Source organism: Eubalaena glacialis, chromosome 4 (genome assembly GCF_028564815.1).
Source record: "Eubalaena glacialis isolate mEubGla1 chromosome 4, mEubGla1.1.hap2.+ XY, whole genome shotgun sequence".
In the NCBI taxonomy this organism is placed as follows: domain Eukaryota; kingdom Metazoa; phylum Chordata; class Mammalia; order Artiodactyla; family Balaenidae; genus Eubalaena; species Eubalaena glacialis.
Genome location: NC_083719.1, coordinates 101,385,474 through 101,673,831, shown reverse-complemented (window position 1 = coordinate 101,673,831; position 288,358 = coordinate 101,385,474). Strand labels below are relative to the sequence as shown.

At 39.9% G+C, this 288,358-nt stretch overlaps 2 protein-coding genes across 5 annotated transcripts; both read right to left on the bottom strand.

The window, feature by feature from the left end:
* Window positions 1–102,511: 102,511 nt before the first annotated feature.
* Window positions 102,512–250,448, bottom strand: SNCAIP (synuclein alpha interacting protein). 4 transcript variants are annotated; one of them, XM_061188083.1, is made up of 12 exons: window positions 250,426–250,448; window positions 176,345–176,447; window positions 162,291–162,363; window positions 141,892–142,760; window positions 140,050–140,229; window positions 134,553–134,666; window positions 126,878–127,003; window positions 121,734–121,903; window positions 116,635–116,727; window positions 114,980–116,048; window positions 113,576–113,646; window positions 102,512–103,076 (listed from the first exon to the last, which is right to left on the bottom strand). In XM_061188083.1, exons 2-12 carry the CDS (start codon window positions 176,402–176,404, stop codon window positions 102,995–102,997), a joined length of 2,907 nt encoding a protein of 968 aa, XP_061044066.1. In that variant the 5' UTR covers window positions 176,405–176,447; window positions 250,426–250,448; the 3' UTR covers window positions 102,512–102,994. The 4 variants fall into 4 exon arrangements, with proteins under 4 accessions (XP_061044066.1, XP_061044067.1, XP_061044069.1 ...); XM_061188084.1 differs by lacking the exon at window positions 250,426–250,448 and adding an exon at window positions 249,936–250,011; XM_061188086.1 differs by lacking the exon at window positions 113,576–113,646 and having other exon boundaries at window positions 102,996–103,076.
* LOC133090557 (uncharacterized) lies at window positions 187,280–188,271 on the bottom strand. Its single transcript, XM_061188962.1, is given in 2 exon segments — window positions 187,280–188,004; window positions 188,007–188,271. Coding segments are annotated over 2 exon segments (990 nt in total).
* Window positions 250,449–288,358: the final 37,910 nt, after the last annotated feature.

The window sequence follows — 288,358 nt, the reverse complement described above, 5'->3', positions numbered from 1 at the left end:
TAGTAGTGTATATATGTCCAAGTGTATTCTTTCTTAAAAAGGAAGAGTGATCTAAGGAAGGGTTAGCAAAATATGAAATCTATTATATTTGTATGTTTGATCCAGTGTACAACATTATTTTTGTACAATAACAGTGGTACATAAAATTATTTTTTATTTTATGATGAATTTCTGAAATATTTTATGTTGTCATTTTGAAAAACAAAACTGAATTGCAAGCATATTGAACTTCCCACAGGTCTCTGAATGTAACAGGCAGTGTCATGCTTCCATTCCTTTGCTGTTCTAACCCCTCTGCCTGAAAGATCCTTTGAGTATTGCCTTTATTAAACTGCGGCCTCCCCAAGACAGAACTGATCCTCCTCCTTGAGAGCATTCCTGTAGCCCACAAATGCTCCACAGAACTTGATCACATTCCTTTTGTTTACATGCCTTGCTCTTGTAGGTCGTAAACTCTTCGAGGGCAGGGACAGTGTCTTACTCATCTTTATATCATGAGTACACAATATATCCTACACATAATAGGTCTTTAGTAAATGTCAAGTGAAAAATGGTCATTCTGCATAGAGCAAACAGAATATAGTAAGTTCTCAGTTAATATTTGATTGACAAAAAACAGATAACCCTTTCTCATTAAACTTGAAACCGAGCTGACTATGTAATCAAGAGATATAATCAGACAACTTTTAACACCTCAAATTTCAATTTTTTTTTTTTTTTGGCTGCACCGCGTGGCTTGTGGGATCTTAGTTCCTCCACCAGCGATCGAACCTGGGCGCAATGCAGTGGAAGCGTGGAGTTCTAACCACTGGACCGCCAGGGAATTCCCTCAATTTCTTAATATTTACCCATTATCAGTATTTCAAGTACTTCAAGGATATGTACTTCACTCCTCCATAGATTAAGTAGTACTATTTGAGTAAATTCTTACAGGAAATTGTTAACCAAATATGTTTTTCATTTGGAATTTTAACTTAGTATCAACATTAATAATTTTTGGTGCTATAGTTCTCTATATCCTGAACTGTATATACGTATAAACTGACTACTACTTAGCATTGGACTAGGAGCTGCAAAGCACGATTTTCATGCCTTTCTTGAATGACTTGAGATGATGTCTTCTATTTCATAAGAGGGAGAGCATCTAACAGATGGCATTTTAAACAAATAGCTGTCCTCAGAATGTTCTGCACATTTAACAGCGTGTTCCTGCTGCAAGGCTAGTGAGGCCCAGCTATAAATAATCCTCTTGGAGACAGTTTGGAGGGGGTCCACGTTGGCATGAGGAACTTTTGCAGGCAGGCAGCAGGGCCCAAAGCAACAGCTCAGCTTTAAGGTTGAGACTCCATCTTTTCTTGATTGACGAATTGGGCAGGATCCTGGAGGGACTCAGAACTGTACAGATTTTCAGGCAAAGACACTAGCCCAGAAGGACATGACTAGGTCTAACTTCTAAGAATCGACTTGGAAACTATCAAAGATGGAGAAAGAGGGCAGAGCTTCCCAACCTTTAATGCGCCTACAAATACAGTGGGGCTCTTGTTAAAATGCAGATTCTGATTCAGTAATGGATGGGTGCTACCAATCATGCGGGTGATGCCAATGCTCCTTTGAGGAGCACGAAAATAGACGCTTCAGGTTGGGGAAACCCGATTTACTCACTTGCCTTAATTCATAAGGCTAATCAGAAAGTCAGAGAAAGACTCTGCTGAGAATCCTCAGTAAAACAGACTTGTGCCAGTTCTAGACTTGCTCCGGGTCCTGTAACCTTTTTCTGATGGCAAGAGTAGGTGTCAGTGGAAGAGAGAATTTGCTGCAGGTTCTTTCTGGGTTTTTTTTGCTAGTACGTTGCACTATAGGTGGAACTTTTTAAAAACATAGATTCTCCTAGACCAGGAATCAGAATACATAGGGGAGAATATACATGTTTATTGATATATAGTTCCACCCATAACTCTGATCATCAGCCAGATTGTGCCAGAAGCCCCCTCTCAGTGGAGACAGCTGGAGCGGATTGTTTGGTCTCTGTGCTGGGGGGAAATGGTGTAGGCAAGAGAGTGAAGGGGAGCTTGGTGTTGTTGTTTTGATCTTGTACTTTTACTTTATTCACACTGCCATTTCATGCCTGCAAAAGGATTATTAACACTTGGATTCAATTGGGTTTTAAGAATTAGTATTTCCTGTTTTAGTTTCCTTTAGCCCTGGTTGGTGTGTGTGTGTGTGTATGTGCGCGTACGTGCGTGCTATAACCTCACCTGTGCTCGATTTCCAGTCCTAGCAACAAGATACCAGAAGTTTCTGATGTATAGCTTAAGTGAGCATTCTGAAAACTTAGAACTTACCTCACCAGAACTCTTAAAGACGAAACCACTGACCCAAAGAAGTCCCAGGCAAAAGCGTGATGTGTCTTGTTTGTTTCTTACCTGCTATTTACTCCCATTTAGTCCAGAGACTGATTTCCTGGGTCATAATTGAGGTCTAATTGAATAAAGAAAAAAAGCCCATTACTCTGAGGGAGTAGGTTATGTGAATTGAGGATAAGTTGGGATCCAGGAGGCATTTTCTCTGGACTTCTTCTTATGAAGCTATTACTCAATTTTTCACATTAAAAGACATCCCCTAGACAGAATCAGCAGAGATAGGATAGGACGAAGAAAAATGACACTGCAGTTCTCTAAGAAAACAAAACCAATTCCAAATGCTGCCCATCAGCTCAAGCCATTCATCTTCTCTGTGCTTTCATGTCATCTTATTTTATTTCGATCGAAAATCCACAGGCAGGGATATACCTTTTGAATGATCTGGATAGCACCGTAGATCCAATTGCTGTTCAGTGATTCTAAGCTTGGAAACTCTAAATAAAACTGAAGGAAAAGGAAGTTCCAAAAGGGAATTAGGAGAAATTTCACCAGATGCTTATTGAAGCAAATAGAAATAGTAGAAAAAGAAGTAGAAGTTGAGGGACTTCCCTGGTGGTGCAGTGGTTTAGAATCCACCTACCAATGCAGGGGACATGGGTTCGAGCCCTGGTCCGAGAAGATCCCACATGCTGTGGAGCAACTAAGCCCATGCGCCACAACTACTGAGCCTGCACTCTGGGGCCCGCCAGCCACAACTAGTGAGCCCACGTGCCACGACTACTGAAGCCCGTGCGCCTAGAGCCCGTGATCCACAAGAGAAGCCACCGCAAAGAGATGGTCACACACTGCAACAAAGAATAACCCCTGCTCTCCGCAACTAGAGAAAGCCGGAAGACCCCATGCAGCCAAAAATAAAATAAATAACTAAATTTTTAAAAAAGTAGAAATTGAATTACTAGATCAAGATATTTATATTTTTAATAAAAAATGTGATATGTTTCAGATATTACATTTTAGTGCTTCAGTTGGAATTCAGTGAAAAGAATTAAAAACAAACAGGATATGTAAAATCTATATTTATCAATCAAATAAATTGAAGAGAATCTCTACTCAGTTTTCTCATCTTTAAAATGAGAACTGTAAGTGTAGTTTCAAGAATTAAGCCGGGTATTTATAGCACTTAGCATGGTGCCTGGTTCAGAATATGGGCTCAGTAACTGTTAGCTATTATCAAAACTATTTAAAAGGATTGCCTCAGTGCACAAAAATAATTAACAGAAGATTAAATTGTGAACCTTTTCAGTATTAGAAAGTATAACTATGCAAAATTAGATATATTCTTACATTTTTAGGACCTAGGGAGCTAAGTTGTAAATCTGTAGGCAATTATTCATTCTTAACTCATATTTTGAGCACGTTATTTCATGAAGTTTCTACTCAAAATTCATTGTGTCCATATAGTATAATGCCCGGTGAGTGAATGAGATTAATAAACTAAGACTAAAAATACCGTGAGATAAAGGCAAGGAAAGAAGTATGCTAAGAGGATCATTGAGAAAGGGCAACTTACTCAAATATTTCTTACAGTAGAGAAAACTTAGAGAAGTAAAGTCTTGACAGGAAGAAAACTTACAGGCTGAAGAATCAGCATGTGGAAAATGCAGAAGCATGAAATGCACCATGCATTCCAGGAAGCAAAGTATCTGAGCATGGCGAAGGCAAAGCTGCATGTGGGGTAACACTGGAGAAGTAGGGAGCTCTGGGATTCCTCAACAAAGTCAAGGCATTTGATCCCTTTAAATCATAAACATGACACCCTCAGATTTGTATTTTAGTAAGATCACCCTGGTGGCAGTATGCAGGATGGGTTGGTGGTGTCAGTCTCTGGTACAAGCACCTAACAATTATATATGTGTGAATTGCCATGCATTTGTATTGTGGCTCAATACAAAAGAATCAGAATGAAGGTTTCCAAGTTGATTCTTCAGCACTATACCCAAGGGCATCCAGATAATCTAACTGAATTCATCTGCAGACAAATACCTGATGTCTGGGTGGAGTTTGAGGAAATTCTTACCCAATAGCCTCTATTCTCTGAGAACGAGGCATCAAGGTCATTTATTGAGTGAGGCAGGTAGAGTTTGGGTTCTTGTTTCAAGGTTTAAAAATCTGCCGAGGTCACTGAATTAATCACACCAGGAAAGTGTGCTATTATCCGTGGTAACATAGAATTACTGAGGATTTCAGTGACCAGGGCATCAGGGTTATTCTTCGGTCCTCTGAGGACAACCTGAACCCTAAGGCTTTTAGGTGCACCCTGGGGGTCTCCCAACCCTGAAGTCTTTACTGCCTGACACTGAAAATGCAAAGTGCCCAAGGAACCTATTCTTCCCTTCAGAATTAAGTTGAACCATATGAAACTGCTGATTTTGACAGATTTTTTACTTCAAAACTGACAGGTTTATATGGTTCAAACTAATAACGTTTTACATATATTGAGAGAGTTTCAAATATTTTGAAAAATGAATTTAGAGGCAAATTCACAGAAAGAGATAGCTACAGACAATCTTCCCAGCCAGAAAACATGCGGGTTTCTGAGTTTCCAGTGTCCCCTTTCATTCTGAGGCTGCTGAAGATGTTTCTACTGACAAAGATTGTCACCTTGACCAAACTCTAATCAGGCTCTTCTGCGCTCTTTTTCAACTAGGCCTCGATTTTGGACTTCCATGTTCCTCTCTGCATTGTCCACTTTTAGCAAGAACCCTGCTAAATTAGTTGAGGCAGCCTCACCATTTCGATATCTGATCACCCCGCATCTCTGAACCTGATGCTCGCCACCGCCCCCCCCCCCCCCCCCCAGGTGATGTCTGATCACCCTGGCCTACCTTCAGCAAGAATTCTGCTAGGTCAATGTAGCCAGAATCCCTCCTCACCCCTGATGTTTTCCGGGTAATTTTCCATCCACTGGCTCCCACTCTGCTCCTTGACTATAAATCCCCACTTCTCCTTGTGGTATTCAGAGTGGAGCCTAATCTCTGTCCTGCCGCAACACCCCATTTCAGTGGTCCCTACACCTACGGCAACAATCCCCTGACTAAAGTCAGCCTTACCGTTCTTTAACAAGTGTCCCGAATAATTTTTCTTTAACCTTCGAACCGTTAGGAAGGGCAACCCAGCCCAGCCGGAAGCTGCGGCGACCCTCAGAGAAAATTACGCTCCCCTGGCGTAATGGGGCGGGGCGGGCGCGGCGGGCGCGCCCTCTTACCACGAGGCCGTAATTGCTAGACCCTTAGCGCAATGCTTAGAGGTCCCGCTCTGTGGTCAGGCTTACCGTGGTCCTCCCAGCAGAGAGAGCAGAGAGGGGAGGATCAGGTGGATCTCCGCCTTCTCCCTGGGATCCTCCGGGCCCTTCCGCCTTGGGCTGGTGCGTGAGCTGGGGGGCCGGGCGCAGGCTGAGGGCTGTGTCCTGCAGGGCTCCACAGCCCTCGCCATGGCTGCCCACGGACCCGGCCCGGGCCCTGAAGCGGCAGTGAGCCTCTCCCCCATCCCCGCCTCCAAGACCTAATGGCAGCCGCAGTCTCCATGCGTCGCGGTCCTCGGGACCGACCCCCGTTTGGGCGGCCTGAGGAGCCTGAGGGCCGGCTGGGTCCCGGGCGCCTGGCTCCCTCAGTGATGACGGCTGGGTGGTGTCTGGGGACCTGGTCCTGGGGGTGCCGCCAGCTGAGATCTGCCTCCTCAGACGGGCCTGGGCACTGGCGGGAGGACCCGGGCTGGTTGCTGGATGAACACTCCCAGGCAGGGTAACCAGCCCACGCAGGGACCCCCTCCTCTTAGCCAAGCCTGGACCTTGGAGGTCGAAAGTTGAGCCTTGGGACCTTGCCCTTTCGTGTCAGAACAGAGAATAACATTTTTTTTGGTGGAAGTTTACAGGAACTTCGTGACCTGTGACCTCAAGAACAAAGGATCTGACACCCAGAAGTTTGCAACAACTAACCACGCCCCTCCCTTACCTTTCCTATAAAAGGGCTTTGCTGAAAGCTTTTGGGGAGTTGGGGGATTTTAACGCATGAACCACACGTCTCCTTGCATGGCCCTGCAATAAACCTTTCTCTGCTTCAAACTCTGAAGTTTTGGAATTGTTTGGTCTCACTGTGCATCAGGCACATGGACTTGCATACCACTGGTTAATTGCTCCCTGCTGTTGACTATTACTGACCCTCCTCAATTACCTGTGAGCTCAAAACCAGGGCTCCTGCCTGCCCTCAGCTGGACTCTCTCAGGCCTGTGTGTAAAGCTCTAATTTTTGTCAGAATCAAGGCCAAATCCATTCTGCCTCTGATTTCTGTTTCCGCAGTTGCCCGCAAGCGTCTCAGGTCATCTGTCATTCCCCAAACTCTTGACCTCTCACATGTCTGCCCTCCCTCCCCATTCAGCCACATCTCTCTCCCCCGCTCCCTCCCAAACCCTTCCAGGGGGCTCTTGGGAACTCCCTCTCAGATCATCCCCCTTTCAAGTGGATGCGCAAGTCAGTCTGAATCAGGATGGATGTAGCTTTAAGCAACCTCGCTGTGGCTGTAATTCTAAGCCGCGCTTCCCAACCCAGCTTTATCAGAAATTGTTGTAGAGTTTCTAGAATTTTAACATGTTCTAGAATTTCAATTTCAACAATAGAGCAAGGTCTACTTATGGGTCTGATTCCCCCTGCAGGGGAAGGGTTAAGACTGGCATGTCAGTGACTCGAGCAAAAACAGCAAGCCCATTAATATCCTCTCACCTCCTGCCATGTTCTATCCTAAAACCCCTCAGACTTCATTTCCCTTCTTGTTCTGCTTAAAGTCCATGGTACATCATTATATTCTCTCAAAAATATCTTTGTCCCTTGCATTAAAAATATAATTTGATGGAAATAATAAACCTGTTATTATCCAGCTAGGAAAGATTAAATCTAGGAATCCAATTTCTGCCTCATTTGAGAAAGAGAAAAATAGGCAGACAATCAGAGACACAAATGGTAGCTGAAAAGTAACTTTTTCTGCCAGAGTCTTGTATTTTTAGATAATATTCTCCATCTTCACACCATCTACTTAAAGACGGGTGGTTTCACAATTTCCTGAGGTATTGCCTTTCACTTAAACACCAAGCCCCACAGCCAAGCCTTACTTTCTTCTTTCCCAGTGGTTTTTCCACTTTCAAAGTAGTTTGTGGCTAAGTCAGGGATCACCTTCCAGAATGATGAGAAAAGTAGGGGCATAACTTAAATTGGTTTGGGTCCCTGAGGTCTCAATGTCTAGAGTTCCTAAAACTCTCTGTGGTTGAAAATTATGCAATTGCAAATCATTGCCAAGGTGTCAAATGAAAACTTCTAGGAAGCCTAAGGATTTCAGGGTACCATATAGGTTACAGGGAAGGGATCTGCCCATATTCTGGCCAAAGACTTTTCTCTAATGCTACCACAAGGCCAGCATGGCTTAAACCAATCTCTTTTAACTATTAGTACAATATTAGACATAAAGAATTTGACACAGGGCAGTAACTCTCTGCCCCTTGTTCACACTTTGTCAGCTTTATAAGGAACTGGGCATTCTTTGGGGCACAATGTAGGATGGGGAAAGCTGCGAATGGAAGGTGGGTCATTTCATGTCCTATTTCCCTTCTTGGTCTTACTTCCACTCCACTGTCGGTCCTGGCACAGAACTGACGTAACTAGAAATCTTATCTATAGCAGAGAACACTAGCTGTTTATCAAAATCCATGCTCTTCTTTTCTTCCCAATTAGAACCAGCCTCCTAGACTCTTTTGGAGTTGGGTGTGGCCATGAGCTTGAGTTCTAGACAGTCAGATCAGAGGACAAGCTGTGCTGTGTCTGGACCATGGCTTTGTAAGAAGCTGTGCTTCCTCCAGACTTTTTTGCCTTTTCCCTGGCTGGATGCAACTGATGGTGAGGATGTAGCGGAGGGCAGAGCCACAGAGTCCACAATCCACTGTGTGCAGAAGAACCCCCACCAACCAGGAGCACTTGGTTGGATTCTTCCATGAACAACAGGTAAACTTCTATCATATTTGTCCTTACGCATTTTTGTCTCTGAGGCCTAGCTTACCTGAACTCATTCAATATGTTCACCAGATTCACTTAACTCCTTATAAAGTTTTAACAGATCTCTTGTATATATTCAAGAATATATACACAATGCTACATTACTCAGCCATAAAAAAGAAATAATGCCATTTGACGCCACATGGATGGACCTAGAGATTATCATACTAAGTGAAGTAAGTCAGGCAGAGAAAGACAAATATCATATGATATCACTTATATGTGGAATCTGATTTAAAAAATGATACAAACGAACTTATTTGCAAAATAGAAACGTACTTACAGATATTGAAAACAAACTTATGGTTACCAAAGGAGAAACATGGGTGGGGGAGGGATAAATCAGGCGCTTGGGATTAACATACACACACTACTATGTATAAAATAGATAACCAACAAGGACCTACTGTATAACACAGGGAACTCTACTCAATATTCTGTGGTAACCTATATGAGAAAAGAATCTGAAAGAGAATGAATATATCTATATGTATAACTGAATCACTTTGCTGTATACCTGAATCTAACACAACATTGTAAATCAACTATACTCCAATAAAAATTTTTTAAAAGATAGCTTATTCAAAGAGAAAAAAATGCATCTTGAACTCCTAAAGAAAAAAGAATATGTTGTCCAGCTTGAAAACAAAATCACTGGCCCATTTGTGTAGGAGAACTTTTCACGACTCCAGTTCTTACCATTTTAGTGCTGCCTTTCACAGTACTCATGCTAGACTATTTATCCTGTATAACCACGCGCATTTTAAAAGCTCAGATTTCACTCTCAGCTTTATATTCCTCGTTTCAAATGTGTTTAGTTGTTTCAGAACAACTGTTGCTGAACCTGTTTAGGTTTGTAGTAATCCAATCCGAAAAGGGAAGACGTTTGTGTAACCATGGTACGTATTATTTTTTTATAGATATGGCCTCCTCAACCCAAACCAGTGTGTGTAAAGCTCTATTTTTTGTCAATTGCCTAATTACCATGTTTTATTTGTATTTAATTTGGTGAATTTTGAGGGATGAGAGAAGGGAGGAATATGAGAGCTATAAAACCCTAATCAGTATCCCTTTTATTCAGCTCAAAAGGGCATGGAAACTTCTTGCTATAACTTCGTGGTAACATTAGACCTTTTTGCTTAGAACATGGGCTAAGTTAATGAATGTATTACCAACAACTACATCTGCAAAGCCCTTTATAGCTTGTATGATTTTATTTAATCTTCACAATAATCCTGGGAGATAGTAGGGGGGGTATTTTGATTTTGGGATTCCTTTTGAAGGAACCGAGGAAAGAGAAAATAAGTGATGAACCTGAGGAACTGTGCCTATAACACAGGTGGCCTGTGTCCACATCCTTTGTTTTTTGCGTTATATGATACAGTGATTCTCAGCCTCAGAGTGTACCGTTCACATTTATGTCCTGTGGCATCATTTTCTCTAAGATGGGGGATCTGTATGAGCTGATTTCCAAGGTTCCTTCAGTTTATGTGCTTTATGACTACATTCTGCTATCTGCTTTCATATAAAAATTTTTCTAGGTTTCCATTATGCCGAAGGCCTAGGGTTTTCTCTTCTGCTAATTCTGTCTTCACAATGTTGAAAAGGGTTCAAGTTTTATTTACTGAAGAGCCCATTCTTCATTTCTCTTCACTCAACATTGATTTCATGCCCTTAAATACATTATGTTTGAAACTGTGATTTTCCCCTGGAATTAAGCCAGGAACAAAGTTAATCTCAGCCCATTACGCTACTAATGCTTAGCTTCACCTCAGGATGTTTTCCAAAGTACTTAGAAATCATTATCCCTTATAGGACTAGAAGTTTACCTAGTTTCTACTTTGTTTAAAATTAGTGTGACCATATAATTTATTATCTTAACCAGGATACTTTCAGTGGGAAAGGAGGCTCTATTAATAATTATGCTGGGACAACTGGCATTAACTAGGACTGTCCCAGTCAAATGGGCACATATGTTCACCCAGTTAAAAGGCATCTCTTGGGGAGCAGGAGGTTGTGCTCTGGCTCTAAAATCTAACACTAGTTCTCTCCCTTGTTATTATCTACTTTAGCAACCAATTATTTTTTCTCATGTCTTTTATCACAATGTATAAGGAAAAGTTTATTTATGTACTTAAAAATATCTATATTCCTCGCTAGAGTTTTTGTTCCATAAGGCAGGAACTAACACCTAGGACAGCATTTAACACATAGAAGGTGCTCAATAAATGTTTGTTAGATGAAGGAATAAATAAACAGACAAGTCTCCTACTCAAAGGCATCTGATGGATTATTCAGAAGATCTCAAAATAAAGAAGGTTTTTGCAAAGGAAAGAAAATGCCAGAGATTGGGCTACTTTAGTAGATTTCAGACCTAAACACAGCTTCTTTGTATTTTTGTTGTCTGAAGTAAGTCCCACCAGCTACCTCACCAACAGCATAGTAGAAGGTTTTATGCTGAGAAACGTTCAAGTTCAGTGGCATCTCAAAATGAATTAATAGCACATGTAAAGGTGTAACGAGGTTGTTTTCCTCTTCAAGGGGAATGGAGCCAAAAAGTGGTTTTCTGGCTGCTCTGGGATCTCCCCACAACCCGGGGAGGGGGGGCAGGGCTTTGGGTGCAGAACAAAGGCTTCAGGGGCCATTCATCACCTGCCAATGATCAGCAACAAAATTCTACCAGATCAACAAAAATTGGTAAGGTTTTAGAGGACTGACTCATGTGAATTGAACTCAGAAGAGCTCAGTTAATAAACTGGAATGCCAGCTTAAAAATTTGCAAAGAAAATTAGGCCAAGAAAACCAGAATACTCATGTGTATTGGTCAGTACAATCTCTCCTATGGAGAAATGTGAATTAGTGCCCAAAGGCTGCTTAGGAATATAGACTCCAGGTAGGTAGTTGCATGATCTTAATGCTGTTGGAATCAAGCCTTGAGTGTGGATTGTTAGGTCTCCAGGAATGTAAATAATGTCAGGTACTTGGAGAGCCAACTTGCAGACATACTCTTGTCTGCTCTTTGTAGAACCCTCTCTCCTGTACAGAGCCAGATAGGGGGAATGTTTATAATTTTAATATGTGATTTAAAATTGTTTGTAATAATACACACAATAAACTATTGTAAGATTTTTAACATTTTAAATAAGAAAGTGGTATGCTTACCAAAGGGGAAAGGCAGGGGGAGGGATAAATTAGGAGTTTGGGATTAATAAATACACACTATTATATATAAAATAAACAACAAGGACCTACTGTATAGCACAAGGAACTATATTCAATATCTTGTAATAACCTATAATGGAAAAGAATCTGAAAAAGAATATATACGTACATATATCTGTATTACTGAATCATTTTGCTGTAAATCAACCATACTTCAATTAAAAAAAAATAAGAAAGTGGGATCCAATAAAGAAAAAAAAGGTGGGGAGGACTTGATGTTTGCATGGAAAATTCAGGTCTGTTAAATCCTGTATGCTTGACAGAGGTGGGTTTCAAATTTTAGCCTGAGCTTTCCAGTAGCCAGGATGGAGAAAAAAACTGATTGATTCTTCCTCTCCAGTTCCCATTTATCATCTCCTCATGCCTGACATATTACCAAATAACTGACTAATTAAGGTATATCCTGGTTTGGGAGAGTGGATTGGATTGGAAGACTAGCTAGTTTTTCCAGGTACATGTTTACATATCATCTCCTTGGGAAGGTTCTTCTACACATGGATGACTTAATCCCAACTTCAGTTCAGAGGGTGTTTGTTTCTTAAGATTAGTTCTAAACTCTGTAAAATGTGTCCTACTTGGAAACAGATCCCTATGTACTGACTCTAATAAATCACTTAATAATTACAAAGACATGATGTATTCTTAGGTGAAGTATGATCAACTAAGCTTTCTGATATGTAAACCAAAGATCTTTTTTTAAGGAAGAAACACTTTTATCCCCCTACCACATATATATCATGGCCTACAATAACTGAGGCAATACCCTGATTCATTTCTTTTTTTACATGGTGATAGAGTGCAATTCCTTTCATGATTAGCCAATACCTTCAGCTCATTCTTAAAACATGGTATGGACCACGAGAAAATATATTTTACTAGAGTAGTGGTTCTCAACTCTGGCCCTCCTCCTCTGTTCTTCCCCATCTTCCAGCCAGATGAGCTGCACTGCTGTGATTTGGGCATGTGCCATGTTCCTCAGGTGTGTTGGGGTCCTACTAGGTTGAAAATCGCTGCCATAGCCAACACTATTTGGGTAAAGACTGACATTTTTAATAATGAAGTCACCTTAACTCGGCCATTAGCTGAGACTTGGTAATGTTTTAGTTTTAATGAGTTTGTTCTTAGAAACGTATTTGTGTTACTGTGATCTAAACTATGTTTGAAAAGAAAATTACCAAAAATTCACATTTGTCCAAGCTTTGATACTGAATTTTAAAGCTGGGTATGTACAGATACAGACAAAGAACCAGGAAAAGTCCAGCAGCAAAATAAAGAAACTCTATGGCATAAACGTATTTGAAAAACTTAATAATATGTCATGTAGAAGGTGACATATTGCTAACTTCCCAAGCTAAGGATGGGTAACAAGCTTCATAATGTTCGGGGAGTGCATTCAATTAGGCATTTGATAATTCCATCCCTCATTAGAGATAATCAGTGTCTAGAGACTAGATTGATAGATGTTTCTAAAATTTTGCCTAGAATTATATAGAAGAAATTAGACAAGAATTATAGAAAAATCATGAACAAATTATTTAGTAAAACATTCACAAGCAGCTTACACATAAAAATACTTCTTTCCTCCTACGTCATTCCAGGATTAGGTCTTATTTATGAGGATTTTTGACTCTAAAACATATTCGTACTGGGGGCAAAATGTAATGCAAAAGATCTTATTTATAAAAAAATTTAACCAGTGCATAGACCCATACAGGTTTTTATAAGTTTAATATCATGATTTAGCAAATGAGGACATTACAGCTTGTAAGGGATGAAGCATGAACTTCTCCAAAGCCTAAACTCTAAACTATTCTGTTGTATGGCTATAATAAATGCAGCTTTGTGTGTGTGTCTGTGTATTTTCCTAGGACTAGGGTCTTTGGCTTTTATCAGATTCTCACAGGGTTTGTAACTTTCAAACGGGTAAGATTTATTGTTTTACTGGCCAATTTGGAAATTTATATATAGTCACAGGGTTAATAGGGTAAGATTAGGACAAATATAATTAAAATTCAGAGGCTTAGCTTACTAGTAATAGAGGAAGATGTTTATTGTGTAAAAAAGAAAGCACAGCACTGACTTAGAAAATAAAACTTAACAAGAAGTCCTTGGTAACAATTTTATTAAGCCAAAACAAGAAATTAATGAGTGAGAATTAGTTGCAGAATTTCAAAGATTCAAAGTAAAGAATTGTAGGGATTAGTTGGTGACAACATATTGGTCAGATGCCACAGTATGTTGTAGTTTGGAAAGTTTCAGTTCATGACAATATTTAACATTATTCTTGTTTAGATTGGGATTTGCATGCACCCTTATTGGCATCTGGGTAGGTATTAGGAAAATCAGGACCTCAGAAACTTGTCAAGTTATTTATGTTTCAGCCTCCTTTGAAATTACTTGAAACTCAAAAATCTGAAAATATTTATTGGTCTCTAATTTAGGTACCAGATACAAGGACTAACATTTTCACAACCATTTCCCTAAGTGAAGAGTACTGGGCTTATACTGTTACCCACCTGCAGCATTTGACCTTGCTGATGAAATAAGCAACAGGAATTTGGTGCCAGAGGAATTAGGCCTAGAATATGCATTAACTAACTATGTCTTTGATCTATAGACTCATATCTCCCACCTCTGTTAATTTTAAGTATAAGTAGCATTAAGGAGACAGGAGCTAAATGTGATTTGGGGAATAAGTACTGGTGAGCTACTCACATAATGAGACAGGGATAGGGTTGAAACTAGAATTCCAAACCTGAGATCTTGTGCTGGTTATTCACCTCATGGTAGCCACATTTCCTTCTCATAGATACAAGGCCGTCCAAAGAGGTTGATGTGTTAACAGTTCACAGCAAAGAAGGGCAGCATGAAATGGTCATCTGATGGCTGATGGTATGAGGCCAAACTGCCCCACAGCAATTTGTGGGGAAATCTGATACTGTATTAATTCATCAGCAAATCAGTTTCCTTAGCTGAGACTTCTCTTTCTAGCTCATAAGAATCTGACGTGTTATATTCTCTTCCTCTGCAGGGCTTCCCTCTTTAGGGAGGGAAAGGTAGACCTCCTAGGAAAATTTTTTAAAAAGGCTGAGAACTGGCAGGGAAAGTGTGACTTAAAGCAAAGAAGAAGGGGGGAGAATCGCACTTGCATAGACCTGTATGTGTACATATAGCCTGTGTGTGAATTGTTTGCCTATAAAAGTACAATATATGAATACATAACTTTTAAAATAGTTATTTTTCATTAAAATTGAAGTCAACTTTTAATTCTAATTTTTTGGAAGTCTTTTTCATTTTGTAGTTGTGATTCCAGTATTTCTGAAGGATTACTTTGATCATTATTTACCATAAAGGTAAGGTTGAAAATGATAATTAACTAAATGTGTGCTTTATCAAACTTAAAAATATCTGATATTTTTAATAAGCATATTCAAGAGCTACAGATATAGAGAGCAATAAACAAACTGAATGTTTTATCTCCAAGATTTTAAACACACACCCCCTTTTTCTTTGCTTCTGGCTGGGGTCACTCCTGTCCCAGTGAGAGTCATCCTGCTTGTCCTCTCTCAGAGCCATATAGTAGGCTATAGATACGATTTACATGTGAATGAAGAAACAGGTGCTATTTTTAAAGAAAAGGCTTTGTATTTTTTTTTCAAAAACAAATTGACTCGAGTCATGAGTCACAAAATTTTGTGTGATTTTTTTTTAATGATGTGTAAAAAAAAGACACAATGAGTTTGTGTCAATTATACACTGGTAGATTTATACAATAAAATTAGTGAAGATGGAGTGAAATAATCATCATGGTGCTGGAGAGCCTATTAAAGCTTAGTTCACTAAACTCAATTTCCTACTAGAAGCACGTTAAAACAAATATAATTTCCTAAAAAACATGTAGTGCATTAATATAATTTTATGCTTCAAAGGATAACATAAGGTCTGAGTTTAAGGTTACTATCCATAGTAGATAAAATTAACTCTTTCTATTTAAAAAAAAGCAGAAAACACAGGAAAGCTTGTCATTCTTTTCAGCAAACAGACTAAAGACCAAATTTGTGGTGACAAAATATAGAAAATGTTTAGAAATAACTTAAACAGGACTTTCTTCCCACCTGGCTAAGAATCTTTGATCTTTACGCTTTTATGGTAGTTGATTTATAAACAATTACCCACCTTGGTCTCACATTTACAAAATAGGTTAATGACTAGACCAATGCTTTGCGTTGTTAAAATATATAAGTCTTCCAAAGTTGTTCATTAAATATGTGGTGGCTTGGGGAATATGGTTTTACATACAATTTTAACCCAAACAGAATAAAATACTTGGGGCTTACTTTTTTATTTTACACTATCTATCTTATAGTAACCCCAAAGAGCAGGAATTAATCCTCAGGTGATACTGGCATTTGTAATACAAAATCTGCCATCATAAACCCGCCTGAGCAGGTTTCAGAAGCAACTCAGCAGTTACGAAGGACTTATACTAGTTTCCTATTGCTGCTTTAACAAATTACAACAAATCTGATGGCTTTAAATGACACAAATTTGTTATTTTACAATTCAAGAAGGCAGAATTCTGAAATGGTTTCACTTGCCTAAGATGAAGCCTGTAGCCCGGGATGCCATTCCTTCTGAAGACTCTAGGGGGAGAATCTGTTCCCTTGATTATTCAATCTTCTAGAGGCTTCCTGATTTCTTGGCTCACGGCCCCCTCCTCTATCTTCAAAGCCTGCTGTGTAGCATCTTCGCATCTCTGACTCCAAGTGCCCTGCCTTTGTCTTTCACTTTAGCATGGAGTGTTGACAATGTTTTACTATTTTTTAAATTAAAAGAAATATAACTTTGTACTAATAATATAGAAATACATTTACTTATTTAAAAGACTAGATAAATCTAAATTTCTTCACTTTCTCTTCCCATCCAGTCATCTCAGAACTAACCACTGTTGCTCATTTAGTTTATGACTTTTACTTTTTTTTCTTTCTTTTTTTTTTTAACATCTTTATTGGAGTATAACTGCTTTACAATGGTGTGTTAGTTTCTGCTTTATAACAAAGTGAATCAGCTATATATATACATATATCCCCATATCTGTCCCTCTTGCATCTCCCTCCCACCCTCCCTATCCCACCTCTCTAGGTGGTCACAAAGTACTGAGCTGATCTCCCTGAGCTATGTGGCTGCTTCCCACTAGCTATCTATTTTACATTTGGTAGTATGTATAAGTCCATGCCACTCTCTCACTTCGTCCCAGCTTACCCTTCCCCCTCCCCGTGTCCTCAAGTGCATTCTCTACGTCTGTGTCTTTACTCCTGTCCTGGCCCTAGGGTCTTCAGAACCTTTTTTTTTCTTTTTTAGATTCCATACATATGTGTTAGCATACGGTATTTATTTTTCGCTTTCTGACTTACTTGACTCTGTATGACAGTCTCTAGGTCCATCCACTTCACTACAAATAACTCAATTTCATTTCTTTTTATGGCTGAATAATATTCCATTGTATATATGTGCCACATCTTCTTTATCCATTCATCTGTCGATGGACACTTAGGTTGCTTCCATGTCCTGGCTATTGTAAATAGAGCTGCAATGAACATTGTGGTACATAATTCTTTTTGAATTATGGTTTTCTCAGGGTATATGCCCAGTAGTGGGATTGCTGGGTTGTATGGTAGTTCTATTTTTAGTTTTTTAAGGAACCTCCATACTGTTCTCCATAGTGGCTGTATCAATTTACATTCCCACCAACAGTGCAAGAGGGTTCCATTTTCTCCACACCCTCTCCAGCATTTATTGTTTGTAGATTTTCTGATGATGGCCATTCTGACTGCTGTGAGGTGATACCTCATTGTAGTTTTGATTTGCATTTCTCTAATGATTAGTGATGTTGAGCATCCTTTCATATGTTTGTTGGCAATCTGTATACCTTCTTTGAAGAAAAGTCTATTAAGGTCTTCTGCCCATTTTTGGATTGGGTTGTTTGATTTTTTGATATTGAGCTGCATAAGCAGCCTGTATATTTTGGAGATTAACCCTTTGTCAGTTGCTTCATTTGCAAATATTTTCTCCCATTCTGAAGATTGTCTTCTCGTCTTGTTCATGGTTTCCTTTGCTGTGCAAAAGCTTTTACGTTTCATTAGGTCCCATTTATTTATTTTTGTTTTTATTTCCATTTCTCTAGAAGGTGGGTCAAAAAGAATCTTGCTGTGATGTATGTCATAGAGTGTTCTGCCTATGTTTTCCTCTAAGAGTTTTATTGTGTCTGGCCTTACATTTAGGTCTTTAATCCATTTTGAGTTTATTTTTGTATATGGTATTAGGGAGTGTTCTAATTTCATTCTTTTACATGTAGCTGTCCAGTTTTCCCAGCACCACTTATTGAAGAGGCTGTTGTTTCTCCACTGTATATTCTTGCCTCCTTATCAAAAATAAGGTGACCATATGTGTGTGGGTTTATCTCTGGGCTTTCTATCCTGTTGCATTGATCTATAGTTCTGTTCTTGTGCCAGTACCATACTGTCTTGATTACTGTAGCTTTCTAGTATGGTCTGAAGTCTGGGAGCCCGATTCGTCCAGCTCCGTTTTTCTTTCCCAAGATTGCTTTGGCTATTCGGGGTCTTTTGTGTTTCCATACAAATTGTGAAATTTTTTGTTCTAGTTCTGTGAAAAATGCCATTGGTAGTTTGATAGGGATTGCATTGAATCTGTAGATTGCCTTGGGTAGTACAGTCATTTTCACAATGTTGATTCTTCCAATCCAAGAACATGGTATATCTCTCCATCTGTTTGTATTATCTTTAATTTCTTTCATCAGTGTCTTCTAGTTTTCTGCATACAGGTCTTTTGTCTCCTTAGGTAGGTTTATTCCTAGCTATTTTATTCTTTTTGTTGCAATGGTAAATGGGAGTGTTTCCTTAATTTCTCTTTCATCATTTTTCATCATTAGTGTATAGAAATGCAAGAGATTTCTGTGCATTACTTTTATATCCTGCTACTTTACCAAATTCATTGATTAGCTCTAGAAGTTTTCTGGTAGCATCTTTAGGATTCTCTCTGTATAGAATCATGTCATCTGGAAACAGTGACAGCTTTACTTCTTCTTTTCTGATTTGGATTCCTTTTATTTCTTTTTCTTCTCTGATTGCTGTGGCTAAAACTTCCAAAACTATGTTGAATATAGTGGTGAGAGTGGACAACCTTGTCTTGTTCCTGATCTTAGAGGAAATGGTTTCAATTATTTACCATTGAGAATGATGTTGGCTGTGGGTTTGTCATATATGGGCTTTATTATGTTGAGGTAAGTTCCCTCTATGCCTACTTTCTGGAGAGTTTTTATCATAAATGGGTGTTGAATTTTGTCAAAAACTTTTTCTGCATCTATTGAGATGATCTTATGGTTTTTCTCCTTCAATTTGTTAATATGATTCATCACATTGATTGATTTGAGTATATTGAAGAATCCTTGCATTCCTGGGAGAAAACCCCACTTGATCATGGTGTATGATCCTTTTAATGTGCTGTTGGATTCTGTTTGCTAGTATTTTGTTGAGGAGTTTTGCATCTATGTTTATCAGTGATATTGGCCTGTAGATTTCTTTCTTTCTGACACCTTTGTCTGGTTTTGGTATCAGGGTGATGGTGGCCTTGTAGAGTGAGTTTGGGAGTGTTCCAAACTCTGCTATATTTTGGAAGAGTTGAGAAGGATAGGTGTTAGCTCTTCTCTAAATGTTTGATAGAATTCAACTGTGAAGCCATGTAGTCCTGGGCTTTTGTTTGTTGGAAGATTTTTAATCACAGTTTCAATTTCAGTGCTTGTGATTGGTCTGTTTATATTTTCTATTTCTTCCTGGTTCAGTTTCGGAAGGTTGTGCTTTTCTAAGAATTTCTCCATTTCTTCCGGGTAGTCCATTTTAATGGCATATAGTTGCTTGCAGTAATCTCACATGATCCTTTGTGTTTCTGCAGTGTCAGTTCCTTCTCCTTTTTCATTTCTAATTCTATTGATTTGAGGCTTCTCCCTTTTTTTCTCAATGAGTCTGACTAGTGGTTTATCAATTTTGTTTATCTTCTCAAAGAACCAGCTTTTAGTTTTATTGATCTCTGCTATCATTTCTTTCATTTCTTTTTCATTTATTTCTGATCGGATCTTTATGATTTCTTTCCTTTTGCTAACTTTGGGGTTTTTTTGTTCTTCTTTCTCTAACTGCTTTAGGTGTAAGGTTACGTTTTTAATTTGAGATATTTCTTCTTTCTTGAGGTAGGATTGTATTACTATAAACTTCTCTCTTAGAACTACTTTTGTTGCATCCCATAGGTTTTGGGTCATAGTGTTTTCATTGTCATTTGTTTCTAGGTATTTTTAGATTTCCTCAGAGATCTCTTGGTTATTTAGTAGTGTATTGTTTAGCCTCCCTGTGTTTGTATTTTTTACAGATTTTTTCCTGTAATTGATATCTAGTCTCATAGTGCTGCTGTTGGAAAAGATACTTGATATGATTTCAATTGTCTTAAATTTACCAAGGCTTGATTTGTGACCCAAGATATGATCTATACTGGAGAATATTCCATGTGCACTTGAGAAGAAAGTGTATTCTGTTGTTTTTGGATGGAATGTCCTATAAATATCAATTAAGTCCATCTTGTTTAATGTATCATTTAAAGCTTGTGTTTCCTTATTTATTTTCATTTAGGATGATGTGTCCATTGCTGAAAGTAGGGTGATAAAGTCCCCTACTATGATTGTGTTACTGTCGATTTTCCCTCTTTTGGCTGTTAGCATTTCCCTTATGTATTGAGGTGATCCTATGGTGGGTGCATAAATATTTACAATTGTTATATCTTCTTTTTGGATTGATCCCTTGATCATTATGTAGTGTCCTTCTTTGTCTCTTGTAATAGTCTTTGTTTTAAAGTCTATTTTGCCTGATATGAGAATTGCTACTCCAGGTTTCTTTTGATTTCCATTTGCATGAAATATCTTTTTCCATCCCCTCACTTTCAGTCTGTATCTGTCCCTAGGTCTGAAGTGGGTCTGTTGTAGACAGCATCTATACGGGTCTTGTTTTTTTATCCATTCAGCCAGTCTATGTCTTTTGGTTGGAGCAGTTAATCCATTTACATTTAAGGTAGTTATCGATATGTATATTCCTATTACCATTTTCTTAATTGATTTGGGTTTGTAATGTAGGTCTTTTTCCTTCTCTTGTGTTTCCTGCCTAGAAAAGTTCCTTTAGGATTTGTTGTAAAGCTGGTTTGGTTGTGCTGAATTCTCTTAGCTTTTGCTTGTCTGTAAAGGTTTTAGTTTTTCTGCCGAATCTGAATGAGATCCCTGCTGGGTAGAGTAATCTTGGTTGTAGGTTTTTCTCTTTCATCACTTTAAATGTCCTGCTACTCCCTTCTGGCTTGCAGAGTTTCTGCTGAAAGATCAGCTGTTAACCTTATGGGGATTCCCTTGTATGTTATTTATTGCTTTTCCCTTGCTGCTTTTAATATTTTTTCTTTGTATTCAATTTTTGATAGTTTGATTAATATGTGTCTTGGCATGTTTCTTCTTGGATTTATCCTGTAGCGGACTCTCTGCACTTCCTGGACTTGATTTACTATTTCCTTTCCCATATTCAGGAAGTTGTCAACTCTAATCTCTTCAAATATTTTCTCAGTCCCTTTCTTTCTCTCTTCTTCTGGGACCCCTATTATTCGAATGTTGGTGCGTTTAATGTTGTCCCAGAGGTCTCTGGGACTGTCCTCAGTTCTTTACATTCTTTTTTCTTTATTCTGCTCTGCGGTAGTTATTTCCAGTATTTTATCTTCCAGGTCACTTATCTGTTCTTCTGCCTCAGTTATGCTGCTATTGATTCCTTCTAGAGAACTTTTAATTTCATTTATTATGTTGTTCATCATTGTTTGTTTGCTCTTTAGTTCTTCTAGGTCCTTGTTAAACGTTTCTTGTATTTTCTCCATTCTACTTCCAAGATTTTGGATCATCTTTACTATCATTACTCTGAATTCTTTTTCAGGTAGACTGCCTATTTCCTCTTCATTTGTTTGGTCTGGTGGGTTTTTACCTCTCTCCTTCATCTCTGTGTGTTTCTCTGTCTTCTCATTTTGCTTAACTTACTGTGTTTGGGGTCTTATTGTTGCAGGCTGCAGGTTTGTAGTTCCCGTTGTTTTTGGTGTTTACCCCCAGTGGCTAAGGTTGGTTCAGTGGGTTGTGTAGGCTTCCTGGTGGAGGGGAGTAGTGTTCTGGTGGATGAGGCTGGATCTTGTCTTTCTTGTGGGCCAGACCATATCTGGTGGTGTGTTTTGGGGTTTCTGTGAGCTTATTATGATTTTAGGCAGCCTCTCTGCTAATGGGTGGGGTTGTGTTCCTGTCTTGCTAGTTGTTTGGCATAGGGTGTCCAGCACTGGCGCTTGCTGGTTGTTGAGTGGAGCTGGGTCTTAGCTTTGAGATGGTGATCTCTGGGAGAGCATTTGCCGTTTGATATTACGTGGAGCTGGGAGGTCTCTGGTGGACCAATGTCCTGAACTCAGCTCTCCCACCTCAGAGGCACTGGCCTGACACCCAGTCAGAGCAGAAGACCCTGTCAGCCACATGGCGAGGGGGGAGAGTTGAGAAGGTGGGACAGTGCAGCGCGGGGGCTGACTTGGGGTTTCATCTGTGGCTTCCTTCCACCCTTGGCTACTGAGCTTCAGAGAAGGCAGGAGCTGCTGCCCCATCCTTCCTCTTCCTCTTTTCCTAGACTTTTACTATTTTTTGTTTTTAATGTGTTCACATACATTTATATATAGTTAAAGAAGTATAGTTTGGTTTGTGGTTTTCCTTTCTTTTCTTTTCTTTTCTTTTTTTTTTTTTTTTACAAATCCTTTGGGATTTTAATATAATGACTTTGGGGTTAGAAATGAGTTCCCTCAGTGACATTAATGCCTTGACAATATTTAGTCTTCCTATCCTGGAACATGGTTTATTGTTCCATTTATTTAAGCTCTTATTTTAAGGACATCAGCAAAGTTTTACTTGTTTTTTTTTTCTTTGAGGACTTTTTGGTTAGCTATATTTTATGTGTTTTTTTTGTCGTTGTTGACATGGTGAATGTAATTATTTTTTTCTATTGCATTTTCTAATGAATTATTACTGAATTGCTGGAAAGCTATTGATTTTTTTGTGTGCATTGTTCCAGTATCTAGCCATCTTGATGAATTCTGTAGGTTCTAAATGTTAAAATTTATTTTCTTGGGTACCTGGAAACCTCGGGCCCAGGGACCAATTCTTGCTGGGAACGCATGCCTGGGCAGCCACAGGAAGCCAAGGATACAGCATTACATTTAGTCTTCATGTCTCCATAGGCTCCTCTTGGCTGTGACAATTTCTCATACTTTCCTCATTTTTGATGACCTCAACAATGTTGAGGAGTAATGCCCTGTTCTAAAGTCTCATAGTCTTCTGCTTCAGTTTGCAGAAATTGAAAGAGACAGTGGAGGAGCCACTTCAGATTCATAAAAATCCCAGCTTAGAGCTCTCACAGGAGGTGGAGACATTCAGATGCCTTTTACAGCAGGGAACTGATGTGTTCAGGTGGTTCTAATGTTTCCCAAGCCATCTCTATCACTGGGGATGGCAGGGGCAGTGGCCTGAAATTTTCCCTGGAGGAACAGAATTTAACTCTGCAACATGGATAAGAAGTAAAAATCAATATTCTCCATATGAATAGCCAATTATTTCTCCGCTATTTGTTGAAAAGACTTTCCTTCCCCCAATTGAATTGACTTTTTGCCTTTGTCAGAAGTCTTTAGAACATAGAGGGAGCTGTCCATCCTTTTTTACTTCTGGTATGGAACGATGGAGATCTCCTCTAGCACCCAGTGCTAAGGCAACATTTCCAATTTGAATATTCCATTGGTCAGGCTGCTGCAGGCAGCCCGGCTTTAGGAAGACTACCTGGATGGCTGAAAGAGTCTTGGTGCTCCAGCCAGGTGTCAGGACTGAGCCTCTGAGGTGGGAGAGTGGAGTTCAGGAAATTGGTCCACCAGAGACCTCCCGGCCCCACATAATATCAAACAGCAAAAGCTCTCTCAGAGATCTCCTTCTCAATGCTAAGACCCAGGTCCACTCAATGACCAGCAAGCTACAGTGCTGGACACCCTATGCCAAACAACTAGCAAGACAGGAACACAACCCCACCCATTAGCAGAGAAGCTGCCTAAAATATAATAAGTCCACAGACACCCCAAAACACACCACTGGATGCAGTCCTGCACACCAGAAAGACAAGATCTGGCATCATCCACCAGAATACAGGCACCACTTCCCTCCACCAGGAATCCTACACAACCCACTGAGCCAACTTTACCCACTAGGGGCAGACACCAAAAACAATGGGAACTATGAACCTGCATCCTGCAAAAAAGAGGCACCAAACACATTAAGTTAAGCAAAATGAGAAGACAAAGAAATACACAGCAGATGAAGGAGCAAGGTAAAACCCACCAGACCAAAAAAATGAAGAGGAAATAAGCAGTCTACCTGAAAAAGATTTCAAAGTAATGATAGTAAACGTGATCCAAAATCTTGGAAATAGAATGGAGAAAATACAAGACATGTTTAAGAAAGACCTAGAAGAACTAAAGAGCAAACAAAAAATGATGAATAACATAATAAATGAAATTAAAAGTTCTCTAGAAGGAATCAATAGCAGAATAACTGAGGCAGAAGAACAGATAAGTGACCTGGAAAATAAAATAGTGGAAATAACTACTGCAGAGCAGAATAAAGATAAAAGAATGAAAGGAATTGAGGACATTCTCAAAGACCTCTGGGACAACATTAAACGCACCAACGTTCGAATAATAGGGGTCCCAGAAGAAGAAGAGAAAAAGAAAGGGACTGAGAAAATATTTGAAGGATTATAGCAAGGACAACTTCCCTAATATGGGAATGGAAATAGTCAATCAAGTCCAGGAGGTGCAGAGAGTCCCATACAGGATAAATCCAAGGAGAAACACGCCAAGACACATATTAATCAAACTATCAAAAGTTAAATACAAAGAAAAAATATTAAAAGCAGCAAGGGAAAAGCAACGAATAACATACAAGGGAATCCCCATAAGGTTAACAGCTGATCTTTCAGCAGAAACTCTGCAAGCCAGAAGGGAGTGGCAGGACATATTTAAAGTGATGAAAGAGAAAAACCTACAACCAAGATTACTCTACCCAGCAGGGATCTCATTCAGATTCGGCGGAAAAATTAAAACCTTTACGGACAAGCAAAAGCTTAAAGATTTCAGCACCACCAAACCAGCTTTACAACAGATGATAAAGGAACTTTTCTAGGCAAGAAACACAAGAGAAGGAAAAGACCTGCAATAACAAACCCAAAACAATTAAAAAAAAATAGTAATAGGAGCATACATGTTGATAACTACCTTAAATGTAAATGGATTAACTGCTCCAACCAAAAGACATAGACTGGCTGAATGGATTAAAAAACAAGACCCGTATAGATGCTGTCTACAAAAGACCCACTTCAGACCTAGGGACAGATACAGACTGAAAGTGAGGGGATGGAAAAAGTTATTCCATGCAAATGCAAATCAAAGGAAAGCTGGAGTAGCAATTCTCCTATCAGAAAAAATAGACTGTAAAATAAAGATTACTACAAGAGACAAAGAAGGACACTACATAATGATCAATGGATTAATCCAAAAAGAAGATAAAACAATTGTAAATATTTATGCACCCAACATAGGATCACCTGAATACATAGGCAAATGCTAACAACCATAAAAGGGGAAATTGACAGTAACACAATCATAGTAGGGGACTTTATCACCCCACTTTCACCAATGGACAGATCATCCAAAATGACAATAAATAAGGAAACAGAAGGTTTAAATCATACATTAAGCAAGATGGAGTTAATTGATATTTAATGGACATTCCATCCAAAAAGAACAGAATACACATTCTTCTCAAATGCTCATGGAACACTGTCCAGGATAGATCATATCTTGGGTCACAAATCAAGCCTCGATAATGTTAAGAAAATTGAAATTATATCAAGTATCTTTTCTGACCACAACACTATGAGACTAGATATCAATTATAGGAAAAAAACTGTAAAAAGTACAGACACATGGAGGCTAAACAATACACTACTAAATAACCAAGAGATCACTGAAGAAATCAAAGAGGAAATCAAAAAATACCTAGAAAAAAATGACAATGAAAGCACGATGACCCAAAACCTATGGGAGGCAGCAAAAGCAGTCCTAAGAGGGAAGTTTATAGCAATACAATGCTACCTCAAGAAACAAAAAATATCTCAAGTAAACAACCTAACTTGACACCTAAAGCAATTAGAGAAAGAAGAACAAAAAACCCCCCAAAGTTAGCAGAAGGAAAGCAACCATAAAGATCAGATCAGAAATAAATGAAAAAAATTGAAGGAAACAATAGCTAAGATCAATAAAACTAAAAGCTGATTCTTTGAGAAGATAAACAAAATTGATAAACCACTAGTCAGACTCATCAAGAATAAAAGGGAGAAGACTCATATCAACAGAATTAGTTATGAAAAAGGAGAAGTAACAACTGACACTGCAGAAATACAAAGGATCATGAGAGATTACTACAAGCAACTCTATGCCATTAAAATGGACAACGTGGAAGAAATGGAGAAATTCTTAGAAAAGCACAACCTTCCGAAACTGAATCAGGAAGAAATAGAAAATATAAACAGACCAATCACAAGCACTGAAATTGAGACTGTGATTAAAAATCTTCCAACAAACAAAAGCCCAGGACCACATGCCTTCACAGTTGAATTCTATCAAACATTTAGAGAAGAGCTAACACCTATCCTTCTCAACTCTTCCAAAATATAGCAGAGTATGGAACACTCTCAAACTCATTCTACAAGGCCACCATCACCCTGATACCAAAACCAGACAAAGGTGTCAGAAAGAAAGAAATCTACAGGCCAATATCACTGATGAACATAGATGCAACACTCCTCAACAAAATACTAGCAAACAGAATCCAACAGCCATTAAAAGGATCATGCACTATGATCAAGTGGGGTTTCTCCCAGGAATGCAAGGATTCTTCAATATACTCAAATCAATCAATGTGATAAACCACATTAACAAATTGAAGGAGAAAAACCATAAGATCATCTCAATAGATGCAGAAAAAGCTTTTGACAAAATTCAACACCCATTTATGATAAAAACTCTCCAGAAAGTAGGCATAGAGGGAACTTATCTCAACATATTAAAGCTCATATATGACAAACCCACAGGCAACATCATTTTCAATAGTGAAAAACTAAAATCTTTTCCTCTAAGATCAGGAACAAGACAAGGTTGTCCACTCTCACCGCTGTTATTCAACATAGTTTTGGAAGTTTTAGCCACAACAATCAGAGAAGAAAAAGAAATAAAAGGAATCCAAATCAGAAAAGAAGAAGTAAAACTGTCACTGTTTGCAGATGACATGATACTATACATAGAGAATCCCAAAGATGCTATCAGAAAACTACTGGAGCTAATCAATGAATTTAGTAAAGTAGCAGGATATAAAATTAATGCACAGAAATCTCTTGCATTTCTATACACTAATGATGAAAAATCTGAAAGAGAAATTAAGGAAACACTCCCATATACCATTGCAACAAAAAGAATAAAATAGCTAGGAATAAACCTACCTAAGGAGACAAAAGACCTGTATGCAGAAAACTATAAGACACTGATGAAAGAAATTAAAGATGATACAAACAGATGGAGAGATATACCATGTTCTTGGATTGGAAGAATCAACATTGTGAAAATGACTATACTACCCAAAGCAATCTACAGATTCAATGCAATCTCTATCAAACTACCAATGGAAATTTTCACAGAACAAAAAATTTCACAGTTTGTATGGAAACACAAAAGACCCCGAATAACCAAAGCAATCTTGAGAAAGAAAAACGGAGCTGGAGGAATAGGGCTCCCAGACTTCAGACTATACTACAAAGCTAGAGTAATCAGGACAGTATGGTACTGGTACAGAAACAGAAATATAGATCAATGGTACAGGATAGAAAGCCCGGAGATAAACCCACACACATATAGTCACCTTATTTTTGATAAGGAGGCAAGAATATACAATGGAGAAACCACAGCCTCTTCGATAAGTGGTGCTTGGAAAACTGGACAGCTATATGTAAAAGAATGAAATTAGAACACTCCCTAACACCATACACAAAAATAAACTCAAAATGGATTAAAGACCTAAATGTAAGGCCAGACACAATAAAACTCTTAGAGGAAAACATAGGCAGAACACTCTATGACATACATCACAGCAAGATTCTTTTTGACCCACCTTCTAGAGAAATGGAAATAAAAACAAAAATAAACAAATGGGACCTAATGAAACGTAAAAGCTTTTGCACAGCAAAGGAAACCATAAACAAGACGAGAAGACAATCTTCAGAATGGGAGAAAATATTTGCGAATGAAGCAACTGACAAAGGGTTAATTTCCAAAATATACAGGCTGCTCATGCAGCTCAATATCAAAAAATCAAACAACCCAATCCAAAAATGGGCAGAAGACCTTAATAGACTTTTCTTCAAAGAAGGTATACAGATTGCCAACAAACATATGAAAGGATGCTCAACATCACTAATCATTAGAGAAATGCAAATCAAAACTACGATGACGTATCACCTCACACCAGTCAGATTGGCCATCATCAAAATATCTGCAAACAATAAATGCTGGAGAGGGTGTGGAGAAAAGGGAACCCTCTTGCACTGTTGGTGGGAATGTAAATTGATACAACCACTATGGAGAACAGTATGGAGGTTCCTTAAAAAACTAAAAATAGAACTGCCGTACAACCCAGCAATCCCATTACTGGGCATATACCCTGAGAAAACCATAATTCAAAAAGAGTCATGTACCACAATATTCACTGCATCTCTCTTTACAATAGCCAGGACATGGAAGAAACCTAAGTGTCCATTGATAAATGAATGGATAAAGAAGATGTGGCACATATATACAATGGAATATTAGTCAGCCATAAAAAGAAACAAAATTGATTTATTTGTAGTGAGGTAGATGGACCTAGAGACTGTCATACAGAGTGAAGTAAGTCAGAAAGAGAAAAACAAATACCGTATGCTAACACATATATATGGAATCAAAAAAAAAAGAAAATTGTTCTGAAGAACCTAGGGGCAGGAGAGGAATAAAGATGCAGACGTAGAGAATGGACTTGAGGACACAGGGAGGGGGAATGTTAAGCTGGGATGAAGGGAGAGAGTGGCATGGACATATACACTACCAAATGTAAAATAGATAGCTAGTGGGAAGCAGCCACATAGCACAGGGAGATCAGCTTGGTGCTTTGTGACCACCTAGAGGGGTGGGATAGGGTGGGTGGGAGGGAGATGCAAGAGGGAGGAGATATGGGGATATATGTTTACGTATAACTGATTCACTTTGTTATACAGCAGAAACTAACACACCATTGTAAATCAATTATACTCCAATAAAGATGTTAAAAGAAATAAAATGTATTTTCTTAGTTGTTTTATAGAGGCAATTAATTTATCTGAAAATGATGAGAATTTTACCATGAACCATCCTTTACCAGAACTATATACTTTCATCAATGCATTTAAGACTGTAAATTTACTCCTGGGTTCCATATTAGCTACATCTAACAAGTTTTGATATGTAGTATTTGTTTGTTGTTCAGTTCTAAATATTGCAGTTCACTTTTTTTTTTATTGTGATAAGATCAGATACCATGAGATCTACCCTCAACAATTTTAAAAGTATACAGTGCGGTATTGTTAACTGTAAGCACAATGTTGTACGGCAGATCTCTAGAACTTTTTCGTCTTGTATAACCGAACCTTTATATCCGTTGAACAGTGACTCCCCAATTTCCCCTTTCCTCAGCCCCTGGAAACCACCATTCCACTTTCTGCTTCTGTGAATTTGACTAGTTTATCTACCTCATATAAATGGAATCATGCAGTATTTTTCCTTCTGTGACTGGTTTATTTCACTTAGCATAATATTCTCAAGGTTCATCCATGTTGTCATATAAGGCAGTGTTTCTTCCTTTTTTATGGTTGAATGATATTCCATTGTATGTATATTTCACATTTTCTTTATCCATTAATTGGTAAATGGACATTTAGGTTGTTTCCACATCTTGGCTATTGTGAATAATACTGCAATGAACATGAGAGTGCATACATATTTTTGAGATTCTCGTTTCAATTTTTTTGGATAGATACCCCGAAGTGGGATTGCTGGATCATATGGTACTTCTATTTTTAATTTTTTGAAGAGCCTCCACATTGTTTTCCATAGCAGCTGCACCATTTTACATTCCAATTAACAGAGTACAAGGATTCCAATTTCTCCACATTCTTGTCAACACCTACTTTTTTTTTTTTTTTGGTAATGGACATCCTAACAGACATGAGATGATATCTCATGTGGTTTTCATTTGCATTTCACTAATGATTACTGATGTTGAGCATTTTTTCATGTACGTGTTGGCTATCTGAATCTTCTTTCAAGAAATGTCTGTTAAAATTCTTTGCCCATTTTTAAATTAGGTTATTTGATTTGTCCTTTTTAAAATTAATTAATTAATCAATTTTAATTAATTTATTTATCTTGCCTTTGTGATGTAGGAATTCCTTATATATTTTGGATATTAACCCCTTATCAAATACATGGTTTGCAAATATTATCTCCCACTCCATTGGTTGTCTTTTCACTCTGTTGATTGTTTCCTCTGCAGAGCAGAAGGTTTTTAGTTTGCTATAGTCCCACTTGTCTATATTTGCTTTTGTTGCATTCTATTTTGAATGGGATCTCTCCCTCTCCCTGTTAAATATTCCTCCCTATCTCCCTTAGATTTATAATTACTCCTTCCAGGCCCCCTGGGGTTCTTATTCTAGAAACAGGTGGTGTTTTAGGACTCCTTTTCTGTGGCGACATTGAAACTATCAAAGATGCTGTCAGCCTACCAGCAATTCCTGTGTCTTGGCCTAGGTCGTTGTCCTCCCACCTCCTTAGTTGCAACTCTAAATAGGGTACATCTGTAGCATTTTTAGCTTCCTTTGCCTCTTTAGATGAGCCCCATCATAGCCACTGATTTTAAGGAATAAGCCTTATTTTGATTACATGGAAAACTTTCAGTTCCAAGTACCTCATAGGAGCTGAACTTCTACCACCTATATCTGATTTTGGATTTTAACACCAGCAAACCTGCACCATCAGCCCTGCTCATTGCTGTGTTTCTGGTTTGTGAAGTTGTTAATATTGTTTTTGAATGTAGCTGGTTTTGCTTATTTTTTCTGTTTATGTTTTATCTGTCGCTGGAGCAGAGAGATTCCATTAAATTATGGCCTTCCCCTCTGCTTCTCTTGGTCAGAGACTGCTCCTCCTGTGTGCCCTGTTGGCTTCACTGCTCACTGTGTCACCATCACTCTGTACCTTCAGGGTTGCTTGTTTCTGGTTTTCAGAGGAAGACCAGCTCCTACTCAGAGAGGCAGAAAGGCTGACTCACTACCATTACATCTAAACCTAGCTCTTTAAGGTGTTCCCAGATCTTGCTCTTTCAATTACCCTCTGGTCTTTGAGCTCTCTTTCTCTGCTGCTTCCCTTTCTGAATGAAAATGTGCTAAAGCCTCCTTTTGATAAGAGAAAACAAACAAAAACCAAGAACAAACAACAAATATTTCTTTCCTTAACCCTGCTACTCCCTTGAAAGATATGGCTCTTTCTTTCTCTTTAGTGTTAAACATTTTAGAGGAATATTGCACAGTAGCTAAGTCTAATTCTTTTACTCCTATCTCATTATGCTGTTTGCAATCTGGCTTCTATTATAAGCAAACTTCCCTCTCAAAAGTCATTAATAAATCCTTATAGACCAAACACAATGGCCATTTCTTGGTTTTCATCTTTCTTAACCTCTCTGTAGGACACAAAGGAGCTGTTCACCCCTTTCTGCTTATAACTCATCCCTACTTCTATATGTCTTCCCCTGAGGTTCTTTGCTCACCCTTAGTCATTCTCTATCTATACTTTTCCCCTTGGCATCTTCAGCTGCTGCCATTTTTACCTTTTAAACACATGACCTAAAAAATTTCTTTGTAAGCAACTGTTTCGCATCTTTTCAGAAGTAGTGAGTAGTGACTAGCAGTAGTCTTAGAAAGAGTTTTGGAGCCAGATAGAGCCTAACTCTGCCACTGAGCAATGTTCTCACTGAAAATGTGGCTAATATTTAATACATGTTGGTGGATTTTTGTCAAAATTAAGTGAGATAACATGTAAAGAGTAAAGGCACTGAATTGGAGCTCACAATATTAGTTCCTTTTTCTCTTCTTCCTTATAGAAAGAGGCAGATCTTATATAAATTCAATAAGCACAAAAATGTCCAGTCCCATATATCATATACCCTTATCTCTATCTAGTACTTCTTACTCTCTGTTGAGACATCTCTAACTAGGTGCCCAAACAGGGCAGCCTCAATTTCAGTGTCCCAAAGTGAATTTATTATCTTCCCCACTCTTTGTCTTTACCTGAAGTTATGTTTCTAGTAACCATGGCAAACTTCTGTTATGTGATCTGTCTTGGCCCCATTGTGTAATTTGGTCTTGATTCTATACCCACAGTGTATCTTGCATCCATCCACTATTTTACTGCCTGAAATCACTATCCTAGCTTAGAACTTTATAGCCACTTTTGAAGGCTAATGCAAGTAGATTCAAACTATGCTTTAGAAAGATGAATCTGGCAACAGGGCTTGAAATTAAAATTGACCCTTGAGCAACACAGTTTTGAACTGCATGGGTCCACTTATACAGAGATTTTTTTTCCCAAGGTCAAATACCACAGAACTACATGATCCTCGGATGGTTGAATCCATGGATACAGAGTGCTGACTATAAAGCTATATGCAGATTTTCAACCACGTAGGGTATGGGTGCCCCTAGCTCCTACATTGTTCAAGGGTCAACTACATAAGTATATATACACAGATATATGAAAATATCTCAAAAATATCAGAAACTATAAAAATTTCAGAAGTAATTATTTATCTATAATAGTTTCACCATTAGAATTATCTTTAAAAGAAAAATTTTAATCTAAATAAAGGGAAAAAACCAAAAATGATACCCTACTTTCGCAGGTTAATCAGTGAATGGCCCCATTTTTGTTCAAGTAGCCAATTGGATCATATGTCCAAGGGCCTCTTGATGGTACTTTTGTTTTGGTGAGTCAGCAATGCTTGATCCTATATTCAGAGGGCTTAGTTGCAGCCCTAATTATCAAGAGTGTTGATGTTTCGTAAGAACCCCCAGTTGGTGGTATTCTGACTCTGTGGTGACAGAGCCTTCTTCAGAGAAAAGGCTTAACGGCTTATTAACTACTACATATTTGAAAAATCACTTTTAGCAGTATATTTGATTACACGTCTACCATAAGAATTGTTTTGCTTTTTAAAAAATACAATCAATGTTGAGCTGCTTTTAATGCACAGCCCATAGTTATTTTAGCAAAATGTAGTAAAAATAACTTAGCCTGCCACCAAAAAATACTGTTTTAAGGATACTGAGGTGCTCATTTTTGATTCTCTCATTCCCCCACCCCCAATATATACATGAAAATAAGTTCAAAGTGGCTGCCTGAATCCCCAAAGTCTCTCAGAAAAAAATGAAATCTTCTTTTCCCAGACCACAGTGTAGTGAAATAAATTAGTATAATGATTTATGTTTACTGTTTTAGTCAATTCTGATAGAGATTATAGAGACAAAATGACAAACTGCCTTAGTGGTAAACTTAAATCATGTCAGCCAATCTTTAGTTTTTCCTTACCCTAATTGCTCCTCCTGTTCATTTATCTTCCCAGGCAATCTTGGGAAGAAATACTAGTTCAATCAGTGCATGTGCAAACCACCGGAGATAAAAAAAGTTTAGTCTAATTTGTCTCACTAAATTGTAATGCCTCTAGTAAACAAATCTTGGTTTGAAAGGAGACTAGAGAAATCTGAATAATTATGGTGCAAAATGCTCTCTTTTTGAATTTCGAAAGATACCATTTATATACATGTTGCTGTCTCTCCACTCCTACCTCTATACTTCTTTCCTTGTTGTTTTTGAAAGCATGTCCTATTTCCAAATTAGAACCAAGAATTGCATGCAGTATCTTTACTCACACAGCTCAGGACCTGCTCAATATAAAAGTAAAAGATACAGACTTAAAAAAAAAAATCCAGCTGTGTTCTACACTGAAAAAGTCTAGGTTGAGAAGTGACTTTTATAGGGATAATAAAGAGATTCCAGTTTAAAGTGGAGATAAAACCTCTAGCTACAGGAAGATGACTTTGAAGCATGGAAGCTCTTAGGTGATGAGAATGGGGTTATGAGTGTGTGTTCTTTGTTTCAAAAGCAAATCTTTATAATGGGCTTATTAGGTGCCAAAAAGTGGGCTACATCACTTTTCATTTGGGGGGACTATGGAATCCAGGGAAATCGACTTTGTCTCTTTCTGTTTTTTATTGAAGAGTCACAGAATATCATCTCCATGTTAGAAAACATGTCAAATGAAGGTGATTATGATTAAACTATTTTAATTTTTTTTTTTTCTCTTCACACAGAACAAGCTGACTTCTCTGAGTTCTCTCTGGATCTATCAGAGAGAAGACTGAATCTGAGCTGTTAAGTGCTGCTGAAAACAAGGTGGGTGGCCTTGTCAACAACACTGGGGTAGAAATTACTAGAATGCAGCAGCCTCCACTCGCATAAGGAGGAGAAAGTCTCTAAAGCCCAGGGTGGTGTGTGGAAGTCACAGCATTTGTTTGCTGCCCCCCACAGAAGTTCCGGGTGTGACTCCCTAGGATCTTCAGATGAGGGTCGCTTATCAGGCCAAGCTCGGCAGCATACCCCAAATCAGCAAGATGGGTTTTCATGCTTGTCATAAACTGTTAGAACTAAGGGATCTTAGATGCCATCTTTAAAATGAGAACATTGGATATAAAGGAGACGCTAGTCTAGAAAAGATTAGGGAATTTCTTAAGGTCATATGGGAAATAAGGTAGAGAGCTAGGACAGAAACTGGGTTCCTACCAAACCAGGAGGACTGACCCCAGACTCTCTAGACCCACCCTTAGGATGGAACAAGAACGAAGCAAACCAGAGAAGCACATTTAAAGAAAGAGAAGGCTTGAAATATTAAAGCAAACTTTACTCTTTCCTGACTACAAGAGTCACTTTCATGCCAACATACTTGGACTTGGATGACTAACACGTTTGCTTTGAGTTTTCTCTTTCAGAGGACTGATAGAGTGATTAATTAACCACTGGGTACAAATCACTCTGGTAGGAGCTTTGGGGGAAACAGAGAAGGCCATGGCATGACCTCAGGAAGCTCACAGTCTAGCAGACAAGATGGACTGGACATGTAATTAACCAGCCACGGTGCTGAGTCAAAGAAATCAAGGGGATAACTACAAGTTATTTGTAGAACTCTTGTGAGAGAATGGATTATTGGACATAAAATTTCTCTTTATTAGTGGATCTTCACTGTGCAGGAAGAAAAGTTAATGGCTTATATATTAGTGAATAACACACCCAGGGTGAGGTGATGTAATTCACATGACTATCAGTGAAGTTACACTAGTGCTTGCCTGTCCCTATTTTTCTAGCTCAAAAGATAAAAGAATGTGCAATTTGTACAGACAAGAAACGAACAGACCCATTGCTTTCTTATATTTTACAATTTAAATGGTCAATTTAATATACATGTAATAGTGTTATCATATTTCTCCTTTGCAGGCCTTTGTTGAGGAGAGATGCATGGTCCTGCCAATGCAATGTTTATGGGGGAGCTACCATTGATCAAATACTGCTATGTGCCAGGCATTGTCATGGGCACTTTGATGTATTTTAGCTCATGTACTCATCACAGCAGTCCTATAAATAATTGTTACTATCTCCATTTTACAGATGAGAAAATTGGATTTTAGAGAGGGTAAGTAATGTGCCCAAGATCACATAGCTAATAAATACCAGAGCAGGAATTTTAACCAGATCTGAAGACCCCCATATCCATGCTCTTCTCCCTCATCCCATTGTTAAAGCATGATGCTTTGGAGAATAGAGAAGGAAATCAATCATCTAAACCAACAAAGAAGGAAAGACCTTTCACAGAAGAGTGGACAGGAGGGAGTATGATTTTGACAGTCAGCAGTCAGAAGGAAGCAGGAATGAGGAAAGAGTGTGTGGCACTCAGAGGCACAGACACTACGAATGACCATGCACCTGTCTTCTGTCTTATTCTGCTAAGATCCCTGGGCCAGAGCAGCCTTTACTATCTGAGAATAAAGATGAGTACATGTGGATTTGTACCCTTTCCTTCTGCATGCTCAAGCAGAAGAGGGGAAGCCTGAGGGGGAGGTTTGAGTTAGAACCCACATTTGTGTACAAGCTGAGGACTTTGGCAGTGAGACCAGAGGCAAGGAACATACTATGCAACCAGGCTAGGTTAGAGGGAGAAAGGAAGGGACCAGCTTGGAATCTTTACATATGCAACATTGTATCCTTACGCTCAGGTTGGATGGTAAATTTTGCTTGTTTGCTATTTCAGCAACAAAGTGTTTCTATTAAAGGAAAACAACTTCAATATTTAATAGGGGATGTTATCTTTTATTAAAGACCCTATCAACAACAACGAAACAAACAACCACAACAAAAACTTGAACAAAGAAAGGATCTTAAAGCAAAGTATTTTAGTATCAGACAACAGTCACAAAATGTTTTGAGAACTTTCTGTGTTTAGATAGGAAATCTTTTTTTTGTAATTAAGAAATTAAAGAGGAAAGATAAAAGAATCTTCGCTTCTGTATGAGTGAGGCCATAACTCATGCGAAACCTCTGAATTCTTATCACTTTCCCAGGATACCCATTTATCATGGTCATCTATCTACTTATCAGGCCTGTGAGAGGAAAACATCAAAAAGCATGAGCAATCTTGATCCCTTGAAAAACCCCGATATTGGGCATGACCCTTCAAAAGGCATTATCATCAAACAGAAGCTATGTCAACTCCCTCGCATGGCCAGAGGTTATAATGCTAAAGATTAAAGACTTGATGCTACAGGAAAAACAGGAGAAGCTACATTTGAAAAAAAGATAAATTTCCTCTTTTTTCTGAGCTCTTTTCATGATTGTTCTCTGCAACTTACTTCATACAGAATTTCTTGGCAGCAGTTTTCTGAAGGAAAAAGCTTAAGGAAAAAATATGTTGTCAAAAATTTAAAGAATTATTTATTTATGTTATTTTATCCAGGATCTCAAAGCCTATCTTCCTCCCTTCAATGTTAAAATTTAAAGACACCAGAATGAGAAAGAACTGAAGACTTGGTTGGTAGAAAATGTGTGGAATAGGATTCCACGTGGCATCATTGGATGCACCATTATAAAATTTCAAAGCCTCAAACCAGTCCTAATGTCAATGCATTTTACAGAAACTGATGGGCTAAGTAGCTGGGATTCTCAGCTTTTATTGCAGGGAGCACCTATCTGAAGTGTAACCACCATCTGTGTATCATCCTGATGGATGCTGAGTAGAGAGTAACTGAGCAACCACATTTGAGCTCTTGCTACCAGAGGAACGTTCTACAGCATTATCCAGGAAGTCCACTGGTGTCCACAGATCTATCCCTAGCAGAGAGGATGAAATCTTCTCTGTGTGCTGGCCTGTGGAGGAACGCTCATCCTATAGTGAGAAATGGTGGGCACAGCCTTGCAGGTGCGAGGGCTGGAGTTAGGCAGCAGCACGGCACAGCTGCATTTGCAGTGCCCACTGGAAAGAAGCGTATCCTTCTGTGGATAACACCCGCAGGAGCTGAGAGTATGTCTTGACTAAGTGCACAAAAAAGGTGAATAGTGTGAAACAGAAAGCAGGGAGACTACACCTCAGAGAACACAAAGGAAGATCCTGGTTTAATCAGACTAACTCAGAACTATCCACTTAGTCACACTAGGTAAAGGTTCATTTGCAGGTTCTTTAGTGGGGAGAAAAAGGAATCTGACCTCAGCGCCTCTGTATCTTTTTTTAGAGCATGGGGTCTACACCTGAGACATGTGAACCTGAGGTTCCTCAGATGGCCTCAGGGGGACCAGGAACCTTTAAAGTTGTTTGAAGAACCTGTGATGTTGTTGTATAAATGTGCCTTTCCTTCTGAGGAAACAATTTTCAAATGTGACTAGAACCCAAAAAAGGTTGACTGTTGCTTTAATACTTATTGTATATATAGGTAAGTACATTGTTCTTACGCAGGGTGGGTTAGCCATAACGCAGTAATCATTCTCAACACATCTTTTCCTGTCTTAGTTTTCATAGTCTTGAATTCAAAGACTCTTCTAAGTTTTTCCGCATTGTTATATGAAATAGGGGAACTGCCTTGTTATGGGCAACAACAGTTTGATTCTCTGGACAAAGCCAGAGAAGCAGCCCCCTCACTGAGGTGACCTAATGAAGTTTGATTCCATCTGAATATGCAATAATTACAGCCAAAGCTTGCAAACTCAGATGCAGCCTGCAGAAGGTCAAGCCATAAGGTAATAAAAGGCAGTGAAAACTCACCTTTTGTCTTGGGAGACTATGAGGAACTGGGCAGCACATGCCAGGTGCAGCCAAGACTCAGCTCCAGAGGTTACTATGATGGGATGCTTGTCCAGTGTTGCCTGATCTTCCAGATTTCCAAGGAGATCTAGAGACATGGATTTTTAACAGAATTTCTGTTATATTAAAGCTACCCAGGAAAAGCGTTTTAAAGATGAATGAATCTTTACTTGATGCGTGACTGAGCTATAAATCATAGTTTTGGGTAACGTGGATTAAATGCTTTTAAAAGACTTCTAAAATTTATCTTTAAGATTTATAAAACTCCAAAAATACTTTAACTTAAAATGACAATATGTGAGAACAGGTAGATGGGTGGAAGCCCATTTCTCTCTGAAGATGTAGTCGATGATATTGTCCGCATGATAGAGAATGTCACTAGGAAGAAGCCCAAGAAGAGCAAGCCTTCAGGTGCTTGGGGGAGATGTGAACTTGATCCATGTTGTCTGCAGTGGACAGATATAACCTGTGATGTTACTAATTCTGAAGAGTAGCTGATATTATTTTAGAGGGAAGTTTTACTGTACATGGCTAGAGAAATGACACAGCAATAAGGCAGCAAAGAAGGGACAAAAAGGAAACTGAAACTGTAGAGAGCCCATGCTGCAGGCCTTTTCCTTCCCTCCTGAGAGGGGAAGAGCTGGGAATCAGCAGCAGCAGCCAGGCGTAGAGGGCTCGGTACCTAGTGAATAGGAAAGCATGGGGTGCTCATTTTGGCAATAGAGGGGCCTCTACTGAACATGAGGGTTGAGTTTCTAGTTTGCCCTGGGATACTTACCAAGCCTAGAGACTCGCATATCAAACCTGACTCAGACACACCCAGGAGACATTTATTCTCCCAAGCCCAGTATCTAATGGGCAATGTTAGAGGAGACCCTTAGAGATCATATGAGGTTTGCATTCAGTTCTTGCAGAAATTCAATGCTTAGAAAAGACTGATTTCACAGTTGACTAACCTGTAATCCCTTTGCTTTAGTTCCAGCCTGAAGAGTCGTAGTGTGTTTAGTGTGTTCTAAAAGGCTTCTCTTTATGGAAGGAAATATGGCATTATTTTATATGCACTGGAACTCCATTCTAAAGGACACTCACAGGTGTCCATTGTGAGGGCCATACCTAAGAGAAGGACACTATATCATCTTTGGTGAACTGACTGTTCAAATATTTTGTTTATTTGATTCCAACAGGGGTATTAAATGGCCTTTACTTGATTCCAACAGGGGGATTAAATGGCCTTTCCTCACCCTGGCCTGCAGAATGTGGTTACCCTGCACTGGCAGGGTGATATCAAGAGAGATGGCAAACATAAAATGTTCACAAAGAGTGGCATAGGGTTGCCCAGTAGCCAGCCACTAACAGCAATGATGTACGAGATAGGGAGACACTGGTAAATGAAATCTTTGTTCTTTTAGAATTTGCAATTGACTAGTCACCCAAGGAGCCTTTAGTAGAATCTGATTATGGTGCTGGTATCTGAGCACACGGATAATATCCAGTTCAGTGGCTAGGTTGAGAGGAGTGGCTTCCAGCATTATAGACAAAGAGACACCTGCTTTGACCTCTGATAGTGTCAGATCTTAGTTACTCTGATGGTCTTTTTGATGTATTAAGTTGGCTAAGCTACAGACCCCAGTTATTCAATCAAACACTAATCTAGGTGTTGCTCAGAAGGTATTTTGAAGATGTGATTAAAGTCCATAATCAGTTGACTCTAAAAGAGATTATCCTAGTTAATCTGAGTGGCCTGATTCAATCAATTGAAAGGTCTCAAAGGCAGAGCTGAGGATTTCCTGAAGTAGAAGAAATTCTCCCTGTGGACAGTGTATGCCCAGGAGTTGCCCTTCCTGATAGCCTGCCATATGGATTTTGGACTTGCCTAGCCAGCTCTGGCAGTTGCCTAAACCAACTCCTTGCAATAAATCTCTTAGTATATACCTTCCACTGGTTCTGCTTTCCTAGTTGAACTTTTTTAAAAAAAATTAATTAATATATTTATTTTTGGCTGCGTTTGGTCTTCAGTGCTGGGCTTTCTCTAGTTGCAGTGAGCGGGGGCTACTCTTCGTTGCAGTGCAGGGGCTTCTCATCATGGTGGCTTCTCTTGTTGTGGAGCACAGGCTCTAGGCACACAGGCTTCAGTAGTTGTGGCATGCGGGCTTCAGTAGTTGTGGCTCGTGGGCTCTAGAGCGCAGGCTCAGTAGTTGTGGCTCATGGGCTTAGTTGCTCCACGGCATGTGGGATCTTCCTGGACCAGGGATCAAACCCATGTCCCCTGCATTGGCAGGCGGATTCTTAACCACTGCGCCACCAGGGAAGTCCTTCTAGTTGAACTTTGACTGATAGAGTCACCTACTGACTAACTTCCTCTTGGACTGTGTAGCTTTGGCCTCATTTTTCATAAACATGTCTTAGCCCACAAAACTTTTAAAAAACAAACTAGTTTCAAGTTGTTTCTTTTAATCAAGATATAGCTGAATTAGAAAAAACTTTAATAAATTGTCGCTTAATAGAGTCAATAACATTTTTGAATTTTTGTGACTAGTGATCTATTTGTACTTATTTACACCATCTAATTTTGTGTTTTCGGTTGACACATTTATTTTTTATTTGCTTCCCCTTCCCCTCTTTTTTCTGCATTTTATTGGATTGTTAAAAAATTTCAAAATTTCTCCTACTGTTTTGCTGGTTTGAAATCTATGCAATGCATCTACCTTCTTTCAGTGGTCACTATTATTTTATATCTATATTTATTTATATTTTTAGTAACAAAAGATTAAGTTATTCATTATTTATAGACTTTTCCCAAACATGCCATGGAACTTATTCGGTTTTAAATACCATCAAACAATCCCAAACCAATTATTGTTATTTTTTTCTAGAGCTTTAGTTTTATTATCAATATTTTTATATATGCTAATACTTGTTTTGATTAATTTTCAGAGTAAACTATTAATTCTTTTCCCCATACATGAATGAAGGCCATCTAGGCCTTGAATTTAACTTTCTATTATAGATTTTTCAATATTTGACATGATCTCAACTATTAAAATTGTCAAGATATGTCTTAAACAGTGTAACCCAGAAATGCTCTAAAATTTCACAAAACACAACCAAAAGATGAGTAAACTAGAATTGCAAGCTTAATTCATTACATTTTCCAAGGGGCATTCTGTCCCTTTTCATGAATTTCTAGAATCTTGCACCCATAGAATCAGAAACGAATAGAAAAGAATAATGAGGCATCCACAAATGCCTTCAAAATATCTGGAAGCAAAAGGTTAACCTTTAGTGGTGTTAGACAAAATTTTAACATGACTTACATATGGAGTTACAGATTATATAGTATAAGACAGCATTTAATATGCAAAAAGAAGTTCCTTTTCCTTAAACTTTTTTTTTCAGAGACATAAAATTGTTCCTTAATTAAGAGTCAAATTTTTAAACCACTACTAATTAAACCAATGTTATTATTGAGAAAGATTGCGTATCTCAATCCATTGATTCACGCAAAGTAACAGCCATTATTACACTGAATTCAAACCTTCTGGGAAAGCAGAACACAAACCCTGAACTTAAATAAGATTCAGAGTTATCCTAAAAATGGTGTAAGTCAATATTTAATCAATCAGAACAAATCTGTTTTTGTATAAAAATTTAAACACACAAAATGAACACCTTGAGACACTTTCGGAATATATGAAAGCAAAGAATTTCCAAATAGACACAGTCTTAGCTTATGAGTAAAACCCTCCGTTGTTGTGGGCTTCAGAAGAGCAGCGCAGTGTAGACAAAGCATGATAGGGCCATAGATCACAGTAATAACATTTGCAATAAACAATAACAGAACAAAGCAGACATCTATAAGAATCCCACTAGGAATTTACGTTATCCATAATTTTTCTTCACATTTGAGAAACTATGGCAGGAAAGGCCATTACATTCAATGGCACCAATTAATTTCTGCAACTTTTAATGACATCTTTCTGAGTAAAAACCTCACATAATGCCCTGCGCACGTGATTGATAGCAGCTTATGTTTGATTTGTACTGGATTCCTGATTTTTTTTAGTATTTTTAAAGAGTCCCTCTGCAGCCAATCAAGCAATCAACATGAAATACTCAGATTCTCTCTTGAAAAGTACAAGAAAAAAGAAAAGACAATGTGGCTTCTTTCCTGGGCCAACAGAGCACTAGTGATGTTATTTAAGTAGTTTTCTGGATGATGGATTACAGAGATTTTTATTCCAAGAGAAAACGATAGTCAAAGAAAACCATTTAATTCTTGTTCTTTGCAGGATATCAGAGTATAACACTACTCTTAAACATGGGTTTGTAATACACAATTTCCCTTTATTGACTTCCCTAGACTTTAGCAAAAAGTATTTCTTAATATCTTAGAAAATATTCCAAGTTTGTAATATCAGTGAAAGGATTTAAACTGAACAAATAGGACCACACAAGAACTCACATATGTTTTTAGTGGGCATGATCATGGGAAATGAATCCTTGATTAGCATGGGGTTTGGAATAGAACTTCTCTTTCCTTTAACCATAAAAGCTCCAGTCAAACTTTGGTTGAGTAGTTTAAAACATAATCTAAGATAGTGAGTATATCTAGTGGTGTGCTGGTAAGCGCAAGGATCCTATTCACGAGGTATGTATTCTTTAGAAGGCTCTTCTGAATGAGAAACAGAGAAGCCTAGAAAGAGCCTACGTAGCATGTGTGCCAGTGACAACCTGAGAAGCAAAAATGGCCCAATGAAGACCAAATACTGCCCAGAACCATTTACCGGTGATGACCATGAGGGGCATATTAGAGTGTCTAGGAGGGACAAAACATGCATTTATTCCATAAATGTTCATTGTCTATTTTAGTCTAAATACTGAGACAAGTTTAGAAAGACTAAATGGCTTGGCCAAGGGCACAAAGAAGATAGTATAGAGATGGGGTCATTCAAAATTAAAATTTGTAAACAATATGTTTTAGTATGTCATGAAAATAATACAAGCAAAAGGACAGTGGATTTCATGATTTAGTAAATTAAAATGAAAATTAGAGTAAAATTCTCCTATTAATTGGTGGTTTAGATATTTCTGAACTATTTCAACCATAGATTTTAATCATATAAGAAAATCATACTTCTTGTTCAAGGGACTCTATTTAAACTGCCAGCAGTCTTGGGCTCGTGGTTAAGGAAGAATCAATTCCTAGGTACTTGTAGAATAAACACACCCAGACCTTTAAATTTCTATAACTTTTCTATAATTATCCAAGGTTCCTGGTATGTTCATTAACCAAGAATTCCAGATAACCCGGCAGTCACTCAAATCCCACAACCTCTGCTGACAAATAGAGCTTTGGATGACAGAGATCTAGACGAAAGATGATAAAATTCAGATTTTTCCATGACCACCAATATTGTCATGAAAGAGTTCTATGGTTTTATACCAAAGCAAGCTATGGGCTATGTTCTGATGTGTGCTTTATGTAATCTTTCTTTCAATCCACAGAAAGTTACATAAAATGGAATCCACAGAAAGTTAAATAAAATGGAATAATTTTTTTTCTAATGAATGGACTCATCCAGTTTTATTTTCTACATTGCTTTTACTTACAAGATTGCTGCCTAACTCTTTACTTCTAAAATGTCATCCCTGTAGATAACTACTGAGGATTATTGCATATTAAAGGGGACCCCAGAACTAGAAGTGACCTCAGAGGTAATAAACTCTTACATCCTCATTTTACAAATCTAGAAATAGAAGCTTTGAAAGTACTTGCCCAAGACCTCTGAGAAAGTTTGCAGCAAAGCCAGGGTTAGAACCCTAGTGACCAGATGCCTAATAAAATACAGTGATGCTCCCTGATTATTTTTTTTGTAACATCAAAATCAGAGTAACAAGAAATAGGATATTGTACTGTGTTCTCTAAAAACCTTCTGTGAGCCCTGTTAGAGACTGGCATATTCTTTTGCCTCCCCCTCTTAAGGAGACACAAACTAAATCTTGCCCAGAAAGATCAAGATAAACTTAAAATTACTCCCCCAAGTATATGTGTTAGTATTCTGAAGAGTCAATATTGGTCATTGTTATTCCTCTTAGCAGAGGCTGAGAGTCTTGTTAATTGCCATGTACCTTTTTTTCCCTGTAAAACAAAATGTACTCCTTGTATATGAAAAGCTTATTTTCTTATTCAACTAAAGAAAGGAGGAGAAATAGGAAAGAAGTGTTGGGAAAATTAAGGAAAGCGAAAAGAGGTAAAATGGGGAAAGAGGACAAAAGAGAGTGAGAAGTTTAATTAAACAATACTAAGGGATCACTTCACACGCATTGGGATGGTTATTACAAAAACAAACAGGAAATGACAAGCGTTGGCCAGCATGTGGAGAAATTGGAAGCCTTTGTGCGTTGTTGGTGGGGATATAAAATTGTGTAGCATCTGTGAACAACTATATGGTAATTTTTTTAAAAAGTAAACATAGAATTACAATACGATCCAGCAATTCCACTTCTGGGTATATAGCCAAAGAAGTGAAATCAGGGACTCGAACAGATATTTGTACACTTATATTCATAGCAGCACTGTTGACAAGAGCCCAAACATGGAGGCAACTCAAGTGTGTATTGATGGATGAATGGATAAAACAAATGTAGTATATACATACAATGGAATGTTATTCAGCCTTAAAAAGGAAGGAATTTCTGACACATGCTATAATATGAATGAACCTTGAAGACATTATGCTAAATAAGCTAGTCACAAAAAGATAAATACTGTGTGATTTCATTTATATGTGGTGCTTAGAGTAGTTGAATTCATAGAGGCAGAAAGTAGAACAGTGGTTGCCAGGGCTTGGGGGGGAGTGGAGAACAGGTAGTTGTTGTTTAATGGATATACAGTTCAAGCTGGGAAAAATGAAAAAGTTCTGATGATGGTTGCACAACAATGTGAATGTCCTTAATGCCATGGAACTGTACATTTACAAATGGTTAAAATGGTCAATTTTATGTTAAGTATATTTTACCACAATTGAAAAAAAGAGAGTACTGGGAGAAATTTATGAAAGGCAAAAATACAAATGAGCCTTATACTTCAGTATGCACTAAAAAAATAATCTCTCTGAAGTAATATTCATTATTTTTCGCAAAGGTAATTCTTTTTGTTTCCAAAACAAGAAATCGTTTTTCAAAGACAAGGGGTCTGGGGGCAATTCCACTTTCTTTCCCCACAGACAGTGTTTAAAGGCAGGTAAACTAGTGCACTCTTTCTACCTTAGAAAAGGTATCACAGATTTCAGAAGTGTACCCTCTACGGAGCCAGTATGTTTTTTCCCTTGTGCAATACAATATTTGCTTTGATTATTCCTATTTGAAAATAAACAACCAAGTCTTTATTTTTACAATACTCTTTCTGATCAATCCAAAGGCAGCAGAAATGAAATATTTGTTCTTTCTACTCCTGTACAGTTAGTTTTTCTTTAATTACAGGAAATTCTCATTATAAATATGCTCTTTGTTATCAAGCAGCATCAGCTATTGGATACTTAGCCTCGTTGCCAAGTTTATTTTAGTCTTTACAGCTCCTACCTTGCAAGGACATTTCAGCTTCTCCCATATCCTTTTAGAGATTGGGTAATGGCCAAACTGCAAAGGATTGTTATTTATTAAATGATAGAATAGCTTCCCGTGAGCATAGATGATATGAAGCAACTCATTTAAGATATGTAAAGTTGTGCTCATTTTTACTGGCAAAATATGTAGTATCTTGAGATGAAGGTTTGCTTAATCATCACTGCAAGAATATCATATTATTATTACTCTCAGAGACTTTAAGGAAGCTATTACTGTGTGCTAGATCATTTACTATGCCTCTGTGACACAAAGGGTTGACAGATACGGTTCTGGCCCCAAAGGATCTTACTACTTATCAGAGGCACCATATGGGTAGATCTTGGTTAACTTGCTTTATGCAATTTTGTGATTGAAATTGTTCAGGAGCAGTTCTGTTCCTAATATTGCCAGAAAATGCATCCTTTTTATGGATCTCCATCTTTCATGGTATGAGAATCATATCACATAGCTTACTGTCTACATTAAAATGAGTTTACTATTCCATTGTTGTCAGTAGCATAACTCTACTATTTCAAGAGTCTCTTGCCCAAGTAAATAACTGGATTTTTTATTACAGAACTTTCCTGAAAGATCCATCAACTCTTCAATTGAAAGCATCAACAGGCAGTTCACATCCCAAGACTCTTTGAGCCTTTGCCTAAAGACGTTTGCCATTTCTATCAATCCTAAACTATTATATAATGATCCTTAACCAGTCCTACTGAAGTCTAGGCTTTAAAAGACCATCTTTGAATCCAGACTTCAAAATTCTAATAAGTCAGAACTTGCCCTTCTCTCAAGTCTATGGTATTCACAATAGCCAAAAAATGAAAAAAATAACGACAAAGAACCAAAATGTCCATCAGCAGAAGGGTGGATAAACAAAGTATGGTATATCCATACACTGAAATACTATTCAGTCATTAAAAAAAGATCCAAGTACTGATACATGCTACAATGTGGATAAATTTTAAAAACATTATGCTAAGTGAAAGAAGTCAGACACAAAAGGTCACACACATATTGTACTGTTCCATTTATATGAAATATCCAGAATAGGTGAACCCATAGATACAGAAAGCACATTAGCAGTTGCCAGGGATTTGGAGTGGTGGAAGGAGAATGGAGAGTGACTGCTTACTAGGTATGAGATTTCCTTTGGGGGTGATAAAAATGCTTTGGAATTAGGTAGAGGTGATGAACGCACAACATTGTGAATTTACTAAATGCTACTGAACTGTAAACTTTAAAAGGGTATATTTTATGTTATGTGAATTTCACCTCAATTAAAAAAATATTTTTAAGTCTGCGGAGCTGATGTTTTCCCCTACCTTGATAAGAAATAAACTCTTTTGTATGATTAACAGTTTGTTTGAATGATATTTGGGGAGCCATCATTCAATAGCTGTAATTTAAATCAGAGACATGTCTGTGATCCTGTGTGGGTTTTGAAATTAGATCACACTCCCCTTGGTTTTGACCCTCAATGACTCCCAAAGCTGGAGTTCAATTTCCCCTCAGTTTTCTCTCCCTGTGAGTAAATGGTCCCCTTTTGGCCACTGTGTTTTACCCTCTTATGTCTTATCTTCCTACACTTCAGTAATCTTTAAGATGTCATTGATTTTGAGACACTCTTATTTGCAAATTCTAACCCCTGTTTGGCTAGCTCTAAATTACTGTATATGGTCTGCTTTTCATTATGATGTCTTAATCTGTAAAAAATTGTGGTATTTATACATATTCACTTTTTGGTTTGTTTTTGCTTGTTTGTAACCTTTTTTTAAGTTGTTATTTTTTTAAAAGTTCTTCTATTGAAACCACAGAGACTCTCTAAAGACATCTTGAGCAAGGAGGTCTATTATGAGGACCCTATATTCAGTTGTACCAGAACAGGATGAGAATGGCAGCAGCTGGGCCTGGGCTAGTTTCCACGTTTCCCTATATACAAATATGAGAGGTGTGAGCATGTAGGAGATATTCCCCATTCCTGTCTCATTTGCCTGGGCTTTTTGTTTCTATTCAGATATGCTTTTCCTGACTGACTCTTATTCCAATTTTTTCCTCATGGCTTCTCAACTTATAACATAGCCAGAAACGAGTTCTCTGAACAAGTGTACTGTGAGGATGCCTACGCCTCTTGCTTTGCCATTCTATTGTCCATCCTTTCCCACGTTGCAAAATGTACACGGATCTAAACACGTCTAAGTAGTGGGTTATTTGTATGAGTATGTATCTGCTTTGTTCAAAGACAACTGTTTCACCCTAAAGCCCAATTCAGTAGATTTATCTTCAACGAATACTGGGCTTTGATCACCCTAGAATAGGTGGTATCGTGTGGTATGTAGCTGTCCTTTTCCAGGGCACTTCCCTTATCAGGATACATGTCTGTTGATTTGTGGGAAGCTGGCTGTTTTTCGTTCCTGACAAACTCCAGTGATTAAAATGTAGTGGCTTGCTCTTGTTCCCCTGATAAAGGTGACAGCTGCAGACTTTCCAGTGGTGGTGGATATCATCCATGCAGATTGCTTTTTAATGAAAGCAATATATTATCTTACCTAGAGACCCTGAAGCCTTACCTTGTTAATGTACTCTAGCTTGGCACCACATTTATCTATAAATTAGTTATATTAAATACTCTCCTTACTATTTATCCAGCCTTTAAAGAGTTTTTCTAGTGAGAGGATTTTGCCCTCTTTTCTCACCTTAAGTATTGTTATACCCAATGACAACCCCACCAATATTTTTAAGTGTAGTTTGGTAAAAAACATTCCCAGGCTGGAAAAGTATTACAACTATACTCAATAACTTGATCATCTTTCCCCACATTTAGCCCCTAAAATAAGAGAGAAAAGATGGAATCGTTTAGAGCTCCAGCCTTTCAGTTGAGTCTCCTAAAAATCTGTGATAATTCTGATAGCAAGGCTCACTAAATAGCATGACTGAATAAACCAAAGAGAAGAAATCAACTTAAAACTTAGCTTGTAAAGACTTAAAATATGAGATTAGAGGAACCCTCTTATTCATATGTAGAAAAATAAAAAGAAAATGCTGTCAGAGTTTAAAACTCAAATAATCCCCCCAACATGCAACTCTTTGTTATCCCCATGTCTCACACAGGGTGTATATCATCAGGTCTCCTATGAACGGTCACAGTTCTGCTGGGAGTGAATGGCATCTATTGTCCTCAAGGAGGAAGACGCCACAGCGAGGTGCAAACTTCATGCTGTGGCTCTGGAAACAGTTACAACACCAAGCCCTTGTAATGACCCATGAACCAAAATTGGAAACAAACAACTATTTTGCTGAATGTGTCCTCTCTGACCTAAACCCAATATTAAACTTTTTACAGAACTATAAATCAAATCCATTAAAAACAAAAAAAACCCAGTGAACCATTCTGAACTAAATCCAAACCTACATATTTTCTAAAACAACTGAACTGTAACAAAACTAAAACATCAAAATATTCTCCACCCTGAATCGATATTTCATTTGGTTCAAGTCTCTGAACCATATTTTCTATTTCGAGACAGGATTATTGTTGTTTACCATCCCTTTAAAGAGGAAATACAGAAGGGAAGTTAATGCCATAGTTAGCACTGAGTATAAATAAGAAAAGCATGTGGTAAAATGAGTGAAAAATACCCATTTTATAAACAATTTTAGTAAACACACAATCATTCAAAGAGAAGCAAGAAGAAAAATTGTCAAAAAGAAGGAAAATACAATAATCAAATTTGTGAACAATTGAGAAAATATAGGGAAACCAATGCAGATCACCCTTAGGAAGTGGTAAATTCCATGTGGAGTGAATTAATTCCGTGGTATGGTAGAGGAAACAAGCAAGCAAATATATATTAAGTACTGCTAACATCATTATATTTTAGATTACAGGGAATTACATTCACTCTCATTAGAATTTTCCTTACTTATTGGTTATTTTTGTTGATTATGAATGGTAGAGAAATAAGTAGTAAATAAAAAAATTGGGAACTAACTTTTGGTCTGTATGAATAAGAAATTACAAAATTCAAAAGTATATTATTTGAATTTTTAAGTTATCCTAGACAGATTAAAATTTGGATGATTTTCAGAAGAAATTTATGCTTAAGAAAATGATTCTCTAACATCAAAAATTTTGTAAATTTTTTTTTGTTGTGTAGAAACATGAATACGTCTCTAAAAATAACTAAAGCATATTTATTTGCGTATTATATTTAGTTATGATCTGGCATATACATACATAAGTATGCACACACATTCATCTAAAGAAGTCTAGCTTTTTATGAATGTCATATCATTAGGGAAATGATCACAGGGCAGACAGTCTATGAATTCATGATTTTTTCCAACAAGTTCAAGTAAACCAAGGTTCCTGATAGGAATACTAACATATTCAACCTTTGTATCTCTTAGAGCTGTGATGAAAAGTTAGAAGTCTTTTGTCTAGACATCTAGAAGACATGTGTTCTAAATACTTAGAAAAAAATAAAATTATTCTCTATTTCTAGAAATTTCTCTTAAAGAAATAATCATGAATGTGAGAAGATCTACCCAAAAGGATTATCAACAATTACCACAGAGCAGGAACTATTAACTAATCACCAAACCCCTTTCCTCATCTTCCAGGGCACACAGCTAACACATATTTCCCAGCTTCCTTTGTAGTTAGAGGTGGACGTTTGATTAAGTTCTATCCAATGGAATGTGAGCAGAAGTGATGTGTGATGTGTGTCACTTCCAGTCTCACTGGTAATTTTTTATGCTCTTTTCTTTTCCATGGTGACCTTGGAAGTCACATGTTAAAGATGGTGGAGCCATAACATCTAAGGATATTTTATTCCTGAATCACCATTTGAAGGAAAGCTACTCAGTAGCAGAAACACTGGTTTGCACTCTACATGAGCAATAAATAAGCACTATTGTGTGAAATCTGTTGAGAATTAAGGGGTTTATCTGTTATACTGCTACCTTAATATGAAACTTTTTAAACAATAGCAAATAACTGGAAACAACCTAAATATCTAACAAAGTTGCAGTGACCATTCTATTTGGTGGACATCATTGATGATTTTAATTTCCTTCTTTGAATTGTTCTGGATAGTCTTCATTTTCTACAATTTGTACATAAAATACTTGTAATTAGTACCTAAAATTTATAATTTTGATATTATACAAATCAAATTAAATGTGTAGAGTTTCATGGTGAATAGTGTTGATGGCATACAAAAGTGATAGACACTTTTATTTTATTTTATTATTTATTTATTTATTTATTTGGCTGCGTTGGAATCCCCCTCTATTTTCCAAAGAGAGTGTCTCATCAAAGAGGATGAGAGCTACGTGATGTCCAGAACCATATTACCCAAGTTTCTCAGGGATTTCCTTTCAGAAACCACTTTTCCTCTCTCAGAAGAAAAATCAACACCTTTTCAGGTTTTGCAGGTATAACGACCTAGCTACCATAAGACCTAGCTTCCAGTTTACGAAACACTCACGAGAAAACATTTGTGGACAACATGACAATTTCTACATAAAAAGGCCACCACAAATTAAGAAGGAAGAAGGAGTCATAGTAGCTATAGTATGTGTCATAATCCAGTGATTTATGAGATGTTTTTCCAGAGTTTTTCATGAAGTACCAGCTGCCTTTGACTAAGCTGTTGTTTTTATCTCAGACAGTTGATACTGAGGTTCACACCTATCCTGCATGTGGCTTGAAGCCTGGAATTGAGAAAAGGGGATGTGGATGGCCTCATGTGAAGAGTCCCAAGCCACAGACGTAAGTATGATTGAATTTTATGAGCACCTCAACTATGGCAAAGGTACTTGTATTTCATGAGCCCAGAGGACTCCTAACAGGGCCGTAGGCCCATAAACACAGTGGCATATTCACACTAATCAAGTTCAAAGATTTTTAAACTTATCTAGTGTACTATAGAGAAGTGACTTGGAAATAGCTTACTCTCAATTCTTATTGAAAACAAATTGTGTTGAAAAGGTCACAACCCAATCTAAGTTTGGAAAATTAGTGTTTGACCTGAATTTATATTATATTAAGAAATACTGGGAGAGAAAAGGGTTTTGTGAGGGAAAATAATTGGCCATGACTTTTTCCTACAATCACAGAATTCCATAAAACACATGCAAACAAACCCTTTAAAGCTCTGACTAGCCCATTTATTCTGCACCCAGAACACCAGTTCCTGCTTTGTCAACTCTTAACATTTTTGGGCTTCCCTTTCTTCACCTCCTTTTTTTAGGCTTAGTTCCTGTTGCATCCTGATAATGTGATTGACAAAAAAGACCTCCTGATGGAAAAAAAAAAAAAAAAAGCAAACCATTTTCAGATTTAGATTACTAGGGAAAAGAAAGAGATTATCAAAGATCTAAATAATGCAACCAGTAGCAAAACATCCTAGTAAATCATACTAACCCAGCTAAATTAGATACCACTGTCCATATACAATTACACTGTTGTGCTCCCATGACAGCCTTTAAATGTGACATGTTATTTGACATGTTTGCAATTAGGGCTTAGAAAAAAAAAATCAATTTTTTTTCTATTCCACTTAAAATAAAAAATGTACTGTTTTCCAATGAAATGCACCTTTTTAAAAAAAATTTGAGACAGACAAAAAAGTAATACCAGAGCAAACATATCACAGCTGCATTATGAAGATAGACGTTTAAAGTCCGATTTTATTAGATATTATCAAAGGGCAGCACCTAGAAGTAATTACCAGCGTGTTGTGTTTACTTTCACATCGTTATCCTTACTCACTCTGCCCCAGGACTGTGAACAGGCAGTGAGGTCCACAGTAACTGGCCGTCCTGGGTGAGCTTCTGAGAAGCTCTGTGAGAATTGCATGTGTTCCCGACCACCCAGCAGGACATGCTCCTTTCACTAAGGACCCGAGCAACTTATTCTCTGTCCCTCCACCTTCTGTTTTCCTTCAGTGTTGGTTCCAAACTGCTCTGAATAATCCATATACATTAGATATGGATAAATATTCAAAGGTGAGATTCTTAACTGAATAAAATGCTTCCAACCTATTGTCATTCTTCCCTTCTCATAGTCCCTTATTACTTCTTATATCCTCTGAAAATCTATAATAAACAGCTGACATTTCTTCTCTTTCAGAAAGATATTTTGACCTTTACTATAGTTTGCCCCATCATCACATATCAGATATATAAATAATAGTAAGAATAACAATAATAGCAATAATAGTAACAACGAAATAACATTATTTGTATAGTTTCTAGGCACCAGGCACTGTTTTCAGTGGTTTACATGAATTGTTTCAGCTGATCTTCACAGTGACCTTACAGTTATTATTATTATCACCAATAAATATATCTGCCATTATCAATACAGTAAGGGATCTCAGCTATAATTCTGCAGTAAATCATTATAATTCTTGCATTAATAACAAAAATCAATACAAATAGGAGGCTTATGATAGTTAAATAAATCTTGAGAGGAATTTTTGATAAAACAAATCAAGCATCATTGTAGGCAAAATGATACCCCCCTCCAAGACATTCATGTTCTAATTCCCCAAACCTGTGAATACGTTACCTTACATGGCAAAAAGGACATTGTAGATGTGATTAAGTTAAGAATCTTGAGATAGGAAGGCTATCCTGGGTCATCTGTGTAGGTCCCCCCAAATCACAAGAGTCCTTATAGGAGGGTGGCAGGATTGTGAGAAGAGAAGAGAAACAGGAAGATGCTATGCTCCTGGCTTTGAAAATGAAGGAAGGGGCCACAAGCTAAGGAATGTAGGTAGCCTTGAGAAGCAGGAAAAGGCCAAGTAACAGATTGTCTTCAATAGCCTCTGGAAGAAACACAGCCCAGCTGACATCTTGATTTTAGCCTGATGAAACTTATGTTGGAATTCTGACCTCCAGAACTAAAAGATAATAAATGTGTTTCTTTAGGTAACTAAATTTATGGTAATTTGTTACAGCAGCCATGGGATCAGGCATGGATCGGGCATGAATCAGGCATGAATCCTGATTTAATGTATTAAGTGTTATTATACGGTATGAAAAAATATGGAACCTGTGAGGCAGGGCTTGGAGGAGTCAAGAGAGTCTCCTTGGAGGAGCCCACTCTGTCGGAGCTAGTCAATAATGAAGTTAGAGGGAGCACCATCCACACAAGAGCTCACTTCTGACACAACTGTAAGTTCAGGGAGTTCCCCACACCACCCTGAGTTTTGATAATTCTCCAGAAGGACTCACAGAAATCCTGAGAGCTGTTGTACTCATGGTTATAGCTTATTACAGAGAAAAGGCACAGATTAAAATCAGCCAAGGGAAGAAGCACTAGGGAAGAGTTTGGAGAAGTACCAAACATGACATTCCATTTTTCCTTCCCTGCTGAGTTGTAGACAGCCTCACTCTCTCGGCGTTGGTGTGCGGCAATATTGACGTGTGGTGTGGACTACTGCCTTGGCAGAGTTTTTATTAAGGCTCCATCATGTAGGCTTGATTGACTGATTGGTCAGTTGCTCACATGGTTGATCTCAGTTTCCAAGGCAACTGATACCGCTTTACTCAAAAGCTCCACTCTACCTTCTATTGTTGGTCTTTCTGCTCAGTCCCCACTCTTAATACTATCTGGTGTGGTCAACCTCCACCCTAAATCATAACCTTAGACTATGTGGCCTGATCTAAAAGCCCCAGGCAAACAAAGAGGCTCCTACCAAGCACGACACTTACTAGGGCCCAGAGATTATCTCTGAGAAGCTGAGGCTTTCAGACTTTCTCTTTGGACAAGGCTAAATTCTTTACTACACATAAACACCAAGCTGTATTTAAAGGGTGAGTGGGATTGTTGCCACTGGAGCAAAGAAAGGGGGAGAAGACATAGAAAGCAGCATGAACAAAGACAAAAATGTTTGTGGTATTTCTAAAGAAGAAAACTAGTAATGGATGGCAATTTGAATACAGGATACTGGGCACTGGGAGATGGGAGTCCTGGAGAAAACTCTGATTGCAAAGGCCCTAATGCCAGATAAAGGAGTTTTGTATCAAGAGCAAGGGGCATTTGGAAGACTTTTCAGAAGGGAGTGATGTAAACAATGAATCCTTTTGTAATGTGAATAGTCATCTCCCACTTTATGTTTTATGAGTTCATGCTTTTGTCTATTGGAGTTATTTTTTAATAGGGCAATTTGTATTTATAAGCAAGGAGGAAATTCTCTTTTTCTGCAGTAATGCTGACAACAGAGACAGTCTGCATGGACCAGACCAGGACAAGTCCTAGAGTGCAGAACAGAAACTCTGGCAGGGACAGGCCAGCAGGACTCCTTTCCCCGACTTCTTATCATCATCTAGAAAATGTAGTGTAACTGGAAGAAACCCCAGTGATGCTGAGACAGAGCTGGATTGCAAGTGGACTTCTGGCAAACAGCCCAATCAGCACATGGCTAGACTTAAAAGAACCTTACCCTAAATTTATTTAATCTTTATTTTATTCCCCACAGAGGTCTCATGTTACAATGCTGTGATGGTCAAGACCCAGAGATAATCAGAAACTCACTGCCTTAGCAGCTTCGGCTGCTACAACAAAATAGACTGCATGACTTGAATAACAAACTTTTTTTTTCTCATAGTCCTAGAACCTGGGTCATCCAAGATCAAGGTGCGGGCAGATTCAGTTCTTGGTGAGGAACTTTTTCCTGGCTTGCAGACCGCCACCTTCTCACTCTATCCTCATATGGTAGAGAGAGAGAGAGAGAGAGGGAGAGAGAGCATGTGCACGTTGGTGTCTCTTCCTCTTCTAATGAGAGCACTAATCCCATCATGGGGCCCCCACCCTCATGTCCTCATCCAAAACTAATTACCTCCCAAGGGCCCACCTCCTAATACCATCACAGTGAGGGCTTAGGGCTTCAACAAATGAATTTGGAAGGGACACAATTAGTCCATAACACTCACCATTTTTCTTCATTCAGTTTAGAAGTGCCCATGGGGGTTTACCACACAAAGGAACACTATTTTCTGTCATTTCCTTTTCACAACAGGCTTGTGTCTACACCTAAGCTAACTTACAGGCATCTTTCAATTGAGAAAATTATGTTACGTGCTTCCTGTAGAAAGGACTGCAGGATTACAAAGCCTAAGAATGTGGCTTAAATGATCTTATGCATAACTTCCATTTATGATCTTTTATATGACCTTATGCATAACTTCCATTTATGATCTTTTATATGACCTTATGCATAACTTCCATTTATGATCTTTTATATGACCTTATGCATAACTTCCATTTAATTTTAACCTGTAAAATGAGAAGAGCAATACTTTTTTCTGAGGAACCTTCACAGCGTTTTGTGGCAACCAAGGAGTACTGAGATGGTCATAAACAATGGTACATGTGAATTTTTGTCTACATGACACAAAACGTTGCTTTCATTTTCTGGGAGGTTTGTGGGCCTGCTGGAACTGTTTAAGGACCCCTCAGTTAGAAAGCACTGCTCCCTGAGGAGCCTCTGGGGAAACAAAGAATTCTAAGACCTGGGGTACATATTCACAAGAATCTTATGATCTACCTGAAGAAGCACGTTAGGCACAAAGATGACCCCAGAAGGAATTTTCTAGATTTAGCAAATTTTTTAAAAGTTCGGGTTTTCAGTTAAATGTGAATTTCAGATAAACAAGGAATGATTTATGTTAGTATAAGTATGTTCCAAATGTTGCATGACATACTTATACTTAAACAATTATTTGTTGTTTATCTGAAATTCACATTTAACTGGGTGTCCTGTATTTTATTTGGCAATCCTACTCTTAAGCCAAATGAGAACATGAACTGTCTTGGAACTCAAAAGAGGGAATGCCTCAGTGGTTCTCAAGGAAGCAGATGCTGAGGCAGAGTTAGGAGGGCAAAGGTTTATTACACAGTAAGATCTGTGAAAGGAAAAGGGAGAAAGCAGGGTTCGATGGGTAACCATCCGACAGTGATGCCGGCCTGACCAAGTCTCTGCCAGCACAACAGGGAGCTCTGACAAAGGAGTACCCCCTAGGGGAGTCCATGCTGGGTAGAAATGACTAGATTTCTATACCACTGAGCTGCTCGTTTCCTCCCAACTCCACCCAAAGTAGCTTCCTTCTAGGCCAGTCACTGATGCTGAAAATTCTATCATTATAATGCCATTGGTGTACAACAAGAGAGAATTGGCTAGATTCTCTACCTTTCACAATACTATGCTTTCATTAAATATAATTGTAGAAAAATGTTTACCAAAAATTGGTTAAAACACAGGTTATAAAACAGTATATAGGGTATGATCTTATTTTGTCAACACTTGTATTTGTATTCATGTTTATACACACATCTGCACATACACACACACATTAGGGGGATAGAGAAAGAAGGGGAGATAAGGGGGAAGAGAGAGAGAAACTGATTGATAGAATATGCACTAAAATGTCCACAATAATTATCTCTGAGTGGTGGGATTATGGGAGATTTTTCTTGTTTGTTGTTATTAATATTTTCTAAAATTTCTACAGTGAGTCAGTGTTATTTTTTATTACAAAGGTTATTGAAATTTTTAAAAAGCCACTATTACACTTCTTGCCCTTTCCTTCCCTTCTCACAAGAATTAAATATTTTTCTACATATTATATTTAAAGTATAGTTGGAACTCAGCATAGGCAAAGATGTCAGCCCTTACTTCATCCGACTGGAGAAAGTGGTCTAAGCAGTTTCCTGGGATTCTCCTCTTTAAAACCCTATACATCATTGTAGTGACAGCAGGCAAATCTGATAAATGCTGGTGGTCACAACAGAGATGATTTTTACTTTCATTTTTTTTCACCTATAGAAGAGGAAAGGAAATGGCAGCTGCCGTGCTACCACCTTTTCCCTTCTATTTTTTACATTTAGTCTCTTCTTCATTCTGGAGAGCAAAAACAGCATTTTACTATTAAAACACCTTGATTTTGCCAGGAACACTTTTAGATTAAAGAGCTACTTATGGAATTTTAAAGCTTATGAAAGTTTTATTTATCAGAGATATAGATGGCTAGTTCATAAAATATGAAAACATCTACATTTACCTTGACGAAATGCTATGGTTTTCTCAGACCATATAAAATACTGCCTTCAGCAACATTATAAGAAGAAATTAAATATGCACAAGAAGAGAAGAGAGAAAAGAAAATCTTATTTAGTTTGGATGCTTGCAGTTGATACTGTGAAGCCTGGGATTTGTTTTGTTTTTTTTCCCTCATTTTAGGCAGAAGACATAAAATAAGACAAAACTGGAAAGAAGGAAGAAAGAAAATGGCTGAGTCTTTCACGAATTATGATTTCATTGGAGAAATCAGTAAGGGAAAACTGAAGATCTTTTAGAAGCCAAAAAATCTGCTTCTCTCCTTTAACACTGGTGGAGAGGGATATGTCTTCTCAGGGGTCCAAAGAGAAAGTTCTCAACCTGCCTACTTCTGGATTCCAACCAGGTTGACAACTGTTACGGTTTCTAAAACCATGACATCCAGATTTGGCTGGAAAAGTCTGGACATTTATTTAATTAAACAGCATTCTGTACACCTACTATATACCAGGCACTGAGGTGCTAAGGATACAGACTATGAGATGCTCGCTTTAGAAGAGGAGCAGATTACATGATTGTTGAGGTTCCTTCCAGCTTTAAAGTTCCGTATAACATAATTTCCTCCGAGCGATCAGAATTGGAAGGTAGCTAAAATCAAAGCAAACTAATGGTTTGGCCAAATATAAGAAAAAGTGAGCAAAAACTCAGATGAAGGCCCCCTACTCAGGCTGGGGGAAGAGACACTGGGAAGGCTTCCTGAGGGAGGGAATTGCTTAGCTGAGTCGTGTAGGACAGGGAGGAGGTGGGCAGACAAGGGAGAAAGGAAGGAGCAGCGCTCAGAAGGGCCCTGCAGCGTGGAAGAGTCTGCAGGGAGCTTGGGGAACTGGAAACGGGTTGATGTAGTTTGAGAGTAAAGGTGGGTCTACCGGGGTGATCAATGTTAAGAGTGGAGGTGGTGAAGGAGCCCATGTAGAGGGCTTGGCACAGCAAATGCAGGAACTTGAGGAGCCAGTGAAGGGTTTTCAGCAGAAGAGTATCTTGCTCAGATCTGAATTTTAGAGAAAGACCCTGAGAACAGCTCAGGGCATGGGTTTGAGGTTGGGGGTTGGTGAAGAGCGGGAAGTCGAACAAGGAGGGAGATGGGGCCTAATTTGATGTCCCGAACTGAGGCTATGGGGATAAAAGGAGGAAATGGGTTCCAGACATAATGAGAAGGCAAAATGGGAAGAACTGGGTAAGAAATTAAGTGGGCTTAGATGAGGGATTTGTGTGATGGGTAAAGTAGGATTCTGGATTGACTCCCAAGTTTCTGGCTTAAGCAACTGAGGGATAGTAGTGTTATCTGCTAAGGTAAAGAATTAAGACAAGGTAGGTTTGGAGAGCAGGAAAGACGGTGATGTTGGTTTTGAACATACTGTGTTTCTGTTGTGTGGTAGATCGTATTTCCAGAGATGGTCCCAACCTTATCTCACCTACGACATGCTCTTAGAACAATGTGACTTTGATACATTCATCACTGAGATATGGGGGTCTATGTTCCTTCCCCCTAAATAGGGTGGGCCTTTGTGACTGCCATGACCAACAGAATATGATGGAGTTGACGCCATGTGACTTCTAAGGCTACATCATAAAAATTTCATGCATTTTTACCTTGCTCTCTTGGGATGCTTATTCTCAGAACCCAGCTGCCATATTGTAAGGAAGTCCACACTGGCACCAGCTAGAGAGACCACATGGAGAGCCGCTGTGCAGGTCATCTAGACAGCAGCCCAGCTGAGGTCCTAGCCAACAGGAACATCAACCACTAGAGTGAAAGTGGTTCCATGTGAGTGAAAGTGTATCCAGATGATTCCAGGTCCAAATTGTCAAGTTGTCCCAACCTTGAATCTTCCCAGTTGAGGTCCCTGACATCGTTCATTACAGATCAGCTATCCCTATGGTGTCCCCTTTGAAATCCTGACCCACAAAAATCTATGAGCATAGTAAAACGGTTGTTTTACACTGCTATGTTTTAGGCTGGTTTGCTATAAAACAATAGTACCTGGAACAAGATGCATGGGAGATATTCACGTGAACATGTCCAGTACAGATCTGGCTGTGTGTGCTGGAGCTCACAGTTCAGGTCTGGCTGGAAATGCTGAACTGGGCATCAGCAGCATATAGATTATAACTGAAGCCATAGATATAAGTGCTCTCTTAGGAAGTGTCTTAAGTAAGAAGACAAGAAGGGTGGATCTGTAATCTAAGAGTATACTTATATTTAGGGAGAAGAAAAGAAGTATGCAGAAGAAGCGAAGAATAATACTGGTCAGGGTAAAGACTGGAAATGAGATATAAAGTATTGATATTTCAAGCAGAGATTTAGGTTCTTATGAAATTATTGGAAAGGCTAGGCATCTGCTCCTAGCTTCCAGGTTTACTGCCATAGCTGTGCTCCAGAGTCAGAGAGCTGTTGCCACCACCCAGAGGACAAGGATCTGCAGAAAACAGTTAGCAACCTCGCCGATCCACCTCAGCATAGAGATGGTGATTGGTAAGGGGGATGGATGCTGCTGCAAAGCTTCTTCTCTGTGTGGCCCATGCCTCTTTTGCCACAGCAGGGGGGAGAAGAATAATGTCCACTTTCTAAATCCAATGAATGCACCTCACTGCATCCAGAGTGCAATTGTTATCCAGGACTCTGGAGCAAGGGAATCTAAAGAAATGTGTCCCAGGCTTCTTCTAAGCATAAAGCATAAGGATGGGGGGTGAGAATGTACGCTGATTACAAAAACCAAACCAAACGGAACCAAATACAACCCAATGACTGTCCAAAGGAATAGGGTAGCTGGAGGTGCAGAATAGACTCCACTTCCAAGGTCAAGTCAGGAAGTGAAATTGAGGGTTGGAAGGGCAGTAAATTAGGGAGTCCAGCATCTAGAGTTCAAATCTCCAATTCAGTCGCTTACTTAACGGGGCTCACTACTTTTCCTGACTTCTGTTTCCTCAACTATCAAACAGGGGTGAAAATATAAACATTGCAGGGTTGGTTGTTGGGAGAATTCAAAACAATATGTGTTGGGTGCTGAACACAGAGGTTGGAACATGGCAGCAGACATAAATGATGGCCTTTATTGTTCCTGAGGTGAGGAGTCAGGCACAACTCCATCCAACAGTGGGGAGGTCCTGCCCTTGTGGGAGGTGCCATCTATCTCGGTGGGTGAAGAGCAAATGGCAAGTCCATTGGTGGAGCAGAAACTTCCTGAATGGCATTTTGTCAGACTTTATCCAATAGTCCTCGAGTTAACACAGCTCCTTCAGAGATCTTTAGGAAAAAGGTGGCTTATATCCTCTTTGAGAGTTAGTTTCAACACAGACTTGGAAGGGTGAAAGAAAGTGGGCCAAAACAAGAAAAAGCTGCTAAGAGCTCAGTTTACAGCAGCTGATAACAAATCGCAAGTTTCAGCACCAACCCCAATCCTTCCATCGTAAGCTTGTCTGATCCTGGGGGGTGGCGAGGCTTGCTCAGCTTTGGACATCTTGTGAATGCCAGTGAGTCTCTGCTTCCATCTAGGCTATTTCCACCGTTGACTTATATTCCAAAAGATGGAACAGCAGAAATACAGCATGTAACATCTGAGAATGCTTGGCATAGTGTAGTAGAAAGAGCACAGCTGGATTTAGATCCAGGTGACGCTACTTTTCAGCTGGGTCAACACAGCTACATTCTGAACCTCTCTGAGCCTCAGTTTCCTTACTGATATATTAAAAGAAAATGTACTAAGTACCTGGCAGGACTGCTGTGAAGATGGAATGAAATTAGTAAATCATGATAGCTGCCATTTATTGACAGGTATGTGTCAGATGCTGTGCTAAGTGCTTTACACACATTTACTTAATTTAATCCTCAGAATAATCCTATGACGATTTGTTATCCCTAATTTGTAGGTAAGGAAACTGAGGTTTAAAGAGATTAAGTAACTTGTCCCAAATCATCCAGATACTAAATGTGCTGCAGAGGCAGGATTTGAACCCCTGCTGATGGAAAGGTCTAGCAGGGGTCTGGCATGCTGGCAGTACTCAGAAATGGAAATGTACTAGTCTAGCCCATTCCTCATTTGATAGACCCCAAACGGATTCACAGAGAGTGACCTGCCAAGGGGCAGGGTGGGGTTGAAACTTAAATCTCCTGATTCCGAGTCTAGTGCTTTTTCCATTAACCTAAACTGTCCTCACTGTATCAAATGTTTTTCTAGGAAGGCTAAACTTGAAGCTTAGATAGGTTGGACATGAACCATCACATGTGCATGACAACAGCTCTCTCTGCTGGCCTCAAAGAGAACTGAAAGCGGCCGCCTGGCAGTTGCTAAAGGTTTCTTTACCGTTAGACTTTCTATATCAGCAGAGTTTGATTACCCACCTCCTCCTCCTTTATTTAAAAAAAAGAAAGAAAAGGGCACCCTTGTGTCCTTATGTCTCTCATTTACATTTTATTAGAAAGTCATCCTTGGTCTTTGAAAACCTTGTGACCCTACCCAGGGTAAGACAGGGGTGGACCCAGACTTAGGGTGTTCTAGCATGTTCTTCCCAGGCCCCCCCTTACTGAGAATCACTACCTCTGTGAGTACTGTAGCCCAGGCCATACGCTTTGGGGGTGCTAGTGAATGGGAGGGTGAAAAGGATATGAGCACATACAGAGAGATCTTTCCGGTGTGAACCCCTCTCATATCAGCTCTGCTGGAGTCAATCGGAGCTCTTGACACCACATCTGACCCCACCTAAGCTTTGTGTTTCTACATATACCATGGTAACCAGATGTATTCTCTAGGGGAGAAACCCAGAAGCTCTTGGCATCTAACTCCAGAGGTCAAATAGACAGGGTTCAGTGACCACTACATATTCAGTGCCTAATATTATGAGCAAATGTTGGTGTTTCTAAATGATGAACACATTGATAATCAAATCCCTGCCCTCACTGAGGGTTTAAGGAGACATCACATGTAATGTGCTCTGCGTGGTACCTGCCACTCAGACAGCAAGTAATAAAGAGTTGCTAGAACAAAAACCAAAACTAAGCCATTATGTTCTCAGGACCATTACAAGCTCTCTAATCTCCTAACTTGCTTCCACAGATTAGGCATTGGCAGGCTTTCTGGCACGAGAATCTGATTGCCCAGCATTTCATCCCCTGTGCCAATCACCTGCCCTTGGTGATGCTGGAATCATCAGCCTTCTCCTGGCATCAGAAACAAGCCTGTCATTTTAAATATTTTCCCCATCAATCCTCTTGCAATTACCAAGAGAGTTTGCTTTTCTGCGCTTTATTTTCAAATTAGAGAAAATTCACCAAAACTTTTCCTTGATAGCTCTCTTCCTGAAAAGGAGAGAAGATAGGGCTCCAGAGATGAGGGGAACTCAATTACAGGACTGACAGGATCTGCCAGTACTGGCCTGGATGTGGTTTTCTATCTTATTTAGGTGGCATTTTCACCAATGGGGACCAGGCAAAGTCCTACTGATATATACATTTGGACAGGAGTTTCTGGAACTACCTGAAGTCTGACTGAATTTGTATAATCATTTCATTCAAAGAGGTCAATTGGTTAAGGGCACAGACTGAGACAGGAACATCCCCATGAGTCACTTACTTGCTAGGCAGCGTCACTTACTTGCTAGGCAGCGTTAGGTAATTTGTTAACTTCTTTGAGTTCTTCAACCCTAAAATAGGGATAATGATAACCAGATCTCTCCTGCCAACTCTTGTGGGGGTTATAGAAGATATTGTATGGAAACTGCTGGTCACTGTGTCTGGCACAGAATAAGCAATTAAAGCACTCACTTATTTAACAAAAATCAATCACACACCTACTATGTGCCAGGCACTGATCCACATTCTGGGGATTCAGGATCGAATGAAAGAGCTCCCAGCTCTCAGAGAGCCCACGGTCTAGTTGGGAAACACAGATGCTAAACTTGTAAGATACAATACATCTGGAGGGATGCGCTGTGAAGACAAAGCAGAGTAAGCGCTTTGAGACAGTGACCGGGGCACTGTTTTTAGCAGCGGGCAAGCTTCTCTTTTTCTTTTTGACAGGGAAGTCTTCTCTGGGAAAATGGCATTTGGGAGGAGACCTGAGTGAAGTACAGGAGATGAGCCCTGGGATGCCGCAGGGAGAGTGTTCTAAACAGGAAGATCAGCGAACACCAGGCTTTGAGCGCACTTGGACTTTGGAGCAGTGGCAGGCGAGACTGGAGTGTGGGTGCGGCCGGGAGCCCGAAGGGTCTGGGAGCCAGCGCGTGTGCGCTGGGACCGCAAGGCATCGGAAGGACCAGTCAATGAGTGGGGAAGGTGTGCAGCGGGAAGAGCCAGTTTTCTCCTCCTCGGCTCCTTCTTAACCCTGCTTGGCACCCGTATCCAGTAGCAACCTTGAAAATCATTCCATTTCATGACCATCCATTGCCCTCTCCTTGATTCTGGAAAACTTAAGACTCAGGGGAACTGAAACTTGGGATATCTGGTTGAGAGAAGGCATTTGAATAAATTCCAACCCAGCGTTCGTTCTGCCTTCTCCATTCAGTACTATTACTAACATTATTCATATTAAGTACTTCCTAAGAGCAGCTTGTTTTCTTTACTGACCAGCAAGGTCTTATCATTATTCACTTGAAAAACTCACTGTTTAGACTTGGAGAAAATGAACCCAGATTGTTTGCTTATCTAACAAATATGAAGGTCGCATTTCATCTTTCCCAGGAACAAAAACTAAAGTTATTGATTGCCTGTTTCCTTCAGTACACAGAAGTAAATATTTTATTTTCAAACTTGAGAAAAATCTCAAAGCAGAAAGTCCTCCTAAAAACATAAACCTGTCTATCAAGAATGTGTTTGATGACATCTAACAGACTGATGAAGCTACAGGGATCATCTTCTTGTATCAGAGGTGGAATCTTGTTTTGGAAGATATTTATATCTAACCCCTGTGTCTGCATGTGTGTGTGTGTGTGTGTGTGTGTGTAGGCATATATAGGTATGTGTGTATATACATATATATACACACATATGTGTGTATGTGTATATGTATAGATGTGTGTATATATATGTATATGTATATACACACACTCACACACACCTACATCTAACCTGTGGTAGGCAGCCTTTATGATGGGCTCCCAATGAACCCCCTTCCCCAGAATTCTTGCCCTTGTGTAAATTCCCTCCTCTTCAGGGTGAGCTAGACCTAGTGACTTGATTCTAACAAGCAGAAAATTAAGATGTCGCTTCTGAGATTGGTTTCCAAAAAGACTGTGGCTTCTGTCCTGTGTACTTTCTCATTCTCTTTCTCGTTCTCTCTGAGGGTTCCTCTGAGGGAAGCCAGCTGCCATGTTGTGAGCTGCCCTATGGAGAGGCGCACGTGGTAAGGAACCAATGTCTTCAGCCAACAGTCAGCCAGGATCTGAGGTGCCTACTCAAGCCTTGAGGTGGCTAATGTCTCAGCTCACAGCTTGATTTCAGTCTAGTGAGGGCCAATGAGCCTGAAGCAACCAGGTGGGCTGTGCCTGGATTCCTGACTCACAGAATCTGTGAGATAAGATTCGTTGTTTTAAGTCATTAAGTTATTCATAGAGAACTAATCAGTTGCTCATTGAAGAAACTTTTTTTAATCTTTTCCTCCATATCCTGGTTCAAAGAAATACTTTAGGCGTAAAATTCTTACTAAAAGCACTAGGTTTACTTTATAAGATGACTCCAGAAATGTAAGCTCAAAGACGAAAAGACTAGGTTTTTTTTTACTATAGAAACTGTAAAGCAAGGAAATAGTGAAAGCCTTTTGAACTGAAATAATAAAACAAATGCTTTAAAATTCTCTCCACTATTATTCACCCATCTGAAATATATTAAAACGTAATTGAAGAATATAGCCAGTTCAGCACACAGTGGCATGTATACCACATGCCAATCCTGGGGCTCAGGTGCAGAGGGTGCAAGATGGTAGCATAGATCCCTGCCACCAGTAGCTTGCAGTCAGGTTCACAGTCATCACTACCTGTTATTTCCATAGAGCTAACACCACCATCTCACAGGCCTGGAGAAAGTTCCTGATTCCCTCTAGGAAAGGTTTTCCAGTTTGGATTAAAACTTCATCAGTTCCAGTATTGGCCTTTGCTCTTACAAAAAGTCAGATAAGCAGGATGATAAACCATGAATTGGGTCTAGAGTATGGATCTGAAGCAAAATAAGGATGTAGAAATCATTCCTTTCATTTACCTGAAAAATTCCACCAGGTACAAAGGAGTTATAAATGTTCTTTAAGATCCCAGAGCTAAGTAGCTATATGAGACTATAGAGAAAGGTTTACTCCAGGGCAGGCACTTGCCTACCTATCGATATAGAGCTGGAGATAAAACAAAAAATATCCCCAGAAACACTGAAATGGCAGCAAAGCAAATAGCTCTGTTTATGGAGGACAAAGGGCCTCAGATAAACATATAAATAACGCAAAATAAGAAGCTCTGACATTATCGTGAGCACTGCTGGCATAAAGAGACTTGGATATCTGCAAATGATATTTAGTTAGCTAAATGCGAATGCAATATTGCTAAGGCTTATCTGAAGAGTCAGAAAGCAAATGAGACTAGAATTAAATCAGATATGCTGGGTAGAATGTCTTTAAAACTTGTTTTCAGAGTCATAAAAATTCTTTGGAAAAGCCAATGATCTAATAACTATGGAAAACCAAAGCTCATAATAAATATTGGTTTATCACTAGTTTCAGCTCTTAGTCTGTGATATACATACACATACCTTGTGAGTATCTCAGCATTGAGGATTTATTCCTTAACAGACAGACCTCCATAACTTCCCTGGAGCATTTACTGCTCTATAATGTATCCTTTTCCCTTCTAAACTATGACCCCTCTGAGAGCAGTCTGGATCACTTTTTTTAATCCCCAAAGAGCCCAATTCCTGGCACACAGTAGATGATCAAAATTTTTAGTTGAACAAATAAGTGATAAAGTGAAGGAGCTGAAGGAGGACCTGTGTGAAGACAATGCCGTAATCCCTCATCAGAGAATGGTCTCACTGGACCTTCACTTCATCCCAGAGAACCACCATCTACAATGTGAACTGAAGTGGGTCCCCCCTTGGATGGGAACTCTACTCTAAAGCTGCTACCATCACCTTGAATCTAGTACTTCTGTTTCTACCCCATCTCCTTAATTCACTTTTTCTATCTACCCTTCTCTGCTGGGGTGGGGTTTCCAACCTAGCATTTTCATGACAGGGTGAGCAGACAGAGCAGAGAGACAGAGGCTGCCCACCCATCCATCCAGCTGTTACCCAGCGTTGTTTTTATCTTTTGTCATGACTTGAGAAAAATAATCAGAGCCCAATAAACTCAACAAGATATAAACATTTATCTAGCTTATCCTGTTTAACCTAGTATGTTTGGAAGTCTTCATTGTTGCAGAACATTTGTAATATTGTCATGAGCAGGATGTCCTGACTGAGGAGGAAAAGATTGACTGTGAGGTCATTTTAAAAGGATGGCCTATAAGTATCTATGGTGTTATTGACACGTGAGCACTTTCCCAAAGCACAATGTCATGGCCATGGCTAGAGCTATCTTACTACCATTCCATTTTATATACATATATATGTGTGTATATATATATACACATATATATATATGTATATTCTTTTTAAGATTCTTTGCCATTATAGGTTCTTACAAGATATTAAATATAGTTCCCAGGGCTATACAGTAGGTCCTTGTTGTTTATCTATTTTATATATAGTAGTATGTATCTGTTAATCTCAAACTCCTAATTTATCCCTCCCCCATCTCTCTCCTCTTTGGTAACCATAAGTTTGTTTTCTATGCCTGTGAGTCTATTTCTGTTTCAAAGTCTTAAAGCATTATCTACTGATTCTCATGTGACCTCTGAAGGAGAAAGCTACCACTTTACAAAATGGGAAACTGAACTGCTACAAGTGTTTTCTTAGTCTGGCACAGAGATGGCAAATAAATGACTCCTTCATGGCAAATAGTTGTTAGTCAATCACAGAGCTCACTTCTGTTGGACCTGGGCATGACCTGGAATACTCTTCAATACAGCAAAGTATAGCTACACCATTTAGTGGCAGTAGGTACATACTTGCCATCCCTCCAGACACAGGGGCAAAAGCTAGTTGTGGCCACGGAGAGATTGTTCTGTAGATATCTTAGTAACTGGGGCATGAAGAATGTTCAGATGAGCATCCTGAAACTCAGTGAGATTGTCAGTTGATGAAGATCATGCAGCAAGGGGAAGGCAGAGCACGGTTTGAAGATGGAATGTCTAGCCTGAAACTCTTCAGCAATATTGGGTGGCTTTTCTTTTTACCTCGATATTGGGTTCCATCCTTCTAACAGAGAGCATCTGAGGGGGACAAGCGAAGCTAAAACCTCAATACCTTTCCTGATTATAAATCACCCTTCTCCAACCATCTGCCAAACTATGGTTAGATGGCCATCACTTTTTGTTCAAACTCGTTGCTATCTAGAGCCTGAAGTTCATAGTCTTATATATATATATATATCATTCCCCACTGTTGGCATGTGGTTTTCTCTAGTTTCTGAACTATGAATCTGCAAAAGTATTTCCATCACAAAGCCTTTTATAATAAACTCTAGGTTTTTGACTTAGAGAATACATCTGAAAAATATAAAAGACTAAAATTAAGAAGTAAACATGTGAATCAAGAAATAAGTTGGGAAACAGATGAAAACGTAGTGCAAGCCCTAGTAGTTTTATAGGAGAAATCTTATAACCAAACATGGATTTTTACAACGATGCTAGAGAAAAAGAAAAACATGGAAAGCTTCTCACTTCATTCTGCGAGGCTAGGCAAGATTCCTGATGCCAAACTGGAGAAAGAGCAAAAGGAACAAGCAAACAAATAAGAGAAAACCACCACAAAACAAAAGCAAACCAAGAAGCTCCTACCACTTTCATCTTGCCCCGTTCCTGAACACAACACGGTTTAGTGCTTCAGAGTTTAGGGCAGTCACACATCTCATCAGTGGGCTGAGCCTGCTTTGGGATTTGGTGGTTCACTTGGGGGGCTGTGGTGATGAAAGGGAAGGGGATCAGAGCTCAGCCAGCATCTCTGATCATCAAAGAAAATGAGTTATTGTTTTAATGCGGAGTGTTGTCTCTGCCAGAAAAATAATTCAACTGCTGATAGACAGAGCCTCTTCTTCCCAACAGGAATTAGCTCAAGACACCAAGTAAGTGTTTTCTATGTAGCGACACATGCATTTATTTGCACTAGGACATCTTCAGCTTAGGAGGACCTTGTCATTTTAGCAAGCTGACAACCAGAAGGTCAGATTAGATTTGTGGATTAGGAGCAAGAACACTGAACCAGGAGGAGTCAGAAAGCCAAGTGGGGCCCTAACTCTGTCTCTTACTAACTCTCAGAGCCTTGGGAAGCCATTTAACATCTGGGATCCCATCTCTTTATCTGTAAAAAGATGAGGTTACCTAAGGCCAGCCTTATGGAATATTGAGAATCAAAGAAGACAATGGGAAAGGACTTTAGAATTTGTAATATGATATTAAAGAGGACTGTTTGGGGAGGGGAACCTTCAAAAATGTTGTCTACTTCCATTATTTATTAAACCATCCACTAGCTTGTAACCTTGGGCATGTTACTTAAACTTCCTGGACCTCAGTTTTTCTCATCTGCTAAATAGGATTAATAATACTACCCATTTAATAAGGCTGTTGTGAAGATTGTTATTGTTTTTTAAATGCTGAGAAATATAAATATTTATTAAATAAAATAAAAATTATTGAGATGTCTCAAAACTTGTTTCTCATAATATTATGCCTTACTGGGTGATAAATAAAACAACAATGAAACAAGACGTTAGGCAAATTATAGCTCATGATTTTTGATGATTACGAACCACTTTGCTACAGGCATTTGAATCTTGTGACGGTACCCTATCCTTGGGTTTGGTGATGAAGGACTTGCAAAATCCTGTCTTGAAACACCATTCACACAGAAAAGTGGCCATAAGACAACATACCACTGGCATAAGGTCTAGGCTATAAGACGGGCTACAGAAATTTGGCCTTTATTTTATTCCTGAATGTTCACCTGGGTCAAATTTTCACTGATCTAGGTCATTGTCATTGGACTTGTATGTTCATCAAATTGGGTGACAGTGCTTTAGGACTCCTAGTTCTCTGGGGTTCATTGTGACATTTGTGCATAACCACGTAGAGGAGGTTTATAGTGCAGAACCCATTCAGTGTTAACCAAACGTATGCCATCACCTTGAACCTGGATCTCATCAAACTGCCATCAAAGATCTGTTTTGTTTGGCTTTGCTGCACTTCACATATTTTACAACTGTTGCTTTCTCACTCAAGACTTCCCACCCCCAGAAGAAATACACACCTTCTGAAATGGTAATTTTGTGATCACACGTTCTGGATGCTGCAGAAATGAAATATGCACAAGAGATATAGAGTCACAGGCAACTTGAAACATGCCTCCAGGTGTTGCCAAATATGTTCATATGCAATTGAATTTCACACAGCAAAATTAGCATCAACCATACCATCTGTTTACAGGAATGAAATTTTGAGCCACCCTTGTAATTTAAATACAGGAGCTTCCATCGGAGACACTTAGAATCATCGAATCCTTTTCCTTAGTGTTTTAACACTATTCCATCAAGGTTCACTAGGCCAGAGTGAAGTGTAGCCTTTAGGTCCATGGGCCAGCAGCGTCTCCTCATGGGAGGCCCATGGACATGGTCAGCTGTCCTTAAGAGGGGCGGGGGGTGCCCCTGAATGAGTAGAAGGGGAAATAATCTCACTCTTCGGGCCACAGCTGTTTAGATCAAAGGTGAGCACGTGATCCAACCTGGGCCAGATTCTCTGTTTGGGGACACAGTGACAGTCAGGACCTTGATTTCAGGGGACATGTAGGATTGTTTAGGGCAGTTGTTTTTCTACAAATACAGTGATGCACATAAAGCTTCACTTTAGAAAAGAGAAAGGAAAGAGAGAAGAAAAGAGAGAAGCAGATGTGTCATGAGAGGACCGATCATGTGGCAGGGGGGTGAGAAGCAGGGGGCAGTTTGAGGTTGCTTTGGTTCCTAACTGCTTTGTGGTCCCTACTTCCTGCCCTTGAGTCTGTGAAAGATCCTTGAGTCCTTCCAGGGTAATCTCCTTCCTCCCCCTTAGCCTAGGTTGAGTGGGTTTTTTGCTATATTTAACCAAGTAACACTTGACTAGGACAAGTGGGTAGGTAAACATAGTGAGAGGAAGAACTATTGCGCCAGCTACTGTCTGGGTTCTTTATTGCGGCCTCTGTATGACTGAGTCCTGCTTTCGCAAACCTGTCTTCTCAGGTGGGCCACCTGGTGGCGTGGCAGGGATCAGCCTTTCTTTTTAGGTGTGGGGTCTGTGCTGAAGAAACCAGGTAATCATGACTCTTTCCTTCATTAATCAATTGCATAAATATTTAGAGAGCACCTTTCTCATGCTAACACACTTGGAAATGTTCTGCAGATGTCTAGGGAATAAAACCAAGTCTCTCCTCTCTAGGAGCTTGGGGTCAATATGCTAAATATCTTCTTTAATCAGATCTGTGAAACCAGAGTAAATTTTATTTTAATTCTATCAATGAAAAAGATTTTCCTTTCTATTGTATGGCAAATAGAGAGAAGCCTTAAGAAAGTTTAAAATTTAGAAATTAGATAATCACATCTTTAAAAAGAAGATTTCTGATGTTATGGGTATAGTTTCACATACCTGTTATTTATATAGAATGTTTGGGTATTTGAAAATCCAACTTAAAGTTTAATGGCAAAAAAAAATATTCCTACAGATTAATTGCACATCAAACTCTCCTTTGCCTTGGCAGTGTTCAATTTCTTTCCTCAAAAAGAATTATCTAGTGTTGCTTTTGTTTTTCAATCAAGAGCCCCAGGATCTGACACAGCAGCTATGGAAACTCTCTATACTGGTGCCTTTTAACTCAGAAAGCAGTGTGTTTTCTCAGATATCAGGTGCTGAGGCTCCGGGCAGAGGGAAGAGATTGACCTCCTTGGATTGTACACTCTGGTAAAGCTGTTTCTTACCAGTTAGAAACAGGCGAGGAAATGGAGAGGGGGGAGGAGGGGAAAAAAAGGAAGTGGCCACAGATGAAGATATTAAACCCCAAACAAAGGGTTCCATCAGCAGCTGTTTTCCTCCCGGTTCCGCACTTTGCTGAGTTCAGTGCTGAAATAGAAGAGCCCGTTATGTCTCAAGCTCTGTCTCCCCCTGGTGACCACTCTTACTATCTCCAGATTCCTGCAAAGGCTGTGGCCATGCCTATTTTTCTGAGAAGCTGAACCTCCACTGATTAAAATGCTCACACTTTCCCTTCGAAGACTCAGATGGGAGCTTCAGCTGGGGCAGCCGTGGAACACCCTTAATGAATGGCACACACCTCGGGTTGAATGTCAGCTCCACGGTCTACTGTGAAGCATCCTCTGCATCACTGAAACTCTCTGCGCCTGTTTCCTTGTCTGTACCATGAGGGTGAGAGCTGCATGAACCAGAGGTCCTTATGAGGAGTGGATGAGACACTCCCCATCAGCACTCGCACTGTGCCCGGCACAGACACCATATATGCTGCTGAAGTTCTGGTCAGAGGACACTGGGCTGGGATTAATGAGGGAGATGGCTTTCCCGACAAGCCAAAGGCATCTGCAAAGGACACATTAGCTATGAAAGGATGAGGGTGTGTATATTAGGAGTCAGTTTCCTTGTAGGAATTCACAGCACATATTTTAAAGTCAGATCCTGGGTGGCACAAAGCATACAAAAAACATGTAAAAAAATTCCCCAGATCTTAGTCACTAGAAGGATTTAGAAATTTTGGACTCTGACTCTTTGGGTCAAATCCTGATTCCGTCACTTTTCAGTTTGTTTGACTTTGGGCAGATTATCTGACTTTTCTGAGCCTTAGTCTCCTCCTCTGTAAAAAGGAGTAAGATCACTCTCCCCCCCACCCACTGTGTTGCTGGGACTATTAAATGAGACCATCAGCAGGAAGCACCTAGTAAATGCTTATGCAGAGGAAGCCCTCAGTCTATGTTACATATTATCAATTCCAGTCCAAGCTGAGTTTTTCACCCTCAGAGGAAGATTGAGCCCAGCATCAAGGGAGAAAGCTTGCTAACGGTTGCTAACTGTAGAGTAATCTCAGAAGCAATGGGGGTTAGCAGAAAGGAAGCCCGCTTTCCTTATAAAAACGTGGTTTTCAGAATTAGCTGCATATTGGAATTGCTAGGGGAGCTTTAAAAAATGTCAAAACCTGGGCTCCACCCTTTGAGGTCCTGATGTAATTGACCTGGGGCATGGCTTGATACTGAGGTTTATAAAAGCTCCCCAGATGATGGTAGTGTGCAGCCAAGGCTGGGAGCCACTGCCTTAAGAGTATCTCTACACACCTGCATGATGTTGGATTTTTCTTTTTCTTTTCTTTTTTTTTTGCACCTCTAAGGTGTACAAGCTAAAAAGTAATTTAAGAACCAAGAATGTTTGAAGTCAGAGCAGCTTGACTGAATTTCAAGGATCAGGAAAGCAATGGGAAAGGACTTTTAAGTCCCACCAAGTGTTTTTGTCAATTGTGATGCTCTTCAGGACCCTAAACCTGCCACCATTCTCATTGAAATCCCCTTCGCTTACAAAGAGGGCAGAAGTTCCCTGCCATCCCTCAGAGATCCAAAACCTGGGGTCAGTTGTACACACACGTACACACATGAACCCAAGCCAACAGCCAACATCAAGGGAAGCTTTCAAAGGGAAGAGTCTTTGTGAAATATATGAAGCAACTCATAGGGAAGAGGTGGGGTGGGAAGAATCTGCCTCTTTATTTGTGGCAAAGGACTTTAGTTGGAAGCCACTGGTGTTCTGTTTGTTCAAGGCCCAGAGCCCATCTGGGAATAAAAGGGTCAGGCAGTGGCCATTGGCCAGACCTTGGGGATGAGCGTCTCTGGCGAGCGGGGGTTTGGGGATGGTGAGGGGAGTACAGCAAGCAAGGGCTCCCTTGCCAACTGCGGAGGTGCAGGCACACAGAGATGTCACCCTAACGGGAGAGAGGGACAACATACCTAGTGAGTCTAGGGACAGCAATTAGATGGAGGGAAGCTTTTGACTATAACCTGCAGTGTCACTTGTCTCATGTTTTAGTCCAGAGCATGGACTCTGGAGCCAGATGACCCGAGTTTGAATCTCAGCTTTGCCACTTACTATGTGACTTTGTGACTCAACCTGTCAATGCCTCAGTTTTACCATCTGTAAAATGGCAATGATAACAGATACCACTCACTTCACAGAGTTGTTGAGAGGCTTAAAAACATTAATCAATGTCAAGGGCTTTGAATTAGTGTTTGAGACTCACTGAGGAACATATTCAGTGTTAATATTTTCATTATTTCTGATCCAGTTCTGAAGAGACATTTTTAGGTCTCAAAAAAGTAAAAAGTAATTAAAACAAAAGTGGCTAGAATCAAAAGGAGTTGTACAAAAAAATGAAGAGAGTGATCTTTGGTTTGGGAGAGCTCTTATACTCCTGCAGTGAGGACCCTTCCTTTAATTTCAGCAGTAGAAATGTTGGAAGGATGCAGTGGCTGAGATCAAGCTAGGAAAAGAATGCCAAGTCAGGCCAAAGCCAGCTGGTGTCCTCCTAAGTGACAGCAGGGGATGCTGCAGGAAAAACGCATGCAGAATTGCAAGCTTTCTGCCTCAGAGGAGAACTTTATGTGCCATAAGGTTAACGCCTCAGCCACCCTGGGTTCCAGGGATAGGAATTAACTTCTAGCAATTTTGTTGTAGGGGTGACTAAAAATGACTGTCTCCATTGTTAGGTCTTGTAACTCCTTTTTCCACTTAGATGGACCTGACTTACTGACCAGCTTGTCTCCAGATGGTCCCTGAAGCATGAGACCCATTAAACCTGGAGGCAGAGAGATTGCTCCCATTATACCATCTTCGGGGGCAATTCTGCTGCATAGATTCTCAAGGGCAACTCCAGGGATCTTGAGAACTTTTGGAACATAGATAAGATAAAACCCCTAAGGAGAGACCCAGGCCCTCATCATTTACTGTGACAAACCCACAGACTCTCTGGCTTTTCCTTACATTGTTCTGGGGGGGTGGGGATGGGAGTGGTGGTGGGGAGGTCCGTGTTGCTCAGCAGAGTCAGGACAGTAGACATTTGGTCAAAGATGCCAGAGTAACCGATTCCAGGTCCACTTGTCCAAGATTTAAGAGTTAATAAACTCCTCAAACAACTTCAGTCCAGAGAAAAGCCCAGAAATGGTAAGAATCAGATTCAAAAGGTAGCATGATAAAAGCAAAAGCTATTTCAGGGTCTGTGTGAATGAGGACATCACACGAAGCTTTCTCAGAAAAGGTTTTTCCAGAGGCTTTACAGTTTTTTAAAATTAATTAACATTTTACATTCAGCATCCCACGGATTTCACATCTGCCACTGATTTTCTTACTAATTGGAAAAGCTGTTGGTGGAGGAATTGTTATATGTTTGCACTGTCCAAATTAGGGCATAATTAGAAGGCGGGGTATATACTAAAGAGCGGCAAGGCTGATAAGGCAGTGCTTACAGCAACAGAAGAATCGTCCTTCTCATAGATGCTTGAGCTCATTTCTACTAGAATCCTATGTGAGTGTAGGTACAAATCCCTTTTGACAGTTGGCTGGTCGTTGTTTGAAACCGTACAATCTTCAGAGAGAAGACTTGCCCTCTGAAGTCTTTTAGCCTCAAAATCCCATGGAGAATATTGTAGCCATGCAATATCTGTTCTCAGGTGTAATCAGGTGAGACCTCGTACCATTTCCATTACTATCTAATAGTACTTTGGAATGCTTCTAGATATGCATCTTAAAGGGTCTCTTCTCTCTGTGGACCCTCCAGCCTGGCAGGGGCCAAACAGGTCCAGGCTATCATGGAGACCAAGGCAGGGGCCAAGCTGACTGTCATATGACCCCAGTGTAGTTCCTGCCATGATTGCTCAGCCATTTTGTCTTTATGATCTTACTTAGGCACTGAAGACAGTCTGCTGATTCAATTTAGAACAAATAAAGAGTATGAGCCCTTTGGCTAACACATAGTAGTTCGTCCTAGAAGGTAACAAGGGGAATGTAAAGTATTTCCCTTGTCCACAGAAAGTAACTATCTTACTGAAGAAATAAAGCAGATACTGAAAGCCAATACAAGATAGGATAGGAGTAGTTGGTCAAAATGAGGCCACTGTGAGGTTTCGGAAGCCAGAGCCCCTGCCTCTGCCTTGGAAGATAGCAGCGACACTGCTGAGAACTTGAAGACCTTGGAGAAAGGTGGAACTCCTGTGGGATCCCTGCTTCCATGTGGTTCTGGTCCCTTTATAGAAGGAAATCGCCATGGCATAGACTGTCACAGTCATGACGTGTGGGTCCCAGGTGATACCAGCATGTTGTTAAATACGGTAATTGCCATTGCCCCCTCTTGGGGAATCCCCGTCCACTGTCAACCAAAGCATCCTATAGCCATCCGCAATCTCCATAGCAACACCCTGATCCTCTAAGCCTGTGGACCTTTCCTCCAGCTTCATGGCTTTGACCACATTCAGAAGCAGATTCTTTGATCCAATGACCTCTGCCTGCTTACCCACACTGAGTGGGTTTGTACAGTGTCACGTACACCTGGCCATTCTTTAGGCCAGGCATATTCAAAGCCCACCAGGACTAGAGACAAGTGATTGTGCAGACACTGGCAAAGCACAGGGCACAGGCTCCATCTATAGAAAGAAGCCACCACTCAGCTCCAACCACATGGAAATGTGGATTGAGCACTGCCAGACCTTTCTGACTTCTCAAGAGAAATTGGAACACTGGATTTATACAGGAAATTTGCCAATTTTGGAAATGTTCACAACAAATTCAAAACTTTCAAAAACCACAAGTCAAACAAAAGAACACACACACAAAACTCGTTCTGTATTCATTCTCCATGTGGCCCAGATGGAATCTGCCTTGGGCTGATGATCCCAGTCTCAACAGACACAAACAGAAAGTGCCAACAGAATTTAGAGGTGGGTGATTTTGACGTGAGCTGGGAGAATCATGGGAGACTGGAAGAAGAAGTACCACGATAATCCTGTTGCTTTGTACATGATCTCTGGTGTTCTGTTTTGTTTTGTTTTTTTAAAGAAAACGTAGGGTTCTTTTTTTTTTTTTTTTACTTTATATATTTATTTATTTTTGGCTGCGTTGGGTCTTTGTTGCCGTGCTCGGGCTTTCTCTAATTGCGGCGAGCGGGGGCTACTCTTGGTTGCGGTGAGCGGGCTTCTCATTGCGGTGGCTTCTCTTGTTGTGGAGCACGGGCTCTAGGTGCGCGGGCTTCAGCAGTTGTGGCACGTGGGCTCAGTAGTTGTGGCTCGCGGGCTCTAGAGTGCAGGCTCTGTAGTTGTGGCGCACAGGCTTAGTTGCTCTGCGGCACGTGGGATCTTCCCGGACCAGGGCTCGAACCCGTGGCCCCTGCATTGGCAGGTGGATTCTTAACCACTGCACCACCAGGGAAGTCCCTGGTGTTCTGTTTATTATTCACTTTGCCCATTCTTCAGTTGGGGATTTTTTGAAAATTATGAAATATTTGTAATTTTGAAAATATTCTGTTAATATAGTGCCTATTAAGTCTCTGTTCCTAGAAAGCTGTTCCTGGCAGTTCATGCATGTTACTTTATGCTGTAATATGTTGGGACAGAGGTAAACAAATCCATGAGGCAAAGCATAATTTTTAAAACTCAGGAATTTTAGCACATATCATTTAAAAACTCTGCTAGAGTGACATCTGCTAAAAGGACATTTACTCTCTGAAGACATATCTGTAGCTGAATGTTGCTTTAAGGAACTGGAAATGCCTCATTTTTACCAAGATTTCGTATATGAAATAAGATTACATTGACATTCCAAAGGTAGTTATGAAATGTTCTTTTATACAACGATGAAGTCATGCTTCTATAATAACCTGCATCTTTCTTTTTGTATAATATTTTTAAGGGAGAAAGCTGCTTTTAAATTTTTATAACAGTCATAATTACATACTAGACAAAAGGGATTCATTTTCTGTGGTATATTTTAAATTTTATTTTTCACTAAAAACAATTTATACAGAGTAAAATTCACCCTGTTTTGTGTATAGCTCTATGAGTTTTGATAAACACACATAGCTATGTAACCTCTGGTGCCATTTTGATGTCATAAGTCAACTATAAAGACACTCTCACATACAGATGGCCAGCAGGCACATGAAAAGATGCTCAACATCATTAATTATTAGAGAAATGCAAATCAAAACTACGAGATACCACCTCACACCAGACAGAATGGCCATCACTAAAAAGTCTACAAATAACAAATGCTGGAGAGGGTGTGGAGAAAAAGGAACCCTCCTACACAGCTGGTGGGAATGTAAGCTGGTGTAGCCACTATGGAAAACAGTATGGAGGTTCCTCAAAAAAACTAAAAAGAGAGTTGCCACATGATCCAGCAATCCCACTCCTGGGCATTATCCAGATAAAACTATAATTCAAAAAGATATGTGCACCCTTATGTTCACATCAGCACTATTCACAATAGCCAAGGCATGGAAGCAACCTAAATGTCCATCGACAGATGAACGAATAAAGATGATGTGGTACATATATACAATGGAATATTACTCAGCCATAAAAAAGAATGAAATTTTGCCATTTGCAGCAACATGGATGGGCCTAGAGATTGTCATACTGAGTGGAGTAAGTCAAAAAGAGAAAGACAAATACCATATAGTATCACCTATATGTGGAATCTAAAATATGACACAAATGAACCTATCTACAAAACAGAAACAGATTCATAGACAAAGAGAACAGACTTGTGGTTGCCAAGGTTGGAGGTGGTAGGGGAGGGCTGGAGTGGGAGTTTGGGGTTAGCAGATGCAAACTATTACATATAGAATGGATAAACAACAAGGTCCTACTGTATAGCAGAGGGAACTATATTCAGTATCCTGTGATAAACCATAATGGAAAAGAATATAAAAAAGAATGTATATATCTGTATAACCGAATCACTTTGCTGTGCAGCAGAAACTAACACAACATTGTAAATCAACTATACTTCAAAAAAAAAGACAGTCGCAAACCTTGATTCATTAATTGATTCAATTAATTCTTTTCTCTCATACAATCAGTTAGCTCCTCAAATGGACCAGGCATTGGGAATATAAAGAAGCACAGACATGGCCACGGCTTTCTGTTTTTAGATGAGCCAGATATCTAAAAGTGACAATGCAGTAAATAAAATAAACTGCTGTAAAGGATATCTATACAGATAGCATCCCATTTATTCACTTAACTAATAGAATCTGATCCACCGGAATGTAACTGTGGGCAGGAGAGTCCGGAGCAAGCTCAGACGCCAGCCAGGGAGTGACTAGATACAGAGAGGTGAGTGCCGCGCTGGGGAAGGGCGGAGATCTGTGGGAGGAGCCTGGGGCCTGCACAGAGCTACATCTTATGCTGGGAGCAGAGGGGAAGGTGTGCTGGGGCAGGCATAAAGGCTCTTACTGAATTCCTTGTGCAGTTCCTCCAGCACAGCCCAGTTCTGGTGGGGTTGAGGAAATCTTCACTGAGAGGTATAGACATTGCTTAGTAGATTGATTTATCACTGGTTAATATGTGGGAGAAAATGTGTGAGAGAGCATTTCCACTAAACTACAATCCAAGAAAGCTTCTGTTTTTCATGCTCCAATCTGGCATAGAAAAATGTCTGTCTTGATGACAGGGAGCCCATGATCCATGCCCTGGCAGAGCCCGGAAAGCCATTTATTAGTAGGGGGAGGACAGAGAACAGACCTGGGTGTCTGGTACCAGCCGCCCTGCCCAGCCCCCTGCTGGCCCAGCTCCAGGTGCTGATAGCCTGAGACTGGGCCCGTGATGAAGCAGACATTGGCAGGGTTCACTCCCAGCCAGCCATGGGGTGCTGAGATAAGAGGGCTTAATGGGCTGCCTTGGCTACTCTAACAATCTCAAGGCAGGCAGACAAGGGTCAGAAGGCAGCCAGGGTTAAAGGTTCCCTGGACTTGGTTTTGTCCAGAGCCATTGGCAGGGTCTTTGGTATCTTCCACCATGCGGGGTAGTGTTCATCAGCTGACAAAGGGGACAGTTACTTTAAATGATGGGAAGTTTATTGGCTCGGATTCTGTTGCCTGCTCACTCCCCATCTCTCCATTACACATGAGTGGAAATCTCCACCCCAAGCCGATGACTTGCCTTCATCCTCTTTTGCCCCCAGCCACAGCTTTGCAATTTCATCTGTGTTGCCCTGTATATCTAGATGCTGGATGCTTTGCAAAGCATGAAGTCAGCCTTAGAGTCAGACAGATGGGGAGTCGGGGGTGGGGATGTGTGGATTCTCAGCCTTGGCACTACTGACATTTGGGGCTGGATAATTCTGCGTGGTGAGGGCTGTCCTGTGCATTACAGGAGGTTTAGCAGCGTCCCTGACCTCTACCCACTGGATGACAGTAGCACTCCCTCTAGTTATAGAAACCAAAAATGACTCCAGACATTATCAAATGTTCCCTAGGGGGCAAAATTGCCCCTTGTTGGGAAACACTCAGACCCGGGTTCTAATTCCGGCTCTGCCACTTGTTAAGTTTCTTCGCCTCTCTGAATCCCAATATCCTTGTCCATAAAATATTTTCTATGGTTGTTATAATAACTGGAAAACTATAAGGTTGATTAATTCCTGGCATGCGGAATATCTTCCAAAGGCAGCTATTATTACCATTTCAGTACTCTATGAATTTTCCTAATTTTATTTTATTGTAATTCCAGATTTCTGGTGACCAAAGTGTTCAAGAAGAACTGTGGAACTGACAGAAATTTCCTTGGCTCTGCCTCTGGCCGTGTAAAGAAGCTTGGCTTGGATTGCATCACCTAAAAGTATAGTTTGGGGTCTCTCTCTGGGAAAGCTGCTGTTTTCAACATTCCTGTAGAATGGGATCAGCAACCCTGTGAGTATAAAGAGACTTTGGCCTTGTTACTGCTGGCTCTAGGATTTGAACCGCCTCCTTCACTTCCCATTATGAGCATATAGGTCACTGATGGTTCCTGAAGCCAAGGTCTGAATCCCCAGCCTTTGGGATTCAGGGCTTAGGACAGACGCAAACTGATTTAGTAGTAGTGTTTGTAAAGGGTTTGTGAAGAGGGAACTATTTCTTGGAATAAGTTATAATTTTGGGAAAATGACCGTTTAGCATTGCTCATCAGGGTTTAAGGAATGTTCCCCCTTTCCCTCCACCACTCCATCACATATTCTCTTCTCTTTCTCTCTCACTCTGAGATTATGAACATTTTTATACAATTACATTGAAAAGCATTCTTCAAGAAATTAATGTTCTTCTCGTGGCTGATTTATAAGAAAAGGAAAAGGGGAAGAGGCATAGATGGAGGAGACCTATTTTGTGGTTCATCGAAAGTATGAGGTAACATGTGAATCATTCTCCCCCCTCTTCTCTCTCTCCCCACCCACCCTTTTCCTTTCTATAAACACCTTTTTATTTGCTCTATGACGGGCCATGCATAATGATATGTACAGACCTAGGACATAATAACTGAACTAAATAAGAATGGCGAAATCAATTACTCAATTACATTGGAGTGAGCCACATGTCAAACATAAGTGTACACTTCAGTTGCACACAGATTTGGTTAAAGTTTTATTTCTTTGGAAGAATATGAGTGTGAGGTACCTAGGACCCAAACAGGAATAAGACAATCTGGGTACCCAAGAAGTAGAGAAACTAATTGGGAGAGAATAAATAATAGAGTTATTGATAAGATTAAATTAGAAAATTGACTGAAAAGAGATTAGAACAGTGCTCACACAGAGTAAGTGGTTAATAGATTTTAGGAGAAGGAGAAGAGGAAGCAGAGGGGGAAGGAAGGAAGGGAGGGAGGAAGGAAGCAAGGATCCTATAAATTAGTACACATTAAATGACAAATGAGGGGCATAGGTAATTCTTTAGGAATTTAGAGAAAACTCCAGGGCATGGGTTATTCAGAGAAAGCTCCTTGAGGTAAACATGGAGAGACATACGAAATGTCAAGTAGTGAGTAGAAAGAGAGGTCTCAGTTTAGCCAATAACTTAAATATTTCTAAGAGATAAACACTCATCAGGAAATATTCTACTAAACATGAATTCTTTTGACTTGCTACAATTCTCTTCTGAGCTCCTTGAACTATCAAACTAATGAAGGACAATAAAAACCACTGCCTCTTAGTGTCTTAAACTGTGTATTTTTAGAACACAGGCATAAGATTTGCCTACGTAGTGAGTATTCCATGTCTGATGGAAAGACCAAGGCATGTGTAGGAAAGGGGCACAGCTATCTTCCCTAAAGGCAATCAAAAAGAGCTGAGACATGCCCTTATTTACCCACCCTAAGCTGGTGGCCATGAATTTCTCTCAGTGTAGGGTTGTAAGTTCTTTAAGTCACTACCTGCTATGTAAGTAGTAGCTCCTTATATTGTTCCTAAGTTTACCTCTTTTGGACTCTTAGATTCATATCTGAATCCCTAAACATTCCAGTTCCCATATAAAGAAAAATATCTCCAAGTCTTTCATTTCCCTATTGGCTAGAACGGTTGCTTCTTGCCCAAATAGGTTTTTAGAATCAATTGGGATCAAGTCTTCATTTCTATTTAGGGCAAGAGGAAGGAGGATGTTCCTAGACCTTGGCACATTTGAGAAAATGAGATGATAGCAAGCCTGGACCCAGCAATATGAGGCTCTGTGCGAGGTCAATAATTTGGAATTCCTTCAACTGATATATTCTTCGTGTATTTATTTGACCTTTACTTAGAAGGGTGAGGAAATTGATTTTTTTTATTAATAAAAATTGTATACCTTTTTTTAGTGCTCAAAATTAAGACCTGATTATATGCGAAGTATGTAAAATTACTTATTTTCTTTTTTTTAATAGAGGTTTTATTAATTTATTTATTTTTGGCTGTGTTGGGTCCCCGTTTCTGTGAGAGGGCTTTCTCTAGTTGTGGCAAGGGGGGGCCACTCTTCATCGTGGTGCGCGGGCCTCTCACTATCGCGGCCTCTCTTGTTACGGAGCACAGGCTCCAGACGCGCAGGCTCAGTAGTTGTGGCTCATGGGCCTAGTTGCTCCACGGCATGTGGGATCTTCCCAGACCAGGGCTCCAACCCGTGTCCCCTGCATTGGCAGGCGGATTCGCAACCACTGCACCACCAGGGAAGCCCCTTATTTTCTTTTTGTTTGTAATTGCCTTGGAATTTCCCCTTTCTGGACTAATTTCTTGGGAAGCATGTTATCTAAACTTTAAATAATAAAATTATCACTTATTCTCAGTAAACAGCTCTCTGGTGCAGTTGTGATGGGCATATAGCCCTTTGGGAGGAGTGGTATTTATAGTTCTACTTGAGAAGTTGTGTACTTTGTGGAAAGCAGGACCTATTTATATTTTACCAATGTGATCTGTGATCTAGACAGGATTCCAAGTTAATAGGTGCCATGTTTTCAACGTCTTCTGCCCAGTTGGCCTGCCACTGGACCCAGCTCTGGATGACCAACTGGGCCGGACTCTGGAGGTCCCAGTGCCAGTTACTTGGGGCTCCTCTCTGGCCATTCCTTGAAGGCTCACTATTTGGGAATTGCTCACAAGTGACTGGCCCCTCCCAATGATAGATAATTCCATTGTGACCCTATCACATCTTCCATGGTTTTAAAAATTCAAGTTACTTCTCTCGTCGTGTACTTTTCCCTTCAAAGTGTATTAGTCATCCTATTCATTTTGGAGGTTACTCGTCTGGCTCACAATCTGTTTTTACTCTGGTGGTCTACTTTATAATGTTTGATACTGGGACAATAGGATGTAATAAAGACAGTCTTTGACTTTATAAACTTAGGGTGATTCTAAGTTACCTTTAAAACCTTCTGTGGAGTATGGTGGGGGCAGGACAAATTATACCTCTGCCCTTGGAAAATCACCTAAATTGTTCCTACATTCCCTTCAAGGCCCTATAACTCTACATGATTTGTCCCCTGTTTATCTTTGACCTCTTGTCCCGTCACTCTGCCTCATTCACTCTATGTTAGCCAAAGGGGTTTTCTTTCCATTCCTTAAAAATGGCAAGCTCATTTTCAACTCAGAGGTTTTTTTTTTTTTTTGGTCTGGAACATTGTTCCCAGATTTCTACCTTGTTCATTCTCTTACTTCATTTAGATGTCTATTTAGCTATCACCACCTCAGAGAAGCCTTTCCTAACCACTCTGTCTAAGCAAGTCACCAGCCTCACACTCATTCACTGGTCCAATGTCTTACTGGTCTTCTAGGACCTGAAATATCATCTTGACTTTTTCTTCTTTCATTATCACTATTTGATGTTATAGTATATATTTATTTTTTTTGACTGTTTTCTCTTCTAGAATATAATCTCACCTGGGGCAGGATTTTTATCTGTTTTACCTACTACTGTGTCTCTAGTATTATATCTCTAGAAGCCAAAAGAGGTAAAGTTAGGAACAATTTAAGGAATTAATATAAAGAATATAGTAGGTAGTTACCTAAAGAACTTACAGCCTCACAATGAGAAAAATTTATGGCCACCAGCTTAGAGTAGGTAAACAAAGGAGACTGTGGTATTTCAGGGTGGGTTTCTGGCTCTTTCTGATTCCTGGCTTACAGTAGGTGCTTAACAATATCTATTTTCACATAAATGATTAAATGTTTCAAATTAAGAGTTGGAACTAGATAATTTCTAATGTCTTCTCTAATTCTAAAATTTTATGTGTCTTTAAAATCTTAGAAGTGTCATCAATTTAGTGAAATAGGATGTCTTTGGAATTCCTATGAGATCCTAGACTAGAGGAATTCCATCAATTTCATATTGACAAGAGAGAATGCTTAGGGAAGTAATAAGCTTGTGTCTCTTTTTTTCTTTTCCAGGAAGACATAAAAAAGAGTCAGAGTGTTTTAATAGTGGAAACTGGGCTAAAACATAGAAGGTGTGCTCTATACTCTTCAAAGTGCCCGTGTTGGCAAACACGTAGAGAAGTTTGAGAGTTAACAGCTGTCACCAGGGCCCCAGGCAGAGTTGCAGAGAAGGTCAGGCTTGTGTTCTGCATTCCAACCCACCTTTTTCTTTCTGAGTCCACTTTTCTCCCCATTTATTGTACTCTAGCTATTGAATTTCCTTGTGCTGCATTTGCCTTCTAAATCTTTCCCCTCCCTGACTGCTCTACTGCTCTGCACAGAGATTTATTTTGTTTCTTTCTCACTCAGCTATAGTTCCAATCCCCTGATTCTCATGGTAGCCCAACTGATTAAAAACACTTATATTAAAGGGTCAATTGGACCTAAAGAAAATTTGCAGTTTGAAAAAATGGTCCAATGTCTTACTGGTCTTCTAGGACCTGAAATTCATGGAATTAGGATTGCAATCTGACATACACGTGTAAACACACACACACACACACACACACAAACATCCTATTCTGCTGTTAAAGTTACCCTGCAGGCTAGGCGACAACAAAGGCTCGCCTTGGTAGAAAGCCTAAGTGAGCAGTCATGGTTGTCTACATGCTAAGAGTAGCATATGCATGCTCATGTGTATCCTGATATTCCTGGGTTTGAAGGTATAATCTTTGACATTTTTCTAATCAGACCAAACTAGCAAATAAAGGTTTTCAGAAAAAGGGATTTCTTAACCATTGCAATTTTTATGGTCTTATGGAACAGACTACAGAAAAAATGTACTCTGTGATTTAACAAAATAATTTAGTAACAATCCCTTAGAAGTCACCTTGACGTGAAGCCAGAGCAGAGACCCTCATTCTCTCTTTGCCATTAAAGGATTTTATCCCTAATCTTGGATCCCAGGGACAAGTGGTGACAATGAGTAGGACATATTTCAGCATCTATGTAACCTTTCCTGGAGAGTTTTGAGATGACCGAGGGGAGAGGGCCTACAAAAAGACTGGGCTTTTAATTTGTCTCAGGGCCCTCATAATTTGGTGTATAAATGATAAACGTGACATCACTTTTTCTCTCAAGATGCTTACATTTGAAAAAGGCAGTTATTTAAAAAGTGAGGCCAGTGTCCAGTGGCAGCCCTGGACGTGAGTGGGAATTGAGTTTCAGTACAGAGCCTTGTAGCAGTGACTCAAAATCTAGTGCAGTTGGGGTGTGAGCAGTGAACACAGGACAAAGCACTATGGCATTTCCCTTGGATTTAAAGTAGACCTAAGATCAGAATTTCTAGGGAAAAGGCCCAGAAATCTACATTTTTAATGAACACCCCAAGTGATTGTGATGCACAGTCAGATCTAAGATTACTTCCTGTAAGCACCTCTTCTAGTGGAGCTGGGGACAAAGGCTGGGGAATATGTGTACTGATTCCTAGAATCATAGGGAATATGATCCCTAGAAAATAGGGAAAGGCTCTGCATGAGTTTGCAGCAGGGGATTATAGTACACAAGAGGTCTTGCATAGCTGTGGGGCAGGAGTGGGACTGTCTTTAGAAAATGTTTTTTAAAAATCAGCTTATTGAATTTATTGAGGTGTAATTTACATGCAATAAAATACATAAATTTTACTATACAGTTTGGTGAGTTTTGAAAAAAATATTTATATTCATCTGTATAACAACTACCCTAATGATGCTCTGGAACAGTTCCAACACACGTAAAATTTCCTACATGCTACTATGCAGTCAATCCCCTTACCACGTGGATCCACACTCCAGGCAACCACCATTCTTGTTTGCATCAGTTTAGATTAGTTTTGTCTGTTCTTGAAATCTGTATATATTCACAGTATATATTCTTTTGTGTCAGGCTCTTTTTCCTCAGCATAATGTTTTTGAAATTAAACGATGTTGCATCCATGAGTAGTTTGTTCCTTTTTATATCTGAGTAGTATTCCATTGTATGAATGTGGATGGACATGTGGGATTTTCCAGTTTTGTGCTATTATGAATAAAGTTTCTATAAATATTTTATATGCTTTTTCAAGCTTTTTGTGGACACATGTTTTCATTTCTCTTGAGTAAATACCTAACAGTAGAACTGCTGGATCATGCAATTGGTACATGTTTAACATTGTAAGAAATTGCCAATTTTCTGTACCTTTTTGCATTCCCACCAGCAGTGTAAGAGAGTTTCAGATGCTTGACATTATTGACAACACTTGGTATTGTCATCCTTTTTAATTTTAGCCTTTCTAGTGACTATACGGTATCTTGTTTTGTTGTAATTTGTATTTCCCTAATGACTAATGGTGTTGAGGATTTATTTTCAAGTGTCTGCCATGTGTATATCTTCTTTTGTGAAATACTGGTTCAAACATTTTGCCTATTTATTTTTTGGGGTTGTTTGTCTTCTTATAATTGAGTAGAGTCCTTTATATATTCAGGATATAAACCCCTTGTCAGAAATACCTGCTGTGAATATTTTATGCTGTCTGTGGCTTGCCTTTTATTTTCTTAATGTTATCTTTTTTAAGAGCAAAAGATTTTTGCTTAAATCCAAGTTAGCTTTTTTTCTTTTAGTGTTTGGGAATTTTGTGTCCTAACTACAAAAATCTTTGCTTACAATCCAAGGTCACAAATATTTTTATCATAAGCTTTATTCTAGAAGTTTCATATATTAGACTTTTACATATAGGTCTATGATCCATCTTGAATTAACTTTTATTATGGTCTAGCAAATTTCTTTTATCCACAGTTTTAGTCCGGATTCTCCAGAGAAATAGAACAAACAGGATATCTATACCTTTATCTATATCTCTATCTAAATCTATATCTATATATCTAGATCTAGATTTATTTTAAGAAATGGCTCATGTGATTGTGGAGGCTTGGTGAGTTAAAAATCTGATGGGGGAGGCTGGCAGGCTGGAGACTCAGAGAAGAGTTTCAGTTCAAGTCCAAAGACTGCTGGCTGAATTCTTCTTGCTCAGGGGAGGTCAGTCTTCACTCTATTAAGGCCTTCAACTGATTGGATGAGGCCCACCTACATTATGGAGGGCAATCTGCTTCACTAAAATTCCATGGATTTAAATCTTATTCTCATGCAAAAAACACCCTCACAGAAACATCTAGAATAATGTTTGACCACATACCTGGGTACCATGGCCCAGCCAAGTTGACACATAAAAATAACCATTACATCCACACAGATATCCAGTTGTTTTAGGGCCACTTGTTGAAAATACTATTCTTTTCCCACTGAATTACTTTGGGAAATTTGTCAAAAATCAATTGGCCATATATGTGTGTGGGTCTATTTTTGGACTCTATTCTGCTCCATTGATCCATAAATCTATCCTTAAACCAATACAACTGTCTTGATTTCTGTAGTTTTGCAGCAAATCATGAACTCAAGAGGTGTAAATCTTCCAATTATTTTCCTCTTTTTAAAAATTATTTTCGCTTTTTTAGATCCTTTGCATTTCTATATACATTTTCAAATCAGCATGCTACTGTCTTAAAAAATAAAATCCTGTCAGGAATTTGACTGGGATTGTACTGAAGCTACAGGTAAATTTGGGACAAGTGACATCTTGACAATATTGAATTTTTCAATCCATAAAAATTGTTTACTTCTCTGTTTTTTAGGTCTTCTTCAATTTCTCTCAGTAATAACATAAGAAAATGGAATTATACTTTATTTGCATACATTTCCTGCTTTTTAACAAAAATATGAAGAACATCTTTCTATTAAATAATTTCTGCAACATTATTTTAAATTATTTTTTAAATTAATTTTTAAAATTAATTTATTTTTGGCTGTGTTGGGTCTTCGTTGCTGCACATGGACTTTCTCTAGTTGTGGTGAGCGGGGGTTACTCTTTGTTGTGGTGCACGGGCTTCTCATTGAGGTGGCTTCTCTTGTTGTGGAGCATGGGCTCTAGTCACGCAGGCTTCAGTAGTTGTGGCTCATGGGCTCTAGAGCGCAGGCTCAGTAGTTGTGGTGCACGGGCTTAGTTGCTCCGCGGCATGTGGGATCTTCCTGGACCAGGGCTTGAACCCGTGTCCCCTGCATTGGCAGGCAGATTCTTAACCACTGCACTACCAGGAAAGTCCCTTAAATTATTTTTAATGTGCATGGTTTTGCACATTATGGATATATCATACAAAATTTATTTAAACCAAGCTCCTATTATTGGATAACTTGGTTGTTTCACATTTTTCAGTTAAAAATTGTTGTGATATTCTCATATATTAATCTTTGTGCAACTAAAAATTTTTTTCTTTGTATTATTTTCTACAAGTGGAACTTTGGGTAAGGGTGTCCTCTTTCAAGGCAGCTTCCTGTTTTCGTAATGATTTCTTCTTGGGCCTAAGCCTACAGGTTTTTACATGGTTGAACCAATTTATTTGGCAAAATTGCCACTTGTTTGATTTCCTCTAAGTTTGTTTTTAATCTGTTGGTGGATATATCTTGCAGAAAATTCTATTAAATATTCATATTGAATCAGGTAAAGACACCAAATATTATATTTGTTGGTATATTTGTTGCTTCTTGGTTAATTTTTTTTTCAGAGTTGATGTGGTCTGTGGGCTGCATCAGCCCATATGCATGGCTATTTGGCATTCATAGTGATGAAAAATATTAAACTGCTGACATCTAAAATTTGGGGGGTATCCCAGATAGCATATGGATTTTCAGGCTCTCTTGGAAAACTGGGAATTTGGGCCAGCATTCCTACATGATAGGAATTAGTGGGAAGGGGGTAATTACTTTAGATAGAACATCCCCTTTCTATTTTGTCATAGTTCTCACTCAGCCAGTGTCACTTGATTAGGACACAGCTTGACTCTTATAGGTATTTGGATTCACAACCCCTGATTTGGTAGGATAGAACCTATTAGAAAACTAATGCTAGCCATGTATAGGCATACCCTGATTTACTACCCCAAACCATTGTCACGTGGTCTCTGCATGCAGACATTGAAATTTCCCAGTGTCTATGACAATATTTTGTCTCCTGCTTCCTTCTCCAAGAAATTCTAGACCTCCATCTGGTAACCTATCAGATTTATAGTTCCAAAAGGAAACTCCACTCTTCTGAGATACAGAACAGAGATTTTCTCTGTGCTTTAATAAACAAGTTTTTCTAGGTTCTTCTAGTTTCTCTAGAACTATACAAACATAATGTATCTATATAATGTCTCTCAGATTTTTTAGGTCTCAGTTTTAAGGGTATATTGAAGATACAGCTCTCACTTCTCAGTACTTTTTCACTCATGATACAATTATGTTAGGATCAAATGATTAATGTGGGATGTTCTCTATTTCCATACCCTACCCAGCCAAAGAGAATTCTCTAATTACCAGATCAATTTCCCTATTCTTTTATTCCTACAAATAGGGATTCTTTTCTGCTAGGAGAGAGGTAAGGTCAATCTACATCATAAAGTGATGCAGAAAAGAGAGGGTGAGGAAAGCCAGAGAAAGGAGAATGAAGTGTTGAGAGACGTTATGGGGAATTGTGGATTGAAATGCTCTGGATTGGCAGTAAGTATGAGGGGGAGGGGTAGAAGACGAAAGGGAGTTTTAATAACTATTGTCATGGTCTTTGAATTTGGATACTCTTTATGGTTTTTAAGAAACATAAGGGTTTGAGTTCTTTTGAAATTACTTTTGGCTGTGGGAATATATTTCTTGACTGCAACCCTGCTCTGAGACCAAACTGTGTCTGCTCCAGGTTTATAAAGGTTATACAGGCTTATGAATAGGTTTTCCTTGTTCATATCCTTCTAAAATTGTGGTATGATTGTATTAATTTGCTGTTCATGAGATGGTAAGTACTGGACACCTGTTTAAACAGATTTAAGATTGTTCCTTCTGGCCAATAGTTTGGTTGTGTACTCTCTTTAAAAAAAATCCAAGACCAAGACAATTGAGACATAAATTTCTGTTCTCCTTTTCTGTTTATATTTCTCATTCTATGGTTTTTCTGAGATAGGGAGTCCACATTAAAGGTCATAATGCTTCTGGCTCTAGGGTTTAATTTCTTAAACACATCCCAGGTCAACTAGAGTGCTAGAGTTTATTACTTTTTAAAAACAAAACCCCTGCCAAGTGAAAGGAGAGAAGGGCATGTTTAGATGAAAGTGCTTGATGTTCACATTCTGCAGTTTGTTGACATTTTATTGCTCAGTGCAATTTTTCCTACCCTTCAGGGCATTCTGCTTAATGGTTTCACAAGAACAGTACGATGAGGCTTCAAAGCAAGCCCCAGGTTTTAGCAACAATGCTCTTATTCCAGTTTATATGAATCACATGTCCAAAACCTGGTATAAATCTGAAGTTTTTCTCATAAACACTAATGCCTAGAAAATACGGTAAGCCGTGTTAACAAGCCGTATTAGGTATCACACACGAACATGGAAATAAACCAGGTAGTTCCAAGGTAATAACAGATTTTTTTTTTTTTAAAACATCTTTATTGAAGTATAATTGCTTTACAATGGTGTGCTAGCTTCTGCTTTACAACAAAGTGAATCAGTTACACATATACATATGTTGCCATATCTCTTCCCTCTTGCATCTCCCTCCCTCCCACCCTCCCTATCCCACCCCTCTAGGTGGTCACAAAGCACCAAGCTGATCTCCCTGTGCTATGTGGCTGCTTCCCACTAGTTATCTATTTTACATTTGGTAGTGTATATATGTCCATGACACTCTCTCACCCTGTCACATCTCACCCCTCCCCCTCCTCATATCCTCAAGTCCATTCTCTAGTAGGTCTGTGTCTTTATTCCCATCTTGCCACTAGGTTCTTCATGACCTCTTTTTGCAGAGGCTGTGGGGGAAGAGAGGTGTACCTAAACTAGATTTTAGATGTACTGTAGTAAATTCATTCTGGGCTTTCTGTCACCAGTGGTTTGATAGTGCTGGCTGTCGGGTATGAATTTGTCATTAAGAATTGGCTACGTTGGTGTGATACCTTAAACGTCGAATTATTACAAACACACCAACAAGATGATATAACCCCAGGAAGTCTGTCCTTCATGAGTCTTTATTCCATAGGTCAAGGGAAATATGAGCAATTTCTTACCTTTAAAGTGGTTCTCGTCTTATTAAACCACATACATACCAATAAAACATGGCTTTATGAGGGGATCTACACTTTTATGGTTAAAAAATAAAGTGCCAATTCTTACTCTTAGCACTTGAAGTGCTATCTAATCCCTCCTTCACTATTATCTGCTTCGGGAGCTGACTCTTCCGCCCTCTTTCTATATTTGTACTGGATTGAATTCTTGTCATGGTCAACAGGGTTAGTCCTAAAATGAGCATTTCTGAGAAGGTGGGTCCACAGAAACGAGTAGGCCTGGAGGAAGAAAGGCCTGGCATTAATGGTCGTCCCAACCTAAAAAATGTGGAATCTCATTCTCTGGAGGTCTATTAAAGAAAGTACATGCTTTCCTCTGTCTGGAATGGTACCCATGTGCTACTTCTTGCAAGCTATGAGAGGCAACGGATCTCTCAGGTCTCTGCCCAGCATACCATGCTTTTCTTTTTGATGTGTTTATTACTGAAAAGCAGGAGAAAGTGCTCTCTTACCTTACAATAAGAAGATCTAACAGCAGGTGGAGTGGGTAGAGTCACTTCATGGCTGACGGTTTCCAACAGGGTAATCCTCCAGGAACTAATGTCAGCCAAACCTGCAACATTTAGGAGACTGTGGGGTCTGAACTCATGTTTAGGGAAATGTTAATACGTATTTGAAACTCCATGTGACAGCCATTCTGCAATACTCATTGCACAACAGAGGAAATTTTCAGCCCTGGTTTTAAATTTTCTTCTCTCTTGCGGGCTTAGGGACGGACCTCAATGCTATTTTAACTTAGTTTCCTCCAGGCAAGGAGATTTACTTAATTAGGTAGCCAATCAAGAAACCCTGTGACTGATCACTTAGTATCCTGCACTCCATGTGCCCCTCATGGTTTGTGGTGCGTCTGGAAAACAAAAGGGGCACACAAGGGGATGCTCAGCTGTTTAAAATGCCTAGGAGGAGGCTGAAGGATATGCAGATAAAGTAAGAATTTTAAGTGCCAAGATATATTCTGGTAAAATGGTCCTAAAATCAGAGGTGTGATTTTGCTTCGCTGTCAGAGTTTAAGTCCGGGAAGAAACAATGGCCAGGGATTCACTTGGAATGCTGCTTTTGGACATACAGGCAGAAAGAAACACTTTCCATTCCCTTCTGATCACTCTGAAGCTTAAGGATGAATTGCTTCCTCCTGGGGACATCATTACAACCCAGCAATTGTTCAGAATATGAAATCATGGGATTCTTCTTGCAGATGTGTCTGCAGATCCAGATAAACAGGGAGGTTTGCAGCCATGATGTCAGGAATCCATTCAGACAGGCTACAGTAGAATGGTTCCTTTCTCCTTGAAGGTTTTAGAAATTGGCTGTGACAATAAATCCTGCACAAAAAAGGTGGGCCTCCCCAAAGGCAACCACCATTAATAACATAATGACAAGTAATTTCAATCTAACTCGTTATTTATTCCCTGTACCTGCTACTCATTGCCTGTAACAAATTTATGAAAATTTAAAATATCTTTATATTTAAAAGTACATCTCTTTCAAAAAAGATGAATATAAGGGAAATAAATGCTACAAATAACAAGAGATAACTTGAGTAATTTGTTAACATGTTCTTAATTTATTAAGTCAAATATGGAAAATGTGAAGGAGAGACCTGGGGCGAGAGAAGGGAAGTGTGAATTATCCACCTGTGAGCAGCAAAATTTTTGCATAAGGGACAAGAAATGCAAAAATGGGGAGGGGGTGGGTGGAGCTTAATGTAGAACGAAAGCTCCTTTCCATCTCTTACTGGGCATGTTTTTCTTTGAACTCAGGTGGCATGTTTTACCTGTGTTACAGGGTGAGTTTTCCTCAATCACATGCTGCCTCTTCCTGCCCCACCAGCTTAAGGGAACAGAATATGGCTTTTTGTGATATAACTCAAGGCGGGGAAGGAAATAGATTCTTTTGGCACAAGTTACAGGAGACATACATACTAGCACCAAGTTCATCTTTGCCAGGAGAAGACCCATACCCCTATCCACCTCCACCCACAGGATCCTAAGCACCATCCTGACCCCAGCCTCCCACCTGGGGGGAAGGCTGGGTGGGAAATAGAGCTTCCCACCCAGCCTCTACTTTCTAAGGAAAGTAGAGAGAAAAGGATAACCCATGCTGAATGCTTATCCCAAGAGGAGGCTGAACCTTGAAGAGGGTGAAAGACTAAAAGGAGGCAGGTCCAAGGATGAAGGTCAAGGAGTGTGTCAGTTAAGGTCATCTGACAAGCAGCCATCAAAATGGGCCTAGAGGTGCAAGAGAGTTATTGAGGGACAGGCCTTGGGAAGGATGAAGGGGGAGGGAGCAGGAATAGCATGAAGAGCCTTCAGACTGGCACACAGGGCCGACACCTGTGCAGGGAGGTGGGAGGGGAAGAGCCTCAGACTGCAGCACCTTTTGGAGAAAGATTTGGCCAGGTGAGGGGAGTCCTGGGCCATAACCTGCCCTTAGAGGAGTTCCCTGGCAGGAAGATATGCGCTGACGTTGATGCCTCTGCTGTGCTCAGTCACCAGCTAAGAAAGCTTAGGGAAGTGGGCCACAGCAGAGCTAAAGGTGCCCCCCCACTGCAGGTCATCTTGAGTGGAGCCGGGGAGGGTTACCTGCACGTCAACACCAGCGGGAGTCCACGGGGCTGGCCCCGGAGGGCTTGCGATGAAGCCTCTGAGAGGCTAGGACTAAGGCCCTGGCAGGTGAATAAAATATAGAACCCATTTCTGAATCTCTTCCTACCTGTCTCTGTGTTAGAAAATACGCATTGCTTGGCCAAGTTAAGGCTGACTGAACATTTGCCAAGAGTCTGTGAGTTGGACAAACTACCAGTAAGGCCATTTGGCTGTGGACATGCAGCGCCGTGTTCAGATGTGATCCTCACTTTGACACTGGATTACACTCCGTGGGGACTGGGTAGCCAATCACCATGTCTGAGGATATTTGTTTGCCTCTATTAAATGGGAAACTCACAGGGCACATGCCTGGCCTCAGCCAGACCAAGAGTGAGTTCCCCCTCCTGTCAACAACACTGGCCCTGAAGCCCACACCACACACACTGCTCCTTGTCTTGCACTTTATATACGTGTGTATGTGATCTCTCCCATCCCGGATAGACAGTGAGCAACTCGAGGTAACAGTTCTCTTACACTTTGAATCAGCATTGCCTTGCACACACGGCTGTTGTGGGTTTCAACATCAGTTAGATAAAATGAATGGACAGGATTGGGGAGGCAGGGGGTAAGGTGGGGAAAAGATAATAGGATCATTTATATTTATTTCAGCCTACTTATTTTCAGAAGGTCTAGGGGTGGCTTATAATACAGATGTGGCACAACTATTGAAAAAGCATAAAGAAGTAAGAATAAAGAAAGGGGGTGAAGGTGAGAAAGACTGGTATACAGCCAGCCCTCCGTATCCGCGGATCCTGTCAACTGCAGCTCCTGTATTCTGTTACCATTGCGGTTGAATGAATCTGCAAATGTGGAGCCCAAGGACATAGAGGGCCAACTATGGGACTCTAGCATTTTGGACTTTGGTATCCGTGGCGGGTCCAGTAACCAATCCTACACGGATACCCACGAAAGAACGTACTAGAAAAAAACTAAGCTAAGGATTGCTACTGAGATGGAATGCAAACTTTACTTTTGACCTTTTCCTAGCAGGCAAGACAAAAAGGAAAACACAAGTTATATAGGGTTCTTATTAGCTAATAAAAAGAAGCATGCCAGTTTTTCTATAGAAGCAGATTTTTTCCTAGTACTAACTCAAAGAAGAATTTATTTTATGGCTCCTAATAGAGTCATTGGCTTTTTAAACATATGATGGTTCCAATAAGAGTTTTATAAAAAATATATAGAAACTTTTTTTCTTTATGGCTATTTCTTATATTGATTTTTGAGAAATTCCATAGTTCAGAGATGACATTTCTTTGGGGACTTAGGATGTAGTTCAGCCATCAGCAGTGAAATGAGGTTGATGGATTACATCTGGGTCTATAGCCTATGGAAGGACCCTGAGAAAGGTATGTTACAATAATAATGACCACAGGCTACTACATTAAGTATCAATTTGATATTATTAGCAAACAAAGTTGTATTCCAATAGAGTATAACTTTGGTTGCATTTCTTTTAAGTTTGGCTAAATAGTTCTGCCGTGGCCACATGCATTTTGATTTGACACTGGACCTTTGTCATAATAGTCTAAATTCCATATTTGTACAATGATCTAAAATTGATTCCAGTAGCTCCCAAACTCACATTAAGGGAAACCACTCTGGGGGATGTGAAAAGTGTTCTAAAAGCCCTCTGGTTTACAAATCAGTTTAAACACCTAACACAATTAAACGTTTCTTTCGTACTCTGAGATTGTTCAAGACTTGAGCATGCTAATATGCTGTCCTAGTTTGAGTTCCTTGGTAAGTGGGCTCTGACATGGAGATTAGTGTACAGGAAGTTTATTATAAACGGTTCCTGGGATCAACAGGGGAGGGAAGCAGGATAAGACAGAGGAAGAAGTTGGGCCAAGCCCAGTGGGGGCTCTGGAGCTAAGATGGCTTTCTGGAGTTGTCTCGAGTTGGGTGAGGGGCTGAGCGTGTCAACCCCCTACACTGACCAGTCGTTGGATACAGGCTGCCCTGGGAAGGGGCATGATCTTAGGCAAGGCGCCTCTCTCCAGCAAAGGGCAATTCCTGGAGAAGGCTAACACCAGGGGCTCTGAGGCTAGAAGCCTTGCCAGCAGCTGGGAGAGTTAAGTCCTTTGTTTCTGAAGGTGGTGCATCACAATGCGTTATGGGATTCTGTATGCACTGTTTACCAAACTAGCAAAACCTACTTTAATCGTAAAGCACAGCCAAACATCTAGAGCTACTGGTGGATGGAACACAATTTGTGAAATGTACCTTTATCTCAATGAACTATCGGATGTACACTACTCATTCTGTATGATGAGTGCATCAATTAGGTTTTATATTTGGCTATTCCTACCAGAAGCCGGGTATCAGTGACTTGGTCAATTAAAAGAACTATTTTACTCACTTAGATAATATGCAGGACAGTCCAGGGCTTACACAGCAGCTGCTCACGGAACCAGGTACCTTCTCTTTCCTTTTCTTCCTTTTTCAGCACGTGACTTTGTTCTCATGGCTGCAAGAGGCGCTGCTCTACCCCAGAGGGAAAAGTACATGGGCAAAGACAAGTGCTAGGTAAGCTTCTTCCTCCACAAAATTCTCTAAAGCACCACTTCATGATTTCTACTGACTTTTCATTGGCCAGAACTGAGTCACATGGGCATTCCTAATTTCAAGAGCATCTGGGAAAGTAATTTTACCTGAGAACATTTAACTGACTTCTCTTAATTAGGAAGAAAGGAAGAAAGGGTATTGAGAAGGGAATAGCGCTGCCTACCACAAATAATAGAATTTAACTCCTTCCTTCCTTGTTCCTAACTGGCTGAACAACTCCAAGAACGCATTCCACAGAAAGAATAGATAAAATTTATTTATAAAATACAAATATAAGTAAGACCACAACATCACAACAGATTGCTATACTTTTCAAATTTATTTTAACTCACACTTTCCACATTCCATCAAAAGCACTATGCTTTCATTACCATAGATTTTTCAGTTGTATTTCCACCACTAGGGACAGAGTTGTGCACGTGATAGGCACTCACTCTGTGTGTATGTCGTGTAAACAAAGGAACATATCTGGCACACAGTATAGCACTGTACTGTGTAATGAGGTCATAAAATACATCATGCATCTTGCTGGCATATTATGGGGAGCCCCTGCAGCGGTGGTTGGGGAGTGGGTTTTAATCTTTGTTTCAGTGTGCTTTATCTTGGTTATTGCCACTGACTGATGGGTAGTTTTCTGATGACTTGACTTCTATAGATTTTAGGAAACTTGGGGAAATAACAATTGAAAAGCTAGTCTCATTATGATTAAACATAAAAGTGCAGTGACCCCATCCTTTATGGAAAAATTATTGTTCTGTTTTCTATCCCATCCAGAAAAAGAAGCCTCACTTTCTATAATTATATGATTTATAAATTTCCTACATATGAAACTATAGTATTGATTTTCAGTTTATAGGCACATTATACATAAGAGTATTGTGTGACACTTCCCAATGACAACACCTAGTAGTCTTTTCTCCATACCCTACCCCAGGTTTAGGGGGTATATCATTCTTCCCCTCTCCTTGAGGAAGGGTGTTTTTCTGTCACGCTATCTTCTTAAATATTGTCTCAATAGATCATAGCATCACAAGATTAAAAATAGAGGCTACGGTAACTGCCAGAAGGAAGATTTTGCATTTCTAATACACTCCCAGCTGAGGCCAATGCTGACAGTGCCCGAACACACTTTGAGGCACTGGTTTTAAAACTTGACTGCGCATTGGAGTCCAGGGGCAGTTTTTATAAATGCTGATGTTGGTTTTATCCAGAAAGTTGGATTTATTTGTTATGAGGTTTGGCTTGGGCATCGGATTTGGAAAAGCTTCCCCAGGTGATTCTAATGTGCAGCAAAATTTGAGAACCACTGCTATAAACCAATTAGAAGACTTTTTTTCCCCATAAGTCCCTCCAAATACACAGTTTGGTAGACTTCTCTCTCCTTGTATGCCCCTCTACCGTTGATACTGACTTCTGGGTCTCTTTTTTTCAAGGAGAGTGCCTAGCACAGGGTTTGATTCTTGGCATGGATCAATCATGCGTTATTGACCACATCAGCTTACAGAAAAATCAGTGTTCTATTGACATGCTTTGGCAAGAAGGGAGAGGTGATTTACTTTTCATTGAAAACATGGGTCCAACACATTTCTACTTACTGCAATTCCTTTGCTAGGTTTCTTCCAAGGCAGATCCATATAAAGGGCTTAGAGATCTTGAGAATTGAGAGTAGAGAAGAGAGAAGAAAAGGGAGAGAAGATGACAGCAAACAGGAAGGAGAGAGAGCAAGGGAGGAAACGGAGAGAAAAAGAGGAAGAAGAAGGGGTGGAAGAAGATGAATGGGGAAGAAATGAGAAGAAAACGAGATGGATATAAGAATATTGAAAAAATTGCTAGTAGATATTCACTAACCACCATCTATGAGAGGTGGTTCTACTGAGATCAACAACAAAGACTGTTGAGATCAACAAACTTATAGTCTCATTAGGAGACACGAATCAAGTGCTTGAAAAGTTATATAAAACTATGCAATAGTTAAAGAATAATGTGTTACCAGAGATAACATAGGGCACATAGATAGATCAACAAATCAGAGTTATGGGCAATAGACAGCATGAAGTCCATTTTTATCTGCGGAAATGGTATCAACCCTGTTGTAATGAATTCCTTATTCTTACTTCGCTTTATCAACTTAACATTAAGCACATAGGAGGCTACTGAAGAAATAACATTTAACCCATTTTGTATCAAGGAGTCTTTCAGGGAATTATTTAAATATTTCTTTTATGGTCATTTCCTCCAGCCTGTACGTTTCAGTATGTGGCTTATGAATATACACTTTGAGAAAAAAAAAAAAAAAACTTGTAAAAATTTGCTTCTTGAAGATACCTTTCAGAGTCTCATCCACACTCCCGACCCCATGATGTACGTCTAGAACTTTCTTATTAGGGTTGAGGTCTTGATACTAATAATGGGAATTAAAACCATTCATAGCGGTGAAGGTTTTGTATCTTGTTATCTTTTTTAAGAAACATTCTTAATTTGATGTGTTGAACTTTGGCAATACAAGTCCCTTTAGTGACATAAAAACAGCCAGACTTTAAAAGATGCTGACAGATGTTGTGATAGTTTTTTGTAGCGGAGCTGAGTTCCCCGCTCTGCTGCATGTAATTAGGCATGCAGATAGAGCTTCACTCGTTTTACTAGCCCGATGGGAGGGAGTGAGGGCCGGGACCCCAAAGCTGGGCTTACTAAAAGGAAACATACTCTTTCTTTAACATGTAAATGAGTCTTGATTTCTATAAAGAAATAAGAGTTTGTGTTTTCATTTTTAAAATTCTGCACAAAACTAAGTTTGTGGTAAGGAAAACATCATTTCTATTAATTTCAAGCACATATAATTCATCCATGTCATAAGGAACTTGGACGGTAAAGATGTACATGTGTGATTTAAGAACCAGCATTTTTAGTGTCCTAGCAACATCATTAAACATAGAATGCATTGTCATGTGGTCTGGCTCATCTGAATCTGCTCGACTTCCCTATTTTACCTTTTTAAAAAATTCTTTGTTCTTCTGTGCTTAGTACTGTGGTATCTAAAATGATAGCATCAATAAACAAATTGCCAGAGTTTTCTAGGTCAAGGCAGCATCTCTTTCTTTCAAACTCTTCACATTTTCTTTGCTGTGTTTAATTGGGAATTCTGTGTCTGGCTCATAAAATCCCTGCAGAATGCCCAGCTCCCTTCAACTTCCAAGTTTAAAAACACAGCCTGTCGAAGAACAAAACTGGGGCCTCTGGGGGACAGAGAGAGCACTCTCTGGGCCTCCGTCCTTTGCAGACCCCATTCTAGGGCTAAGTTCCAAAGGCTGGCTCACATGTCACTCCCGTGTAACCTCCTCTGCACCAAGCAGGAAACACAGGAATCCACATTTCACATATGCTGGCCATATATTCTCTATTAGAATCTCAAACACTAGGACAGAGCAGTGAGATGTGAGGAAGCAATCAAAGAAGGCATAGGAAGCCAAGGGGCCACAATCAGAATAGGGCATCTCATTGGGGGAAAAGACAATGTGAGAAATGCAGAACCACACATGGCACCAGGCTCTGACGACAGGAACTCACAGGACATGAACAAGGACAGAGCAACGTGGCCGAAATTCATAGACACGTTGTTCTGTAAGTTGGAAGGAACCTACCTCCTAGATGTGTAGGCAAGCCAGCCTCCCCATTTCCCAGATTTATCAAAGAGGCAGTGTCCCTTGCCTAAGACCAAAGAGTTGTCCAGGAGTAGAGCCAACACCACAACCCACCCTTCCTGTGTGCTAGTCTATACACTAAGGAGATAGTGTCGTGCAGGACAGATGGATAGTGTAGTGAGGATAGCGAGCAAACTTGTACCAAAGCCAATTCTGCTATTGCTAGTGGTAGTACCTTGGACACAGGATTTACACTTTCTGAAGTTTAATTTTCTAATCTATACAATGGAAGTAATAATACCTACAAATAAGCATGGCTGGTACATAAAAGGCACTTTAAATTTTATTTATTTATTTATTTATTTTTGGCTGTGTTGGGTCTTCGTTCTGTGCGAGGGCTTTCTCTAGTTGCAGCGGGCGGGGGCCACTCTTCATCGCGGTGCGTGGGCCTCTCACTATCGTGACCTCTCTTGTTGCGGAGTACGGGCTCCAGACACGCAGGCTCAGTAGTTGTGGCTCACGGGCCCAGTTGCTCTGCGGCATGTGGGATCTTCCCCGACCAGGGCTCGAACCTGTGTCCCCTGCATTGGCAGGCAGATTCTCAACCACTGCGCCACCAGGGAAGCCCAAAAGGCACTTTAATATTAGCTCCTTCATCTATACGTCACTGCATTTCATCAAGCCTAAGTTTGTCAAATGATCCACCTATGCAAGATCGCCTCCTAATTCAGTACCTTGGCCTATTTTGTCCACCAGGATACAGAATGGCCCACGTTTGACTGCAGTAACATTGCTAGTAACTGTTAATAGCATACACTGCTCCCTCTTACTGATAAGAATACATTCTACTTTCAAACTAAAATTTGACAGGCCTCTTACAGGCCATGGCAACCCTTTGAAAATAAAACTCTTGAAGTTGCAACAGAAGTATATTTTTACATGATAGGACAAAACCATCTGGAACTTACTCTTACATGGATTCAAAGAGCTGCATCAACAATAGAGCTGTTATGAACTCAGGCTCCACACTGTCTCCTAAAGGAATCAGACAGGCCTCGTCATGTGTTAGAGGCAGAAAAAAGTGACCCAGGAAAGGGGCTAAATCCTTAGCTGTCATTAGTATTTTCTCATGTCAACGCTGCGATCTGAGAAGACAGAAGGAACTGACTTACTTTATATACTTGTCTGATCCTTTAGTACTTAGTGAAAACTAGAATGTTTTATTTGACCCCTATGGGAAAGCAGCTCAACTGGGCAGTTTGTTCCTGAAATAAAATATCAGCAGTCAAAATACTCTTAAAGCCCCTTAGAAATTAGAACATCACAGATTTATTAGAAGGTAAGTGGCCCAAGCTTATAGGTGGCTGTTAACATTGTTTTATTTCCTTTACACAAAAGGTAGAAATGACAGAAAAAACACTCTTAACAGAAAACAATAGCACTGACCTGGTCTCATTGAGAAGCTGAGCCCAAACTGCCCATGTTATGGGGAAAGGGAAGTTCAACCAACATCAGCAAACACCCATGCGGTTGATGAAATACAAAATGGTGACAGTGGCTTGGTGAATGTCCTGTGGGGAGGCTGAATCAATCTTAAAAAACATACATTTGCCCAACCATGCTTTTAAACAGCATCTCTTTAAAAACAAGTTGTATATACAAATATCACCCAAAAATGTGTCTTATATACTCTAGTGCTATAAATTTAAGGCATCCCGATAATCTATTCTTCTGCTGGTGAGGCACTGTTCTCGTGATTTTATTTCCGCAGAGGACAGTCCAGACGTTTCCAATGGTGTCCAAAGGGCAGCAATGAGAGATAAGAAAAAAGTGATTTATAAGAATTCTTTTGACTCTAGCTCAGCGACGTGCTTTATGCTGTAGGATTTCTTCATTTTTCTGTTGATGTCATCATGCCTAAGCGGAAGAAAAACCATAGGCCAAAATTAGATAAAACTATGGTCAAGTTACAATACAACGCCACTAAACAGCTCAACCAAAATGGAAATTATCCTCACACAAACCATACTGAAGAATACTTCATTCCAGTAGGCAAATTATTCTCTTTTCATATAAACCACTCTTTAACCAATAAACAGTCATATAATAACATACTTTGTGGACACCTTTAAATTTGGCCCTGGAAGTAATTTCTCAATTATGCTGATTAGAATCCAGGCAAAATTCTACGGTCAAGTGAATTTTATCAGAGTCAAACAAAATAGGAAGCATAGTACTGCTGGTTGAGTGGAAACAAGAGATTTTTATATTTTATTCACTGGATCCACTGGTGACACCTTTTATTCTCCAGTAAGCTTGAGTGTTAGTAATTTAAAGGAAATGCTTTTTCTTTGGGTGTGTGATTACTGAGTAGTAGCATGTTGGATGACCACAAGTAGGTAAATCTATGGGAAAAAGAAGAACCTAGGGGAAAATAATGCTGTTTTCCCCTCAATACTTGATACCCCATAAGCCTATGGAAAGAAGTACCAGCTCAAGCCTGGGAACAGTTTTGCTTTTTAAGTGAATTTCCCTCTGGGTAGAAGCATTCATTTTCATGAGATATTAGTCCCATTCTGAGTATAAAATCTTCCAGAGAGGAGTTATCTTCTGAGTTTGAGCAAGCCTACATATTACTAAATTCCTTCTTGTTGCTATACCAGACAAAAACAAACTATTTCTGGGAATGGTACTCACTCACGTGAAGACACATTTGGATGGAGAACCCCAAGTGGCTTGGGGTTTTTATGGCCTCAAAATCGTACTTGCTTACAAAGACCATGTAGTCTATTAATTCTTATTTTTATTTATTCATCTGAATAGAACTTCAGAGAGTTGTTCATGGGCAAGGAAGGAAGAGGGTGGGAGAAAAACCTGGTTGGTTAAAAAATGTTTTAGGAACGTCCAATTAAACACGATGGGTTAAAAACATAGATTTATCATCCCTATCTTACAAAACAACACTAAAATGAAAGTAAAGAAATAAAAAAGCATCAACCTAAATGAATAAAGGGAAATGAGAGAGGAGATGATAACACACAAAATGCCAATAATATTTCAGAAACAGGAGGACGGATCGATATGTGGAACTGACTTAGCAGAGCAGGCAGGAAAAGCAGAAATCTAAGCCTATAGTCAGGGAACCCAGTAAACTGATGTGCACTGCGAGACTCGGGAACTAGAAGTACCATGAATTTCTGAAAGTGACAGTGGGTGCTGTGTGAGTGCTGAAAATGGGAAGATTATTTGAAACTTTTTGGAAGTAGCAGTTCATACCCCAGATTACCGTCCTGACCCAGTGCAGCCAGGTGACTGTCCCTTTCCCAATGTGAAGAAAGACTGGAGGTTACAGTTTGCAAGGCATGGACCAGAGAGACTCTGATTTCAGCTAAAGGGGCTGGAAACCATGGGATTAAGTGAAAGTCCCTATAGAACACAATTATTAACCCATCTCCTGCTGGTTTGACCTACAGATTCCTGGCAATCAGGTTAATAGGCCCTAGAAGGAGACTGGAGTTTCCTTATCTTGAGAAATCAACTTCCAAAAGAAAAGTCCTACAAATACTGACAATTAGTGAGTTTCCCAACAAAAGAGCCTAGTACTTAACCACTCTGTGTGAAGAAACATCTACCAGTCAACAAGCCTCACCCATAAAGCCAGAGCTTCTAATTGAGCTTTAGTGTCTTGTTCCTAAATATGAATGAGTCAGGGATCACCAGACTTTTGAGGGAAGTGCTACTATGACAGACAAAAACCAAAATAAACAGAGAAACAGAATTCAAAGTGAATAGACGTAACATAGGGAGGTGATGAGAACTTCAAAAAGTTGTAACAAGAAGAAAAGAAAAACCAGGGAAAATGTTTGCAATTCATACCACAAAGGGTCAGTTTTTATAATGCGTAATATATAAAGAGCTGCTACAAATCAACGAGACCAGACTCTCAATAAAAATGTAGAAAGGATTAAAAATAGTACATTCATACAGTGAAATAACATGTAGCTATGTAAAAGAATAAAGAAGCTCTCTCTATACTAATACATAAAGATCTCCAATGTGTTAGGTGGAAAAAAGCAAGAAGACAGACTGTACAGTATGCCATCTTTATTGTAAAAAGGAAGAAAAGATAAAAATATATATTTGTATTTGATTGTAAAATTTAAATAAATTCTGCATATATAATGCCATGAAAAAGGAACAAAGAGAAAACCAACAAAGTCCTATTAGAAATTAACACTATAATAGCCGAAATAAAAAATTAGAAAGGTTGGAAGGTAAAGTTCAGTAAATATTCTAGAAAGAACTTTTAGGGAAAGCCAAAGTATGGATAAATACAGAAGAATGGTTAGAAAATAGAAAAGTAGAAAAAAATAGTTAGTAAAGGATTAGTCCAATGGGTTGAACATTAGAATAATAGTATTTCCAGAAAAGTGAACAGAGAAATTGGAGGGGATAAAATTTTCAAAGATATTGTACAAAACACTTCCCAGAATTGAAGTGCGTATGTTTCCAGATTTAAAAAGTGGGCTGAGTGCCCACACCCCAGGAATGAGAATGGAATCATGGCAAAATATCATGAAATCAAAACAGTGGGTATAAAGAGAAAATCGTAAAAGCTTTCAAGGGATTAGCAATTACAGAGGAATTGAGCTTCTTGACAGACACATTGAGGAAAATGAAATAATGTGTTCAAGATTCTAAGGGAAAATAGTTTCCTACCCAGAATTCTATACCCAGCCAAATATTCCTAATCCATATGAGGGCAAACCAAAGATATTTCAGCCAGGCAAGTCCTCAAAAATTTTAGCACCCCCTTCACCTCCATAGGATGGGAAGATATATTTAACCAAAGTAAGCGAATAAACCAAAAAAAGGGGAAAAGATAGATTCAGGAAATAGGGCTCTACACAGGAGAGAAGCAAAAGGAATTCCCAGAATGATGTATGTGGGAAACTGCAGATGACAGCTGTGTGGCACTGCCAGATAGCCGCAGTCCAGACTTGGGTAAGAGGAAAGACGGTGTCTCTGTGAACAGACTGAAACACCAGAGGTACCTGATTTGTCTGAATGCACCGAAAGAAGGGTTCTGTCTCCAGCAGAGTGTTTGGAAATAAACTGTAAACTTAAAAATCAAAATTATTATCTCCAAAGAAAACATAAAGTTACATGAATAAGGAAATGTAACAATAGTATGCTGCATGGATCCACTGTGATGAATATTTAGATAGTCATAATAATAATAAACACCAAATACTAATTTATAACCCCCAAAAGTGATACAACTATATTGATGGTGGGAAGACGAAGCAGGTGTGTGTGTGTGCGTGTGTGTGTGTGTGTGTGTGTGTGTGTGTTGGAGTGGGGGGCAGTGTTGGTTGCCAAAATAGAGCTGGATAAATTTGGTTCATTGTTGAGAACATGGATTTTGGAACCAGACTGACTGAGTTGAAACCCTGGCTACGTAATTTAATACCACTGTTACTGTGTAACCTTGGGCAAGATATATAATCTCTCTGTGCCTTGGTTTCCAATCTGCAAAATTTGGATAATAATAGTATCTACCATATTGTGTCATTCACTGTGAAAATTAAAACAGTCAATATGCATGAAGAACCTGGAATATTCTTTGGTACATGGTAAGTGTTTTGTAAGTGGTAGCTATCAATTTTATCTTCTATAGTAGGATGCCAATAGACAGTAGAGATAATATCTAAAATTGAAAGTCTGTATGAGCATCTTATTTAGAAATACAGGGAATTCCCTGGTGGCAAAGTGGTTAAAAATCCGCCTGCCCATGCAGGGGACACGGGTTTGAGCCCTGGTCCGGGAAGATCCCACGTGCCGCGGAGCAACTAAGCCCATGCGCCACAACTACTGAGCCTGTGCTCTAGAGCCTGTGAGCCACAACTACTGAGCCCTCGTGCCACAACTGCTGAAGCCCGCGTGCCTAGAGCCCGCGCTCCGCAACAATAGAAGCCACCGCAATGAGAAACATGCCCACCGTGATGAAGAGTAGCTCCCGCTTGCTGCAACTAGAGAAAGCCCACATGCAGCAACAAACACCCATCGCAGCCAAAAATAAATAAAAAAAAAAAGAAAAAGAAAAAGAAATAACAGAATACTAGAGAAAACACCTAAAGACAAGCAAGCGGTTGACTCAGGGGAGTAGGAATAGAGAATGGAGTAGGTTGGGCACAGGGACAGCCAGTTTTTGTTATAAGACTACATTACTATCACATGTACCTATAGCACTTTGACAAAAAATTAAACTAAAAATAAATAAAACTTAAAAAAACTTAGGTTGTAGTCTAAGAATATCATCATCATTTAGACATGGATGGAGTATTTCTACTTTCATATAAGGGGTGCTGTGCTCAAAAACACTAAAATCACTTTCTGCAGGACAAAACCCAGCATGATTAGAGTTGAGTCAATACCAAGTAAAATGTTAATTTGAGGCATTTGTCTGAATAATATCAGGATGATTCAAGTCTCCCTGAACCCTTCAATTACTTAGTCCTGAATTACCAGTATTCAAAAAAAAAAAAAAAAAAAAAGAAAAAAGGCAAAAGTGTTTGGGTAATTCTGGCATGAATTATTCAGATAATTTGCTGCTCCTTGATTTCATTTTTGGATATGAAATCACATTCTCTGTGACCAAAATTGGAAAGAAGGCTTAAATTTAAATAACAGTTTTTCAAGTAATCTAACTTGCTGACTCATCTAGGCATGGATTCCATATTTCTACAGACCAGGGTGACCAGATGGCAAGTTATTTTAGAGACTCTGCCTAAAATGGCCCATGGGTAGGCACTACATTTTCCACTGATAGCCAAAACAGGTAGACTTAATTAGCTACTTTTGTGATCTCCTTCAGAGCTTCACTGAGAGCATATCTATAAATCCCATCTACTAAAAAAAATGAGATTCTGGTTCAAAGAATAAAAACGTATACTTGAAATACCCAATATGAAACTCACCGTAGGAGGGCAGACTTGTAATCAAAAGGCCTAGATTTCTACAGAGCATACCATTCTTTCTGTGGGATGACAGGCTTGGTCCTTTTTAGTTTTCTTTTCCCTCTTCTTCCTCCTTTTCCTCTCTCTAGCTCTCCCTCTCTCTCCAAATATTCTGAAATCCTTACCATGTGCCAGGCACCAAGCTAGACATTGGGGTACAGACTTGGATATGATGGTGCCACCAAGGGTCACCGGTGTCAGGAAGTTATACCTTTCATCGAGTTGACCATGTTTTAACTGTATCCTCTCTTAATTTTCTCTTGATTATGATCTTGCTGAATGAAGGGACATGCCTTATTCTGGCACAGCAAAATGCGTGGCTTATTGCTAAGGACATCACTGAAACAAGGGCACTGGCAATCCAGGGATCTGACATCCAGGAGAGTCATATAGCTGCACTGTTCTCAGCGTGGGAAGGAAAATCCCAACTGGCTGTGGTTGGAGCAGAGATTCTCAGTGAAGGTACTGGAAGGCGTTTGGGTAAAGTCTCTGCCTGATACTTCTAAACCTCAAATGACTTGCTGCTTCTTTAAAAGTCCAGCCTGAAGAAAGTTTATAGACAGACCCAGCTCTTTTAATGTGCAGACACTCTAGTGGTGGCAGACATGTGGTGCAAATATGACATGGGTTCTATATTCATCCCCTTTGGAATTACACAATTCAAAACCAGACTGGGGAGGGGGAGGAAAGGAAGCTGGAGGTGGAAGAAGGGAGTTCTTTGTTCATAACTTTTGCGACTACACTTAAACCAGGATTAGCATGTTGAAAGAATGTATTTCTAGTGGGATAATTTTGGTTTCCAAGGCAGATCTCCCCCCTGTACCCTCCTACCCATAGCTCATGGGTGTTCTACACGTTTATTTCTTGCCTTCCAAAGGCAGTGCTTTAAGATAGAACATGGGGTCTTAGTTGCAATAGCTTTTTCTATGTCTCAACTCATTATATTTTGATACTAAACCTTGTTCTACTGTCTTCCTGTGATGGAACATGCATTCTCCTTTCCCCAGAGGGTATAAGGAACTTATGAATAGAAACTCCATTTGTGAATCATGCTCTCATGAATCTTGCAAACTCTGGCAGTTTTTATAAAGTTTGTTAAGTTGTGCCCAGACACTGGAAATATCTGAATATTTTAACAATCCCCCATAACATGGGCATTTTTCTCCACACACAAGATCCTCCTATGAAACAGCCAAGGACAATGCAAAATTGTGACCCGTTTCAAAGGAGAAGCTGTCACTTAATGAATGTAATCTGGAGAAATGGTTCAAGATTGGGATCTCCTTCCTCCACGTCATAGGGACAAAGCTTCCATATGAAATAAGGGTTTTCTCTCTGAAATGAATGTGAACCCTAGGGAGGCAGAGGTGGGGTGGGCGGGACAAGAGTTGGGCAGGAGAAACAGAGAACACGGGGGAAACATGGGGAGGGGTGCAGGGGAAGGAGACCAGACAGGCTCTAGGGGTTTCTGGAGCAGAGGTGGTCACCCCAGGTACACCATGGTACTCCTCCTGACTCATTGGCTCTGGACCCCAGAGCTAGTATATTAGACACGAAAACACAGACAAACATACTTCAGATCAGAGATTAGAACTTGAAAGTACAGTTTTGGGGCAGAAACTCTAATGTCTATAGTGTTACTCAGTGCCCTTTTAGTACTAGCATTCTAACAAACTTTTCTGAACTGTTACATTGGTAAGATTCAGTCTGCTCCAGGGGATTCACTCTAGAACTATGCAATCAACATACTCTCAGCTACCTTGGTAACATACCTATGACTAGGTAATTATATAATTATCCCTTCAAGATCCTTAAAAAACCTATGAAAATACTTTAAGATCAAAAATTTAAGATTAAAATGTGGTTATTTGATTATATCTAGAGAAATGATGGCAAAGATGCCTTTGTTTACCAGGGATTCCTTTTTGTGCTGACTGCATTTGCCATCATGATTCTGGAAATGCTGTTCAGTGGGGCTGAGGGTACGCTCGACTCAGGACAGGTTTCAGCCAGGGACTCACCTCTACCTTCCCAATGTCTTCCATGTCTTTGCTCATTTTTCTGTTTAGTAATATGTCCTGACAATAAGGACAGAAATGTGTGTGTGTGTGCGCGCGCGCGCTCGTGATAGGGGTATCCTGAACTCTGACCTCCAATTGGGCATAGCAGATGACCACTGACATACCCTCACATCAACTCAGGCCAAACTTACCATTCTCTTTGAAGTGGCTGTTGAACAATCTTGACATCTATGTAAAATATGGGCTACTAGCTCTTGGGTCCGGATGTATAATTCCCAGTGTGGCTAATTCCTTGGCAGTAAAACCCACACTAATGGTGTTTATTGCTTAATGTCTTTTTAAGGAGTCTACTCTCATGTTGGTGCTAGGATTAGGGGTTTCCTGATGCTAACCCCTCAGGCTACAGTGCCTCTGTGGTCAAAGGGGATGTGACCAGTGGTCACCAGGGGTTAATGCCCTCTGCCTATCAGTAACTAGAATCAATGCTCACTTCAAGTGTTACAGATCTTGGATAGACTTAAACTCTGGGAAATGAATGTCTTACTGGCATTTTAAAATAAGTAACTGCAAACATTCCCTTGGAGTTGTAATAATTCAAGACTAACTTGTCCTTTATAAGAAAAAGTAAAGATAAATCTGCTTATTATAAACAAAGTCATCCTCCGCAGTTGAAACACACTGGAAAAGCTATTCAGAGTAATAGAGTTGAATCTAATTTTAAAGGGCATTGAAAAGAAATTTAGATTCTTTGCTATCAAGCTGTGACCAATTTGGAAAAATAAATAGCAAACAGAACCCCCTCACAGAGCTGACATTCTTTTAAATGTTGTATTTATAGTCCCTATTTTTCCTTTACTAGGGAAAAAAAAAAAAATCTTAGGAAATAAAATGTGATTCCACTATAGGCCTGGAACAAGGGTCCACTGCCCCGCTTTTTAGGAACTAAAATGTGATTCCAGTATAGACCTGGAACAAGGGTCCACTGCCCCACTCTTTCGCCCAGGGCTATACTGATAGGGCCACCAGCAGCATAATGCTTAGAGCCAACTCCAACCCAATGACTTCCATTGCTTTCCAAAGTTATATGATCCCAGGCAGTCCCTGCTCCCAAGAGGAACCATGTGGCCTTCAAGCAAATTCTTGGGCCAAGATTTAAAGGCATCACTGACAGATGGACACTTGGGTTCCTTTCTTTCTTGCATCTTTCTGTGGGATGCCCTTTCTATGGGTCCCACAGGCAAAATGAAGCAGGCACCAGAATCACTTAGGTATTGTTCATGTCCACATTCCCATGCTAGTTCATCTCTCTGAGGAATCTTTCTCTCAACTAGATACATCTACCCTTGCTTTATCTAAGGAGTGGACTGGGCTGGTTCTCCCCGCCTCTGTGTGATGATGAATCAGAGAAACCTTCCCCATATGCCATGAACAAACTAGTGGGTTTTCACTTTCCATAGAACACATGCCAAACTACAGCCACGATAAGGGATAAGTTAATTTATAAGGTAGGGAGGGGAAGGGGTCTGGATGTTTATTTAACTACATTGAATATCATAATTTTGGGGTTTCTGTTTATCACTGAAGGAAAACTCTGTTAATACATAAAGCCAGTGAACCTGACAGGTTCAAAACTGAGCCTTCAGAAGGACTGTTCCTTAAACTGAGTAGGAAAGTGTTAACCCAGTTGTAGGATGTCTGAGTAGCCTCATAACCTCCTTTTGTGTTCTGATTTTTGTAATCCTATTACAGTAGATTGTTAGCTTTGTTCCCTTACTTGTAAGAAGACAGGATGAAATATATCTGGCAGGAGAATCTACTGGGATACTAATTGTCTTGTTTCCAGGTGCTGTAGGAACCTGGAAGAAATGAGAGGTTTTCTCCTTCCCCCTCCCAAGGGGTTTGCCAAGCCTTTGTGCTTCCTTGCCTCAGGGTATTTTTGGTGACTTCTGCTTAAGGACAAAAGCAGAATTTTCCAGGCACCAGAAGATAGAACCTAAGATGGGGATGCAGAGGAGTGGGGGAGATAGGTTGGAAGAAACAGAAGTGGACCAATACCAGTGTCTGGGAAGGCAAGGGGTATTTTTTTCTATCTCCTTCTCACCCCAGGCACTGCGCTGTTAGCACTGGCCAAGATGCCCTGCCCCAGTGTGGCAGGAAGCAGCCGAGACTTAGGCAGCATGTTGAGCTTGACCCAAGTAGAATGCTGGTGACCAGTAAATACCAAAGCTCCAAGGTGCTTCCTTCAACTTATGGAATTAATGAGACCCCTAGGGTAATCCCCTAAAACGACTGAGATTTACTTTTCCTCTAGCCTGAATGGAGACCTGGAGCAGATTAAACGTGATTTACAGGGAAAAAAAAGGAGAGTGACATTTCTTATACCTTAGAATTCTGAACTAACATTTACACTCACAACACATTCACTTGTATTTGTGTACCTGTAATTATTATATACATACACACACACACATCCACACAAATGTTTTGGAGGATTTTGGAAGGGTGCTGAAAGGCGTGCCACAGCTTTCTTTTAATTTAAATGATTAGTCTCTTTTAAAAGGGTGTTGGGGGTTTAACTCTTCTGAAATAAACCTGTCAAGAGGCACTGACTGACTTAACTCCCCGTCAACTGCCCTCTTCTTAGCCCTCTCCTCTTTCCTGCTCTGTTAGGGAGTTGTATGTGTCCCTGGGGGAAGAAGGAAAGCTATGCTGAAGAAGGACTTTGCTCAAGGAGGAGACTGAGCCACTGGGGACCTTGGAGATGATCCTTTTATATACACCATCCGTACATTTTGAATCACAAACATTCTGTTTGAGAAAGGCCATTGTTTTGTTGCTGGGAGCTCAGAGACCGGCTTATGGACCAGCATTGTGGTTCCAAACGCGGAGGTAGAGCAACTACAGCGTGGCAGGACCTCACTTCTCCTGAGGGCAGCAGACTGCTGACTAAAGGAGCTTTCAGTCTATAACCAGCAATGAAGGAAAACCTCAGCTCTGTTTCAAAGTTCTGATTCTGATCGGAGGTTGACTCATTCTACCCATGGCAGGAAATTTCATTTCTATACTTACCTGGTACTTGACTCCATTAAAACAAAGACTGAAAGCCAAGGTCAGTTGGGAAGCACAGCATGTCTGTGATCTGAGTAGATTCCTCTGCCCTCTGCTGCTGGACTGAAGCCCCTCCAATAGGGTACTTGCTCCCTTTCTAAGGCCCAGTTACAAGTCTGCCTTCTTCTATTTGGGGAAAGAGTTGTAATTTTCTACTTCCTTGGTGTCAGCCCCTGGGAAAGGTGCTCCAGGACTGCCATGTAAAAGATCATGCAATTCACAGCGAAGGCATGGCACTGCTGAGCAATACACCCCTAGCACCACGTACCGTGCATAGTCACACAGATGCTCTTCAATCAGCGTGTTAGAGGAAAGATTGAGGCAGCTGTCGTACATCTCCTAGAGAGGTGCAATTAAAAATCATCTGAACACATGCAATAAGCTCAGCACATGCACAAGTCTCAATAAACAGGAGGCATGCAGGAGACAGATTAAAGGGTAGACGCTTCAGACATACTTTAAGGAGCCTGGGGAACTGCTGAGATCTTTGACTTGAGCGAGAGGAACCCTTAAGTTACCTGGAAAAGTTTTATTCCAGCAATGTAAGTTTGGACATATTTAATCCAAAAGGCCTGGTGTTTGGGGCACAAGTGTGACTCTTCTAGCTGAAGCAAATACATGCTAAAGTCTTTTATAACAAAGACAACTCAGTGGAAATCAATGTGTAATTAAAATTTGTGTTCAGTTAATTCGAGTGATATTAACTAAAACTTGATTTTGGTATTGCAAAAAAGAATTTGCACAGTTCTTAGACCTCAGTGGAATGGGATTTTACCTTATAGCAAATAATAAATGATGCAGATGCGACTCTCTGGTTAGCAGGATGGATATTCTGGATGCTTCTATTCCTCAGAGAGTTTCACATTTTGGCTGCTATACCATGTTTTTTAAGGGCATGGCATGCACAGAGCGTGCAGGAAATGTTGCCTAAAAAGATGTTTGTATCTCTTATTCACTGGATTTAAATCCAGATTATAGTGCATGGTTTTACAACAAATGCAATTACACAATGTAGTTCATGGCATACTCTGCTGTCCCCTGGGCGCTGGCAAGCACTTCAGACCACTAGAGCTTCCTTAGGGGCTTGTGTCGTAAAACGCCAACGTGGGGGTCCCTGTGGTGTATTCATTCTAAAGGTCCTTCCAAAGTTGAGTAGTTTAGAAACAGAGTTTCTATTTATGTGTTGTTTAATTGGGCTGGAGAATAAACTATCCAGTCACATGAGGAGAACTAACTCTTCCTGAGGCAGAGTCAGTGCCAAAGAAGGGCCTGATTTCACAACAATTAGTAGTCTAATCTTGTAGAAATGTCTCCCCATCTATGACTCCTAATTCTCAAGGATCAAAACTACTTAGCAGAAACTAACACACCATTGTAAAGCAATTATAATCCAATAAAGATCTTAGAAAAAAAAAAAAAAAACTACTTAGGGAAATTTAGGGACCAGAATACAATCTCCTGTGATTTGTTTAATCTTTCTCTCTTAGAGCATTTTCAGAATGTACTCTAACACGGCATATCTCATTAGAAACGCATGAATTTGGCTTTTCATGAATCCTTCGGAATTCTCCTGGGGATTCCCTCAAGGTGGCCAAGGGCAACGATCTGTAGTGTTAGGAACAATATAATTAATTTAAAGGAATAAAAGGGATATTCTCCAAATAGCACTCACCGCCTTATTCTTTCCTTTGCTAGCAGAGCTCCCGGGATTTCCCTTACCGTCTGTGGTCTTCCTCCCAAGTGAGGTTAAGGGCAGGGTGGAGGTCTTCAGCTGGTTGGATGCCTGATAGTTATTATTATTGTTCTGGTTGCCACTTAGCGTCTCCATGATGGATCGGAAGGTTCCAAAAGGCCTTTTCAGTTGATCCCCTGGTTCACTGCTTGCGGAGGTCCGCTGGAGGGTCCTGCCCTTATCTCGGTCCTTGTCTCCGTTTAGTTCAAGGCTAGTTTGCTCCATCTGCACCACAGGCTCCTCAAAGGTAACTCTGAGTTTCAGGTTCTGCGATGTCCGGCGCTTGGAAGATGGGGACTTGAGGGCGCTCTTGGGACTCGTGGCCACTTTCTGGGCAGCTGTGCTGTCAGGGCTGGGCTGAGGGGGTTCTCCAGAGGGCTGGCTTGGGGGAGTGGTTCCCGAGCCTGGACCCTGGGATTCCAAGTCTGGCTCGCTGCTCTCTGAGGTGGGGGATGGGCTGTGGCCCTCCAGAGATTTGGAGGCCTTGATGCTAAAAGGAAACCTGCGTCCTGATGCCAAGCTGTGTTTCTTTATCATCAAGTGTAAGCTCTCTGCGCTGTCCATACTCTCCACGCTTTCCACGACAGGCTGTGGTCTGGGCCTGTCAGCCTTTCTCACGGGCGTGCCCTTGGCCTCCTCAGAGTTATTGGAGTCTGTGTCAGACTCACTCAGTGACCGCTGCATCAGCTGCTTCAGCCTGGCTAACTTCAGTTCCCTTTTCTCCAGTGGGGTCTTTTTTGAATTTCTAGAAGAAGCCTGAGCATCCTGGAATTCCAAGGACAGCTTTTCCTGGGTGCAGACATTCTCTGAAATATCTTTTCCTAATAACTGGCGTAGGATTTTATCCGAATCTTCGTCTTTAGCTTTGGCCCTAGCCCGGCTGGATGCGGACAGGCTTCCAAGAACTTGAATCCCCTCTTGGATTCCTGGTTTGCTTTTGCCTATAGGCTCATCATCTGCATCTGGGGATTTCCATTGGGACTTTCTGGAAGCTGGGGAGGATGGCGAACTGAAAGAGGATGAAGGACATACGAGATGACTTCCTACTGGGTTAAAATAACTCAGCCACAAGTCACTGCATGGCTTAAATGCCACTAATAACTTACAAATCACTAAGACTGAAATAAGGATAATGAATATCTGTTTCAAGCAATCTACAAACATTCCATGGTGGCAACCAGAACCAGTATAGTATGCCTCATACCTTATGATTTGACTACAAAATTTATCTACTGTTCTATTGTTTATACATTAATTTTGCACAAATTTTCTCAATTAATCCCATCTTCAACAACCTTATGAACCTACATACCCTTATTTCCATTTCATAGATGAAGAAATAAAAGACTCTGAAAGAGTAAGTGACTTGTTTATAGTCCTGGAAAGAAGAAATGGTACAGCTGGAGATAAACTCAAGTCTTCTGACCCTAGGTCCAGTGCCTTTTTCCATGTGATAGCTCATTTTTATTCCTCTTTATAAGAATAAAATGTTTTCTGTTATCTTCTTAAAAGATATTAAAAGAAAGTCCAAAAGAAGGCTCACACATTAAAGACAGTTAAGAATTCTAACCACCAATGTTCCTGGTATTTATTACCTGGGCGAAGAAAGGAGTGATTTGCCCTCTGATTTCTGGGCTTCTAGAAGTTGTTGGAGCTGGTTCTGCAGTGTGACACGTTGCATTGTCTGTCTGGGAAAAACAAACCAAAATATATAAGCTCTCTGACACATGGCTACTATCATAAATTAACAGGTATAAATGTTTTTCATGAAAATTTGCGATAAGTTGCAATAAATCTAAAAATCTTACAAATGTGCCTAATCTTCATCCTTATGATTCAGAAATTTTCCTGAGGATGCAATCAAAAGTACCCAAAAAGATATTTATTATTCACATTAGTAAAAAAAACTATAACCTAAATGATCATCAATAAGACTGAGTAAATAATTTATAATTATTTCTATGAAGGCAGCTATTAAGAATGATAATATATTTGAATATCTATGACATAGAAAAAGTTTCCCTAATATATGTGTACATATGTAGAAAGTATACAGTATGAAGTGTCCTTGTGAAAAGGGAAAATTTGGACACAGAGACAGACACACACAGGGATAGCATCACGTGAACATGAAGGCAAAGATCAGGGTGATTCATTTACAAGCCAAAGAATGCCAAAGATTGGCAGCAAACCACCAAAAACTAGGAGGGGGGCACAGAACAGATTCTCCCTCACAGCCCTCAGAAGGAACCAACCCTGTCAACACCTGGATTTCAGACTTCTAGCCTCCAGAACTGTGAGAAAATAAATTTCTGTTGTTTAAGCCTGGCAGTTTGTGGTACTTTGTTACAGCAGCCCTAGCAGACTAGTATACTAGACATATGCTCACATATTTTTATATATTCATATTTCACATGCTCATATATTATACTTAAAGTTGATTAGTCCTTTCTGAGGGCTTTTTTAGAATCTAGAGAATAGAGTCCTTTTTGTCTCCATTCATACTTGGGATTTCTGTCATCAGTCAATCTAACTGCCTCCAAATAGTTTTCTTGGCCGTGTCATAATTCACTCTGACACCTAAAAACCCTATAAAAGGAGTTTAATCTCCTTTTAATCTTTCTTCATCTGTTTTAACCCCTCACTAAATGTTTCTCTAAAAAACTTGACACGCAGTTCTAAATTTCAAAGTGGGAAAAGTAGAGTGCTCTTACGTATTTTTATTTTTTATTCATTCTTTAGACTACGGTCAGCAAACTATAGACTATAGACTATGGGCCAAATCCAGCCCATCACCTGTTTTTGTAAATAAAGTTTTATTGAAACAGAGCCATACACATTCATTTACATATTATCGAGTGCTGATTTCACGCTACAAAAGCAGAGTTGAGTAATTATGACACAGAACATGTGGTGCACAAGCCTAAAATATTTACTATCTGACCCTTTAGGGAAAAGATTGCTGGCTCCTCCTTTAGACAATTAAGTTTTCAGTATGTGAGTCACAGAATGCGTGAGATAAAATGAGATCACAGACTTCTTAGGTCTTAGGGATGAAATGTTAGGACTAAGACTGACCACTTCTGAGAAAAGGAGAGTATTTGGGGCTGATGGAAGGTTATTATACAAATCTGTTCTCACAGAATTAAATTTAGGCAGCCAACAGCTGTTGAGTATGTGCAATGACATTTGGCAAGGAGAAGACCGGGCTTCCTCAAGCCAGTATCTAAGACTCGGCAGTCCTTTTAAGAACACTTGTAACTCATTTGTTTTGTTCCTCATCCCTGCTCATGAGAGCTGCTACCAGTTTTGATGCTAAGTGTATTAGTTTTCTACTCCTGTTAAATTATTACATGCTTAGTGATATAAAACAACACATGTGTATCTTACAGTTCTGTAGGTCAGAAGACCAGAATGGGTCTCTCCAGATTAAAATCGAGGTATCCACAGTCTACATTCCTTTCTGGAGGCTCTAGGATGAAAGTCTATGTCCTGCTGATTGAAATCAGGCACAGAATCGGTTCCTTGCAGTTGTAGGACTGAGGTCTCTGTTTTCTTGCTGACCGTCAGTTGACGGTCATTGCCAGCTCCTAGAGGTTACTGCACTTCTTGGCTCACAGCCCCTTCCTCCCTTATCAAAGTCTGCAAGAGCAGATTGAGTCCTTCTCACACTTTGAGTCTCTCTATCTCCTTTTCTGCCTTCTCTTTACTGTTACTCCTGTGATGAGACTGGATCAACCCCAATAATTCAGGGTGACCTTAACTCCATCTGCAACCTTAATTCCCTTTTTGTCATGTAAGGTAACATATTCATACCTTCCAGGGACTAGGATGTGATAGACATCTTTGGGGGACAGTTTGCGGGGGTGGGGGTGGGGGTGGGGTGGGTACCACACTAATACTGCAGAGTTCGGTAAATACTGCTTACTCCTCTAAAATCAGAATCAGTTTTCCTTTTTCCAAGTTCTGTAATAATTAATGTGTTTTCTAAACAGATTTCACTTTCTGTAACCTATGGCTTTTAACCTGTTTTCTTAACTTTAACGCACATTCTGATAATATGCTTCTATGTCCAGAGTAAATCGAGTGTTACCATACATTGTTTTCTCTTTATTGAAAAAATACCAAGTTATTTAATTGTTTTTACCCAACATGGAAAGAGTTTGCTTGCTTTGTTTAATTTAGTTTTTTTCTGATGGCTAAATTAATACAATTACTTTAAAAATTCAAACCATTTAGAAAGAGTGAGTAACATTTTGGAGTGTATCATACCAGCTTGGGGCGGCAGGGAGAGTGGTGGGGAGAGAGAGGGATTTCTTAGAAATGAGATAATGAGATTATATTGCACACTGTATTTTGTAATTTTCTTTTTTTACTTAAGGAAAGTAAAATACACTGTGTGTGTGTGTGTGTGTGTGTGTGTGTGACTTCATTTTAACTTGATTACTTTTGTAAAGACCGTTATCTCCAAATAAGCTCACAATCCGAGGTACTAGGGGTTAGGACCCCAACACATCATTTTATGCGGCCACAATTCAACCCATAATACCTACGCCTGTAGATCAGGATCTCTAAGAGAGCTGGAGGTTGCCATTTCTAAATAATAGCTATGTTTATTAACTCTAAAGGGTTGGTGAATATTCTAGTAGTAAAAGGCACTCAAGACTGTCTCCCACTCACAATTTTGGGCTGAAAAACTAGTGTTTTCCATCCTTCTTCCTGCACCTTTCGATGTTATTGATGCCCTAGAGCCTGAAGGGTACAGTGTATTGAGGCTAGACTAAGTGAATTTCTCTGTTCATTTCTAGTTTTGCCAACCTCACTGAGACACAGAGTAAGTACAAGACTAGGGTCTACAATGTAACCTCTCATATTTCATCTTGTCATTGGCCTAACTACAACTGTCTACAGCATTCAGTTTGGAGACAGTGGAAGAACTGCTGTCTATTAGCATACATGTGTGTTTTATCCCAGGATTATCAACAGAGAGAGCAGCCAAGACCCTGATCTTGAAGAGTTCTACCAATAAAACAGATACTATAACTCACGAAAGCTTCTCCGACTCCGCGGTAAGAGACAGGGGAAGGTTTTGTGATCTTTTCTCTGAGTATGAACCTTAAGAAAAAACATTCCATTGGACCATTTTAAAGTTCCTCTTGATGGATATGTCCATACACTACTGGGGGGAGTGTCCACTGGTACAACAGTTCTGGAAGGACAGTAGGCAACATCTATCCACATTTTAAATACGTATGCACTTTGTTCTGGCAATTCCCTTTCTAGGAACTTCTTTTCAGAAACACCAATACATGTACATAAAGACATGTGTACAAGTATGTTCGCTGTGGCAAGATAACTTACTGAGTTATGAATCTGTGTGCATTTTCCCCAGACCTTCAAGCTCGCTTAGCTCACCTGCCCTGGGGGAGTCTTGTGTAACTGGGCAGAGGATTCTTGGAGGGAAAGGAACCGTTCTAATTTTTAAGTTTAAATTTTATTTTATTTTTTTTCCTAGTAAAAGCCTAAATTCATTAAAGACAGTATTCTAGGTACTGGCAGGGGGAGAAGCAGAGGAGTACAGAGACTCTTACCTCTAAGGCAAGAGACTAGAAGCAGAGAGAGAAAACAATTCCCCGAGTTCAGCGAGGAGCCAGGGGATCTAAGGACTTGTCATATTGTTGCATGAATTACACTTCTAATCAGTTAAGGCCTCCTACCAACCACAGGTCTTTTTCACAAGGAAAGAAGGAAAAAAATGTTTTTTATAATTTTAAAGTAAAACTTCATTTTTTTCCTTAAAATTTAATTAAGGTTTGTCCTCCTAATCTGTCACCATTACTTTGAGTACTATTTTTGATGTTCAGTGATTCCCTTCCTAGTATGGCAGCTGTCATTTGGCTGATGTGTTTTCCAAGGGCTGACCTCGGTCCCCTCAGACGAGCATCAGCTCCTTAATCCTTCAACCTGCTGGAGACCCCTCGGACGGCCTCTCCTCTGGTCCTCCTTTCTTCAAGCATATCATGGCAGCCTCCCAGAAATGCTTCCCTGGCATCTAGGTATGCAGTGTGTACCAGCTGAATCATCTCATCAAAAAAGAACTGATTTTAGCAAGACAAAGAGTGTTTTAAGTAACATCACGCTAAGTTTACATTCTGAGGATTTTAAATTCTGAGGATTCATCAATCGTCTGCTTAATTTTTATAATAAATTTGCCAGTGATATTTACCAGGTGACCTGTCTGTAATTTCCCAAATATACATTTTTCTTTTTGAGAAAACTGAGAAACTGGCCCATCTCTAGCCCTTCTCTCTCTCTCTTGCTTTTGATGATTTGCTAGACCGTTAAGGACAGAAGTTTGGAATGATGCCCACGTGTGCTTTCTGCACCTGCTACGTCATCTGACCCTGAGATGTGAACACAGAGAGAGGCTCCCTCCCCTTGTCCACTGTGGCTTAAGTTCTCTGCTTAGGAAGCTAGCTCTGCATTTTTTTTGTTTAAATATCATTTTGCCTCTGCAGAAATGGCATGAATGCTGGCCATGAGGACTTGGGACGGAGGAAGAAAAGAAGATGAGGAGGATACTAGGGAATTCCTGTAAGACCAGCATGAGGGAGCCTTCCAAAGACCTGGCTGAAACCTAAGCACAAAGATGAGCAGCCAGAATTGGTTCTCATGGAACGAACAGGTCACTCACTCCTTCAGCTGCTTGGTTAGCTTCACCACCTGGGAGGCCAGCGACATGCAGGTCTCTACCACCACCAGGTACCGGGAGCACAGGGTGTGCCCGTGGCGCTCAGCGCTCTGGGAGGGCTTTTCCCCCGCATGGTTCTGCATGGTGACATTTGCTCCATATTCAACCAGGGTCTGTCAGAGAATGCAGAGACATGTGATCGTATCAGAACCGCCCTCTAAACATTATTTATTTATTATTTTTAATTTTTTTGAATTGAAGTACAGCTGATTTACAATATTGCTAGTTTCAGGTGTGCGGCAAAGTGATTCAGTTATATTTATATACATTTTTTTCAGATTCTTTTTCATCATAGGTTATTACAAGATACTGAATATAGTTCCCCATGCTATACAGCAGGTCTTTGTTGTTTATCTATTTGATGCATAGTAGTTAGTATGTGTTAATCCCATGCTCCTAATTTATCCCTCCCCCCGCCTCCCTCTCCCCTTTGGTAACCATAAATTTGTTTCCTATGTCTGTGAGTCTGTTTCTGTTTCGTATATAGATTCATTTGTATTATTTTTCAGATTCCACATACGAGTGATACCATATAGTATTTGTCTTTCTCTGTCTGACTTAACTTAGTATGATATTCTCTAGGTCCACCCGTAAACATCCATATTTTTTAATGACCGTAACAGAAGGTTGAATGGAACTTTTCCTGTTGTTCCAAAACCAGTCACCAGAGCCCACAGCGGGACAGGGTCAGGGTGAGGAGTACCATCACACACAAAGGACAGCCTCTGGTGAGCTTTCAGTGGTCAGTATCAGATGCCTCTTTTAGGAGCCTACAATGATGCAGCCAACCAATCCCATTACTATCAATTTCACACCAGCCTCAGAAGGAGACTGGGAAGGGGTGGAGGTTCCTTCCTCCTTAGAGTCCTTTCCTTTATGAGGTGTGCAGGGCAGTGTCTGTGGTGAGAGGCTTTGTCCCTTTCAGTGGGTGGGCCCTTGAAGTTGGGAATGCCCATAAGAAAAAGAAGGAATTTTGTTTACTTTTTCCTATTTGCTTGGGCAGCGCACATGATCTGTTGCTGAACCTACCCAATCAGGAATAAAAAGAACAGGAGAGAATTGTCATGGCAGGGCCCACATTCCCACCACGTGCCATGGCAAGGGTATGTCCCATGTATTGAGCAGATGTTGTAGAAGGGAGCTTGCTGTGAGCTTGTTATCACCCAATTAAAAAGGAGAGGGTTCTTGGGTGACTTCCCTGGTGGCGCAGTGGTTAAGAATCCGCCTGCCAATGCAGGGGACATGGGTTCGATTCCCTGGTCCGGGAAGATCCCACATGCTGCAGAGCAACTAAGCCCTGTGCACGACAACTACCGAGCCTGTGCTCTAGAACTCGCAAGCCACAACTACTGAAGCCCGCGCGCCTAGAGCCCATGCTCTGCAACAAGAGAAGCCACCACAATGAGAAGCCTGCGCACCGCAACAAAGAATAGCCCCCGCTCGATGCAACTAGAGAAAGCCCGCGCACAGCAACGAAGACCCAATGAAACCAAAAGAATAAATAAATAAAATAAATTTAAAAATTAAAAAAAAAAAAGGAGAGGGCTCTTTAGCAACAGGAGACAGTGGGGTGCAACACAGGTGGAGGGGACTGTATGGCGGAGGAGGGTGTGAGGTCGGGGCCAGATCTCCTGTCTCAGGTATCAGTGGGAAGGCTCTAGAGGACCCTATGAAGTCCCCACCCACCGTGCCCACCAGAGATTCAGCCTCTGAAGGCTGCCCCAGAGGGCATCAGTGGCAAACCATAGTGAGCTAAAGAAGCAAGACAACTTTCAGGGAGATGCCATGACCTCTGCCAGTAAAGCAAAGAGACAGTTGACTTTTTCTCTCCATACCTCCTCTTTGTCCTCAACACTGGAGCCCAGAAGAGAGAGCGGAATAGGAGCTAAGGTGGTGTGTAAAAAGCCAGTCATGCCTCAGTCCCATACCAAGTCCCTTTCACCCTGAGTCTGGGTTGGGGAGGAGAATGCTTTGAACCAGAAATAAGACTGAGATTTTTAAACTGGTTTGAAGTAAATGTTAATAGTCAAACAAAAGCAAAAAGTTAAGGAATCTGGCCAGGGTACCATTAGTAGAGGGGAGAGAGATTTGATGGAGCATGGTTGACATCGTTAATTATTATTATTATTTTTTCCGGCTGCACCTCGGCTTGTGGTATCTTAGTTCCCTGACCAGGGACTGAATCCTTGCCCTTGGCAACGAAAGCCCGGAGTCCTAACCATTGGACCGCCGGGGAATTCCCTGACATTGTTAATTTAAAAACAATCAAAACTCTCTTGTTTTTATGCTGTGATGACAACAGACCCCACAAAAAGCTGTTACATCAATATTAATCAACTGTCATAGTCTGCCTTATTTTTTGACACTATCAAGATCAGTCTGTAGACCTCTGGATTTATTTTAGTAATAGAAAATGTTTTTTCCACAAGAAATACTTGTAATTTTTAAATTCCTAGACTACTTAGACTCAGAAGTCATTAAGGAGCTTCATTTTCCTCTCAGTTTAGGATCACTCACCACGAAAGGTGCCATAAGGCCACTGCCACCCACGTCACAGGGTGTCCCAGAGATCACCTCACCCTGAACTCTCAGAGCCTCAGCATAAACACACTGTTATCACTCCCCTTGACTCTGGCCTCTGCAGTTATCTTCCCAATGTTTTCCATACTCAGTCCCCTCTTCACTTCATAAAGGTCCTCGCTCACCCCCTTTTCTACTTTCAATCTCTTTGTACCTATTTTTTTTTATTCTCACACCCAGTGGATAGACCCGCTTCCAAGATTATTCAAGTTTCCACATCCATGGTGTCTAGCGCCAAAAATATCATTTGTGTTAAGTGGAGAGACGAACACTCTGAAAAGACAGACCGCCTCTCCTCACATATTAAGAAGGAAAATAACTAAGATCTCAAACAGAATTAGTGGTATCAGCTGGTTTTCTTTGGGTTGCAGTCACTTATTGGCTGATAAAAACAGTCTACTTCAATACTATTAAATATGATAGTGTTTTGTCAAATGGAAAAATGAAGTTTTCAGTCTTCATTCAATTATTTTTCCTCCACAAAAACTAATGCTACTCCTTTCATCTTTCTGCAGATCCTGGTAATAATTTAAATTTCTCTCTTTTCTCATCACTCCTTTTACAAGTTGGCGTCTTAAATTAGAAGATGCATGCTTTGCCAACAATAGTGGGGAAACTTCCCAGACACTTGAAATATTTCCTATCAGCGTGGCTTTCCACAGAGTGGTTGCATGTGAGGAGACTCTGCAGAGAGCTTTTTGCTGTGACCTCTGCTTTCTGGTTTTATGAATCTTTTGCCTCTTACATTTACTGCTTTTCCATATCGTCTGAATTCCCTGAGTCCTCTCTACCTTTCTGAGCAAGTTCTCACTTCCCAGTTTTCTCTCTGAGATACAGTCTACCTTGCTCACAGTAGGACCTCAGTAAGTACCTGTTGAGTTTGGAATAAAAGATACAATACCTAATAAGGCTGAAAAAGAGTGTTGTTTTCTTAGAGTTCTTACATACACATATTTTGAACTGTATAAATCTGGTGAGGTAAAAGTATTTTCTTTAATCATGGCCTTCAGCCATACGTTGTCAATCGCCTTTTCCTACATCTCAGGCAGATGTGGGAACAAATCCATAGATGCTGGGTCATTTTCAATGATAAGAATGGTGTGATTGGTTGGACTCTGGCAATTATGATTTATGTTCATAAATTAAATTCCAGGTCAATTCTAAACTTTGTTTCCAATTCAAAGCTTTTCCTCTCCTCACACTGTCACTCTCCCTCCTTCTCTTCAGCTCTCTTCTCTCTTTGTTTTGTCAGTCAGGGCCTTACATTTTCTAGGTAAAAAAGCCTATCCAGTTTAAAAAAAAATTTTTTTTAATTGAAGTAGAGCTGATTTACAATGCTGTGCCAACCTCTGCTGTACAGCAAAGTGACTCAGTTATACTCATAGAGACATTTTTTATTTAATATTCTTTTCCATTATGGTTTATCACAGGATATTGAATGTAGTTCCCTGTGCCATACAGGGAGGGTGGGAGAGGGAAGGACTGGGAGTTTGGGATTAGCAGATGTAAACTGTTATATATAATAAATACCCATTTTTCACATTCATGTGTGCCCCAAGCTCCTGAGGACTCTCGCGGGGCCGCCCACTATGTGCTGTTAGGATGGCGGCACTGGGTGTGGCTCAGCTTTGTGCAGCTCTGCATTCAGCTGTGGGACGAGAGGCCAACCCTTCTTTCTGTAGGAACCCTGTGCTCTCTAAGCAGCCCTCCTGGATGTACCTCCAGGTGGCCTGGGGCAGGGGGAAGGGCCTCCCCACCTCCTGTGGATCTGCTCCCCAACCTCTCTACATCACTGCACACAAAGGACATGGTAATATTCCCAAGGTATGTTGGGTTAAAAGGATGAGGCCACCGGAGGCTCTTGGGTGGAACGGCTGGCCAGCTGAGGCCCTGCTGAGCCTGCCCATGGGCAGACGGGACCAATATCGAGGGCCTCCTGTAATCAGTTCTGGGACTTTTTGAATGCTTTGGGGAAGCTCAGTCCTACTACAGAGAACGGGAGAAGAAAACCACACCACTCTCTCTCCTAAGCCTCCTGCTTGCTACTCTGAGGAATTCTTCTAATTCTTTCTTAAAAATTCGGTCCTGTGTTTCAGACATTGGGGAAGGCGAAGTGTGCTAATGACAGCAGGAACGGTGCACCCTCCATGTGATGGACTCAGCGATGTCAGTCTGGTAGTGGTTTCCTGCTCAAGTGGTTTTCTTGAGAACATGGGGGTACTTCATTTCTATTGTCCTCAGCATTGGGGTTTTAAGGTAATGCTGCAAGGGCAAGAAGTGTCCCCTTCAACATCCTGTGACACTCCAGGAGAAACCCAGACAGCTACTTATGCCAATGTTTGTGTGCGTTTCTGGAAATACAAATATATCAATTTGACTCCTCATTATCCACTATAAGAGGAAAACCTGATTTAATCCAGACATTCTCCCAGTGAACAAAATTCCCATGTTTTGTTTTATTACTTGATGCACTCATTTCTCTCTCCAGAGCAGCAGGGCCTGTGTACCTGTATGCACCCGAGGTAGCCATGCTGGGAAGCCACATGAACGGCGCTGTTGCCCTCCTGGTCCACTTCATCCAGTGAGATGCCCTGCTCTTGCATGAACTGAAGAAGCCACAGCAGAATCTTTTCCTATTAAACACAAGGACAGGCTGGAATTAATAGACTGTCATGTAGTGAAGTCTAATATAAGGACAGAGGAAAACAAAACTCCAACATGTGAAGCTTAGATATAGCTAAGCTTACCTTATGAGGAGAACATCTCCATTCAGTATGAACTGAAAATTCATGCATCTCTGATTAAAGTCAATGAAAGAAGAATGCTCTGAGAATTCGAAGAGCAGAAAGTTATCTCAGAAATGCTCTTGTTTTGCTTACTTATTCTACAGGTGGGAAAACTGATTCACAGAAAGTTTGAGTACCTCCTCAGAGTTACACAGTGAGACAGTCAACGTTGGAACCAGTCCAGGTCTTTTGAGTCCAAGGCAATGTTTTTTGTTACTTTGTTATATTATCTGGAGGTTGCAAGAATATTATTATAAAACCTTGGACTATTGAGATACCTAGCTTCTACTTTAAGTTTATCATGCTTCAACCATGCCTTCCTAATCCCATACTGTACAATCAATAGGCTTACAAAAAAGAGGCAACATCTTAAGTTGCTAAGTATAAGATAACCACACTGAAATAAAACTGGGACCCTCTTGATTTTTCTGACCAAATGTTGGTTTTTTTTTTTTTTTTTTTTTAACAGATAAATCTTTCTCTTCTTCTGTGTTAAAGGAAGGGGACCCAAAGCTTTGAACACAATCTTTCAAAAGCAAAGACACAGAACAGTCAGTGTGTGTTGTCATAATCCGTTTGCATTTTACCCACTGAGTCTTTTGTGGTATTTACATGTTATGTTTGGCCTCAGGAGAAAGCAGGGGGATGGGAATTCACTGTTTTAAAATAGAAAAATTAAATATAATGTTAAAAAAATATGAGAGTGGTAAAAACAACAGCATGAAGTTTAGTGGGTGGAATTTGACATTTAAAAAGATGATCATGCGTTTGAAATAGCCTTGAACCTCTCCTTAGCCTTTTAAAGGATTTTCTTTTCCAGTTATTTGCTTGGACCGGTCATGAACTTTTATATTTTTCTGGATTAAATTTGCCTTCACCTTCTGAACATGGCAACTAATCTGCTAAAGGAATGCTGGATAAAAACAGCCAACTCCTTTCATGTTTCTCCCCTCATGTGGGGAACAGGGCACTGTTTATAAAGGCATCTGTGACATCAGGGAGAGACTGAATATTTGCACCACACCTTTTTCACACGAGCAAGCAGGGCGTAAGCCCTCTAAAGAGCAAGAAGAGAAAATGTAATCAATACGTACAACTGACCAAGAATGCACCCCGGGAAAGCAGGGTGAGTGTTAGTTGCAAAAGCAGACAGACCTTGTAGGAAGTGAAACCCTCCACGTCCTTAGAGAATGAGGTGGAGCAAAGCCTGGAGGCTAGGGTTGGGAGGTAGGAGTGGGATAAGATAGGCTGATGTGCTTAATCCTCTCCTTCAGAGGCAAACTTGGAGGAAGCTGGGACTGACATTTGGACCAGAGCAGGTGATGTTTCGAATGCATAAGGTACAACAACTTCCTTTATTTTTCTTAATTAGGTAGGGAAAAAACCGAAATATTTTAATCTGGAGACAGATGATCGAACCATGTGATCTTAACTCCTGAAAAGATCTGGATGAGTGGGTGTATCTCAAGATCAATGACATGACCAACTGGTTAGAAGTCAATGCCTAAGACACAGAAACATCAAGAGGGCAGGTTGCTGTGCCCCTACTGGTGAAAAGGACAGTCCTGCCATCTTCAATGGTCATTGTCAAGCTTGTGGTGACCTGGCTTGCTCCATGATATTAAATGTTAAAAATGCGGAGTGGGAGAGATTTTAGGGAATTATCCAATTCAATTATTTTACAAATCAGAAAGCTGAAGAAGACAACTGGATATTCTCTGATACTCTAGCAGCTTCTCTCTTTAGCAAGTAAAGTTCAGAGGAGTTCAAGATACTCAGAAACGTTTTATATGTACCTTCTTGTCAGGCATACTTTCACGTTTTTCAGACTCAATTAAATATTATAGTGGATATGTCTATTCCACATGCACAGAAAATGCCCTTTATTATAATTCAGGGTTTCGAACAACTGAATATAACTGAATAACTTTTAGTAATGGAGTTATAGGAAATAGAATACTATTCGTAAGACTAGGAATTTTCCCTTTGTAGAAATCTGGGAAGAATCTAGAGACCTGGACTTTGCAGGGGCTTGATGACCTGGGAGAACAGGACAAGGTCTGTGTGAGGCAGGAGTTGCCTTGGCTCCTGACTCTCCCAGTCAGGTGCAGTCCATACTGTTACAATAACCTGCCTGCTTTTCTTACGATGGCATGGATAATTCTTTCCTATAATTAAGGCTCTTACCCAATTCAACATGCAAGACTTACATAAAGGAAGAATGCTTATCCTATTGTTCAGAACAAGGCACGTCTTTGCCCAGCCCCTCCAATTCAGTTTTGTGTTCTGCAGTGGACAATTTACTTTAATAAGAAGCTATGCAATTGGCCTGTTCACTGAGAAATCGATGGAAATGACAATCTCCCCTACGATACGGTGTAGAGAAGCCCTGCTCAAAGGGATGGGCTGGCTGTCCACTTAGGATTTAGGATTTCTGAGAGGGACATGGAGATGGCTAGAATCCCTTGGTTTGGGTAAAAGCATGTTTAGCATCCAGTCTCTAAGAAATGCTTTCTGCTCTGATTCTGGAGAACTTTCCAGCAGAGATCCACAGTCCTACAATTTAAACAGTGACTTATTTGACAAATATCTAGTAAGGAGAACAGAACAAATACAGCTATTTTCTCCAATTAAGAAGGCCCTTGTAAATGCATACGTGTTATAGATATATATGCAATGATGCCCACCTCTTCTTTTATCTTTTAGACATTCCACGGGTTCTCTCCTCTGCCCCCCACCAGTGTGTGTGTGTGTGTGTGTGTGTGTGTGTGTGTGTGTCAGGAAGAAGATGTTAAAGGAAGAATGTAACTTCAGATCTTCATTTTCCCATAGGTATTGCTTTCAGAGACCATCCAATGCAGTCCCATGGATGGGGTGGCTCTTCTGTATTATTTCTGTTTTACAGAATGCCTCTCCAACTGACATTCCAGCCAATCACCCACACACCCACTTACCCATTCAACTTACATCTAACGACTTGAAACTTACTTCATGTCCTAGTTTCCTCTTCTCGAGATTTTCTGCTCTTTTGGTAACCTGTTTTAATGTTGTATTTTGCATGTTCTTAAAGGCAATGCAATTTATTTAAAGTGGCAATTAATGCATGTAATTTATGAGATTTGCTGGACAGTCTAATTAAAAATGTAATTGAAAAGTATGCCACAGGTTTATTACTGGTATCAATAAAATGTCTACAGTTTTGTTACAACCATAAGTTCTAAAGGAAGCAGCTTTGTCTGTGATCATAGGTTATCAAATCTAACGTGCCATCAATGATAAGATTCACTCCAGTTTTTGACATGTTCAAATGTAAAAAGATGGCCAGCAATAATCTCATATTGTCATTTACTGTAAGATAAATGTAGAATCTAGAGATAGTAAAATGTGAAAAAAAAATACATCTAAGAATTGATTAAATAGGTTAAGGCCTAAATAATTCTTTGCCAAATTTCTCTGATACTTCACTCATAGTGAAATAAATATATTAAATAATATTTATAGAAACAAAAATAATAAAGTGGAAGGTATCCAATAACCATAATAGCCAACATTTACCTAGTGTCTAATATGTGCTGGCAGTGGGCAGTGCTTCATGTGGCTTTTCTCATTTGGACCTCAGAGCAACCCTGTAAAGAAGGTTCTATTATCTCCATTTTAAAGATGAGGAAACTGAGGTCCAGGGAGATCTTTTCTTTTTTTTAAAAAAGTAAACGTATGCAAGGCTACTGAGCTAGTAAGGGTAGGGCTAGGATTTAAACTCAGACTCAGGAGCTAATGTTCTGTGTCTTCTGACTATGAATATCCACCATGGCTCGTTGTCCCATGACCCCTGACTCCATAAAGGAAACACTCCCTTTCCAACCCTTGGGTCACAGAAATCACATTAACTGTCAGTCTGTGGGTTGTGGAGCTCTGTGTTGGTTAAGCTTTTTCAAAGGTCCTTGGAGAGCAGATGAATGCTTGTGCCATTCAAAGATTTTTCAGTTTGCTTTCATCTGCTATCGTAACCCTTTCAGTGTTGTTTACTTATTTCTACCCCATGACAATGAAACAATAAAGTCAACAGAATATTTCCCTTTTTTAAAGTAAACCGGGAAAAACAATAACACAGCCTGTGGAAGGAACCCCCTCACCAGCATGCCTATCACTGTTCATGACCATTCGTAGGACCTGCTGAGTTTTTTCTTTTTTGAAAAAGTGTCTTTTTTAATTTTTTGATCCGTATCAGGGCAAACATTTAAAATGGAGAATGAACATAGTGTAGGCAAATGTGTTCTTTCTTGGTAAATGCTTAATGCTATGATTCTTGTTGTTTCTGTAGCAAAACTCCTTGACCAAAAGTCACATGAAAGATTCAGAAACAAAATGGTAAGTTTGATGTTGAAAGTATCAGAGAGCCCACTGAACCAGTGACCAATGCAAAACAGGCCGGAGCCCCCAAGCACCTGAGGGCAAGAGCTTTGCTGGGATCCTGGACGAGACCATCTGAACCTTCATGTTCGAATAAAACTGCCCAAGTTACACAGGCGGTGACTTTGACTTGAGACAACTCTGTCTCAATTGTTTCGCCAGCAAGCATCTCTCTCAAGGGACAGCAAAGCAGGCCCATCCGAGGACGCCCCTGCTCGTTCCCTGAGCATCCCTCACGCTTTCACCTTCATGCTCCCTGTGGCCGGTTCTGCTAGGTACAATCAGGGAATGAAATAACTGCCCCCTCCGAGACCTGGTGTGTCAAGAGGAGGAAAATCAATTCCTATCACCCAAAGATCTATCACTCCAGGAGACCACTAAAAACTGCTGGCTACCCTGTGGTTCTGGAGCCCTTAAAGGTAATTTTAACCAGAAAAAGGACACAAATTGCGAGTCAAATGGAGCTCATTCTTTAAGAATCTATAGGAGGGGCAGAGGGCAACTAAAATAAACCAAGAGAGGAATTTTCCTCTGTACTATCCTTTCCAAAGGTATTTACTGAAGAAACAAAACCAGAACACACTCAAGTGCCTGCTTGCTGTAGAAAAACCTGCATGTGCTGAATCCATTAGAAAACTGTTCAATAACAGTCTTCCTTGTGAAAATATTAGCCTTGTAATGGTTCCAAGTTCAGCATCTCCACAGGTTATCTGTTACATAAGTGGTCGCGGCGGATGTAGGATGGCTGGGCAGAATTTGCAGTCCTAATGGGCTTCTACATTTTCTACGTAGTTAGGAATGCTCTCCTGAAGGCACTGCTGGAGTGCCTTGCTCAAAGCTGTACTTGAGGTCATTAAAAATGCTTATCAGCTTGAAATAACAATCTGAAGACTGATACTAACATGAAGCAAATGTTTGACGTGGCTCTTCACATAGGTCACCAATTGCCATATTTTCCTCTAGGCCAGCCAAGCAAACTACACTATCACCCAACCAGTCCCAGAAATGGCACTTTCTTTTGTTCTGTCCCAATAGCTTCAAAATTATGAGAAGCCTGCTGTGAGAGCTGAAGAGAGAAACTGGCACATATAAGCAACATTGCTCAGGACAAAGAAGGCCGGATGCCCAATTATTGACTTTAAAGTGTCAGAACAGCAATGCAATCCTTTCCTCCTTTACTTTGGCAAGCTCTTCCAAAAGTGCAGTCAGCCTTTTCACTGATATCTGAAATTCCTTTTTAGGCTTTACATGAGCAAATGAAATCAGGAGTATGAAACAATTACTCAGACAATTTGAGAATAAATAAAATTTTGTTTTATACTGAGAATAATTTATGAAGACTATTGTCTTAATGATTCTTTTGGTCATTTGAAAATACTATTCTCCCCTTTGCCAGTCTTTGCAAAATAAGGGCATCTTAACAAATCTTATTAATTCTTACGGTTGTTTGTAGAGCACCATGACTGGGGCTCATAAGTGCAATACACAAAGAAAATGGAGTAATTGTTTCAAAGACAGTGGCTTTTACAAATTTTAAATGTTCTTTCTGCTCCTTTCTTCATTCCATAAATTTCGTACGAGCTGTGTTAAGATACTCCAAATATCACAACGTATTGTTAGATAAAATTGTAAAAAAAGACTTCTGCAGCTGTATCAGTGCCACTGTAAACAAGCTATACAAAATATCTACACAAATGGAGGAAAAACAGAATCTGGTCCCAAAGCCAAAGGACCTGAGTTGAGATCCAGCCTTTGCTCTTACTAGCCATTAGACCACATGCAAGCCACTTAAGGTTTCTTTTTTCAGTCTCCTCATCTATAGAATGGGGATAAAAACAACAGAATCCAATAAGGTTGTTTTAAGGCATAAGCCAGATAATGTACACAAAATCCAATGGCATAGTGCTCGGTACATATAGGAAACATTACATATATATTAATTGAAGTTACCATGGCACAAAATAAACTATCACCTAACATGACTCCCCCTGAAGAAAGGCTGTGGTAATATTCTAGGAGTCTATTTTTAAAATTTGAGATTGTCATGCTTGAAAAAGCATAATCTCTTGTTGACAATACCGCAATTTACTGCCACTGGGAAAGTTTATGAAGCCAAAGGGATAAGGTTATATGCATGAGAAGCAATTTTCTTTGCCACAAACAAATGTGATTAAATCTATTTTAATACAGTGCTGACTTTATTTATATTTTTTTAAGACTGAGATTGGCATTTTGTGGTTCCAGTTTTTTTAAAAAAGATAATTTATACTCACCCTTCTCAAAGGGAGTTAATGATGATTTCTTACTGCATACACTGGATTGTGATCTGTGTACATCAATTACTCACACTGGGATTTCCTAACGCAGAAACTGGTTGTAACTGAGACTCATTTAGTTAGTGTGATTGCTTATCTTTAATGGACGGAGACATCCTCGATTAATGTCATACTAAAGATTTTCTTCTTAATTTTGGTTTCAAGTAAATCTATCATTTTTCCTTTTGCCAAAAGTTAAATTTCTTTATTGTAGGAAATTTGGAAAAAAGTGAAAAATATAAAAAAGAAAATAAAAGCCACTTATAATTCTACCCTGAGTGATAATTACTATAAAAACAAGTTGTGACATAGTTTTTTCTAGTTTTATTATCTATTTGTCTTTCTCTCTCTCCAAAATTCAAAGTTGGTACCAAATTACAGGAACAGTTTTGTATCATACATTTTAATTCAATATTATATAATGAATATTTTTCTGTAAAATTCCATCATATGGATGTTGCTTCATTATTTATCCAATATCCTATCTGGAATATTTAGGTTGTTTAAAACATTTCTTTCATATAAAAAATGCTGCAATGAATATCACTGCTTATAAATCTTTGAATACATTTTTGATGATTTTTCATGTTTGGATTTTGATGGACTGAAAATTTAAAAAGAGATAGATTACATAGCATGCAAATAGAAGATAATTAAAAATTTCTTCATACCTGGCCGAAGCAACCTGCGTAATGAATAAGGCTTGGAAAATCCTTAGAACAACTCAATTCAGCAATGGCTTCTGTTTCACTCACCATCCAGCGTACGCACTCCAATTGACCATTCTAGATTAAAAAGAAAAAAAAAAGAAATTTAAGGTAATTCAGCTTTGAAAAAATACCTCACAGGTGGTAATTTTACCAAAGGAAAAATCACATGAATTCTGGCTTTTATATCTGGCTTAATTCATTTACAATAAATGTATATCACCTATTATATTTCTGATCAGTAATTTTGACTCTAAATCAACTGCATAATTTTTACTTAATACATTTTCATAATTTCATCAGTTATTTTAAAATCAATTTATTGAGGTATAATTTGCGAACTATAAAATATACTCTTTTTAAAGTACAGTTTCATGAATTTTGACAAATATATTCTCTTGTTAACTACAACTCCAATCAAGATGTAGAACATTTCCACCGCACGTCCACATTTCTAGTACTCCTTTGCTCTCATATCCCTCACCTTTACCCAGGCGACCACTATGATTCCTATCACAGCAGAATAGAGTATATACTCTTTTGCATCTGGCTTCTTTCACCCAACATAATGCTTCTGAGATTCACCCAAGCTAGTGCTTGGAAATAGTTTATTCCTTTTTATTGCTGAGAAGTATTCCATTGTATAAATATATCACAATTTGTTTATCCATTAACTCTGCTTTTTCTCTTGATAAGTTAGCATGTTAGGAGTCCAAAATAAAGAAAAGGAAAATAATCCCATTACACTGGCTCAAATGCTACTTTCACTGAAGCCTTCTCTGATTTCATGCCCACAGTAGCTCTGTTCTCCTGTGCTCGGATCCCACACTGTGCAAACCAGGAAGGCAGTCGTGACATAGGTAACCTAGTGATTAAGACCCAGACTTTGGAATGGATTTAAACCCTTAATCCACCACTTAGTTACGAGACTTTGAACAACTTACCTCACCTCTCTGATACTCAATTTTCTCATCTATGAAATAGCAGGGGTTAGTAGCAGCTACCTCATGGAGTTACTGTAAAGATCAAATGAGGCGATGCATGTCAGCTTACTAAGCACATGATACGTCACCTTACACTGTATTAGAACGCTCTCTTAGATCCTCACAATAACTCCATAAGACAAATGAGACATTCAACTGCTTTCCTGGTTTGCATGGTGTGGGACCTTAGCACAGGAGAAAAGAACTACTGTGGGCATGAAGTCAGGGAAGCCTATTCTAAAAACAAGACAGGGCGGGTAATCCGCTCATTCTTCATTTACTCCTATTTGGATAATGGAATTTCAAGTAGTCAACTTCCAACTATTCACACGCAGAATAGTTCTCTCTGACTGGGGCATCTAGCACGATCAGGTGTGTGCTGAATAGCTTCCAGGTGCCCCATTCAGATCTATCTCCTCCTGTTTCTGCCCTCCTTCCTGCCCAGGGAGGCTGATCTGTATGGGTTGGCTCCCTTGCCCCCTGGCTTCTGACTGGGTTTGGCTAATGGAAAGCAGTAACAGGAGACCAGGAAAAGAGAGTGAGTTTGAGGTCCCCTTTGTTCTCAACTCCCCCTTTATGGAGGTGCCACTGGTCTGCTGAGTCCTGCCACCAGTCAAAGGTCAAAAGTCAGCAGTTCTACTCAACCCTCTCTATCTCAAGGTCCTTCCCCTGCCCTTTCAGGCTCTGGGTAACTGTGCTCTGGTTGTTATTGACCCTAATATACTGCACTTTCCTTCACGGGCTCCCTACACCCTGTCCACCCACCCTCCTTTTGTATATAAATCATTCATTACAGACTTTCCTTAAATTACACAATTTGAGCATGCAGTGTTTCCTAGGAGAATTTAAAAAACCCCACTGACACAACGTGCTTCATTCCCTCTGAATAAAGAAAGGTGTAGAAACCATACTGAGCGTCTATGAGGCAAGATAATTTACATCAATGGATATTTACACAGAACACAAAAATATGAGGCAATAGTTCTGATTTTAGTAATTTGAGTCTTCTCTTTCTTTCTCTCTCTCTCTTTTTTGGTCAGTCTAACTAAAGGCTTGCTAATTTTTAAAAATCTTTTTATGAGACCAAATTTGGTTTTGTTGATTTTCTCTATTATTTTTCTATTCTCTATGTCATTTATTTTTGCTTGAAAAAATTTTAATTTTCTTCCTTCTGCTTGCTTTGAATTTAGTTTGCTTTATTTTTCTAGTTTCTTGAGGTAGATTAGGCTAATAATTTGAGATCTTCCTCCTCCTCCTCATCCTCCTCCTTCTTTTTTAAACATATGCATTTACAACTATAAATTTCCCTCTAAGCATTGCTTTAGCTGCATGCTTAAATGTTGGTATGTTGCATGTTCATTCATCTCTAAATATCTTACAATTTCCGTTGTAATTTCTCTTTTGATACAACTATTATTTTGAAGTGTGTTAATTCTATATACTTGTGAATATCTTAAATTTCCTTCTGTTATTAATACCTAATTGTATTTCATTATGGTGGAAGGACATACTTTGTATGATCTTAATCCTTTTAAATTTATTGAGATCTGTCTTATGACCTAGCATATGGTCTATCATGGAGACTATTTCATGTTCACTTGAGAAAAATACATATTCTGCTGCTGCTGGGGAGAATGTTCTGTTAGATGTGTGTTAGGTTTAGTTACTCAAGGAAACATTTAAACAAATAAAAAGTTGCTAGAGAGGGAAAAGGAAATATTATATCACTACTATGAGTTTGAAAGCAGTATCACTTGCCATTTATAGAAATACCAAGAAAACAAAAAATGTTAGTAAATTCTAGTGGGAGATTTTTGCCTGCTGAAGTCCCTGAGCCTTGGGTCACTCACTGTATGTTAAAAAGGAATATCAGTAGGTTATATGTTTTCTCACCAGACCAGCATTTTGTCTTTGGGCTTACTCAGAAATAAAAAGAGAATCAAGGTTATTTTATTCCAAATCCGTTTAGATTCTAAAGTAATTTCTTATGCTGGCTCCATTTTAGAAAACAGACTGCTCTCACCTTTTAGAAATCTTTCTTTACAATTATTTTGCTTAACTGTTCCCAAAGGGCACTTATAATGCCTGTTGAACTCCCACAGTATCTAGTGTTGGGTCCCCAGAAAGCACTCAATAAATTCTGCATGTAGCTGGCAAGAACTTATGATGTTCCATATTTAAGGAGTTTAACAGTGTGGGGAGATGTTCTTAAGCCTTAGTATGACTTCAGAGCCCCTTTTCTAATGTAATCTTTTTATTTGATACCTTGTCTCTGACTCTGCTTCCTGTCAGCCAGGACATATTATCTGAGCAACTTCTGCCCATTTGTACCAAGTTTGTTTTCTTTAATGACAGCAGGGTTCTCAGAACTGTGCTTAAGGAGGTGAAATACCACCAGTTAGTTACTAGTGTTCAAAACAAGGTCCTAAAACAGAAGAATGATGACTTCTTAGCACTCCCTCAATTTCATCAATGTCCATCACAATACACTAATGGACTGAGGCAGGACATGTGTCAGGACAGACTGCCAAAGAGGGTGGCATATATTATAAAATATTTGTATGTACTGCTTTTGTAAATTCTAGATTAAATAAAGGAATAAAAGAATACTTCCATTTCTCAGATCATTGTCCAGAAGTAAAGTATGAAAAGCCTGAGACTGCAAAACTATAAGAGCTTTTGAGTCCTGTGGGCTTGATGTATGTTCTTCATTAAAGCAAAAAAAAATTTATTGTTTAAGTTTGCATGCTGATTGTGTGATGGGGATCCTATGTTGACTGAAGCAGTTTAAGAATGAATTAACACTTAATATGGATACCATAGAAGGAGTTTACCCAGGGTTGGCTTAATGACCACTAAATTTCTTATGTACCTTCCTACTCTGAAGATCCTTACCCTATCAGAACAAGCACTCGGGCATATAAATTAACAAAAAAATTTCATCCAACTATGTAGTTAGAATATATTCAAAATGCACCATTAGTCAGGAAAACTAATGAGAACTGTATTTTATAAATACTAAAACGGCAAGGCGAATGGCAACAATCACTGGCATTGCAAGAATATTTTAGTCATCACTGACACATGCCCACTGATTACCAAACCCAACTCCTGCCTTGCCACAAGATTCTGACATGGGACTAGATCCTGAATTCGCCATCCTGCACTTGTATTACTGATAATTTACCTGCCTTATCCACCAGGCTATCAGTTCCTTAAGAAAAGGGACTATGTCTCATTTAAATTTGTTTTGCCAGCAGCTTAACACAGTACCTGGTGGACTTGTACACATTGCTGAACTCCACTATGCTTGACTTTGACTTCACATTTCATTTCTCTTTCTTCTTGATGGCTGCCTGCAGTTCAGCTCTTAATCTGACATAGCATCATTTACAACTAAAGGAAAATGATATCCACTGGGGTCATGGATTTCTTATTTGATCAAAAAAGCTAATCACTGAGTAACATTAAATAAAACAGAAAACAACTTTTTAATCTTTGCTGAATGATAAATAAAGTGAAGACACAAAAATTCAGATTTGCATAAGAGGTATACTGGGGAAGGAAACTGCTTGTTTTTCAAATATAACACGTTCTTCAGTGAATTCACAAGTAGACTTCTTTAACTAGCAAGTTCCCCTAGTAAATCTCAGTATAATTCCATTTATAAAAATTATGATTATTCAGCTTTTAGAAGACATAACTATTAAGTAAAGTACATATGCAGAAGCACAAGATGTATTATATTTCCCTAAACTTCACTTCTGGCTTATTAATAAATGTGACTGAATTCCACATTTACTTACCAAAGATCTTAAAAGTAATTTTAGCTTAATAGCTAACCTTTTAGTGATGTGTTATATTTTACAGAGGCACTCACTGCAGTGCTATAAAAGACCATGCTTTCCTGTACCACAGTTTCTAGGTTTTAACTCTATCCCAGTCGGCATTAATTTGTGGAGTTTTTGACAGATAACATACTGTGCTCTGCAAGAGCCAAATGCAAACTCGGCACCGATATTCTAAACAACTCCTGATACTGCAGACGTTTAAACTTCAGATGTAATCCATTAGAAGTCCACTTTACTGTCTGAAATACTCCTGAGTGCTAGCATCCCTTATAATACACCTTTTCCTCATTTGTCTTGCTCATTACACTCACATTAGGAAAAAATGAAACAGCCTCACACAGATCCAGGGGTGGTTAAGAATAACAAAAATTCTCAGAATGGCAACAGATCATTTTCCTTTCTCTTTATTAGCTGATATGAAGCTTACCCTAAATTGGAATATAGTCTCAAAATCTCAAAGCAGCTAGTGACTGAAATGATTAACCTTTTAAATACAATAGGTTCATTTGCTGTTTGCTTGGTATATCACTCTTCTCTCCCTCCATTCTAACACTGAAGCTTACTAGGAATCTTCAAAGATAGAAACCCAACTTTTAGCTGTGGAGGACCCGGCCCCCAACCAGTCACCTTGATGGCCAGGCCCGCTGGAGTCAACTTCTCCACATTTCGCTCGTTGAGGCAATCTTCTCCCATCAAAGACGTGAGGTGCTGCAGACATTCTGCATGTCCCTGCGCTGCGGCAACGTGTAAGAGATTGTTTCCGCTTTCATCATGGATTTTGTCTAGATTGTCGGCAGCTAGGTGTGGCTGAACACAGAGTGAGAGGAGAAAACTTAAGTCAATAAATCACAAGGAGATGCTATGGGGGTTTTGCTCTGGGCACTGGGAAGAAGAGATGAGCTTCCAGAAGCTCTGGTGGCAGCCATGGGGATCTAATAAGTCAGAACTCCTCGCAATTAATTAATTCTAATGATTTTCAATGACACTTTTGTTATACTGCGCTTTAGAACATGAATGCTCAAGTGACTTATCTTCATGGGAGACATGTGACAGACAGGAGTCAGCAAGTCTGTAGCGGTTCCAAGCTGGCTTTCTAACAACTGCGATGACACTTAACGGTAACTGGCAGGTTCCCTGTCTGTCTCCTCCACTCCTGCTAAGTTCTGAGGGCCAGGCTGTGTTTTGTTCCCTGTTGTAGGTTTGTTAAATGAATGAACTACCTGTCTTAACCATCTGCGTTGCCTTGAACTATGGAGAGCTGGCTTTGACGGCAAGCTACATGACAAGTGCTGCAGCCAGTGCTCCCACGGGTACCTCTAGACACTTTCATCCCTAAACAAACTCCTGGGGCATCTGGAGGCAACCTGGCCTTTGGTTTCCTCACCTCTAGTGAAGTTCAGTCCCCTGAGTATAAACTCATTGATAAAGACCGTTGGGTAAACTGAGAGGTGTTATCACTTGGGAAACATAAAAACACGGGAAAGACAAAAGAAAGGAATGAACCAAGGAGAAATAGAGAGGAAGAGCCAGGAGAAATGGAAAAGACATCTTCAGGAGATGAAAAAAATATTACTTTACTTAGTAAAATTGTTCAATCATATCATCCTATTATAACACTAAGATGTGTGATAACAGACCAAGCGCATTATACTTATCTATGCATGGCTCTACCCTAAGTAGAATCACACTGCCAAGATGTGATGATTTTCTTGAATGAGACTTTAATTAACACCACAGTGTCAGCTCAGGCTTACTACTGTTTGATCCAAGTCTGGAAGCCAGGAAAGAACAACGTAGGCAGATGGAATGTGACTGCAGTTTAGTTTTCCCTGAGCCTAAGCAGAACAGACTTTTCTTACATCATGTTACTCCGTGTCTACAGTCTTTGGAAAAGCTTCTTCATTCTCCCTAGACATGCAGACCTGGAACTAAATAAAAACTCCATGTGGGTCAGAGGGCAGTCAAGCTCCAGGGTAAGTTTCTATCTGCAAATGCTTTCAAACATCCTGGTCCAAGTCTTCTGAATAATGATCAGGATAAAACAGAAGACCCTCTGTTCATGTGTCTGGCAGGTCCTCCATCAGCAAGGAACTGACATCCCCACAAATAACTGAGTGAGAGCATTGGGAACCATTTGAAAAGCAAAAAGAAAGACATTAAGATTCATATTAAAGAAAGTGCTGGGCTTCTTTCGTTTTGTTTTTGTTTTAGACCCTGTGTCCTTCCAGTTGAATTCAGGCAAAGTTCAAGTGAAATAACACTCCCCTCTATAGCCAATTGTTCTTCCTTGTGCTAACCACCTAACTTTTAATTTTAAAACTCAAAAGTCACATCTCCCAACTAAAGCCACAAGTAGAGATTAAACAAAAACTGGGACAGAAGCACCATCATTCTGTTACTAATGAATGGAGCTGATAAAACTGGAGTCTCTAGATTGTTAATATGTAGACGGAATTAATTCATACTTACCAGGAGAGATATTTGCCCTTCTTTAACGATGTTCAAGATGCTTTTTACTTTTTTCAGGTACTCACTCCTTTCTTCTGGGCCTTGGGAGCTGGTCCAGTTCATGCCACCGATCTGCTCCTCTAGTTTGGGGTCTGGTGCTGAGGACTGCAGATGGAAGGCCCTGAGCTGGCAGTCTGGCATCGCCTTGTCAACTTTCCGACCATGAGGATCACTAAAGGTCTTATTTGGGAAGTCCTTACTCTGGTTTTCAGGCTCATATGCAGAGCCACATTTAACCAGAGGAGGAGAACTCTCAGATTCTTCAGTGGAGAGCTTCTGCTGGTCACGGACGACAGAGGATGCTTTTCTCAAGTGAGGGCTTTTCACAGGAGAGAGAACACAAAATGGTGTCATGCTGGACGGTGAGTTCTCAGCATTTCCTGTAGAGCAGGCTTTGCTAGAAAGGCCATTGATGCTTGTGCATAAACCCAAAATTCTTTTTTCTGAAGTCACCTTGGTAAAAGAGGCAAGCTGCTGACTGGATTTAATGTAAGGCACATCCAGAATCTCATCCATGTCGAGGTCATAATGCTCCAGTTCGCCCAGCAAGGGGCTGGGTTCCGTGCTCTTACTTGGAGGGCTGCTCTCTCCATCTCTGGGGCTGAGCTCCTCAGGTTGGGGGCCTGGGTCAGAATCACCCCCTTTCTGGTACTCTGCCTTCTGGTTCTTCTGGTCATCACTTTCATTGTTCTCCAGAGTCTCTGGCTGATGTTTCAGTGGGGACACTCGCTTCACTGGGCGGAACTTACTGTATACATCGGCGATTCCCGTGGGCTTCTGTGTGTTTGTAATAAGAGTTGAGACACCACAATTCCAGCTAGAGCTAGAAACTGTTTTAAAATAAATTAAAAGAGGGGACTATTAAAAACTGTTTTAAAATAAATTAAAATAGGGGACTATCTGAAACACTGAAAATAGCGTGGCCATGCAGGCAGACATGGTCCACTCAAGTAATGCTCAAAGGAAGCCCGGGGACGAATTAAGGATGAAGCTCAAAGGGGACAAATTAAAAGAGAATGTATACCATAAAACAAATGGTTCATACTTACCACTGAAACACAGTCAATGATAAAAGAAAGTTATGACATATTGGCTCAAAATTAATTCAAGTAGTAATCATAGTGAAGGCAGACAGCTAAAGAAAACAAACCCAGACAGATACTCAGGTTTATTCCCTGGGTGGTGACACCTCCCTGATAGTATTTTGATACTTGCCATCACCCTGAAAAAGAGAACTGGAGTATAGGATCCTTTGTGTTAAACGAACTTCCAAACTAATCCAGGGAGAGAAGGGATGTACGTACATATGTGCACACACGCACGGGTATACTCTGAAAGCTTACGACGACGTCTCAGAGAAAGAAGGGATAAATGGTTTAATATTGGGCAAACTTAAACTGATACCTACTGGGTGATTCCCTAGGTGATTTGTTAGGTGGATTAGGGAAAGAACAGGAAGGAATGAAGTGGTCAGGACTGACTGGACCATGGGAAATAAGCCATGGTTGAGTTCATCCCACCGCAGACTGAGTATTCCAGTCAACCATCGCTCACGGGCATTCGAGAGTAATTTCTGGCATATGACACATCAACATAACGCACTAGCTTCACACGGGAATGTGCTCTTTAAGAGTCACTGCTGCCCTCGGTCATTTGGAAAGCAGGAAATGAACAAGAGGAGAAGGAAGGTGCAAAGGGAGGGTGAAGTAGGCAGACTATTTGTTTTTCTTCTCATTTCTTGCAAAGTTTAGATGAAGACTGTATAGTCTGCGTCCGAGTGCCTGGCTGAGACGGAGTGTAACGGGAGGTGAAAGGTAAGCACCACCTCCTCCCGCAGTGCGGCGGCCTCGTGTGACCAGCTGCCCCTTCCTCCCTCAGCCTTGAAGACACCGCCTCCTCTCTGGGACACTCCCTTGACTACGAAGATGACCCCGCACTCTTGGTAGCTTGCAGCCCACCAGTTTACGGATTCCTACTCCCTTCCCACTGAGGTTACACCATCCCCCATCAAAGGGGTGAGGTTTCAGGACATGCCCTCTCACTAGCCATCTCCCATCGCTCTCTCCTCTTCTGGAACAACAGCAGGTGGGAAGTTATTAACCCCAAAGCATGTGTATGTGTCTGTTCTTTGCTATGGAGCACAACCAGGAAGTAAAGGAGCTAAGACGAGGGTATACTCAGGTCTGTAACTTCTGAAAGAGTCCCTGGCTACCATTGATTCTTGGGGTGAAAGTAGCATATAAATTATGAAACGTTCCCCAAATTTAGACCCTTGGTCATTCTTCGTCCTACTGCTATGTGTCCTAAAACGATTCAGATAAGTTCTGGAACCAAAATAAGGAGGTGAGAGTGAGTGTTCTAAGCCTAAATGCTATGTACCTATTTATTGGTGGGTGAGTTCTTTCCCCCAAATGGACCACAATTTTGCTTGTGGTTTCGGAGGGTCTGCACGAAGCGGTCCTTCTCTGAGGACTTTTGGGAATCTAAGAAAACACTGTGAGCTGTGGAGGGAGGCCTGGATTCTGTCCAGTAAGAAACAGGTATTAACAGAGAATGTTCCAGAAGGGAAGGAAGGTGTCTAGATGCTCTTAAGCTGCTGCTTCTCTTGCCTTCTGCTGGCTCTGGTTCTCAGTTGTATACAGTACTTGGCACAGAGCAGACAATTAACAAGTGCTAGTATTTGAATTTGAATCTCACTTTGTCCAACGCATTAAATTTCTTTTTAAATGCCCAAAGAGCATCCTTCTCAGGGATTTACAGCTTAATTTCACAGGGGACAAAAGTCCTGTTAATAAACTCAGAGGAGTGGTAATCACCAATGAGAGCTAGATTTTCTAGTTATTTATGAAATGTAAATAGGCAAAAGCAAAGACTAACTCCTGTGGGTCCATTATAAATTTAAAAGTCTTTCTATCCTTTATATGTCCTTTTCTCCCTCAAAATGTAAAGCTAAAAAAAATTAAGGCCCGCCAGAAATTTTTGCCAAGCCTTTCTCTCTTCCTTTCAAGAATATATGGTTACTTACTTATTTAAACCAACAGAAAAATAGTGGACACAGAGTTTATAAATGTAAATATGCCTTAAATTTTATCCATCAATTTTCTGAAAACCTTAAAATATAGTAGGAAAAAAATATATATATTTCTTAACATTTCTGAGATACATACTTATTATTAGGGACAGTATTTGCTGGTATTTTCCAATTACCTTCATTTTTTGGACACTTCTTAATAATGTGCATCTCAGAATGCAATAAAAAATTTTTAAAGCCACATAACTTAGTGGGCCAATACAACGAGAGCATTGTACCAATATATTTATGTATCGTATAAGGTCGTAGGTTCAAAGGGCTACTCTTTTATGTTGGCTTTATTTACATGTGAAATTTTTTCCAAGTGATACAGGGAAATGGATACCATATGTTTCCCAGCTGTTTTGTTCTGACAGGAGCCATTAAGAATGCTCTATGGAAATGAATTCTGTCTGAGTCTTATGAAAACACTTCTTTCCACAGAAGAGCCTAGAAACTGAAGAAGGGGCATCAACATTAGGCTCGTTGTCCTCCTTATTCAAACCTATGACTCTTTTTTAGGCTGAGAGGGAAATCTGTGCTTTCCAGTCTGTGTCTTGACTCCCTGGAAAAAATCCCAGTTATGAAAAGTGGATTAGATAACAGGTTTTTGTTAGAATGCTCTAATTTATTACTATATCATATACCTGTCTGAGGAGAAGGACAGTTTTATATATATATATATATATATATATATATATATATATATATATATATATAAAAGATAAAACACAGTTAGTTTATTTCTCCTAAGCTGGGAAAATGGGTATTTTAAGCACAACACAAGTAAAAGGGCCCTTAATGACAGGCAAGATTTTCACTTCTGATTCTATAAGTCTACCAAAAATTCCACTTTTACTGTTGTTCTACCCCGACCCCATGATACACTTTTTATAATGCATGGAAACAAAGATCAGACTAACTAGGGCTTATAGGAAGATTTTGAGGCTAAATTTGTTTCCCGGAAATCATGAATAAATACTTCACATGTTAAACTTTAAATCCCTGAAAATTTTATCGATTATTTTATGAGATCTTTACAAGCTCTGTGAGAACAGTCTGTGTCTAATTTACCTATCTATCCCTCAAAGCACCCAGCAAATTGCTTTACATGAGTAGGTTCTCAGTGACTTTTCTGGGGGAGTGGATTCATTTTTAACATCTTATGAACATAAACATGCTCAATATACCTTAAACCTGTCTACCTGATTACGGCACAAAGTTTCTAAAATGGTCAGTAGGTAAATGGAAATGCATTTGAGGTTGATTTGTAGACCACAGTTCCCTCTTCCAATCTAACTGGCATTTGGAATGTCTCTGATCTCCAGCAGGGTATTTCCAGTTGCCTGCTGACCATCCACAGGTCACCATTTATTCAACAAGCATTTAATGTGAGCCTGGGATGTGCACGTTATGTGTAACAGGTAGCATGTTCTGATCCAGGGGTCTTATCACCCCTACCCTCACCTGCTTCTTACCTTCCCCCTCCTCATCCAAAACACACACACACGCATATGCGCACACACACACACGCATATGTGCACACACACTCTACTCTGTCTTCCTTAAACGTATTCCTCATATACCTCGCCTGAGTCACATGACCATGTATGCAGCCTCCCAAGCAATCCATCTCCAAGGCATCCCTGCCCCTCATCCCTTAGGCACCAAGTCCTACTAGCCTGATCCTAAATCCTTCTTTAATCTGGTCCCTCTATTCATCTTACTATACTGACTAGACCCTTCCACAGCCCCTGCAGCGTTTCTTTTCTTCTTTGGTTTCCCATTTGATCCTGATTAATCCCCTCTTTAGATAAGTCTGATTTTGTCACTTCTTAGCTCAAAAACCTCGAAGAGGCCTTGTACTGCCTAAAACAGTATTTCCCCCTATGTGGGACACATACCCCTGCAGTATCTAAGATGGTGTACAAGAACCATAAATCCCCCTGACTTGGAGAGTAAGCAAGCTATATACCTTTCAACTCTTTCTTCCTCTTAATTAATTTAAGGACTCTCAGTTTGGAGCTACAGTGACTTTAACTATCCTCTCCAAAACTTACAAACTCCCTTCAGAATAATGAAACTGTGGGCCTTTAGCTCAGAGACTTTCATAAGCAAAGAGTTAGCAGAAATGCTTTATTTTCATCACATTCATTTTAATGATGTCCTTGAATTTACTGCAAGTGACATTGATTTTTTACTTACAACACTGACATAAAGTTTCTTCCAAAAACAAATATGCTTAAAAGTAAATGGTTTTAGAAAAATAAGTTAAAAATAATAGTACAAGTGGTTTACAGGTCAAACAAAAATAAGAGAGGTTGTGGAAATAATACTTAAACAACTAAGCTTTGGGAAACCCTGACTTTCAGGATAGTAGCTAAATTCTTTATCAGCTAGGTATCAGCTCTTTTATTTATTTTCTAATTTATCCTCTCATCTCAGCACCACCATTCCCACGCCACTAATTTTTCTCTGCATTTCCATCGCTAAACTCACTCCCTTCTGGATACCCCAGGTCCTTCCTTCTCTTCTCCTGCCTTTGGGCAAGTTCGCCCTCTCCTATGACGCCTTTCCTGCCTTCTCTGCCTGAGATGGAAGCTCATCTGCCAGGGTTCCCCTCAGGTGTTACCTCCTTGGTGCATTTCCTCTGACTTTCCCAGGGAATCGTTGTCCTTTGCTTCTCAGTGTCCTGAGATACATCTGCCCATACCTAGAGTCATGCATTTATAAAGCTCTGTTTCAACAATTCACTCATGCATCTGTCTCACCTTCTCTCTTGAGAGTCCCTCAAGGGCAAAGATTGCTCGTGAACCTCCTTGTGTTTATAACCAGCCCTCTGTCTAGCACAGCATCTCACAGATATTGGGGCTCAAGGGCTAAAGCTTTTAAAGAATAAATGAATGAAGGGGGAGGGAGGGAGCAGGAGGGGGGAAGAAGGAACAAAGGAATATGCTAGACCAAAGATGCAAAGTATACTAAATACATATGAGTCTTGTCACAATGAGTCACTCTCGCCACATTTTGGACACACTGAGTGTGTTGAATATTTCAAAGACAGTCTTGGTAAAGCTATTGAAGATGTGCTGCATATTAAAGTATTTTCATGTATTTCCTAAGTTCTAAGCCAAAACTTCTTCATCTGTAAAATAAAGGGGTTAGACACATGATTGCTAAGACCTGACCCACCTCTAAATTTCTATGACTGTATGGAATGTCTACAAATAACAGGGCTCTTTATTCTGAATGACTCACTATGAAACACTATAATTCTTCTGGATCCACGTATTTCAACAGATCCTCACAAATTTATAATTATGAGGCTAAGCTGATTGCTGACACAGAACAACTCTTTGGCTCTTGGGACTGATAAATTAGTATTTTCTTAGGAAGATAATGTACAGTTTGCTATTGCAACGGTGGATCCAATTTTCAAGGCTGAACGTCAGTGCTGGCTCCCAAAATGCCTATTTTACTTCTAAATATGGAGTTTTGTGTCCATATTAGAAAATTAGCTTTAGACATCAAGAAGAGAAAGAAAAGGATGTGTCTTTAGGATAAAATACTCTTTTCCTACCATTTATTGTTAGAAGTGAAAGGAATACTATTTTCCTTGAGAAACAAAATGGTCAGCTTTAGCTGTAATTGCCTTAAAATGTACACAACAATGAACTTCACATCTACAGCTACTGGAAACCTAGGCACCTTCAAGGACATGACTTCTAAGTTCTCCAAGATTCCATTTCCTTCCATTTTTATACCTAAGAGAGGGACGTCGTGAAAGATTAGGAGGGTCAATGCTAGAGTCAAGAGTTTCCTTAATCCGATGTAAATGAAATCCATCGTGGGCTTACTCATCACAAACACTTCAGGTTCTGAGGCGTGGTGACAGGTATACTTATCTCATGACAACAAGAAGAAGGGTATGGAGCCTGAGTGAAGGCTACTTGCTGGGTGCTCTTCTGTACCACCCTTGGAGACTAGATTGGAACCTGATCCAAGAAAGGGTTGGGTTAACTCTGAATCTGCAGTACTGTGTCAGGCCATGATGTTGGGAAGAGCGAGTGGGTGTGAGAAATGTTCCCATGGAGTTGTTCACTCATCCCTTTCATTGGTGTCACAGACCCTTTATTGATGGTGTTGTGAGGCTGAAGGGCAAGTACAGAGGACTTTCTTATAAAAATATCAACCAATGATTTATTCACATTGAGATGTTAAAATATTATTGGAAAAGATTCATTGATTTGGTTCTAAACTTCCTAAGTGGCTACTGATATAAAGCAGCTGTAGAAAGTCAGATTTCCCAGTTTCCCAATTTCATAATTTCCCAAGTTTCCTAATTCCCAGCCCAGCCCAGAACTGTCAAGACCTGCTCACGTCACTTTGTACCCCATCTGCACCCATTTCTTTATTGTGTAAAAACTCACAGAAATACTCAAAAGCCCTTACTACCTTGGGTAGAAAAGATACTTCTTCACCAAAGACTCATGTTCTATCATGAAATCAGACTCAATATTTTGACAACTTTAAACCTTTGGGCCTTGAAAGTATGGTTCCCACAGAAGACAAATGAGTGAGTCTGAAGAAAGCACATGGTTTCAGAGTTATTCTGTTGCCTAAAAAGCACGGCTGACCTTCACTCTGACATCAGCAAAACCTCCTGAGTGGATTAAGTCTTACATCCACTCCAGGCCCATTACCAGATTTCCTTTCTGTTTTTTCCTCTCTCAGTGCTGAATTACAGAGAGAGATACACATCCAAGGATGGTGCAGAGGCTCATCAAGCACAGAAGTGTGGAAACAGGGGAGAACTTGCTCAGTGTGGTTTCTGGAAAGTGTTAGCAAACTCAGTGTAGTTTCTGGAAAGTGCAGAACCACGCTTACCAGTTTTAACTGAAGGTGGCAATGTTCTACAGTGCTGATCTGTCAAGGGCAGGAAACACCAAGAAACTGCTCCTTGCTAAGGGAACAAGAGGCAGATGGGGGAGGTTTGAAAAATCCTTATCCTCTACCCTCTACTAGCCAGCTCCAACAGATGGCTCCCAGAATGCCGTCAGTAAAATGTTTATTTTCCTTCTCGATGTGAAGTCATGTATCCACATTAGGAATACAACTTTAGACACAAGAAGAGAAAAGGGGGTATATATCTTTAGGGTGCATGAGTGTTTTTTTTACGAAACATTAAATGAATTCTATTCTCCAGAAACAAAGTGGTAAGTGTATGAAACCTAGTCCCACTTTGAGAGGGACGCGCCTCAAGGTCTGGAGGGGAGGAGAAATGGGAGGAAGAACTAGCCCAGCCTGCAGCCTCCTCTTCCTCTGGGCAGCCCCGTGGGGTCCGCCCAAGCAAGCTGGTGGCCGGGTGGAGTTCTCCGTTACAGGCTGCAGAGAGGACAGGGCAGGTGCAGGGATGCAGCAAAGTGCAGATAGAGGCCCCTGCAGGACAGAGCCTGGCAGAGCCACGCTGCCTCCTTTCCTACTGCCGTTCGGTACACACTTCTCAGGCACTGTTACAAACAATGAAAAAAACCAAAACACTTACGTGTGTTTTAAAACTTCCTCCAAATGCTATTTCTTAATTAGAATTTTCCTAAAATGTCCTCCATCGTTAAAATTACGAATACAATATATTTGTGTAAAACTTCCTATGTTTCTGACCACAAGTCAAGTGTATGATGTCACTAGACGTTTTTACAACAACTCCGGAGGATGGGTGAGCAGTGCTTCCGTATTCTCACTTGAAAATAAATGCGAACTGAGGGAGTTTCAAGTGTTATGTGGAAAATTACATACTACGCTGACTGCTCAACCAGGACTGAGGTTCCCTGACTCCAACTTTCTCTCCATAACACCGCAGAACTGCCTTATCAGAATTAAAATTATTCCCTAACCGTGCAATTCACATTTTCTCTATTTGGGTCACATGAAGGCAATGGAATTCCAGAAACCAGTAGTAAAACCTGGTTGTACTCATTTCAGATTCATTTTAAGCTAAATCCCAAACTGTACTCTCTGCCTAGATTTTGGTAACCACTGACTATGAAGTAACATTAGGAAAATGGTTTTTAATAACAACTTTTCTTAGAAACAGTTGAGTGGAAGAATTTCCCTACTTTGTTTATCTTTAGTGGCATCAGCCTAAATTTAGAGTCATCTTATCACTGAAAATTTGTTCTGATTTCAGCTGCCAATTCTTTCAACTGGTTAAAGGTGGCAATTTCTTTCCAATATAAGCAAGAGATATAGGAATATAATAGAGCTTGTTCAGAAGTGCTAAAGTAATTGGCAGAATGCTAAAAGACTCTTACAGGGTCCACCCATTCCATAAACATCTGCTGAATGTTTTCTGTGCACATGGCTGTAGGGGTACAGCGCAGAATGAAATAGACATAATCACTGTCCTTATGGGGCAAGCAGACAGTCAAGCAAGTATACAGATGAATGAGAAATTACAAAATGCAGAGCGCTTTGATGGAAACAAGTAGGGTCCTGGAATAGAGAACAGCTGAGAAGTCTTATCATGGAGATGACATTTAAGCCAAGACCTGAGGATGAGAAGAAGACAATTATGTGAGGATCTGGGGGAAAATACAAGAGAAAAGATGATTCTGTGAAGATCTGGGTAGAAGGAAGCCCATTCTCAAATGCCTAATGCAGGAGAGAATCTGGCAGGTTCCATAGTTCTTCTATCTAGAGCAGAGTGAGCTAGGGTGAAGGAGATCAAAGATGAAGTTGGGGGAGGTTGTCAGGGGCCAACTCATTTGAGGGTTTTATTGACCACAAAAAGGAGTTTGGGTTATATTTTAAGTGAAATGGGGTATTCTTAGGGGGGCTTCACAGAGAATGAAATGGTCTGCTTTACGTTTAAAAATATATCCTTGGGCTTCCCTGGTGGCGCAGTGGTTGAGAATCCGCCTGCCAGTGCAGGGGACACGGGTTCGAGTCCTGGTCTGGGAAGAGCCCACATGCCGCGGAGCAACTACGCCCATGAGCCACAACTACTGAGCCTGCGCATCTGGAGCCTGTGCTCCGCAACAAGAGAGGCCGCGATAGTGAGAGGCCCGCGCACCGCGATGAAGAGTGGCCCCCACTTGCCACAACTAGAGAGAAAGCCCTCGCACAGAAATGAAGACCCAACACAGCCATGAATAAATGGATTAAAAAAAAAAAAAAATCCTTGTGCCTCCTCTGGGGGAAATATGGGGTGGCAAGGATTGATGGTGAAGAAGGAAGTCAAAGTATTAGTTCATGGTCGTTAACCCAATGAAACATAAAGGTGGCCCGGCCTGGCTGCGGGCTGTTGAGATGGAGATAAGTGGACAGATGGGGATAGCCTTTGAGCACAGACGACTCAGGACCTGCTGATAGATGGAGGTGGAGATGAGGGAGAGGCAGAATCCTGGCTTCAGCCACCGAGTGGTTGTTTCAGTAAACTGAATGCTGATTGCTGAGGGGGTTCTGAGGAGGAACAGGTTGGGGATGGGGATTCAGGAGTTCCTCTTCAGAATTCCACAAGGCATCCAATGGAGATATCGAGTGGGTCATGAATTAGGAGGCTAGAGTGATGAGGTGAGTAGCAGCAGCAAGTAGGGGGCATCTGAAGCCATGAGAACGAATGAGCTATCAACCCAGAGAGACTTAGAGATTGAGAGGAGAAAGGATCCTACTGAATACTTCCATACCACTTGGATATGTAAAGGTCAAGTAGAGGAAGGAGAGGAGTTGCAAAGGAGACTAAGGAGATGTCAGAGTGTTAGAAGAAAAACAAGGAGAGAGGTGGGATCACAAAGCCATGGGAGGAGAACGTTTCCAGAAAGGCACGGCCAGTAGCCTCAAATAACACAGCAATGCCAAGCAAGATGAGAACATCAGTGCCAACGGATTTGACCAACTGGAAGTTGTGACCTTCCCAAAAGAGGTGGAAGCCATTCTGGAGATATTTAAGGTGAACAGGAGGTGGAGGACTAGAGATCGAGGTTCCGTTAACTCTTTAAAGCATGTTGGCTACAAGTGGGGCCTGGGGTGGGAAGAAAAAGGAGCAGAGAATTAGGGTGCAGCCACCAGAGCAGTATTGTTTGCTCGTTTTTTAAGACAGGAAATAATTAGAGAGTGTTTGTATGGTGCAGATAAAAGAGGAATCAAATATCCAGAGAATATCAAAGTGTCAAACCAAAAGAAGAGAAGCAAAGCAGCTGTCCCAAACCTCAATTATGATACAAAACCCAAAGAAGTCAGCTTCCTTTTCACCTCTTTACACATTCAATCATCCATCCTACCTCAGAGGTATATGTAGCACCAGCAGTAGGCACTGGAGATACCATAATGAACAAAATTACCCAAAAGAGATTTTATTTAGTCTACTAGAGGAAACTGATATTAAACTACATTACCAATAATTTTTAAAACACAGATATTTAAAGAGTTGGAAAAGTACAGGGAGCTGGGAGATAATATAGTAAGTTGGGAGAGGGGTTCTAATATAATCTAGGCTTGCACTGTCCAGATAGGAGCCACTAGACACCTGTGGCTATTAGGCACTTAAAATGTGGCTGGTGGTACATATCAAAGTGATAATAGTTTTGATTTATTGGGATAAATATAAGGTATTATTAAATTAATCTCATCTACTTATATTTTTTAATATAACTACTAGAAGAAGTTTAAATTATGGAAACGGCCTACACTACATTTCTACTGAACAGCGGTGGTCGCGGGAGTAGGGTGAAGGGCTGTGAGGAGGTGACCTTGGAGGCGAAAGGAGAGAAGGAAGGACATGTCACGTGAAAGAACACAGCACATTTGAGGAACCGAAGGAGGTCCCTTGATGAGACTGGCAGGCAGAAAGCAGGAGGAGAGCGGCATGCGAGGAAGCTTGCGGATCCAGGAGAAGAGTGCTTGAAGACCACATAAGAGTTTCCCACTAAGAGAGTTTCCCACTGTGTATCCTGAGAACCATCTCGGGGAACTATTGCTTGATTCTGAGCACAGAGTGACATGATACCTCATCAGGGACGATGGATTAGCACCAAAGGTGGCCTAAGTCAGCGCTTCTCAAACTCGAATATACACAAATGAGTCACCTGGAGAGCTTGTCAAGATACAGATTCTAATTCTGGAGTCTGGAGTAAGGCCTCAGGGTCTGCATTTCTAACAGGCTTCCCCGTGATGCTGGTGGCACTGGTTCCGGTCTCGGAGTGCACTTGTGAGATGCAAGGGCCTGAGCAATCGATGCCACAGAAGGGTCTGGACTTTTGGAGATGATTCTTTACTCTCTCCGAGGATCCTTCAACCATGAGATTCTAGGATTCTGTTTCTATTACTTGAGTTTTTTAGTGATTTTTTTTTTTTAGGGGAAGAGTCAGGGCAAAGAAGGTATGTGGACAAAGCACGCTCATTTTAAATGGGAAGAAATTGCCCACTGGGAGACAAAAGAAAAAGGATACACTTTCAGCAGGAAGTGGGGTGCTCTCAGAGACTCTATGAAGATCCCAAACCAGTAACAACCCTCCCTCTCCCCAGTCCTACTGTTGCCTTGATTGGGAACATGGGGCAGGGAAAATCGCTTCTCCCTAATGACAGGATTGACTTCTGCGAAGGAAGTCACTGCGGGGCCGCACAAGGTGAAAGGCACTTTGCTTCCGTACCGGTTTTTCCTTGTCCCTGTGCTTCATTTCTTCCCCTTCCTGCCTCCATGATGCTTTTCTCTCTACTTCTGAGTTCTCATCCTTCCTTACTGCCGATTCCCTTGAACTCATTTCTACCAAGAGATTTCCCCACCAGTTTTGAGGGGGGAGGTATGTTTCTTAGAGTCCAATAAAACCAAAGCATGGGAAAGGAGACTGGGTCTCTTCCCCAGAGTTTTCTCTCCCTCTAGTACTGCCTCATTCCTGACTTTGTTAACTCTACAACCTTCCAGAAAGTCAGGGAGCTAGGGGACTTATATCTGTGATTAAACAAAGAGAAGAAATGTTCAAGGAGAGAAGAGGGGACAAAGATGCACTGTATTTAAGCTCTGCCGCTGCCAGCCCTTTACATTATTTTTGACACTACTAGAGTTTTATTTTTAATTTTTCTATCACCCCCTGCTCCTATCTTTCCCCGCATTGACTTCATATCCTTTCTTTCAGAGACATTAGCAAAGTGTTAATGGATTAAAAGCAGACAGAGGGGGCGGCTCTGCTTTCCTAAGTTCTGTGGTTCATTCAAAGTGTTGGCCATAAACATTCTGCAACGGCAGAAAAAAGCAGTGGATAAAATTGCCCTTATGAAAATGAAAAATAGAACTACCCTACGACCCAGCAATCCCACTACTGGGCATATACCCTGAGAAAACCAGAATTCAAAAAGAGTCATGTACCACAATGTTCATTGCAGCTCTATTTACAGTAGCCAGGACAGGGAAGCAACCTAAGTGTCCATCGACAGACGAATGGATAAAGATGATGTGGCACATATATACAATGGAATATTACTCAGCCATAAAAAGAAATGAAATTGAGTTATTTGTAGTGAGGCGGATGGACCTAGAGTCTGTCATACAGAGTGAAGTAAGTCAGAAAGAGAAAAACAAATACCATATGCTAACACATATATATGGAATCTAAAAAAAAAAAAAATGGTTATGAAGAACCTATGGGCAGGATAGAAATAAAGACGCAGATGTAGAAAATGGACTTGAGGACATGGGGAGGGGGAAGGGTAAGCGGGGACAAAGTGAGATAGTGGCATGGACTTATATACACTACCAAATGTAAAATAGATAGCTAGTGGGAAGCAGCCGCATAGCACAGGGAGATCAGCTCAGTGCTTTGTGACCACCTAGAGGGGTGGGATAGGGAGGGTGAGAGGGAGACGCAAGAGGGAGGAGATACGGGGATATATGTATATGTATAGCTGATTCACTTTGTTATACAGCAGAAACTAACACACCATTGTAAAGCAATTATACTCCAATAAAGATGTTTAAAAAAAAAATTTGCCCTTATGTTATGATGACAACCATACAAAAAATATGCCTCATGAAAAAAATACTAGAAAGAAATACAGCAATTTTGTTTTGGTAGCATGGTTAATTGTAGTTTTTACTTACCATTTTAAAAAAATGAATTATGTCACCTTTATAATTATAATTTTGTTAAAGAAAAAGCAAAAATAATTATTTGACTAACATTCTCATCTACATGCTTTACAGTATGTAAATTTTTACTGTAGTTAAATAGATTTTTGTCATAAATGTTAGATTCTTTGCTGCATCAGGGTGAAGTGTTCATTTTCTTGATTGAGATCTTAGCAAATGTGTTTCCTGAATCTTTGAGTCCATTTTATATTAGATCATGTGAAATGGATTAATCAGCAGGTTTTTCAATTTAAACTGCTATACCAACTTTCATGCTTTTAGCATGAAACCTTCATAAAATTGAAAACAGGAGGTTTGTATATTTAACATCATCAGCTATGTCACAGCAGCGTCAAGAGGATAAATTTCATGTCAATGTATTATTTTCGGTGTTGGCCAAAATCCCTGAAAATCTTAGAAAACCATACATTTTCAGGGTTTATCACAAAATTTGCAGGCACAGGGCTAAAAATATAGCAAATCTGCAATGTTTCTAAATATACATCCAAAACAGCTTTTACCAGATACTGAGTTTAAAAAGTATGATTTTCCTTTACTCACTGTCACACAAGTGATCTTCTCTACTAATTAGGTATTGAAAACCCTTCAGGATCTCTTCTCGAACACACCCCAGGGCCATTTATTACTGTTACATAACCGAGTTTCCCAACCTCAACACATCTAAGTTCTCAGATGCAAAGCTGCATTAATATTTATATGCCTTCTTTCATAAGAAAATTATACAATGAGCTGAGCAGATACATATTTTGAAAGAATCACAAGACATTTAACACACCATGAATTGAAACAAATGTGTATTTGAATGTCCAATTAATTAAAAGAAACTCGAAGTCAATGAAATTGAATATGTTTGATTTGAATACCATATGTCGATTTAGTATTAGTCCTCATACGTATTTAGTCCTCATACGGAGAAAATATAGAGCAGAGTTAACACGCCCTGCCTTGTGCTGTCCTCCTTTCCTACATGAGGAGCAGGGATTAAGCAGAGAAAACATGCCAACAATTCATAAATAGCTCCCTTTTAGAGGTGCAAGTTTTTCACCCGTAACTTCCCTAATGCTAATCCTTGCCCCACTCCACTAGCCGCGCGTGGTTCCTCGGACTACAACTGCTCTTCAGTTGCTCTTCCTCAACTTCATAGGGACTCTGTGGTCAGCAGAACTGGTTTCAAATGCAGAACTCTGGACAAATTATTTGCCTTCTGTGGGCCTCACTTTCCTCATCCACAAAATGGGTATAATAATGGTCCTCCCTCAGAGAATTATTTTGAGGACAAATAAGCTGTGCACAGAAGACCTGGCCTAATGCCTGGTACGCTGAGCACCTAAGAAATAACTGGGAGATCTCAGTAGCACCTGTGCAGCTCTAAGCACCAGCAAAGTTTGTTCTCAAGCCTCTAATTCCTAGTTCTTCCCCTCTCTCCTGCCTTCCTATGGTATCTGCAAGTCCTTCACACTTCTTTTCAAAAGTTCTTTTTCTCACAAAAATTCAGTTTAGGCATAGTGTAGTGTAATTGATGGAAACGAGTTTAAAATATTATCCTTGTCAGGGGAAATACAGATTTTAACAGGAATCCGTGCTTTCGGCTAAAGGAAGGGCACTCCCAGGGCAGACTCGTGGGCGTTGGTGAGTGAGTAGAAGGTGCAGCAATGCTGCCCCAGGCCTCTGACAAAACACCCTGCCATCTGCCTTTCTCAGAGCCCACTGTGGAGCTGACCCAGGGCCCAGGGATGAAGTGGGTGAGCCCTAGGCTCTATGTCTCATAGAGAGGCTCCCAAGGGCCAACAACTGGGCTCATTTGCACTCCTGTTCATCTCAGAACACTTTAAAAATAACAGGCAGGAAGGGGAGGCACCAGTCTTGTCTTTGTAGCCCAGGAGCGAAGGCGGGAAAGGTGTGTGGTAAGTCCTGAGGTTGATCTGTGTGGTTGACAGGTTCTGATCAGACCATACGGGGAGCAACCTCGGGTGGAGTTCTGGGTGCGCCACTTTTAAGAGGGATACTGGTAAATGCAACAGCCGCAAGAAAGCAAGAAGCATGAGCAGGATACACTCAAAACTGTGGAGGGAAATTTTAGTTTGGAGAAGACAAAACCAAGGGTGACCGCCATCTCCAAACACTCAGTGGCACCCTTGCCCAGGAGGAACTGTCCTTCTCTAAGGTTCCCTGGGAAAAAGCCAGGTGTAAGGGGATGGACATCTGAGGGACACTGATTTTGGCTGAACAAAAATTAACCTTTATGAATAGGCAGCTTTGTGAGACTGTGAGCTCCCTGTCACTCACGTGACGAAGTACAGGCTGATGACCCCATCAGGATAATAAGAGTCACTCCAAGATCTGATGGACTTTGGACTACATTGTTGTTATTATTGGCCTTTAAAAATTCACTTATAATTAAAACATTTTAATTTAAATTTATAGAATAGTTGAAAGAATAAAAACAGTACAAAGAACACCTGTATACCCTTTACCCACATCCATCCCCTGTCAACACCGTACCCTTCTGCTTTTATTATTTGCACTTTCTCACTTTCTCTCCCTCTTAAACTAGAGGGAGAGAAACTGTGGAGGGAAATTTTAGTTCGGAGAAGAGTTTAGTTTTTAGGGTCCCTTCCTCTACTGAGAGTTATGATTTTCGGCTTCTTTCCAGGTAATAGCATTTTAGAAAAATTGGGATCCTGCTGTCAGCGCTCTTCACAGAACTTAGCGTAAAATCTGAACTCTGCGTACCATGACCCTCAGGGCCCTGTAGAGTGTGACCCTGACCGGCTCCCTGGCCTCATCCTCATTTTGATTGCCCCATGCAGCCACATTGGTTTTCCTTTTCTTCCTCATCCATGCTAAGCTCATTTCTGACTCAGGGGCGCTGCGCTCGCTAGTTCCTCTGCCTTCACTGTTCTTCACTGGCTTTCCCATGGCTGGGCCCTAAGAACGCTCCCTGATCCCCCAAACCCCCCTCCCTCCCCAGCCACTGTAAGTTACTCTATCACATGCCTCATGTCACCTCTTATCACTACCTGGAAAAATCTGGTTTATGTCTTCATTTGCCTGCCTTTTGTCTGTCACCCCGCAGAATGTAAGTGCTGTGAGAACAGGGCCTTGTCTACCCCTTGCTTGTTACCCTGTCTTCAGTGCATAGGACAGAAAACACAAAAGTTATTTGAGGAATGAATAAATAAAAGAACAACTGGGTCCAAGAACATCTATCTAGTCAAAGACCTGTTAGTACAGGATGGGTGTTGACATTTGACAACCTACACAAAACAGAAAGTGCCTAACAAACTTTAGAAAGGTAAAGAGACACATCTTTATCCGGTAGAGTATGTTCTAAGTCACAGGAGGTTTAGGGAAAAGTTCCCCCAGAGGGTGTCCCATCCAGAAGAAGATGTGGACCCTTCTCAGAAGCCAATGTGTCTTCTGCCGCCATCTGTTCGAAAAGACTACCATAAAGATGGAAATTGTGCAAGTGCTCCTGGAGCAAACGCCTCCTAGGTTGTTGAAACAGGAAAGACTAAGGGGATGTGTCGGGGGTGGAGGGTTATTTTCCACATCTGCATGCCCATGAAACTAACTGAGATTGCCTCAGTTCTTTCAGAAATGGAGGGTGAAAACTTTACTATGTTGAGATTTCTTTCGAAGCAGCTCACAGATAATTCTACAGCAGTGCTTTGGAGAGATTGATTTTTCATGTGTTTCTTTTTCTAGGATCCCTCTTGTTCTATTAGAAAGTGGTTTACCAGCCTCCAAATGGTCCATCAAATTGGAGGTGTACATGGGATTCCATTAAAGAGGCCTGGGTCTTTCCCTCGTATATCCATTTCCTGTCAGGTCTAATTATTGGTGATTACCTTGAGCACTGGATATTTGCTCTGGGTGAGTTTAAAGGCTTCTGAACTTGAAATTGGCCTCCTTCTCAACCACAGAAGGAATGTCTAACATCACCTACTGTGGAAGTGACTACAAGTCACAAGACCTGGAGAAAATGGAATAAACCAGCCCCAGGAAAATTCTTTTTAAAAGCTTTGGTTAATTCACTTAACTTGGTAAGCAAGAGAAGCTATTTAACAGAGAAAAGAAATTTTCCACTTCATCGGTGAGGGAAAATGCTAGCTTTTAAAGTTTTAAAAGGAAAATATCTTTTTTTTTTTTTTTTTTAAGTTGGAAGATATTTACATTTATTTTTACTTTCCCACATCACCAATCATGGGTATGAGTGGCTTGTATCTCCATCCGGAAAACATAGCACTATCAAGTTACTATTATATCCAGTGGAGAACTCAATCTTTGTAAAAGGAAAATATCTTAAAATTAAATTACTATCCCTAAGTCTAGCTATATGACAGTATATGTAATGGATAAGACAACAGACTCCAGAGGCAAACTTCCTGGGGTTTGGATCCCACCTCTGTAACGTAACTGCTGTGTGACTCTGGGCGAGATAATTTACTTCTTTGCTCTGTGCCTCAGTTTGCCCATCTATATAATATAAACATCTTAATAGTACAATACTTAGCTCACAAGGATTTTAGGATTAATTGAGTTAATACGAGTAAAGGGCTTACAGCAATACCTAGCACATTAAGCACTACTGAAGTGTTTGCTGTTATGTCTTCTCTCTTGCCCCATCTCCAATTAAAAAAAAAAAAAAGAAAGAAGAAAGAAAATCTTGTATCTACAAAGCACCTTCGGATACATCACCTAATTTTGATCCTAACAGTAGCCTGGCGACATTGGCAGAACAAGTTTCTTTTTTTATTTTATAGATAATGAGTCACAGGCTCAGGGTCGTATAACTGATAGATGTCTGAATGTTGACTCAGACGGAGGTCTTCGGACTCTGAGGCCAGGGGCCCGTCCACTGCGTCTGCTGCCCTTGTCACTGATCACAGAGGTTTAACTTTGAACCTGGTGATGCCTTTTAAGGAGGCACATCCTGATAAGCCTTATGGCCAAAGCCTCTGTTAACCCCATAGATACTTGAGTGCATTTGAAATAAGAAAATTTTTTTTTAAATGGAGGTAAATGAAAACTTTTATTTGAACTTCAAACTATCTTCTATGATGTTTCTGACCCAAACATTGAAGCATTACTTTCACTCATACAAAAAACAAAAACAAAAAAAAAAAACAGAGATAAACAAACCTAGATAGACTAATTATTTTCCCCATCTCATCTAAACAAAATGTTGAAAGAAAACAAATGGCCCAAGAGAAAAGTAAATTAGCTTTGCACAGTCCTTTCAGTTTGAAAGGCCTAGAGTTCTAGCAGCTGCATAGGTAAGGATGATCTATTTATTTTCAAACACAATACACATAATTCTAGGGTTATCTTAAGTCTTCCATCATCCGTGGTTCTCAGGATTCTAGTTACTATCAGAGGTCCAGCTTTGGCAAGGTTAATGGTGATGCCTTAGAGTAATTACTTGGAAAAATAATAAACATCATTTCACAGTTTAATGCTATGGTATCATTCCCATCAATATCCTTTTTTATTGTCATTTTTGCCCATCACAGAGAGAAAAGCAGAGGGGCTTAATTTGATTTACAGAGGGAAAAACAACCCTGAATGTACTTTTTTTGTCAAGGGTCGGGGGTGTGCAGGGAGAAAAGGTCAGCCAGCTGGTTTTCATCTATACGCCATAATTCTCTGTTTAGTTTACACTATTAAACTCCAAAGCTTTGCTTTAATCTTAACTGTTACAGTATGCCTTACTGCAGATTCTATCATGTCACATCCCTGATAGGGTTTCAGACTTTGGCAAAGCACCATCCCCCAAGCTGGTCCTTGCCATATGGGTAGTAAATGCATCCAACATTTTTTCATTGGCGCCTGCATCATTATGTTTTGTCACCAATGGTTTCTCGGGTTTGCAGTAAATTGCTGCGTATACTGTGGTTTGGAGCTGCCGCGATGATCGCCTACATTTATTTGTATACAGCTGAGTCCTCATTAGGGCCTCCCTGTCCGGTTAGTCTTTGGAGGATGACCTAACATCTGTTTGTTGAGGGTCGGGGGTAAGTGGAGAAGCCATAAAAGAAAAAGAAAACAGAAAGCAGGAGCAACCAATGTGAGGGGGAAGGGATGCCAGGAGGAGTCCCCCCCCCACTCTAAAAGGCAGGATAAGGAGAAGAGGTGGGGAGCAAAGCTTACCTGATCTGTCTTCGTTTTGCGAATCACATCTTCGGCACAGTTCCGGGATGGTCTTGAGTGACGTGACTGAATACTGAATGGGAAGCCAGAGGAGGAAAAAGTGTAAAGTAGCAATTTAAAATAAGAGCATTACATTCACTCAATTGGCCAGAAAATCAAAACACAAGAAGTGATACTTGAGTACAACATATATCTCTGGAAAGTCTATCTAATTTTACCCTAAATGGGCTGCTTGGTGATCTGGCAGCATCCCAGACTCTACCTATAGGCATGTAAGTAGATGCAGATTAAAAAGAGGGCTGGACAGTCCTTTAACAAATAAGGTGGGGTGTATCCAGCAGACATTCTATCCCTTCTGCTACTTGTAGAAGCTGGAAGGATTTTCTGTCCTTGACATGTTCCAGAAGATGGCCATAATATTTGTATTCTGAATCCTAAGAGTGAATCTATGTGTGAAAAAAAAAAAAAAAAAAAAAACCAAGAAGAGGAGCACGCAGCTTCCTGCAGCATCCAGGGCAGCCAGGAGCTATATCTCCTGGACTACAGAAATGTCCCTAATGTTGCTACTTGCCACAAATTTTACTGTAATCTCCATGGGAAATACCAGGATAATGCTATGAAAAGTGAGAAGAGCATAGTTCTGTGTTTGAAAGCTCATCTGTTTCATGGATAGATTAGTCTGAATTGAAAGAAGCCACCTTGCAGGCTCAGTCCCAGCACCAACTCAGGGGCCGGCTATCAGGATAACAAATTGTGACATAAAGGGGCATAAAATCAGCAGAGCGACAACAAATGTAAAATCAATAGCTATGATGTATGGGGACGAAGTTTGATCCCAATCAAGCTTTCTTTGGAGAAGGGTGTTTTAAAACAAAATAAATAGGATGAACTCTGTCTTTAATCAAAGGCCAAGTCAGGTCCTGTCTTCAATCATACTTTAATTCATAAAATACAGCTTTCTAAAAATAGTTTGCTCTGTACCTTTAGGAAACAATGCTCTTATGTAAATGAGCATGGATTCTGAATGACTTCACTGTTACAAAACTGGAAGGGGGATTGAGAAAAAACATTTAATCTAAAAGAAAAATGATCATGGGAAACTCATTAGGATTATTCTAGCATTACAAGTGAGGAATGTGTAATTAGGACACATTTGTCAATACGAAGGTGCTTTAGTTAGCTTGATGTTGACAGATGAAGCGAAGTGTCTACATCGAGACTGCCCCACATGCCCCACCCCCGTGCTTTCCACCCAGCATCAGGACAGCAAGACAGAGGGAAGCGCAGTTGGAGCTACTGTCAGTTCACCAATTGCACATCACAAACAAATTAAATTTCCAGTACTTCCAAGTGAAAAATGAAATCTCAGATGACTAATTAGAGAAATTACTCTTACCTGTCTGATGCAGTAACATCCTGTTTATGTCAGCCATTCCTCAGAGACTACAGGTGCTTTAGCAAACCCATTCACATATTTGAGGGCGGGAGGACTGCCTCTTAAGCCAAAAATGAACTCCAAGGATTTTATTCCCCTTTTATATTATGCTCTTTGGGAGTGGGGGCTGGTAACATAGGTATAGAAGGCATTTTTCTTGTTCCTAATAAGTTACCTTATGTTTCTGGCCAAGTACAAACTCTCTAAGGAAATCTGGTAGCTTCTTGAGACCAGCTGGTACAGGTTAAATAATTACACAGTTTGTAATTCAATTAAAATTGGGCCTTTTGTTTTGGTTGCCATGTGCCCCATGAAAGCACCCTTTGGCAAAGTCTTACCCTCGTTCATTTTTTTTTTTTCCTTTTCTTCCAAGGCAAAATTTTAGAAAGGGGAAATTTCAGATTGATTGTGCTTTTAAATATAGTTAACGATAAGTTCAATAAGTTGCTCAGTGGGCTTAATGATATGTATTTCAGTAAACTGGGTATGCTGCTATCTGCATTTCCAGCCACATGCATCCTAACTGTCACCTCCCACCCCAAAGTCAGACATGTCACAATCTACAATTTATCAGCTTCACCTTCAGCTCCTCCAATGTGACCTCAAAGGTCCACAGTATGCAATCACTTTTAATTTGATGAGGTTTAAATTTGAACAACCCAGGCTGCCTGGCTGGTGTAGGGACTGAGCTCCAGGCAGAGACTAGCCTGGCTGAGCCCCATCCACTGCCTCAACCTGCATCACACCTGGCAGCTCTGCCTCTTGATCCATGGTCACACAGGAAGCCACTTTTGTGTGGGCATTCATGTTAGTAATTTGGGAATAATGCCATTGAAGAAAAAGTCAGGTGCTGCTCCTGGTCAGGGAAATAAAAAGTATAATAATCTAAGAAAAAGATGATGTGTAGGCCAGAAAATCAAAGTTTTGGATAACTGCAAGGGTATATGGAATGTCAAATTCAGCAATGACTCCAGTCTACACTGTGAACAAATCTACCGTTCTTTACAAGGACACACAAGAAAAAAAATCAATTTGTAGATTTCTTTCAGCAAGTACACTGCTCTTTGCATAGAAGATAAAGCTTAAGAGAGTGCTGTATAGATGGTTAAGTTGTGATATGAAGCGATACAGTGGAAACACACAATTCACAAAACGAACATGCAAAAAAATTTTCATATCTGCAAATCTGGGAATAAGCAAATGACCCAGGAAGTCTCTTTCACAAGTGCATTGTGATACCATCTGGGAGCTGAAAGGGAAGACTTCCCAGGCTTTCATCCCAGTTCACAGGACAGACGGCCTTTGATAAGGAGCTGTTAGGTCGCCAGCCCACCGCATTCTCAGGACAATGGCCAGCTCCCAGGGTAGCAACTACTGTTATTTTGGCCCTAACAGAACCAAAGACCCACGTACCTTCCCTGTCTCTTGATCCCAACCCAAGCCTTTATATTCTGTTCCCTTGATTCCTATTATCCTTGGGTGATAAGAGAGGAGAGGGGCTTGCAGATGGCTGAGAAGTATTATATTTCCTACCTCTATGTTGCTCTCTAATTTATTTTTTTTCTAAACATCTTTCAGTGGAAACACCCTTTTTGATCCAAACTTCTTTTCCACTCCACCATCATGCCTCAAGAAAAGCCCCTGCCAAAGGTTGAACAGTTGTCTCCGCTTCTTCAATGTCCCTGTGCATTCAAAGTTCAGTTCCCCTTCAGTTCCTTTACTCCGGGGGCCCCCTTGCCTGCAGTGCCTTCCTCTGGCCAGGCAAATGCCACTGCTCTGCAAGGCCAGCTTGAGTTCTGCATTTTCCGTGAAACCCTGGCTGATTGCTTCAGCCCTTACTGACTTCTTTTTTTTTTTTAATTAATTAATTAAATTTTTAATTGAAGTATAGTTGATTTACAATGTTGTGTTAATTACTGCTTACAGCAAAGTGACTCAGTTATACACACACACACACACATTCTTTTTCATATTCCTTTTTTTTTTTTTTTAGAGAAAAGAAATTTATTCCCTCACAATTCTGGAGGCTAGAACTCCAAAGTCAAAGTGTCTTTAGGGCCATTCTCCCTCTGAGGGCACTAGGTAAGAAGGTTTCCTTGCCTCTTCTAGCTTTGGGTGGTTGTCAGCAATCCTTGGTTTTCCTTGACTTGTAGACACACCAGTCCAATCTCTGCCTCTATCATCACATGGCATTCTCCCTGGGTATGTGTCTAAATTTCCTTTTTTTTTTTTTTTAATTGGGGTGTAGTTGCTTACAATGTTGTGTTAGTTTTTGCTGTGCAGCAAAGTGAATCACCACACATATACATATATCCCCTCTTCCTTGGATTTCCTTCCCATTTAGGTCACCACAGAGCATTGAGTAGAGTTCCCTGTGCTATCATGTTCTTTTCCATTATGGTTTATCACAGGATATTGAATACAGTTCCCTGTGCTGTACAGTAGGACCTTGTTGTTTATCCATTCTCTATACACCAGTTTGCATCTGCTAACCCCAAACTCCCACTCCCTCCCTCTCCCACCCCCCCATCCCCTTGGCAACCACCAGTCTGTTCCCTAGGTCCATGATTCTGTTTCTGTTTCATAGATAGGTTCATTTGTGTCACATTTCAGATGGATGCAACTAGAGATTATCATGCTATGTGAAGTAAGTCAGAAAGAGAAAGACTCTTTTCTGCCCTTGATAAAAAAGCACCTTGCCTTGTGAAAGACAAGGCAAGGTGTTGTTCCCTTGGGCTGTGCTGGCTCCCACAAGTGTCTAAGGGAAAGGATGATATCCTTGACTTGTACATATGCATGGCACACAATGACTTATTAACTATTCGACTGAAATACTAAGCTGTACACACATTTGATTAATCCCTGGGCATAACATTATAGACGGTCAAAGGAGTTCTTTCATATTTAGGTCGTAAGTGGCAATTTCTTCCACGCTTCCATACTCGCTCTAAAATTAATTAGCTTTCTAAAATGCAAATTTGACTAGGGTGCTTCTCTATTTCGGACCTTTCAGTGGCTCTGCACTGCCTGTAGGAGAAAGGCCACATGCCTTAGCATGGCACATGCAGCCCTCCACGAGCTCAGACATCTCTCCCCACCGTCTTCTTCTTCTTCTTTTTTTTTGAATCTGCTGTTCTTCATCTATTTAAAAATCTTTATCCAAGTATAATTGATAAACTTTAAAGAAACTTCACATATTTAAAGTGTACAGTTTAATGTGTCAGCATATGTATATACCTATAAAGTTATCACAATCAATATAATGAACCTATCTATCAATTCCAACAATTTCGTTGTGCTTCCTTGTAATTCCTCTTCTCTACTTCTCCATGACATTTTTCCATCCTCAGGCTACTTTAGTAACAGTAAATTTCTTGTGGCTCCCCCACTGTATCTTCTCTGAGCCTCCCGGATGGAACTTATCTCAGCTTCCAAAGTGTGGTGTCCAGACCAGTGGCATTAACACCATCTAAGAACTTTGTTAGGAATTCACATTCTTGGGCCCCATCCCAGAAACTTTAAGGGCAGGGCCCGGCAATCTGTGTTTTCACAAACCGTTCAGGTGATTCTGATGCATAGCGAAGTTCAAGAACCACTGCTCTTTATTTCCTTATCTTGGGCATATGTCCATTAAAGAATCCATCATGTGACATTTCATCTATATGTTTACCTAATTTCTTTCTCTGCTTCCTGAGGGTGTGGACAATATTTTAGTTACCAAAGAAACTAGGTACTTGTTGAACTGAATGAAATGAATTCTCCTATGTAGCCCATGATTTGGGTGGCAATAATAATACTAATAATGGTAGTACTTAATATTTATAAAGCACTAATCTTCTTAGAAAATTCCATAACTACCAGTCTAGCAATGTAATCACGCTATATTTAAAAGAATAAACACTTCTCATATATTAACAGCATGAATTCTGGCTGATGCCTTAGCTTTTTGTATAAAGACAATGGATTTGGAGCCAGAAGCTCTGGATTCGAGTCCTACTTCTGACATTTATTAACTCTGTAGTTCTGGACAAATAAATCATTTCCTATTTTTGGGGCTCAGTTTCTTTATCTAGAAAACACAGATAATCATAAGAGATAATGTAAGTGAAGTCAATTTGCAAGCTGTAAAACGATGTTAAATGTTCTGGTCTCTTCTCTCTAACTCATTTTTCATGTGCGTTCCTCATCTTCGTGCCTCTCATGATTTGCAGCTCAGTATATCAAGATGTGAGAACTGATGAGGCAGGAAGAGGGGAGCCAGGTTTGGACTGGAAAGGAAAAAAGGAAGGACAGCCCAGCCTGTCTCAGCACCTTATTTGGCTTCTTTGGTCTTTCCTCATCCAAGAGAACCCACGGCCAAGAACAGACATTGAAACTTAGCTTCACAAACTACACAGAGTTGCTATGACGTAAGACAGTCCTACACGTCCCAGCTTACATCAATGTTGACACTCTGCCATGCAAAATAGTTTGAACATGCGTGGGATTCATAATAACAGACTGTGATTTCTACATTGGGCTTTGGGGATCTCTGACCACCCTACATACTATTCGGGACTGAAAAGCTTTGGCCCTTGCTCCTGAGAAGTGCAGCCAGTTGGGTGAACAAGCAGGCATTACTCAAATGGTCATGAGCCACAGAAAATGAAAGAACTAAAATCCCAACACCTTTTCAAGCTAGAGACTTTTAAACAACTAAGGTCTCATTAAGTTTCCAAAAGAAACAATTAGGCCAGTCATCCAAACAACTATACTAAAATTCATGGTTTCTCACGTAGCTTTCCAAAATTCAAGCAGGCCTCTCCGCAGTCACACAATAAAATGACAGAAATGTGTACACGCAAAGCTGGTAGTGAAAGCAAAGATACGCAGCTGAGGTGAGTTTTTCAGAAGCACAATATTTTCCTAAAATTGTGACCTCCTCTCCAATGGCCTGACCTCCCAATTCAGGAAGGGGTGTCCTGACTTCATGCCCTCCCTAACAGATCAGGCTGTTTTCCCTTCTCTGAGGATGTGGTACCCACAGTGTACGCCTTCATCCTGCTAGCCCGCTGCTTGCGCTCAGATCTCCTCCTCTCCCATCTCAGACTCATGCTCTGCCATCGTCCCCTCTTCTTCTCTTCAGCTACTCTCTCAACTTCAGCTCTCTCCTCTGATCCCATAAAATTAAAGAAGCACCCCTGCCACCTCAAGACACGCTGCCTCCTCAGTTGGCCGTGGGTGGAGTTTCCTGCTCTTGGGTTCACAGCCATCTGTTTTGAAAGAACTGCCTTGCTTCTTGTCTCCACTTCCTCACCTCTGCATTCACTCCTCCAGCCACGACGACCCGCCATCTGTGCTATCACCCACAGGCACTGCTCTTATTATGGCCACCAAAGAGTTTTAACTGGAAAATCCAGTGGCACTTTTCAAACCCTTCTCTTTCTAATGACCTATCTCCCACTCTGGACCACTTCCTTTTTTAAATTCTTTAAATCATCTCTCCCCCTCTTCTTAATCTCCCTTAGTTTTCCTCCTGTATCTTTGAAAACTCCTTTCCAGTCTCTTTTGTAGAAGCCTCTTTTTCCTCCCACCTCATAGGACATACATCTGCACAGTTCCTTCCCTGGAACATTCTTCCCTTTCCACATTCCATGTTTCACAGGTGACCTTACGGACTCCCACAGTTTCAACCACCACCTGTACATAGTACAGATATTGGTGATCTACATGTTCATATAAGTATCCCAGTCTGATTTAAATATATTTCTTTCCACCATTCAGGCTCTATTAAAGAAAATTATTATGAATAATCCTCTTCTCAAATGCATTTGATTTTTGCTCTTGTTCCTTGTTTTTATCCTATGTTCCAAGAGGTACTTAAAAAATTAATAATCATCAAATTCTTTTATGCTAAAACATTGCTTGTGGTTGGTATTTGGGAAAATCCAGTAATTCGTTCTGACCATATTGAGAGTATGCCAGGAATGACTCTATTGTAATGCTAATATGTGTAATCAGGCAAAAGATTAAGATCCACATTGGTGAAGGTGATGAGAGTACAGTATTGAATGATCCCCACCTGTTGTGAGAAGTGGTCATGGATGGAAAAAGACGGGGGTGAATGAGAGGGGTCACAGGTGACCAAGGGACTGGGCAGAAGTCATTTTCAACACAGTGGTTACATACATGGATTCTAGAGCTAGACTGCACATTATAGCCGGGCTTCACCATTTTCTAGCTAATTAAACTTAGTTACTCCATCTCTGTCTATCATCAGTTTCTTCATCTGTAAACAGGTACTCATGGTATCTACATCAGAATGTGGCTGTGAAGATTATGAGCTAATAATGTAAAACATCAGGAATAGTGTCCGATGCATAGTTATGTGTTCAATAAATGTTAGTGACTATTATCATTTAATTAAAAAGTATCAAAAATGAGCATTTAGAAATGAAGCCAAAATAATGGTAACTATTGAGGCAAAAATCACAAATTACAAAAGACTTAGAAAAGAAAGTTATCTCACAGTAGGGCAGATGGCTGGCTTTACATCTTGTTTGACCTCAATGATTGCCTGGTTTTAATTGTGAGCCAATAATTAATCACTACCAAAATATAAAGACTGACTGTCAAGAATGGAGTTTGATATTGTGATTAAATGTAACCTACTATTAAGTTAATCTGGCATTTCATAATATGCTCAATTGTTATCATAGGGGATTGTAAACTCTGTGAGAGCACAGAACAAGTCTGTGTCATTCACGCCAAGCCTAGAACCATGCCTGATGCACTGTAAATGTTTCATACATGCCTGTTGAGTAGACTGACATAAAATCTAGTTGTTCATAAATGGTAAATAGTTTGTATAAATAACCTGCATAGTCAGTCTAGTAAATGCCATGACTATTGGGCAAGATGAGAAGGTTCAGGGCTATCTGCAGAGTGAGAGGACAGCAAATTAAAAAATCTGGCAGCTGCTCATACTTCTTGGAAATCACTCTATCCATAAGGTTGCTCTCTACCACCTCAGGTAGAGATATCAGTCGGGTCCAAGATTCGGAGTCTGAGGACCTGGGCTCTAGATCTGGACTCTAACAGTAGTTATGGGACATGAATTTACAATTCATTTTGCCTGGATTAGATTATTCCTAATTCCTTTCCTGGCAGGTATTCAGAAAATGGTAACACATATATAATATTAGAACAAGTGTGAGGTTTTGGACAGTGGGGAGCTGGAGAGGGGACCCATGAGAGGTAATTGAGACTTGAATACAAGATATTGCAAAAAGAACACTGAAAAATGTTGGGTCATTTTGAAAAGCTGATGAAACTAGATCCTACTGAGAAGCGCTAAGAAAAGTTTAAATATAAGTAAGTTTCAAGTAAGCACGGCAGGGCTGATTGACCGGGACAGCGAAGAAGAGATGGAGGCAATCAGAGGCCACCTAAACGTCTTGGTCACATTCTAGGAAGCAAAGAGGAAAGGATAATAGGATCTTAGACTGATCCCTTGCTAGAGGGGAGGGGCAAGCCAGGTTCTCTGCACCTTGAATATCTTTCTAGTCTTTTTCACACCTAAAACTGGAACAAAAGCTGTATTCTTTACCCTCCCTAACTCAGTGCCTAAGTCCACGTGATAAGCCCTACACACCCTTTCTCAAGGTCTCCCACTGCTGTGAAGCAGCTCTTGGACAGAATGTAATGAAATCTGGGAAGTGTTAGTGGAATGTAGTGCACACAAAACAGAGGGGGTCAGGTATTTTAGTGCAAGTGATGCCCAGTCTGTGGGATGGGAAAATGTAACTCACTGAGAGTGAGATTTATTTGCTGTAAGAATTTATTTTTCTACCAGTGATTTAAGCACCTTAGGAAAATGAATCCACATAAGTCTGTGCTATTACTCTGGGTTGCAAGGCCTTGGGTCAAAGGGGATAATAAGGTGGAAGGACACTTATTTATCTTGATCTCATTTGATTTGCACAAAACATAGGCTATGCAATTTCCAAAAATGTCAACTTTCACCAAAGCTGCAGTCATGGCGACACAGAAAGGCAACAAAATTTCCTGTGCTGAGGAATACAGCATTGCACATAAATTGTATTTATGTGTGTGTGCACATATGTGTGTGTGTCTATTTACATGTACATGTTTATATGTACATGTAGGTGTTTGTATACAGATGCGCATATACATATATATGTATTTGTGTCTGTATATAAATATGGGTGTGTGTGTTTACATATGTACATATATATAAATTTTCATATCTTCTCCATAAAATCCAGGATGCTAGGTAGAGATGGATTATTATCGTTTTACAGATGGAAAAGTTGAGGAACAATAAAATTGAGAGACTTGCTTAAGTTCTCTTAGCTTGTTTTTTTTTTTATTTATTTACACTATATACCAACTCCCTTACTTCCAAAAAGCACTTTGCCATTGCTTCAATGACAGTTGGGGATAGTGATGGGTGAGATGACTGGTCCAGAGATGATTCTACTCAACCAAGTTGCTCAGAAGAGAAAGAGTAACACAGTCAAACAGTTCTGTACTGAAATCCTAGCCCTGCCACTTACCTACTTGTAACCTTGTGAAAGTCAGACTCTCTCTCTAAGCCTCATTTTTTCATCTGCCAAACAGGGGATAAAAATAGGGCTTGCCTTGCAGACTTGATGTGAGGCTTAAACAGGACCAGTGCTTAAAGAGTTCAGTCAGTGCATGGCATGGCCAACATTTGATGGCTCACGAGTGGAGCGCTGCAGTGGATCTGTGGTTTGGCCTCTGCTTTATTCAGTCCTGTGTATAATCCTATTTTTGAGGACAGCAAATTGGTCTCTCTTCATAAAATAAATACATCACGGGGGACTTCCCTGGTGGCGCAGTGGTTAAGAATCCGCCTGCCAATGCAGGGCACACGGGTTCGAGCCCTGGTCCGGGAAGATGCCACATGCCACGGAGAAATTAAGCCCATGCGCCACAACTACTGAGCCTGTGCTCTAGAGCCTGCGAGCCACAACTACTGAAGGCCGCGTGCCTACAGCCCGCGCTCCACAACGAAGAGTAGCCCCCGCTTGCTGCGAGAAAGCTTGCGGGCTTTCTCTAGTTCGTGCAGCAATGAAGACCCAACGCAGCCAAAAATAGATATAAATAAATAAATAAATTAGAAAAAAAGAACATCATGTCTACTAAGAACCCTATGGTAAAATAATATTCCAGAGCATTTCTCTTTTTTAAGACAGAGAGATCTGGCTTCCATAGGAATAAAGAAGGAAATCTGTAAACACATTTGCAGTGACAGAAAAGCCCAACTTTGAACTCGTATGTTTATGTGTGTCGTCATCTCTCCTTCACAGATCCTCAGCTATTGCACAATGTTCTGCCCTTTTAGATGGCAGGGTTACAAGAATGTATAGTTTAAACTCTGCATTTTGCAAAAGATGAGCATTATTTTTGAGTCTGGGAAACTTCAAAATAATTTGATTGCCTTCTGTGTTTTGTTTCATTAGGTAAAGGCAAAAAAACAGTTCTAGCTGTTTTTCTGTACCAATATACAGCTTGTGTTTAAATTAAAACAAGAGCCAGGCTCACAACCAGAGGGGAAAATCATGAAACAGAAACCCTGTAATATGTAAAAGGGCTATGGCTGGAGAGTAAGAAGAGGAGTTTTAAACTCGGGCATCTTTTTTGTAAACATCATTTTCAAATGTATTGTGCATTTTCCTTCCCCCTTCCTGCCACTAAACCAGGAAAGAAGCTGAAGGGCTGTCAGAAAAGGAGGTTTACAGAATCCTAACAATACAGGCATGTTTATGGGAGACTACATTTCTTGTTACGCCAGTGAATTAGCAAACTGAACACATCATGGCGTGTTTTTTTTTTTTTTTCCCCAGCGTTAGCATCTGAATTGTCTCCATTTAGCCCCTAAAGCAGTTGTCAATTTATTGTTCCTAGGTTACCTAAACAGGCTGAGAACAATCATTTCAATATTTTAGAGGTTATCTCTACTGCTTTTCCCATGAAGACATTATATAGAGCAATATGATTCTGGCACATTTAACGTGTTGAACCTGGATGAGATGGAACTATTATAAAATAATCTACCATGTTACAGAGGTTGCCAGGTAAAGTAGAGTTTCTTTAGTTTTAAGTGGATTAAAATAGACCAGGATTGCTCATCCTCAGTACTGCCCACATTTTAGGCCAGATAATTCTTCATTGTAGGGGATTTTCTTGGGCATTGCAGGATGTTTAGATCCATCCCTGCTCTCTACCCACCAGATGCCAGGAATACCTCCCCAGTTATGACAATCAAAAATGTCTCCAGGTATTGCCAAATGTTCCCCAGGGGTGATGGGTAAAGCCGACCCACGTATTGGGGCTAAAAGTTGATATTCCAAAGACAGTGCTTCTAAGTAGGTGGGTGAGCCCGGACAAGTTATGTAACATCTCCACACCTCAGTTTCCTCATCTGTAAAAGGAAGATAATAATATTCCCTACTTCACAGGATTGCTGTGAGGATTAAATAAGATAATGCCTATCCCCTGGGAAGTGCTCAGTGTTAACCATTATCATTATTTTAACAATTCTATGCAATTTCATTTTTTTTCCTTTCTGATTTCAGTTTAAATGCAGGCTAAAGATACGAACAATAGGAATCTATTTAAAGGGGGAAGTTTGAGTGCAGTTACACAACTACAGATGGAGATCTTTACTTATGTTTGAGTGGTCAGGTTATAGAAGCTCAACTATTGCATAATTTTGAATCCCAATTTGCTAAACAGCTTCAGTTATTGCTTAACATATTTTATTATCTTGCAAGTGGAGATTCCTAATTCATCTAAATTAAGGGCTGCTGCCAAATGATTCTTCTGTAAATATAACTGCTCTATTGTGTTTTTTTAAAGTCTTGACGTGATGCCTGGTCTTTTCCCTGGAGTTCTTTCTTCACCATTGGTCATATAAATATTATTGTAGTATTCATTGAAATAATAACAAAAGCTACCATTTTTAAGAGCAACTTACTGTGTGCCAAGATAAGTGCTTTCCATATATTATTATTTCACTCAGTCCTCAAAACAATCTTAAAAATGAGGTGGGTATCTCAGAGAGACGAAGTTACTGTGTTCCAGCCAGCAAAGGTCAGAACGAGGCTGGAGCCCGGACTGGTGCCTTCAAAGCCTATGCTCTTAAAATGCAACTTTATTATCAAGGCTCAGAGAGCTACCCTGAATTGATAATCATAACATAGCCCCTTTCTGAAACACATTCCACCCCACCCCCACCTCTCACATCATCATTCACTTTTCTTGCTTTTCCCCAGCCAGCTCAAAATACCTGGAGGGGAGTGGTTATAAAAGAACCATGCTCTGATACACATTTAAGTCAAGCACAGTGATTTAAAAAGGGAGGGAGGCAGAGGGAGGGAGGGAGGGAGGGAGGGGGAGAGGGAGAGAGAGAGAGAGAGAGAGAGAGAGAGATACCACTCATTTCACATTAGTCTTAATGAGGACTAATAAAAGTTGTCTGGAAGCTGAAGGAGGGAAAGGCTGAATTCACAAATAGGGAAAGGTAGGAAGATTCATCCATTAAATAGGTGATTCTTCAAACGCATCCCAGGAATCCAATTCTTGCATAGAGTATGAATATTTTACTTCAAGGTAAGGAGTAAATTAGAAGAATAACACTGCTGCCAGAGGCGCCTTAAAGCTTATACTTTTGAGACAATTGCCAGTGGTGACCAAAAACTGAGAAATCAATGGAAAGTAAGGTGAGAAAGTGCACCCTTGGAGGTCCTGGGAAGAAAAGTTACATCGCTAGTTCAGAAACGGCAAGCTTCCCATCACACAGTCTGAGAGTCAGCCCAACTGGGCTAGGGTTTGAGAGGCCAGTAGGTTTGCTGGTTGGCCAGAAGAGATCACGTGGCCCAGGGTAAGTCACAAGCAGCTCTGAGCAAAGGGCAGGCAGACCATCCACTCATAGCTGCCAGGAGTTAGGCTGGAGGCAGCAGGAAGTCTGTGAGTGTTGTGGGAACTAAGAAGCTCATCAGCCCACAGCATTACAGTATTAAGCGGGGCCTCAGTGGTCAGCCCGTCCTGCCCTTTATCAACACATGACTCTTCCTCAGTATTCCCAACAAATGTCCAACCTGTGTTTTGAAAGCTCCAGTGACTGGAAGCTCTTATTGTTCATAAATTAATAACTTGGACATCCTTCAGTCTGTGTCCTTGTGAATGCTAGAGCATGCTGGCTGTGGCACAGCCAGTCATATAAAAGAGATTAACATCGATAGGGTTAATTATGTACATAAGTAAATTTATGAAGGTGCCTACCATATGCAGGCACTTTATAAATTTACTCAATGAATAATTTTGACAACAGTGAAACAGATTAGGAAGGGGAGGCCCAGTGAGGTTAAATGATGTCTTTCTCACCCAAGCTCACACAAAATTAAGTGGGATTCACTCCTGGTCCAGGAGGCCCCCAACCCACACTTTGTCTGCCATAGCAGGATTTCTGCTGTCAATTTCTAAACGTGGTTGGAAGAATTTAGGATATACAGACTATAACAGAGAAAGGAGCCCATATAGATGAAGGCAGAATCTCCTGAAAGCATTGCTTGCAAGTAGCGATACTTACAGAGATGTCATCACTGAAGTCAATTTCATCCAAATCAAGGTATTCAGGGGCTTCCATCATTCTTCTTTGCACATTTTGAGTAAGGTCAAATCCTTATAAAGTCCTGGACCCGACAGAAGCACAAAAGAAAAGCAAAACGGTTAGCTGTTTTATAACCAAAAATCATATTTATATTTAGACAAACAAAGAGAGAAAAGTCATTGGGTGCAAGGGCTGCCTTTGAGCACACTTCCTCCCTTTGAATGTCCCCAGCCGGGCTCTCCAGAAGCAGTAAGCACAGCTCCTCCAGGCTCCCCAGGAGGCTCCCTAGGGAGCAGCCATGGTCCTTTGCTGTATTGCATTTGTGCCTGTTTGTCTTTGCCAGAGCAGTAACTCAGGTCAGACTCTCCCCTTGTGATCAATATTAAGATTGACCCAGCCCACATCTACCACTACACCTTGGGTGAATGCAGGGGCTTCGAGGATGGGGAGCAAACCTTGAAATCTTAGGACAACCATATTCAAATGTTTATGTGGGCATATCTTTGGATCCTGGGCATGGAGTAATGAATACTGGATCTCCACGGTAATAACACAAGGACAAGGCAGATACTAACTTACCAACAATAATGGATATTTCAGAATTTGTAGTACAACCTCCAGTTCACCCCCTCAAAAAAAGGATCTAAGTGGAGATTTAAACCACAGAGTTATTGCATCGCCCCCTGCTTCTAACAGCTTTGCCTGCCGATGCCAGAGTGACCCGACACAGGCGCCAGAATGTCCTCAGTCAGCACTTGCCTTGGGGCTGCCTGTGGCAGTTCTTTAAATCTGTCAAGGAAGATATATCACCTCCCAGTTCATTTTCCCATCACTTATCCTCATCACCATTGGCAGTGGCAGTGGTACCTACAGATGTCAGGAACAGAAATATAGATCTCCTGGCAGTGCCTTGGCGTGCAGTTATCTTCCGCAGAGCAAACTCTCAGATATCGAAAAAGATTCCATTTCCCGTAACTTGTCTTTCTTATTATAAAAACTGTCTTATGTACTCAGACTCGAGTATCTGAAATAATTTATTTTTTTTTCTTTCGGATCTCTAATGAAGGGGTACCTTGCCAAAGAGGAAGGGGTACCTTGCCAAAGAGTAAGGAGTACATTATTGGAAAGGGAAAATAAATCTAGGCTGATGAAAATGAGCTTATCGATATAAGATCAAGAATGTAAAAATACCTAGTTTTTAAAAGGAAACTAACTCTGAAGGCACTGATTTCTCATTTTGAGGTTTTTAAAAAATTTACAAAAATAGCATAATTGCAACAAAGGGGGAAAACCACTCTCCATTCCATACCTCAAACCCATGACTTGACTCAATTTTCAGTGCTTCCACACGCATATACCATTTTTACATATTTTTAATTATAGTGGATACGGAGTTGATCCAAAAAAGAATTAGGATGCTACTACCATGTACAAATGTGATTATCCATTTAGAATAAATATTAAACATTCTTCTGAAATCACAGTAAAGTTTAAAATAAAAAGAAAACCAATTTGTATTTGATACCTAAATTAAATTTTATTATTTATAGAAATATAAAAATTGGTTCTTAAACAAATTTCTTGGTGCAAAAATATATCACATTTCCTCTAAGCCTCACAAAGCTTTTCAGAGAAAAACATGCACACTCATACTTGCAAATTACTCAAAATAACTTTCTCTTCCATTCTGGTGGATTCTGAGACAATCCAGACTCTGGATTCCAACTTGTCAACTAACAGACTTTCTTCCAATCCAATTTCTTTTCACTAAATCTGTACTCCACAATGAACTGTTGATTTACAGACTGTTCCCAAGGCTTTGGTGAACACAAAGATGATTCTGGGTGTCAGGATGGGGTACAGACAAGCACAGTATCACCACAAACATGGAAACACGAGATGAAGTAGAAAAACATGAGTCAAAGCTGGGGACCAAGTGGATCTCTAAATATATGGAAATACAAAACTAAATACAAAATGCAAATGGACACATCTTAACTAAGCATATTAACAAGTAATCGTTGAGTCCCTGTTTGAGGTGTGTTTAACAACATGAAGAGCAATTTCCCTTTGAACATAGACATTCTAATGGAACATATCCAGTGGATAATATAAATCATGACACCAAGGCACAGAGTCTTTATATTTGGACTTGGAAGTTGGTAGTGAGATTGTTTATTCTACAGAACAGAATATAAGAGTTACAGCAGTGCCAGCCCATTATAGGAAGGTCATATTTATCTCAGTGGGTTGGATGGTCCAGCCTCAGACTAAGTGGTCCAAGGCATACAGGATTCTCCTTTACTTCCCAATGGACTCCCGTATGTGGCCATCTCCTTTAACATGCCTTATTCTATCTACAACACAATTGCATTTGTCTAGTTTCAATGCTTCTTTCTTTCAAGGTGCCACTTCGAAAGTATTACATCCTCGTTTATAAGGTACAGAAATCCCTGTGGTTCACCAATCCTGGCCACATTCCCAACATCAGTTGCTTCTTTTCACTGGAGGGTGAGTCCATGGTTGTCCCAGGGATCACTATATTGCCTCTTCCTTCCCCATCTGCCCTTCCACTGAGCACATAGCACCCTCGAGCACTCCCTTCTGAGGAATTGGGATGTGACTGGAGGGGATGAGGCCAGGTTTAGAGCAGCTGCTGCAAATAATCCAACATGATAAGGAAACTGAGCTGGGCTGTGGGTGCTTTTCTTATTGTGCTCTTCAGGCACTGCCTCACCCCACACACCCAATGGGACCCAGCGAGTGGGACCCAGCGAGCCCCCGTTTCTGACTGACACACAGGCGCCGATGGAATGCACAGCTACAGAGGGCACAGACCAGAGGCCCAGGGGCCAAGGCTGGCCCACAGACGTGATGTGTTTGGCCCTAGCAGTGTTTCCAAAAAATTGACTCTGTTGCCAACTTGTAGACCTTTGGTGCTTTCACATAGGATTCTAGATTTCTGGCTTCACTTAAAAAATATCTGGAGCTCTGGGAGCACAGGTCTGCATTCCCCATGATAACAATTGGCTATAGCTGAGCTGCAGCTGCCCTGTCTATGGGGCGTGTGCTCCCAGCTCCCCCCCACTCCCACCCCCCATCGGCTCTCCTCATCCACACATCCTGCCTGGCTCTGGGGGCATTTGAGTCTTTGACCCTTCAAAGGAATCCAGTATTAAACATGAAGTGCCATCCTCCTCCCTTTCCTTATTGGTGCCTTCTGCCAAACGCTATTTCCTTCATTTGTATTCTAACGTTGAATTTGTATTCTACAATTGTTTTAAATTCTCATACCACAACAGCAGTAAAACGAAATTTCTTACCAATAAACTACCAGTATGTTACAATTTGTGCTTTTCCACAACCTCCATTTTATCTCTTAGTATTAGAAAAAGAAAACCTTCACAAACATAATAAAATGCTACGAGGTGGGGATTACATTTCCTTCACTTTACAACCGGAGGAAGAAGAGGTCCTTGCCTTGTTGTCATTGGCGCTGTGCAGTTACACGGTGCCACTTCACTATTGTGACTGGGGGGAGGGCGGAAGCTGTGCCAATGACAAGCCCAGAAAAAGACTGAGACCGTCCTCCATGTGGCCAGCCCGGCAGCTTGGATGCGAGAAGGCCAACCCTGCTCAAGGCTGATGAGAGTGGGTGGACACCTCAGTGGAAAATATTTTTCAGCCTCCCCAGAAAGGGCAGTCCAGTTTAAAAGCCTTTACATGAGATTTTTACTGCTACACATCATAGTTGCCCTGGACCCCTCTGGGACCTCAGAGCCCAGTCATTTATAAATTTGTACTGCACCCTCATCCCACCAGCCCTGTGCCTGCAAGCTGCAGTCACTGGTCCCAGGTCCTCTGAGGACTTTCTCCTGTATTGCCACACCTCTCCCCTCAGCACACCTCTTACAAGAGCTGTCCACCTCAGGTACTGTTGACTGGTTGAAATCATTCCATTTCAAGCTCAATTGGGCTTTTAATTTCTCTTCATTGACATTGGCAAGTTTTAATTTGTTATGCACTGAAGTAGGTATGTCATGCGTTTAAGCTGTTTCTAAGTGTGGGGAGAGGTGAAGGTAGAGATTGGGCAGGGGGTGGGAAAGCAGAGAAAGGGAAAGGAAACATTTTCCAATGGCTTAGCTCTACTCCTTTGGGTAGGAAAAATTATAGGGAGGCAAAGAATACAAATATTAGAATGTGAGGACACAGGGCTAGGTGGCTAGGACCCAAATGCCATGTAGAAGCTATTGGTGACACATCGCACCCCTTCTCTTGATGTGCCCAAGGCACTGGGAGAAACTTTACCCAAACTCCAAATTGAGGTCAGGTAGAGCGGGAAAAGACCAAAGAAGTAACGAGCGTCAACTGTGCATAATGCCTGTAAGATTTTTCCTACTCTCAGAGTTTTGATAAATTGCCAAGAACAGAAGTCCCTCTAGTGCCTATTAAAATGTACAGTAGAGGCTCTGGCCCTAATAGGTCTATCAACACCATGTCACCTTCTCATGGGTGACCTCAATGATGGCCCAACTGCTTCCTTCAAGAGAAGATTCAATTTAGGAAAAAGCTCCAAGTAACTAGGAGTCCAACTGAATAATAAAAAGTAGGCATCGATTTAAAAAATAGCCTCCCCCATCCAGTATTAGGATTTTCAGGTGACATTTAAAATTTTTTTTATAGTGACTTGAAAACTGACTCTGAAAATAATTCTGAATGAAGACTTACAAAAATCTGTTGGGTAATGGCTTGGAGTGGCCGACAAAATTTCTTTGAGAAACTACCCTCATTTAATGTACACAGTCTGGTGTGCTTGGCTCATAAAAGGCTCACTGATTTGTAACTACAGTCACAGATCACGTAAATTGCTCTACTGAAATTCTTCTTAAAATGAATTGCCTCACTCCAATTTATAAAGAGTCAGCATGGACTCATTCTGAAGGCTCATGTTACACAGATTTCTCCTTTTCTGCCAAAGTCACTATTGCTACATTTACCAGTGTACTAGGAGGCCTGGTAATTAAAAGTAAGTTGGGCTTGTCAAAATAAATGAGCAGGGTACATTCGGTGATGAGGTAACCTCGGTCGATTTGCATTACAACTTCTTTCTTTACTCTTTAATTCACCAATACTTGGGAAAACACAGCAGCTGCGTACACCCTCACACACACACTTGGCCAAATTTGTACTGGGATACATTTTCAGTTTGAAAGCCTACACACAGATACTGAACTTTCTTTCATATAACAAGAGTTCAAAAAAAAAAAAAATCACAAACTACGTACTGGAAGGCTTGGGTGGAAAAAAATGGAATATACGAAATGTTGTCCCCAGTTGGCTCAGTAGCTTGGCTGGCAAGAAAGCAACTCATTCCAAATGTTGGACTCAGTTTCTTTCACTCTTTGATTCAACAGTGGCCAGAAGCATGGCAGTCACTAAATGCCTAGTCTTGAAGCAGAAAAATGATAGAGGCAAGAAATTTCTACTGGAAAGAGGTAACTGAAGGAGAGCCAAGAAGTACATACGAGGAGAAAAGGGAAAAGCACAAGCTGTGTAGATTTCATCCCCTTCTTCATTTATGGAATATTCCCGCATGTACATGCTGGGTAAGACCAACACTACTCTCCACGCCAGGATGCGGCATTCAGTACAAGGGGGAAATAGACAAGAAAACAAGCCATTACAATATAGTGTGGTCCTACCTAGAGGGGTGGGATAGGGAGGGTGGGAGGGAGATGCAAGAGGGAGGGGATATGGTGATATATGTATACGTATAGCTGACTCACTTTGTTATACAGCAGCAACTAACACAACAGTGTAAAGCAATTATACACCAATAAAGATGTTAAAAAAAAATGCCTCCGTGAAGAGAAGAATGAAATCAATATTTAAATAATAAAAGAGACAATGTATGTTTTCTAGGAATTCAAAAAAAAAATGTATACTATGGTCCCTGCTGAGACAAATAAACACACAGGAACCTGAGTCACTTAACCTAGACCTTGGAGATGAGGGAAGTGTGACTGGTACAGGTGAGGTCTAAGCTGAAAGCTGAAGGGTGAGGATACAAATGGTGAGGGAGTCAAAGGGGGCAGGACGAAGTGTTCTAGGTAGAGTTACAGCACGGGCAAAGGCCTGGAGGGGAGAATTCTGAAGCAGGATTTCCAGAAGAATGGGTAACATTGATTTAACACCCGTTGCTGTTTTTGGTTCAAAAAAGGGGTCTTAAAGGGTGATGGCCAGCGTGGATGGGTAAACACAGCCGTCAGGAGAGTATTTCCAAAGCCAGAGTGTAAACAGAGCGCGTGTTGGAATACCAAATTTTCTGGCATGTTTGGAGAAAGTACAAGCGAGTATTTGCTATCAAACAGGAGACTTCAATGTACAGTAATATGTTGAGCTTGCTTGGGGGCAAGGGGAGCTGCATTTCCTGTTTGAATGCTCACAAACATTTGTGACGCAAAACTTCATAGCAGGGGCTAGGTCTGGGCGCCTTTACGTATACTCTCTCCTGTGTGTCTCACAAAGACTGGGAGACAAATATCTTTACAATCTCCTTTGTGGAGGTAAGGAAACCAAGGCTCAGTGAGGGTCTGTGATCGCCTCACACACAGGGCTTCTGGTGATACGTCTGCCTTGCTCCCGTATTTCAGCTTGCCAAAACTGCAGGGGTAAGGTAACACTTTGCCCGTATCAAACATTTTATTTTTTTCAAATCACGTTAAATATTTTTTTTACCTTTCTTAAGTACAACTCTGTGAGAGGGAAGCAGAGGGTGTCTATCGCAGTTTGCAATCATATCTTTCCTGTTTTGAAGACAGCAAAACTCAGGAATGTGTCGGCCAAGGTTATGTACTCCTAAATAGGGGCAAAGCCAGCTCAGACAAACCACTTCCCGATAGCAAGTCCAGAGCTCTTCTGATTTACCCCCTGGACTGCTCTGAAACATGGCCGTGGCTCCGAACCATCTAGGCCAGAATTCCATAGGCATCCTCAGTCCTGAATTGTACTGCTTTGGGTGTTCACGGACCATAACTCCAAACAAATTGCTCTTTCCTCTCTCCAGCAGAGTCTAAAGAGAATGGTAGGCATGAGGATCATTAAAGAAGTGTATAGACCTTTGTGAACCTAACATACCTTATCCACAGGTGTCCCTGAACTGGCCAATAAAGCATTGTATTCCATAGTCAATTGATTTAATACCTCAACTTCATCTTCAAAGAAAATTTGATTATGACCATCTTTCCTTATGTCTTATTGAAAAGGCAAGTAAGGGCTTCCCTGGTGGCGCAGTGGTTGAGAATCTGCCTGCTAATGCAGGGGACACGGGTTGGAGCCCTGGTCTGGGAAGATCCCACATGCCGCGGAGCAACTAGGCCCGTGAGCCACAACTACTGAGCCTGCGCGTCTGGAGCCTGTGCTCCGCAACAAGAGAGGCCACGATAGTGAGGGGCCTGCGCACCGCGATGAAGAGTGGCCCCCACTTGCCGCAACTAGAGAAAGCCCTCGCACAGAAACGAAGACCCAACACAGCCAAAAATAAATAAATAAATAAATAAATAAATTTTTTAAAAAAAGGCAAGTAAAATACCACTGTACTAGGGAACCTCATTCTAGAGATCAGGATTGTTCTGACAAAACCCTCTAAAGGTTGGTCTTTTTGTAGTTTTTCAAAAAATTGAAGTATATTTGGTTTAAAATATGGTCTTTTTTTAGTTGTGAGCCCTAGCTTGTAGTTTAAAATTCTTGCAAATGATTTGGGGTTATTTCATTATTTCTAAAATCTCACACTGAGAATGAACTAACTTATACCAGAACTTTAGAGCCTGAAAGGACCTTAGTTTTTAAGCCCTGAGGCAAAGGTACTTCTAAATTTGTATTTGTGTGTGTGTGTGTGTGTGTGTGTGTGTGTGTGTGAGTGATTTAAACTGAGTTTAATATTTAAAATTCTTTTTGGAAGAGGAAGGGAAGAATCCATGCTCACAGTACCTGAACAAAAGAAGATAAAAGAATGTAGAATAGAAACAAATATAAACACATGTAAATACAAGGAAATATGTATTGTGTTCAGTTCTGGATGCCACTACTTAAGAAGGCCACAGGCAAACCAGAATATGCCAAGACAGAGCAAGGAAGTCAAGACAGCCAGTGGCTGGCAAACTCTGCCTCATGTGACATAGCTAAGGAAATATCTAACTTGGAGAAAAGCACTCCTCTCTCTCTAAGAATCTAAAAAGCCATCGGGTAAAAGGAGGATTTGCCTTCAAGGGTAGGAAACTTTTTGGAGGAAGTTTCAGGGATGCCAGTCTCAGCAAATACTTCTTAATAATGGCATAAATGGAATGGGCTCCTTGATAAGATCACAACCACCCCAGCAAGAAACTGTTCCTTTAGAGGTTTGGAGAGATATTCTGAGGGAGAAAGATGAGAATCCTGCATTGGAAAGGAGGAACAGATGACCTTCTAAGTCAGAGATTCTGTGCGGTCCTGATCCAGGACCTCACGACCGTCCTGACCAACTCTGACCCCTCTCCAAGGTGCTACCATGACAACCTTTGTCGAACTTCCTTTATCCTATTTCATCTGCCATCCTGATCCCACCAGGAATGCGAATGAAATATGGAGGTTAAGGGAGAGGAAAAGAGAGAGAGAGAGAGCCAGAGAGTTAAAGTGAGAATAATTTTAAAAAGCAAACTGGAATGTTGTTCATTCAGTGAGAATACAATTTACTCTCTGTTGTAGATGAAAACTTATCAGTTCCACAAGGACAAAACTATGACCTAACGAGGCCCAAACAAAAAGAAAATATCTGGGAAGGAAAAGGAAACATTTTTAGCACTGGGAAGTTGAGCCTGGGCGTATGCCAACCATGTCCTGCACTGGCTTCTGGAAAGGAACTATGGAACTGGATCCCTTACCCAGTTATGTACCGGAAACTCTCCAAATCCAAGTTCCAGATTTTTGGCGCACCTGAAGTGGTCATGCTTTACTGTTGATTTTGCAAAGATTGCTTGATTTCTACAGTGGATTTGTTTGGCAATTATTATTGAGAATGTATGCAGCACAGATGACAATCCTGATTCTCATTTTAGAGAGAAGTAGACAAAACAGCACTGTGCATGGGAGCATTAAAGACTACATCAGGAGTCAGTTTTCTTGGCTTCGTTCTCATACCTCTCATCGTTTGTGAGCATTAAACTTCTGGGTAACCCTAGACCAGTGGTTCTCAAAGTTCAGCCTGCAAAAGAATCAACCAGAAGGCTTATTAAAACAAAATTGCTGGGTCCAACCCCGAGAGTTCCTGGTTCAGTAGGTCTGGGTTGGGGCCTGAGAATTTACATGTCTAACAAGTTCCCAGATGATGTTGATTCTGCTGGTCCCAGAACCCCATTTGAGAACTACTACCTAAGATCAATGGCTGATCCCAGCCCTGGCTACATCTGCACTTAATTAAAAGATGGTGACCTCTTCCCCACATCCTCCATCTCCACAGATGTTAACTTCATTAGACAGGATCCATGCCTAGTGCCCTTCTGATTAAACTTCCTCAGTGGACTCAACTAAGCATTTCCCATGAAGACCACCCAGAAACCTCAGAAGGTCTTAAGTCTCTGTGTGTGTGTGTGTGCGTGTGTATTTTAATTCCCAGTGCCATACAAGGGACAGACATTGGCCTACCAAACCCTACAAAATTTGGGCCTTGGTTACTTTAAAAATTCCCTTCTCGGTAGCACTTCATGGTAACAAAGATGTTCTAAGTTTCTCCTGTTAATGAGATCCAGGTTTATAATTTTAGATGCAGCCTTTTCAGAGCAAGAATCTCTATTTAGGAATATCCATTCACTAGAACTACAATATAGTAAATCCTATGTCTGCTAATAAAAGGAAAATGAAAAAATACAAGAATTGAATAAGAATTAGCTTAAAAATTCAATGCTTATACAACATGTATGCAACAGAAGATATTTAAAATTATTAATCATTGAATCTGAAGCAGTTCAAATGGCTACACTGGCTAACTGTAAAAAATAAAATCCTGGTCATGTGTTTTAAATTATAATTATAATGTGCTTATTTTTATTAAAACCAAATTCAGAAAACAGATTATTATGGATATTTTATCAATTCTTCCAATTAAAATGTACCAATTTAATAACCAAAACAGGAAATAAACTCTTTGTAAAATAAATATCCCTTTTTTTTCTGAAGAGGAGTATAGCTTGATATTTAGGTGATTAAGTAAGAAGAGTAGGCTAAATGTCTGTAGTAACCAAATATTTGCACATCTGTACATACACACAGGTATGATTTGGCAAGCACTAATTCTTTCATCCAATTCTTTTATCTAGCCCGAATTCACTAAAGATACTTAGAGGAGGGAAAATGATCAAAATCTATTTCTGGCTTAGATGAGGTACCACAATTGACAGTGCAAAAACTGAACATTGCATACTTAACTAATACATTTCCAATATGTGTCAAAGCATTTCAAGAAAAACATAAGATGAAAACACAAGATTACTGTTAAGTACCTTTAGGAATTCAGCTGGGACGTACGATCCTCAGTTTCCACAATATGCTATTTTTTAACACAGTATCTTACTCAGAGTAAATACTTAATCAATTGTTTGTTGAGTTCACTTCCAGACTGTGATCACTGTTGAGTCAGTCAAGAATTTCTACACTAAAAACTGTGGTATTGTCTAGAAAAACAAACGTTGAGACGACTATTTTTTCTTCCACTTACAATAACCTTGTGTTCATATATCTTCTTCTTGCACAGTTTCCCTCAGGAGTTTTTTTTTGAGGAGGTGTCAATCTTCTAGTCCCTCTTTCAGAAACTATAATATCTATTGATGAGGCCTATGGGGACATCAGCTGAACCTTCCATTGACAGGGTCTGTTTCCCAAAGATCAAAACAGAGTTTTTTGCCAGTAAGCATATGGAGAGAGAATAACATTTGCAGGCTGTGGTGTGGGTTTTTCCTCTTTGGCATCACAGAAGGACATCAACTTCATTTTGTAATTCGCCAGCATAAGCAGGAAAGGGCTGAGAGCAGAGAAGCCTGAAGAGAGGGCTGTGAGAACAGCTGGAAAAAGGGCACAGGCTGCCAAGTCTTTCAAGAAATAGACTAAGACAAAGTGAGAAATCCAAAGTGGAGTGATCAGCCACATTAATAAAATACTAAACTTGGCCCCTCTTAGGATTTCAATTTCTGAATCACCATCTCCAATCCAGATGTCACCATATGTCATCTTCTTTCTTTCCGAAAGCAGAAAAGACATCCAGAAACAGACAAAGACTAAGATGGCTAAAGGAAGACTATCAATTAGAACCAGAAATACTTTCCCATAGTAAAACTCTACTTGCTTGTTTCCAAAGTCAGTTAGGCAATCCACGTGAATCCTGTTAGTAGACAAGGGGTCTGTATCATTTCCTGCATTCAGGTATTCTGATTTTCTAGTATAAGGTAAAACTGGGAGGTACACTGCCACGCCAGCCATCCAAAGTGCAGAAACCACCTTCAAGGAATGCTTCTGATGGTCCGGGTTTGGAGGCTCACTCAAGGGCTGGACAGTCTGGCAAAGCTTCTGGTGGTAGAGCAATGCAAAGTGTAACATGAATTAGATAGCCAGGAAGTCGTCAGGGCTGCCATGAAGTGTAGAACTTTGCAGCCAGCTGAATCCGACATGAAACCAGAAGAAGAAACTATTTTTATGACATTCACCACCAAGTTTTTAATGAGGTGGACAAATATAAGACTGAAAATCAGAAGAAAGGACGTCTCTAAACGCCCAGTCATACATTTCCTTGTAGAATAAAATAAACACACGTTTCCAACAAAGCTCACAAGGATTAGAAGGGTGCAAGCAATGATCTCAAGCACATCTGCAGAGGGCTTCATGGTAAATGGCAAATCAGTGAGCTCAGACGTTGTCTCCTTCAGTTTGAGTCACTAGGCACTTGAAAAACTTTTAAGAAGTCTTTAGTGAGAAGACCTGGGTTTTTCTAATTCACTACGTTGAGACAACCCTCACCCTAAGAGTTCGGAGATGGTCTGTAACAGAATTCTGCTTTTTGCTCAAGCGCTGAGCTGCTGGAAACAAAACAGCTTCTCAAGAGGATTCTGTTTTATCATCTCTGGGGATGTAACTATAACGAGAAAGTGCTAGGTATCATCACTTCATTAAAAGTTCTCAGAAATGTATTTATAGCACTGTAATGAGGGAGAGAACAAAATTAAATTTGTGACAGCAAAAGAAAGGTAGCCAGAGGCTGAAATGACCCTCTCCACTCATAAAAAATATTAAAGAAGTGAGGGTGTCTGAATAACAATGAAGATTTCCAAATAACAAAATGACATATATTGTTATTATAAAATATTTTGTTATTATATATGACATTATTTAATGTCAAAATTATATATTTTGACATTAATAACATGATAGAGATTTATGAAGTATAGCAGTTTTCTAATTCCTCTACCATTTTTGCAAAGCAGATATACTATGACCTGTTCTGATGATCTCTTGGGGTTGTTAGGATTACAAAAGAGATGATAGAAAATACTGTGCTGCCACAGGGAAGGGAATAAAGAAGACAGGGAGGGAGAGAGGGAGGAAGGAAAGAAGGAAGGAAGGAAGCAAGGGAGGGAAAAGGGAAGGGAGGAAGGAAGACATTTTTATAAACATGGGCATTACGTCCAAGATCAAATCTTTAAACTACTGGTTAAAGAAACAGTCTGATAATTTGGAAGTCATTAGGGAGACCCCACCCAACCGCCAAGTGAGCACAAGAGGCTAGGAAAAGATTTCTGTCCTAAGTATGACTGCAGAGTACAGAGTAAGAACAGAAAAACGTCATTGAAACACGCTGCTCAAGTAATCGCTTTCTGGATGAATTCTGTTGCCCATTCTGAAGACAAACAATTTTCCCTCTACTCTATTTGCTTGTAAGTTTCTCTGTCAATCATCATATCCTGTACTGTCACAACACATGCTTCACTCTGACCCAGTGGTGCTCTGGAGCCAGCTTGCCCTGACTTAAGCAACTATGCACATCTCTTCCCAACTCTGTGCTCAGTGACGGCACGTTGGAAGCTTGAAATTGGGTATGCTGAGAGTATTTACACCATGGAAATTAGCAAACGTTGCACCTCAGGGCTTTTGGTGGGGGAAGAGTTGTTTTAATTGGACAATACTGGCCTGACCAAAAAGTACAGATTAGAGTGATAAGAAATTAGCTGGTATTTTACCTACATAAGGATGAGATCAGTATTAGGTACCCACCAACCCTTTTAATAAGGGTATGTGTAAGAGGTTTATAGCAGTGTTAACAAGTAGGATAGCTGGACCTTGCAATTCCACTGAGGGGAGGTGGAGTTTGGGGGCTGACACTTCCTATTAAACCCCTTATCCCCAGTTGCCTCTTAAGACAGGTAGCCAACTCAGAGTCCCCCCACCACATTTTTCTTCCCTAAGAAATATCCATAACCTCAGTATCAACTGCAGTCAGTCAAACAGGCACCCTTGAGTTTATACTAATAACAGTAATAATAATATGGTAATAACACAATAATAATGCTCATACTGGTTACCGTTTAACACCAGTTTGAACCAGACATTGTGTTGGTGTTTTGCTTTAATAAATATAACCTCATTTAATCCTTAATATCATTTTTATGTCACTGATGAGAAAACAAGACCAGAGACAAAAGTAAATTGCTCAAAGCTGCTAAGTAATGGAGACAGGAATCAAAGCCAGGTATGAGTGATTCTGAAACTACTGCCTCTCCACGCTGCGGAGATTGTGGATTTTCTGTTGACTGTTCTCGATCTTTCCCTAATCATTTACAATTGGTACACCCAATTGTATAGGCTATAGAGCCTATAATACGCTCCTCTTGAGAAGAGTTTTCTCGGGTTTATAATACACAAGTCATGCAGATTTTTGGATAGCAATTAGTCTTCTCCATTCTCCTTCAATAATAATAATACCCATTATGGGCATTTACACTTCTGCATCTCAGAAAGATCTTTAAACATTCTGCACACCAGTTCAAGATGCCTTACTTGAAACAGAAAAGGGCTGTTCCCAGCAGTAGTGAGACCCCCATTCCTGACTATGTTTAAGCAGAGGCACAATGCCTGGAGTGAGTTTGTAGATCAGTGAAACACAACCCTAAATAGCAGACAACATACAGCCCACCTTAATGTGAGATTTAATTTGGGGTAATGAATTAAGAAATTATGCGATGCTATTTCTTAAACATGCCTTAACAGTAACAATTTGTGGCAAATACTACTGACTTAGAGCTGACGGCTAAGGGTAAAAAACGTTTTTTAAACTTCCCTCTCTAAAGGCTTACATAAACGTTTGTTTTTCAAAGGATTAGCGAACATGTAATATGTTCCTTTGCATTAGAGCAAAAGTGTGAAACATAAATGTCATTGTTTTCCTTCAGGGTTATTTATATACTAGAAAAATAGCACACGTTAAAATACAAGGGGAGTAAAATTAATTTTCCTGAATGTTGGCTTGACTGATGGATAGTACTTTTGTTAACTAAGGCACAGTATGGCTAAAGAGGAACCTTCGTAAGACTGCCTCAACTGGTTGTCTACTGAGAACCTATCTTGTGCTCAGCACAGCACTGGACTCCAAGGATGATGCACAGGAGTGGAAGGCACTGTCCCTGCTTTCAAGAGGCATGTGGTCTAGTTGTAAGAACACAGTGATGCATAATACATATGTTATATATATTATATTATGTAACATGTATGTATACATACACGTATATATCATTTCTTATAAGATATATTTAAATAAATTATTTACTAATAATCAATAAATCATGAAGAATACAATGTAATGTAATAAACTGTGTGGTCACGAGTACAACAATAAAACAGAGAAGAGAGGGACCCATGTGGGCAGAACTATTTTTAATCTCCCGTTCACAGGAAAGGAAACTGAAGCTTCGAGAAGCTAAGCCACTTGCCCTAACCAGCAGGAAGAGGTGGCACTGAACTCCAGACCTCCTGCTTTCGACAACTCTTTTTGAAAGGGAAAGGTAAGGGGAAAAGTGAAGCTGACTGACTTGTGAAGCAGAGGTGCTAAGAAACCTGGATGCCGACTCCAAGGCTCCCCAAGAAGGGCAGTGCTGAGCTCCCGACGGCGGCAGAAAGCTCATTTCTGAGACGCACAAACACGGCCCAGGGCAGTGGGACCCAGGAAGCCCTCCTGCGTCCTCCTCCTCCAAGGACTGCATCCTCCCCCAAGGAAGGTAACTGTCACGTGTACATTTCAAGAAGGAAAGAAAAAAATTCTTCCTTTGGAAACTAAACTTTGGTTCTACCAATCCAACTTCACTGGGGTCATTTGAGAACTGAGGTGTTCAAAGGTTCTCCACGGCTTCCATTTACTTTGGCATAAGATTTGACAGAAAAAGAACTAAGGGAGAATTTATATGGCCCAGGCTGTTTTCCAAATCGCAAACAGCTAAAGTTATTTAGAATTTACTTTAACTCGCAATCACAAGTAAAGTGGTACAGATGTAAATGCTTTCCGTGTGGCTTAAGGCAATCTAGGTTCCCTCAAATGCACGTGTGCAGTTCTAATAGTAAAGATTTGGATTCGAAATCTTAAAGTACTTCGGGTTCCTCTTGATTAGAGGCTGCTGTTACTTTATGCAACGTTGGGTCGGAGGAGAAGAAATAAAACACACTGCCTTCCTTTGGGCATTACGTTCTCACAGTAGCGCTAAGATAAACAAATCTTGCAGGCTGAGGGAAGGGCATTTACTCCTTTAAATTGAGTATGTAATATAAATAAATGTCTTTTAAGAAGAGATGCTTGAAACTTGATTCTAAGTCTGAATCTACACGAGGGCACTAGTTTATTTTAATGATCAGTATAGTGCGTATCGGGGAGGGCACGCCTTCTGGAGAGCAGCGCTGCTCTAACCAAGCAGGATAATTCACTAAGTCACAGAAAGATGCTGCTTGAAATTGTCCGATTTGTTCACTGGCCAGGAACAAACTGATATTTGCATTTTTATCTATAACAAAATGGAGGGAATCACTAAATCTTTTCTCCTGTAATCAATGGCTGCCTGAAGGTTTTTTTCAATTCTCTCTTAAGGCAGTGATTTTGTGACTGGCCTGGGTAGCACTGAAAACCCCCTAGCTCCAAATTAGAAGTGAATAGAGAGGAACTTCAGGCTGGCCGGGGCCAGAGCAATTAAACAGTAATTGCCTTTTAGATATACTAATGTTGCTAATTATATTAGTGTGCTGAGTGCTGGGAAATGTGGATAAGAGCTCCAGGCCACTCTGGTGGGGAAAGGGAGCTAAGATTGATTAAGCCTGGCACCGAGCTGGACCCTTCACATAGTTCTCTCCTGAAATCCTCACAGTAAGCTATGAGGAATTATTAGCTTCAATAAAGCTGAGTAACTTGCCCACTGGTTCCAGTCGTACGTGACTGAATCAGGAGGCCCACCAGGGTTATGTGACTCCGAAGAGCAGTGGGTTGGCAGGGCCTTGAGCAAGAATGGGGAGAAATACTGGATTCAAAACTGGAAAAAATGTGGTAGCAGAGAAAGCTGAGAGAATCTGAGAACGAGGCCGTGAAGAAAAAGTCTGCAAGTATGAGGGCCCTGGTGGTGTCTTTTCTTGCTGTATGTGGAAGGGAAGGGCCCAGGATGGGGTAGCTTTGTGGGCAGAATTTGGGGAAGCCTCTCCATTAGAATACAGGAGGGCAGAAGGAAGAAGGGCACTGGAAGAGGAAGAGTGGCCCCCGGATGTCTGAGGCTGAAAGGCCGGGGAACCAGGAAGTAAAGTAGAGGGCAGTACCTATACATGACACTCTCTAGGCCAATCTATGAGAATGACAAAGTCTGTCCCTAGGAACCTGAAGCCAGAAGACCTGGGTTAAATCATGTATGGATTGTGAAAGGTTTGTCAGGTCATATCTGCTCTGAGCCTCAGATTCCTAATAAGGGGTTTCCCAGAGACAATGAAATATATATAGCCATGTGTGTACGTGTGTGTGTGTGTGTATAAACCAGCACACACATATGTACACAAATATAGGTTTGTATGCATGTATATGTTTATGTTTATACACTCACAGTGAGGTGTATGTAAGGTGTGTGTAACAAGGTGATCACAGGTCAAATGAAATCGTGAACCCAGTCGGAAGGCTGCAAAGTGTTATATAACTGCTAGTTTTCTGTGACTAGTTCCTAAAATCCTAAGACAGTCATAGAGGTGTTTTCTGCTTGTAACTGGAAGGTGCTACGTGGCTCTTTGCCAAAGGCTGGAATTCTAAACGCACTGTCTTTGCAGCATAAGCTCAGTTCCTTGGCAGGAAGTTGTGGAAAATTCCCCCCGCCTTCTCCAGGCGTGACTCCAGCCCTGAGCCCCTTGGTCTCCATCTCTACTCTATCCTCTAAAGATTAAACCCATCTCTGGCTTTCTGCACCTGACCACACACATCCTCAAGTCTGACCAACCCTACAAATAAAACCCATCCCAACTTTGGATTCCAACCCATCTTTTCTCTCCTTCTACCCAAACATCTCAAGAGGGACATCTACATACATTCACTGTTGCCACTTTCATGTCTCCTTTTACTTCTTAACCCACCACAATTTTCTACTTCTTTATCCTTTGAAAATTATTTAGAACAAGATCAGCTCCTACCACTAAATCCAATAACACCCGGACCTGTCCGACATTCTTTCTCTTTTTCCTTTAAGAGTCTAATTTTTTCCTCCCTATAGGTCAAAGGTCTTGGTCCACTGCTCTTCCCACTCAACCACTGACCCCCATATGTACAGGTATCCACCTGCCCCTTGCTATCACTACCTGGATGCCCGGAGGCTCCCCAACTCAAACTTGACCTTACTTGGCAACACCATCATCCTCCATTCGGCTGAGGTTAGAGACTTGGGTATTATTCCTGAGCCTTCCCTCGCCCTCAACCCCTCTCCCTCGCCTGCACATTCAAACATCCCATCAATTAAAATTTTATCCTTTCCATCCTTCTTACCATTTTTTAACTTACAGCTTCCCATTGTTTCTTGCTTGAATGAATTTGAGAAGGACAAAACTAAAGGCAGGGAAACTGGTACATTTTGGCTTCTTCAAAATCATTCTCTGAGTCTACACAACTTGTAACACAAAAATGGCCTTGACACTTTCCTACTGAAAACGCTTTGGTGTCTTCCCACAGCCCACAGGGCAGAGAGCCAGTTCCTCCACCAGGCACATGAAGGCCCTCACGGGGGGTGCCTGCCTACTGTTCAGCTCCTCCGGATGTCTGACTCGCACCGGAAACTGACATGACACTGGCATCCTGTGCACACTCCATGCTGTTCCTTGTCCCGGGTTTCAGCTTAGGCTGATGTCTCTGTGTACACCCTTTTCCTCTCATGACCACCACCCCAAACCATCCAAACCCCTACCTTTGGCTATTCTTTTACCAATCAGTGGTGCAATCACTTGCCTATTTACTTTAGATCCACTCTCTCAGGTAACTGGACTTCCTAAGCACCGTTGCCAGCTGACTGGCTTCCTGGTAGGTCCTGCTAAGGGCAGATTTGGGCAGAAGATTAGAGGGCAGCACTCTCTCTCTCTCTCCCCCTTTCTCTTTCTCACACACACACACACACACACACACCCTTGCCCTGCTACAGGCGGTGTCTCCTGCATATCATCAGCTCCCACAAGGCAGCACCACCAGCATCATTCTTATTATTCTCAATTGTGCTAGAAGGCCCTAATTTATGGGTGGTAATGGACCTCTTTCCTTTATCCTCTCAGCCCTTGGGGTGGTAGTGGCATTCCTGATTTTGCTAATCTCAGGATTGCCTTATCGTGCTTAGTCTGGTGTCTCAACTCTTCCAGCACTAGAGTAACTAGTGCCCTATTTTAATTTCCTCTGTTTGAAGTAACTACAGTGGTTTCTGTTTATTCTGACTTGACCCTGACTAGTTCACTTTGTTTACTCTTTAAGCTTATTCTTTAAAGACTCAACTGAGGGGTTACTTAGGAAGTAACTCCTAAGGAAGCATTCAAACCTACACCTGACTTCGAGTTTAGATTATTTCCCGCCCCTTCCTTCTCTGCAAAGTTCCTGAGCAAATTACATTCAGTGTCCACAGCATAACTTAATATTATTATCTGCTCACACATCTGCCTCCCCCATGATAAGATCCTTTGTCTTGTTCACCATAATCCACAGTGCTCAGCAGGGTTTGGCATATGGAAGGCACTCAAAAATTTGTTGAATGAATGAAAAAGCTCACTGAATGAAACAAGAGAACAAAACAAAGATTTTCTTATAAGAAGTTAACTTCAGCTTAGCCACAAAAGGTATCCAAAATTTCCACACCAGTACTGTAGAAAAGTCTTATCACAAAACAAATCATACTTTTATATTTTAAAATAAACATAGGACATACTGCATTTGGGGGAATGAAGTGTATCATAAAATCAAAGTCATAACTCCAAAAAATTTAGGGTTCATAGTTCCCAAAAGTTCAGACAGGGAATTGGGGAAAGTAAGAAAAAGATGGACATCTGACAACATGAACACTCCAAACAAGACTGACCAAGGGTCAGGAAGGGCAACAAAGCAGGCAGGAACCCAAGGGGAAAAAACCCTACCACTAATACAAATGACAGGTTCTTCTGAGATTGATTTTATGTTCAAACTGATTTCATGTTCAAACTCTAGCCTTACCCAAATGTCTTATATGTACCTCTTTTTACTACTATTCTCCTCTGTGTTTCCTTTCACTAGAGAGAGCCATTGAAGGCTACTATTTAAAAAATTATTGAATAGAAGGGAACTTCCTCAACTAAATAGAGAATATTTACAAAACCTTATAGCTAGTACCATAATTAAGGGTGAGAAACTCAAAGCCTTCCCACTAAGATCAAGAACAAGGAAAGGATGTCCCCTCTCACTGCTCATTTTCAACATTGTACTGGAAGTCCTAGATAATGCAATTAGACAAAAGGAAATAAAAGGTACACATATTGAGAAAGAAGAAATAAAACTCTCTTTGTTTGTAGAGGACATGATTGTCTGTTTGGAAAATCTGAAAAATTGACAAAAATCTCCTGGAACTAGTAAGTGATTACAGCAAGGTTGCCAGGATACAACGTTAATATACAAAAATCAATTGCTTTCCTATATACCAGCAATTAACAGGTGGAGTTTGATACTAAAAGCACATGATTTACATTAATACTCCAAAAAATGAAATGCTTAGATATAAATCTAACAAAATATGTACAATATCTATATGAGGAAAATTACAAAACTCTGATGAAGTAAATTAAGGAAGAACTAGATAAATGGAGAGCGATTTCATTTTCATGGCTAGGAAGACTCAATATTGCCAAGATAGCAGTTCTTCCCAACTTGATCTATAGATTCAATGCAGTCCCAAAGTCCCAACAAGTTATTTCATGGATACTAACAAACTGATTCTAAAATTTATATGGAAAGACAAAAGACCCAGAATAGCCAATACAATATTGAAAAGAACAGCAAAGTTGGAGGACTACCTAATACGTACTATAAAGCTATAGTAATAAGACAGAGGAGTATTGGTGAAAAAATAAACAGATCAATGGAACAGAATAGGGAGCCCAGAAGCAGGCTCATCTAAATATACTCATCTGATATTTGACAAAGGAGCAAAGGCAATACAATGGAGCAAACATAGTCTTTTCAACAGATGGTGCCGGAACAGCCACATGCAAAAAAAAGCAGTCTTGATATAGACCGTACACCCTTCATAAAAATTAATGCAAAATTGATCATAGATCTAAATGTAAAATGCAAAACTATAAAACCCCTAGATGATAGCATAGGGGAAACCTAGATGACCTTGAGTATGGTGATGACTTTTTAGCTAACACCAAAGGCACAATGGTGAAAGAAATAATTGATAAACTGGACTTCATTAAAATCAAAAATTTCTCCTCTGTGAAAGACAATGTCAAAAGAATGAGAAGACAAGCCACAGACTGTGAGAAAATATTTGTGAAAGACACATATGATAGAAGACTGTCATCCAAAATATACAAAGAACTCTTAAAACTCAACAATAAAAACGTGAACAACCGATTAAAAAAATGAACCAAAGATTTTAACAGACACCTCACCAAATAAGAAATACAAATGGCAAATAAGCATATGAAAAGATGCGCCATATCATATGTTATCAGAGAAACTGATAGAAACTGATATTAAAACAATAAGATACCACCACACATCTATTAGAATGACCAAAATCCAGAACACTGACAACACCAAATGCTGACAAAAATGTGGAGCAGGAGGAACTTTCATTCACTGCCACTGGGACTGTAAAATGGTACAGCCATATTGGAAGACAGTTTGGCAGTTTCTTACAGAAGTAAACATACACTTAGCATGCAATCCAGAAATTGTGCTCCTTGGTATTTACCAAAAGGAGCTGAAAACTTACGCCCACATGAAAATCTGCACACACATGTTTACAGCAGCTTTATTCGTAACTGCCCAAACTTGGACGCAATGAAGATGACCTTCGGTAGGTGAATGGGTAAATAAGCTGGAGTACATCCAGATAATGGAGTATGATTCAGCACTAAAAAGAAATGAGCTATAAAACTATCAAAAGATATGAGAACCTTAAAGTCATATTACTAAATGAAAGAAGTCAATCTGAAAAGGCTACATACTGTAGTGATTCCAACTACGTGACATTCTGGGAAAGGCAAAACTAGAGAAAGAGTAAAATGGGATCAGTGGTTGCCAGGGGTTTGGAGGAGGAGGGAGAGGGATGAATAGGCATAACACAGATGATTTATAGGGCAGTGAAAATACTCTGTACAATACTATAATGTTGGATATGTGTCATTATATATTTGTCCAAAATCATAAACTATACAACACCAAGAGTGAACCCTAAAGTAAACTATGGGCTTTGAGTGATAATGACGTGCAAATGTAGACTCATCAGCTGTAACAAATGTACCACTCTGCCGGGGGATCTTGATAATGGGGGAGGCTGTGCACATGTGGGGACAGGAGGTCTACAGGCAATCTCTGTACTTTCCTCTCAATTTTGCTGTGAACCTAAAACTTCCTCATAAAATAAAGTCCTTAAAAAATACTGATTACCTAGCACAAGCCTATCAGTGTGCAAATTAAGGAAATTAAATCTAGGAGGGACAAGTGACTTGCTTCAGGCTGCATAGTTTTCCGGCTGCATAGTTTTCCAACTGCAGAGTTGAGAAGAGGACACAGGTCCCCTCAGCTGTTCTGCCTGCGACACTTTTCAAATTTGTTAAAAAATAAAAAATATAAGTAAATAATAGTACTAAAAATAAATGAAATGAAATTAGTGAAAAAATACTTATTTTTTTTTGACATGAAGGCAACTTGACCTCGGGTGGGCCACTGCCCACTCATTCATACCGAAGCACCCAGTCCAAATGACTTCACTAGTGAGACAAGCATAAACACAGGGTGCCACACTTTTACTGCAAGCAGGCAAAGGTCATGGCGGTACAAATGATACATCTGTCTTAAATACAACATTTTAAGACGATGCACCAAAAGTCCATACACCAGAAACTAACACAACATTGTAAATCAACAGTACTTCAATGAAAAAAATGAGTCTCACAACTATGTCAAATAACTGAACACTAAGTAGCTGAACACAGACACTTATTTTTTCAGAGGAATTATATGTGGTGGCTTGTTTTAAGATATTTTTCAGCTTTGAACCATTTAAAATCAATCAAGAGATGCTTTACGAGTCCTCACCAGTTTCTAGCACTGCTCTAGGTGCTAGGGCAAATAGGGATTATGTTTTTTCTTCCTTTTTCCCTTTGTATTTAAGTCATGTTGGGTCCACATTTTAAACACTCAGGTTTACTTCTAGTTCTACATTCATTTCCCCTTTTCCTGGACCTAACTGTTTCAGATGAGGTATGGCAAAGGGAGCAAATCTCAACCATCAGGGCCCTGGTCAATCTCAGCCACCTTACACAGGGTTTCCCAGAGAAGGAACTCTGTCGCTTCAGACCAAGTCCCTCCTGGGAAGCAACGCCAACTTGTAGAACAGGCAACACAGCGTGGATATGTGACTCCTTGAACTCTCGGCATTAAGTGCAACAAAGTCAGTGAGACAACAAAAGCCACGGTACCTGGAAACTCAATGTTTTAAACATAAGATTCTTTCCCTCTTGACCATATGTTTCGTCTATGACTCAAACCTTATCAAACTTTTCAAACTCCATCCTCCAAGAAGAAGCTAGCTGGAGCACATGTTGCTACATTATTCAATTCATTTGCATGTGTTTGTTATCGTTGTATCATTATTGGGTGGGATGGGCATTGCCAAGGCCTCTGAGAGTGGTTCCTGCTCAGTTCAGCCTCAGTTGGCCCTCTGCTTCATTTGTCAAACTCCAATTGAGTTCTTGGCTTGCTCCACTCTTGTTATCTAGTGAAATGTAGACATTCTCCAGTTTCCTCCTCCTCCATCTAATCTGATCCTGCGCTTGCTAACCAGTACACATTCCTATGAGTGCTCTGACTTCAAACATTCCATTTCTACTGATAAGCCTTAAAATTTCTCTGTTCTAATCCACTATAGTTCTCTTCAAGTCAATACTGTAGTTTTCCTGCACATCTTTGAGCTTAACAGAGGACAAACCTGGCTCTCCACCATTATTCTTTCCATTTGCTCCATTCCTGGGTTCAAAAAACACCCAGATTCCTGAATTTCCAACACATCCCCGGTGGTGATTTATACTGGTGATCTTTGTACCTCAGTGGGCAACGACATTTGTATTCATCTCACACTCCTGACAGATCTCTATCATCCAATGATCACAGGCATTTAAGTGATAGAGACTCAGAATCTTCATCTGTAAATAGGAACATTTGACCTCTGAGTGTTGTTTAAAAATTTTTTTTATTGAAGTATAGTTGATTTAGAATGTTAATTTCAGGTGTACAGCAAAGTGATTCAGTTCTATATACCTATATCTGAATATACAGAGATATTCTTTTTCAGATTCTTTTCCATTATAGGTTATTACAAAATTTTTAATATAGTTCCATGCACTATATAGTAGGTCCTTGTTGTTTATCTATTTTATATATAGTAGTGTGTACATGTTAATCCCAAACTCCTAATTTATCCCTCCCCGTCCCGCTTTGGTAACCATAAATTTGTTTAGTAACTCGAAATCTGTGAGTCTATTTCTGGTTTATAAGTTCGTTTGTATCTTTTTTTTAATATTCCACATATAAGTGATATTATATGATATTTTTCTTTCTCTGCCTGACTTACTTCACTTAGTACAGTAATCTCTAGGTCCATCCATGTTGCTGCAAATGGTATTATTTCATTCCTTTTATGGCTGAGTAATATTCCATTGTATATATGAATATATATCACATCTTCTTTATCCATTCATCTATTCATGGACATTTAGGTTGCTTACATGTCTTGGCTATTGTAATCAGTGCTGCTATGAACACTGGGGTGCATGTATCTTTTCACATTAGAGTTTTCTCCAGATACATGCCCAGGAGTGGTATTCCTGGATCATATGGTAACCCTGAGGGTTTTATGGAGATTAAATGAGTTCATGTAGGCAAAGTCCTTAGAATAGCACTCAACAGATGTTAGTTGTTACTGCTTTTATTATTATTTTCACTACAAATCTACTACAATATCCCCAATGATAATCAAAAATTACTCAATGTACCAAGGTCAGTGACAATTAGGAAATCAGGACTCTGCAGCTGGAATTTAAAACATTCACACATTTTCTTCCATTTTTAGTTGTTCCCAAACTGCATCCATCTTCCAGTAGTAGAAAATTACAAGGGTCACTCTTTCAAAATCATTACTGGCCAGTTTTATGGATGGTTAAAAGTTGATTGTGCTGACACAGGTCTGAGGAAGCATGAAAGATCTTCCCCTCCTTTTCTGTGTCCGGTCTGTCATTAGAAACTGATTATGTGGAAGCAGATCAAATGATACTGATGGAAAAGCTGATGTGGAAAACCCAGGGGACAGCATGAGCAAACATGCTGAAAAAGATCATGCTGAGGACCTTAAGGTCAGTGATACAGCTCTTCATCAAGGGATGAAAATAATTCTATTCAGGGAGGCCTGGTTATCCAACTTCCCACAGTTTCAAGGTTGCATAGGGATAGAAAAGTCATCATAATATGAAAATTTTCATGAATTGGCTGTTTTAGCCCCTCTGCCCCCAACATCCCACCCTGCTTACAAGTAGCATCTCTCTGTATCCATTAAATCAACATCTGTGGAAATCAGTCCCACACTGACTGTGGGATGTTTCAAACCTTCCTTCAATGCAACACAAATACAATGCAAGTGGATTGGAAGCAAAATTGCAAAGCTTGCAAAAGATGCAGGATCCATGAAGTCAGAAATAGTGATGTTGATTAACTGCTTAAAATACACATCAGGTCGCTGGAAAAAGTTGGAGCAGTTAGTAATTTCAGAAACATATCAGCAAGAATGATGGTGTAACAGATGTTTCACAAGAGAATGACTTGACTATTAAAAGAAAAAGACAAGGCTTTAGATAACTTGATGAAGCACAAGGACATTTGGTTTTTTTTGCAAAAATGATCATCATTATGTACTGCAAAGACGAACACAAAATAAAGGATGTCATGTAATATGAATGTAATAATTTTGTTGAAAGAATTAACGGCCAATTCATTCTAAAGATCTAACCTAAATCTCATTAAATATAGGCATAGATGCACTTATTTTCATAATTTCAATTTAACTTTTCAAGACAAATTCCAATGACATGAATTTTGTTTGTGTGTTTTACTGTTTACTATGAAAACATGTTCTAGTTTTTAGTGACTTGACTTTTTAAGCGGGCTTTTATTCCTCTCTTGATTACTCTCAGATAATGAGGACCTCTGGTACACATAATCATACTTTTTTTCATGGAGAATACTTGGAGACATTACAAAATAAAACTTAAGTGCTAAGTGAAAGCTATCCAAAAAATTTCTCTTCTCCAAGTAGAGTTCCAGCTAATGAATTTCATGAAGCTAAAGAGACAGTACTGCTCTTTGAGCAGCTACCACATGCCAGGCACTTTACATGCCTAACTTCTAAAACTTACAACCACCCTGCAAAGTTGTTATAACCATCCCCATTTTAGAGACAGGAAAACTGAGACACGGGATAAGTACCAGTCATTAGTTCACAGAGCAGGTCATTGGTGGAGAAAGGATTGCAATCCACAGTGAATAAGATTCCTAATGTCCTGAGGAGACAGTATACAGGGGGCTGGATGCTGGAGTTGGTGGGAACCAGTAGTTTCCAGTTCAGTCGCTAATACAACCCTATTCATTACCAGTCTTCACAAGAAGGAAACTGCGATGTAGTTGCTGGGGATGGCTGTACATCCAGCCTGTCAGGAAGACAGAAGATCCAGAGTTCCAAAGCGGTTCCAGGAATTCTGTTCAACTGGTGCTGCTATAGACAGCTGAAGCGCTTCCAGGCATTCTTACATATTTGCTTGTTGTGGGATACTCTTTTGAGGGGAAAAGCTGGCTATGTTACTAAATATTTAGGTCTCAAGGAGCCAAAAGCAATTCTGACACCAAAATGTTAAAATCCAAAAAGAACTGTGGGAAAGTGGTTACAGGTGCTCCCTGGAACAATGTTTTCCCACTTCTGCATGAAACAGCCTGGCCACAAGTACAAATAATCAACCTTGACTGCATAAAAAGGTCCTTAAAATCCAGCAGGTTTTCCAAGATGTAGCATGTTCCATACACAGGAATCCTTGCAGTATAGATCCTCCTCTTGAGAAGCTGAAGGCATTATTATTTGTGGCTACAAATAACAGAAACAAATAATAGCAACGCATGCTAGAAACCTAGATCTTTATCTCTAAAACTACAGATTCACGGGCTGCTGAGCCCTTGGCTTTTAAAGACATATTATGCTCTACTTTTTCCAATAAAAATTAGTATGACTTTCTGCTAATAGCTATTATAGTTCTCTCATAAGATCTTATTAAATAAAGGTATTCACTAATTCATTAAGCTTTCTGGAGAAAGGCATAGTGAATCTGCAAAGTGTATTTGTTTTGTTCAAGATTTAAACATCCCATGTTGTTACTCATGGTAACAGAACATTCAACATGAAAGCTATTCCAAAATTTAAATGTTCTGACATTATTTTGATAGTTCAAATCTAATGAGTTCCTAGAATCTAGACTTCAGAACATAATTTAGTAAATTATTCTGGGCTTAAATGATATATTTCTCTGGCTTAAAACCAAACAAAAGTGACAAATCACTGTTTTTAAAACCATTCTTATTTGAAAATAGTTTTCATATCAACTACATGGAATGATTTCCTATCTAGACAATTGTATATTAAGAACTGTTTTTTAAAAACCCTTTAGAGAGTGTATTCAAAGGTTTCAGATAATTTTTAAAATATTAAGTTAGAAGAAAACCTTAAAAAGCCAAGAATCAGACTTATTTTTAATAGATGTGATTTGTTACAAGGAAGACACAAATTCTTAGCTCTGGATTACCTTACTTCTTATTACATATATCTAGAAGTTTCTCTGAGTTCAAAAGTTCACAGCGACAACTTATAGGGGTCTTAGCTCTGAAGCAAGCCAGAAGGAAAGTGCTGCTTTTAATCAACACTCAGCTATAATCCTTGTGCTGAAACATCTCTCCAATCGGTGTGATGTAGAGTGCTGTGAGTTCTTACATTGCCAAGACACTTCTAAAACGTGTGGTTTCCACCGGGTAAATGCAGAAAGGTTACACAAATAACCTGCAGGTACACACATTCCATATTTCTAACTTTTGGAAAGTGTAGCCTTAGAGAAAAAAAAAAACATTGTGCATACATCCTAGAGATAAAGGGAGGAAAATGGTTTATCGTGTTAGACAGAGACCAGGAAAAATGTGCTTTTCTCCTGGAAGTCTGATAATGTCTTTATTTGAAGGTTGGAGTCCCCAAAGTGAGACTCTAAGCAGATGAGGTGAAAGACGGCAAATGGAGGGGAATTAAAAAGGATTCCATTATGAAGATTAAAGATTCCCCCCAAGTCTCCCCTTATATATTAAAAAACATATTTTTTAAGCCTGAAATTTAAGCCTATTTTGGGGTATGGAAGGATTGGAGACAAATACTAAAGCGATGAATATATCTCTTCCTGAAAGATATAAGGCTGTTCCTTCCCTCCTTCTTCTTTCCTCCCTTCCTCCCTCTCTTCTTCCTTCCTGCCACTCATTTATTGAGCATCATGTGTCAGACACAGCCATTGAGCATTCAGCAGTGAACAAGCAAGACAGGCTCACTGCCCTAAGAAAACTCATTTTTTACAATATAGTTCCTTGTGTTATACAGTAGGACCTTGTTTTTTATCTATTCTATATATAGTAGTATGTATCTGTTAATCCCAAACTCCTAATTTATCCCTCCCCCACTTTCCCATCTGGTAACCATAAGTTTGTTTTCTATGTCTATGAGTCTGTTTCTGGTTTGTAAATAAGTTTATTTGTATCATATTTTAGATTCCACATATAAGTGATATCATATGGTATTTGTCTTTCTCTGACTTAACTTCACTTAGTATGATAACCTCTAGGTCCATCCATGCTGCTGCAAATGGCATTATTTCATTCTTTTTTATGGCTGAGTAATATTCCGTTGTGTGTGTATGTATATATATATACATGCATATATATGTGTGTGTATATATATATATATATATATATATATATATATATATATACGCACCACATCTTCTTAAAAGAAATGAGAAAACTCATTTTTAATGCAGCATCATACAATAGAACTTTCCGTGATAATGGGAATGTTCTATACCTGCATTGTCTGATGTGGTAGCCATGAACAACAAGTGACTATTGAGCACTTGTAAGGTGGCCAGTGCAACTGAGGAACTCAGTTTTAGATTTTATTTCATTTTAATCTGTAACATTGAAATTTAGAGACTTCCCTGGTGGCACAGCGGATAAGACTCCACACTCCCAGTGCAGGGGGCCCAGGTTCGATCCCTGGTCAGGGAACTAGATCCTACATGCATGCCGCAACTAAGAGTTCGCATGCCACAACTAAGGAGCCCATGTGCTGCAACTAAGGAGCTGGTGAGCTGCAACTAAGGAGCCCTCCTGCTACCACTAAGGAGCCAGTGTTCCACACTAAGGAGCCCGCCTGCCACAACTAAGACCCGGTGCAACCAAAAAAAAAAATTTTTTTTTAAATAGCCACATGTGGCTAATGGCTACCATGTTGGACGGCAGAGTTCCAATGGATTAATCAGACAATAAACAAGTAAATAAATAAGTATATAAAGTATTTTCAGGTTTGGATAAGTGCAATAAAGAAAAACAGCAGGTTGAGGATGACTAGGGGGAGAAGGTTGGTCTTTTAAAATTATGGTGGATAAAGAAAGGCCATTTTCTGTAAGACAAAAGGCAGCAAGGCACACATAATGTGGGGGAAGAGGATTCCAAGTAGAGGAAACTGCAAGTGCAAAAGGCCTGTGGTGAGAGGGAGTGCAGCAGAGAGAGCAGAAAGGTTGGTATGGAGGAGAACAGGCATGAGTTTGAGGAGACCAAGTCTGAGAAGCAGGTGGAGGGGTGTGGGTGCATGGCCTTATGGCCCATGGAAAGGAGTTCGGAGTTTACTCTGATGTGGAGGGAAGCCAGCGAATGGTTCCAACTGGAGAGTATCATGAGTTAATTTATATTTAATGAGAGCCGACGACCAGCTGGTTGGAGACCAGACTGCAGAAGTGGAAGAGTGGAAACAGCAGTCAGGAGGGAACCATGTAGTCAGGCCTGATGCTCCAGTGGCTTGGCTAGGACCACGCCAGTGCCAGACTCCAATGTAGCAGGAGGGTGGAGCCAACAGGCCTTGGTGATGGATGATGGGTGGTGAGAGTATATGTGTGTGAGAGAAAGGAAAGGAAGAGATCAAGGAGGACGATTCCAAAGAGAGTTGTAGAGCTAATCCCAGCAGCACCAGACTCTGGGGAGGGAGTGCCATTTGAACCCTTGAACAGTGTGAGAAAAAATGGTGCTCAAACTCCCAGGAGCAGTCAAACCATAAATGCCTTTATCAATATGTCAGGAAGCCTGTGTGTGTGTGTGTGTGTGTGTGTGTGTGTGTGTGTGTGTGTAAAATTTTAAGTAAAATGTGCCCAATTATTTCAGTCCAGTCATAAAGAACTTCTTTAACTTTAGGCATATAAACTGTGTAATCACATTTTAAAAAGGAAGCCAACTCTTGCAACATCTATTGTTGCCAAAATACATTTTGGCACAGTATTAAATACAATCTACATATATTTAAACATGCATAAATGCCACCCACCTTCAAAACCAGTTATTCTAAACCATAATCATATGCTATCTAGTAGGAGAGTTGGGGTACAGACCACTTAAATCTCTCATTACTGTGTTGTTTTCAAGTGTTTAACCCTGGAATTGACAACATATGTTCCCTGACATGTCCATTGGTGTGTTATGCACAGAAAAGCCCTAGAGGGGCCTCGTAGATACAATGGTGTCACTGTATGTATGCATTTAACTTAAATTCAACTCTACAGTGAGAGGGAGGAAGAAAGGAAAGCAATTGACATAGCGTGAGAAATTCCACTCCCTATTCCCCTCTACGAATCTAGGCCTGATGATGAACATGAGACTCAAGACAGGAAATTAGCTGTTCCACCCATTGATTTGGTTCCCATTTATTTCATGCTGTGGGGATCTTACCATGTCGGGTGCCCTTCTAGTGTTACTTTTTCCTATAATGTGGCCCTACATCATCTGATGTGCAAAGACAAAGCAGTGTCTCCAACGTTGGAGGAAAAACTGACAGCACTGGGCCTATGGGAAGGTGGATTTTAAGGGCAATTTAATGGGCATTCAAGGGTCATTTTGACTAGACATAATTTCTGCCTCATGCCATGAGTTTATAACCTAATCGTCTTTTAGGATGGGGCTTCACTCTATACCATTATTGGCAGAGAGTTGCTTCAACTTTACTCAGAAGGAAAATCATGAAGGATCTTAATATGACTATCTCTCGCTTTGAAAGAACTTGAAAATCAAGCTTTCTCAAGATTTTTTTTAGGGGAGGCCATCCTATATATGAAGGGCATTGACACAAACAAGAGAGAATATACAAATTTTGAGGGGTCTTACCTAATAAATTTATGGCCTATGAAACATGGTTTTAATGAGTTGAGTTTGTTGTGTGTTTATTTATATAACCTGTGGAGAAGTAACAGGAAAGTCCTTGCATGGAATTTGCTTACCTCTCTAGAAATGTCTATGGTATGAGGCTAAACTCTTGAACAAAGAATGTATGTACCCGCCTCACACACGAACTTTTATTCTACTAAAGATTTATATGATCTCAAAACCCAAACATTCCTTTGGAACATAAAACTAGAATTTATATCCTGGCACTTGCAAATTTGGGAGTGATGCCTAGAAAAACAAACATGTTTTCTTTAATTAGCCCTAAAGGAAAAGAAATACAACTGGAAATTAATATTGTTGGTTTTAAAATGCAATAGAAAACATGGTTCATAAACTCCAAAGGAAATCTGAATTTGTCCTATGCTTTACTCTGAAAAAAAAAAAAAAGTATAAAAATAAATAAAAGGCCAGTTGATCTGCTTTAAAAGGGATGTTTCATTTACTGTTTTTGATTAGTTTGTGTTTTTGCTCATGTTTAAACTCCTACTAGGCTGATCATTGAAAATATCATATAACCCTAGTCACATAATGTTAACATGATTATTTCACTATATATCTGCTCCAAGACAATCAGCTCAGTCAGGGCAACTTTCCTTTCAATTGCCTTTGCTGAAAAGTTGCATAAACATCCAAGTCCAGTTAATTCTTTCCATGGGCTTTAAGCCTCATTGACATGCAGATGAGAGCCTGATCAAATGACAAGCCTGGGAGCCTAGTGCTATGAATGAGTTTACCCGCACAGAAATGATGGGGACTCCAGTCTACAGGCCCAGAGGAGGATGCAGCAAGAATTCTCTCTGCTCTCATCAGAGCCTCTCTGGAAGACCAGTGTCTCTTGTAAAGAATAGTAAACTACACACAATTCTCAGAACATTCTTCCTTGAACATAACAAAACATGCAACAAGTAGAAGTGGGAAGGAAATTCTAGCCTGTGCCTTAACGAAATGAAATGGCCAGCTTTCTGTAACAGGAAGATTAACGTGAATCAAGGAAGTGCAAACTCAAATGTCTATTAGGCAGGGCAGGTCATGTACATGAGTCAGCTAGAAAACCTGACTTCTAAACTCCACAGGGGCAGGGTCTGGCTGGGTCAATCTGGTTTCCAACTATGTCCTAGCTTCCTGCCCCATAGCTGAGACACAGTACATGCTCAATATATATGCATTAAATAAGTTAATAAATGTTGTCATCAAGTAGCTGTGTAATTTGGGCAAATCACTGTCTCTAGGGGAGCCCTTCTTTTCTTCGCTCCAAAATATGGTGGTTGGGTCATACCAGTGGTTTTCACACTGGCTCAGCCTCACCTCACCCCCATCTTGGGCCCTCTGTACTTTTCCTGCTTTAACTTCAGCAGCTGTCTTTCCCCCCCCCCCCCCCCCAGTTACCTTATAACTGTTAAAACTATGTTAAGCTTTTGGTTGAAAAGTACACAAATCATAATTGCACAGCTTAAAGAATTTTCACAAACTGAGTCCATCTCCCTCTTACCTCTTATCAGTCACTGCCCGCCCCAACCCTAGCTAACCACTGTCCTGAATTCTAACACAACAGATTGGTTGGCCTTGCTGACTTTATATAAATGGAATCACAAAGTACGTACTCTTGTGTCTGGTTTGTTTTGCCCAACAAGGTGTTTGGAATATTCATCCATACTGTTGTGTATAACTGTTAATTCCTTCCAGCTCTAAAATTCTACTGATACTAACTACTAACCCCATACACAAGAAAAAAAATACTTTTGAAAACATCCAGGGCAATATAACTGATCACAGTAATAAACAGAACCATAAGCAGATAGAGCCTAGGCAATATCATCTTTGTCTATATGTGTGCTAAAGGATTTCCCATGTAGTTGGGGTTCTGTAGCCACAGGGGATGAGGAACTGGAAGCTGGTGATGATGCCAGAACTGTTCTAGATAAAGTTCCCAAGAGCCTACAGTTCTATTAACTGTTCAGTTAGAGCCATAGCATATCAACTATGGTTAACCATATACTTACCTGTAAAGCGAAGTGTAAAGTGAATAGCGTGTAACTCAATTGCATGAAGATAACAAAAGGAAATATTTGTTGAAAAATGGACTAATATCCTCTCTTCAAGGAACTCAATGGTCCTTGTGGGCATTTGCCCACAATGATTTTTTTCTTGGCTTATAACTATGAGGACTAAAAAGCCCAATTTTTTTTTTTTTTGCCCCCAGAATGAAACTTTTATTTATTTATTTTTTATATACCTCTTTATTGGAGTGTAATTGCTTTACAATGTTGTGTTAGTTTCTGCTGTGCAACAAAGTGAATCAGCTATATGATTACATATATCTCGGAAGCTAAGCAGGGTCGGGCCTGGTTAGTACTTGGATGAGAGCCTGATTCTTTTTACAAGGTTCATAGTGGGCAAGAAAAAGCTATCTGGAGAGAGGGAGGAATAGGCAGACACAGAGGACTTAAAGGGCAGTGAAACTACTCTGTGTGATGCTGGAATGGTGGATACAGGCCATTATACATTTGTACAAACCCATAAACTGTAGGACACCAAGAGCAAACCCTAAGGTAAACTGTGGACTTTGGGTGATAATGATATGCAAATATAGGGTCATCAATTTTAACAAATGCACAACTCTGGTGAGGGATGCTGATAATGGGGGAGGCTGTGCAGGTATGGGGGCAAGAAGTCTACAGGAAATCTCTGTATCTTCCTCTCAATTTTGCTGTGAATTAAAAATTGCTCTAAAAATAAAGTCTATTAAAAATATTGTGGAAAGTGGGAGAATTGACAAATTTCCAGGAACTTCCCATAAATCATACAATTTCTGAAATATTTATATTAATAATTTATACTGTTGTAGCAAGAGGAAGGTTGAGAGTCTATTTTTATTAGACAGCTCTTCCCATGAACTTTTACAATAATAACATTTCAAACAAAACTGTTTCTAGCACTTCTCTTTTTATAAGATGAAAGTATAAATCTTTGTGATAGTTCCAGTGTCTCTGAAATCTCAAAAATTGTTTTAGGTGTAAAAGATATCCTGGTAATTTATTTTATTTTATTTTTCTGCATTTAGGTTCTGAATTTGGGAAGGCAAAATTCAAAAAGTTTTCAGAGAAAATGTAGGCACTTCATTGAGCTAGGATCATGGATGACTTTCAAACAATATTTGGTAACAAGGTAACAAGAAAACATTTAAAAATAATCAGAAATGATAAATAAAACTAAAAAGAAACTTAGTTCTTTCATAAGTGAGAAATTTTTGCCTTTTTTTCTTAATAAAGATATAATAAGGTCAAAATAAAGCACTTACTTAAAAAGTTTTGCTATCTAGAAAAATAATGAAAAAGTAAATAATAATCTTTGATTTTGTATATAAGAGCGTTAATTAGTAAACCAAAGAAACAAGGCCATCAAATTGAGCAAACTTTTTAAGATTTTAACAATTCTCATACCTTGTTTTCAGACACAGATATTATAAACCAGGGCAAATAATATTTACTTTCCAAGTTCGGTTCTTCTTTAGAACAGAGGACTTAGGAGGTCTGTGAGGTCAAATCTTATCTCAAAATAATGGTATATGTTCTTTATACTAATATGCAATGCATTAATATCAAATCAATAAATATAAAAGCTATCTGAAATTTTTAAAAGGTTAAAAAACTTTCAAAAACCTCCAAGAACCTTTTCTGTAGGGAGGAACTATTTTCTCATCCTTATATAGAACCATGAAGAAAGGTTTCTAATGTTTATGATCCCACAAAATATTGCAAATCAAAAAAAAATCACTATAATTCCATATTTACAATTTGCCCTTCAGTAAGAGAAGTAGAAAGCTCAGTAATCAGAGAAGATAACTTAGCAAAAAATTGGACTTTAATCTTATTAATGAGAGCTCAATAGAAATTCCAATAATTTAAAAGAAGCTATTCAATCTATGGATGTTTTAAAAAAGACATCTTAATAAAAAACATAGTTTTAAAAAATCACTGGAAACTTTGTGAAACCCTTTGAGATTTTTATGCAAGCAGTGGTGTAATCTTCTTTGATGACAGTGTAGAACTGGTTATACAAGGAACTCATTTTTCTGGAAGGGATTAGATAAAATCTGATAAGAGGAGCAGAGACAAAAAGGTAATACGTGACTTTCATAGAAATTACCACATGTACCAACTGAATACATTTGGGAAAACATCATAAACAAACACTGAGCATCCAAGATTTTGAAGACTGCACTTTGCCAATCGTTCATAAGGCTTGTTGCTTCCCAAACAGCCATTAGATCAATCAGACATGCCGGCCTCCTAGAGGATATCAGTGGGTGAGATCACAGTATCTTGCTTTTTGGGAAACGAGAGGTCATCATTGCTATAAATCCTTCCTTTTGAGCAAGGGCATCATCTGGCCTTCTGGTATAAAGCCCACATACTGTATACAAACTCTTTTGGTTTGGGATAGGGTTAGCCAAATTTGCTAAGCAGCCAGCCTTCCCCGACGAGGTCAGTACAACCATCCCAGTTAGAGAGCTGGGTCCAAACACAGACGGAGATGTTACATGCTGCTGATTAGTACCCTTTGTTCAGGCCTGTCTAGGTCCTAATGACATTAGACACAAAACAAAAAAGCTGCTTACTGGCTATGCCAAGTACACAACCACTACAGACGAAATAATGTCTTTAATCAGTCCACATTCTTAATTTTCCTCTGGAATCAAAAAGCACATCTATTAATGGGCGAAAAGATGTAAAATGAGGAGAGAGGACACCACAAAACAAAACTTAGGGCAAAAAAGCATGAAAAAGGATAATACTTTCATATCCAAGAGAACACAACAGTATATATGCTGAATCTATAGAAAAATGTTGGAGGTATAGCAGAGGTAAAATAAGATCTGGGTTACAGTAACTGATGCGCTAGACACATAGTTAATGTTTCTAAAAAAGCTCTTTAGGAGTAAAGAAAGTAAACAGCACTCAACACTATAAGCAAGAATACTGAATTTCTTAGTTATTACATTGTCTTTGGTGCTCTGGCTTCAGTTAAGCCTCAAGAAATCCCTCAGCACCACCCCAATCTGTTCTCCTTACTTCATTGTGAACACCCTGCTCTCATCTCCTCCCTTCTTTTCATCCCACCTTCTCATCTGGGACCCACCTTTTTGTCAGTCTTTGCCAGGAAGTAGTGTGACACTGGTTTGGAGACCTGTCTCATGACCCCATCATACACATTATGTGATCTCTGGTTTCGTTGCACACATAAGCACAAAAAAACTAAAATAACATGGTTTTTGCCCCCAAACCCTTGCAATTAAGGTTGGTCAACGATGAGCTCAATGATGAGCTCAGAGTCTGAGCTAAAACACAGAAAGATGACTTATAAGACTTTCCTAGTAATCGACAATGATTCAGGCAAAACTCTTTAATCATTGTAAACACTTTGTGAGGCATTATTCTTTGTGCACAAAAGAAATGCACAAACCTAAACTGTAATATCTATTTAGTGTGTACTGAAATAAAATAATAATATTAAAAATTTTGTCATCCCAATTAAAAAAATATATTAGCTGAAACTAATTCTGGGAAACTGAATTAAGAAAAAAGAAGAAATTATCTCTATATTTGAAGGGGATTTACACAATTACCTCTCATATTTCTTTCCTCTAAAACATAAAAATCAGCAAACCTATTTATGTATTTGCAAGTCTTTTCAGGTGGGATGGACCTTTGAATTCAGGTATTGCCATGCTTAACTTATTCCAAATGTAGAAATGTGCCAAGACCAAGAAAATGCAAATCTTGCAATAAATCTGTACAGAATAAACTTTTATTACAGTTGAATGAAACATTGAGATTCTCCCTGCCATTAGATCCTTTCCATAATTTCCTAACTTCAGAGCTTACTGAGTGTCTACCTAGTATGAGAAAATTGTCATATCCACATGGGGAGAAATATAAGACAGTGGCTCTTTCTAAAGAACATTCAGCTGATGGGGGAGCAAAGGGCTGTGGAAGTTCGGAGGTGATCTACAGGCTGGCCAGGAGGGGCCGTGACAGGTAGACGAACAGGACAGTCACAGGCAAGGCAGAGTTTCATCAGAAGTATTCCAGCTCAATGAAGCACCATAGGTTTAGGGAATACACGGTACACTTAGTGGCTACAGTAGGATGCCTCATGGGAAGGTAGAGCAGAGGAGATTAGAGAAAGTGAGGTATGACAAGTCCGAAGAGACCCTGCCTGCCAGGTCCTTGACCTCTCAGAAACACAAGTAGCACTAGGACGTTTTCTCTAAAGAGAGGAAATTACAGCAGGAAAAAAAAAAAAAAATTAAAGAAATACATAGTTCAAAATACAGTTATATGAGTTATTTTGCTTAAGACTATTCTCTTTCTTGTCAAGAAAGACCTCACATGCTACCATTACTTTTTCAAATTTGACTTATTTAAGGAAAAACCTTAGAACTTTTTAATACATTAGAACAGTGTTAGTAGGAAGAAAATCATATCTATATTCATTTTTTGGTTGTAAAGCGAATTGTTGGCGGTTTTAATACCTTTTTGATGTACTATCAGTGGTACTCACTAGAATCTCATGGGAAGCCTTAAAAAAAAAGTTGTTCTCAAGCTCCAACCCTCAGAGATTCTGATTTAGCTGTTCTGGGACTGGAGCCGGAACATGAGTATTTTTAAAGACGACTCAAGTAATTTTAAAGTCTGACCAGAGCTGAGAATTACTGTGCTAAATAAATACTTTGAGATGAGACGAATAAATAATTTGGGTTTTTAATGGAGGGAGCAACTGAGGCACACTCTACTCATAATTACTGGTGATGGATAATTCAGAGTGGTGGCTTAATATGACATTTTCATTATCAGAGAAAATCTGGTGACAGGAAAAGGCTAAGCCACTTTTTCATTGAAATAGTGAAAAACATCATGCTGGGTTATTATCTTAAATAAATCCATTAAATTTATATCATAAGGGAAAAGTTTTAGCTATAATTCTGGCTATGAACTGGAGTAAAGACTGAATCAAGTGGACATAATTTTTCTTTTCTGACAAAATTATACAGCAGTTCAGCCTAAACTAGAGCTATTATTTCAAAAAATACTCAAAAAAGTCATCAATTTTCCCAAGTGTTTCTCTTACCCTTTGATTCTAAAGTAATTCTCATATGAAACATCTACTTATGTCCTCATCCATTTTTGTTCTCTCATTTTAAATTGTTCGTTGGTCTCACTCTGCCGGATCCTCATCTATCAATGGATTTATATGTGATTCAGGCAGTTTTCCAACATCAGTTTTTTTGAATTAATGAATTCTTGCAATCAATTTGTTTTGTTATATGGATTGTATGTGCACTATATTTTTCGCATTGCATTTTTGGCATTAAATTGTTGTAAGCATCTTACAATCAGTCCAAAACTGATTAATAAAAACATTAGCTTGATGAGGGTTTAGAAGGCTACTTTTATAACCAGTAATTTCATCAGTAACTTATTTTCCTCTTATGACAGCTTACCTTGTAACCAAACTGTGAGGACTTAGACAATGAAAACTCTTGTTATCACAACACTTATTTAAGAACATCAGGTAATGAACAACAGTAGTTCTCTAGACCATAATGTTCCAGAAAGTGAAAGCCAGGTTTATAAATCGTTTTTCCCTTTAATGAACAAAGATATCTTAACAAATATGAAGGCATACACTTTATAAACAGTTATTTCTATGTCCCACATTTCTTTAAGGAACATATAAAATACTTGGAAAATTAAAATTTTTCTATTGGTATACCAATTGTTAATATATTTTGAATGAAAGATATATGTCCCTCAGAACCTGAAATAATGGGGGAATCTCAGAAATTTGAGAAAAATATAAATAGAGTCAATATTTGTAGTATTTTTTACATTTGAAAATCACTTTTAATTTAAGAGGTAAAGACAAAATACATATAATTTGCTCTGCTCATAATATGCTTGGTTATGTTGAATAGTCAAAGGATGAGAAAAAGGGGAAATAGGAAGGGAAACATTTTTATTTTTAGTTTTTTAATCAAAATGGCACCAGAGGAAAAATCAGGATGAATGTTTTCCAAATTCAAACACTTCCTCCCACAAAGAACTTCACAGTTCTATTTTAGATGAAAAAGCATTAGGTATTTCTTTTCACAATATTCTACAAATATGATACAAACAGAACTGTCTGAATATAGAGCTCATCATTCCATGGTGTCACACTGAATGTGTTATTTTACTTAAAAACGTAAAGCATTTCTAGAAATTGATAACTAGAAATTGATAATCAGAAGGGAGACAAAGGAAAATCAATATTTATTTTTTTTCAAATTGAGGATATCTACACATACGTGAAAGTACCAAGGACTTTCAAGTTACCTGGAGAAAAAACATATCCTTATATGGCTAGGCTTATGATTTTAGCATGCTCTACACATGTGCGGACATGTGCACACACAAACACACACTATTGTTATCTTTGCAGTCTGTCCTCAAGCACAGAAGCCTGTCAAGAGACAAAAAGAAAAAATCATTCCCTAAAGCACTCCTACAACCAAAGAAAGCAGAGCTGGTAAGCAGATGTTCTTTGCGGTAAAGATGCTATGATGACCACTTTATCCCAGCAAGCTTTGAAAAGCATTTCTCACACAGACCTTCCAGAAAGCTGTAATATATTACGGATGACAAAGAATTCATAGTCTATCTTTTCAAATAATCTGTGAGTAAAATGAAGAAAGTTAAACAACTTTGGCTTCCTGTAGGTCCTACTGAAGTATATGTCTTTTGCTCCAGCTGCATTAAAACATTGAGTTATCTCTAATCTAATGATAAAAATTAGCTCACTCACATCTGGGAATCATTCCTGCAAAGCTTACCTCAAACTGTGTTCTAATTATTTGGTAATATTGTTAATGTGATTTTAAAAAAAAACCTACACAATCCATCGACAACTGCTTTCATTGTATCCATAATTATATCCATATCATTAGTGCCTCTCAACAATCCCACAGTTCATATATACCTCAGTAATCAATATTATTACTTTCTTTGTGGCTACTAAAAGGTTTTAGAATTGACTTCTCAGCTTTATGCTACTATGGACTGGACATGTCAAAAACAGATCAAATAGATCATTTCAACTCTACCTTCATTTACCCAAATCCCAGGAAGCTATCAGATAAGCAGATAAGAATGTGAAAGTCCTATTATTCAGTGGCTAGCAGGAAGATGTGTATTTAAGTGTCTACTAATTCAGCTGTCTCTGAGATTATCTCTAATAATTTTAGAGTTCTAAAACTCTGTTAGTCCATGAATCTATGCTCTGCAGAAGACAGAAGTTGAGTTCATTTGTCAAACTGCCTCCTACTTGAATGAAGAGAAAAGAGGAAGTTTTATTTTGACTCTGGAAAAATCATCAGTTATTTGAGACAAACTCTATACCCTCATCTTTAACACTGGAATCCTACTTTTAGCCTCTTCTAGTGATGTTAAGGAGCTTAGAAAATATAAAGCCGCATAGAGCAAATCATGGGATAAATGAAATACATTTTTAAGTTTTAAAAAAGTCTTTGAGAGGATGAATTCTAAAGGACTACAAAAATGCTACCTAACTATACATTGTAAGCCATTCTATTGGATGTCCAAAAGTCACAGGAACATGATTTTCTTAAATCTCTAACACTTCCAGAAAGAGCTGTAGCTATGGGCTGCAGTGGACCATCTCAAGGAAGGAAATCATTAGAAGGCATGCTTTCCTGGAGGGCAGGTCTAGATCATATTCATCTTTGTATCCCCCATATCACCTATCATGATGTTTTGCATGTAATGGAAACTTAATATGTCCACTGATTGAATATAGTCCTAAAATGTTCTGCTATCAGACAGAATTTCAGAGAATGGCAGCCTTCTACTCTATTCCCTCTTCCTTTGTTCCCTGTCACCTCCACTCATCCTATTACCGTTATAAAACTATACCAAAACCCCTGGCTCTAGACATTGAGCAATGTTATAATCCACGAGGGATAAGATATGGTCATGTTATACCACAAATGGAGGATGGGAATAACACCGGACAGAGAGCATCAGAGAAGGGTCTCAGGCAAGGATGTATCACCTATATCACCAACATACTGTGTAAGACTGGGTGAGTCAACTCCTCTCCAAGCCACAGAAAGAAAAAAAAAAAAAAAAGGAATAGGATAGTTCACTTTGGTTCTTCTACTTCTGTAACTAATCTATGATAAACAGTGCCCAATCCACAGACCTAGGGCTGCGTTGGACTCTTCAGGACTTTACATATATCTCATGAAGCAGGTATGAAAAAAAGAAAAAAAAAACAGTAATCTTATTAATTATATCGATCCTATGTTTAAAAGTAAGAAACATTAGGTTCTTTGAAAGAACTAAATGGCATTATAATTAAGAAACACAAGGGCACTCTAATCAACCTACAACAAATTTGATATTAACATTTTTTGAAAGATAAATTGTCACGGTCCTTTTGTTGACAGTACTAGTGAATTCTGGCATCTGCCCATGGCCAGGTTGGTTATTCTTGTCATATAAAATTTCAAGTGGTGTTCAGTATACAGCCTGAAGGGGCTGCATTCTTCACCTTGTCTGGCACACATGTCCGTAATTCTTCAAGACAAAGACACATTTGGTGGAATGTGTGTCTTTACTATTTGCTAAGCTGACAGCATTTTATCCCATTCATTTCTGGGCCTTATAACTAAGCCAAGGATGTTGTGTCCCATCTTTATGATGAAATGCAAATTTCCTATTAAAGGCAACTACTTCAATTCAAAAGATTGAGGGTAATGGTACTTAAAAACATTTGCAATTGGTTAAATTTAGGGAGCTGAAAAAGTATAAAGAAAAGTTTTGAAAATATAGAATACAAACTTTTAACTCAAAAGATAAATTATTTGCTTTAAATTCCAAACTTCAGTTGTTACTTCTCAAACTACAAAACAAGCATTCCAAGAAATGCTGTACTTGTTCTTCCGTACCTTCCAGTGAAACACATTTTCAGTGGTTGCTTGTACAAGAAATGTTGGTATTTTCCAATTGTTTTCTGACTTCATGCATCATCTGGACTTTCTTTCCTCATTTCCTTACAGCCCAAGATTTCTCTTATCTGAAGCCATTGTTGCTTGACATGAAAAACGGACTCTAGTACAACTAATTCCATCAAATGAGGCAAAAACCTAAATCTCAATTATGAAACAATTAATTACAAAATCATTAGGTAGAATTATTATACTTGAAGCTGTACTTCATTAAAAACTCTCTCAATTTATTTTAAGCTATATTTGTGATCTGTAATATCCTCACTCTACCTTTACACAGCAAGTGTCTCTAAATAATTGACTCATTTAGTCAACAATTACTCATGGATTGCAAATTATACGCCAGGCATTGATCTATGCTCTGCAGTTATGGTACTGAATAAAACCCAAATTTCCTGCACTCACGTAGCTTATTTTTTCTTTTTTTTTTTTCTGATTTTTAAAAAGCAATTTAAAATTTTCTGCCTTAAGGGTAATGTAGCTTACATTTTGATACAGGAGAAGGACAACAAACAATACATAACTTCAGAAGAGACTGGTCCTGGGAAGATAAATAGAGCAGGTGAGGCTGACGGTCACAGGGTTGTGCTATTTTTCTGGTAGGATGACACTTGGGTAAAGGTGTCTGAAAAAACAAGAGAAAGAAACCCATCCTGGCCTTAGGCGTTAGCCACATTATCCACTGTAGCTTGGTCAACACCAGAGCTGATATTTTCATCCCTCTCTAACTATGGTTTCTCATCTGAAAAACCACAGAGCAGTGGTTCTCAGTCTGGGGTGATTTTGCCCCTAGAGGACATTGGGCAATGTCTGGACATTTCTAACTGTCACATGCGGGAGGAGGTTGCTACCCATATGCAGTCGGTAGAGGCCAGAGATGCTGCCAAATACCCTTCAATGCACAGGCACAGCCCACACAGCAATAAATGATCTGGCCCCAAATGTCAGTAGAACCAAGGATGAGAAGCCCTGCCATAGAGGATGAAGCATGCTTGGCCTCTCCCAAACACTCAATACCTACCAAACAGAAAACAAAAAAAATGGCATATCATTTTTAAAGAATATCTATGCAGAGCTTACTTACAAAACACTTTCAGTGACTCATTAAAGGAAGATATGATTACTAATATTTTATTTCAGTTTAAATAACTGCTTACATATAAAAGTCATCTGTTCCTTCAAATATCCTGTAATTAAAACTTGCACTAATGTCAACAGTCTCCAGTGAAAATTACTGAATTAGAAAAAAAAGTGTGCCTAATGTAATGATATGTCGCTGCTTGAGTGAAAGGTTTCAGACAGTACTGATTGTCAGGAGGACAGTGAGATGAAGAGGAAACATGAGAAAACTACTTGACTGGCAAGAGTTAAACTCCATAAGTGAATATTTAGCTATCCACATCTAAGAGGCAAGCAGAAAATAATACTTGGTTGATTTAGTTTGACAGCTAAGTACCTAAGTAGGTTTCAACATGAAAATGTTCAGTTTTTATTGTGTCATCGGAAAACTGGTTGGTATGAAGTACATGAACATATTTGTTAAAACTACTCTAAGATGCCATCTGCCACGGGATCTTTTCCAATGCAAGTGTAATCACAAGTTTAGGAGGAAAGGAAGAAAAAGACATTCTATTTTGTCCTTACTTAAGGCAAATACAGAGATAGAGTTTCACATATCAATTGCAAAAATCCCCTATACATCTCTAAGATAGGAACAATATATCTTAAACATTCTGCCACTGGAAAAAGAGCATTGCCTGCTTATCACGCTGTCACCATGAAAACAAGTGACAAATACAGAAGCTAGCATTTTGGAATGCATTATACACACTGCTGAGTGAAGAAGACAGTTGGGGGGACACAGGCTGTATTAAGGGCATGGGTTCGGGGCCAGGGTTGAGTCCTTTCACCACCGATGACCTGAAGAATAACCACGGCAAGTTCCTTAGCCTCTCTATAAGCTCCATTTTCTTCATCTGTAAATTGGGCATAATGGTCATCAAAGTGCCCCCCTAGAACTGCCATGAGAATTAAGTGAGACAATGACTGGGGTACTTGCACTTCACTGGGCACTCCATAAGGATTCAATAATGACTGACAGCATTATTGATACAACTAGCTGCATCTGGACTGAAATGATCCTGCCTTTTCTTTAGCACCCAAATCCATATCCAGTGATCTGAATCATGTGAGACATGCCAGCTCTTTGCTTGCCAGAGGTCACTGGATGCTTGCAGTTGCCATTCCCATAGACATTACGTGAGGACCTGAGCACTGGGGGTGGTGACTCCCACTGGGCGGACACAGAGCGGTGTTGATTCCATTCGTCCATTCTCCAAACCACCCGGCTCAGTCTTCTCTACCCTCAGACTGAGTACTTGGAACATAAGACAATAGTGGATCAGCCACTGAGGAGAGGAGTAGAATAGGAGAAAAGGAGAAACCAAAAAATTATAACTTGGAGTGTATTAATCTTGATGGCTAGCAATCAATATCCTGATTACTGTGAGAACATGCTAATGGAGGAGCTGTGAGAACACAGCTAAAATGCAAAACATCCCATGCCTCACCATCCACGGAAGTTCTACTCTCCTAGAGAAAGGGGTGGCTAGATGACAAAAAGCATATTTTACTTATATTTGCTAGAGAAACTTTCCTAAAGTTTATTTTATACTCCCTTAATTTTTGTTTCTATGACATAATCAAGAAGTAAATTTACGAGAGACAAAGGATTTTAGAAACAGGTAAATTCAGCATGGGGTACTGTTTATTTTATGTGCTAGCTATTCCCACGACACCCCATGTACCTCCTATGCAGTATTTCCAAGATACTGGGGTGGATTTCAAATGGTGGAGCCTGCCTCAAAATAATGCAGTTTCCTCCAGAACCCCAAGAGACAAAGGTGCTTACTGCTCTTCTGAGGAGGCATTAGACAGACCAAAGTTTTAAACAGTGACAAGAGGCATAGACAATCCTACAGTTTTCCAAATAAAAGAGTTAAACAACCTGCAGGTTCATTGCACTTGTCTGAATTTAGGCAGATTTCATTTAAAACTTGGGACTGGGTTAATTTCCAAAAGATTAATAAATCTGAATCTTTAAATGGTTTGCCTTCTTAAAATACTAAACAGTCGACAGCCTTACCAAACTGGGTAATAGATGGTTTCTATGTTTAAGGTACCATAAAACTATACAAAATGAGCATTCCTATGAATAATGTCGATTTTACATTTCAGAGTATGCACTACCACCTTTTATGCATTACGTAGAAAATGCCAATGACTAAGGGTAGCCAATTCATTTACTGACCATAGAGCGTTACCCTGACGACTGAAAATAAGTTTCAAAATCTTCATCGAGGCCAGGGAATTGAGGCTGCTCAACCTGTAAGGTCTGTATACTTCTCTTTCAACACTTTAAAAAGGTACCCTGTCAGTTTTAAGGGAGACAAGGTGCTGATTATCCTCACTGGTTAGCCAAGACATAAAGTAGAAATTTCTGGCACCAGAGAATCTAACTTTAACTATGTCCTTCCTTATGGCAGAGCAGGCTCTTGGGGTTGAAAGAAAGGGAGGGGTTCCAGACCAAAAATGCATTAAAAATAGTTCTCTTCCCTCTCAGTCCATGATCGCTTGATTCAATTTATGAATGCCTAATCTCTATTTAAGCTTAAATCCTAAAGTACTAAAGCTAATTTATGAAAGCTCTCTTGTAAGAAGCCTGAAAATCAGCTTAATAAACAGGTATTACTCACCATCAGCAAGTGCCTAATAAATTTGTCTAGACACAGGTGACGAGGCAGTAAAATTTACTCTAAAATTTCCACGGACTTGTGGGATCATGTGGTTCTCTCGAATAATGAAATATAAGGGTTCACATATTTTAATATAAAGGGTCATTGAAATGATTGTTTATGTTTGTAGCACTAAGTAATAGTAAATATTGAGGACATTATGCACAATTGACAAAGTTGAATACTTTAAGGGCAGATCAACTTTCTAAATTACTTTCATAGCTGCTGTAAATATTTTGAGAAACATTCCCTTGCTTCAAGGTGTCAACACTTCGAATCACTGGTCTTTTACTCGGTGATTCTTAGAATTTATTGATGAAGGAGAGGAACAGAAGCTTCCCTGGTGAGGGAAGGGAGAGGTTTGTGTTGGGAGGCACTGGAATATTTCATCACTCCCTCCACTAATTCCCATTCTCATTCCCCACTTAATTCTTACCAGGTATTCTAGTCCAAATGAGGGGAAAACAGGATGCTTCTCTGTATTCACATATACAGTCAAGGAACCATACTACAAGAGTACTATTTACATTTGGCTCCTCGGTATTTAAAATAACTCAACTGCAGCTTGACTCCTCCACACCCATCACATGTTTGAGAAGCACAGCAGAATTCCTATGTTCTCTACTGAACAACTGAAATGAAACTCAACACATGGAAAAAACACCTCAGGTGCAACAGGGAAAAGAATCTCCCCACTGTTTCCAACTCTTAAGTAGGCTTCGTACAGCAACTTTTTCTGAACTGCTTGTAAGGGCAATTTACGAGCTCCTGATTACTATAACATATTGTGCTCTCAAAAGGAAAAAGGTAATAGGAGTTTGGCTCCTTGTTGGCATTCCATTTTTTATAAGATTATTATATTGTCGTCAAGCTGGGTTGAGCCTGAAATTAATATAATTAACCTCCTGCTCAGCTACATGCATTTATTTTCCATTTTCATTCATCTTTTATCTCTGCCCCTGCAGACAGACTTGGAAAGGAAAGTAACCTGTGTTCAGTGGTCTAACACTCATTGTTAGTTCCCAGACTTCTGTTCTAGAAGCCAGTATCAGTCGAATGTGAAAACAACTTGAGAAATCACAAGAGACCCTTCACAGGCGACCAGCTTGCTTTCCACAAATAGCACTTACATTAACTGTTAAAAATGTTACAAAAACATACCAAGGATATCAGACAGGCAAATGATCAGATAAAAAACAGGCCACAAAGGCTTAAATCAGGAAAGGAAATCTCATGCTGAGATATAAATGGGAAAGAGGTAATTGGGTGCTCAATTTTGGACCAATCAATAAAAGACAATATCCCAAATGAAAGGAGATTCCAACTTCCCGCCCCCCCCCACCTTCTTTTGGGGCTTAAAAGTACATATACATGGCTTAAACCAAAACACTGGAGGATTTTTCACACTTGAAGAAGAAAACGTTATCCAAAGTTGGTTCTGATTCCATTTTGAAGATTCTATTAAGATAATTAGTTCCCTACTCAAACTGTATTGGCATTCCATGTATATACAATGCAAGACAACCCAGGACTCCAGTTTCCCATGACTTAGATGGGAATGTGAACATTGGAGGCCTTTGGGCCATATGTAGCCCACATCAGGGATTGATTTGGCCTACTCAGTGTTCTAAAATTAAGGAATTTTACAAAAACATCCATATTTTTGTCTTGTCTTGAACGTCAGACGTGGAGAAACTGGCACTACCTCCTGAATGATCACAAACCCAGCTGCCTCCTTCAGGCCAGGACACCGCTCAATATGCGAGCTGCCACCACTCCCCTCTGTATAACACCCCAGCCCCCCTGCTGGTGTCCAAGTACCTCCCTGCCTCTGTATGCATATGACTTATCATCCCTACCCTAGAAGCAGAGGTGCACGTGAATCCTTCTATAAACTCTTATGTTTAGCCCATAAAGAGGTTTTAGGAAATGAACATTCCCTTGAAGACTTAGGCCAAGAGACTCAAATGACATACGAAACCCCATTCAAATACTATGGGGATCTAAAATAACAGCGAAACCTGAAAGTCTTCATTAAATCGTTGTACATTATATATGAATTCTCAAGATATTATATTACTACTTGATTTCTGACTTCACTGTGGGGGAAAAAAGAGAACTCAAAGCCATCTTTAATTTGGTTCTTATTCATAAACCTTTATCAATTATAAGTGTCGGCATAACTTAATATATGCATGTATAGATATGAAACAGTATTACTGTAGTTCTGTGACCATTTTAATACTCAGAGCAATAAAAAATAATAGTAAATTCTTAGTTGGTCTTGACTGCAGCACTAGTACTGATAATTCAGTTTACAGACATTTAGATTAGTACTGATAACTTGTGGATGTGTATTTTTAAGCTGACTTGTGGTTGTTAATGAACACGCATGCATTCATGATGTATTCAAATCTCTACACGTTTATATACCAATATCCTTCTTTCTGCATTTCAAAAAGCAAACATACTGTCATCTGTTTTCAATATTAAAGTTCCAAATAATTTATAATGCAGAGTTATACAGTATATATGGGACGCTGCATCAATCATGCAGAAATATCTGTTCCATCCAACTGTTCCTGAAACCCTCCATTAAATTAAGATTTGAGCTGAAACCAAAGACATATGAATAAAGTAATAGTTGCTTGAGAAAAGACATAAACTACTTCAGATGGAGACTGTCATTTACTTCATTTTATTAAAGAATATATATGACTGAAAATATTACAATGACTTGCCTTATTCCTTTTTTTACTATAGAAGATGAAATATGATACGAAAATCTGACCAATGTCTTAAAGTCCTTCTGGATTATCTGACACAAGCAGTACCCTATTAAAATAAGCAAAGTAACAAGAGAACCTTGCCTACTTCAATTGCGCTGTCGAAAACAAATCAGAGGAAGCCAACTGTCATAGAGCAATGGAAATGTGTCATTTGTAACCTGATTCAAGTGTGGGGATCAGTCAACCGTATTTTCTCAAAATATTGAACACAGTGTAAAAGAACATAGTCGAGGCACTCTAATCAAATGAGAAGCCCACAGGAAGTTATTCTAATTTAAATGAGGTTTAAACTCATTTCAAAAGTCACATACTTCAAGTGTATATATTTATAGTTCTCCTAGTAGCCCCCTAAATGATTTCTTTCTACTGGTTCCAGAATCCCCTCATCATAAATGAAATGATTATAATGTAGGGTCATTCAAAGTTTGGTTTGTTTCTGTACTTACTATACACACACACAAACACACATCTCTTTCCCCATATTGATCTCACTGAAAGGGGAATCAAGCATGGGATTTGGAATCAGTATACCCAGCTTTACCTCTGACTCCTAACCATATTTTAGCATCATGAATTTCCTTTACCCACTAACACATCTAGTAAATGGGGGCAGAAGTACAGGGCAGAAATCATCCCAGAAGGGACCCGTTTTCACAGGATGCTGGTCCACTGTCATCGGCACCCCAGTCCTGATAAGTGGGGATAAAAATATTTGCCTTTTACCTACAGAAATTGTCTCAAGGGTCAAAAGCAATAAATACTCAGTTGAAATGCCAGATTTCTGAGGTTTGTGAGGACAAAACCTGGGTAAGGAAACATGGTTAAAACTAGGGTAGAAAGTTATCCACTGAAGCAGAAAATCTTTGGCTAAGGTTCGAGGACTAGAACCGACAATACAGCCTGGGATCCTAAAAGGGCTTTGATTTGGATGGACTTAGCTTAGAGTCATGACTGTACCACTAACTATCTGTGTGATCTCAGACAAGTCACTTAACCCATCCGAGTCTGTTTATTTATCAGCAGAATCAGAACAGTACCTCCCTCTCAGGGGAGATACACAGATTAAATGATAGGTTCAGCTCCTAATACAGTGCACAAGACTAAAAGTAGCTCATCCTATTTATCTGTTACACACTCTTGCAAACACATGTGCATTCTCTTGATAACCAGTATATAGCTAAATACACGGCCTCTTCCCTTTCCTATGCAAAAAAAGACATTCAAATAAAATTTCTCTTAGCTTCATTTCCTTGTAAAATGAGGCTTCTGTGATAACACTATATATAACTTAAATGTAAACAATAAGATGTAGATATTTTTTATTATTTCCATTTCCTTCTTAAAATTTCAAAAGATTTTAGTCATTTATTATAGAGGGCACTGTTGTTCCCAGTTCAAGACTGAAGGACATCATTCCCAGTTGCAGGGAATGATGCTGCCCGACAGCTCTCCGCTGTCCTCTTCCCTGGGAATTTCCCCTGGCTAGAAAGCCTCTCCACTCTCCAGGTGTTGGCTGAGGCCTTTGGTAAGACTGCATCAGAGCCCAACTTCTTCTGCCTGCTCCTGCTTCCTTCCCTTCCTTGCACAGGTGTTGATCCCAAGAGCACTCTCTAATAAACTTCCTGCATGGAGTCTATTTCCCAGAGGTCCTAATGTGCAACAGTTACAATCCAGAGTAACCGGCTGCCAAAACTAGTGTGCGTTAAAGGTTACTGAGGTCAGGCTCTCTGCAACATCCTAAATGAAGCACCTTTTACTTTTCATAAGAACTGGCGCATCTGCTTTCTCTACAACTACAAATGGGGACTTTTGATTGAGGAAGATGAGAGAAAAAAAAAATGAAAACAGATTAATTTAGCCAAATAATTAGTTTTGCTTATCTGATCCCAGAATCAAACAGTTAATTGAACTGAGCAGTTGTTTTGGCATTGTAAAGACAAAGCCCTACATGTGGCATATAAAAAAGCCTATCTTTTGGGTCCTTGGCAATCGTTCAACTGAAACTTGTCTGTAAAACTGCTTCCCCCCAACAAATATATTCCACTAAAGATGAATCTAAAACATTAGGTTTTATTTTTATTTTAAAAAAGATTATATAGTACCTTGGCTGTCAAGGGAAAAAATGCTTGAAAATATGTATTTCAGTTGCCTAAAAGTCTTCCACCCACCCTTTTAACTGTGTGAGTTGTTAAAAGTGAAAGCACTTTGCCAAAGGCATTTAAAAGTATATTCTGGCCAAATCTACACTGATTTAATAATACCTCTGGCAATTTAATATTTCCTAAAAACTGAAGTCACTAAATCCACACTTATAGGGTCAATATCATTTTTGCCTAAGGGTCCGAAATTGAAAGAACAATAAACTAATTACTGGACACTTACCCAAATTCTGTGGTTAATTCATTTGCATAGTAGGGACAACGAAGTGGTTCATATGCTGTTTAATCTAGGACTACTGTAAAGTTGCACAATATTAGCACGCTTTTTTTTTTAATTTATTTTTTTAAAATTTTATTTATTTATTTTTTGCTGCGTTGGGTCTTCATTGCTTCGCGCGGGCTTTCTCTAGCTGCGACGAGCGGGAGTTACTCTTCATTGTGGTGTGCAGGCTTCTCATTGCGGTGGCTTCTCTTGTTGCGGAGCACAGGCTCTAGGCGCACGGGCTTCAGTAGTTGTGACTCGTGGGCTCTAGAGCGCAGGCTCAGTAGTTGTGGTGCACGGGCTTAGTTGCTCCGCAGCCTGTGGGCTCCTCCCTGGCCAGGGATCGAAGCCGTGTCCCCTGCACTGGCAGGCGGATTCGTAACCACTGCGCCACCAGAAGCCCCAGCACGCTTTCTAATAAGGATATTTTTCAATTACAGAATAGAACTTTCAAAAGAAACAGTTTGTCTAATATGAACCCACAGTTCCCAGAGGAGGCTCTGCTATCACAATTATTTCTCTAATCCACCCTATGTTTTCCTCTCTCAATTTTACTACCTTATGTCCACTGACATGAACCTGTGTGCCCTCTTTTGATCATCGCCTCCCTACTGGAACTCCCTCAAGTATGAATTAGTCAGGTGTTGACCTTGAACAAAGACCTGACTGCCAACTCATTCTTTTGTACAGTAAACAGTTAAACTTTTACAAATCATCTTAATTTGTCACCCATGTCTGAGAGACAATACACTATAATGACCAAGAGCGAGGACTTGGATCTGAGGTTCCCAGGTTCAAATCCCAGCTGGGCATCTTGTTAGCTGTGTGACTTGAGCAAAGCACTTTAAAGCTTCCTATGCTTCATTTTTTTTTTTTTTTTTCATCTGTATAGTGGAGATGTTAATCATTCCTAGCTCACTGGGCTACTGTGAAGATGAGTTAACATTTGTAAAGCATTTAGGACAGTGGCTGCACATGGTATAAATGTGTTTGCTATTATTAGCTTGCCTCTCTATTTTCATTTCCTTGAGTTCCTCTTCTTATAACCTCTTGGGAGGACGCAAGCCTGCTATGCCATCCTGTCATACTGTTACCTGACTCATCCACTTCATCCACTTCTCTGCTTGTCACAAAGCTCAGTTTTCCATACTAACTTGCTCTTTCTATCCACCATAACACATATTCCATTTCCCCACTACTTCTGACTTCTTATTGCCATCTGTCACCAAAAATTTCATTTGCGGCCTATGATAACATGAAAATGTAATTTACGAACATGACTAATCTGCAAGGCACACAAAATGCAGGACTGCTGCTCTCATGCAGTCTTGTACTGGTTTTTTAACAAGTTATACAGCCTTGGCTAAATCAGGCAGAGAGATACCATAATAGTTTGAGTGCTCAAGGGAAATGGTAAACAACTAGAATGTAAGATGTCAAGTTTCAAATTAAATATGAACTGGAATTTTGAAGAGCCCACTGCTTTTCTGTAAATGAGGTATGGTCTCTGTCAACAAAGTGCCTTTATTTTTATTTCATCTAATACCATCACCAACAATGTGAGCTCTGGTTCATACTGAGTTCCCGAAACTCTTCAGGGCTCTGTGAGGTAGAAAGAACTTTATCTTGCTTTTACAATAGCTACTGTGTATTGGCTACACAAGGCAGGCAGCAGTAAAACCTAGTGGGAGTCAATAAACTGAGTCGATGGGACTCAGAAAACACCTAACCAACAAATAGCTTCTGTGATAATGTGACATTTTTATAGTCACATTTTTTAACCACAACAGCTCTTGAATGGTACGCATTATGGTATTTCAATGTAGTCATTTATCTAAAAATGAGTTTTATCTCGGCTCATAAATAAACAGTGACATTCCCGCGTTTTGAAAAGCTCAGCTTCACCTTTTGCTGCAAAGCTCATTTTACTACTACAGAAACATGCCCTTTTGTGCCATGTTGCTTAATCTTTGACTTATGGCCCTTATCTTTGTACTAACCTCTTTCTGTAAACTACATGAAGTTTGCACAAGCTCAGCTATTTCATTCTTGTTTCTAATCTTAATGGATTAGTTTCTCCCTAGTGGCCAAGTCTCTCTACCAAATTGAGAGATAAAGTGAAAGTATTCACTTTTTTAGTTCACCAAATATTATTCAGTGTCTCAGTCTGAAATAAGTAATGCGTTTCCCGAGAAGCCTTGGCTAGCTCTCCCAGAAAGGCTTTCTTTTCTGCTACCCCTGCTCCTCTCACTGCTTGCTCCAGTGGACCTTGCAGCAAAGCCCTGCAGGCAATGGCTGCCTTCCCTCCCTCCTTTCTACACCTCACTTCCAGCCAGTGGGCTGGGGACAAGAAAATTAAAATGGCACCTCAGAATGGCTTCTCCTGCAGTTCCATCTTGTCTGCCTTTCAGTGCTGACACTTGGATGTTTACAGAGTCACTCCCAACTTCTCCCACAGTCTATCTATGGCTCTAGGTCTTGTCCCATAATTCAGGGAACACTGGAGATGTCTTTTACAGCAGTGCACTTAATTTGAAGGAAATCTGCATCTTGCTCAAGGTCCAAGATGATAAGTGTAGGTTCTTATGCCTTCCTTCACCTGTATCCATACATTATAGACTTGGCCGGTGTACTTCAAGGTTTGTGCTCTGGGGTTGCTGCTAATGACTTGTTTCATTACAGATGGATTTTCTTCTCTGTTTTTTCATTATTTCTGTTGTTGTTTGGAGGTGGGGAGAAATGGACTTTTACTCCACCATTTAAAATAGAAGTCTTCATAAAAGTTTTGTAAAAAAATATAGGAAGATGCTGATGACACAATGCTAACTGAAAAAAAGTGCAGGGTACAAAATAATATACCCAGGATGGTGCATAATCATGATATCAAATACATGAAGGGGATAACACACCAAAATGTTAATCCCTGTCTCAGAGTTGGAGAATGATTTAAAATTTTTCTATTGATATTTCTTTGTATTTTCCAAGTTCTGTTTTGTGTTTTCAGTGAATAAGCATTACATTATATTCAGCAAACAATGTTTACAAAAACACATTCATGTAGCAGCACAATCTTGTTTAGGACTCTCGGCTAAGCACAAGCTTATATGTGTACACTTCTTCATTCAACAAATATCTACTGAATTTCTGCTATGGGCCAGACACTATGCTAGGACTGAGGGATATAGCAGTAAACAAAGGAAAGTCTGGCACGTAGCAGCTTATATTCAGGTAGGGGAGACAGATGATAAATAAGCAAATAAACCTAGGATGTGTTAAGTTGGGGTAAGTGCTATGACAGAAAAAAATAACACAAGGTAAAAGTACAGAGAATGACAGCGGATTGAGAGGCGGCACCAAACGTTTTGAATCTGCAGCGATCAAAGAAACCAAGGAAGGCAAAGAAGCTAAAAAAGCAGACACTCAGAAGAGACTCACTAAGTTAATACTACAGGTTCACATTCATTCTTCATTATCAGTTACATAGTCATTAAATCAATAAATATATATATATTTTTTATTTCTGGGCAATTCTCCTTAGGATATTTTTACCTTGAAATATATAGTGACTAATATGAGCATTTGGAAAGCAGATTTTAAAGATTCTTCCCGTGAAGATGTTTAATTAGCTAAAATAATGAATAGTAAAAGGGACTACTTAATGAACATTCAACACCAATGAACTCGAGAATTCCCACCAAAAGGACATAACTAGGTATCATATTTTAATACACTGTGTGCATTAAATGATTGTTCACCACTAACATGTTTTTCATCTCACTAATTCTTTTAAGCAATTGTGTGGGAAAACTAAATGCATTTAGGCTGTACCCTAGCAAACAAAGAGTTCCTTGAAGTGGATTTTAGTAAACAAAATTGTCATTTTAAATATAAAACAAGGCAATATTTTACCCGCTATAACACATCTACAAAACATGATGAAAGCCAGTCAAAAACAAGAGCTGAAGTGCAAATGCAGTAACTGCTCCCTTTCCCACTTTTGCTAAGGAATGCAGTTGGTTATACACAGAGGCGAGCCCATACTTCACTGAGTGTTTGCTACATCCCACGATGCTATAGTAGCACATGCTTTTCTTTTTTCATTTAATCATTGAAACACCCCAACAAAGAAAGTACCTCCATTTTAGAGGTTAAGTAATATCCTCCAGGTCCTATGGCTAGTAAATGACTGAGCAAGAACCAGGCACTCTGATTCCAGGGTCCTCGTTTTTAACCATTACTCCCTACTGACAGTCCCTAGGCTTACAATCACACCACTGGAAGCTTCACGTTTGATTGAAAGAATTCTGAATTATATAACATACTTCCACATTCGAACAATTAATTTTGGACTTAATAATATTATATGTACATGTAATTCTAAATATCTATTTTTAAAAGCTGTCACATATTAGTCTTATGATATCTCTGCTTTTAGGTTAGTCTCCTCTCAGGTTGTTGCCACATAGGTTTCTTCTGCACCTACACAGTTGCTCCCCTCATCCTAATAAACTTGCTGCAGCAAAGTTATTAAGACTTGTAAGGTAAACAAAGTAAGTGCCACAGCAAGTTCTAAGGAACACATGCTGGGTTCTCTATTCTTTCTTCCATCCATCCATCCATCCATCCATCCATCCAACCATCCACTCATCTATTCAATATCTATAGGAATCACTATAATAAATTCTCTCCACTTGATTTCTACCGCCTCTACCCTAGTATGGATCTCTTTTCAATTCTCACTTGTTTTGATAAAATATTGTCCTTACTGTACTCCCTGTAACAAATCTCTTCCCCAATCTTCACTTTTCTGCCACATTCCCTTTTCAAATCATAGCTTGATTTTGTTTTTTCCCTTTAAAAGAGATAATATATGTAAATAAATTAGCACCTTGCCTGGTCTATATTAAGTGCTTTGTCAACACTATTATTTTTGCTACAACTGTGAGCCAGACATGAAGCTAAGCGCTGAGAATATGGCAGACACGAATGAGACATGCTACCTGACATTGAGGAGGCTGAAATCTAGTGGAGAAAAGTAAACCACGTATCACCACACAGTGGTAGAAACACCTCACCCCAACTTGGGTGGAGGCAGAGGCGGGGAGGAATGAGCTGCCAGGGTAAGAAGGCTGGGAACAGGAACAGGAAAATTCCCAGGAGACTAACAGACTGGCAATTACAGGAGTTCCACAACATTTAGTAAGTCTGGAGAAAGGCAGGGGATCGGTCACGGGACCCAGGAGGCTGGACAAGTGGGCAGGGCCAAAATCCTAAGGGTTTGTATCAATACGTCGCGCTAAGGATTTTGGATTTTATCCATAGGCGATGAGAACCTACTAAAAATTTACTAGCACAGTCACTGATTCAATCAATTGAAAGATCAACTTGGTAACCGTGATATAACTGAGCAGAAAGGGATGGAGGCGGGTTAAGAGGCTGCTGTGGTAATCAAAGAGAAAGATGACGGCAACCTGAATAAAGATACTAGAAATGCACATGGAAAGGAGACAATAATGTTGAAAGTAACTGAATAAATAAGGCAACTTGTTGAGTGTTCGGATGTCGGGAGATGCTGGGGGGGTTCAAGAGAAGGGAGTGTCATGGATAACTACCTTGGTAATTGGGGCCATTGACTAAACTAAGATATTGGGACAGAGCCAAGATTTTGAGGGAAAGGTGATGAGTTTACTTTGGGGGTGTAGGCTATGTGAGAGCTGATGAAACAGCAAAATGCAGATGAGCAGAAGATAAAGAGAATCTCTAGCCCAGGGCTAGAGATAAAAATTTGGAAGTCACAACACAGGTGATAGTATAAACCTTGAGCATGGATGACACAAGAATCTATGTAGGGTTATTTATTAATATCACTCATTGAAAAAGATACATAGGCTCCCTTTTTCCACACTGGGAAGCAGATTAAGGTTTGGCTTCAGTTTAACATTATCTCCTGCCACTCCACACCACGTATCTTACTGTAAAGTCACATCAGAATACTTATAATTTCCCAAGTCTGTCAGACTCGAATACCCTCCCCTAAGTTTTCTGCCTGGTGAACCCCCACTTGGCCTTAAACTCTAAAGCAAATGTCACTTTTCCTGGGAAGCCCTTGATAACCTGGCCACCTTCCTCCCGATTTCAGGTGGAGTTCCTTGCGCCCTCCTCCTTCCTACTACAGCACTTGGTCCATGCCTCTACTATTGATAGACAATTTTATCCTCCACTAGATAGAAAGTTCAGAGAAGGAAAAGACTGCATCTACACAGGAAAAGGTATCAAAGCATGTTTACAAACTGACTGCATAAAGCAATGTGTCCTCCATCTGCAAACACCATCCATTACTCTAAAAAAACCTATGACTACCCCTGTTTGGCAAGCAGCCACAGAAGGTTCTTGGGTATAGTGTGATATTTTGGGTATGATCTACTAAGAACTTTATTTTATTCCCACATTGCTCATATGCATGTCAACACAACTGATGTGCTGAAAACAGTGCCATCATTTAGAATAATAATTACTATGAATATACTAGTTCCCCTCAGTGAATATGCCACTGTATTTCACTCAAGGCAAAAAATGGGAAGAGAGAAAATCTAAACAGAAGTAGACAGGTGGAAGGAAGCAATGGGAGGCTTCACTAGGATCAACTGGGAGATCACTATGGCACTCTGATGTAATATCTCCTCCAGAAAGGACAATTCAAAGACAATAAACAAACACATAGCTGAGAAAGTTTACATTTGTTAAGTACCCAATATATGAAAGGCATATTCTTTATAAAGAAAGACGACAGAAACCTTACCTGGATTTGACTTTAAAGAAAATGCTAAATAAAAAGAGATCCAAATGTTCAAATGACAATCATTCCTTCTAGAAGCATTAGCTCTTCTAGAAACAAGATATCTATTTTTGCCACTTAGCTCCTTGAATAGAAGGGACAATCTATAAAACATTATTTGTACTGACATCAAAAGGCCTTTCAAATTGCTATACCTCCCTTGACTCTACTTAATTGTAAAAAAGAGACATTTCTGAAATTCACTTTCTTTCTAGTTTCTTAGTGAATACTTATACAATTTTTCCAAGACACTGAAAGATACATCCATATGGTCTGAACTTTCAACAACTATGACAAATTTATTATCGAATGGAAAGACGTTGTAGGATGTTTCATTTTTCAAACTGACCACTACTTCTTCAGGGAATTCGTTAGTTTTCATTCTCGACAAACAGTTTAATGAGTGTACTATAAGTTAAAGATGAGATGGCTCCAAATATCACAGAGTGACCTATTTTATGTGACTTAAGAATGAGAACTCTTAGATGGAAGTTAGAAAACTGTGTGTGTGTGCAGAAAATCTACTATACAAGCATCATAACGCTGGTCTCCTATTCAGCTCTGAGTACAAATAAATGTATCTACCCTTAAGAGTCTGTAAGAAATTCAGTCTTAAGGATCATCTGTCTTGATACTACCAAGATGGTATAAATGTGAAAATGCTCAGTCTCAGCTCTTACATTAATTAAGGTGAAGATGCTGAGGTGTCCATGATTCAACTCAATTATTATTTAGTGGTCACAAGTAGGATGTATTACATTTGGCATACCCATTTACTCCAAGTAGGTTATGTTTTAATTTACTAAATACTTTGAAGTTGTAGCTTTCTTTTCCAGACATGTTGTGACTGTGTACCCTGTGCAAAGGAACAAGGTCAAAAATCTTTAATTCATTTTTTAGTTCTAGAACTGAAGCACTGTGTGACTTCAGCCCTTGACTTCTCTGTTTCACTTTTTCCACTTTTAACATCTGCAACATGATAGTTGTTTTCTTCTCATCTTTTTAAAAATTTAAAACACTATAATAACAATGAATATGATGAACTCAATATTTTGTAATAAAAAACAACTGATGATGATAATCATATTTAACCTCGTTGAATACTTACTGTGAGCCAATCATTGTTTTAAATTCTAGCTAAATCATGTCATTCTTACAATGACCTCTGAAACAGGTAACCACTTGTGTTAGGTTCCCACGAGGAAACAGGTGGCACAATCGAATGCAATTTGAGGGTATTTTAATAAAGAGATCATTTGCAAAGGTGTGGGCAGGGTTTGGAAAAACTACAAGAGCTGGTGCAGTACCCTGAGGTAGTAAGACTAAAGGGGAGCATTTATCAGTATGAAGTGTCTGGGGGAGGACACAGTTACCAGAATTCAGAAAGTGGCCTTAAGGAGGTGCTCGTGTGCCAAGGACAGTGGCCTATAGTCTAGGGAGGCGAGCTGATAAGGAGGGAGCCCAGGAATAAATAGTGCAAACTCTCTCTCCCCACCTGCTTGCTCATCTCTTGCTGATGCCTCCCATTGGCCAAACCCAACCAGAAGCCAGAGAACAAAGAAGCCTACTGATTCAGTCCAAATATCTCAGCACACAGAGCAGGTGGAGAAAGGAAGAGAGTGGATCAGATATCCATGATTCCCATTTTATCCTAATCATTCAAAACTTACCTTGAATAAATGAAGTAATCAATAGATACTTGTTAGAGAAAGAAAAAACAATATCAAAATATCAAGAGGTTCAGTGAGCTGTCCCAAATCACACGCACAGTAAGAGGCTGAGCCAGGCTGTGCTCTGAGACTCATACCCCTGCCCATAACCAGTGCAGCAGTCTCCTCCATCCACCATCTTTATCCCACACCATTTATAAGAGTGCTGTTGGGTGTTTCAGGTGACAGTAAGAAAGACAGGAAATAATCACCACACCCTAAAAGCTTGTAATTTGTGTTCCAGTTTGGTTATCTCACCTTTCCATCTCATTACTGTCAAATCTCCAAATTCCCTTCTAGCATCAAAAGTTCTGTAACAGCAGGTCTCAGGCCTCTTACAATTCCCTCACCTATTCCAACTAGCGGCTGAGCAGTGCAACCTTCCATCACATGGCATTCTGCCCACTTGTTTGACAGTATGCTGCTTCAGAGGGATGCTCCGAGTATAAATAACACAGGTTACGCGATGATATCTTTTGAGAAGACAAGCCTTTAACCTCTATTTACTGCAGTGGAGTAAGCCTTAGGTCTTATATTATTGATACATTTACTTGCAAGACATGTTTGAAGGATTCATTTACTCAGCCAACATGTATTGATCACATAGCATGTACCTGAAACTGCGCTAGCTACTTGCACAGACTGAGAAAACATTCTTACCAAAATCAACAAGTGGCTTTCAATAGAAATGAGTCAATAATTACCCAGAAGGAAGTTTAAAGTGTGTTAATCACCAAGAGAGGTCAAGGGCACATATCCTGGAGTGCAGTCAGAATCCTGCCCCTCAGCAGCACCCTCCCCTTCTTCTCCCCAAGAGTTGTTCTGAGTTTGGATATAGGATAAAATCCTGTAATAAGCACAAGCCATCCAAAAGCTGATATTGTTCCTCAACACAATCAAGTATTCTGCTATTTTCCATCTTTTAGGAAGGGCCTCTGCTTTGAAATCTCAGCCCTGTGAACAAGGGCCTGACTCAAATAGATCAAACAGAAATTTGTCCCCGTGGGTTTTTTCTTAGTTCTGCTTTTGAGCTTGGGGAGGCCACTCTTTCACGCCTGGTCCTGACTGAAATAGCACATAGAAATCTTTCGTCTTTTCCAGGGACAAGGCAAGTGAGCTGGCATAGCTACTCCCTTTCATGCTGTGCAAGCATTAGCTTTGCATTTTTAAAAACTATTGTACAATGTGTCACGCAGTGAGGTTTGCCAAAGGGAGGGAAAGGGAAAAAAGAATAGCAGAGTTGATTTCCTACATGCAAGTTTTAATGATTTTGGAAAACCATCAACCTGGATTAAATTTTGATACTAATTTGACAGTTTCCCACTAATGGCAAGAATGCAAAACCATTAATTAGCCTCGTGATAATCATACATTAAAGAACAATCTATTTTCTTGATAATTCTAACAAATGGACAAATTCATTTCATTAAAAACTCAAATACTTGATGAAGCTGATTTCATCCACGAGCTCTAGGTAAAATCACTCTTTCAAATATCCTCCAAACGTTTACTTAGGTGCACGTACCTGGGCTTTCTGTTACCAACAAAAACTCTGAGTGTGCAGGACTTCTGGGGCATGAAATGCATTTACATACATTATGAAACACAAACAAAGAAGAATCCATCAAGTCTGTTAGCGGGAGAAACTTACATCCCTCTTCTTACCAAATCAACCTGTAACTTGTGAAGAACTCTGTTATTTCCTAGCAACAGGAGTAAACACTGCGCTATATCCTGTGCCTAAGATGTGTAACCATGTTAATCTGCGAGTACTCAACTTAATTAAACATTAGACTTTTAAATTGTATTTTTAGTGCACAACAGTACTGCTGAATTATGATGATCAGCGGCGAAGTGTACTTATGTCTGCAGAACTCGGGGAATGAAAATGAATCATTATTTTCCATCTTGATATGACTGCTTTTCTCTGAGTTCACGGGCCTCAGAGTTCATTGGAACTATATGGCTAAAACACAGGTTGGAGACCTCATTTATGAAAATTCCTTTAAACCTTTCACCACTTTGACAAATCCAGTCCAAGCTCACAGCGCCAGTTCAAAAGTAGTTCTCAGCCTTTTTATAGGTTTTCAATTACAGCAACACAGCACACCAGAGCCGTCATGTTGGACAAAGGACACTGCAGATACAGACAGGCACGAGTTCTTTTTAAGAGGCTCACATGAAAGCAGCCTTCCCCAAACTGGAGCCAACAGATAAAAAGCACTGCCTGTCTTGAACCATCCTTGACTTATTAAAAAGAGATCTTCGAATTACTTAAACATGGTTAGTGTTTGGTTATCTACAATTGGATGTATGCTACGATTTTTCTGGCTTTTTAGAATTTAGTCTGCAAAAATATTGGTAGCTACTTTGCCCTCCAACTGTTCCAAATAGTTTTTTTGAGGAATTGTTCAAAACACTCTCTAGACTTCATTCATCCTCCTCCTACATAGTGTGTGACAGCAGGATTTACTTTTCCCTGTATGCACTCTGAGAAACAAAAACCTCAAGGAGGTCAAGGAGCTTTCCAGGTTGAAAATGGGAATCAACTGCAGAAAATGGAGGTTAGGCCTAATTCCACTTTCTATTTCAACGTACCCTTTGAGTGGGCCTGAGGTAACCATACTCTTTTCTGATACAAGAAGTCCTTCTTAAGATGCTTATATGACTTAACAGATCAAACACTAATGTTTTCTCCCCTTTGCAAACTTTGAATTTATTTGAATATGTGATTAGTATGGTTTTGTCACAGTACCAATCTTTGAGGTTTGGTTGAATCAATTATTTTAAGTGGCATTTATCATTAGGGGTAAAGTAGACCAACAAGCACATGCACATTAGTTGGTTAGGAGAACTTGCAAAATTTAAATACTGTATGTGCAAAGGCAAACTGACTCAGCCTATAAATCTCCCATTCTCTCAGGGGGCGTAGTGATGACTCTAAAACCACTGGAAACATAGAGAAAGCTCATCTTTATGACTCTAACAGCTCCCTGATGCAGGCTATTCCTTCTTTGTGTAGTTAATGTTCTAGATGTCAGCTGGCCTTCTTTGAAATCTCGCTGGGAGGCTTGTCCAGTGGACAAGTTTTGTTTTGGTGTTTGGTCTGTCCTGCCTACGCCCCCTCCCCTACCGCCGTTAAATAAGACGTTACAGTTTAACATGCTAGACTGCAGATAAGTTCCCCTAGTATTCAGTATTAGAGGAGGTGAAGCTTCACACTCAACGAGACACATAGACGCTCAGCACGATTCTAGGCTAGAATGTCCCTTTTAACTGTCGAGGCCCCCTGTCCACTCAGTCTGACTCAAATGCAGTTCTGCGGCACCGGACAGAACCAGGGATTGCAAGGCAGGAGCCAGGGGTGGGGAGGTGAGCCCCCTCCCCCATACCAATCCCTTCCGCTCCTGAGGTTACAAATAACCCTCCCCCATCCTTTAACGCGTTCAATGTCCCAAATGCCAACTGTGGGCCTCCTAAACACTGCACTCTACACGAGGGACAGAGAGATGACCGACACGTTGCCTGCCCCCAAAGGCCCATGTTCGAGAGAGCAGACAGCCAAGTACAACACCTCCTGGTGGGGCGATGGCAGAGGCGCAAGCTAAGTGCTGCGGGGGATAGAGGTGGTGGTGGTTGAGTCTGCCCTTGGGACTCCCAGGGCCTCCTCAGAGCCCGAGCCTGCAGGCCACCACAGGAGCCACCAGCCACATGTGGTGACTGAGGATGGCAAGCATGGCTGGTCTGTGTTAAGAATAAAATACACCCAACTGTACTCAATATCTTGTAATAACGTATAATGGAAGATAATGTAAAAAAAGAATATATATATTTATATATATATGTATAACTGAATCACTTTGCTATATACCTGAAACTAACACAGCATTGTAAATCAACTATATTTCAATAAAAATTTTTAAAAATTAAAAAAATAAAATACATTCAAATTTCAAAGAGTTTGGGAAAAAAAGAATGCAAAGAATCGGTTAATGATTTTTTAAAATATTGGTCACATAGGGCAACGCTAATACTCTGGATATACTGGGTTAAGTAAAACATTATTAACATTAATTTCACCTGTTTCCTTCTACTTTTCTTACTGTGCCTACTGGAAGATCTGAAATGACCTATGGGGCTTGCATCCATGGATCCTATTTATTTCTAGCAGGCTGTTCTGGTCACAAGCAGACATTTGGGGAGAAAACCCAGGAGGCTGTCTCGGGGGCAGGTGGGCGAGAGGGGAGAAGTAGCCGTGGAATGAGAGAAGAGGTGACACACGGGGAGCCCAGAGGGGCTACAAAGAGGGAGCAGAGGCTGACGGTGTGTTTGTTCCCTGAAGAGTACTTACCCGCCAGATTCATTTGCAGCAGAGAGACTACAACGTGAAGACCAAAACAAGGACAATAGTCACATCACCAATAACTGAGAAGCAGCCTGTGGTTTACAGGGAGCCATGCTCTGCCAGGACCAGACCGACCAGTCAGCCTTGTCTTCACTCCATCTGTGGCCTGTTGTCTGGTCACTCTGCCTTCTCACCTGCAAAGGGGGACCTGAGAGGAACTGCTCTGCTCGTGGGTCACCCTTCCTCTGTCAAGCAAGTCTCTGGAAACCTGAAGCTCTCTAAACACCCTGAGAGGGAGGACGGAAAGGGCTAGAGAACTAGACATGTTTGGGACTAGAGTTTTGAAACTACAAAGAATGGAATGAATCCTTTATACTTCCTTTTTCATCCAACTTATCACACTTTATTTAAATTCTCTGTTAGCCCCCTTCTCTGCTAGATGTGAGCCGGGTGTAAGCGCCAAGAGCTCAGGATCCACATCTGTGTGCTGCCGTGACCACAGCTCCGAGCGTGGAGCCGGGCAAACAGGCGCCCACAATAAACATCTGTGGACGGGCTCAAATGGAGAACGTGCAGGCACTTGTGTTGTGGAGGATGTGCTGAGTTAAAGTTTCCAGGTGTGTAAACGGCACTCCGGACCAAGTGCGGCGCTCACCCAGGGATGGTCCGGCAGTCGGGCCGCATCTCTCTAGGGATGTTATCTGCTCTGCGTGGCAGGCGACAGTGAGCTGAGACCTTCTCAGCCCTTGTCCACTCTGGCACTGGAAACACTCCAGGAAGCTCCTGAGGCAGAAGCAGCCACTTGAGTGACTTTCAACGGGGAAGCTGAAAGCTGAGGGCAGTCAGGAATAACAGAGGCTGGGAGTCTCCCTGGCCAGGTGTCATGCCTCTCCTGGTAAGAAGAATGGAGTGAAGGAGCAGTGATGCAGATCTGGGTTCTGCGTTTAATTCCATGCTCACCGCTTGGCAGCTGGGAGACAAGTAAGTTCCTTCTCCAAACTTCACTCTCCACAGCTTAAAACAGGGCTCATCATGCACGTCTTAGGGGCTGGTTGGCTATGATGTGCTTTTCAGAAAGGACTGGCACATGGTGGTCATGATAAATGGTTACATGTGATACACAGCAAACACTCAACAATGGCTGTTACCTTTCTTCCAGATTACAGCTTTTAAGCAAGGTTTTTAACCTGGAGGCCATGGAGCCTCAGGAAATCCACAGATGGAAACTCTTGAAATCAGATCCAAAGTGGTGTGTGTGTGAGTGTGCACATCTTTTTTCTCTAAGGAAAGAAACCATAGCTTTCATCAGAGCCTCAAAATGCTCTCAGACTGACAACAGGTTAAGAAACATTCTTAAGCTCCTGCGGCTTCCAAAGTGTTTAGCTCATTTTGTGTATCTTTGGTATAACTTTATGCGTGATTCTCAGAACTAAGCCTCTTCCATGCCTGTCCAAGAGGCCTACATTTTACACATGACAGTACAACCTCTGTAAGAGGCCTTTATTATCTGGCAACGGTAGATTCACAAGAACATAATTGGAATTTCTAAGGTAGACATTCATCTTAATTTCAACTACATAGAGTACTGGTGTCCTTACGTCTTTAAACAACTTTTTCCATAGTGTTTTTGACATAATTGATGGCCAAGGAAGGCAGCTGGAATGTTTTATTCTTAGGAAGTGGCCACTTCGTTCTAGAACAACAACAAAAACATCATAATGGATGACTTGGGAGCCCAGTCAGGGATGGGGTCTCCTCCTCAACAACCCAGATGAGTGGCTGGCAGCTCTGCAGGCTCCAGGAAGAGGGAGCTTAGCGGCTTCAACTCTTTGAATCTTAGTTTTCTCACACGGAGAGGAAGGCTGAGAATGTAACGTCTCCTTCCTGGGGCTGCTGTGAGGATTCCCTAAGAATAACTGCAACACAGAGTAAGCACCTCGGATATTAACTGTTAGATGCCCTCTCTACGGTAGGAAGAAAAAGTATTCCTCATCTGATCCCCGAGCCATAGATTCTAGCCTTGAGATTAACTTTGGGCCACTGCTATTTTCCCACCTCTTTCTTAAGGCAGCTCTTAGTGACCAAGTAGGAAACGAGCAGTTGGGAGAACTGCTGCAAAAGTGTCTGAGCAGCAATTTCAAAGAGAACCTGTCTTCATGTCCAGTGTTCCAAGATGCAAATATGAGAATCAAGTTAAAGGAAACAGAAAAAAACCTAAAAAATCACCTTAAAAACCCAAAGATTAACATTTCAGTACACATATTTCATTCATTCATTTAAAAATTATCGTGCATCCCTGGTGTGAGAGGTACTGTACTAAGCACAGGAATATACAAAGACGAGGAAGCACGGTGCCTCGCTAAAGACATTTAGAGCAGGAGCAGAGACAGACTAGTACACCCAACGCCGACCACAGGGTCAAGTCCGAGGCAGGGGCTGGGTAGGAGGGGGTGTTCAGCAAAGGCTTCTTGAGAGAATAATACTTGGGTTGTACCTAGGAAGAGGAGTAGATGTCCACTAGGTCAAGAAAGGAGAAACAATATTCCACAGAGACAAGAGCACATGCGAAAGTAGGAAAATGAGAGAGAAAATGGACATTTGGTGACCTCAATGTTAGAGAGGTCAGCACAGCATGAGGATTATGTGGACAGCTAAAAGAAGTGTGCTGCACACCCTCACTCCCGTCCATCTGCTGTGTCCGACAGGAGGCAGGGCACACATCATGGGGAATCCTGGAATTCATGGTTAAGAGCTTGAACTTCTTCCCCAGGGCCATGAAGTTTTGAATGGTTCTTCTTTTATGGAGATACAGCTGGCATGTAACATTGTATTAGTTTCAGATGCAAAATATAATGATTTGATATTTGTATATATTATGAAATGATCGCCATGATAAGTCTAGTTAACATCTATCACCACACATAGTTACAACTTTTTTCCTTATGATGAGAACTTTTAAGACCCGCTTTCTTAGCAACTTTCAAATATGCAATATATTATTATTAACTATAGTCACCATGCTGTATATCACACCCCCATGACTTATTTATTTTACAGCTGGAAATTTGTACCTTTTGACCACGGATGCATGGTTCGATTTTAACTATTCGTTCTTTAGAAAGAGCTCTCAGGCAGTGGTGAGGAGAATGGCCTGGTAGGGAGAGACGGGAGGCAGCATTTTAGAGGTGAGCTGTGAGGACTGAAACAGGGAGGGTCTAAACTAACATAGGGAAAAAGAGTAAGATTGAGAGATGGAACAGGAGGCCCTGGTGATTGATTAGGTGGAGGCAGAAAGGGAGACGGTCAGACCAGGACCATTCCCAGGTTTACGGCTCGGTGGCTTTTAATGAGATATGCTATGTTCTCCGGGGAAAACAGATGGAACAGTAGATATCTGCTGTTTCTGTTTGCACAGCCTCCACTTTCTCTTCTTTTCAGTATTTTCTCTTTAAAAACCACCCGTTCCCTGCTCTCAGGTCATTCGGTTTAGGAGGGCTTTCCTGACCACCCTCCCATGCACCTCTCCCACCTCCCACCCACTCCTCACACAGACTCCCTCCCGTTCCTGAAGGCTCCAGGACTGGACCCACCATCAAGGCCGAGCCAAGAAGCATGTTCCCAATCTCTGGCCATAAGAACTGGTTCAGGCATGAGCATATGATCAAAGCAGTCTAATTAGAGTAAATCCTGAATTATTCTCTTTTCCCACAGGGAGTAAGTCTAAAGCTGCTGATGAACATTTTACCACCATGAAGAAGACTAAAGCAGAATTGGATCCTTCCTGAACTTTTCCACTACAGGAGCCAGGATATGTCCCTTCTTACTTGAACACTGGGTTTCTGTGACTTGCTGACAAATAAAAAAGTAAAGACAATTGTGTTTCAAAAAAGAAAACCCAGAGTCTATTTTTGTAAGTGGTGGATTATAAAAACCTATATTACTGTGACACTAGCATCTTAGAACATTTAAATCTGCAAAATACATTTAGGGACTTTATAGCAAATTCTTTTGTGAATAATGAAAAGCCAGACCGGACTGCTTTAGCAAATGTTATTGCGGCAGCTAATGGCACCTTCACTCATTAAGATAACATTTATTGAATACCTTCAGGATTCTTAGACTTGTGCAACAGAAACCAGAAAAGCATATGCTCAGGTTTGAGCTGGTCCATACGAGGCTCTTCCATAAAGAGCAGCTCTGTGTGCTGTTGCGACTGATCGTGTGATGTGAGCAAGGCCAGGTGTTTCGGGCTGGCCTGACAGCTGCACTCGATGGTAAGGACACCACCCGAATTTCAGCCTAGCCACCAAGAAAACAAGGCTGGCGAAGCAGCACCTCGACTGAGCCCTCAGGTGAAAGACGGCACAGAACGTGTTCTGCATTCCTCTCCCCTCTAATAAAATATCCACTGACGTTTATGGAAGAGCCTGGATGACGCATTGTGCCGGCTCTCTCCTTTCTCTACTCTCCCTCCATGAGAAAACCCTGACACTAGCATGGGTTTAACTGACATTAATGCACTGACATCTCTATGTAAATGTGCCTGAATTGTCACCTCCTACCCTGCCTGCTTCCCAGTGGCTAGGCCCAAATAAATCTTCAAGTGTTCATCTCTGGCGGATACTGGCTGGTTTTGCCACCTTGTGTCCATTCCCAATTTTGATAGCAGTGCTCCCATGTCCTTTGAGGAAGCACCCACCTATTCCCCATTGTGTGCTGTCTTAGCGGGGCTGTCAGTCAAGGCTTCTGGCTCAGCAGTGTGCCTGCCACTCAAACTAGGCCCAAGGATTTCTCTTTCCTGCTTCACTAAGTCCAAGGGCAGAGCCTTCCATGGGCAGACCTCCAGCTGCTTGTGCCTCAGGAAAAAGAACTTCAGTTCCTACTCCCCAGCCCCCCAGAGAGGTTTTGTTTCTATCCTGAGAGTGGTTCTGACTTCCCTTTGACCCTTAGGATATCCTCCAGGTTGCATTTTGTTTTCTGTTGCTTTACAACTAGAGAAACTTAGCGGTATAGAATCCACTGCCATTTAAACACTAAGCAATAGTGACATTCATAGTATACTCTGCAGCTTATAAAGTACTTTCACATGCAATTTATCTCTTTTAATCAACCTTCCTGGAACTGAATTTTTCTCCTCCCCCCAAATAAATCACTTATTGATTTTTCTATTTCTCACAACAGCATAATCATTCTTTCAGTCACTTAAGCTTTTTTAATTCTCATAATGATTCTGACTGTAATCAGTCACCTAATGATAAATATGGCCTCTCCCAGGTCGATCCCTCCCTTTCCATTCTCTCTGCCTCCACCTTTGTCAGAGCTTTCCTCACCTCCCACCAGGGGCTGCTGACTCTGCTACCAGCCTACTGTTTCCAGACCATCCTAACGCCGCTGGGAGAGGATATGGCTAAAATTTTATTATCGTTGTCACTCCTCCTCCTCTACCTGTGGTTTTCAGAACAAAGATGATAGCACAATGATTTATAGGGCAATTCCCTAGCCTCAATTCTGGGCTGTTTACAAGTATACTATCTTATAGTACACTATCCCTCAGCACAAAACATTTGCTAGAACAAGTGTTTTCATACACGTACTAGATTGAAAAAAAAATTGCTACAATTTTTTGCAGCTCCCTCTGATCGTAAGTGGAGTCTTTCAATACCCCTTGAATCCAGGGTGACCTTGTGATTTGATTTGGCCAATGGGAAGGTAGCAAGTATAACACAGTACAAGCAGAGGCTTAAAAATCACCTTGAATTGGGGTTTGCTTTTGGAACACTGCTTGTCTGCCACATAAAGAAGCCCACACTAGTCAGCTGGAGAATGGGAGGCACATGCCCCAGTTACCTGTTAATGTGACCTAATAACTGCCAGACATAAATGGGGCCATCCTAGCTCATCCAAACTACCAGCTCACTGATGATAACTGAGGAACTCAACCAAGACCAGCAGAAGAACCACCTAGCTGAACCCAACCTGAACTGCCGACCACAGAATCGCAAGCTATAGCGTCATTTTAAGCAACTACATTTGGGGGTGATTTGCTACACAGCAATGGATAACTGATAAAACATCTAAGCTGATTTGGTTAATTTCTCCTGGGAATTCCTTTTCAACTACTACTCAGTGTCTTGGGCACTCAATCATAAAATATCTTCTTTCATCTTTTGTACCATTATTTTTCATGTGTCCTATTTCCCCCTTGTAAGTTCCTTGTGAAGAGACTCTGCACATTTTTATATCCCATGTATGTACAAAGTGTATACACAATGACTATTTAGGAATCAATCAGTACTTTTCCAGGGCCCAGCCATCAATCATATCAATTAACATTAATCATTTCAACACATATTATGATCATTAATTTTAAAAGCTTAAAGAAAGAGCTGATAAGATACAAACCATAAAATACAAAATCTAGTTATCTAACTTATGTAAAGTAAAAAAATCATGCATAGGGGACTTCCCCGGTGGCACAGTGGTTGGGAGTCCGCCTGCCAATGCAGGGGACACGGGTTCGAGCCCTGGTCCGGGAAGATCCCACATGCCGCGGGGTGGCTGGGCCTGTGCGCCACAACTACTGAGCCTGTGCTCTAGAGCCCGCGAGCCACAACTACTGAAGCCCGCGCGCCTGGAGCCCGTGCTCCGCAGCGGGAGAGGCCACAGCAGTGAGAAGGCTGCGCACCGCAGCGAAGAGTGGCCCCCACTCGCCGCAACTGGAGAGGGCCCGCGCGGAGTAGCAAAGACCCAACACAGCCAAAAATAATAAATTTGAAAAAAAAAAAAAAGTGCCTTGAGGTTTGCAAGTTACGGCATAAATCTTGATAATAACCATACATTTAAAACAAAATCATGCATAGTATATATTACATTAGTAACCATTTCATTTTCAGAAAATTAATTCTTGTAAGTGGAATCTGCACACCAGTCTAAGGGGCACAAGGAAACAAGCATATAAAGGTAAAAGCTTCACAGAAGCAAATGTCTGATTTTCACCAGGAAATTATTTTTCTCCCAAGACACTTATTTCTCCTATGTGGTTTGCAACCCTAATCTGACAGACTGACAAAAACAAGCCTTCTATTCTAAGAGTGTCACTGATTCTCTTGCTGCTGTTCAATTAGATTTTGTATTTAAGAGAAATTCCCTTGTGTTTCTTATAATGATGTACCTGCTCCTTGGGAGATTTCCTCTCTTGACAAGAAATGCCTTCGGTATGGCAAGAAAAACAGCTCCAGGCTTTCTCTGATAATATCAAAGATCATTTGTTTGTATTAGATGGTTATGTGGGTTTCCCTCCTCTTAAGAGCAGTAAAGTACCGTTACAATTCCTTCCAAGACAACAGCACACACAAAGTTTCTTGGCCTCTGTTCTGCATTTCTACTATATACCTGCACAAGAACAACTACTTGGAAGTAGCAAAGCTGTGACATAGTAGACAGAGAAATTCATTTGCTTTAGTCCCTTCCTTTTGGATATCAATACACAATAAATGTCAAATCAATAAATGCAGCATCATTTCAAATCCACCATATTGTAACCTTTCCTCATGAAATGCTTGCTATAAATAAAATGAAGTTTATGTTCAAAATTGTATAGCTTATTTTTTATATTTAATTTCTAACTGAGATGTCCAAAGATCCTTAAGAGAACCACCATCTTTTTCTTCCTGTTTCTAGACCTGGAACTCCTGCATATTTGGTTATGGGTAATCTTCAGTTAATACTGCCTTCCAGAGAGACTTCTGCTATGGTGATGAAAATGTCACACCTTTTCAAATAGTTTTAAGGACACCTTAAGGGTGTCTCCCTAGACTCTAACCAGGCTGAATGTAATTTAATATTGAGATGCATCAGAAATACCCAACAGACATTCTCTCCCAGATGTAAACACATTAACATACTGCTTTCCCACACGTTGTCCTCTTTGCCTTTTAAAATTTCAGTATGTACAAATGAAATACAGATTTCAACCCATTCCCAACTGGGACATCTGCTCCATAATAAGAGAAATAGGTTTTTGCCTTCCTGCAGATTCAGCAAGGAAAGCCGTGCTTGAAAATGACGTGTTTAGAGTGACACCTTGGAGGACTGACATACTCTGCACACATGTAATCCTCATAAACCTCCCCAGACAGCCCTCATTTCATTTTGCAAACTGCATCCTGGCTGGGCTCCACAGCACGTGGTGTGTGGTGAGACTGCCCTGAAGCGGTTCTCCCTTCCTCTGGGCTCTTTGATGGACACTTGTCAGTAATAGCCAAGAGGAGTGGGGCCCAGCCACCAGCAAGTGAAAAACGGCCACCGATAGTAAGCTTAATTAACTTTCCCAAGGAAAGCCTGTTCCCACAGGAAAAAACACCACGTTTCCCCCCTCCTAGCGGTCCATTGAAAATGAGCAACAATGCTGTTGCCTTTTTGTTTCCCAAAGACTTTCTTCCCTGCAAGCAGTAGCGTGTTCCTCAAAGAATGCTAGAATTTCCTGTGGAAACTGTATGGCTGCCAGTAATGGCTCATAATTTTCCCTCTTTTCTTTTCGTAAAAATGAAATAAACAAAACGTGGCATTTGACAATAGCCAAAATACCAGTTCACCTCACTTACCACCTGCAGATGAAAGTCATCACCACGAAAGAAGGCCAGGAGACAAACACTCCTGGCTAAAACTGACGCGGACGAGCCCGGGACGCAGGACGGCGCCCGAGGGTGGCGGTCGAAGCCCGGGCAGGACGGAGCAGCCAGTGGGCGCGGTGCGGCTGAGCGAGGGGCTCCCTTGGGCCGTGGCAACCCCAGGCGTCCCTCTTCTGCGATTACTATTATTGGTGGTGGTGCTGTTGCTACTACTATTACTTCGCCCCTCATTATCTCAGCTCTTAGGAGCCGCGGCACTGCCCATCCCTGCCTCCGATACGATCCCAGGTGGCAGCAAGAATAATAACCACACGAAACCGGCAAATGAAAAGAACAATCCTTTGGAAATTGAGGCGGGGGCTGTTCCCCCCTCCCCCAAGGAGAGCAGCCGCTTGGCAGCCGCCGCCGCCGTTGCTGTAGAGACCTCCCCCCAAACCCTGTCTGCAGAGGCACCGCCGCTACTCGAGCAGCCGGGACTCGCGGCACAAAGGGGGCCCGGGGCTCGGTGGGAGCCAGGGCGACACACGCCCAGGTCGCCCGGTGTAAACTTGGAAAGGTTCAGCCGCCCGCGGCGCCGCCCCCCGCCTCCCCGCGGCGCCCGCCCAGGACCTGGACTCACCGGGGGCACCCGGCGCTGCGGCGGCTCGGGAGCGCGGACTACGGACGGACGGACGGCGGCGGCGGCGGGAGCAGGAGCGGGCGGGCGGCGGAGGCGCTGCCGCGGCCCCGCTACGTCACAATGCGGCCGGGCCTCCGGCGCCGCTCCCCGGGCCCCGCAACGGACGCGAGCGGGCGGGGGCAGCCCCGGGGCGGCGGGCGCGGAGCCGGCGCGGAGGGGCGCGGAGGGAAGCGGAGCGCGGCGCGGGCGCACCTCTGGGATGGGGGCGCGGTCACCGCTGCCCGGGCTGCAGGGGCCGCCGTGCCCTCGCGTTGCAGTGCGCCGGGTGCCCGCCCCCCACGGCCCGCGAGCCCCCTCGGCCTGACTGACTGCGACCCTCCCCGCGGCGCCCCCCGCGCGGCCCGCGCCCCGGCCGCGCCGCCTCCTCGCCCCGGACCCCCGCCCGCCCTCCTGCCCGCAGCGGTCAGCGAACCTGCTCTTTCTTCTTTACCTTTCGCTCTGGTACCTCTGCTGCCTTTGCCGCCCCTCAACTGGCTTTCTCCGCTCCTCCCCTCCTACTTTTTGCCCCCGCTTCCCCCTTTCTCCTCCGCCTCCCTCCCCCGCTTGGCGGCCTCTCCCCCCGGAGATGAAATCCCCCTCACCGTGATCCCTGCGTCGACTGCTGCCACCTCATTGGTCCCCAAACCATTCCAGGGTTCCAGCCTCAGCCGGGAAAAGAGACTCAGGGAGGGGGGGAACGGAACATGGGCACTGTCCTGGGAAACTGCTGTGCTTCGGGAACCCCTGGCAGAGTCCTCAGGGGCTGGCACAGTCCTCAGCCCCCAATCCTCCCCACCTCCCACCACGCCAGGCTCGCCCACCCTAGAGGATTTCGCCAAGGAGGGAAGGGCAAGGGGGCTTTGCCCGGAATGTTCTGTGCTCAAGTGTGGGTGGTGGATGGAGGAGACTTTGGTCTAAGCGAATGGCTTTTTAATTCAACAACATTTAATACACCAACGGCCCTGCAGTAATATTAACTTTACTCTTAGCGTCTCTTTCTTAATTGGGGGGGGTCGGGGTGGGGAGCTGCTGGATGAGGCATCCGCAAGTCAGCAGTGGTGACTGCCTCTTTCCTTCCTTGTTTCCGAAATGAACTCAGCAGGAGTGGAAGCATTTATGCTAACCTTGGCTCCCGATCATCTCGCTTTCGCCCTCTGGAAAGCTTTCAATGGTTTTTAAGAAATCTCTTTCCCGGGAGAGATGTCTCAGAGAAGCTCACTCAGCAAAGCCATTGAGGGCCACACTCTTGCTCCTGGGTGTGGCTGCTTGCCTGATGCTGCTCCAGAGAAAAGTGCGAGGAAGCAAGTTCTCGTCTGTCCGCTTAGGGGCCTCCTCCTTCCCCTGCCAGTTCCAGAAGACAAGAGCGGCGCCACGATCCTGGGAAATTCGGCCCTATCTGGGTTAGTGGCAATGGGGATGTATAGCATGTGTAAGACCGACACTGAAAACATATTACCAATAAAAAAGGAAGGGCCTTGTTGTTTAAAAACTGTGGTTCCCTGGATGACTAGCGAAATATTGCAAACAGTGCCTATGTAGTCCAGGGGCTGCTTTGTTGGCATTTCAGGAAAGAGGCCATTGTACTATTTGGAGGACATGGCCCAGCAATTCCTGCCCTGGACCTATTTGGACGAGTACAATAGTCACTGAAACAAGGACTACCTTGAAGGCCCGCAGAAGACATTTCACATGCTTTTAATTCCATTTCCTATTGAGAAACTCAATTTCTCTCTCTGTTTTTTGACATAAACAGCCAAAAGCATGTTCTGCAGTGTTGTAATTTGTTTATTGTGATTTATCTTATATAAGACTTTAAGTACATACATGGAAAGTGGCTTCACAATTTAAAAAATACACATTATCCCTCAGAAGATATAAAATCAGATGACATCATATGGCACTAAAAATACTTGAAAATATTGGGTTTAATTCTTTCACATCTGGTTAAAATAAAAATGCCTCTTTTTTTTTTTTTTTTTGCCTAGTATAAACTAAGAAAAGCACATCTTGCTTCCATCCAGTAGATATGGATGGAGTTGGTGTCACCCTTGATATGTTCTATACACAACATACTTTTATTGCCATCCTCTTAAATATTTTGACAGCCTGCTTTTTTAAAAATCAAATTTTAACTTATTGAACGAGTAATTTTTTGAAGAGTTATAAATGGCTATTTCCTTCCAACTGCCCTAAACATCTACTCTCTCTAACAGTAAGCCAGGTGTTAACCAGTGTAAATAGTTCAACAAGAAGGAAGTTGATTCTGTTGCATGGTCAGAAAATGGGTTGTCAGAGGAAAGAAAATTTTGTTTTTGTGTAGCCAAGGAATAGCATGCCATAGTCTAAAAGAGCAACCTTTGAGATATTGTTTCAGATATTTTCCCCGTTTGTTTTTTTAGTTCTTTTGTTATGGTTCATTCTGTTTCTAACATGTTTTTGATTACATGTTTACCATTGTTTCCATGTGATTATTTTTACACTGTAAAAATAAACCTGTGCTTATACACAGTTTCCCACATAGGTGATGAGTTTGCTTTTACTTGGACTGTTTGTTGGTTTGCTTCTCCTGTGCACAGTCTTGCCAAATCCTAAACTACAAACTGATACACCAAAGTGTGGAAGTAGTGAAGTAATTGGGGTTGAAACAGAGCTAGATTTTAGACTGGATGGCAAGAAAGCCAGCTTCCTCAAAATAACATTGACTCTTATCAAGCTAGTAAACTGTTCTGCCCACTCCTTCAGTGGCTTCTTAACTACCAACTAGTCTCTAATACTCAGTTTTCTATTCCAGCAGCTGCCTCTACAGGCTAGTACTAACTATGGAATGGCTTACCAGCCATAGCTACTAGATTATTTACCCATTTTTAGAATTCGCATGCCTGTCACAGCCTGGAGTATGCAACTCTTAGAGCATTTAGTATATTTCTGCTTCATGTCCATTTCTACTCCCCTTCTATTCAATTGTCAGTTTCCATTAAATGCCAGGGAGTTCATACTACTCATAGTTGGATCTGTGACACTGAGCAGGTTTTTATATTCAAGAGTTAGCTACTGAAAATAATTAGTACAGAAATTCATTTCACTGTATATCATCTGCCAAGGGGTTGCCATGTAATTATTCATTCAATTATTACAATTAAACAGCTGCCTCTTTCTTTTTACAGTTTCCATAATATATCTTTATTGTGCTACAAAAATTGGATAAACCTGCTACAACACTGCCAGTGATCAAATAGACGCTATTTTTTTTTCCATCCTTTAAGTGTTGATTTGCTTAATAAAACATCCAACTCTGCATTAAAGGTTCAGATTTTTATTTCTCATTGCAGAGTCTGGATCACTGAAGAGAGCCCTGTTTGGGGTCGTTTCTGATTTCTGGTTGGGACCTATAATTCAGCTGGGCCAGACTGCTCTTTTATTCTGGAGTCAAGTTTGCGTTGTTTGCTGTACAAATGTATATGGTTAATTATAAGATACGTATTTCAAGAATCAGATCACACTTCATATGTAAATGTGATTGTATTAGTCATGATAGGTTAGGTTATGCTGTGGTAACAAACACTCATGCAACAACAACCCCAAACTTGCATAGATCATTAAAAATGTATTTCCTGCTCTCACTATATGGCAATTTCAGGTCAGCTGCATCTCTGATTCATATCTTTTTCACTTTAAGACTCCAGCCTAATGAAACAGCCACTAACAGCAATGTTGCTGGTCATTCTAGTGAGGGAAAGAGAACTTGAAGGTCTTATACAGGGAACTAAATGCTCCAGCTCAGAAGTTACACGCGTCATTTCTCACAACTCATTGGCCACAACTAGTTATGTGGCTCCACTACTCACAAGAGGACAAGGAAGGGCATCCTACAATATACCCAGATATTTGGTAAATAATAAGATGAGGAGGTATGAACATATTACACTTTACTGTAGATCTTAGAAAACAGGAGAAAAATCTCTGTGCATTTTACAAAAAGCCATAGAACTGAAGTATGGAAATAGATGATGAACAGAAGTATAAATTCTATAGCAGTTTTAACTTCTGAAATAACCACAAAATCAAGAGCAAAGAAATGTGACTGATAAAGAATGATTAGGAGCCCAGTTTTTGAACATTTTTGAGTTTCACAGAGAAAGGAATGGTTATAGAAACACATGGTTTTACCCAGTTTTCCACCTGGTTATAGGACATTCTCACATGTTCTCCCCACCTCCTTTTCCCAGTACACACCTCCTTATCTTTGACTTCTTTGGACAGAGCTCATCTTTGCTATACCCGTGGGTGTTTGTGTGCCTGAGGTGAGAGTGGCTAGGAATTTAGCATTCTTCACCTGACCTGTTTTCTATGGTCATTTCTTCACTTTCCAGTGATTTTTTTTTTCCTTCCATATTTCTTCTTTTCTCTCTTTTTGGAGCAAGTTTTAGCCTTTTGCGTCATCTTAGCACTTCTAATAAAGTTAGAATTGGAGACGGAGATGAAATTCAAGCCCAGGAGCTTAACTGCTTATAATACTATAGCAACTTCAATAAAAGATTGGGTATAGAAGAAATTTTATGCATTGTTAACCTGATTCACTGAGATATTCCTGAGATTCCATTTAATCCTATTACTGTGCTTTACCTATCCTTACAGATCATTGGCAATTTTGTTGTTGTTGGTATTTTTAAATGGAAAAAATTAGACCATGTACAAAAATACAATCAGATGAATGTCTTGCCATGTGTTCTGAGGCAGCCTGGGGCAAAAACACAAAGAAAGTATCCATCAGGGATTAAGGGGTTTTGGATAAATCAACTGATTTGGGACCATGATTTTCCCCTGTGCTCCTCTTTCATAATGAACCACCATCAGGGAGCAAATCTGCTGTAAAACTGCTGGGATACCTAGAGGAACTCTGGATTCAAACTCTATAAAGTTTTCATGGCTGGATTTAACTATACTTACTTTAACCCCGTAGTCGGATTTGTGCAGGTTCACACATTATTCTACCTGAGGTTGACTTGGGCTCACTCTTCACCGTGGCCCTGAGAGACACTCTGCCCATTCTTAAGCTTCATCCACAAACCTTCAGTTGTGATTTAAAAGTGATATTTCTGCAGCAACCTGAGCCCAGTGGACTGATCTCTTCTTCCAGGGACTCCACCCACATAGTCTTTAGTAGGTCACTTTTTCCAGGTTACTTTTTATGGAAAGACTTTTCCACCCCAGAGTGGCTTGATGCCTTCAGATCTATTTGAATTGATCTTCCTTTGGGTTACGTCACATCTCCCTATGTGTCCACTGATGCCTCCAATCTGAATCCGTTTGCCATTGACCATGGTGAAGCCAGCCTGAGCCCTGTGTTCCCAGAAATCAGCGATGGTTGAGAAGTGCCCCCACCATTCTGTGTTCCGGGAAATGACTTACCACAAAAAGCCACCTCCCCGTGACTTTGATCAAACTCATGGTCCAGTTTTTCTCATGACTCCAGAAGATTTGCACATGACTCTCTTGTTTACCTACGAGAAGGCCAGACTTTCCCCTTTCTGCCTGAATGTGCTGACAAGACTAGACCCAGACCCTCCAACTTCCCATTCTTTGTCTCATGAATGAATAGCTGAGATTAGAACTGTTTGTCCCACTGAAACTTGCTAGACACAGAGAAAAACATTTCCTGTTCAGCTAACTGACCTAGACTTCCCCTGATTACAGCAATCCCAAATGTAACTCATCCCACCTGTAACTTGTCTATTCTGCCCTATAAAAGTCTAACGCAACATCACCCCTCAGAAACACCCTGATACTCAGAGGTAGGGTGTTCTTCCTATTGCAATAGCCTGAACAAAATCAACCTCACTTGTCTGGTTTTTGTCTTTAATACCATCCTTTCCCCCTTTTAAATTCCGGTCTCCTTTTGTCATCTTCATTAATAGCTACTCCAGTCACTGATGTGAATTGATGTCATGGATCTGTTATTTAACTCTAAAATGGTTTTTTCTAAGCAGTCTTTTACATCTAACATTTTTATCTCTAAGGGAAATACTTCACACTCTATAGCAAAAACTGGGGAGTGTTTAAAACCTTTCAAATTGTACAGCCTTATTATTCAACTTTTTCTTAGGTTTGTTTTTTTCTGTTGGTGAAAGAAATACGGCAGAGTATTCAACTTAGTTTGGGATAAATGATCAGCATTCTTGCTTTCATAACATGGCATGTATATATAACAATATCTTAGTTATTAAATATTCAGCCACAGCATACTCTATGCTATACCACGGGGTTAATATATTTTCCAGAGCTGCCAAATTAGTAATTTGCCTGCTGGGTTACACTACTTTCCAACTTGGGCCAAGAGAACAGATAAATAATTTCTGAGATGCAGACCCAGGGTGGGTGGTTTCAACAATTGGTATATCCCACTGATGAAAGCCCTCTTAATAGAGAGAGAGAGAGAGAGAGACCCTCTCAAGGAGGGGCACCTGTAGTTTTCCTTCCAGGAATGATTCTCTGATACAGGCCAATGTGCCTAAAACCAAACATTATCTGAGGCCATCTGACCCTGACTGCAAATCATCCTACTTCTTTCCTTTTGCAAGGAAAAAAGAGAGAGAAAATTCACTTAAGATTGGAAAACTATGGCTGGGAGGTCTTGTGAAGTTCATATTCTGTAAACATGGAGTATTCGTAAGCAAGGGCACGTTTAGATACCAGAGATTTCACAAGTGTGCATAAACAGATTAAATCCCTAACTGGAGGTTTTGGTATTTGAAATGAATTTTATGAGGTTGTTTTAAAAAGGAACGTAGGTCAGCTGAGTGTGGTTAAATGATTTAAACGGGAACGCAGGTCAACTTGTGAACACCATGCCACGTTCACAGGGACCTGCCACGATCCCAGAATATGAAACCTATGAAAATGCACTCCATTGATTACTGACCAATTGTAACTGAACTGTATATTTAATTGCGTCTGTTCCTACAGGCAACTACAAAGTCTCTCTTCAACATTTTAATGATTTTACCATAGCATATAATCTGTGCTTTGAATATTACTGTGATATGTATGTACTTGGATTCAGGGTTTCTGTTGTCTTTACAAGTAATTCATCTTTTTTCTCACCTATTCTGCCTTGACACCAAAAACACGCATTTGGGGATGACTGGATAGCTCTACAGGTGATGCCCATGGCTATGAAATGGAATAAAATGATTTAGATTTTATGAGGATTAAACCTATAATAGACTGGTCTCTGACTTTATCTTTAAGCAGCTTCTAGGGATTAAGAGAACAGAAACCTTTCCCCCTTGGATAAGCCATGCAAAGACTTTAGAACTGGTTACCTCTAATTAGCAGAAGAAAGCTGTCAGTGAATGGAATGCATAAGTAATTATAATCCCCACTGTTCCAGACCAGAATAAATCCTATTTCCAAACAGCTTTTGTGAAGAAAGACCAGTTCTGAAAATGAAGTAAGATTTTCAGTCTTCCTAGATATGACTGTCTTACGAGTTTTACTTTCTTCCACAAATTTATAGCTTCCAGTTTCCAGTTCCTCGTCCTGGGGACATATGGTCCTCTTTAGAAGAAAACAAGGAGAGAAAAGCTAAATACATACTGGACTGGATGAGAAAAGCTGATGGCTGATGAAAAACGTTCCTTGTAAATCATGGGAAATGTTTTAAAGGTGGTTTGTGGGAAGAATAGAGAAAGATGTAATTGTTGATAGACTGAATGCTTTTAAACTCAAAGTCCAAGGCAGCCCTGCAGTATAGAGGTTAAGCACACTGATCTGGGAGTCAGACATCTTGGGTGTAAATCCCAACTTGCCTTCTTACCACTTCAAAGTTACTTCATGTGGCCAGGCCTTAGTTTCCACAGCTACAAAATGAGATGTTAATAGTGCCTACCCAAAAGATTGTTATGAGAATTAAATACGCTAATATTCTAAGAAAACTTAAAATTGAACACATTAAAAAGTTTAAATAAATATTTGTTAAATAAATGTACTCTAGAAAGCCTATGGCACCTGGGTGAATTCACTGGAAAAAATGAAATCTGAAGCTGAGTGCTGCCTAGCTGGATGGAAATATCCCTATTTCTCTACTTGTATCATGGCATTAAATAGCACTAGAATTCTTTTCTCCTTAAACTACAATAATAGTACATCCTGGATTCCTATATGGTCTGTATATAGTTGTTCACAACCCCACTTTTATTATAATCATTTAGATTATTGGAAATATTATTTAGAAAACCTTTCAGTTCATGTTTTAGTATTGCCATTGGTTCTCTGACAATTTAAGATTTAAAAATATTTTATCCTCTAGTTTGATATTTAACTTTCATTTGTAAACAGCATTTAACATTCTACTGAGACCTCCAATGGTGATTTGACTAACAATTCCGGAACAGGTGGAGAAGAAATATTTTTTTAAATGAGACATTTTTAGCAAAAGAATTATCATCAGCATTTAACTCTAGGGCTGTCAATATGATTTTGATATGTTTACCATTAAAGTGATATAAATGGAAAAATACAGTTCTTGGGAAAATGCAAAGTACTTGGTTACACATTTATTCAGCAAATATTTTTGAGCACTTGCTGTGCACTGGGCACTGTGTTAATTGTTTAGGATATATTGGAGTGGACAGAACAGAGACACCAGACTGACCTTATAGGTAGTCAATAAACAAGTATACGTCTGTGTTGCAAAGAGCTATGAAGGCAAAAACAGATTGCTGGTGGGGGGGGAAAGAAAGAGAGGACCTAGTATAATGTTGGGTGGTCAGGGAAAGCCTCTGAAGTTTGAAGAAAGAAAAGAGGACAACCATGTGAACAGTGAGAGAAGAGATCCAGACAGAGGAACCAGCTCCGGCTGCTGAGTATCCTTCCATCAACCATGCAGAAACCAAAAGTGTTCAGAGCCATTCTCAAAAAATTAAGTGATTTAAGGAGGGCCATATGTCAGCTACCCCTTGGCCTGGTACCACACACATACAAAAACAAAACCAATCATCAACGCCACCATTAACCATATATTCAGGAAACACAAGTGGAAATGTTGACTTATTAAAGTGCTTACAAAGCATCTATGAGAACAGTATCACTGCATAGTGCTAATCCCTAGACAGCAAGTCTTCAAAGAAAGTAAAAACTCCTACAGTATACTCCCTGGTGTAAGGATCAAGCAATGCTATTGGGAATGTGTAGCCGAGGTAGAAAGGAGATTAATTGTTCCAAAACACTAGAGAATTGAGACTAGAACACAAAACACATTTAAGAGTAAGTAGGTAGCAGAAAATCATGAGGTGGTGAAAAATTCTATGAGAATCATAAATAATCAGGTAGATACATTTTAAACATTTTATCCAATATGGAATTTCACTTAAGAGTTGTGACCTAGAAATTTGGAACGCTTCTCCTCAACTTTCCTCATTTTCTAAAACCTGTCATGACCTTGGCAATGGCTTTTAGTAGCTACATTGACCAGGGGAAAGAACTTGGAATCTTGGTACAGATTTGAGGAAATGAGGATTTTTGAAAAAAAACAAAACAAAACAAAAAATTCTATTGTTCACAGCATACTGAACTACTCACAACTCTGTAATATTCTATAAAAGCACAACAGGTCCACAGCAAATGCTCTAAGTATAGCCTGCAGTGTCCCTCCAGGGCTGCATAGTTCCATAGAGTAGCCACTAGCCAGAGGTCGTTATAAGCACTCAAACCGTGGCTAGTCCAGACTGAGATGTGCTGTGAGTGTAACAGACACACTGGATTTCAAAGTCTTAGTGCAGAAGAAAGAATGCAAAATATCCCATTAATAATTGTATAATGTTGGGATATATTAGATTAAATAACATATTGAAAATTAATTTCACCTGTAATCTTTTTTCATCCACCTACTTCAAAACTTAAAATTGAATATTTCACTTGCATTGTATTTCTATTGGACAGCTCGGTTCTAGGGAATGTGAAAAATCACCCCATCATACCTGCTCCCTAACATCCATCATACACCATTCTGTCAAAATGGATGACAGTGCTGTCAGAGGGTGGCTAGCCAGCTTCAGGTTTTGGTGGGAGGTAACAGATGGATGTGACAGTTACACAGTATTGGAAAAATTGATGCTTGGTAGAAAAACTCATTGATAAGTATTGGAGAAAAATTATTGATGTGCTCTATAGATGTTCCCAAAGAAGGAAACCGGGAGCATAAAAAAATAAAACAAAACACTACATTATCCTTATGCCCAGTGACTGAGGGGCTGCAGGATATACTGTCCTTCAGATTGCTTGTGCTTTTTTATTTTTTTATTTATTTTTTAATTTTTTGCTTGTTTTTTTTAAAAAAGAGAGCATGCATAATTTTCCAAACCTATACCCAACCTCCCTTTCTTTCCTCTAAAACAGCAACTCAACAAGCAGAAACAAACCTTTACAATCAATCAGCTAAGGTAGCCAATGGGTATCCTGCAAACTTCATGACAATAACCCCACTCCATGTAGATTATGCCACAGATGTTGATGATGCTTAGCATGAGCTGAGGATAGAGAAAAAACTATTGTGTCTTCACACTTGGCTAAAGGAAAAATCTTTTCCCTTGAAAAGATCCGCATAAAAGTACACCCTGAGCAAACTGACTAATATGTCAGGCTTCAAAGTGACCAGACTGTACACTTACTGTTTTACTAATCCTCTGGCTTCCGCTGTTTTGAAATGGTTACAGAGAAGTCCATTTTGGAATATTCTGCCCTTGGCTTTAACACTTGGCAGAAAAGTTCACTGTTCTCTGCTCTTCCTTGTGTAAGTTATAAAGCTGTTTGTCATCTGTAGTATCCGGAACACCTGCTTTTTTTAAAGGACTGCTGGCTCAGGGAAAAGAGCATAAGTTATTTTTATGCAACAACTCACCGACTCAAGGCTTTTAAAAACCCCATCTGAAACAGTGTATTTCTCCCCACCCCCACTCAAATAAAATATGTTAAAAATCAGAATATTTCATTTTACCAGCTTCCTTTTGAGATAAATCATTGGAAGGCAAATGACAGGACAGTTGGGTAAACCAAAGCAAGAGCCATTTGCTCATAACAGGATACACAAGGGAAGAAGAACACAGGCAATCTTGTCTCCCAATCCAGAGAGAGATTTTTAAAAAGAATTTATAGAAACTTAAGGAGGAAAAATTTTCAAGAATTTAGGAAGACCAAGAAGATGAGGGAGGCTCTATTACTTCTTCATATGGAGTGTAACACATTTTAAATCCCATGTTTAGTGTATATCTGTTGTTTTTGCCTACTTGGCAGACCTTCTCCCTTCTTGTAACAGCTATTATCTTTTTCCTCTGGGAACTCTCCCGTCCTCAGCTGATAGATGTGTTTATCACTTGACCTGCCTCCCTGGCCATAGGGATGGGCACAAGACTACCCAATCAGAGTCTCTCATCCTCTTGGCCATAGGGTTGGGCGGATTGGTTGGGGCTATTGAAAAAGAGGCATTCTTTCTTGTTCTCTTGGGATTGTTAGCTCTGAGAGTGATGTAAGACCTGGGCAGTTGTGGCTACCATCTTTGCTACCCTGAGAAGACAGCCTGACTGAGAATGAAGACAATATAGAGAAAAGTAGTGCTGAAAGATGTAAAAGGAAAGAAAATCTTGATGAAAAAAATTTAGCCCCCGGAATTCTTAATTACATGATCACAAAATTCCCACTCAGCTTTTCTTTTCAGCATAAGCTAGTTTGAGCTGGGTTTCTGCTCATTATAATCTCTTATAATCAAAAGATTCATAACTAATATAGTATGTTTGAGTGCAAATAAAAACTGTGTCAAAAAGGAGAAAGGAAGGAAAAAGGAGTAATAAGGGCCCCCAAAAATGAAGAAAAGAAAGAAGAAAAGTGGAAATGATTAGGTAATTTTTCTTTTTTTCTCTCAATGTGTTAGCAGAAATTACATACACACACACATACACACAATTACACACATGGAAATTCTAAAGAGAATATCAATCTTAACTCACCACTAGAATTGAACACAAACTAAATAATTGCAATAAAATTAACCATTCCTGGCACAGGAGGGGGTCTGCATGCAAAAGTGCTAATTTTTGAACCATAGCTCTCAGCTCTATTGTTTTTTTCTATTTCACCATTTCCCTCTTTTTTAAATAAAAAATTGATGGCTTTTAAAAATTAATAAACCAATATATACTCATTTAAAAAATATAAGTAGTAGAGAAGTCATCATTAAAAAATAAAAATCCAAACCTTACATATCAAACCTATTCTTCAAGTGTTTCTTTGAGTGTACTCTTCCAGATCCTCTTCCTTGCATTTATCAAAAAATATTTCTTTTCCTTTTAACAAAAAATGGAATCAAGGTATGCATCTTGTTCCCAAATTAATTCCTTTTTTAACAATTAAAAGCATCTTATGAACATCTTTTCACATAAAACATATAGGTCACCTCATTTTATTTAGCAGCTAATATTTCAATGTATTGAGGAACATTTAGTCTGTCTCTAGTTTTTTTGTTTTCTATTGCTTTTGCTGTTAGATCTAATGATTATAACAAACAACCTTCAACATATTCTTACACTCCTCCCTTTTTTAAAATTATGATCATTTTTATTATTGTTGCAGCTGTTTCCTAATAAAAAACTGTGAACTAATGATCAGAACAAGGGCCAACTAAAATCTCCACCTTCTACACATCCTTATGCACACACCCACTGGGTCTGATGAAACAGGCAGCAGTGAGGCATGATTTGAAGTGTGGCATGGAAGAAACATCAACATAAATGATCTGACCCAGGACCGGTGAAGTTCACACCCACAATCACACATGCGCAGTTGCCTTTCCTTGTGTTCCTGTATAACATTCAAATCATGCTCCAGGCCTACAGGTCTTGGCAGATGACTGACCTCTTAACCTACATGTCAGCCATTTTCATTGTCAGCTTCTGTCCATTACCACACAAGACAGTTAGTAAAACAGTTCTTCACCTTCAGGCAGATGTCTGTCATCCATTTGTCTAGATCAAGAGCCTTACAAGCACTTCTAATTCTGAACTCTGTAGGGGCATTTGACTCCTGGCAGGATTGAGAATACAATTACCTCTCTTTAATCAGCCCAGTGGACAGGATTCATTTATTTTACCTTCTGCTTTGAATTATTTTCCAAGGCAACTTGTAGAGTCTTTAAAAGTAGTTCAATCCTTTCTTTTTGTGTTTGTATCATTATTAAACCTGCAGACAGTATCAGCCCTTTTTTTTTTTGGTGGTGGGAGGGGGTTGTTTATGACCCTTCAGGTTACTGAAGCCTGACCCAATTACCTGAAATATTTTCCTCTACCTTCTCCACGTAAGAAAACTTGAAAAAATTATCCCTTCTTGTGGTAGTTTATCACCTGGCTTAATTTTCTTCACACTGGCCTTTTTAGGTCTGAAAGCAGGGAGATAAGATATGCTGAGTGATGTGTACCACTACTTCTCAGATACTCTGAGCAGGACAGGAAATGCAGGTGCCTTGACCCCAGAGAAGCAGCAGGGCCCACTTTCACTTCTGTTTTATTATTGTCTTCAATACTGTTGTTGAAAGTAAGAAAATAACATGAGGCAATTTTTTAATGAAATCTCCAACTGCAGCAGATTATGTGGCCAAAAAACAGTGGCCAATTAAAACAGCAAGCACTGCCTCTTTGCTGACAAGGAAGAGAAGCTCCTGACAGCAGATTCCTGTTCAACAATGAAATGCAAGGAAGCATCTGAGGCCCAAGGCAACCAGACTTCTGGGAGGGCTTTTGTTTTCCTGTTTGGCAATTATCAGTGAGTTCATCAAAACAGGGTCCCTTCCTTACTCAAGGCCAGTATTAACTACGAAAGTGTGGGGTAGGTCAAGTTTATGTTGGGTACCAACCACCTCACTTCACTTTTCAAATGCCCTCCATTTCTCAAAATAGGCCCTAATGTTCCTCGTCTCTAGAAACACACTATCCTTACCCTGGGCTGGGCTGCCTGGGACCACGCTTGATTCTTAGATCCGGGCTGTGTACCACATCTCAGACTTTTCTGTCTCCACTCAACACTTGCCACCAAAATATACTTGTCTTGTGTCCCACTCCCTCCGGATCCTAATAGGATCTGGAGTGAAGCTGACAAACTATACAAATGAAGGTCACTAGTGCGTATATCTCTTGGGTAATATGTGCAGCTAAGAGGCTCTTTCTGAATCTGGTTAGAATTGTCTTTATGCAAAAGGAATGAATATAATGGTGGGGCCTTAAGGCTCTTTCTTAGGGGAGGTTTTCAGTGACAGAGTTGCCTTAGAAAGCCCTCAGAGCACATTAGGAGGCAGCTCCCTACCACATGAACGTAGCCTGGCCTTCTGCCTTCTGCCATTTTGACCAGAAACTTGATGGGATATCCTAACAGAGCAGCAACTATAACTTAGCAATCCTTAGGTCTCCTCCCCACAGGAGGGGAAGAGAGCCCTGCCAGGGAATATTCTCCAACATAAGGCAGCTTTTTGACATTCTACAAAACAGGTAGTGAAAGATCTTGTCTGAAATATGTGGATTTCACTAATCACTTTTCTCGCACTTATAGCTCACCTCCTCCATGGCCAACCTGCCCAGTCTTTTAGAGGACACCCAGGCAACTAGGTGGGCTAACTGCTTCTACAGAACCACACTGAAATGCCTACCATGTTCTGTTCAACAAGGGAACTCAAAAGAAACACATATGGGGTCAAACTGGGATGAAGACAGCACTGTTCCAACTGAATAAAACATTCAATGATTACTTCTGTCGCTTGGCTTTTCAATTCGGTCCCATCTTTTCTGATACTTTCAAATTCCTGTTTCGTATGATTTTTTCTCTAAAGAGTATAGATTATATACAGTATTTCAATCTTATTTTCCAAGAAGCAACTGATAATGCAGTATGTAGTATAAGTGGGTTTTTTTTATTAAGATAATAGGAAAGAAAAATTTATCTAAGGTTCTTATGAAAAAGGTAGTCTATTAATCTGTATTTCTTAAGTGTAAGTAAAACTTTATTTTTCAGACTGTAATGTTTCCTCTGAATATTTACCTAAATTCAATGATCAGTCTCTGGTCAGTCCTTCTAGTTCCACTGTGTTCTTTTATAAGGTAGTTTGGAATAGCCAATTAATATTCTATTTCCAGGAGTAGATTTTCCTGACAGCTTAACCATTTTGGACATAGTAATATCTAAACACAGTATTTTCTAATTTTTCCATGCATGATGCCCTTTGTTCAATTTACCTGACCCTTAACACAACATAGAGAAAATTTATGGTACCACGTTAATTTCATATTCAATGAAGAAGCTATCTGAAGGATAATTGAAGACTTTGATTTGAATTGCATTAAGCTCTCATAAATCAATTATAAAAGGAACATTTATTTACTTTTCACTCATTTAATTAAATATGTTCAAGAGAGAAGATTTACATGGTAGGGGAAAACTTCACATCTGAAGATATATAATAAAAATGAGATTGCAGTTATAAATCCTTAATCAGGGGATCTTAATGGTGACAGGACATTAGAAAGAAGCTAACTGGCAATGTAAGAAAGACCTAGCACAGGAGGGAGATTTTCAAATCAATAGAGTAAGCAACTGGCTGACATTGGATAGATAAGAAAAACTTATTTCTATACAACCGTCTGAAAGCATCTCTCCCTTACTCTCAGTCTGGGAAAGGCTGAATATATAATGTGAAGTGGCAAATAGGAGATGAATTCAGGGATTTCAGGCTTTCAGTTTAGGGCTTTGCCATAGTCCTAAATCATCCCTATGGTCTCAACTCATCCTTCCTTCCTTTCTCCGCAAACCATCTGTAAAGGCAATAAAAATATCTGTCATTTTAGCATTTGAAGGCAAAGGCTTAGGAAGAAGGCAGAATTCTTTTCAAGAATTGTTTTTCTAGACAATACCTTAATGACCTGGGCCTGTTTGGCTATGAAAATTGAGTTGCTCCCCTCCCCCCACCTAGCCTAAAAGGATTCCCTACCTGGGATGTGATTACTCTCACCAATTACTCTCAATAATTAGCCCAACACATCCCATAGACCTCTATCTTGAGTTAACAGTACTTTTGCAAGTGAAAAAAAAGAATTATTTTTTTTTTCTGCAGCTGCTATGTTGCCCAAGCCAGGGCCACCATTTACTCCTAGATGTGCTCCAGAAGACGTCATTCACATACACTACAAAGTGAGCAGTGCCCCCTAGCTTTGTGCTGTGAGGTAGCCCTCAGGGCTGTCCAGAGCTGGGTGAGGGAATGTGGAAGAGGGTAGGCTGACACATAGGCACAGGAATTCAGAGAAAGGGAGAAACTGGAAACCAAATCCCTCTGGGAAATCTGTTGAAAATATGGCGAGGGGAACTGGGATTGGGATATTGATTCAGTTTGTTTGGATGTTAAAGAAAAGGGTGGCTCTAGAAGCCTGGAAACTTGGGGATAACCGTAGGGCAGACATTTTCAGTATGCTTCCACAAATACACATCCTCCTGCATTTCCTGTCAAAATGGATCACAGATCTATGAGCTTTGGGGATCCCTCTCCTGGAAGTGCCTATCTGAGTAGAGGGAGTCAGCCTCTGTGAGTGAAGGGAGGGAAATCACAAGGCTGTACAAGAAGACTCACTAATGAATCTTGTTTTCCTCATATTCTCCCCTTTCATTGATCTCAGCATGTTTCAATAGCTAAAGAGTTGCTTCTCCTACCTAAGAGCAGGACTCTGAGAATTGAACACTGTGAAGAGTTAATTCAAATACGTATGTAATAAATTTTAGTTAAATGTTTACACTTAGAAAAGGATTGAAAAGTTATGTGAAAAAAATCAGTTTAAGATATTTGTTTTGATTTTGTAAAGGCATGTGCTTTTTTCTTTCTTTCTAACATAATTTTTCAAAAACAGGGTTTTTTTTGTTTCTTATGTATAAAATTGCCTAGACCTTGAAAACATAAGATAATTAGAAAGAAAAATCATTGAACAATGGAGGAAAGGAAATATTCTGACCCCCTGTGCCCTACAGGGAGCCCCTCCCTATTTCAATAAAAGAAAACAAGTCTTTTTTTGTTTTAGCTTAAAAGATTGAAATGAAAGTACCCTAAGCTAATGTGTATCTGACAAAATATTTTGCATGTAAACCAGCCAATTTAGAGGAAGCCTGGTTCAGCTGCAAGAACTATGTGACACCTAAAAAGCAGGCATTTCAGAGGGGGAAGGTTTTCATGGTGAGCCAAATAAGAAGCAGCCGGGGCTCCAGCATTCCTCCTCACCTCAGACACTCCAAAACTGGGGACTGAAGTGCCAGCTTTATGTGTAGGCTGCAAGAGCTTATCTTTAAATAGTCATTCTGTTAAATTAATTCATCTTTCATCTATTCATAGGAACGCCCCCCTCTGACTCCCAGCCGCAAAACACATAAAAGGGGTCTACATTTCAAAAGAATAGTGCCAAATCCTTATTCTCCTGTGCTTGAGTGACTAGATGCCAGGATGGGCATAGATCACCATGAAGAAGTATATAATAAATTCATAAACTGTGAAAATACAAATCTGTCACATTGGATAAGAAACTAGGTGGTTCAAAAACAAATGCCTTTGAAACAGTTAATGCACCTGGTGAAAGGATTTTACCACAAGCCAAAATGTCTGGAAAATGACATCAGGAGCTTGTCCTCCAAAGTACCAGGATATAAATGAAAGGCCAAGCATGCTTTAAGCATAAGGAAAGCTTGCAGGTCCAAGAGAAGGAAAAGATATTTTAGATAATGTCACATTTGACCCTCACTATTAATAGTGTCTGTTACATCGCAGATGTATCAGCTGGTTGCCACCCTTCCAGGCTGTATAGTTTCAATGAAAGTCAGTGCAGTGACAGAGGACTTGGAGTCAAGTGCTCAAGGTCCAGTTCAAACAAGGAGTGCATTTTTATCTATGTGCTCTTGTTCAGTAATTAGCAACACTGCAGCATCATGTGACAGCAAATTGTCTTTAGTCTTCCTGAAACGCTGCATCTGGCCTGACCACCTTCTCCAAGGGAGGATTTTTGCATATGTACATAGACAATCTATGTGAGTGATGGTAGGCAGACTCAAAGAACAGCTTGGGGACTTAGACGTTCACACTGACTGAGTACTATCCACAGAGGAAAGTTTGTGTTCATTCATGACAGGAATAATGACATATTGTCATCTGTCCTCATCTCCCGAATCACAGCCACTGCATGGCCAGTCTGTACTGTCCTATATATCAGAACAGAATGGCCACTGCTGGAGGAGTGCGGATGGCGTGACCCGACCACTGTGGGAGACTCGCACTCTCATAAGTCTTGTGAGATCTCTGGGACTACCCAGCACAGCACAGGTTAGAGTTGCCCACCTGCTCAGGGTGTATCTTAATGTTCAAGGCCAGCCCAGACCTGCAGTGGACCTCTTCCCACTTTTCAAGGTGATTGTGGGAAGGAACACAGTGGGGAAGGTCTGGGTCACACTGCAATTTGCAAATATATGTCTCGGGGTGGGGGAGGAGATAAAGGTCTGCGGTCACTATGGGCACTCGGGCCATGGGTACCTGCCACCGTAGACACCTGCTCATCCAGGGACTTCTCTTTGCTACATATCCTGGGGCAATTCCTGTTCTCCTTGACCTACCAAACTCTCCTAGTCCTAACATTACCTCAGTGACGGATGGTCTGGGTTGTGTGTCTACCTGACCCAAACACACTTTCCAAAGCCAAATACTTCTGTCAGTACAAAATAAGCATGCTTGCCAAAAATTACAAACCTACAATTCCAATCTGTTAACGCTTGTAAAAGATAGAGAACAATCAGTTTCCTTGGATTCTTAGGTCTCCTGTGTTGCCTTTACTATTTTTTTTTTAACTACCTTTCAGTTCCTACTTGGACACCAAGGTAATCACAGATTTCAAGAGAAAGCCTAAGTGTCTGGATAAAGAGTTACCAATTTGGTCCCCGAGAGCAAGTATCAGGCTTCTTGGTGTGGAGTGATTTGTCTAATGTGGAACAACTCACAATTTAGAACCAATGCTTTAAAACTTTGTACTCAATAATACTCAAATGGCCACACATACTTTAAAATCATTGTAACTACAGCTATTCAAAGAAACACAGGCTTCAAGTATTTCTACATTAAGTATATCTAAGGAAGAAAATTCTGATCTCATACTCATGATGTAATGTATATCAGAAGACAGTTTATTCAGGTGAGTGAACTAGACCTTCACATGAAGAAGAAAATTCATACTGGATATTTTTGTGTGGTATCTGGTATTTGACATCACCACATCAGCTTATAAACTGTTTTTTTTGGGGGGGGGTTTCTTCGTTTTGGGACTGATTCCTTGAGAAAACATATAGCAATTTTAAAGTCCTGAGCAGTAATAGTTTAGACACTTTGTTTATAAAGTTAACATGAAATCTACTTATCAGAGTTGAGGGTAAGCTCCATGGGACAATGTAGTAATTAAACTTCTCTGTGAAGTTGTGGGTTCTTAGATGGCGTGTCTTCCAAGAAGTTCAGTCCTGCAACCTTGTGATTATAAGGGTTTGGTTTGTGATCATCAAAGCGGTAGGGGTGTGTGTGTGTGTGTGTGTGTGTGTGTAAGCAAATGACTCTTTTTTTTTTAATTTACTTTTTAAAATTGAAGTATAGCTGATTTTTTTAAAAATTAATTAATTAATTAATTTATTTTTGTCTGTGTTGGGTCTTCGTTTCTGTGCAAGGGCTTTCTCTAGTTGTGACAAGCGGGGTCCACTCTTCATCGCGGTGCGCGGGCCTCTCACTATTGCGGCCTCTCTTATTGCAGAGCACAGGCTCCAGACACACAAGCTCAGTAGTTGTGGCTCACGGGCCTAGTTGCTCCGCGGCATGTGGGATCTTTCCAGACCAAGGCTCGAACCCGTGTCCCCTGCATTGGCAGGCAGATTCTCAACCACTGCACCACCAGGGAAGCCCAAGCAAATAGCTCTTAAGCCTCCTATCTACATAGCTGTTTGAAATACAGCTCATCAGGCTAAATTAAAAACACTCTTTGTTGCTCTGAAAATGTTTCTTTTTTTGAAAAGTGCTGATTCAAACAGGTCTGTTGCATGAATTCACAATATCTGGAATTAGAAAGTAGGAGGAGCAGGAAAGGTCTTTGTGCTAACATTTAAAGACCTTACATGTATGTTGTTTTTATTATGTCACCAATTAGTCAAATTAGAGGTGGGGCATAATACAGGTCAAGTATTTTAGTTTCAAGGTCAAAATCTGAGCTTTTAAAAATTATTCGAGGAAATTGATAACTCAGTTATGTTTGGGATTTGATCAACACTCATAGTCAAACTGAACACTGCTTTAAAATTGTAGGGCTCGTTAAATTTGATTTAGCTATTTTTTTACTAAGATGAAAATTATTTCCTGGTTATTGGAAGTGGTTCTTAGGGTTTAAACGAAATTTAAGATCAGTTTTCCAATAGTGCATATGTGACATGGTCACCTTCCTTTATTTATACCTTCTCTCCTCCTGACCCCAACACACAGACACACACACACACACACACACACACACTCACTCACTCACTCACCAGGGCATCCAGATTCTGGGGAACAGGGAAAGAGAAAATTAAAATTTGGGAGCAGACACTGCCTGACATTAAGACTTTACTACCCATCTAATATGAAAGTGTATGCATGAGCATCAAAAAGGATGTTCCAAATTAACTAATATGCAAATGAAAAAATCTAAGCATCTGAAACTCCTTAGAGGATTAATGGTAGATAACATATGCACTTAAATTATTTACCAGCCTGAGCTTCACCAGGTACAAACAGCCACAGATCGAAAGAAATTTACATCTGATAGATCCTCACACTGGCCTGGGTAAAGATCTACTCCTTATACACTGCCCTAGGATGATGAGTATTAATTTCTCTTTCTTTTTCTTTAGATCCCACCAGGAAATGCAAAAATTTCCTAGTGCTTCAGTGCTGCCATCCTTAAACCCTAATCCCCTACAGTATTCATGCTTATAAATGATTTCCTATCTGACTGCTACCCCAGTGTCAACTTTCTCTTATTCTATCTTCACTGTCAATAAAAATATTTAAAAATATATATTTATTTAGGTACTTTAGATATTTGTAGTTCCTTCATTTCTGTAAAGTTCATTTTATAGATAAGGAAATAGGTACCAGTCAGAAATGTGCTGAAAGGCTGAAGAAATGTCTTTTCAAATTAGTCACTGACCTGTCCCTGGGAATCCAAGCAAGCTTGACTGACAGTTTTCAGAGATAGAATTCAGGCCATCCCTTTATCAGCCTAGATGGCCTCAGGCTTCCCTGGCAGTTCCAGAGGGCCTTGACTCCTCTCTTTTAAACCTTCACTCTCTCAGGCTGTTTGAACCTAGCCTCCTTTAAGATTCCACCAGGCATCATTTTCTCCATAAAGCCTTTGCCAGTTTCGCTAGGTTGGAAAGACTCACTTCCTCTGAACACTGACTGTTCTTGGCTTACATGGCCTATATCTTAGGGCATTTAAGACTTTCTGTTTTATGCTGTTGTTTCTGGATGTGTGTTACTTTGAAGTCTACTTGAGGGTGCAGTGTTATTTACCTGTCTGCTCTACTTCAGTGCTGAGCATAATTTTATGCACATGCTATGTTCTCAGTAAATGTTAGTTGAATAAGTGAATACAGAATTAAATAAATTAATTGATAACAGTACATAAATGGCATGTTATCTACAGTGTTGAGATCCATATACGATGGTGCAAAGAGTAAAGAAAATCTCATGGCCTCAGCATCTAATCCTAGGCTTCAATTTCTAGATTGTATTTTACAATTATTTTTCTTTGCAGGGAAATGATGAGATTTTCATTTTGCATTATAGAATCATTTCAATAACCAAACAATCCACATTAACTATCTTGATGTTAATAAATGTCATCATCAGAGAATAAAACTCACTAATAAGCCTGTGCATTGATGACAGAAGAAACACTACTTAAAGCTATAATTTGCAGATTAAGTGAGAAATCCTACCTTGTTAATATTCTCTATGTAAAGTCTGAGATTGTATTCACATCCAATATATTTTTGGTTTCTAATACACCATCTTGTTCCATATAAGATCTGAGGAGACAATGTCATATTCTGTTTGTCTTGCAATTTCCCATATGGGGCTTCAGGTTTACAATACAGATAATTAGTATTATGGAGTATTAGTCAATATTTCATAAATTAGATTAATAATTCCTCTTTGCCTCTCCATAAAATCATAATTTGATTCCTATATCTTTTTTTGGTATTGATAAAAAGTTTATTAAATAATTAGAAAATAGGAAAAGATTAAAACTGATTTTTTTAAACTTTTAACTTGAGATAATTAGAGATTCACATGAAGTTTTAAGAAATAATTCAGGGAGATCTGTGTACTTGTTACCCAGTTTCCCTCTGTGGTAACAGCTTGCAAAACTACAGGACAATATCTCTACAAGCATATTGATATTACTACAGGCAAATTTCCCTCTTGTTGCCTTTTATAGCCACACCCACCTACACCCCTGCACACTGGCAACCAGTAATCAGTTCTTCTTTCTGTAATTTTAGCATATTAATAATGTTATATAAATGGAATTATACAGTATATAATCTTTCAGGATTTTTTTTTTTCTCACTCAGTGTAAGTCCCTAGAGATTCATTCAAATTGTCAAGTGTATCCTCTTTGTAAATATATTCTGTGGTGCGGATGGACCACAGTTTAACTATTCACCTGTTGAAGGACATGGGTGTTTCTAGTTTTGGGGTATTATGATCAAAACATCCATTACATTTTTTGTGTGAACCTAAGTTTTCATTTCTTTGGGATTTCCCCAATGCAATTTCTGGGTCATATGCTAGTTGCATGTTTAGATTTATTAGAAACTGCTGAACTATTTTCTAGAGTATTAATACCATTTTTTCATTCTCAGCAGCAATGTGCAAGTAATTCAGTTTCTCTTCATCCTTGCCAGCAATTGGTATTGTTGCTATTTTTTTACTTTAGTCATTCTGATAGATATGTAGTGATATCTTACTGTTGCTATAAATTGCATATCCCTAATGGCTGGTACACGTTCATGGACTTATTTGTCATCTACTATATATGGTGAAATACATGTTCATGTCTTTTGCCCATTTTCTAATTGGATTATTTGTTTACTGTTGAGTTTTGAGTGTTTGCAATATATTCTAGATACTAGTTGTTTGTCAGGTAGATGGTTCAGAAAAATTTTCTCCAGGTCTGTAGCTTGTTTTTCCATCCTTTTGACAGACTTTCACTGAGGACAATTTTAAAATTTTGATGAGGTCCAATTTATTAATTTTACCTTTTATGGGTTGTGACTTCGGTATCAAATCTAAGAACTCTTACCTGGCCACATCTGTTATCAGATTTTCGGTTATGAATATGTTACCAAAGATTTATTTTTTTCCCTAAAAGTTTTATAGTTTTATGTATCACATTTAAGTCTGTGACACATTTTGGGTTAATTTTTGTATAAGGTGTGAGATTTAAGTTGAGATTCATTTTTTTTTTCCTGTGTGGTGTTCCAGCACCATATGTTAAGAAAGCTAACCTTTCTCCATTGAATTACTTCTGAACTTTTGTTAAATATTAGTTGAGCATGTTTTGTGGGGATCTATTTCTGGGTTCTCTATATTGTTCCATTAATCCTTATGTCTATCTTTGCACAAGTATCACAGTGTCTTGATTACTGTATCTACATAGTAGGTCTGAGTATTGGGTATATTTATTCCTTCTAACTTATTCCTTTTTCAAGATTATTTTAGCTATTCTAGGACCTATGTCTTTTCATGTAAATGTTAGAATAGGCTTGTCTTGTCTATGCTTGCAAAAAACCTTGCTGGAATTTTGGTAGGAATTATTTTGAACCTACAGATTGATTGGAGAATAATTGACTAGAATTCTCCAGTGAAACCATCTGCGTTTAGAGATTTTTTTTTTTTGTTTTTCAGGATCTTTTAAATTACTAACTCAATTTAGAGTTTGTAGGACTATTCAGGTTGCCTATTTCACCTGGGCTGAGTTTTAGAGCTTGTGATTTTCAAGTCCATTTCTTCTAAGTTGTCAAATTTATGAGCATAAAGTTGTTTGTAGTATTCCTTTATCATTTTGATGCCTGCAGGATCTGTATTGATAGCCCCTGTTTTATTCCTGATATTGGTGATTTGTGCCTTCTCTCTCTTTTTATCTTTGTCAGTCTTGCCAGAGATTTATCAATTTTACTGAATTTTTCAAAGAACCAGCTTTTTGTCCCATTGGTTTTCTCTATTGTTTTCCTGTTTTCAATTTCATTAATTAATGCTCTTATCATTATTATTTCCTTCCTTCTGCCAGATGGTGTCAAAAGTTTATTTTTCTATATATTATTTTTTTATAGTTAATGATTTTTGAATTGACATGATAGCCAGTCCATAAGTATGATTTTAGCTGTGTTAAATACTGAATAATCTTTAAATTGGTAACAATGTTTAGTATTTAAATGTTCATGGTGACAAAAGTTTAGAGAGAAAACAGGAAAATTCATTAACTGGCATGTAATAAATTCAAGTCTTAAGTTTACATTTGAAGAGTTTCTGGATATTTACAAGTATTCTCTCTCAATCTAAAAAAATCATATTGGAGGAAAATTTGCAATATAACTCTAAATCACTGTACATAGATATGTGGAGAGCTAAGAAAATTCTATAAAACGTCTTTCTTCCAAGGAAGGACGGGGAAACTGCATAGTAGAAAATAAACTGGAGAGAAGTGAATTAGCCACACAGGAAAGAAGGGATATTTTAGCTGATATATAGCTGGGAAATTTAGGTAGAGGTCTTACACGAGAATGGGGAAAAGGCAGAAATGTCTGAGTCAGAGAACGATCGCTCCCTAAAGGGAAGTGAGCTGCCAAAAGAACAGGGGTTTGCAACTGAGCTAAGTTGAGAATAAATGTAGAGAGAAAAGAAGACCTTTCTTTAAAAAACACATATACATTTTAAAAGAAGTAAAAGGCAAGATTAGAAGTAAAAATACTTGTTAATTAAACTTTAGGAGCTTATGAATTTAACTCACAGTCTCTGTACTCCCAAAGTTTTCAGTCTAACCAACTGATTCTGTTTTATTGGATTGCTTTAAAGTATACCACACTTAAAATAGATGTTCATCCATTAGTTTACATTTTAATTGCTTAAGAGAGATGGTGTTTTTAAAATTACAACTTTTAAATTTATATGAATCCCCAAAGTTTAGCCAGTGTGTGTCTGCCTTAGCAATGAGTCCTTTTGAGCTAACAGTGTGTTGGGTTTCCTGTAGACTACAGAACAGATAAGAAGCTAGACGCTCATTGTTTACATCTGCTGGAGTACAAGAACAACCGATTCTATTTCATTTTTAAAGTTAGCTCTGGAGAGTAGTTTCTCCCAAGTCTCTGAAAATGCCCTATCTCTATTTTGCTTTCTCTTCCTCCTTTGTCTACCTAAATGTAAACTTCCAATAATGCTGTGTGCTCAGGCCTTTGCTCTTCAGGTCTTAAGTTCTATGACATCTCAGACTGGAATGTCTGTTTCCTCCCTCCCCCTGCCCCTGTCAAACTCCCATGTGTACTTTTAAATCCAGCTCAGAAACCACCTCCTCTGGAAAATCATCCCTAAACACACTTTCCTTTCAGTACTCTTTCCATCCTGTATATATTGCTTGTGCTAACACCTACCACAGTACACTCTGCACTGCATTTTACACTCCCCTTCCTAACTAGGCTTGATGACAGAGATTGGGTCTATGACTCACCTGTTCCAAGTTCCTAGCACAGGGACAGTGCTTAATAATAAATGCTGTTGAATGAATAGATATATATACAAGCTAGCAATGACCATTAAATAACTCTTCATTAAAATAGCTTTAACACAGCCACAAAAATACTCAGCATATTTAGAGTACTCTTCCTTTTCTGAAGTAATGAAAGAGTTAGTTTAAAAGATATTTTTAATAATTCATATACTTCCTTGACATAGAATTATTGCTAATCAGCAAAGCTTAACTTTATGAAAGAATAAAAACCTAAGCAAGAAATGATGCCTTATGCTCCCAAAAAATTAATATCTATTAAGAGAATGTGAAGGCAAGTTGCAGACTGGGAGAAAATACTTGCAAAAGTCATATATTATAAAGAACTGTTATTCAAAATATAGAAAGAACTCTTAAAACTCAAAAATTAGAAAAAAGCAACCAATTAAAAAATGGGCAAAAGACCTTAACAGACACCTCACCAAAGAAGATATATAGATGGCAAATAAGCATACGAAAAGATGCTCAAAATCATATATCATTAGGGAATTACAAATTAAAATAATAATGAGATATTACTACATACCTATGAGAATGGTCAAGATCTGGAACACTAACACCACCAAATGCTGATGAGGATGTGGAGCAACAGGAACCCTCATTCATTTCTGGTGGCAATGAAAAATGGTACAGCCACTTTGGAAGACAGTTGGGTGGTTTCTCACAAAACTTTTACCATATGATCCAACAATTGCACTCCTTGGTATTTACCCCAAGAAGTTGAAGACATATCCACACAAAAACCTGCACATGGACATTCTTTGGAAGCATCCAAGATGTCCTTCAGTACTTGAATGGATATATCCATTTTTTAAATAGGGACAGTAAGGCATTAATAATTTATTGTAGAGGCAATGGAGAACCAGGCAATGTCTAATTATGACAGTGAGGTATTTATGTATATTTGAAAAAGAAAACATTGAAGCAAACTGTGTAGATAACATTTGAAAAAGATAATACTGACTTAAAAAAAAACTATTGGAGTGGCATATACTAAAGGATAAGTAGAAATTTGGAAAATACTTTTATCAAACTAGAAAACTGATAAAATCTGAATTTAGACAAACTAAAAATGGAAAGTTTGGGTGGATGTTAGATGTAGCGATAACAATAAAATCTAAAATCTACAGATACATTCTAGCATTTGTTCTAAGTCAGAAGTGTCAGAGGATCATGGTTCCTTTAAATCTAAGCTCCTACATTCCAAGACACCCATTAAGCAAATAAAGTCATGCTTTCCAAAGTGCTGCTATATCCAGACAATGGAATATTATTCAGTGTTACATAGAAATGAGCCATCAAACCATGAAAAGACATGGAGGAACCTAAGTGAAAGAAGTCAATCTGAAAAGTCTACATACTATATGATCCCAACTACATGACGTTCTAGAAAAGGCAAAACAATGGAGACAGTAAAAAGTTCAGTGTTTGCCAGGGATTGGGGGGAGGGAGAGACAAATAGAGCACAGAGGCTTTTTAGGGCAGTGAAACTATTCTGCATGGTACTGTAATAGTGGATAAATGCCATTATACATTTGTCCAAACTCACAGAACTTACAATTGTGAACCTTAATGTAAATTATGGACTTTAGGTGTTAATAATGCATTAATGTAGGTTCATCAATTGTAACAAATGTACCACTCTGCTGGGGGATGTTGATAGTGGGCAAGGTTGTGTAGGGAGCAGGGAGGAGGAATGGAAGAGGGGAGTATATGGGAAATCTTTGTACTCTCTGCTCAATTTTGCTGTGACCATAAAACTACTCCAAAATAAAATTTATTAGGGAAAACAAAAGAATATCTGTTCTACATTTTTTGAGTGTAAGTAATTAACATAAAGATGACAGCACTATTGCATGACAGTGCAGGACCTAGCTACTTAAAGTATATCTGTGGATCAGCTGCAAGGACAATACCTGAGAGCTTGTTAGAAATGCAGAAACCCAAGTCTCTCCCCAGACCCACCGAATTACAGTCTGTGTTTTAACAAGTTCCCCGGGGGTCATTCGTATGCACATTAGAGTTTGAGAAACACTCATGTAGAAGATCAAGAATGGAAGTAGGAGCAAGAAGAACCAGGTTCCTCTCTCACCTCATCCACTCATGTATTTAGCATTGGACAATGTATTGAAACTGCAGATTTCTGGTTTGTAAATCAAGGGGGTTTGCCTGGGTCAGAGGTTCTCACATTGTGGTCCCTGAACCAGCAGCAACAGTATCACCTGTACTTGTTCCAAGTGCAAATTCTGCTGAACCAGAAACTGTGGGGGTGAGCCTACCATTTGTTTTGTAACAAGCCTTCCAGGCGTTTCTGACCTGAGCTAAATTTGAGAACCACTGGATGATCTCAAAAGTCCTGTTCAATGTGAACATTTCTATGATCATTTGGGAAAATTTTAAGTGTCATGAGATTTTATATGTGGATGTATATGTATGTATACACATATATATAACTTGAAACTAAATTCTTATGCACTTTAAACAAGTAATTAGCATTCTTTTTATTTTCAGATAGTGCCTTTACCTATTTAAAAATATTTCTTGTCTTGCTAGAAATTTCTATTGAATTTTTCAAGTAACAAAAGCAGAATCCTTGGACTCAGATACAAAGGGAACAATTTATGTGAAAATATCCTTCAGACAAAGAAACTCTGAGCTTGCTGCCCATTAACAGATGAAGGTCTTAATCTGACATAATGACTTTTTTTTTCTTTTATAATTAGCAAGCCACATATTTTTAATGCCAGGATGGCTGGCTAGGGTCATTTTCATTACCATAATTCCCACTGAATGCTAAGTATGTTTTCTTTCATCCAATAAGAAAATCTGAATAAAAGCAGACAATGTAAACTTTAATTTGGGATAATCATAGAAAAGAAGGCCATGATCACATACCAAATAGTGAATCATGAAACAGTTAATGGGATTCAGTAAGGAAACATAAAGGCAGTAACTTCTTGTCTGATTCGAGCAGCATGAGAGAATTTGGCTTCATCTGAAATTCTTTCAAGAATAACACAGACAAGCACTATTTTTAATTCCTATTTTTATCATAAGAATTCATAGTGTCAGCATCAAACAGTTAGTTATTTTGAAAGACGGAAAAAGTAGGTACATAAACCAGTAGCTCAGTTTTCATCATCAGACAGCTGTTAACATTGTTGTGGAGGGGTGAGCTGTATTCCAAGGCTGTGGATGCCTGGGGCCATGTTGGCACTCATTTCATGAGCAGAGCACCTACCAACAGAGCTCCAAGGGGCCTTCTTTCCTGAGTCTGACTGTGAACTATTTCCTACGTACATGAGAAGAGTAGTGAGAAGATGATATATTTGCATACTTTAGGCTTAGTTTACCCGAACCATTTCATTCCTATATGCAAGCCCTGGTAACCCATCACAGGGACATCAGTTGCTGGCTCTGACATCTTCTATCTAAATCGTTAGACTGTAGCCACAGCACCGGTGTTGTTTTCTCCTAAGGATGATCAGTCTCACAGTCTTTTGAGCCTTGATGAATAGAGCAATTCCACCAACATTTCTGGCCAGATTTTCAAAGGAACAGTTTCCATTTTAATGAGATAAAATTGCCTTTTTACCTCTTATTTTGCAGAAAACAATTTATGGGTTTTAAGCGTAAATCAATCAGAAGCCTGAAAAATAGGGGACCCTGAAAAGGGAGGGCCCTTGACAATCTGGCCTAAATGTGTTGCTGATGGCAATAAATCAGTAGGATTTTGATTTCCTATAAGGTGTTCACCTCTCTAATCACTCTACCTTCCCAAAGGGAATAATGTGTTTGGGTTACAGAGGGTCAGGTTGGGCCAAGCGTGAGATGTGTAGTGGGGCAAATGATGTGACACCGAGCAGAGCTGCTGAAATAGGCTCTGTGGAGAATATGCTCAGAGAAGTACCCTTCCCCAGAGAATTCATCCCTCCAAATCCCAAAAGAATACACCAAGTAGATGGGAGAGACAGGGGAAATAGAGAGAAGGGAAGCTAGGATAAAACAAAGGTCAGGGGAGAGGACCTGGGGAAGATGGAGGAATAAATGGGGAAAAACGGGGGAAATGGAGAAAACAGAGGAAAAAGTAGACAAAAAGAGGGAAAAAATAAGATGGGGAGGAGGAGGAGAGTTGAGAAAAGAGTAACAGAGAGTGAGAGGCGGGAAATGAGGGTCTGAGAAAGAGCGCCAGGTGGAGAGGAAGCAGAAATGGGGAAATGGTAAAAGGGAAGGGGTGAGGTGGGGGGGTGTTTATCTTGAGGGGGTCGTCATGGGTGTGGACCTGGAGATTTTGTCTAATGAGGTCATGATAACTGCGTGGTAGACAGCATACAGAAGCTTCTCCCCAGCATATGTCTGGCAAATACATCACTGGCATGGAAGAAATTAGCTCAGAGCCAGGGCTATTCTGCTAAGATACCTGGTTTTCCTAGAATAGGAAAAGCCACAGGGTGAAATTTCTCTGCTGCAGTCATTGGAAACTAGTAAGTACAGTCAAAGGGAGGATTCTGCTACAGTACTGTCACATCTCAAGTAGCCTAGAAAAATCTCCATTACTCTTCCCATAATGGAGTTTCGGTCATTGCAGGACGTACTAATGCACCTCAAGGGCTTTCCCTCATTTAGGACTTACACTAGTCCCCCTGTTGTGACATGACGATATCTGTCACCGCCTCACTCACAGCTCTATGTTTTCTATATGATAAAGGTATACTGTATTTTTATAATATTTATTTTTAGAACATAGTCCTAGTGGGGAATTTGGGGAAAGAAGTCCAAATATTTCCTTAGTTTTATCTATTGTGTAATAAAATTAAATTTATTTCTGTTCAACCTGACCATAAAAATATATATTATGTATTTATTAATCTCTCTGTTATGTTTGGTCTATATATAAGTTTACTAAAGACACTGGGGTTTGTCATTCGTATATTTTACGATATCAGATTTCTTTTCCTAACTATTTCATACCTGTTTATCCCGTCTCTTATTGTAATGAGCTGAATATTACTTCATGTAATAAGGGTTCTATAAATAAAAATATGCCTTATTACTTTTTTTTAACTCTTTACAAACTCTAAGTTAATACTTGTTAATAATTTTAATATCCTAGCACTATGTTTTGTTTTCAGCTTTTTCTCCTGAAATGCTAGAAAATAAATGACACCCAATAAAACACCAATTAAAGAAATCTTCAAAAGCCTTTGTTTGATTTTTGTTAGAAGTACTTCCTACATACGCAATTTGGAATGTGTTCAACATAAGTGTGAATCATCGCTATGTAATCTTTGAGAATATGTTGAAAAGAAAGCCTTTGCAGAAGAGAATGTAACTTACAATAATCTTATAGCATCTGGTTCACACCTGGAAAAGTAAAATTTACAGTGTTGCACTGTTATAATTTTAGAACAGTGATGTGAACTGTCTTTGGATTTCAGACCATTTCTACTACCAAAAGTAATTTGAGCCATTTTGTGCACAACAGATAGCTGAAGTAAACATTGGGGAGAACTGATTAATTACACTGGCATTCTCTCAAATACCAGCCAGACTTAGCTGCGTGTGAATGTGTAAGTCTTTGTGTTATTATGATGCTCGGAAGTTTGGACTCTACTTTCTTCAGTCTGTACTTTTTAGCCTAAGCCATGAATATACCTATCCTCAAGACTTGTATGTAAAATCTATTTATGCAGAGGAATAACATATCAGGTGCTTTCTAAATATTGCAAAAATGTTAGTGAAGGCCAGTACAGAATGAATTTTTTTCTTTTTCTTTTAGCATTGTCATGGTTCCTGAACGTGATTCTAATTCAGTCCTTCATAATATCAAATATCGTACACAGGCAGGCATTCTGAAGGCTTTTTTTTTCTTTGCATTTCCCTTTTGGCCCATCAGTTCTTAAGTTTTGTGCATGAAATAATTTTATTAAAAGGTGAGAAGTGTCTATAAAACAGTTAATTTTTTCCCCAAATGATGTCAAACAAACCTCTGTATCTATTTTCACATTATCTGTATTAGTGGAGCCCCTCCTTTCCCTCTCACCTTCCTAAACCCTCTACTTATGTATGTCCTGTCTGCTCAGTTTCCTCATGTGGGTTTGCTGATGTGCACTCATAAACAGGTCTGCACACACGCTAACCTTAGATGCTTTCTTCTTTCCTCGTCATTTTTTCCTTAATTTTTTGGCCCTGATTCTACTACTTGATGTCTGAGATCAGGATAGGTGAAGCAGTGAAGGAGGCTAAGACTAAGTTCCACCTTCTCCTTTCTTTCTTTATCATCTCTCCCGTCTTTCCTTCCTCCCACTGAATCAGTGCCCTCACGCTATACCTCAGGGCTCTCTCTTCTCAGCTATGTCTTCGCTACACATGTACATCCCTTGGGCAGCATCTCCTATTTCTGAATCTTCCCTAGTTCTGCAGTCCATCAAAATGCATTTATTTTGTGTCATAGGGCCTTGCTCTTCAATAGATGACAAACACACTAATGAATTCAGCACACAACTACCCCATCCATGCGAAAGTGAAACTCACTCACTTTTGCAGAGGGCATAGGGTTTCCCCCAGCCGTGTGCCTCTTTCTTATCTTCTAGGACTTAACTCATGTCACCTCCTCAGAAAGCCTTTCCCTGACCTCCCTTCTCTAGATATTCTCTATTCCATCACTGTTTACTTCCTTCACAGCATTAACACATTTTTATTCAAGGTATTGTTTACCGAAAAGTACATAAATCGTAACTGTACAGTTTGATAGATTTCTACACAGTGGCCTCCTTAGGCCCAGAAGTGTAACATATCAGCATCCCGGAGACTCACCTCATGCTCCTGTTGGATCATTATTCCTCTTCCACCCCAAAGGTAGTCACAATCCTAACATCTGCACCATAGATTAGTTTGCATGCTTTTTAACTTTATAAAGTAGAATGTGCTTTTTGGTTTGACTTCTTTCATGCAATATAATATTGATGAAATTCACCCAGGCTGTTGCATATAGTTGTAGTTCATTCATTTCATCGCTGAACATCATTCATTATATAACTATACCACAATATATCTATCCATGTTACCACTGATGGACAATTTGGGCCTATTACAAATAATACTGCTATGAACATTTTGTCCATTGTTTTGATGCACATATATACGCATTTCTCCTGGGTATAGGAGTTAGATTCCTAGATCATTGAATAAGAATTTTTCAAGTGTAATATATATTGCAAATAAATTTTCCAAAGTGGTTGTATCAATTTACATTTGCACCACCAAAGTACAAGAGGTCAAAATCCATATCAACACTTGGTATTGTGATCATTTACAAAAGTTTAGCCACTTTGGTGAATGTGTTGTTATATCTCATTAAGGTTTTGACTTGCATTTCCCTCATGACTAATAAGGTTTAGCACATGTTCATGTCTGTTGGCCATTTGGATAATCTCTCTTATGAAGTGTCTGCTCAAATTTCTTGCCCATTTTTCTATTGTGTCATCTGTTGTTTTCTTACTGATTTGTAAGAGTTCTTTATATATTCTGGATATGCAACCTTGCAAGATATATTTATTGAAAATGTCTTCTGCCACATTCTGGCTTAACTTTTCTCTCTGTTAATGATGTCTTTTGATAAACAGAACTCCTTAATTTTGATGTAGTCTAATTTGGAAGTCTTTTTCTTTGTGATTAGTGCTTTGATGTTCTGTTTTAAAAATATCTTTTCATCCCTCAAGGTCAGAAAGATATGTTCCCATGCTATCTTCTAGAAGCACTTTCAGTTTAGAACTACAATCCACCTGGAATTGATGTTTGGATATGATATGTGATGAGAATCAAATTTCATTTATTTTCATGTACAGATATCCAATGACCCATCATCATTATTGAAATGGCTGCCCTTCCTCTACCCTAAGCAGGATCATTTTTATCATAAATCAAAATTCATTTTGGGTATAGGCCTGTTTCTGAATTCTCTGCAACATTCCCTTGATTTGTTTCTCTTTTTCTGAATACCATATTATTTTAATAACTGTTGATTTATGATACATCTTGATATCCAATAGTGTAAATCTTCCAACTTTGTTCTTCTATAAGATTTTCACGACTATTTTTGGCCTTTGCCATTTCCATATACATTTTAGACTTAGCTGATAAAAACCAAAGACCTTATTTCTAGGAAAAAACACACAAGCACACAGGCACACGCAGAGCTGAATTTTTTTCTTGAAAATGCAAAACCTGACAAGAGCATAATGATAAAGAAAAAAATGCCTTTCAGTGAACATCTATTTAAAAGTTTAAAATAAAATTTGGCAAACTACTATATCCAGCAAACGTCTACTTAAAAACGTGACCTCTGACTGGCATTCACATACGAGGGCAAGCTACCTAATGTTTCTGTGCCTCAATTCTATATTTTGCAATCTTCACTTATTCTGTGAGGTTCAAATGAAATAACATACATAAAGCACTTGTAAGAGTGGGACACAGGGAGCCAATAAAATTTGAGTATTGTTATTCTTCTATCACAGCACTCCTTCATTTAGTCTCTGCTATAATTCACGGTTTATATGTCTCTTTCTCTTCTTAAATTATAGGCTCTATGGTGGAACCATCCTTGGCCCAGGCAAGAGCCTGTGACCCAGCATCTATGCTTTAGTAAGCCCTCTATATTACAAACACCACAATGCTAAATTTATTAAAGGACACATGGGTCTTAGTCACTTGAGATTCAACCTTGAAGACTGGTACAATGTAGCATATGTCACTCTAAAACAACAGCTCTTCTGACTACACTGTTCAGATCCAGGGAATATCGTTGTCCACCTTTCTTGTCCTATGTGCTCAAAACAAAGGTGACTGCACTTGAATGTTGTGAAGGTTAGTTGGCTGTTCCACTGCCCATGTCGGAAGCAAGTGTTTCTCTGAAGTAAGGGGAAGATTTGATGAGCACTGGTGAGCTTAGGAAAGAGATAAGACAAAGTTATTAACTGTCAAATTTTCCCTTTTAGTAGTGCGAATGCAATCTACTTTTGCATAACAATCATTTCTTTGTAATGCCAAGAGTCTATTTTCTTTGTGTTCTGGTTTGTGATTCTAGAGGTATGATATTCACAAGAGTTGCCCATGGTGGCTGAAATACTTAACAATTCATACATGTAGATCTAGACAGAACATTCATGGAGCATGTTACTAATTCTTTACCTTGGTAACAAAAGAGATACTTAATGCTAGAAATGCAAATAGTTTTATTTTTATTAAAATATTGAGTGATATTTCATTATTTTCAAAATTTAAACATTTTCAGCTTTACTTAACTAATTTTGATTTTAAAAGTTAATTTATATGAATCCCTGTTAAGCTCTTCAAAAAAAATAGAAGAGGGAACATTTCCAAACTGATTTTTTTCTTTTTTTTTTGATGCTGATCACCCTGATACCAGGGTCAGACAAGACACCACAAGAAAAGAAAACTACAGGTCAACATCCCTAATGAACCTAGATGTAAAAACCTTCAATAAAATACTAGCAAACTAGCAAATTAAACAGCACATTAAAAGGACTATACACCATGACCAAGTGGGGTTTATCTCTAAGATGCAAGGGTAGTTCAATGTACACAAATTAGTCAGTGTGATATACCACATTAGCAGAATGAAACATAGAAACCACATGATCTTTGAATAGATACAGAAAAAACATTTGACAAAAATTCAATGTACATTCATGATAAAGAGTCTCAACAAAATAGGTATAGAAGAAACTTACCTCAGTAAAATAAAGACCATATATGAAAAGCCCACAGCTAAAATCATAATCAATAGAGAAAAACCAAAAGCTTTTCCACTAAGATTTGGTACAGGCAAGGATGCTCTGTACCATCCTTTTTGCCACTTATATTCAACCTAGTACTGGAAATCCCAGACAGAGCAATTAAACAATAAAAAGAAATAAAGGCATACACATTGGAAAGTAAAAAGTAAAATGATCTCTGTTTGCAGATGGCTTGATCATATGTAGAAAACCATAAAGACTCAACAAAAAGACTGTCTGAACTAATAAACAACACCAGTGAAGTTGCAGGATACAAAATTAACATACAAAAGTTGATGGCATTTCTACACAGTAAAAATGAGCTATCTAAAAAGGAGATTAAGAGAACAATCCCATTTACAATAGCAACAAAAAGAATAAATAAAACACTTAGGAATAAACTTAACCAAAGAAGTAAAAAACTAGTATACTGAAAACTTAAAACACTGATGAAGAGATTAAAGAAGATGCATATAAATGGAAAGACATCCTATGTTTATGAATTGGAAGACTTTATATTGTTAAAATGTCCAAACTACCCAAAGTGATCTACAGATTCAGTGTGATTCCTGTCATAATTCTAATGGCACTTTAATGGCATTCTTTACAGAAATAGAAAAAAAAATCCTAAAATTCATATGGAACCACAAAAGAACTTGAATAGACAAAGCAATTTTGTGCAAGAAGAACAAAGATGGAAGCTTCATATTCTCTGATTTCAAAATATATTCAAAGCTGCAGTATTTGAAACAGTGTGGTACTGTCATAAAAACTGTCATATAAAACAATGAAACAGAATAGAGGGCCCAGAAATAAATCCACACATTTACAGTCAACTAACCTTTGAAAGGGTGCTAAGAACACAGAATGGGGAAAGCTCTTCAATAAGTGGTTTTGGGAAAACTGCATATCCACATGAAATTGGAACCTTATCTCACCATATGCAAAAATGAACCCAAGATAGATTAAAGACTTAAATGTGAGACCTGAAATAGTAAAACTACTGGCAGAAAACAGAGAAAAAGCTTACTGACATTGGTCAAGGCAATAACTTATTTTTTTTTGGTCATGACGTCAAAAGCAAAGGCAAAGAGGACGTTTCAAGATGGTGGAGAAGTAAGACGTGGAGATCGCCTTCCTGCCCACAAATACATCAAAAATACATCTACATGGGGAACAACTCCTACAGAACACCTACTGAACTCTGGCAGAAGACCTCACACTTCCCAAAAGGCAAGAAACTCCCCACGTACCTGGGTAGGGAAAAAGAAAAAAGGAAAAACAGAGACAAAAGAATAGGGACAGGATCTGCACTTCTGGGAGGGAGCTGTGAAGGAGGAAAAGCTTCCACACACTAGGAAGCCCCTTCGTGGGCAGAGACTGCGGGTGGCGGAGGGGGGAAGCTTCGGAGCCACGGAGGAGAGCGCAGCCACAGGGGTGCGGAGGGCAAAGCGGAGAGATTCCTGCGCAGAGGGTCGGTGTCGACCAGCACTCACCAGCCTGAGAGGCTTGTCTGCTCACCTGCCGGAGCGGGTGAGAGCAGGGAGCTGAGGCTTGGGCTTCAGAGGTCAGATCCCAGGTAGAGGACTGGGGTTGGCTGCGTGAACACAGCCTGAAGGGGGCAAGTGCACCACAGCTAGCCGGGAGGGAGTGCAGGAAAAACTCTGGACCTGCCTAAGAGGCAAGAGACCATTGTTTCAGGATGCACGAGGAGAGGAGATTCAGAACACCGCCTAAACGAGTTTCAGAGACAGGCGCGAGCCGCGGCTATCAGCGCGGACCCCAGAGAGAGGCATGAAACGATATGGCTGCTGCTGCAGCCACCAAGAATCCTGTGTGCAAGCACAGATCACTATCCACACGTCCCCTCCTGGGAGCCTGTGCAGCCTGCCACTGCCAGGGTCCCGTGACCCAGGGACAACTTCCCCGGGAGAACACACGGCGCGCCTCAGGCTGTTGCAACATCACGCTGGCCTCTGCCGCCGCAGGCTTGCTTCACATTCTGCCCCTCCCTTCCCCCGGCCTGAGTGAGCCAGAGCCCCCTAACCAGCCGCTCCTTTAACTCCCTCCTGTCTGGACGAAGAACAGATGCCAGAGGGAGACCTACATGCAGAGGTGGGGCCAAATCCAAAGCTGAACCCCGGGAGCTGTGCGAACAAAGAAGAGAAAGGGAAATCTCTCCCAGCAGCCTCAGGAGCAGCGGATTAAATCTCCACAATCAACTTGTTGTACCCTGCATCTCTGGAATACCTGAATAGATGACGAATCATCCCAAAATTGACACAGTGGACTTTGGGAGCAACTGTAGACTTGGGGTTTCCTGTATGTGACTGACTAGTTTCTTATTTTTATGTTTATCTTAGTATAGTTTTTAGGGCTTGTTATCATTGGTGGATTTCTCTATTGGTTTTGTTGCTCTCGTCTTATTTTTTTTTAATTACTTAAAAATTTTTCTATTTTAATAACTTTATTCTATAATATATATTTTTTCTTTCTTTCTTTTTTCCCTCCCTTTTCTATTGAGATGTGTGGCTGACAGGGTCTTGGTGCTCCAGCCGGGTATCAGGCCTGAGCCTCTGAGGTGGGAGAGCCAACTTCAGGACACTGGACCACCAGAGACCTCCCAGCCCCATGTAATATCAATTGGCGACAGCTCTCCCAGAGATCTCCATCTCAA

Excerpts from the sequence above, each read along its gene's own strand:
- SNCAIP (XM_061188083.1), bottom strand. The coding sequence starts at position 176,404 with ATGATGGAAGCCCCTGAATACCTTGATTTGGATGAAATTGACTTCAGT. Across the intron at positions 113,647-114,979 it reads GCAAAGGAAAGAATAAGGCG|GAGATGTACGACAGCTGCCT; the intron begins GTGAGTGCTATT and ends GCACCTCTCTAG. Across the intron at positions 103,077-113,575 it reads CATCTGTGTGACTATGCACG|GCATGATGACATCAACAGAA; the intron begins GTACGTGGTGCT and ends TCTTCCGCTTAG.